The sequence below is a fragment of the Chelmon rostratus genome, chromosome 2 (genome assembly GCF_017976325.1).
Source record: "Chelmon rostratus isolate fCheRos1 chromosome 2, fCheRos1.pri, whole genome shotgun sequence".
Classification (NCBI taxonomy): Eukaryota; Metazoa; Chordata; class Actinopteri; order Chaetodontiformes; family Chaetodontidae; genus Chelmon; species Chelmon rostratus.
In genome coordinates, this window is record NC_055659.1 from 31,418,644 (window position 1) to 31,707,001 (window position 288,358).

At 43.2% G+C, this 288,358-nt stretch overlaps 3 protein-coding genes across 4 annotated transcripts; 2 read left to right on the top strand and 1 right to left on the bottom strand.

Annotated features, from left to right (window-relative positions):
• Positions 1-42,197: 42,197 nt before the first annotated feature.
• LOC121618708 (dihydropyridine-sensitive L-type skeletal muscle calcium channel subunit alpha-1-like) lies at positions 42,198-211,145 on the bottom strand. The gene is made up of 42 exons (XM_041954272.1): positions 210,958-211,145; positions 210,547-210,652; positions 201,974-202,113; positions 196,379-196,521; positions 195,615-195,767; positions 193,576-193,781; positions 192,717-192,820; positions 192,426-192,571; positions 189,878-189,959; positions 188,391-188,551; positions 187,013-187,238; positions 185,691-185,898; positions 184,708-184,828; positions 184,471-184,585; positions 170,287-170,389; positions 170,121-170,190; positions 169,889-170,021; positions 161,383-161,512; positions 161,187-161,246; positions 134,349-134,455; positions 132,090-132,177; positions 131,890-131,997; positions 131,721-131,773; positions 126,037-126,183; positions 125,552-125,753; positions 121,582-121,740; positions 120,631-120,741; positions 115,037-115,120; positions 103,679-103,726; positions 101,698-101,724; positions 101,478-101,603; positions 101,323-101,388; positions 96,844-96,935; positions 83,037-83,196; positions 67,581-67,708; positions 62,321-62,417; positions 57,213-57,315; positions 55,080-55,181; positions 54,050-54,180; positions 50,782-50,901; positions 49,918-50,072; positions 42,198-42,450 (listed from the first exon to the last, which is right to left on the bottom strand). The coding sequence occupies exons 1-42, from the start codon at positions 211,143-211,145 to the stop codon at positions 42,441-42,443; spliced, it is 5,019 nt and encodes a 1,672-aa protein (XP_041810206.1). The 3' UTR covers positions 42,198-42,440.
• A 2,204-nt stretch (positions 211,146-213,349) lies between these two features.
• On the top strand, positions 213,350-214,405 carry LOC121624493 (putative nuclease HARBI1; the record flags this gene model as incomplete). The annotated part of the gene is made up of 4 exons (XM_041962180.1): positions 213,350-213,668; positions 213,768-213,880; positions 213,961-214,072; positions 214,137-214,405. Coding segments are annotated over 4 exons (813 nt in total), but the record flags the coding sequence as incomplete, so codon positions are not given.
• Positions 214,406-245,228: 30,823 nt separating this feature from the next.
• On the top strand, positions 245,229-249,294 carry elf3 (E74-like factor 3 (ets domain transcription factor, epithelial-specific)). 2 transcript variants are annotated; one of them, XM_041953799.1, is made up of 9 exons: positions 245,229-245,389; positions 245,570-245,730; positions 246,432-246,665; positions 246,760-246,867; positions 246,957-247,103; positions 247,208-247,294; positions 247,405-247,524; positions 247,737-247,932; positions 248,360-249,294. In XM_041953799.1, the coding sequence occupies exons 2-9, from the start codon at positions 245,577-245,579 to the stop codon at positions 248,469-248,471; spliced, it is 1,158 nt and encodes a 385-aa protein (XP_041809733.1). In that variant the 5' UTR covers positions 245,229-245,389; positions 245,570-245,576; the 3' UTR covers positions 248,472-249,294. The 2 variants fall into 2 exon arrangements, with proteins under 2 accessions (XP_041809733.1, XP_041809742.1); XM_041953808.1 differs by having other exon boundaries at positions 245,241-245,389; positions 245,600-245,730.
• The last annotated feature ends 39,064 nt before the right edge of the window (positions 249,295-288,358 follow it).

Here is a 288,358-nt window from a genome sequence, read left to right on the forward strand (position 1 = left end):
TCCTCTATTCAGTCCCGGCCTGACAGACATTAACAGACAAAAAACAAAATCTCCAAATTGAATTGATTTAGTCGCCTGAGATGTTCTAATCTATTTAATTAACTGTTCTAATCTGTTTTATGTTATGTCTAATCAGTTCTAACCTGTTTTATGGTATATCTAATCAGTTCTAATACTTTTCTATGTTATGTCTAATCAGTTCTATCCTGTTTTATGGTATATCTAATCAGTTCTAATACTTTTCTATGTTATGTCTAATCAGTTCTAATTTGTTTGGTGGTACTGTATTTTTATCTATGTATTATAGCTTTTAATTAAAGAGATTTAATGGTTATGCTGGTCCAGCATCCCGTGCTGGTCACCAGCAAAACCAGCATGGGGTATGCTGGTTATAGTAGCATTGACCAGCATATGTTGTGTTTTGATGCTGGTGACCAGCATCCCGTGCTGGGCATGCTGGGGACCAGCATCCTGACCAGCATCCCATGCTGGTCATGCTGGTCCAGCATCCCATGCTGGTCACCAGCAAAACCAGCATGGGCATAGACCAGCATATGTTGTGTTTTGATGCTGGTGACCAGCATTCTATGCTGGTCATGCTTGGAACCAGCATCCTGACCAGCATCTCATGCTGGTGACCAGCATGACCAGCATACCCCATGCTGGTTTTGCTGGGATGCTGGAACAGCATGACCAGCATGGGATGCTGGTCAGGATGCTGGTCCCCAGCATGACCAGCATGGGATGCTGGTCACCAGCATCAAAACACAACATATGCTGGTCTATGCTGGTTTTGCTGGTGACCAGCCTTGCTGGTCTATGCTGGTTTTTCTAGCAGGGGTGACTACTGAATGTTGAGTATAGATCAGTGTTTCTCAGTCCTGGTCCTGGAGTACCACTGCCCTGCATGTTTTAGGTGTTTCCATGCTCCAACACACCTGATTCAAATGCTCAGCTCGTTACTGGGCTCTGCTGAGGCCTGATAACGAGCCATTCATTTGAATCAGGTGTGCTGGAGCAGGGATACATCTAAAACATGCAGGGCAGTGGTACTCCAGGACCAGGCTTGAGAAACAGTGGTATAGATAACACCAGCAGCCCCCTCGTGCCACTGTCAAAATTTCGGCAGCGCCGGAATTGTCTAGTTGTTATTGTTAACGTTATTACAGCTAGTTGAAATACTCAAAATACACAGTCATTATACTTAAAAATTGAATACTCCTGTGTTGAATTTGAATAAAGATTCAGAATTAGATTCAGATTTCTTTATTCATCCCAAAAGGGAAATAAATTTGTCTGTCAGCTCATCTGCCATTTGCTATAGAATTATGAAGCCTGATACCTGCGTAGCTTGTTTGCACCATCAAGATGAACTGGATGAATGTTTCAGATGATGAATCCAGTCAAGTGGGAGGAGAGAGTCACATGATTGAAGTGCCCTGTTACTATCAGTATTATAAGTGCCTCAGCTGTGTGTGTGTGTGTCTGTGCATGTGCGTGTGCGAGAAGGAGAGTGAGTGACTCACATGTTGTTCCATAGTAGCTCTGGTATTGCTCATTTTCTTTTCCAAAGGAGAAATAAAGGAGCTGTTAAAAATACTGAATTGAGATTAGCAATCTCAATTCAGCGAGACCAGTATCTCCCTAAACTCTCAAGCATGACTCCCTCTATTTATTCTGTCTCACCTATTTCTCCTAGTGAATTTTAGGAGAAACATATGAGAAACATTTTAGACAAAACAGAAACTAAAATGAGGCTGGGACGAGAATCTCAAATTTCCCAAGCTATAAAAGAGCAAGCTTTGAGCAGTAAAATTTTCCTCTGGGAGGGCATAGAACTGGGTGTTGGATTTTTTAGTCAATAGGAAAATACAGGTAAGAGTAGGAGCATAATACTCCAGTCTATATGAGGTAGAGAATGGTCTATTGTTATTCAATATAATATATTTTCTAAAGGATGTAAATGCAGGGAAATATTTGTATGCGGATGACGGGGTCATGGGCAAGAGACCGCAATGTAGCTCATGTGGCTGGGAAAATACAAGCTGCAATACTTGAGATGGAGGGATGGGCAAGTAAGTGGGGGTTTAGATTATCGGTGGCAAAAACACAAGTGATCTGCTTTTTAAAATTACACCACTCTCATTAAAACTGTACGAACTACAACTTGAACAAGTTAAAGTCATCAAATTTCTTGGGGTCTGGTTTGATGAGAAGCTTACATGGGGCACTCATTTACGTAAAGCAGTGAGTAAAAGTAAGAGGGTCTTGAATGTGCTGTGGTGTCTGGCAGGACAGGATTGGGGAGCAAGTAGATCATCTCTACAAAATATATACTGGGCGCTCATGAGATCGATATTTGATTATGGGTGTATGGCTTATATGTCAGCAGCAGAATCAAATCTTAAGAAGCTGGATGTTCTGCAAGCTCAGGCCCTGAGAATCTGCAGCAGAGCATTTAAAACATCTCCACTGTCAGTGATGCAGGTGGAAATGGGAGAGTTGCCTCTGCGAATTAGGAGAGTGACATACTGGGTCAACATTAGTTGATTGTGTGATAAACATCCTGCCAAGAATATCTTTGCTGACTGGTGGGAACACAATGAAGCTAATTTCAGGAGTTTTGGTTGGATTGGTGACGTGAAAGCATGAATCATAGGATAAAGTAATTTATAGTACAACCCCACAGTCCCAGTCTCTTCAGCAGGTAGATATTCTGGCCAAGCAAACACTCCGAATTACACAAGTAGACATGCAAGTTTCACTAAGCAAAGCTGAAGTTAAATCATTCATCAGGAAGTATACACAATCTACATGGCAGGAAAATTGGAACATCAGTGAAAATAGGCAAGCACGCTCCCGGAAACTGCTCACACTGCAACCAGCCAGAAACAGTTGAACATGTACGACTTCACTGCAGGAAATATGACATCCAGAGGAAAAAGCTTAGTCAGTCATTAAGGGGGGCAAAACACCACGATTTTACACGAATAGGACTTCTGGGGAAATCAGCAGGCAAGATACAATATCACATTCTTAGGTTTATTTATGAAGCTGTTAAATAACGGAATCTTTTTTTTTTTAACTGCCTAACCTCTTGTCCACACTCCAGTCCAGTTGGTGGCCGTAATGCATCATAAGCTGGTTTGCCAACCGCAAGAAGAAGAAGAAGAAGAAGAAGAAGAGAGACTGAGGACACTGTAACACAGTGGGGTGCATCTCATTTCTTAATTGACGTTTCCTCGCTCGAACCAGAAGTACTTCTGGTCCTCCAGCAATCCAAGCAAATTGCGGCTCTGAGGAGCAAGGATCAAGGATCGAGGAGGGCTCTCGGAGGAGCCATGAGCGAGGATGCATGAGTGCATCCTACCCGGAAGTCTGTCAACTGAACGGTATGAAGACTCCGCCCCCACAGCTGTCACGGTTGAACGAGGTGGAGGAGAAAGTGCACTAATGTAAGTATCCTGCAATGAATGGCTGTAATTCAGACGAGCCTAATTGAACGCTACGTTCTCCAAAGAGCAATAATACAAGAACATGAGGATCCGTCATGTTTCAATTAAGTAAGAGATAATGTATACTGAGCAGGGACGATAGGAACCTGCTTAGAACTCTTCACTACGAAAGCATTCAATATAAAGTGACACAAAATAGTGATTAAAACATATTTTATTGATTTAAAATGAGTCTACTCTTGTCTGTCATCGCTCTCACTGCGCAGCGGCTCTGAAAGTAAACATGTTCGTTGCGTAGCAACCGCCTCTCACTGTGCGCAGGCCGGCAGTCAGGAAAACTTATTTATTTACAGATATTCAGAGAAATCATGTCAAATGTGGAGAAGTGAAGGGACATCCCAGACCTGAGAGACGTAGCTGGAGACAGAGTTTGGTTTACCACTATTATATTGTACTGATGGATAAAAGTCCTGCAGCAGCTGATTTCTGCATTCAGCATCATACATTAAAACATCTGTCTCCAGTTTTGTCTCCACTCAGCAGTCTTTTATCTACAACCTCTTCTAACACTAAAACTTCGGCCTCTCGTCACTTGTTCTGCATGTTATCTGAGTGAAATAAAGTGTTTCATGGCTCGTAGGTTTCTCTTCACTGACAGCTCTGAAATGTGTCTCATTGAACAGGACAGAAGACACAGCGAGGCTGATAAAGTTCAGGTCAGAAAATGAACACCTGTTCACCGAGAAGAGGCGTCCAGCCAAGGATGAACTCATTAATTCTCATGTGTGTTAATAAAAGTGTTTCATATGTATTTGCTAGTGCTGGAGACTTTTTTAAATAATGTAAATATAATTATAAAATATACATATATTGGGTGGTGGGGGTGTGAATATAACGGTAAATGCAGCACATCCAGCTGTGTCGTGTCATCAGAAACAGACGTCGCTTCACGTGACGCTTCAGAGGAAAGGACGTCTCAATTCTCCTAAAACATGTTTCCTCGTTTCTTCTCTCCTTGCGTGGTTTCCTTGCGTCGTCTCATGCATCCCCACTGGGAGGGACAAAGACGCAAGGAAAAGACGCAAATGAGGGAAATGAGGAAGCAATTTTGAGAAATGGGATGTACCCAGTGATTATGTTCAAAACTGAAAAATGAAACAGCAACTAGTGCTGGATTTTGAATGCAGGACTTTTACTTGTAGTGTTGTATTTTCAGAGTATTTTCACAGTGTAGTACTAGTACTTATAGATCTGAGTACTTAATCCACCACTGCTACTTGTTGTTTAAAAAGGAAGGTTGTCAAATGCTAAGTTTGACTTGGGTGGAGGATCTTTGCGGCTGTGGTCTGTGTGTGAATAGGTGAATGCAGACTTTCAAAGTGCTTTGAGTGGTTGTCAGACAGAAAAGAGCTATATAAATACAGTCAATTACCATTTACCCTTTGCTAACGATTTCTTGTGATCATCATTCACTCAGATATTTATCAAAACTGATCAGATACTTCAACTGGATGTGTCGTTTCAAATTTGTTGCAGATGTGGCTGATGTTTGGAGTTGATTTTTCCAGACCCAGCGGACACAATTTGAACGAAGAGTTTTCTTCCTTTTGGAATCTGTACTGATCTATACACAAAACTAAGAAACCTTCAAATATTTATAGCTGTGTCTGAATGGCTATTTGCATTAGTCATGCCGGCGTCCATGAAACACAATGCATGAGCTCTGAATGCTGGAGTTGACAGCTCTCACGGTTAACATTCATTAGTTGCAAACCAAAAAGTCCATTTCACTGTTCACCAAAAACATGAGCTTGATTGATCATGCTCCTGAAAGTTAGCCTACAGATGTTGTCTCCATAAGTCTCGTGGTCCTGACCTTAAAGTTTGTAGCTATCTGTCAAGCCAAGTCTTCCAGCTGCACAACCACAAGAGGTAGTTGTCAAGAACACATGCAAACATAGGTTGTTTCAAACATTCTAACGTTTTTATGTGGAAGACAGCTTCAATTAAGAGTACTTTAAGCATACCTTTATTGGTCACAATCAAATAATTAGGATCAAATGGAGCTAAGTGACAGTGAGTATTTATGTACTAAAGCATATCTGTGTCCTGTCCCTTTTCTTTAACATGGAGCAGCAGAGCCCTCACACACAGGCTGATTGAGTGCAGCTGGACACCAGTTGCTGGGAACTGCGTCACTCTGACCTCAACACCAACACCCCCTGTAGAGATGAAAAACTTAGCTATATTTTGATCAATAATTCATCAGTGCCTGTTGTTTATGTCTGCACACCATTTTAAAGTTATCATAGATGACAGATATGCCTCATATACTGTTAAATTTCAGTGGCGAGAGAGGCATTTATTTCACCGTGACCACATGGCCCATACAAACACAAACAAGTGAAGGGAGATTGATAGGACAGAAAACTAATGAATGCCATTCAGACTCACATAAAATGTTGTAGTAGTCCTGTCCATGCTGGCAATTATTTGTCAACTGGGAAAGCTACCATGACTTTTGCCAACGGTGGGCCAACATTGTTGTTGGTTTTTCATGCCCTTGCGGTTACGGACCCCTCATCCTGTTTCAGATCCTGCCTCACTGTCATGCCATGCAATTAATTCATCATGCTGATCTCCTCCTCATTAGTCACTCAGTGCACTTTCACTTGGTTCCTGCCAGATTGCCTGTCCATGTTTTTGCTAAGCTCTCCAGTGGGCCCTTGTCTGATCTTGCCTGAAAACAGAACAGTTTTCAGGCAAGGAAAACTGTTCTGTTTTCAGGCAACGTCTGTTTGTTTCTGTTTAGCCTCCTATAGTGGGTAGGTCGAACTCCTTACTTAATCTACAGTCAGTTCTAAGAAAGTCTTCAGTCACAATGCTTTTAGGAACCACCTCTTGAGTTTAAGACATTTGGATGGACTTTACAATCATTTTAGCCTTAAGATGCTTTTTGGAAAAGAGGCCCACAACTATACAGCTATACATAGGCTACTATAAAAAGTTAATGCCTAAATGTTAAGAGAGCACATGGACTGTACTTCTTACATCCCTGGCTCATTGTTCATGTGTTTCTACATCCACCATACACAATCCTATATAATATTTTAAAATCTTCATGTTGACCTTTTTGCTTTTTCCATCCTTGCACAAGTTAACTGTAATACTTCCACTCACATCACTTTGCACTTTCATGCTCATAACATGAAAAAGCCATCTGACCTTCAACAGGTCTGGGGGCAATCAAAAGCAGCAGAAGGAAACACTTTTATTCTAACATCACCCTCTGGCCAATTATTGCACTTAATTAAGCACAATTGCCATGGACCAAAAAACTATTCTTAACCTAAACATTTATCTGTGCAACAGTTTGGTTTTCTTCACACTACAGCTACACAAGCTGCTAGCATTTATGCATATTTTTAGTCTTGTTTCACTGTTGACTTTTTGTCATTCATTCAGTGAATACAGACAGCTTCCTGCCTTTTCCCCAGGACTCCTCACACTCTACTGATGTTATGCCTCTGGATGAGGCTCTAGTAGCTTGCAAGTGATGCACCCTCCATTATGATTAGTGATCATTCTGAACCCACCAAACTACCATGTGCTACTATCTGTCTGACCACTAAACTCTTACTGTTATTTTTCGGTGGTGACTGTGACCACTGCATTAAATTACTTATACATTCATTTACTCAGTTTCACAGGAACACACACTAAGAGTGGGACAGTGAGAACCTCAACCACAGTGACCACAATTAATATCATTAAACAAAGACCTCCTGAAATCACAAACAAAACATGAGATATGAAATATCACACTCTGGTCTTACCTGTGTGCTGAGGGTGAGTGCACAGTGAGTCCACTGCTCCCCCCTCATGGAACAGAGGTTTCTTTTATAGGGTGACACCTCCTACGTCATCATCATTGATCACTGGTTGGTGCTATGTAGTGCCACATGTTCATCGACATCCTCTTTTTAGATTTGATCTTACAAAGATTAGTATAATTCCAAAAATGTTGATTCCCATGTGCACATTCAGGTAGGGTTTGGTTACTCCCTTGGTCTTTTCATTATAGACATAAAATGAGGTTTGTTGTCAAGACAAAGGCCTGGAGGTCATGACAAAAAGCACACTGAAACTGAAGTGGGTTTTATAATAGAAAATAAAAATATAGCCCACTTTGAAGGGACATGGGCATTTTCTGTGACTGAAGAAAAAAATATTTTTTTCTTTTTCTTTGTATATATACTGTATATTACTTACACTTAACATTTTTATAATATCAGTATGTGAAACAACCTCATGCCATACGGTCTAATTATCTACATAATGTCGAGGACAGTCTCAAAAATAGAAACATGATCGGGATAGTTAGGGATCTTCTTCAGCTTCAGTTACAATTTGTACATTTCCAGCAAATTCCTACATAAATATTACAGCGACCATGAGCAAGTACAGTTGTCATTGGGCTTGGCCGAACACAACACTAGCCAGATTGTCCATTTAACACCAACCACAATTGATTTAGTATGTCATATTCTAATACAGTATATTTTATAAATTTAGTCCTGTATTTCTATTAGAAATACTAATTATCGAGAAATCTACATGGTGTTACAATAAAAAATAGTTATATGAACCAATCTTAAAAGAATGTTCAGTTTATCACAATTTAGGAAAGATTTTCTTATCTTTGGACAAAATGCATTTGGAAAATGCTCAAGAGGTATTTTGGAATAAATTCAATAATTGGACTGATGGCTCTGTTGAAAGAATAATTCCACGTAAAACTAACACTTATTTCCTTGGCCTACCTGAAATCCTATGAGTCACATATTTTCATTTGTTTTACAATGTGCAGTATACAGCACTAAAACACATGATACCACCTGGTCCAAAATTTAACAAAATGAACAATGTCAACGAGGGGTGGAAAATAAGTAACTATGGAACAGATAACCATTAGGGTCCTAAGAAGTTGTAAGATCGTGACAGCAAATAAAACAGTGATGGAAAAACATGTCAAAAGTAATATAGTGAGAGTGTTGTAAAACCTTTTCACTGAGTACCTGACACAGACACATGCGACCCTGTGGTTCATTTTTTTTTAGTTTTGTCTGTGTTTGTTGCAGTTTCTTCTCTCTCCTAGGTGTGTGGGTGTCCTAATGAATGAGTTAACGAGGAGCAAGCGGTGTCCCTTCATTGGCTTGATTGCCTCGCCTGATTGCTGCCACACGATTGGTCAAGGGGCGGATCCCTGACCTATTTGAACAGCACTCTTCATCCTCTCCAGGCTTTCCACCACCAGAAAATGTCAGCCTATCATAGCAGTGAACAAAAACACTCTAGATTACCATAACTTGCCTAACCAAAAGAAAAGGTAGATAAATGAATAAACCTACCTCCTATAAATGAGGAAACAGAAGAAAACTTGGTTTAAACAAAAAGGCTTTTCCCTCCTACTACTGCTCACTTTTGCTAGTTACAGGTTCTAACAGAACATTCACAACGGTTTCCGCCGAAAACACTACTATAGGATTTTATGATGATTTTTGTGGTTGTTTTTGTAGTGTTTGTCTCTCGCCCTGCCTGGGCCACCCCTCTGTTCTCTCTTCTCCTCTCACTCTCCTTCTCTGCAGTGCTGGAGTGTGGAGTGGGTGGGGCCGAATCTCCTGGCTGCTTCTGAGACACACCTGAGCTGCATTGGCAGATTTCTTTGTCTGCTTACACGTGTCTTGCCACGCTGAATGCTTTGTTTCTTTCCTACTTCTAGTTCCTGTGCCTTCTCAAGTTTGTTCAGTTTCCCATTTTTGGCGATTTTGAGTTTTTCTAACAGTATTCCCTTTTGTCTTGCAGCATTGCATTATTATTAGTTTTGTCTTTTTGCAGCCTCCATAGATTTTTTCCCATTGCTGTGTTTTTTTGTTCTTTTGTTTGCACTGTATAATATAAAATTGTTACTCTGTCTCTGCAACCTGGGTCCTGGCCTTGCTTATTGCCGCACAAACCATCTCTGCTGACCGGTTCCTTCGTCCAGTCGGCAAAAATTGCAAGGCATCTTAAACCACCGGCATCCGGACCTTCGCGCGGCTGTGTGTGTGCGACACGTTTAGGACACAGCTTGCCTCCGGACCAGAGGGTCTTGTTGACTATTGTGTGTAGCAACTGTGCTTTGTACCAAGACTCTAGTATTTGTTTTTTTTACTTTTCTTGTGTGTGTACAACTCTAAACCAACCTTTGTTCCTGGTATTTTGGTTGGTTAGTTTAAGAGTGTTGATTGTAGTGTTTTGAGTTGTTTTCCCTTAACTAAAGTTTTGTGTTGTTCTTTTTATTTAGTGTAAATCCAGACCCCTTTGTCTGTGAATTGTTGTTACTCCTTACCTCTGAGTTTGTTTTTCTATTTAGTGTAAATCCAGACCCCTTTGTCTGTGAATTGTTGTTACTCCTTACCTCTGAGTTTGTTTTTCTATTTAGTGTAAATCCAGAGCCCTTGGTCTGCAAATTTCTGTTACTCCGTATCTCTGAGTTTGTATCATCATTTACCAATTAAAAATTCTAATTTATCTTGGCCACCTACTCCAACTGGGTTTTATGTTACTCTCCCTTTTACCCTAGCGAGCTGGGTCGTAACATAAATGGGGGCTCGTCCGGGTTTGAACCCGGGACCTGGGGGAGAATGGCGGGCAAAAACCCGTTCACACTCCCTCGCTACGATCCCCTCTCTTCCTCATTGTCTGATGCCTCTGGGTCTAGAAAAGCGGCTCAGCTTAAAGTTTGCCTTGCACGTCTTGAGTTGGAAGCTCAGGAGAAGGCACAGGCCAGGCAGGCACAGTTGGAGCTGGAAATAAGAAAGTTGCAGATTGAGGCTGACACTGCGGTAAGAATATGTCAGCTGGAGCTTGAAGCTCAAGCTCAAGTGCCGACTGCTTCTACAACCAGCTCATCTTCCACCTCCTTACCAGTTGCTGCTTTTGATGTCAGCAGGCCTGATTGCTGCCACACGATTGGGGCGATTCCCTGACCTATTTGAAAACCCCGCGGACTGCACTCTTCCTCCTCTCCAGGCTTTCCACCACCAGAAAATGTCAGCCTATCATAGTAGTGAACAAAAAACACTCTAGATTACCATAACTTGCCTAACCAAAAAGAAAAAGTAGATAAATGAATAAACCTACCTCCTATAAATGAGGAAACAGGAGATAACTTGGTTTAAACAAAAAGGCTTTTCCCTCCTACGACTGCTCACTTTTGCTAGTTACAGGATCTAACAGAACATTCACAACGGTTTCCGCCGAAAACACTACTATAGGATTTTATGATGATATTTGTGGTTTTTGTAGTGTTTTTCTTTTCTTCCTATACAATCCTATGGATATGGACTCTTCAAATTCAATGCCGACACTCGTTTATTCAAGGAACTTTTTAATCGCCTCTGAGAGCAGAGTCCCGCTTCGGTGTGGTCCCATGTTTACCTGTGGACGTAAGGAAGCTGTACCGGGGCTGCAGAGCCGGCGCTATGCTAAAAGCAAAGTGGCTAGCAAAGAGGTGGAGATTCAAGCCTACGGTGCCTTCTATGATCATGGGAAACGTGAACTCTTTACCGACAAACTGGCTGCACTGATGAAGAACCTAAAGACCTTCAGGGAGTGCAGTTTACTGTGTCTGACTGAGACGTGGCTAACAGCGAGCATCCCAGATGCTAACGTGGAGCTACCGGACTTCAGCACAGTCAGAGCGGACAGAGACACAAGAGCCTGTGGAAAGTGCAAAGGAGGAGGACTCGCATTGTATGTGAACAAACGGTGGTGCAATCCTGGGCATGTGAACATTAAAATCTCCAGCTGCTGCAGGGATACTGAACTTGTGGTTGTAGGTTTACTTCCCTATTGCTTGCCCAGGGAGTTCAGCCACACCATTGTTCTCATTGTTCTTCGTCGACGCGGAGGCTGCGTGTGACGACCGTGTAACCATGTCACTTTGGACAATACACTGGCAGCTTTTCACCAGTACGTGGACTGTAACACCAGGGGGAAGAGGACTATAGATCTGATGTATGCAAACGTGAAGAATGCATACAGAGTCATCCCCCTGCCAGCACTGGGGAAAGCAGATCACAATCTGGTCCTGCTCAAACCTCACTACACACCAAGAGTGAGGAGACTACCAACAACCACACGCTCATTCAGGAAGTGGTCTCCTGAAGCTGAGCAGGCTCTGAAAGACTGCTTTGAGACCACAGACTGGGAAGCACTACAGGGGTCTCACAATGAGAACATGGAGATGGTTGACTGCACCACAGACTATATTAACTTCTGTATGGACACTGTTGTTCCAGTAAAAACTGTACGCTGCTTTTCCAACAACAAGCCCTGGATTACCAGTGACATCAAAGGACTTCTGAATCAGAAGAAAGCCTTCAAAGATGGTGACACACTGGAGATCAAGAGGGTACAGAAGGAACTCAGAGTCCAGCTCAGAGAGGCTAAGGAGCAGTACGGAAGGAAATGAGAAGAGAGGATGCAGAACAACAACATGAGGGAGGTGTGGGAGGGGATGTAGACCATCACTGGCTGCAGCTCCAAGAAGGGTGCCCACATTGAGGGCGATGTGGGGAGGGCAAACCAGCTCAACCACTTCTTCAATAGATTTGATCACCCCAACCCATTCACACCTCTGAGCACAGCAGCCCCCACCCTCCTACTCACGCAAGCCATCACCAACACAGATGAGGATATCTCCCCTCCTCCCCTCACACCACCCACGACAATCACAGCAGCTCAGGTCTGTAGTGAGCTGAAGAGGCTGCGCCCCAGCAAAGCCGCAGGTCCAGATGGAGTGTCACCACGACTGCTGAAGGCCTGTGCGAGGGAGCTGGGACACCCCCTTCAGCGCATATTCAACCTGAGCCTGGGACAGGGGAGGGTTCCCCAGCTGTGGAAGACATCCTGCATCATTCCAGTCCCGAAGAAACCACATCCTGGGGAGCTGAATGACTTCAGGCCGGTCGCCCTGACGTCACACGTGATGAAGACCATGGAACGGCTGCTGCTCCATCACCTGAGGCCACAGATCCACAACGCTCTTGACCCTCTGCAGTTTGCTTACAGGGAGAAGACGGGAGTGGAGGATGCCATCATCTTCCTGCTCCACCGATCTCTCTCTCACCTGGACAGAGACAGTGGTGCTGTGAGGATTACATTCTTGGACTTCTCCAGTGCCTTTAACACCATCCAGCCACTGCTCCTCAGGGACAAACTGACAGAGATGGGAGTTGAAACACACCTGGTGGCATGGATTACAGACTACCTGACTGACAGACCTCAGAATGTGAAGCTGGGGGACTGCAGGTCCAACACTGTGGCCAGCAGCACAGGAGCACCACAGGGAACTGTGCTCTCTCCGGTCTTGTTCACCCTGTACACGTCCGACTTTCAATACAACTCGGAGCTCTGTCATGTACAGGTTCGCGGACGACACAGCCATAGTGGGCTGTATCAGGAGTGGACAAGAGGATGAGTACAGGAAACTTATCCAGGACTTCATCACATGGTGTGACTCCAACCACCTGCTCCTCAACACCACCAAGACCAGGGAGATGGTGGTGGACTTTAGGAGACCCAGGCCGTGTCCAGAACTGGTCACCATTAAAGGGGACTGCATGGAGGTGGTTCACACCTACAAATACCTGGGAGTTGCAGCTGAACGAGAAACTGGATTGGACTGCCAACACTGCCAACGCTCTGTGCAGGAAAGGACAGAGCCGCCTGTACTTCCTCAGAAAGCTGGCGTCCTTCAACATCTGCAAAAAGCTGCTGCAGATTTTCTACCAGTCTGTGGTAGCGAGTGCCCTCCTGTACGCAGTAGTGTGCTGGGGGAGCAGCTTAAAGAAAAAGGACGCAGCACGCCTGGACAAACTAGTGAGGAAGGCAGGCTCTGTCGTTGGCACAGAGCTGGACAGTCTAACATCTGTGGCAGAGCGACGGACACTGAACAAGCTCTTGTCCATAATAGACAATCCTGATCATCCACTGCACAGCACCATCTCCAGGCAGAGGAGCAGCTTCAGTGACAGACTGCTGTCATTGTCCTGCTCTACTGACAGACTGAAAAAAACGCTGACAGACTGAAAAAAACGCCCCCCCCCATGCTGTGTGTACGGCATGGGGGAGGAACACCTCTCGGGGAGGGCGACAAAAACAATAATCAACACAACAACTCCGAACCCACTACACACTCACTCCACACAGCATGGACACACACACTTTATCACACACATCCATATGCTGGACTCCATCACACACACATCAAAATGCTGGACTTTATCACACACACACATCTATATGCTGGACCCAAGTGTGGACAAACCGACTATTGCACACTGTTATTTTGCACAACTGCACTACTATGCACATATTTAACTGCTCGAATGTTTATCCTGTATTACAGATGTCTATCCTGTATAGCCAGATGTTAAGACGTTTATCCTCGATAGCCTAGTTCTTTATTTTTACTTCACTATTTTTTCTTATATTGTTATTTTGTATTTTGTATTGTATTTTTACCTCCTACTTGAAAGTTGTTCTTTACTAGTGAGTTGATCTATCTATCTATCTATCTATCTATCTATCTATCTTTTCAGGAGAGGGGGGGCGGAGAACGAGGTGAAGCATGATGCTACACCTGGCCGTGAGTCGGAGGAGACAGCGGAGCTTCCTGAACCCACCAATCTGCCCATCACTCGTGAGCGGCTGTGCGCGGCACAGAAGGCTGATCCAACATTACGTCAGTGTTTTTCCAGTGTGGTAAGTGCAGACAAACTTGCCAGAGAAAAAAAGCTTACTATGTTGATCAGGATATTCTCATGCGTAAATGGTCACCTGTTTCTGCCGAGGATGGAGATTGGAGTGTGGTGAAGCAGATAGTTGCTCCTTTTCTTTACTGGGGTCAGATTCTGTCTCTGGCGCATGAAAGTCAGTGGTCCAGACATTTTGGGGTCAGCAAAACATTTCAGCTCCTGATCAAACATTTCTTTTGGCCAGGCATTAAGCAAGATGTTGCACGTTTCTGCCATAGCTGCCATACTTGTCAGATAGTAGGTAAACCAAATCAGGTTATTCCTCCAGCCCCGCTCCATCCTATTCCTGTAACAGAGCAGCCATTTGATCGCGTCATTGTGGATTGCGTCGGACCCTTGCCAAGAACCAAGAGTGGCAATCAGTATTTACTGACAATTATGTGCGCAGCTACTCGTTTTCCTGAAGCCATTGTGAAAGTGCTGACTAGATTCTTTTCCGTGTTTGGGCTTCCAAAAATAATCCAGACTAATCAGGGGACAAATTTCCGATCTAAATTGTTCAAACAGATAATCCAAATTTCAGATCTAAATTGTTGAAGTAGATAATCCAAACGTTACATGGCCAACACGCTGTGTCTAGTGCTTACCACCCAGAGTCGCAGGGGGCTCTGGAACAGTGGCACCAAACTTTAAAATCGATGCTGCATAAGTATTGTTTGGAGACGAGTAAGAACTGGGATGAGGGAATCCCCTTTGTATTGTTTGCTGCGTGTGAAGCTGTGCAGAGTTCACTGGGGTTTAGCCCTGCGCAGCTAGTTTTTGGTCACACTCCCCGTGGACCTTTGAATGCCCTGAAGGAGCGTTTCTTGATCCCATAGTCAAGTAAAAAGAGTGTGTCTAGATATGTGCGTGAATTCCGTGCTAACGCCATTGCAAAGGAGACATTGGCTCACTATGAAGCTACGCTATGACCAGTCCACGGTTAAAAGGGATTTTCAAATTGGTGACCATGTCCTTGTTTTGCTCCCTGTGACAGGTTCTGCGCTGTCTGCTAAGTACGCTGGCCCATATGAGATTCTGGACCAGCTTAGTGAAACAAGCTACGTCATTTGCACTTCGGATAGACGGCGTAAATCACGGTATGTCATGTAAACATGCTGAAGCTCTACCACTGTTGACAGAGTTCTGATAAAAGTCCAGTGGCAACTCCAAAAGTTGCAGCAGTGGTAGGGTCACAGCGGGTAGAGACAGAAAATGATAAGGATGAGCTGCAGGGGCATGATAAAATCCCTGTGTCCCTAACTTGGAGATGATGCAGGCTCTCCCTGCACATCTTACTCATTTAACTTAAAGAAACGGAATACCTTGTCCAACATGGTTTTGCCAAGCTTAACCATAGCCCGTGGAGCTCTCCCTGTCTATTGGAGGATAAATCAGATGGGTCCCCGCGATTCATAACTGATTTCCATAAAGTTAACGCTGTCACCGTACCAGATTCTTATCCGCTACCTTGCATGGAGGACTGCGTGGATAATTTAGGCCTTGCTAGATTTGTAACAAAGTTAGACCTCCTAAAAGGATACTGGCAGGTCTCTTTAAAGAATAACTTTCGTTTTTTACAACCTGGACTTTATTTGTAGCATTAAATACGACCATTTAAACACCCAGACAACTTTGGTGGCATTTGGAGTCGTTTTGAAGAAATTAGCCCCAGAAGAGCGTGCCTCTGACATCTCGGCGTTCATAACTCCTGACCAATTCTTGCAGTATACAGTTATGGCTTTTGGGATGTGCAATGCTCCGGCTACTTTTCAGAGGCTAGTTAACCAGGTCTTGTCAGGTGTGACTGACTGCAATGCATATTTAGATGATCTCATTGTTTACACCCCGACATGGGAGGAACATGTTGACGCAGGTTGACTTGAGGCAGGTATTTTCCCGCTTAGCTCAAGCCTCCCTCACCATCAATTTAGCAAAATGTGAATTTGCTAAGGCCACTGTGACCTATTTGGGTAGGCAGGTAGTACAGGGACAGGTCCGTCCTGTGGAAGCCAAAGTGGCAGTGATTAAGGAGTATCCGACCCCCACTGCCAGGCGTGAGCTGCGCCGATTTCTAGGGATGGTAGGGTATTGTCGCAATTTTTGCCGCAACTTTTCCTCTGTTGTTCCCCCTCTCACTACTCTGCTTAGCCCTAAAGTGGCCTATGAGTGGACCCCTGAATGCCAGCACGCCTTTGACAGCGCAAAATCACTCCTTTGCCACGCTCCTGTGCTTGCTGCTCCGGATCCATCCCGTCCATTTAAACTGGAAATAGATGCCAGTGCTGTAGGTGCTGGTGCTGTGCTCCTGCAGGAAGATGATCAAGGGTTTGATCATCCAGTCTGTTACTTTTCACGCAAATTTAATAGACATCAGGTAAAGTATTCAACAATCGAAAAGGAGACTCTGGCACTTTTGTTTGCACTGCAGCACTTTGAGGTGTATGTTGGATCCAGTCCTTTGCCAGTTGTAGTTTACACTGATCATAACCCGCTTGTATTTTTGTCCCGCATGTTCAACCATAACCAATGTCTTATGCGATGGGCTCTGCTGGTGCAGGACTACAATCTGGAAATTCACCACAAAGGGGGTTCCGAAAATGTGGTCGCTGATGCCCTATCCAGGTTTTAGTATGGCCTTGTGTTTTTTTTTAATGTTGGAGTTTATGAATGCAGTTTATCTCTGAGTTTGTATCATCATTTACCAATTAAAAATTCTAATTTATCTTGGCCACCTACTCCAACTGGGTTTTATGTTACTCTCCCTTTTACCCTAGCGAGCTGGGTCATAACATTAATTTATCTTGGCCACCTACTCCAACTGGGTTTTATGTTACTTTCCCTTTTACCCTAGCGAGCTGGGTCGTAACAGTGACATAAAGGATGATTTAGCGGTACAGGAAGAGTGCGCCACACTTAACGAGCACTTCCTCACCAGGTGCACCGAGGTGCCAAAAGGGGGGGCTCACCAGTAGGTTGGGGGGCACTGGTGAGCCGAATCTCTTCTTCTTCTGCCTCCCAAATCTGCGTAGAAGGTATGCTGCACGAGTCACAACTGTCACCCCCAGTCCAGGTGCTCATTGACTCAGGTGCGGACGCAATTTCATTGACGCTGCTTTTGTTGAAGCTAGCAATCTTCCCTTGAGCCATTTGGCCTCCCCCAAGGAAGTGCTAGCCGTTGATGGCAGACTTTTGGACACGGTCACTCACACAGACACACCACTGAAGCTAACACTCTCTAGTAATCACCACAAACACATAGAATTCTTTGTTATTTCATCACCACTCACTCAATCAATGACTCTCTGGCTGCAGGTCTAATTACACTGAAAAAATTGATGATCTATGCAAGACTTTATATCTTAAATCTGGTCATAAAATTCTTATTTATCTTGTTTTGACAGGAATATACGATGCAGGAGCAAATTGTCTAAGATTATCAAGCTTGTTTTAAGAATATGGATCTTTTTTTCTTAATTAGCTGGTAAATCGTAAAGTTAGTTATTTTTCATGTACATCAAGCTAAATTACTGTCGGAGACTATGTGTGAAACCACATTTAGACTTTTAAGAGAAAGTTTTAGCTGTGAGAACTTGTTTCAAGACTTCCAAGTAAAGAAAACACACTTGTTTCAAGACTGCCCAGTAAAAACAATCACACATGGCAAAAACACATGTTATTAAGGCATACAGCCACACACAGTCCATCCAAACTTTTTCCAATATGGTTCAGTTTTTAAGTGCAATGACATCAAGATTATATTTCATCATAACATACGTTTTGTTTTTGAAACTGACTGGGCAAGATTAGGCACAGCAACTTCGTTTGCTAAAAGCTCTCTATTCAAACCCGAAGTCTCTCAAATCTGATATTCAAAGCAATACAATGAACTGTTTACCACATAAATGTTTTTAATAAGTTCAAAGACAGGTACTGTCTCATTTGCATTGGTGATTATCAGAGACTTTTCACTGCTGTACTTATTTCCATTGAGGATAAGCCACTTTACTTTGACTGCTTGTTGTATGCCATCAATCCCCCAAAAGTCCCTTATCTTTGCTGTAATGTACTCCATATTTGTCACTTCTGAGACAGAACCCAATTCCTTCTCATGTACAAAAATGGGATGCTCAGTGCCCATTTCATTTTGACAACATTCAAAAAGCTGGTTGTGGTTCACAAGTGACTTACATACATTTTTGAAGTTCAATTTAGATGACCATTGTTTAAAAAAACAGTGCTTCGACTCAAATCTCTTGGACATATGCCTTATCAAAGGGCCCAGGGAGAGGATTTGAGCAGGGAGATGCAGAAGATAATGTTGCTTAGGAATTATGTTATTTGCAGGAAAAAGTTCCTTAAATTGTTTTAGATGCTGTTCAATCATTTTTTTCAGTCTTAATACACTTTCCACAGATAAAACAGGAGCAACAAGTATCTGAATTATTTCAATTAGGTCTAAAACAAACTGAACATATTCATATTTCTCGATACTGTTCAACAGAAATGGGGTTTTTTTATTATTAGAGGCCAAGGTAGTGACAGGGTTTGTCACGTACATCGATTGCTGATGTAGCGCTTGTATCACTGATACAACCCTTTAACAACTGGACCAATTCTAGGTTCTGAAGGAGTGGGGAAACGACACACATACTTTAAATACAAAGCCGACACTTTAGTGAACTTTTGACACAAATTTAAGACAGACAATATTCAACATCAGCTGTTCAAAAATCCCTGCAGGTAAAATAAAAATAAGAAAATAAAGGTGCTTCACTCTTTTCCCTTTTTAGGCTCTTCCTTTTGATATAAGAAAAAGTTTAGTTCACTAAACCAATTTGTTTGAGTAGTTTGTTAGGTTAGACTGGTTCCCTTAGATTTGATTAGACTCTTTTCTTATTTTAGACCGGTCTGTTAATAGTTATCTTATTTAGGTTACAGGTTTGTACCTATTTTGAGTTTAGTTATACTCTTGAGTTAACTCCCCTTCCTTTTTCACTTGTAAGAAAGTAAAACCACAATTCCCAAATGAAAATGAATTGTAACACAATCACATCTCATCGTTAGCTGATAATTATGAACAATCATGAACACGTAACATCTCAATTTCACTTCAAGTTCAGTTCCAATTGTGTTGTCAATTCCAGTTCAGTTGAGCTGTTTATTCCAACTCCGTTTAGTTTGAATAAAAGGAAAAAAAGAAGAAGGATCCAACACTCCGACCACTCAGGCAGCGAGTTTACCAACAGCTGGAATGCAACAGCAGATGTCCTCACTGGCACGATGAAAATTAATTCTTGTCACTGGAAACGGGGTCCACGGGTCTGGCTCACCATCTTGTATCCCACGTCGTGTGCGTCACCTCGCCTCACACCACGAAACAGAAAGTCTCCAACCACTTCAACAGGATCAAAAAACCTGACCTGCACAACAGGTCATAAATAAAATAAATTTTCCTGGCTACGTGAATTAAAACCGCAACTCTGCATGCTTGTGCATCTTAACATCACTACTAAGTTGGCCATCAAAGATAAATAAAATATTCACCGCTAAACAAAATCAACGATCTTCTTTAAATTTCAACATGAGCCCTTTTGCTAGCATCCATGAGCATACGTGTTGCAGAAAAAGTTTACCATAAAACAAATCAAAACTCACCGAAAACTGTCGTGGTTAACTTCAACACAATCCCCACGCATCAGCAACCGGGTTGTTTTTCTTTGTCCAACCTCCTATAAACTCATTTTAAAGAAGTTTTGTTCGTTATTTTTCTGGGGGCAGGGATTACTGCCCAATAATAAGTGAAAAATACCAAATATAAGGAAATAATTATTTTTTAGAAATTTTCTCATTTTTAGTAAATCAAGGTTTAAAAACAAGAAAAAAAAATACTAATTTAAGTAAAGATTACTCAGTATTAGTACAGTATGATTACACTGTGTCTTGATAGAAGTTGGTTTATCTTGAAACAAACCTAAATCCACATTAAAACCAAACCCAAGAACTTAAAACCAGACCTTATTCTAAGATTATCCTGGCTGACTCTACTGAAATAACAAGCAGGACATGTATGATAAGCATCAACATTTATTTAACTATCAGGAGTAATAACTACACCATCAACACTGGGTCGGGGTTCTTCCACAATCTTAAAATCCATCCATTATCTATACACCGCTGAATCCTTTGCAGGGTCACGGGGGGGGCTGGAGCCTATCCCAGCCGTCTCTCGGGCGAAGGCAGGGGACACAGGTCGCCAGCCTACCACAGGGCTACATATACAGACAAACACACACGCTCATTCACACCTATGGACAATTTAGAGTTATCAATTAACCTAAGCATGTTTTTGGACTGTGGGAGGAAGCCGGAGAACCCGGTGAGAACCCACGCTGCACAGGGAGAACATGCAAACTCCACACAGAAAGACCCCAGGCAGGATCGAACCGGGGATCTTCTAGCTGTGAGGCGACGCTGCTAACCACCGAGCCACCGTGCAGCCCACAATCTTAAAATTAAAAATTAAAACATTTTAAGACTTTTTATTGGCCCAGACAAAGACAACATTAATTTGGCACAGAAATCACGCATACACTGTAAATGCCAAAACAAGATGACCCACTGATAACAAATAATGCAAATTATAAAATGGTCAACCTGACTCAGCTGAAGTGCCATACAAAATTTGAGACCTCCAGAAAATACAAATACAACCTTTTAAGGATGTGACCCCTTGTGAGGTATTTCAGCAAATAACCATAACACGCTGGAAAACATGCAGAGTAGTTTGCCAAGTCAGGAGCAAAACTACTGAAAGGTGCTGCAAACCAAAACAAGCACAACTGCCCTGACAATAATGCTGCTTGGCATTCACCTATTTGTCAATGAATGATTTCCATTCAGCTATTGCTTTCTTATATGTGCTAGTGGCATCCTGATCATGGATGGATGGATCATGGCGCATCAACAACTACCTCTGTCTGGATGACAGAGAGGAGTGTTGCAACACATTTTGCGTATGTCAAGTGCAAAGCGTAGTAGTATGCCATTAACACCAACATTCCTTCCTAAAAATCCTCTTGGGGCAGGGTGCTCACTGGCATGTTTCCCACGGCGACAATGCAGACTGTCCCATCGAAGAGCAACACCAGTGAGGACAGACGCCACTTTTTCAGATATAGCACAGGGTCCTCACCTGGCTGGAATAGAATGACAAAGACAATATGGTGAAGAGTTTGAAGATAAGTAGTGCTGTGCAAAACCACTTAAAAGAGGCTGCAACAAATGAACAGCATCAAGAGTGCTATCAACAGTTTATGGTTGGATTTACTGTTGGAACAGAGGAAATGAACATGAATTAGTTAACTAAAAGAAAAAAATTAAGGAGTGCACAATAAAACTCATTGTCATCATGATATGAACATGCACGATAAACACATCACAAAGATGGTTCAAAACACAATGAATGAATGAATGAATGATAGTCAATTTTGCTTTCTATTATGTTTATATTAGTATGAGATGTTGTGTCTATTGATCATGTTAATTGGTCATATTACCCGACCACTAATAATCACTGCACCTGTAATGTCAGTGTGGTGGAAATTCTCTGTTGCTGCTTCTGCTGGTGAAGAATGAAATAGAGACTTCTGCCGGCCGACAAGTTTTTATTTCCTTTGCAAAGAAAAGGTCAATCAACATGTGAGCAGTCAGGATGAAGAAAGACCCCAAGCATGGGGAAAACTGAACATTTTATACTTGTGGAGAAACCCACCCCTGGGGTGTGTTTTCCATCCTTTGTTTGCTGCAGTCTCGGCCCCTTACCCAAAGGTGTGTATTCGTACTTTTGTCTCTTGTCTTTGTCTTTGTCTAGACATCAGTTTAAAATACAAAAGGTTTGGATATTGCTGAAGGAGCAAAAGGGAAGTTGGAAGTCTCAAGTGCATCCACTTGAGACTTCCAACTTCCCTTTTGCAAACAAAATATACTGATTAAGAAACAGATGGGAAGTTGTGTGTCTCATGTAGTTAAGATGTAAGGGACAATAAAAGAGTTTGACATTTTGGTGAGATGGTGGGTGGCTGTGTGTCTCACAAAGAAGTTGAAATCACAATTTCAGTCAGCCTCATGCCCTGATGAAGGCTCCTCAGTGGGTTGCAATGCCTTGGCCTTATATCTTACCCAGTCCATGGATTTTTATATTGTTTTAACAAAATCAGAGTGCCTCGGACCGTTCTTCCATTTTTGTCTTCATAAATTAGTTCACATTGACAAGTGAACTTCAAATTTTTAAATTTAAGAACTGTGAACCTGAATAATTTAATTTAATCTCTATTGAACTTCACTTTTAGGTAGCTCTTTTTAAGTGTGAACATGCACAACAACGTGAGAACCTGAAGGACACATAACATTCCTCACCTTGAGGAAGAGCATCACTGGCATTTCCAAGCCGCTTTGGTGGTGGAGATGGTGAGGGGAAAAGTGATGGGAGTGCATTGAAGAGGGCGATAGTAAAATTGACTATGGAACAGAGAAAATGGCACTTAATGGAATGGTTTGAACATGGTTGATATAACAATAGATTTGGTATGTGGAACTGCAACTTACCTCCACGTACATTCAAGGGGAAAGGAGGTTTCAGGGCTTTCTTCCACACGCCATAGAACTGCACCTTAGCACAAAAGTCTGCCCATCTTCCCTTAATTTCCTCTATGTATTTGCAGTTGGTGCCATCAATGATGTGACGAGCTCATCCATTGCCTAGGACAAAATAGTGCTCCATTATTCTGCCACTGACCAAGAATAAAACAAAGCAGCCTACACAGACATAAACAAAGAAATCAAACAAAGCCGAGGCATTCCCAGTGTGTCCTGGGTCTTCCCCAGGGCCTCTCCCCAGTGGGGCATGCACGGAACACCCTCCCAGGAAGGCGTCCAGGATGCATCCGATAAAGATGCCCGAGCCACCTCAGCTGGCTCCTCTCGACCTGGAGGAGCAGCAGTTCTATTCTGAGCTCCTCCCAAGTGACAGAGCTCCTCACCCTATCTCTAAGGGAGTGCCCCCCCCACCCTGCGGAGGAAACTAATTTCAGCCGCTTGTATCCGAGATCTCGGTCATGACCCAAGGTTTATGACCATAGGTGAGGGTAGGAAGGTAGATTGACAGGTAAATCGAGAGCTTTGCCTTTCGGCTCAGCTCCTTCTTCACCACGAAGGACCGGTACAACAACCGCATTACTGCAGCCGCCGCACTGATCCGCCTGTCAATCTCATGTTCCATCCTTTCCTCACTCGTGAACAAGACCCCAAGATACTTGAACGCCTCCACTTGAGGCAGGAGCTCTCCTCCAATCCAGAGGGGGCAAGCCACCCTTTTCCGGTCGAGAACCATGGCCTCGGACTTGGAGGTGCTGATTCTCATCCCAGCCGCTTTGCACCCGGCTGCAAACCGCCCCAACACATGCTGGAGGTCCTGGTCCCTAAGCCGACAGGACAACATCATCTGCAAAAAGCAGAGATGAGATCCTGTGGTCCCCAAACCAGACTCCCTCCGGCCCTTGGCTGCGCCTAGAAATTCTGTCCATAAAAATAATAACAACACATCTTACCTCTCTGCACAGCCCTGGTTAAGATACCACACAAGCATTTTTACACATGGCAAGCACTACTGTTAAATGCCAAATACAAGGCATTACTAACAGAAATCATTGCTTGGTGGAGCCCACCATCTCTTCTTTGACAAAGGTCTGACAAAGTCCCTGGTTTTCATCATGCTCTCAAAGTCTGGGCTTGACATACATCATCACTGTTCTTATCATCCACAGAGTGCAGGTGCTGGTAAAAGAGGAAATGGCACCATAAAAGTAAAACTAGCAAAATTTTGTGATGAAGCAGTTTCATATTTGTATGGACACTAAGAGAAGTGCTTTAACCCAGGAAAGACGAAATATGATCTCAGTACTTTTTGAATACTCTTCGGTATAACCCACAGACAGGGCCATTTAGACAGCCACGAACTACAGCCAGACTTAATGTTGAAATATTTTGCAAACTTGTCCACAACTCTGGCAGCCTTACATTGTGGTAGAATATGTTTATGCAATATGCACTTGTGGCGGAGTGAGGGGAGAAAGGTCACCAAGTAGTATGAGGGGGAGAACCGACAACGCCACCTGGGGAATTGCACCCCAGGAAATACCTCAATAATATCAACGGTTGGAAGATTAGTAAAGCACACAGATTCGTTCTGAGACAGGATAGAGACGTATTGTTTTAAATAAATGAATTATTTTTTGAAAATCTATATAAACAGGCAGGGCTGGAGCTGCAAAGGAAAAGGGAAAAATTAACTAGTCTAAATAAACTAAATCAACAAACGCTGGAAGGGATTATAAACATTTCTTTATTACAATATTGTCTAAAAAAGGCCTTAACAAATACGATCTTTAAACCAGAGATGTAATAAAATACCTAAAAAAACTCAGCCTAACATAACCTAAAGAAAAGAGTGAGCAGAGGCCTTCAGTGGGGAGGCAGACTATGCAGGGGTGCCTAAAGGTGCCTAAATAAAGTGAAAATGAATGGTTCACAACACTGCTTTAGAAAGTTTTAAAAGCACAACCCTACTTACCACCTATATTACCAGACCACCACAGCAGGGAGAGGGCTCAGACACCACTGCTACCTTCAGCCTTACTAAGAGGGAAAAAAAGGGGGTTTTCAATAAAAGTGCAGGGAAGAAATAAAACGTGACAACTAAACTGAAAAAGGCTCCTGTACCTACCAGTGCAGCAAACAGCAGCCACCACACACAGGAACCAGCAGTCAAGAAGGAGCATATGCTCACTCATCCCTTATATAGGCTGGCTGTAATTAAGGGAGTGGCTACTGAGGAGTGGAGTCTGGAGGTGCATTCAAAAGCGCTACCTAACAGTGTCAGGTGCTATACCTCACTACACACTGCTTATTCTTGAAAGTGTTCTGCCCTTGCAATGACAGGACACTGAGTAGTATGTATCTTGTGAATGTTCAAATATCGGACAGACTACATGAAGGCTTACGTGATCATAACCTACCACATTAGCCATAGCAGCAGCAGTTAAGGAACTGACAGGAGCTTACAGACTGGACTGTGTTCAGAGAAGAGGCAGACCTAGAGGAATATGCATCATCTGTATTGTCCTATCTTCAGCTCTGCACTGATGCTGTCCTCTCTCTTAAGACCATCACAGTGTTTCCCAACCAGAAACCGTGGCTGGACAGCACAGTGCGGTCCCCTGCTGAAAGCCTGGGATACTGCCTACAGAGCTGGTGACAGGCTGGCTTTAAGCAGGGCTCGAGCAGAGCTAAAGAAAGGAAGGCCAGTCTCCGGTACAAAAACAAAAATTGAAACAAAATTGAAGATCACTTCAATGACAACAATCCACAGAACATGTGTAGAGGCATCAGAACCATGACGGACTACAAGCCTAACACTCAGCTCGCCAGCCACGTCCCCACCCTGCCTGACACCTTCAACAGCTGAGCAGAGGAGCAGCACCAGCCCCTCGTCCTGCAGCAGCACCAAGTGACATCCACCCTGAGGAGGATCAACACCCGCAGAGCTGCAGGACCGGATAAGGTGTCAGGCAAGACTTTGAGGACATGCGCTGACCAGCTAGCAGGAGTGTTCCTGGACAACTTCAATCTGTCCCTGCAGCTTTCTATGGTTCCTCAGTGCCTCAAGTCCCCCACCATCATTCCGGTACCTAAGAAGACATCCATCACCTGCCTGAATGATTACCAGCCTGTTGCTCTGACCCCGGTAATCATGAAGTGCTTTGAGCGAATTATTCTCAGGTACATCAGAGGCTTCATCCCCTCAGACCTAGACAGCCTTCAGTTCGCCTACAGACGGAATCGGTCCACAGAAGATGCTGTCTCCATCACCCTGCAGCAGCCCAACAGCTACGTCAGGATGCTATTTGTAGATTTTAGCTTAGCTTTCAACACCGTCATCCCAGACAAGCTGGCGCTGAAGCTACATGCAGCCTGCATCACTGTGCCACTTGATCAGAAACATTCTCACCAACAGGCCTCAGGTGGTGAGAATAGGAAACACAACATCATCCCCTCTGGTCCTCAGCATGGGCACGCCACAGGGTTGTGTGCTCCGCCCAGCCCAGTGTATTCCCCCCTTTAACATCAATGACAGCTTGAAGTCTTTTGTGGTAGTTGTAGATGAGGGTCTTTATTTTGTCAGATGGTAAAGCTGCCCATTCTTCTTGGCAAAAAGTCTCCTGCTCCTGTACATTCTTGCCATCAATTTTTACTGAGTTTCCTGTGCCTCTGTAGCTCACACATCCCCAAAACATCAGCGATCCATCTCCGTGTTTCACAGTAGGGATTGTGTACTTCTTGTTATAGGCCTTGTGTACTCCTCTCCAAATGTAGCATTTATGGTTATGGCCAAAAAGTTCAATTCTGGTCTCATCACTCCAAATGACTTTCCAGAAGTTTTGTGGCTTGTCTCTGTGCTGTTGGCATATTGTAAGCGGGATGCTTTGTGGCATTTGCATAGAAAGGGCTTTATTCTGGCGGCTCGACCATGGAGCCCATTTTTGTTTAAGTGCCTCCTTATTGTGCATCTTGAAACAGCCACGCCAGTTTTTTTCAGAGAATCCTGTATTTTAGCTGAAGTTATTTGAGGGCTTTCCTTTGCATCCCGAGCAATTTTTCTGGCAGCTGTGGCTGAAATTCTTGTTGGTCTACCTTACCGTGGTTTGGTTTCAACAGAACCTCTCAGTTTCCACTTCTTAATTAATGTTTGAACACTGCTGATAGGCATTTTCAGATCCTTGGATATCTTTTTATATCCCTTTCCTGTTTTATACAGTTCAATTACCTTTTCCCGCAGATCCTTTGACAATTATTTTGCTTTCCCCATGATTTAGAAGCCAGAAATGTCAGTGCAGCACTGGATGAAAGATGAAGGGTCTGTCAAGAGCCCAGAAACTCACTGACCTTTTATACACACACCGATTACAAGCAAATAGATCACAGGTGAGGATGGCTACCTTTAGTAGCCATTCAAACCCGTTTGTGTCAACTTGTGTGCCTGTTATCAAGCCAAACCTCCAGGGTATGTAAACTTCTCATCAGGGCCATTTGGGTATTTTCTGTTGTCATTATAATTCAAAAAGAATAAACACAGTTGTTTGATAATAAATAACTATGGCACAACACTAACCATGAGTGAAAGAAAGGTTTTTGTGTGATCATTCATATTGTCTGAAAAATGGCCAAGAAAATTCTGCCAGGGTATGTAAACTTATGAGCACAACTGTATGCAGGCTATCACCCCCAGCAGCCCCTCACTGGAGTGAGAGACTGTGAGGACTATGAGCCACTGCACACTGCACTTTCACACCTTCACCTCCACCTCCACCTGCACCTTCTGTGTACTTAACATTTAAGTACACACACACACTTAACTAAATTAGATACATTTGTATTCAGTATACTGTATGCATTTTCGTATATTTCAGCTGCTGTTGGTACATTTCATTGGTATATTTTATTGTTTATTGTTTAGTGTATTTTTATTGTCTTAGTATATTTTCATTTCTGGTATATTTTTATTGCATTTACGAATATTTTTACTGCATGTTGGTTTATTTTATTCTACTATCTTAATTTTATTTCATAATTTTTCTTATCTTTCTTATTATCTTGTTTCTAACATGGGGGTGGCAATGCAAATTTCATTGACATGTGTAACCTGCCTCAGCTCTAACTGCTAATGGTAAAAGACTGGGAGATACAGATATTTATTTCATCAGTGCATCAATTACCTTGTGGACCTTAGGTTGCTACAGGAGAAAGGGTGCATTCGCAAAAATGCACTGAGTGACTGAATAAAGAACCTCACACATCAAAGGTAAGTTTTTAAGTATGTTGTATTCCATGAAAAAATGAAATTGTAGAAAAATAAATTAAAAACAATTCTTAGCTTTTCAGCTCTTTAGACATGAGATATCAACCACAGTTCTCAATAAATCTCTTTTTTTTCATTATTTTTATTGGGATTTTTGTTTCCATTCAACAAAACAAAACAAACAGTGCATACAATCACAAGACACGCAAAAATTCAAACTCAAAACAAATATGACAGCTCTTACATGAGAAATGAACATAATAGCATAATACAAGATACAAGAGGTGGTGGATCAGTCTTTTAATGGATTAGTCTTTCAGAGCAAAAGTGTAGCTCATAGTAGTCCTTTTAATAGGATGGATGAAAGGTCTGGTCCGATATAGTCCAAGAAGGGCCGCCACATTCTGTAGAACTAGTCCACACTGTGATGTATGATGTTGGTAAGATATTCTAAAGGGATTAGTTCAAAAATTATTTTCGCGCCAGCCACAGACAGAAGGAATCTTGTCATTGACCCAGTGCAAAAGAATATTTTTCCTGGCTGCAAACGTAAGAATATTATTATATCTTTTATTTACTGCTGTTTTCAATTTGTCACTTGGAAGACCCAGAATCAAGGACAAGGGGTCCATTTCTCTCTTAATATGAAAAATTCTCTCCAGTTCTGTTCGTAAGCTGTTCAAATTATATAAGCTTGTCCTCTGAGAAAAGGTCACTGAGAGATTTAATATTCTTATTAGACCATTGAAAACCAGGGTATGAAGAGCCTGGGGGAAAAGCAGGGTTGTTTATTATTGGGGTGAAGATGGATGTTATGTTTGATCTTCCCTCACGGCGGCGGACAAGCCACCATGCTTGTAGAGTGTTGATTGTTGCAGGATTGTACTTGGGATGAAGATTCCCAAGTACACAAACCCATTAGGAGACCATTTGAAAGGAAAGGAAGGTACAGTAGTTGGTATTGTTGAAAGCGTATCGAGGGGCATAGCTTCCTATTTAGCCAAATTAACCTTATAACCAGAGAAACAACTAAATCTGTCAATCACATCAATAAGACCTGGTATGGATGTTTCAGGGTGGGTCAGAAGGATTAAAACATCATCTGCGTATAAGGTTATTTTATGGCACAACTGTCCAATCTCTAAACTACGTATTGTGGGTGTGACCCTTATGGCCTCAGCAAGTGGCTCTATGGCTAAGGTGAATAGGAGGGGGGATAAAGGACAGCCCTGCATCACCCCTCTGTGAATGCTGAAATATTCAGACATGAGTCCATTAGTCAAGACCGCCGCCTGTGGTCTGGTATATATAATTTTTACCCATTTTATAAAGCTCTTCCCTAAACCAAATTTATGTCAAATGCTTTCTCTGCATCGAGAGAAAGCACCAGAGCGTTAATAGATTTTTGTTTAAAAGCTAAAATAGCGTTCAACAAACGTCTGACATTAGAGACTGAGTTCCGACCCCTGATGAAGCCCGTCTGGTCTTCCCTTACCAGAACTGGAAGGAGATTTTCAAAACGGAGGCTAGGATTTTAGAAAGCAACTTCCTATCCACATTTAAGAGGGCTATGGGCCTGTAGGATCCGCAAGAATCAGGGCACTTCCCCTTCTTTAAAATTAAGGATATGTTGGCCTCCTTCAGTGTACGTGGAAATTCTCCTGTGGAGAAGGAGTGGTTGAACATATCAAGAAGCGGTTCTGCAAGAATATCTTGGAGCTGTTTATAAAATTCACAGCAGAAGCCATCAGTTCCTGGTGACTTTCTATTTTGTAATGTTTTAATAGCTTTAATCACTTCAGCTTTATTTATGGGGCTATTAAGGGCAGTCTTTTGCTCTTCTGACAAAATTGGTAAGTCAAATTAAGCAAAGAAATTGTCCATTAGTTGTTTCGCCTCAGGAGCTTGTTCAGAAGAGTACAAATTTTCGTAAAAATTGTTAAAGCAGCTATTTACCTGTTTATTGTCGTATACCTTGTGGCCATCTTCATCAGATATAGCTGCAATGGTATGGGATTCCGCAAGCTTCTTAACATAATAGGCCAGACATTTACCTGCTTTATCTCCGTGCTCATAAAACCTCTGTCGAGTATACTTCAATTTCTTCTCTGCATCCCGAGTAAGAAGGCAGTTTATAGCTGTTCAGAGTGTTGTAATTTTTTGCCACAATGGTGGTGACGGAGTAGCAATATATGCTTTTTCTTTATTTATCAGTTCACTCTCTCAAGATTTTTGTTTCCCGTCTTTGGCGTTTCTTTGATGCAGAGTACGAAATAATTAAACCTCTTGCATAAGCTTTGCATGTTTCCCATAATACAAAGCATTTCTGGAAATTAATACCTCATCGGCCAGTAATGCCTCTAAGTTCAGTAGTAAAGTTGGAGATAAATTCCTCATCTTTAAGAAAAATAGTATTAAGTCTTCAGTGACAAAACTGCTGTAGTGCTGTTTTGAGATTAAAGTCCATTATGACTCTAGCGTGATTGGAGATAATTATACTTGTTATGTAGCATGATAAAACTGAATATAACTCAGTTCTTGGCAGGAAAAAGTAATCAATCCTGGTTTGGCATGTATGTGGAGCCGAGAAAAATGTATATTGCTTACCAGAGTGGTGAGCACACCTCCAAGCATCAATAAGCCCGAACTCCTCACATAGAGCATGGAGTGTGTTGGCCTGAGGAGAGGGGGGTGCGGTACTATGTGGAAAACTTGTGGAAAATCAATAAATGGGTTTAATATTAAGTTAAAATCACCACCGACAATCACAGTGGAGTTGGCAAGGAATGTTCAGAGGAATGTCCAGAAACATTTTGGGAAGAAAAGTGATTGGGTGGGCAGCAACCCCTCGGATCCTTAACACAATCAGATATCCATTATTGTAAAGGATGAGAAAAATACTTGTCAAAGTGGCCCTTGTGCCAGTGAAATGTGCCAACAGGAGCTGAAATATACTAAATTGTATATACACAGTAAAAAATAAAATTTAACAATGAAAAGAAATCCCAATGTAAATGAAATGTGCCAATATACTAAAATGTATCTAATTTAGTTAAGCATGTGTGTGTACTTAAATGTTAAGTACACAGAAGGTGCAGGTGGAGGTGTAGGTGTAGGTGTAAAGTGCAGTGTGCAGTGACTCATTGTCCTCACAGTCTCTCACTCCAGTGAGGGGCTTCTGGGGGTGATAGCTCTGACAGCACTGGGGAAGACGCTGTCTCTCAGTCTGTTGGTGGTGGTGCGGATGTTCCTGTACCACTTTCCTGATGGAAGCGGTACAAAAAGTCTGTGGCCCAAGCTGAGGACCAGAGGGGATGATGTTATGTTCCCTGTTCTCACCACCTGAGGCCTGTTGGTGAGAAAGTCTCTGATCTAGTGGCACAGAGACGCAGGCAGACCCACTGTGTGTAGCTTCAGCGCCAGCTTGTCTGGGATGACGGTGTTAAAAGCTGAGCTAAAGTCTACAAATAGCATCCTGACGTAGGTGTTGGGCTGCTGCAGGTGGGTCAGGGCTGTGTGCAGGGTGATTGAGACAGCATCCTCTGTGGACCGATTCAGGCGAACTGAAGGCTGTTTAGGTCCGAGGGGATGAAGTCTCTGATGTACCTGAGAATAATCCGCTCAAAGCACTTCATGATTACCGGGGTCAGAGCAACAGGCCGGTAGTCATTCAGGCAGGAGATGGATGTCTTCTACGGTACCGGAATGATGGTGGAGGACTTGAGGCACTCAGGAACCGTAGACAGCTGCAGGGACAGGTTGAAAATGTCCAGGAACACTCCTGCTAGCTGGTCAGCGCATGTCCTCAAAGTCTTGCCTGATGTTATGCCCCGGTCTAGGGGAACCTTTGACAAAACATGATGAGGTGCTCCCCCAGTCTTCCCACTCCAAGAAAGCCAGCAACAACAAGGCAAGTTCAAATAATAGGAGCAGTTTCATTGGCTTCAGAGGGAGAAATAACAAACAAAAACACTGTAGATAGCCCTATCTTACCTAACCAAAAGAAAAGGGAAATAAATGACAACTGATAAACCTACCTCCTATAAATGAGGAAACAGGAGAAAACTGGATTAAATCAAAAGGCTTCTCCCTCCTACTACTGCTCACTTTTGCTACTTAAAAGAATTTAACAGAGTTTGACAATCACCATGATTCACACTAAACAAGCTACACACTGATTGTATGATGCTGCCGTTCATATGATGGCATGGCATTTCCTGCTGGTGGAAAGGCTGGAGAGGAGGGAGCGCGCAGTCCGCTGGCTGTTCAAATTGTGCAGGGGATCCGCCCCTTGACCAATCAGGCAAGGCAATCAGACCACACAAGGGACACACCCGCTCCTCGTTCACACATCATTGAGGACAAACACACACACACACACACACACCTAGGAGAGAGGGGAAAACTGAAACAAACAGACAAAACTAAAATATGAACCACAGGGTCATAACACCCCCCTACCTAAAAATCGGACATTTACCCCCTCGAGTAAATGTGCGATTCAATGCGATCGGGACAAAGCATCAGCAATGATGTTTCCTAGTTCTTTCTTATAACGAATCTCAATATTGAAATCTTGAAGTAATAATGAGCAGCGCATAAGGCGTTGGTTACTGTTTTGCATCCGAGTCAAGAACATGAAGGGATTGGGGTCAGAAAACACAAGGATTGGCACAGAGCTTGATCCAAGATACGCTTCAAAGTGTTGCAAAGCCAACAATAAGGCCAGTGCCTCTTTTTCTATGGTCAATGGTCAATCAAATATCTTACCTCGTTTTTCATCATAGCGCGTTTCAATAAGCATTCTGCTTAATAGGCTTGTGATTTCCCACATCAACATCATGCTTTAGTACACTGGTCTGAGAGGGAACATCACCAAACAAACTCAAATATTCTCGAATGAGATCACATCTGTCGGGACAAAAAGAGTCGGAAATAAGTTTCGAATACACATCCAAATTTGACAGGATCTCACAGTTCCGAAGGCGCGCACAGGACACGGAGTGATGCCGTACCATCATGGTACTGAGTTGTCTGAGTGACAGACACAGAAGCGACAGGTGCAATAGCTGGAAGCGAGTCTGCAGAATTTTTATGGTCAACATATTTTTTAAGCATGTTGATGTGACACACACGAGTCTTTTTCTTGCGGTCTGGGTCTGGATTAAGTAATCCGTTTCACTGAGTTTATGATCAATCAAATAGGGACCTGAAAATTTCGCCTGTATTGCGGAACCAACAATGGGTCTGGGTCTGGATTAAGTAATCCGTTTCACTGAGTTTATGATCAATCAAATAGGGACCTGAAAATTTCGCCTGTATTGCGGAACCAACAATGGGCAGCAAGACTAAGACGCGGTCGCCGGACTGGAATGTCCGTGCAACTGTCTTTTTGTCAAACCTTGTTTTCATTTTCGTTTGGGCGACACCCAACGAGTTACGAGCCAGATCACAGGCATGGTGCAGTCGCACACGAAAAGAACTGGCATAGTCCAGAATGTTAAGTTTGTGGCCAGACTTGTCGGCAAGCCATTTTTCTCGCAGAAGGCCCAGTGGACCGCGCACAGTATGGCCAAAGACTAAATCAGTGGGGCTGAATCCAAGCGCCTCTTGTGGAGTTTCTCACGTAGCAAACAACAACAGCGGCAAGCCCTCGTCCCATTCACGGTTTGACTCAGTGCAAAACTTACAAAGCATGCTTTTCAAAGTTTGATGAAAGCGCTCCAATGCACCCTGGCTCTCTGGATGATATGTGCTTGACGTACAATGTTTTATTTTGAGCTCGGACATGACCTGGGCAAAGATTTTGGACATGAAATTAGATCCTTGGTCACTTCGGATGCTTTTCGGGAGACCAAATGTGGAGAAAAACTTTACTAGCGCTTTCACGACGGCACAGGACTTTAGAGAAGGGGACAGCCTCAGGGTAATGTGTAGCAGCACACATCACAGTGAGGATGTAATAGTTACCGGACTTCGTTTTTGGAAGAGGACCAACACAGTCCACAATCACATGCTCAAATTGTTCTTTGTCTATTGACAGTGTAAGGTTTTCAATGTCAGGCTGAAGTGCGACTCAAACAGGTGCATTTACTTTACACTCTGAAAAGGTTTGTGTTGGATCAGAGGAACTCAGAAAAGAGCACGGGGAACAAAGGTAACACTTTGGAAATACTTTTCCACCAGCCAAGTCATTTCCGAGGATCAGATCGACCCCAGCTATTGGTAGCTGTGGTCTTACGGCAATTTTAACTTTGTCTGACACAAATCGATAGATTAGATGCACAAAATGTAAAGGTAAAGGTGTCGTAGGGCGGGCTAGTAGGTGGTGACTGTGAGGTTAAGGGGCTGGCAGCCGCAGCCACTCCCCGCTCTAGCTCCAGAGCTTTCAACCTTAAACTCATGGCTTCCACCTCCAACTCCCGATTTCTCACTTAAACCTCTTTTATGCGCAGAGTTAATCTGAGCTCCTCTGCTGTCGTGACAGGTTTAACGGGGGAGGTATGGAGTGGGGCAGGAATACCAGATACAGCACTGAGCTCAGCTCCCTCGGTGGAGGCTGGCTCACCAAACAAACTCCGTTCACTTAGCTTGTTATGCAAAAGCTCTTTCAGCTCCTGCTTTCTAACGTTTAGTGACAAAGTCACATCAAAGGTATTGGCTATGAAAATGAGATCACTCTTATTATATCTTTCAAGTTTATCCACAGTTGGATTTGTAACAAAATCCTCTAATTTAAACTCCATAATTGCTACCCCACAAAAGAAAAACTGCCAACCAACAAGCAGAGGTAATGAGGAAGAAAAGACTCACACTTACCAGATACTGCCCCCAAATCATGTTATGCCCCGGTCTAGGGGAACCTTTGACAAAACATGATGAGGTGCTCCCCCAGTCTTCCCACTCCAAGAAAGCCAACAACAACAAGGCAAGTTCAAATAATAGGAGCAGTTTCATTGGCTTCAGAGGGAGAAATAACAAACAAAAACACTGTAGATAGCCCTATCTTACCTAACCAAAAGAAAAGGGAAATAAATGACAACTGATAAACCTACCTCCTATAAATGAGGAAACAGGAGAAAACTGAATTAAATACTGAATTAAATCAAAAGGCTTCTCCCTCCTACTACTGCTCACTTTTGCTACTTAAAAGAATTTAACAGAGTTTGACAATCACCATGATTCACACGAAATACGCTACACACGGATTGTATGATGCTGCCGTTCAAAATGATGGCATGGCATTTCCTGGTGGTGGAAAGGCTGGAGAGGAGGGAGCGGGCTGTTCAAATAGTGCAGGGTATCCGCCCCTTGACTAATCAGGCGAGGCAATCAGACCACACAAGGGACACACCTGCTCCTTGTTCACACAATTTTGAGGACACACACACACACACACACACCTAGGAGAGAGGGGAAAACTGAAACAAACTGACAAAACTAAAATATGAACCACAGGGTCATAACACTGACACCTTATCCGGTCCTGCAGCTCTGCGGGTGTTGATCCTCCTCAGGGTGGATGTCACCTGGTGCTGCTGCAGGACGAGAGGCTGGTGCTGCTCCTCCAGCCGGGGTAGGTGTGTAGCTTCTCTGCTGCCTGATGTGTCGAAGCGGGCAAAGAAGCTGTTTAAGGTGTCAGACAGGGTGGGGTCATGGCTGGCAAGCTGAGTGTTAGGCTTGTAGTCCGTTATGGTTCTGATGCCTCTCCACATGTTCTGGGGGTTGTTGTTCTTGAAGTGATCTTCAATCTTGTTTTTGTACTGGAGCTTGGCCTGCTTAATTCCTTTCTTCAGCTCTGCTCGAGGCCTGCTATAAGCCAGCCTGTCACCAGCTCTGTAGGCAGTATCCCGGGTTTTCAGTGGGGGGATGGTGGTGGGCTTTGGGGTCCGTAGCAGCTCTGGTGGAATAAAGTCAATTTAGGGGGTGTGTGAAGTCCGAACTGGACTCCAAAGTTCCACAGTTCAGACCTGCTGTACTGTGTCAGAGCTTCCAGAAGAGTAGTAAAAGTGGATACGAGTAAAAACAAACAAGCAAAAATGTAAACACGGGAGCTACGAGCCGCTGTGTTTGCACGCGGCACCATCTCTGCTCTAACTCTAGGATATTGAGCCAGAAGATCCACCACATTTTGAGAAGAAATAAAACGATCAAATAAAGAGAGAAAAAGTAAGAGCTGTGAAACATAACATTGAAGCCTCAATGCTGGGGAGCGGTGAGCGCGGTCCTACTTGATCTTCCCAGTTTCAGTTGTGAGATTGAGATCAGAGGGGAGCCATGTCTCCATAAAAGTGACTGGATCCTTTCCCTCCATGCCCTCGGGCAGCCCGACCAGACAGAGGTTACACCTGCTTGTTTTTTGCATATACTTTGTAACACAGCTTCGAAACAATTATTTTAACCACTTTTTACTGTTAATTCAATGAACTGAATACATTTCTCAGTATTAACATGAGGCAAAATGGCTGAAAATTTCTTTCCCTCTTTTTTCCTACTGCTGCTCACTCAAAAAAAAAACACAGCGAGGGTAAATGTAAACAAAACACTGTAATATAAAACTCACAGTTCACTCTGTTTATCGGATTAACGTCAGTAAAAGTTACTCACCAGAGGCTCACAGTTCATCAAATACACACACTCACTCCGAGCACAGGGCACAATAGTCAAAGTCAAAGTCAAAGTCAACTTTATTGTCAATTCTGCAGTATGTACAGGACAAACAGAGAATCGAAATTGCGTTACTCTTCAACCCTTTGTGACAGGACATATATTAGAAAAGAGATAAATAAAAAACTGTACAATCTAAATAAAAACTGTACAAATTAAGTAAGTAAAAACTGTACAATCTAGATAAAAACTGCACAAACTAAGTAAAAATTGTACAAACTAAACAATGAAACATTGAGAATGTAATAGTGCAAATGTAAACGGTAGTGCAAAAAGAATTAGCTTAACAACGGGTGGTGAATAAAGTGACAGTGTGTTGTTTTCCTGAGGGGAGGGGTTCACATCAGTGAGAGTTTGTAGAGTCCAGGGTGTATACGTGTATGTGTGTGTGTGTGAGTGTGTGTGGTGGGGGGGGTGTGTGTGTGTGTTGGGGGGGAAGTTATACTCCAGGTTGAGTGTTTGTGTGGAGGAGGGGGAGGGCAGGGAGAGAGTTCAGCATCCTGACAGCCTGGTGGACGAAGCTGTCCCGCAGTCTGCTGGTCTTGGCCCGCAGACTCTGCAGTCTCCTCCCTGATGGCAGCAGGCTGAAGAGGCTGTGTGACGGGTGGGTGGGGTCTCTCGCAATGCAGAGGGCTTTGCGAGTGAGGCGGGAGGTGTAGAGGTCGTGGAGGGAGGGGAGAGAAGCACCGACGATCTTCTCAGCTGCTCTCACGATGTGCTGGACTTCCTGCAGGACGTGGAGCAGGCGCCATACCACACGGTGATGCTGCTGGTCAGGACGCTCTCAATGGTGCCTCTGTAGAAGGTGTGCATGATGGGGGCCGGGGCTCTAGCTTTCCTCAGTTTGCGGAGGAAGTAGAGGCGCTGGTTCGCTCTCTTGGCCAGCGATGTGGTGTTGGTGGTCCAGGAGAAGTCCTCAGTGACGTGCACACCCAGGAATTTGGTGCTGCTTACCCTCTCCACCGTAGCACCATTGATGGTAAGGGGGGCATACTGGGGGCGTCTTCTCCTGAAGTCCACAACAATCTCCTTCGTCTTCTCCACATTCAGAGAGAGATTGTTGTGTTCACACCACGAGGCCAGGCGGCTCACCTCGCTCCTGTAGTCCGCCTCGTCGTCGTTGCTGATGAGACCCACCACAGTTGTGTCATCGGCGAACTTGACGAGGAGGTTGGAGCTGTGGGACGGTGTGCAGTCGTGGGTCAGCAGGGTGAAGAGGAGGGGGCTCAGCACACATCCTTGGGGGGCCCCCGTGTTCAGTGTGGTGGTGCTGGATGTGTTCCTGCCGACCCGAACTGCCTGAGGTCTCCCAGTCAGGAAGTCCAGCAGCCAGTTGCACAGGGAGGTGTTTAGTCCCAGCTGGTCCAGTTTTGTGATGAGCTGTTGTGGGATGATTGTGTTGAATGCTGAGTTGAAGTCTATGAACAGCATTCTGACGTAAGAGTCTTTTTTGTCCAGATGTGTGAGGGCTGAGTGGAGGGCAGTGGAGATGGCGTCATCGGTCGAGCGGTTGGGCCGATAAGCAAACTGTAAGGGGTCCAGGGAGGGTGGGAGGACAGTCTTGATGTGTTTCAACACTAGCCGTTCGAAGCACTTCATGAGGATGGGGGTGAGTGCTACCGGACGGTAGTCGTTGAAACAGGAGGGCGACGACTTCTTCGGGACAGGGATGATGGTGGTGGTTTTGAAGCATGTGGGGACAACAGCTTGGCTCAGTGAGATGTTGAAGATGTCTGTGAAGACATCCGTGAGCTCTCCGGCACAGTCCCTCAGCACGCGACCAGGAATGTTGTCAGGACCAGAAGCTTTGCGAGCGTTGATCCTGCTGAGTGTCCTCCTCACACTGTCAGGGGACAGCGACAGCACCTGTTCGCCGGGAGGGGATGGGGATTTTTGTGCAGGTGTGCTATTGTGTGCTTCGAAGCGAGCAAAGAAGTCATTCAGCTCATTTAGCAGGGGGGTGGAGCTGTCACAGGTCTGCGGTGGGGGGTTTGTAGTCCGTGATGGTCTGTATCCCTCGCCACAGGCTCTGCGTATCCCTGCTGTCACTGAAGCGATGAGCTATCCTCCTGGAGTACACCTTCTTGGCCTCTCTGATGCCGCGTGACAGGTTGGCTCTGGCTGTCCTCAGGCCCTCCTCGTCTCCTTCTCTAAAGGCCGTGTTACGGGCCTTCAGCAGCCTGTGGACCTCACCTGTCAGCCACGGCTTTTGATTGGCCCGGACAGTGATGGTCTTTGTTACTGTTACATCATCGATGCATTTGGTGATGTAAGCAGTGACGACGTCTGTGTACTCCTGGAGGTCGGTGATGTTGTTGTAGGTGGCACCCTGTTTAAACACGTCCCAGTTTGTGGTGTTGAAACAGTCCTGAAGTTCCTCCAAAGACCCTTCGGGCCACACTCGCACCTCTTTCAGAACTGGTTTGGCGACTTTAACCAGTGGTCTGTATGCTGGCATTAGCATAACAGTGATGTGGTCAGAGGCGCCGAGGTGGGGGAGGGGAAGGGCCTTGTAAGCTCCTCTCTGGGTGGTGTAAACCTGGTCCAATGTGTTATGTCCACGTGTTGGAAAGTCTATGTGTTTGTATAGCTTCGGAAACATCCTCTTTGGGTCTGCATGGTTGAAATCCCCAGCCAGGATGAGGAAGGCATCTGGGTGGGCAGTCTGCTGCTCACTGACGTGTTGGTACAGTTCATTCAATGCCTCGCTCCTGATGTTTTCATTGGAGCTTGGAGGGATGTAAACAGCCACAAGCAGTATGGCTGTAAACTCCCTCGGGAGGTAAAAGGGTCGGCATTTTATGACCATAAACTCCACCAGTAGTGAGCAGTGCTTGCAGATCACAACAGCGTCACGACACCAGTCATTGTTGATGTAAACACAGAGTCCCCCGCCGCGTGTCTTACCTCCCTCAGCAAGAGCTCTGTCTGCTCGATAGCAGGTTAGCCGCTCGAGCTGAATGGCGTGGTCCGTTACGCTGTTGTTGAGCCAAGTTTCCGTGAAAACATGCACACAGCACTCTCCCGCAGACTTCTGGGTTGTCCATAGAAGGCGTAGGTAGTCCAGTTTATTGTCCAAAGAGCGTACGTTGGCCAGCATGATGGTGGGGATAGCCGGCTTGTGTGGGCTAGCTGCTAGCCTGGCTCGGATACCTCCGCGCTTACCCCGCTTCTGCTTCCTCTGACGCCGCTTGTGTCGCCTCCACTGTGGGCAAGGTGCAGGACTGGGGGGCGGTGTTGTCGTAGGCCTCCGGAGCAGACAGCAGTCTCGTAGCTCTTCCTCTTGCACGGGGTTTAACTTGTGAAAACTGGTCCTGTCGACATTTCGTAAAAACTCCCGACTGTATGTGTGCTTGTAGACAGGTAGACGCGACGAAGACGAACAAAGACACTGTGTCTCGCACGACGAAAAACACAAAAACTCTGTCACAGTGAGAGAGAGAGAAGCCGCTGCGTGTGCACGCGCCGCCATCTTGAACCGACCGACCAATACACGGCTCTCATCAGTCCAGGGTCCCACTCTTTAAGAGACAGTGACACGGGAGTTCAGTAATGTATAACCTTTACAATTTAGCAATGGATGTGGCTAATGACTGGAGATAACGGTAAAGCTAAAGCCAAATTAGCGCTGAATGCTAATCAACACATCTCACGTCTCTCACGAATGTCTTCAAATGACAACACTACAGATGCTGATGCTGTTGCATTTAGATTTTAATCACACTTGTAATGAAACACACTGAAACTCCACACATTGTGTGAGGTCAATGATTGTATTATCTTGTATACTACAATGTCAAAACCAAGTTAATTGTCTCCTTTTAAAGCATGCAATAATATTTATATAATTAAATCTGCATTAATCAATATTTTTAGGTTAATAAGTGTTCAAATGGCTATTATGCAGTGTGTAATGTAATGTTGCTTTTATGGACCAACACATAATTATCAGCAACTCTTCGCCTCAGTTCTACTGATCATTTTATTGTTTGTCAGTTCAGCTGTTTTGGTTCAGTCTCATCACTCGTTGATTCAACCTCAACTAGCGGTCAACATGGTCGAGCATCTAACACCAAGGTAACCACATGAGGCCCACAGAGACTTGGTTGATGGCCATGTATTGCCTGAGTCTTCCGTGTCAACCAATGTAAGATAATTAACTTGATCAGTAAAACCCACTTAGGGATGGTATGTGCTGTATGAGCTTAAATGTGACAAAAGGTCAACAGGTTAACAGCCACAATTATGGATCATTAACTGAGAGCTCATTCCAAGTTGCAGTATCATATCTGACCCCAGTGATAACAAACCTCTCTCCTGATCTTGCTGCAGTGGAAAGTGGATAATGTTGAACAGGATGCTCAAAACTTCGACTACTTGTGTGTGTGCAGAAGGTGATGTCCTTTTTCATAGGTACCTTACTCCTGTAAATCCACATTTTCCACCATGATCATTGTGAAAAGAAAGCACAGGTTCACGGTGGCCCAGCTCACATTCCCTATTAGTGTGCTGGTGAATTATGTATCACCAAGATGGGAAGAGCTGACATTGACGGATGCAGTGTCAGGCAACAGCAGAAATACTTTCAAAAGTCAAGATAGTCATTGGTTCTCAGTTTTCAAAAGGGGACAATGAGAATGCTGTATTTTTTAAGAATAACACGTCACTCTACAATAAACAATGTGAAGAACATTGACAGTGTAACAATTTATATGGTTGTGTATTGTTTGATGTGTATTGCTGTTTTGCACATGATTGAATGTAATTTTTCAAAATGTAAATGTAGAAACCATGAAATGGAATCTAATTTTACAGCCGTTATATTATATTTATTATATTTGTGTGATATTAATAACAAATAATGCCCAATAAAGCAATATCTGCCCAATGTCATGCCAGTTCATTGCTGCCCCCTGATGATTGAGATCTGTCACAATGGCAAGCTGTAAAGAACTTCGTGACTAGCACTGATTTAGCAGCTGAGGAACCAGATTTAACCCTTGTGGTAACCAAAACAGGGCTAAAGGAGTGAAACAAAGAAGCTCCAAACCAGTGCTAATGTTTCTCTGTGCTCACTGTGTGTGTGTGGCTGATGTGTTTTTAAGGTGATATGTCATTGTTGTATTTGCAGCCTGCTGTCCCCAAGTGGTGTAAAAAAAATTGATTAATGCAGCTTTATGTATATCAGTGGATCCAGATACCGCAGACAAGTTTAAAGGAAAATTGGCATTCTTTTTAAAAAATAGCACAAGCGCAGCAAAGGTTCACATCATCCCAGTGTTTAATAATTCAACAAAGAAAAAAAGACTGCCTGTAGCAAGGAGTATTTTATAGTATTACATGTCTTTAGTGAAAATAATTAAATTCTAGTTTTTCCTCCCAGTCCTAAACCGATTGCTCTACTTTGGGTGTTTGCAGGGTTGGCAGCCTGTTTCATCACAATCCCTCTTTGTGTCCGCTGAGAAGCTCCTGCATCCATTTTGCCGAAGTCAAAGGTCATGGCATTGAAGCACTCTAACAGACATCAATGGTCAGAGGAGAGTTCTTCCAGTTTCACTGTTAATAAAGGCTAAGGAAACAGAGAGAAGAATAAAACAGTCATGGAATCTCAGTTTCAGGAAAATATGGAAGACAGTAAACTACAGAGTAAATCACTGTTCCATTAAAGAACAGTGTACAGGTGACATTCTGGTTTCTGAGCGGATTCCCTGATTCAATTACGCAGACATTTGTGGCATGCCACATAGAGGGATCTTGTCTCCTTTGTTTCTGTTCTGTCACCGTATCAGTTGATAGTATTGGAAAGTTGTCTGAAGAAAAAAAAACACTGAAAAAAAACAGTGTACAATACATACACACAAGAAGGAAAGATGCAGAGGCAAAAGAGATTGTTGTCTGTATATGATGACATTATCACTTTTTGAATGGTAGTGAATATAATGTTTGTTTATTTATTCAATCATTTATTTCATATGTCAGTGTGATTATTGTGTTATTGAGTTGTGTATTTGCTTGTGCTCAGTTTGGCTCAGCTGTTACGAAGAAACACTCCCATCTGACTGCAGAGATAAGTTGGACTTTGAAAAAGTAGCCTGTATGCCTTTTCTGACTAGGATAAGATAAGATAAGATAAGATAAGATCAAACTTTATTACTCCCCTGCCGGAGAATTTCGAGTGTTACAGGCAGTAGGCAATAGTTGTAGGAATAACAACAGAATAGAAATACAACATAAAAGTTGACCATATACTACATATATGTAGATTTTACACAAAATAACTATAAAAATATATTTCCACAAAATAACTATAAGATTTTGTCATCAAAAACACACTGCCAAAAATTTTAACAGAATTGCAAGGTTTTGAGAGAAATTGCACATGGATTGAAACTGCACATGGTGGGAACGGATAAATTAGGTACAGTGTTTACTCTGTTGCACAGTAATAGATATCTGTCACAGTATAATAGGTTGAGTACTTAAAGAGAATGAAAGTGTAATATTGCACGTGGTATTTTGTGTAAGTGACAACAGGCTGAAGTAGCCATAAATTACACATTAGTTCACAAACACTGTATATAATAATATGGAACCAGAACAACATTAAGCAATGAGGCTGACAGCTGATGGTATGAAGGACCTGTGGTTGCATTCCTTCTTGCAGACTGGATGCAGCAGGAGCTGCTGTATGCAGGAGGTGAGAAGGGTTGTCAATGGTTGATGTCAGCTTGGCGAATATTCTCCACTCGCCTACATTCTCATTGGTGTCCAGAGAGCAGTCCAGGACAGATCCAACTCTCCTGATCAGTTTCATTAGTCTCAATCTGTCTCTCTCAGAGCCTCCACCGCCCCAGCTGACCACTGCATAAAAAATTGCTGATGCAACCACAGGGTCATAAAAAGTTTGTAACATTGTCCTACAAAGTCCAAAGGACCTCAGTCTCAACAAATGGAGACGAGTTTGGCCCTTCCTGTTCAGAGCATCTGTGTTGGTGGACCAGTCCAGTCTGTTGCTTAGGTGGACAACCAGGTATTTGCACTCCCCTACGATCTCAATGTCAGACTACACAGTTGAACATCCAGGGATCTGTGGTACTTCCCTGCGTAAGTCAACCACCATCTCCTTAGTCTTGCTGGCGTTAATGTGCAGGTGGTTTAGTCCACACCAGTCGACAAAGTTAGTGATGACTTCCCTGTATTCCAGCTCATTCCCCTGTGATACACACCCAACGATGGTTGTATCATCTAAGAACTTCTGAAGATGGCAGCTGTCAGTGTTCTGTCTGAAGAATGTGTAGAGGGTGAAAAGGAAAGGAGAGAGCACTGTACCCTGTGTAGCCCAGGTGCTGCAAACTACTACATCCGATACAAAGTCGCAAAGCCTCATATACTGTGGTTTATTGGTGAGGTAGTCGATGGTCCATGCAGCCAGGTGACAACTCCAGCTCCTTTCAGCCTGAAAGCACTGGAGAAGTCAAAAAACACAGTGCTCCCAGTTCTCTCCAGGTGGGAAAGAGATGGATGGAGCAGGTAGATGATTGCATCTTCCACACCAATGCCCGGTCAGTATGCAAACTGTAGGGGGTCCAGTTCGCTACTCACCAGATGATGGAGTTGGTTGAGTATAATCCTCTCCAGGGTCTTCATTAGGTGGGAAGTTAAGGCTACCGGCCTGAAGTGGTTGGGCTCTCTGGGATGCACAGTCTTTGGAACTGGAACCACACAAGAGGTTTTCCACAGGGCTGGAACGCTCTCCAGACTGAGGCTCATGTTGAAGATGTGCAGAACGACCACGCAGAGCTGATCTGCATAGTCCCTGAGCCGTCTGGCATGCCATCAGGGCCAGTAGCCGTCCTTGCTTTCATCCTCCTGAGCTCCTTCCCCACCTGATATGCTTTTATAGAGGGGGGTCTAGGGGATGGCTCCTGTTGGGTGAGGTGGGGGGAGGGGCCAGTGGTTAAGTTCATTTGCCCATTCCAGATCTCCAGATTCAGGGCCCCTGACGCTGTCATGGCTGTATCATCTAAGCTGCCTAAGATGGTTTTCAGGCCCCTCCAGACCTCTCTGGTGTTGTTCCTCCTCCTCTCGCTTCCTCTAGCACCCGCTTCAACTCAGTTTTGTCCCCAGATCTAAAAACCCTCTTCTTCTTATTCAATAGAGTTGTCAGTTCAGGGGACACCCAGGGTTTGTTGTTTGGGAAACATTGCACCTTCCTTGTAGGCACAGTGTTGTCCACACAGAAAGTGATGTAGTTTGTGATGCAGGTTGTCAGACCACCTGTTTCCTCCTTGTGAGGACTGCACAACACTTCCCAGTCGGTGGTATCAAAACAGTCCCTCAGTGCCACACTGGACTCCTCTGACCATCTTCTCACGTTTCATGATTGCCAGTTCCATATTCACCGAGGGGGGCCAGGGCTGAATGGATCTTTCGATGTTGTTTTGAAAAGTCTAGAAAAGAATAAATAGCAAGAGACCAAAAACACTAAAACAAAGAAAAGCGGTCGAACCTGCTATTACAAGCTGCTTCTTGAAAGTGTATCATATGTAATGTGTTGATCAAACTTCCCAGAAACACAACAAACATTTGTGTTGGGGACTACTGCAGAGTCTTCTGAAAGTTTTCAATTAAAACTCTGTCATACTAATGTAAATCTTAATTCTTTGAGCCACAAAGTATTTTTGACCTAAGTCTTCAGTTTCAGTCCAGATTATATGATATTTTTGCTGAAAAAATCATGACAGCAGAGATAGAATTTAATTACACGATGGTCTAACATGGCACTTTGACCACCTGTTTTCTGTACTGTGATATCATTGCTCCATCAGGCTGCTTGGTTGCTGTATTTATGGGTGCAAACTGTTGATTCTGTCTGTGGAAGAAAAATCATTTGTGATAATGCTAGTAAAGGGAGCTCTTGTTCTTTTTTCTTTGTCAAAGTGACCTGGAAAACAGGCCACACTGACTGAGGCAAGATAAAAAACATGTTCTATGAATGCTAAACCCAGGAAGGGGGGCATGTCTGATTAGATTAGGTTAAATTAGATAAGACTTTATAGCAGAGGCTACCACAGAGTCACAAAAAGTCCTGAGCACTGGTCTGCACACTCTCCACAGTAGATGGAGACTGGCCCCTCTTGTACAGGGCGTCAGTGTTGTGGGACCAGTCCAGTTTATTGTTGAGGTACTGTCCATTGTCTCAATGTCCTCCCCCTGGATGTTCACTGGTGAGTGTGGTAGTGTCCTCCTCCTGAAGTCAACCATCATCTCCTTCGTCTTACTGGTGTTCAAGCACAGGTGGTTGCGCTCACACCAGCCCACAAAGTCCATGATGACTGACCAGCACTCCAGCTCGTTCCCCTCTGACACACAGCTCACGATGGCGGAGTCATCAGAGAACTTCTGAAGATGGAAGCTGTCCCTGTTGTGGGTGAAGTCCAAGGTGTAGATGGTGACTAGGAAAGGTGAGAGGACGGTGCCCTGGGCTGCTCCTGTGCTGCTGACTACCACCTCTGACTCACAGCTGCGCATTTGCGTGTACTGTGGACGATCAGTGAGGAGGTCGATGGTCCAGGCAGCAAGATGTCTATCCACTCCCACGTCAGCAGCAGCACCTGTGTCTGATGGTGTTGAAAGCACTGCAAAATCAAAGAACATAACCCTGTAGGTGTAGGTGAGCGCCCACTGCAGCAGGTAGATGACAGCGCCCTGTACCCCAGTGTTGGGCCTGTAGGCCAGGGGTGTCCAAACTTTTTTCACTGAGGGCCACACACATAAAAATATAGGAGGGGCTGGGCCACTTTCTTGAGATGAGGTATATAGCCTCACCTTTAGTGTATTAAAGTTAGAAAATCTGTTCAAAGTTGGCCAAATAATATTACAGAAAAAAACTGCCTCACAGCTTTAGCATAAATGGATTTTATTGATTTATTCAGAAAAAGGCTTGGCAGCTCATTCTCAGAACAGCAGCCTCACATTTCACATTAGTCAGGATGGTGATCCTCCACAGTACAGAGAAAGAACAATAAATGGGAAAATGGGATGGGTACATTTTAAGTTATTCTTATTTAAGTTATTAGGCCTATTAGCATTCATTAGAGAAATTAACAGACTGAATTGCACCTGATAACAGGAGTGCATCTAATTGTTGGACACGATTGTTACACATAAAATCTTTAACGTTTTAAGTATTTTTAATTTTTTGTAAGTTGTTCTGGTAAGTTGTTCTGGTGAGTATCAGCTGCGCTAGGTATTTAAATCGGTCGAGGCCCTTACCATCCAGCTCGGATGCCACTCGGTCCAAAAATCAGGACAAATGTCACTTTGATCAAGGAGCGATCAAACCTACATCAGTTGAAATCCGCTGATATTGTGCAGTGTGTGCACAGCGATGTGTACTCTCCGTGTTAACTGCTGTAGGCAAACTGCAGCAGGTCCAGGGTGGAGCTCACCACAAAGCGGAGGTGGCTGAGGAGGAGCCTCTCCATGGTCTTCATGAGGTGGGAGGTCAGAGCGACAGGTCTGTAGTGGGCCGGTTCCCCTAGCCGAGTTATTTTAGGAACCGGGACCACACAGGGGGTCTTCTACAGGACAGGGAGCTTCTCAAGGCTGAGGCTCAGGTTGTAGAGGTGGCAGAGGACTTCACAGAGCTGGTCCATACAGGTCCTTAGCAGCCTGGCGCTGATGCCGTCTGGTCCAGCAGATTTCCTCTGCTTCAGTCACCTCAGCTCTCTCCTCACCTAGTCTGATGTGATAGAGAGGGGGGAGTGAGGGAGGGGACTGGGGTGTGCTGCAGAGGGTGGGGGGCGGAGGGTGGCTGGTGTTGGGAACAGTCCGTGAAGGTGGTCTGGGGAGGGGGGACGTGCCCGCTGGGCTGGAGACATGTGAAGAGGGGGGAGCAGGAAGGGGGGCAGAAGGGGTGAAGGGAGAATCAAATATATGTATAAGTAACAGTTTAATTCATCCGCCCAGCATTGGTCTCCATCAGCTGTCCCTCTGGCACTCTGTCCAAATCATGTGATGTTCTTCAGTCCTCTCCACACGTCCTGCTTTCTGGGCCAGCTTCTCCTCCAGCTTCTTCCCATAATCGGAGAGCGGAGGTGGCTGAGAAGGAGCCTCTCCTGTTCTGTGCAGGTTCCTTTCGCACCCTGGGTGTGTATTGGGGGAGCAGATGAACAAGGTTGTGATCAGATTGCCCAAGGTGCGGGAGGGCAGCTGAGGTGTAAGCATCCTTCATATTTGTCTATAGCAGGTGTCGTATTGTCCCTCGTATGACACTTAACGTACTGTGTGAATGGGAGAGAGGTGGAGAGAGAAGTGCAATTAAAGTCCCCACTGATCAGCAGCAGGGCCCGGGGGTGGTGCGTCTGGATCTGGCTGACAGTACTGTAGAGCCGCTCACACGCGGCCAAAGACTCCACCGAAGGAGGAATGTACACACATGACACAATCACGTGCAAAAACTCCCTCGGTAGATAGTACGGCCGCATGGCCACAACAAGCAACTCCAGGTCCTGTGTGCACAGCTGTTCCCTCACGTATTGTGCACATTTGCAAGGTTGCACCAGCGCTCATTCACATACACCACCAGCCAGAGAAACACATGAGGCTGCCCTACCGGTACTATGTGTATGTTTGTGTGTTCAGGAATATGAGACAGTGTGATCACTCCATGTACAGAACATGACTTTGTGGCAATTGGCCAGATTTTGAGGTGGAGTTATTCATAAGCTAATTTAGTTATGTGCAGCCAATGTTGCTATTTGCTGAAAGCATAAGACAACAAACAATACATGTAGCCACAAGTAGCAATTCTGGGACCAAGCCCTTTTGCACTAAACAGAAGGAAGCCAATCAACATGACAAAATTTAGGCAGCAACAACTTGGTTTCAGGCTTCACAAAGGTGAGCAAAGTCACAGTCTGTTTAATTTTGTTTAAACAAGGAGTGAGGACAATGAAACACTTGTTTCATCACCTGCAATTTCAGGGCCTAATAATAATACCTATTCATAATAAAGTGCCACAGACACAATGGGGTTCGGCCCCCTCCAGTCTTGAACCCTCATTACATCATAAGGAAGGACAAATCAGCAAATTTGTGTCGTGCAAAATCATGTGATGGTGTGAGGATCGCTAATTTTTATTTTTGAAGCCACTGGTCAAGGGCTGATGATGTTTTTTGTTTTTTGTCCTCATCTGGACTTAGTATAACTTAGTATGTTCTGCCTGTTGCTGTTTGCTGATGGAAGGACAGCACCTAAATTAACTACGAGCTGATCATGGATGACTTGGGAGAGTTAATGATGTGGAGGGTCCTTCAAGGTGAGAGAAGTTAATTTCTAATTGATGATGCTTGAAGCTGTAAACAAGCACTGTGTTCCCTGACCAGTCTGGACGATTAAACAACTTGTTTTAGTAATTGCATGAGCATTTATTAAAAAGATGTAACTGTAATGGAATGTCACTTCATAAAACATGGGATGAGATAACTGAAGCCATTAAGTCATGAGCCTGACTTTCTGCTTCTTGTTAAGTAGCCTATGAAAAACTTAAATAGGTGTTCACTGTAATGAAAGAGAATCTTGCAAGTATGTGTATTTAATCAGACATTATTTCATCATTACAGAGGTAAATGTGATCATGTTGATTGGGGTTTTATCAACCAGCCCTATTCTATCATTTCAATTCAAGTTTTCTTCAAGGAAGAAATCAATGGTTTTCTGAAAAATATTTTTAAATTATTACCATTCACACTTACATTTATGCTGCCATACCTACCAAAGCAGCCACACTGGCAAGGTTATCTGTAGATGTGTCTGCAGATATTTTTTTGTTTGTTTTAATCAGCCTCCTGAGTGCAGGCATCAGCTAATGCAGATTATCTCAAAATGCCAGATAATTGGTCGACCACTACTGTACTGTCCAAAAACAATTGGACATTACAGTACAGTACAGTAATTCAACTTTCTGCAGTAAACTAAAGGATTCAGCAAAAGACTGTTAACATACTGAAACATAAGCATGAGCACACAGACCTGTGACTTGTGTTGATGTTGGTGATATTCATATTGTTGCTGATGACTCCTTCTGCCATCTGCAGAGGCCGCTGGCTAGTGGCCTGGCTGGCATTGGCTATCTCACTCTCTACAGAAAAAGGGTCCGAGTTGTTTCCAAAAGGACTGCCTTGTCTCTGTGTTGGAGAAGATAGCACACTTGTTGTAGGCTTCAGTCATAGCTCACACATATGTCACATACATCAATACAAGTTCACACAAAATTACACATCAGTATCAAGACTGTCAGTTATACAGAATTTTTATATCTCAACTTAATTTGTGTTCATTTCCTTGTGTATTTGTCAGGAATTACCATTGCTCACTCGAGTAAAGCTGCAATAACGTGACTAATTGTTGGCGATTATATCAGAATACAGACAGACACATAAAGGCAATTATTGAAGCGTACTTGTTGAAAAGATAGGTCTACCTTAAGTGGCAGGCCTGAAGTTGTGGTATTACATGCTTCAACATATGATTAAAGGGGTGAAATAGGCTCCTGTGCTGTGTGCTTCCATATTTCTACATCAGGACAATCTCTTATTTTTATATAACAGAGAACAGTGCCATCAAATTACAAAATTATGTTCACAGATGTTTATGAACAACAAAATTCAGTTCAAATTAAATTTGGGAGGAAATTGGAGGTGGGTCGGATGCTGTTCAATGCTGTAAGGGAGTACACTTTCAAAGTCCAAGAGCAGTTTACTGTTTTCTCTCTTAAACTACTATTTGAGCTCTATTGCTTCTGTTGTTCAGTTGTTTTTAAATCCCTTTACCATCCCTTTTATACTTCCTACCTCACTCCACCTATTCATTCATCTATGATTCCTGTCCTATTACCCTGAAGATGACCTCCACACCATCAGTGGCTCGTTCTATCTCTTCTTCAGTCACAAGGTCTCCGGAGATGGCCCGATGGAGCTCTGGTGCTCCCTCCTCCTCGATGTTCCTCAACCCTGCCTGTTGGAAACAGAGATACGATGAGTGAAGAATAAAGGAACAAAACCAAGCACATGACACTGCATAGTGATACTAATACTATACCAATACTATTTCTAACAAAAGAAGGACTTTTATGTTCATTTTAGTTGTTTCATATCATGTAGACTTTGACTTTTCACACTCCCTTCCATTGTTTATCATTAAATCATGGCCCTCACCTATGTTTCTGAGTGAGGGACCTTCTAGATAGGTGATGTAGATTAGGTAAGATACAAAAAAGACCTTCCTGATGTTTCGTAACGTCTGCAGCAAAAAGCACAGCACTGAGCAAATGGCAACAGAGTAAGACTGCTATACCTCTGTCACGTTACCTAATCACCTTTTGTTTGGTCGCTTTCAGACAGTTTCTATTTTTACTTCAATTTTTATTGCAGTGTTATCTACCTCTTATTTTATTTTTTTTTACTTTCACTATTTATTTATTTATTTATGTATGTTCAGTCCAGCTTAGTAGCATACATAGTAATGTATATATAAAATATCTTATAGTGACTGTTTGTCACTGTAGCATAGTACAGGTGACAGTTCTGGGAAGAAGTTAATAACTCACCTTACACCCCACCCTCCTCTCCTCCACAGTCATGCACAACAACAGAGAGACATGCTAAGAAATAATTCCATGACAGAACCTAGCAGTAAATCATTACATCAAGTGATAAAATTGTATGGCAAATAATAATAAAAAAAAAAATATTTTACAAAAATTATCATCATCGTAGATATTCCTGGAAGGGAATAGCTGTACATGCTGAATTCTGCAGATACATGTCACACATACACTGAAAAACACAAGTAAATGTATGTGGAGCAGACTTAGACAGATACCCACTGATAACTAACATTCAAAAGAGAAAGCTCAATTTTTTTTAATTGACCTTAAATCCATCCCCTTTGTCCATTCCAAAGCTATCAAAACCCAAGAGCTGAGTCAGAAAAGAGTCCCCTATGTTAGTTGGTGCTGAGACTAACTGCTACCTCTCAGGCAAACTCTGACTCGTTTTTGGAAAGCACTGTTATTGTGAGACTGGTCAAAGTAAATCACCTTATTACACAATGTAAAGAAACCTATTTTCGAACATTTTAAAGATCTAAAAGTCAAAGTAGAATAGAATGTTATCTGACCCTAAAAAAAGATTGTGAATCTGCAGAATATCTCGCTACTGTTAGAGAGATCTAGAGCAGAGACAGATGTTAACCAAGTACAGGCTCAGTGCCCACAAATTGACAATCGAAAAAGGAATACACAAAAACTCATGGCAACCAAAAGAAAACACCCACTCCAATGAGACACAGGGCTTGTTGTACAGAGGTCCGTTTCACAAAGCAGGTTTACTGAAAACTCCGAGTAAGTTAACCCTGAAATGAGGGAAATTCTGAGTTTTCTGTTTCACATAGGAAGGTAAGTCAAACCAGAGAAAGAGGGGTAACTCAAGCCTGTTTCACAGACAGAGGTAAGTTAAACTCTGAGTCATTTACCGCAGTAACTGACTCTATGAACCTAACCTGGTCGGGACCAGGTTTTACTCAAGGAACCTCGAGTTTCTCTGTGTCTCCGCCCTCTTTCAACCACACACCGTATTTCACTTCCTCATTCATTCATTCAGTCAGCAGACGAGTTTTGGCATAGTTCTGCCGTCTGTTATTAAAAAAAATCATTAAAAATATCAGTCAGTGGGAAGTCCATTAGGCACAGTAGGTGGTGACTTTTTTCTGGTGTCTTTTGATCATGATCCCGTGGATGAAGGTGCAGCGATACTGCGCAGAGAATTAAGTATTCGTCGCGAGATATTTATCAGACCACGATGTTCTTGCTTTTCCAGACAGTTAGGTGTTAGGCCACCACCCGTTCTTCGTGCATCTGCCTTCTTTCTGTTAGCTGAGTAAAAGTCTGTGTTAGTTTAAATATAGGCTTAATTATTTAACATGACATGATATAGATGAGAACACGTTTTTTCATTTTTTTATTTTATTTCATTCGTTAACAAAAAACAAAACATTATATGAACACAATATAACCAATTTTACAATGAAAGGGAGGCACTTAATATTTACTTTACAATGTAAAACATGATCAAAATGAGGTAGCTACCTCCATGAGATCATGCAGAGGTCTAACCTGTTTGAACCATATTTTTATATTTCATTTTAAGCTGCTGCCAAGTGCGCTTCTCCCCCGCGGGATTGCACCTAAATGAAATAAATTAATAGGCGACCGTTCAAGCAGTTTTGCCCTGTAATATTATTGTGATTTCAAAGGACTACATTTATACTCCCGCATTGACCCGAGCAGCAATGTTCTCCCACGCCGTCTCGATCTCCTTCGCAGCTGCAGCGGTGTTGGACTTCCGTCTAAAAACGTGTTCATACTCGCAGTATGAGTGCATTAAAATGTCTAATTTCCAGTGGCGTGAAGTAGGCAGCCTTCTGCTTCCCCGTTGCCATGGTGACTCCTCAAATCGGGGTTCCATTGATGCTGTCTTTTTAAAGTTGCGGTGCACGCGCTTAACTCAAGGTGAACCTACTCTGAGTTAATCAAACTAACTCAAATCTGCTGTTGTGGAATCGAAAACTCAGAGTTTCCTATCTCAGAGTAGATCAACTCAGAGTTCAGGGTTACACTCAGAGTTTGTTGAACCTGCTTTGTGAAACGGACCTCAGGGCGTGTACTCTCTAACAGTCATGTTTTATTGCTGTTTAAGTGCTTTAAACACTATGCGATATACTCTGTTAAGAAATGTGCTACTGCACATGCAGGTGGTTGCTTCAGTCGTTGCCTGGATTACCACCTACTTCAAATGTTGGCCACAGTATGTGAAGCTGCAGAACAAAGTATCGCACATAATAGTGAGTAGCACGGGGGCACCTCAGGGGATGGTCCTCTCTCCCTTCCTGTTCACATTCTCCACCTGAAACTTCAAATTATGCTTAAAGCCCCACCATGTACTTCTACTAAGTTTTTGGATGACTGACATTGTAGGCTGCACCAGCAGGTAACGAGGGGCTGAGTATAGGAGTGTGGTGGACAGTTTTGTGGCGTGACATGAAATGAATCGACTGCAGCTCAACATCATAAAGGCTAAGTAGCTGGATACCATTAACTACTTACCTGTATCTCATGTGTAGCACTTTTCTTAGTGGGCCGGTAGCCATAGTACTCTTCCTGTCTCTTTTTCAATTTCCTGAAATAATCCTGGATCAAGAAAGTGGCATAGAACTTTCCCACTGTCACCTCATCATCTGTTAAAACACAGAAAAGCATGTGAAAGTTTGAAAAAGGCATGCTCTTAAATTTACAAAGGGTTAATCTCCTGTACAGTGGCCATTTTAGAGCACCTGAGACTCAACAGGCTCAACACATTATTCATTTCTGTAAGGTATAACAGAACCCAAGTGAATTTTACCTGTGCCATAATTGCATTATATGTCAGTGGAATGAAGCAAATAGACACAAATTTAGGTAGCACAAAAGCAATGACAAATTTTTACTTGAGTGAAAAATTTATCCTGAGGATTCATCAACATCGAGTAACTCCAGAAAGAAGGCAGTTCAAACTAATTTTCTGAGATGTACTGTATGTTGAAATTTGGTGTTTGTATTGTTTTTTCCAAAATAGAATATGAAACTGAAAAAATGGGATCTGAAACTGAAAAAAAAAAATATATATATATATATATATACATATATATGTATATATATATATATATTGGAGGTCAAAACCATACACTTCTTTATATATATATATATATATATATATATATATATATATATATATATATATCATCACTATCGGAACAGAGTGATGACACAACAAATGCAGTCAAATGCTGGGTCATACCTTTGGCTACATTGGCTGCAGTGGTTATGTTAGTGAAGATGTTGAAAGTCAGATCATGCCATTTTTGCAAGCTGTGAAAAATCTTTCCAGCAGATTTTCACACTGCAGAAACAGACACTATGAACTAGCAATACTTAACACAAACTCTCGAGAGTTGCCGCACACTGCTTTGTTGTCTTCTGGAGTCCATACTGAATTAAAGAACTGTTTGTGCAGTTTGTTATCACCCAGCACTTGCAAAAATTAATGACATTAGTAAAGGATGTGGGCCTTTTTTCCTTCACCCTAATGAAAGCTGACCTCCTATTGGTGGGATGACTTGATCCAGTAGTTTCATACTGGTGCGCTTCCAGATCTTCTTAATAATTCCCCTCAACTCCTCGTTGGCTTGTTCAAAATTTCCTGACCAATGGAAGAATCATAGTAATGAGACAAAGGAATAGCTGAATAACCAGTTTTACAGAGTAACCATCACTAAATGGAGCTAATATACTACAGTAAAATGAATTCCATTTTCTAGTAGCAGTCACATAGTGTCGAAACATACTTTCGAAATCATGAAATGTTTCCAGTAGTGAAAGTTTTTTCTACTATGTAGCGCAACCACACTACATTGCTGTGCTTTATTTTCTGCTGAAGAGGCTCAGTGGCAGTCCAATGGGAAAGTTTCCAATGATGTGGAGAAACAGAAACATCACAATAGAGTATGGTACATGCAATTGCAAAGAATGCTTAGAGAAATTGAGAACTGTAATAAGAAATATTGAAAGGGCTCTTCAGTATTTAAATAAAATGAAATGAAATAAACATTCTAAAAGCCACCAAATGTCACTGTACTTTTATCACAATTGTCAGGTGACATCAGCATTGGGAGTAGTCAATATGGAAAGTGAAGTAAAGAAGAAAAAAAATTAAATGTCATTAACTGTGGCCAGATCACAGCGTGGGGAATGAACTCTTTGGGAATCACTTTCTGGTGGACCTGTGCAGTATATGGACACAGTTATATTGTTGTAGTTATACAGTTATACACTGTAATTTCCCTTTGGGAATCAATTAAGTACCAATCTAATTCAATAATACACATTTGGAATGATGGTTAAACCAATCATCCATTAACACAGTTTAAAGTCATGTATCAGACACAGTTTAATAATACATAATAATAATAATAATCTTCTTTGTCAGAGTCATCAATGTTCATTAGACAAAGTAGTAGCAGTAGCATTTCCTTGATACCACAAACTTTCTCTGACTCTTAAAAATATAAAAACACACACTCTTGTCAGCATAATTAACTAAAATAACATGAGTGTGACATCTGTATAAATGTTAATCTTTAAAATTAGCAGGTTGAAATATTGACCATTAAATGCCATGTCTCCCCTTTTGTATGAGTAGGATATGGGTTAGGTTGAATAGTTGAATGAATAATTTATTAATATTACATTATTTACACTGTACATACATTGTCTTTATTCTTTATTGGATCACCATTAGATTCCATAAGTGGTCACTAGTCTTCCTGATGCTGACCCAAAAAAAAAAAAAAACGAATTAAATGACTTATTTTTGATAAACATTATGTAGTCTATGAAAGTTGCTGTTACAGTGGCACCAAGGAATTAGTTCATATAGTTTTTGTTACCTGAGTAGTGACTTGAACCTGTCTGGCAACTGGAGGTCTGGTGGTTATTATTATAATGGTGATTATTATTATTATTATTATTATTATTGGAAACCTAAAAATGTTTGATTAAGTAATTACTGCCTTTAACAGGACACATCTAAAATCACTAGTGCAGTTGGTTGGTTTTTCGAAATCACTTTATTAGTTAAATGGAGTTCACCTGTATGTGATGAAAGACAATAAGACATATTTTGAATGCAAACTTCCATATGTGAAAATGGACATTTCGTATGTGAACCAAAACATCTCAGGTAAATTTGGTAAAGTTTCTCCAAAAAATAAATAAATAAATAATGTTATGTCATTTGAGTTCCCATGTGATCAGAGCCTTTTTATTAACATTCTATTTGAAGGGGTGTGCATAAGACTGACAAGACACGATCATAACGTGACATGCCACCGATCATGAACAGGGATGAGAATTTATTCATGTTTACGGCTGTTGTCATTCAGTGTCATTTGGTCAGTAATGTCATATTAAATGCAAAGTTGACATTGTTTGAGATGTCTCTGTTATGCCAACTTGTCTTTCTTTTTATTATTATAAATGTTGAAGCCGCGTAGTGAACTGTATTAAAAACTAATTTTAATCTCAACGCTCATTTTTGTTTGTTTTGTATTTGTTCATTTAATCTGAAACCACTATAGACCACTGTTAGGAAAATAATTTCAAAAATTTTCAACCCATATTCAATATAAATTACTAACATAACTTTACGATACACATACAACACAACACAAACCTTCTGTCTTTATTTTCAGCGCAGTTCTAACCAGGGCAAACAGTGTGGCGTTAAAGGTGACTGTTCCATCACTGTTGAGAGGCATGTTCATGGACACCAACCTCTGTAGAAAGAAAATACAATGACAACACACACAGGATAATGCAGAAATTTAAATTGTCTTATTTTAGAATTTGCAGACAAGAAAAGGTACTATCAAAGCAAGATGAAAACTTTTATTGGTGACAATATGATTCTAAATTCAACAATAAAAGCCTGGCAGGATATAAGAAGATTGGAAGGACTCGAGGGACACTGTGCCTGCTAGGAAACTGTGGTGTCTTCCAAACAACAAACCCTGGGTGTCCCCTGAACTGAAAGCCCTATCTAATGAGAAGAAGAGGGTTATGTCTCGGGACAAAACAGTGCAGTTGTAGACAGTGCAGAGGGAGCTGAAACGATCTCAGGCCACAGTCGTGACAACGGCAAGGGCCCTGAATCTGGACATCGGGAATGGATAAATGAGCTGTGACACCAGCCTTGAACTAATTTTTTCATTTAATCCATTTTAGGTTCTTTATCTTATTTTATTCTATTTTATATATATAATTCATTTGTTCGGTTCTTTCTGTTTTTATTGTTTGAACATTTCAAATTTATCTCCTGAGTTTCCTCATTTCATTTCTTTTTAATTCAAGATGGCATTTCCTCAGTACTTAGTTCATCAAGATGTAACAGGAGTGGTGACTGTGTCTTTATTTTTACTTATTTATTTCTATCTTTGATTGTAAAGCACTTTGTGCTACATTTCCTTTTGTATGAAAAGTGCCATACAAATAAAGATGATATTATTATTTTTATTATTATTATTATTGTGAGAAGTGGAAACAGTCTGTCCCCAATCTGTGAGTTGCTCATTTTGTTCTGCTCCTTTACTGCCTTCCTTGTTTTGTGTCTTCTTGCCTGCCTCAGGGTAGTCCCCAGCTGTGTGTGTGAAGTGTCGCCAACCAAAGGAGCTAGGATGTTGGCTAGATGTTTGGCAATGTTGTAAGTAAGCGAGTTGATGCAGCTGATGATGGGTCTGAGCAGGGCTCCTTCCTTGTGGATCTTCAGGGGTCCATAAATGCAAGGAGTGGCTTTCCTGGGGTACAGACGGTACAGCCTCAACATGGAAGTACACAGAAAACCCACACACAGAGATAAGTATTTGCTTGTTGATTTTCACCATCCACTGGAACATAAACTGGGGATTATCAAAGCCCTACACCATCGAGCCCAGAATGTGCCCACAAGGACAGAAGGCAAGGAGAAGCAACAAAAACACATCAGGCAAGCATTCAGAACATGTGGTTACCCTAACTGTGCAATTGTGCATGTTGGAAACCCACTTTATTACACTTTTATTTGGCCACATATCTGAACGCCTTAATCTGTGCGGCCCTTCTTTGCTGGACACGGACAAGCCCATTGTCCCCACAGAGATACGAAGGAAAAGGAGACGCTGCGGAGGTGGACGAAAGAAGCAGAGGATTATATTCCTTCTGTGATCATGGGACACATCCGCTCCATCTCTAACAAGATGAAGGAACTGGCTATGCTAACCTGGCAGCAGAGGGAGTACTGGGAGTGCAGCCTTATGTGTTTGTTGAAGATATGGCTAAATGGACTTCTACCAGACTCTGTGGTTTCCCTGGACGGATTCACACTCACGCACGCGGACCGGAGTGAAGCGGAGCATTAAGAAGAAAAGAGGGGGGCTGGCGGTGTATGTGAATGAGCACTGGTGCAACCTGTACATGAAGGAACAGCTGTGCACACAGAACCATGAGCTGCTTGTTGTGGCCATGCAGCTGTACTATCTACCGAGGGAGTTTTTGCACGTGATTGTGTTTTGCGTGTACATTCCTTCTTCAGTGGAGGCCTCGGCTGCATGTGAGCGGCTCCACAGCGTGGAGCCCTGCTGCTGATTAGACTTCAATCACGCAGCCTGGAGAAGGTCCCTGCCCTGTGGAAGATGCCCTGTGTGTTCCCAGGTCCTAAAAGAACGCATGCCAAGGAACCGGCCCACTAAACTTGTCGTCCTGACCTCCCACCTCATGAAGACCATGGAGAGGCTCCTCCTCAGCCACTTCAGACTACCTCACTGACTGTCCACAGTACATGTGAATTCGTGGCTGTGAGTCAGAGGTGGTAGTCTGCAGTACTGAAGCACCCCAGGGCACCCTCCCCTAATCTTCCCTCTTCACCATCTACACCTCGGACTTCACCTACAACACGGACAGCTGCCATTTTCAGAAGTTCTCTGATGACTCCACCATCGTGAGCTGTGTGTCAGAGGGGAACGAGCTGGAGTACCGGTCATCATGGACTTTGTGGACTGCTGTGAGCGCAACCGCCTGTGCTGAAACACCAGTAAGACAGTAAGGTGGTTGACATCAGGAGGAGGACACTACCACACTCACCGGTGAACATCCAGGGGGAGGACATTGAGACAGTGGACAGTAACTGGGTGTTCACCTCAACAATAAACTGGATTGGTCCCACAACACTGATGCCCTGTACGAGAGGGGCCAGAGTCGTATCCACCTTCTGAGGAGACTGAGGTCCTTTGGAGTGTGAAGCTCAAGACTTTTTATGACTCTGTGGTAGCCTCTGCTATCCTCTACGCTGTCGTCTGCTGGGCCCTGGGCAGCACAGGGCGGGACAGGAAGAGACTAAACAAGCTGGTCAAGAGGGCCAGCTCTGTTCTGGGCTGCCCACTGGACTCTGTGGAGGAGGTGGGTGAGAGGAGCCTGTTAGACAAGCTCACAGCCATCATGGACAACAGCTCTCACCTACTGCACCGGACTGTAGAGGAGCTCAGCAGCTCTTTCAGTGGCATACTGAGGCACCCTCAGTGCAGGAAGGAGCACTACCGCAGGTCCTTCATTCCCACAGCTGTCAGATGGTACAACTCTATTGTATAGTTATTATGTGCAATAACCTCTGTATATGCTTATATCTGGAATCAGTGTCACTTTATCAACCACATCTACCTCTTCTGTGATTGTGAACAGCTCTAATCCACTCCTCTTGCACTAGAAGGTATATATATACCCTTTGCCACAGTTATATATATTATTGCTCAGCAAAACACTTTTTCTAGTCTTTTCTTAATTTCATTGTACATAGGATACCTTATTTTTATTTTTTTTTAATTATTTTTGTTGTTACCTATTTGTACAATCGCATTGTTCTTGTTTGCACCTTTCAATGCTGTTTGTACCCCATGCAAACAGTAGATATATTACTGCAGATAAATGCAACAAAATCATTGCTGTTGTCATTATTAATTTAATAATTTCCTTTACCACTTTTCTCTCCTTTTTTCTTTTCCTCTCTTGTATGAATGCACATATGTACTGTAAAAATGCTTGTATGTATGCATGCATATGGTAAACAGACTGTATTTATACAGAGCTAGGCTGCCGGCCGCTCAAAGCGCTTTACAACACGAGCTTGGGTTTCAGTATCTTGCCCAAGGATACTTAGACATGTAGACTGCCGAGGCCAGGGATCGAACCACCAACCTTCTGATAAGTAGACAACTGCTGTACCACAGTCGCCCATGCCTGCAAGAACGTATGCCTGAATGTATGTTTGTCTCGTATGAATGTATTTATGCATATTTGTGCATATGTGTAAGCATGTATGCATGTATACGTGCATGTGCATGTATGCATGTGGTTTTCCATGGAAGAGCAGATACTACCATTAATGTGGGTGTGCTCAAATTGTCGGTAGGTAAGAGGTACAGAATCTTGATTCCCTGAAGCCAAATCTTTCAAATTTAGTAATGAAGAATGACCAGTTCACTTTGACAAAGACTTTTCTGCATCTAAGGTGGCTATGATGGTTCCTGCTTGTTGTCCTGATGAATAATCCATTAAATTAAAAAGTCTGCATGTGTTGCTACCTGAGTGTCTCCCTTTGATGATGTCAGTTTAATCTGGGAGAATTCTGGATGCAATTATGTCTTCTATTCTGAAGTCTTGAATTTTCATTTTATTTCAGTTATCAGTCCATAGACTGTGGTGCTAGACGGGGAGGGTGTATGTGTGTGTGTGTGTGAGCATGCATGCTTGCACAGCAGGATCTGCAAACATAAAACAGGGAAGAACAAGCAAATAAATGTACAAAAAAACTAGCATCAGAATGCATTACAGATCACCGATCAAGTAACATACTGTGAATTACAGTGAAACATGGGTGCTATACAAAACAACGGTGAAGTGAAGGTCTCAGCCAAAGCTCTCGCCTTATGTCTAGAAACGACAATGCATGCCGTGATCAGAACCAAACCAGTTTCATTTAGGGACAACATTCATTTACAAATATCTGTAATATGCTTTAAAAAAATGAGTATGTTCATAATTTTATTTCATGGATTCAACTCTCTCAAAGTGAATGCTCCCCAAATTCATGTTGTACCAGTATGTGCCATGTACCAGTAACCCACTCTATATTCCTACATCTTTTTAAAAATGTATTGATAAACCTCAAGTGGCCTTGAGTATGTATAAAACTACTAAAGAGGCATATACAACAGGGTGGCTAAGCTCTACCAAAATGATGTTGCTTTTATTGGGCTGCAAATTTAAAAATGAATAAATAAATATTGCCTTAATACTCCAGATTGGTGGCATTTTAAAGTTACATCTTTCATCTCAAAATCTCTCACAACCCTGGCCAATGTGAAAGTAAGTATTAGTTATCATTTTACTCAGGTGTATATATTCTCTTATTCTATTTTCCATGTCACAGTGACCTGGAAAAGAGGCCACACTGAGTAAAGCTAGATGTCCTGGATGAACACAGGCTGGGGGTCCTGTATGTCCCGTGTGTATGTTTGTGTGTTCAGGAACATGAGACAGTGTCATCACTGCATGTTTAGACCATGACGTTGTGGTAATCGGCCAGATTCTGAGGTGAATTGATAGTTGACAATTCACTACAAACAGAACTGAACTGACCTGGAACCTGGACAACATAAAGGCTAGTTAGAACTTGTTACCTGACAGAAGAGCAAAATACTAGGTTACTTTAGGATTGCCATGTGACAGGAGACATCAGGCTGAACATTTCCTCACCTTGCAGGCGATACGATGAGGACAGAACTTTCCAAAACCCAGAGGAGGAGGTATTCTCCGTAGGAGTGTTACCACATCAAGGTGCTTAATACGCCCTCTGTAAAAAATAATAAAAAACAAAGGATTTTATACTCACACAAATCCAGAAAGAGGATCTTTCTCAAATTAAGAAAATGATCTCAACATACACTTTTTTGCTATTCCATTTGTTTAACGAAGAGAGACACGCTTAGTAAACACAACCAAAAATCTGGATTTGCTAGTTAATGTATGAAAGGGATAGTTCGGCATTTAACACATTAATCTGTATGGCATCAACATCTACAGTCTCGTGCTCTCACACTGACTTCGCCCCCAAAGTGTCCTCTGAGCCGAGATCTGGCCAGTTGTGGTCAGTGCGGAAGTAGTTCCGGTAGGTTTCCTAGGGCCAGATAAGGCACACGTTTTTCCTCTCAAAACAGCACTCATTCGAATCAGTGATTTATTTGCATAACAAAAGACGTCAACCACAAAACGTCACACCTCGTAATCGTTTGGGTCTAACTTTATCCCAATTGCGATCAGTGCGCGCTGTCAGTGCTAACCGTTGTGTGCGAGCCAACTGATCTCTCGTCAGTGTTCGATGGTGTTTACAGAGTGCAGACGACGCAACGCAAACAAGCTAGTTTTAGAGCTAGGAGAAGGAGAGAGAGAAGAAGTCCACCGGCTATTCTTTATTTGGAAAAACGAGATAGAGACATGGTGCGCACTTGTGCCTATCCAGGCTGTACCAACAAAGATGAGAGTGGGTCTCCTCAAACATTCCACCGATTCCCTTTGACGAATGTAGCTTTGAGGAGACTTTGGCTACTTTCTCTGGGCTTGAACGTGGAGCACACCCAACTACCGAAGATGAGAAAGCTTCGCGTGTGCAGTGACCACTTCAGCGAGGGCGACTATCTTCCAGAAGGACAGACAAAGAGACGTATTTTGAAGAGCACTGCTGTACCTGCACCCCAGGTAAACAAAATTGTACCACATATTTTCTATAGCATCCGTGTATAGTCTTCTGGTGATGCACCGCGGGCTATGCGAGTGCAAGCACTGAGATATATTCTATCTCAGTGAGTGAAACATATTCATCTGTGGGTGTCATGTCACCAATGATATTTCACATACATAATATGTTGGCTACACTGTTATTACAATGGTCAGAAACTAATTACTACGTGGAATGTGCATGGTTTCAATGCGTGTACGAGAAGTCCATGACGGCGTTGGCTAGCATAATGAAGATAAAGCTACCCTTGTCAGATTCTAGACTGGAGAAATAACGGCAGCACCCAGCATATGTTTGAGCTAAAAATTCCACAGATTTTATTTTCAGATTGTCACTTTTTAAAATTTGGTAGGCTGAAATGAAATGCTGAAATACGCAGAGAAGAGGCGCCATTTCACCTATGTCACGATGCAGGCGAGGCTTCAACTCAGCATCATTGACCACAATCACAATGTTGGGCGTCAGCATGACCGTACTCAATCTGGTAAGTGTACAAACAGATGCACACACATAGACACACACACACACATCTCCTAAAACTGATAAAAGCAACATTTTGAAAACTCTATATAACTGTTTTTTTCCCAGGAAATGTAAAAAATGTTATACAAATGAATTACATCTTAGTTTGCCTTTCTATTTTAGAGATACCTATTTGTAAGCTCATAAATAGCATTCGCACAGCATCACAGGACACACATTACCATATTGAGTTTCATATATAATGATCATACACCATCCTATCTTGTGTGTCCCCCCCCCCCATTTCCTTTTTCCTAGGACAAGAGAGATATAATGTCTTCCATTCACGGCAGTCAAATCAGTGGGTTGCAAGAAGACTGTATGAGCCAACAACACAGGAGTTCTGGAAAGATTTGGTGGAGAAGGTCATCCAACGACGGCTTGACACCAATGTGAAGCTCGGAGACCCAGCTTTCCACATACATCCTCCAGTCATCAGACCAGCCAACATTGCCCCAACACCAAAGCCAAACAAGGCTGAATTGGTTTCAGCACACAAATCACGCTTTCATGAGACACCTGCCACTGAGAAAGATGACTGAGACTGTATATACATATATTGTCATAGAAGTGTGTTTATTTACATTGTTTATTTACATTTGTGTCTTTACATTCGTTTTGTATTTTTAGAAAATTGCACGTCAAAAAGAAATTCACAGTAAAGCTTTTGATTTTTAAAATTCTAAAACAATTGCAGTGCATCATTTGACTCTTTGAAACCAGCATATTGTCCACTTGGTGATGGATATGTTCTTCTTATTAGCGCCACCACGCAGGAGGGAAGAACTCTTCTGTTGCCAGGACCAAGCGTCTGTCCTTTCAGAGCCCATTCCATTATGATGCGATAGGCGACCAGCCTGTACTGTCTGAAATGCAAACAGAAAATAAGTTTATGCACATTAGATATATGAAGTGTGTCAACATTGAGTAAACTGCATAGTTATTATGGTTGTATATAAACACATTTTGTTTAATTGACAACACAGCAGTTTGTCAGGAAGGTATCTTTATTTATGCACCAGCATTTCAGGCTACTGTGAAATAGGTATCCTTATGTGTTTTTATACATCTCAGAGAAAATGTCCTTTATGAGTACACTTTGGGCCACGGCGACATAACCCTTAGAGCTCTCTTGACATAATATGCATAAGGTAGGCCTTGCTTTATGATTGAAGGGCATTCATGAGTAGGCTGATATTGAGACACAGTGATGCTCAGAAGTAAATTTTGCTTCAAGTATGATGATGAAATGAACATAAATTACTTTAGGGATGCACTACATTATGTATTTATATTTATAAGTGCCACCCATGACATGGTATGTATAAAACTATAATTAGATTCATTCAATGTTGGATGTGATGACTGTAGGTCGCACTAGCCTACTGCATGGCTCAGACTAATACAATATAACGCCATAGAAGCAAGCAGCTTTGTAAAAAGTAGAAGTTATCTTACTATTTTATTGACAACACCCATACTATCACGTTGTTACAACTACAATACCAAGCTGCTGGTGTTGTAATAACATTTGTAAGAGTACTTCTACGTTATACAACTCGGTGTAGGCTACAATTGAGCACTTGTAGGCCTACTGTAGGGTATAAGGCAATAGCATCAAAATAACAGCATGTAGACAAAAACTCACTCTGCAGACAACTGGCCATCGGGTCCAGCAGGTTTGGGGCGCTTTTTCCAGTTTATTTTCGGGATGTGGAAAAAAGTCTCGAGGACACCAGCATTCAGGATTGCAGGCAAGTCGTTGTTATTGGTGATGCAGACAGCTGCTGATGCGCCAGCCTCCTCGTCAATGGAAAGGTCCTGCATGCGAGGCATTACGAGGTCCCATTCATGGCAACAGTAGCACTCAACCTCGGTCTGCATAACTTCGCACTTGTTGCACGTACACCACCTTGTATCAGTCACTCGAGGTCTCGCAGCTGCGGCCCCGATTTCACGTTCCACATCTCTGCTCGCCATCTCTCTCTCTCTCTCTGCCCGTTCTACCTCCATCTGATAGAGTTCTGCATCCATATATTCGGGTTCATACAGATATCCTTCTGGTTGTGTGCTGAAATCATATTCTTCGTCGCTGCTGTAGTCAGACATGGTGTAACTAGCTTTCCAAACGCTAAACTGTGAATGAAACACCTGGCTTAGCTACCTGTCACTTATAGTGGCTCCTGCGCGCATTGATCGCAATTGGGATAAAGTTAGACCCAAACGATTACGAGGTGTGACGTTTTGTGGTTGACGTCTTTTGTTATGCAAATAAATCACTGATTCGAATGAGTGCTGTTTTGAGAGGAAAAACGTGTGCCTTATCTGGCCCTAGGAAACCTACCGGAACTACTTCCGCACTGACCACAACTGGCCAGATCTCGGCTCAGAGGACACTTTGGGGGCGAAGTCAGTGTGAGAGCACAAGACTGTAGATGTTGATGCCATACAGATTAATGTGTTAAATGCCGAACTATCCCTTTAACTTAGTCAATAAACAACGGAGGATATTTTATCCTATTGATCCTTTCCACCTGGGCCAAAGCTCTCTCTAAATATATTAATCGGTTACTGTCACAGTGCCATCAGTCTCTTACCTGCTGCCATTGCTGAGCCAGCCATGCACACCTGTCCACTCACCTGATCCTCATTCTCATTTAGCCTGGTATTTAAACTGCTCTCACACACTCACTCCTCTGCTCATTTGGTGCTTTGCAGCACTGAATATATTGAGAGATTTTATTTCCAAATTTAACTTTGAATTGTGTTGCTTATCTGACTCTGCAGAGTCTGAGATTAAAGTCAGTACAAACAATCTCTGTGTACTGGTGGAACTGCACTTGGGTCCTAAACACACACCTTACAGGTCACTACTACAAAGACAAGTGAAAAATCCTGCCATGGCTTATGTGTTTGCATGTGTCAGCAGGACTGGGCTAACAGTATTTACCATTTAAATTCAAGAGCAAGCCAAGATCTGCAGACATTAGATGTGTCCACTCAAATATTTGCGTACATTCAGCTTTTAAGTTAATGTTTTATTATCAAAACATAGTCCAAACCAACCAGACCAGTATATGGACATGTAGGGAAAAGTCCCCTTAAACTGAAAGAGTAGACAATCCAGGAGCAATCCTCCACAGCACTATCTAAGAAGCGCAGGACTGCTGGCCACCAACACGGAAGTGACAATGGCACCCTTCTCACAACCAGATCCTCCACATCAGTGTTCTGACACACCGAGCAGCAAGATACGGAACTCCTTAACTTCTACATGCTCATGTTTGAACATGTAACCCCTTTGACCATCACACTCTAATAACCATTTACTGTCACAACTCACCACTGTGAGCCAGTCGGCCACGTTTCATTGTCAGACAACTGTTAAATTAGAGAAAGACACGAACATACGCGAAAGGTTAGCTGTCATTTGTTTGCTGTGAGCACTCTTAGAGTCAATATCCAATTGAAATTAAGATAATTTTGATTTATACGTAGCTCAATGCGGGACTGTATCACACATTTGCTAAACCAACCAGTGCATCTCTTCATCCTTGAAGTCTCTTTGCTAACTTACATCAATATCTATTCATCCTGGAATTGCATGACTGAGAAAAAAGTCTCTTTCATCAGTTTGTGTTTGGAGATAATTTGGCATTTGTTCTTCTTAAAACCAGATACATACACACAAACACTTACGTGGCCTCAGGATCATATTCTGCCCAGATTTTCTTGAACTCATCCAAGTGCTGGGGGCCAAGGATGGACCAATCACGTGTCAAGTAGTCGAAGTTATCCATGATGACAGCCACAAATAGGTTGATGATCTGTGAAGAACAGAAGCAATAAACGTGTTTACTGTATGTCCTTGTAAGTAGCTGATTAAAGAGGTGTACCACAAATATCTTGTTCAAATTATTCCTTATTTATGTGCCGCTTGTTCTTTTTAGATATTAATTTTGTCATTTGTCTATTGTAGTTGTACCCAAACTGGACCTCTTAGTCAATTTCTTTTACTGAGCATTTTTAATAAAGTGTTACCCCACCAAAAAAGTTCAGTGAGGACGTCTATTTCTTTGCATGCTTGGGCCTGTAGCACAGTGACAAACCTTCACCTTAGCTTATCACCTTGCTGCTGCCATTATGCACGCGTTCATGCTGTGGTCATTTCAGTGCAAATCACACAACACAGTGATCAGCGGCATACAGTCTCTGGCCAAACAACTGATTACTGGTGTTAACTTGTGAGCTTATCATGTGCAGTATCTCAAATCAGTCTCTATATTCCCAAACAAACACCCCAACTGGTCTTCAGACACTTAAATACTGGTCATGCTCATCAGGGGTTGCCAAATAATTTCCTGCTCTGATAGATAGATAGATAGATAGATAGATAGATAGATAGATAGATAGATAGATAGATAGATAGACTTTATTTATCCCAAGCTGGGAAATTGCAGTGCAGCAGCAGCATTACACACAGTGAAAATAAGTGAAAACCATGACTGTAGGAACAAAGTATATATAATAAAATATCGAAATAGCAAGCAGTAATAAATTATATACATAATAATAAAATATCAAAAGCAAAGAAGTAAGAAGGTAAGAAGTATTGTATTATTATTATTAGATTTTTATTAGATTTTTATTTTTTTTTATTTCTTTATTTTTTAGCTGTTATTGTACAGTGTAATGGCATGTGGCAGGAAAGATTTCCTGTATCTGTCCCTTCGACAGCGGAGCTGTAGCAGCCTGTGGGAGAAGGTGCTCCGCTGTCTGTCCACTGTGTGATGGAGAGGGTGCTGATCATTGTCCATGATGGACAGCAGTTTATTCAGCGTCCTCCTCTCCACCACAGTCTCAAAAGACTCAAGTCTGAGTCCTGTGAGGGATTAATTCTTTGCAGACTCTTTGAGGATCTTTTTACACAATAGTTGATAAGGTTAAACCTTTGTAAGACTCTTTTTATGGCTCTTTGTACCAGAGCTGTTTATTTGTGAGGGGAAGATCACTGAAGGCCAACTGACAGATAACATCTATAACAACACTAGGGCCATGGTTGACTGAGGAAGCCTTCCAGGAACTGGTCAATCTTGTCATTTGCATTTTATGAGTCTAGCAACTTGCCTTATTTGATCCATCACGATATAAAGTGAATGCTCTGAAAGTCTGGCAGAGAGCACTGTGGACTAGTCTTCTCTCCATGCTGCATGAAGTAAAGAGATCTGATTCATCACACCGTGTTTGTAATTCTTCAGAGAATTAGCACTCTCAAATCTACAAGAAGAATTTCTTCGACAGTCCAAGTACAGAGCCAGCCTTCTTGATGATCTTATCAAGTCCGTTGGTGTCGCTGGCTCTGATGCTGCTGCCCCAACAAACAACAGCAAAGAAGATGGCGCTGGCAACAACAGACTGGTAGAAGATCTCCAACATTTTACTGCACACGTTGAAGGATCTCAGTTTCCTCAGGAAGTAGAGTCTGCTCATCCCCTTCTCGTACACAGTCTCTGTGTTGGATTTCCAGTCCAGTCTGTTGTTGATCACCACTCCAAGGTATTTGTAGTCCTCCACCTCCTCCACCACGTCCCCTTTGATCCGTAGTGCTGTGGGGAATACAGGGTTCACAGCGCAGTCATCGGAGCTCTGCAGCTCAAGACACCCTGACTCAATCACTAAACATCGCAAATCACAAACAACAGTTGCAACAGTCAGCAACTTGAATATTGAGTCGAGAGATTGCTGGGGAGTTTTTGTGTCTCAGTAGTCTGCTGTCTTCTCTCTAGTTTCATCAAAGCAGTTGTAGAATATTGCAGTTGATATTTTTACAGGATACAAACTAACACACAAACCTTCATGTTTCCTCAAATGGTTGTAACAATTCTGTTGACACGTTGTCAAGCATCTGTGGTGTTTGTCTAACTTCTTGCTACTTCATCTCGGCTGCTGTTCCCAACACACTGCACAAGAGTCGACTCATTGTAGCAGTCAGTGTTTATTCTATGGTGATACATATAAATAATTAATTTACGTAAGATAGACCAGGGACCAACTTACGGGATCACCATTCTGCTATGGACCACCCACAATGCATCCGTTATAAGATTTCGGCAGTTTGTTCGAGAGGGGGAGAAAAATAGAGCTGCTAAGTCAGGGAGAAGGCAGGTAGGTGGCTACCTAGTGGGGGCTGATGATTGGCAAATGCAGGTCGACTTGGGAGAAAAGCAGAGGACATGCATGCCGAATCCGGCAGGAGAAGAGGTTAAAGTCTGAACAAGACACCTCTCCTCTGCTCTGCTTTCCCCGCCCCATCTTCTCACTCTCCCAATAGGAAGAGATCCAGGAAGAGGACGTGTTTGGGACCATGTGGCCTGTTTAGGTGAGTTTGCGTTGTAAGATACAGAGTTGGCTTGTTTTGTTCTTTTTTGTTTGCTTCTTGAAGGATATGTTAGGGTTTGTTGCTTCTTGAAGGAAATGTTAGAAGAGGCTGTTAAATCTAGTCTGTGGTTTAGGCCTCCACCCTCAGCACCCTCTACACTTTCTACCCCCTATCCGAACAAGGGTCTTTATCCAATCCCTACTTTCATCTTTGACTCTACCTCTTTATTTTCTACCCCGACCTGAATCAGGGTTTGTATTCCCACCCCGCTTTTATTGGTGCAGTTGGTGAGAGGCAGGGGTAGATGATGGTAGATGGTAGTGCAGCAATTGGCAGTTACATGTGGCATCTAGGCCTGTGGTAGCATTGTAGCAGCTAACAATAGCTAGAGCGGTGGTAGTATGATAGTATCTTAGCAGTTAGTATTGGCATCTAGCAATTAACATTAACAGTATAGGTGAATCTAGCTTTATTGTCTTCTTCTGTTCCTCTTAGCAGGTAGCGGTTAGCATTTAGCATTAGCTAAATGGTAGCATCGGAACTGTATTGTCTTCTTCTGTTCTTCTTAGTGGTTAGCATTAGCATTAGCTAAATGGTAGCATTGGTACTGGCCACTACCTGGAGCATCTTCTAAACAGGCCTGGGTCAGTTGAACGTGGCAGTGCTGTTTGGATTGTGTAGGAACAGTGTGAACTGGCACTAGGGGGGGTGACTCTGGGCTCCTGGAGGTGTAGTGGGACTAAGTAGGCGATACACTGTTGAAGGGAGGTATCCACCTAATGACCCCCAGAGACGTGTTAGGAATCACTGCTCTTTGGCATGTATAGAGGCAGATTAGGGGTCCAAGGTTCTTCACTTAGAATGAATCCTCTTTTTGAGCACAAGTATCTTGTGTTTAAATTAACTTAAGTTGGCTACATTTTTAATTCAGATTGTCAGACATATTGCATTAATCTGGTCATTGTAGGCCCAATAGGTACCCTAATTTTACCATCCAGTCATGTGGTCAGTGGGCATATACGTTTGCGTTTGTATTCACCGGATTCGAGAATGTAATGTCGAGTATGAAGCAATTAGCTTCATACATGAGTTGCTGCTGGTAATTGTTACATTTGTCATTGGATTTTGCTAATATATGCTATTTGCTACATCATAATTGCATCTGATATTGGCTACATTGTCACTGCATTCTGCTAATTGCTACATCATAATCACATTCTGCTATTTGCTCATTGTAATCACATCTGATAATTGCAAAATCATTGCTGCATTCTGCTACCTGCTGCATGTCAGTGCTTTTGGCAAGTGTTGTTATGCTCATGGTTGTCCTGACCTATCCACAGCTGACAACATTTGGTTCGGCGTGCCCCTCTAGAAATATAGCAGCATTGCGTGTTGGCGGACCAAAGGGAAGAGTGGTTGAAGAGCTAGGTTCCTGTCATAGTAATGGTGTGACTCCTCACAGGGCTTGTTGGGGCTCTCTTCACAAAGTGACAAAGATTTAATCACAGAGGTCTGTTAATTAATGTAAAATTTCAAATGTCTCAAAACAGAACTTGCTGTCAAATAGAACGGCAGATACTTCAATCAAGATAAATAATAATATTAAGACAAAATTTGTCTACAGCTGTTTTCCTCCAGCAATTTGTCAAGCTCCTACAATTTGTTACCGTGCAAGCTTGCATATGACTGGCGGTTGGTGGTTGTGTATTATGTCACACCTAGTATTTAGTGCACTTCCTAATTAGGGACACGGGGCAACGTCCCGAGTCACTGGCTCCTACAGCTATGAAATTACTATCCTGCGCGTTTCTTCTTCTTCTTCTTCTTATTAGGGACACGGGGCAACGTCCCGAGTCACTTATTGTTATCCCGCGTGTTTCTTCTTCTTATTAGGGACACGGGGCAACGTCCCGAGTCACTGGCTCCTACAGCTATGAAATAGCTGCAGGAGCCAGTGACTCGGGGCATAGCCCCGAGTCACTTATTACTATCCCGCACGTTTCGTCTTCTTATTATTATTAGGGACACGGGGCAACGTCCCGAGTCACTTATTACTATCCCGCGCGTTTCTTCTTCTTCTTCTTCTTCTTCTTCTTCTTATTAGGGACACGGGGCAACGTCCCGAGTCACTGGCTCAAAAAAAGCTTGAAATTGGACTTTTTCAAACATCTGTAGCTCAGGCATACATTCACCGAGAGACTTCATTTCAACTTTAAAACGTACATAATTTTGTCGGCTCAAAATGAACCTCGGCACATTTTTTGATATCTCTAACGGTTTTCGAGCTATGACCATCTGAAGACCATGAAGTTTCTCAAAAAATGCTCAGAATCTCTCCCCCTAGAGTGGGTGATGTCATAAGTTAGAGTGAGACAGCCAGTGAGAAATCGCCTGAAATGTGTTTCGAAAATTGCCGTAAAATCCAAACGGTGAATAGGAGACACATAATTTTGGATCTTTTTGTAGACAAACTTGTCCTCTTCCGTGTGATGTCCTCGAAAAAGCCGAGAGACTTACTGAATTTAAATAGTGAGACTTTTTGTGCAGCCAGCTCCCTCCTGCTCTCCCATTAAGTCCCATGTTAAAATTCAGAGCTGTGAGCAAAGCAGAAATGCCTCCTGTCTTTAGATCGCCATAAAACGAAAAGTTGTTGTGTCAGGAATAAAACGAGGAGATGGTCGGACTCAGGAAGTTCTCGGGAGTCCGATGATCTATAGTACACTCTGATACGAGGTACGGTTCTCTCACCAGAGGATTTAGTTCAGGAGGTTCGCCGAACCCAAATCTCACTGCATACAATACAAACTCCTGTTCTCTGAGTCGCAGAGTCTTTTTAAGTCGACCATTTTGTCATTTTTCTAAAGAATATCTGGACATAAAACACACGTACATCTGGCCCAGACTTGTCCGCATCTCACAGTGTAATCGGTTTTTTGATAGCAGCTACGGTTTTGACACAATCGCAAGTTGTTCGGAAGAAACCGACAGCGAAAAAGCCGCTTTTCAAGGGAAGAGTTTAACAGGTGCAACTGTCATTTACACACACACCAGTCAATAACCCACGCACACACATCTGCAGGACAACAAGCCTGAGAGTGATTATCTTAACGAGCTCAGTCAAAACAAGGGCATTGTTTGAAAACAATCTCCGTCCAACAAACAGTTAAACTCAGCTTCAGAAAGCAGTTTCGCAAAAAGGTTGAGACAGTAGTCACACAAACACACACACAAAAAGGGCTAACCAACAGCTAAAAAGTGATTAAAACAGCACGTCAAAACTGAACAGGAACAGGTAAACAGTGGGAGAGGTGCAGAGGTAATTATCAGCAGGTGGGGCAGAAGTTACACAGGCACACACGCACGCACACACACACACACACACACATTCAGACACACATATACCATACACATCTCCATGTAGGAGCAGGTTGGGCTGCTTGTGTAGTTCAAGCAGACACACACACACAAACAGACGAAGACACACACATACGCAGTCACACACAATGACAGATACATAAACACACACACACAGACAAATGCATAATGAAAACCCCATCCCCCCGCCCCCTTGTTAACGCCGTTAGCTCTATTAGCTCTGTTAGCACAGTTAGCTCTGTTAGTGTTAGCGCCGTTAGCTCTATTCGCACCGTTAGCTGTTAGCTCCGTTCGTGTTAGCTCTGTTAGCTCCGTTAGCATTAGCTTAGTTTATTGATTCAGTTCATTAATTCATGTTAACAGAGACATGAAGCAGAGGAGAAAGCCACAGAAACACAGCTGGGACCAGTTCATTAATCAGGGACTGACTACCTCTGATACCTGCTCTTTCCTCAAATTTCAGCCTTTTTCAATTGTCCGCTGCTTCGCCATAGTTTCTCCTAGAGACTTCATTCAAACTTTAAAACGTAGATAATTTTGTCGGCTCGAACACACCCCGTGTCCCTTTCAAAATTTCCCAGAGGGAATTTTCTAGTTATTTTTCATCCTCCTCCAAGTTTTCATCCCTTAACTCGCCCCGCAGCTTTGAGAAAACCCTCGCAAATTATATATCAAAACGTGCGTATTGTTCGGGATCGTGTGCTATTACTTTTCTCAAATTTATCGCAGTTTTTCGCGTCGTAAGACGCGAAAAACTGCGATAAATTTCCCATAAGAAATGAATGGGACGGGCGAAAAAAACAAGATTGAAATTGGAGTTTTTCAAACATCTGTAGCTCAGGCATACATTCACCGAGAGACTTCATTTCAACTTTAAAATGTAGACCCAAGTCTGGTCTATTGGTGTGTTCATCCACATTTTGATTGGTCCTATAGTTTTTGATCAGTCACTGTTCAATGACAGTGATCGTTTGGAGGGAAATTTTGAGATTATAATGGGTGTGTATTGCGCGGAATGTTCGCGCTAGAGTGCGTGCTAGAGTGGCACAGAGTCTAAAAACGATCCTAAAATCTTCTCTTTTTCTCATCGCTACGGCCACAAATTACACTCTACACGCATAATTTTGGGATCAGTTTGTAGACAAACTTGTCCTCTTTCATGCGATGTCCTCGAAAAAGCTGAGAGACTTACTGAATTTAAATAGTGAGGCTTTTTGTGCAGCCAGCTCCCTCCTGCTCTCCCATTAAGTCCCATGTTAAAATTCAGAGCTGTTTTGTGAGCAAAGCAGAAATGCCTCTTGTCTTTAGCTCGCCATAAAACAAAAAGTTGTTGTCTCAGGAATAAAACGAGGAGATGGTCGGACTCAGGAAGTTCTCGGGAGTCCGATGATCTATAGTACACTCTGATACGAGGTACGGTTCTCTCACCAGAGGATTTAGTTCGGGAGGTTCGCCGAACCCAAATCTCACTGCATACAATACGAGTGAAGAGGTGCAGAGGTAATTATCAGCAGGTGGGGCAGAAGTTACACACGCACACACGCACACACACACACACACATATACCAGACACATCTCCATGTAGGAGCTGGTTGGGCTGCTTGTGTAGTTCAAGCAGACACACACACACAAACAGACGAAGACACACACATACGCAGTCACACACAATGACAGATACATAAACACACACACACACAGACAAATGCATAATGAAAACCCCATCCCCCCGCCCCCTTGTTGACGCTGTTAGCTCTATTAGCTCTGTTAGCACAGTTAGCTCTGTTAGCGTTAGCGCCGTTTGCTCTATTCGCACCGTTAGCTGTTAGCTCCGTTAGTGTTAGCTCTGTTAGCTCCGTTAGCATTAGCTCCATTCATGTTTATTGATTCAGTTCATTAATACATGTTAACAGAGACATGAAGCAGAGGAGAAAGCCACAGAAACACAGCTGGGACCAGTTCATTAATCAGGGACTGACTACCTGATATCTGCTGTTTTCTCAAATTGCAGCCTTTTTCAATTGTCCGCTGCTTCGCCATAGTTTCTCCTAGAGACTTCATTCAAACTTTAAAACGTAGATAATTTTGTCGGCTTAAACACACCCCGTGTCCCTTTCAAAATTTCCCAGAGGGAATTTTCTAGTTACTAACTCCTGACCTATTTTGTTTTCCAAATCAATTGATGGCTGAATTTCAGGTCTCCAATGTCTTATGAATGATCATTTGACAATGAAGTGGTAGGTAATGAAGACTTAATTGCCGAAGCCTTATCGTTGCTATGATAATCGCTCTATTCTATCACTCCTGTACACTAGCCATGCTGGCTAAGCTCAACTTTTTCACTATTCGGGTGACTGCTGAGCTGACCATTGATGGCTAAAGCTATTTATTGCAAACATGGCAAACTATGTTTCCTTATATTAAGAGAATATGATGCAGGATAGAATGGTTTGTATAATTTTATTTCTTGTTCAGGCCTTCTTCAGACCATTAGTCATTGCTGGCTTAAGCCTATCCATTGCAAGCAGGGCATACCGTCCCAAGCATTGCTGGCCAAGCTAAAGAAGGGGAGAAGGAATTTTTGCTGGGGGTCTATATCAAATAATCATGTTCCCTTACATCTGCAGAATGTCATTCATAGGAGAGAATGAGCTGTATTATAATTTGATTTATTGTTCAGCCCTTTCACTGACCATCAGCCATTCTTCTTTGTTCATTCACTTGTCTCTCCTGACTGAAATGAAGCTCTTGTGGAAGTATTCTTTTGCATGCGAAGGCCTGTAGGTTATTTCTCTTACCATGCAGCATTCACTCCTCTCATGTAGGCCGTCATTGTCTGGGGCTGTAAATTAAGATATCAGCTTTTCTCATCAGCTGGTCATATCTATCCAATAGCACAATGGCACACCCTCACCATTATCACCGCCATCATCTTGCTGCTCATTTTAAAGATGAATCGCTCTCTTTAATTCTTTCCTGCTGCAGTTATGCAAACCACCTCCCCATTACCACCCATTCTTTGCAGATCTTCAGTCATGAGTCAACAGAGACTTGAGAAACTATCTTGCTGCAACTCCAGGTGATGCCCCACGATTACAAAATATACCTGTTGAGTCTAAGCGCCAAAGATTTCACCTTAATTGTATCATCTGTCATTATAAATTATCTTTATTGTCATCTTACTCCATTGACTTGTGTCTTCCAAGATAAGATAAAACTTTATTTATTTCCAGCCGGGAATATTTGGGCAATACAGCAGCATGTGATAACAGTGGGAAGAAAAATAGCAGCAGAGGTAGACAACATTGGAAAAAAAGCAACAAAAAAAACAAAATACAAAATAAAAAGTAGACTATATATATGTAAATATTATACAAGCAAGACAAAATTTGACTTTATAAAAGAAAAATAAAATATGTAGAAAATATATAAAAATAAAAAGCATGTTTTGCCCCAATAGCTGTGGAAAAAGAACAATGCAAGCTGCCTTCAGATTAAAATAATAATAGTGTTACTACTATTGCACAGAAGAATAAAAAATACAAAACAAATAACAGTAAATAACATGTAATATTGCACAAAATGTAAAAGTAAATATATAATATTGCACAAAATGTATGGCTATAAGCGTAATTTGTCAACAACATGAACACAGTCTTATGTTAAGTGGTGTTAGAGTTGAATTATCTGGCATCTGATGGAATAAAGGACCCACAGTTGCGTTCCTTCTTACACACTGGATGCAGCAGTCTGTTACTAAAGGAGCTGCTAAGGTCCCCCACTGTGTCATGCAGGGGGTGGGAGGGGTTGTCCATGATCGATGTCAGCTTGGCTAACACCCTCCTCTCACCTGCATCCTTAGTGTTGTCCAGAGGGCGGTCCAGGACAGAGCCAGCTCTCCTGACCAGTTTATTAAGTCTCTTTCTGTCCCTCTCAGAGCTTCCGCAGCCCCAGCAGAGCACCGCATAAAAGACTGCAGATGCAACCACAGAGTCATAGAAAGTCCTCTCAGGACTCAGGAGATGGAGACCACTTTGGCCCTTTCTATACAGGGCATCAGTATTTGTGGACCAGTCCAGTTTATTGTTTAGGTGTATACCCAGGTATTTGTGCTCCTCCGTGACTCAATGTCAAATCCCTGGATGCACACCAGTGTAGTCTGTGGTGTTTTCCCTTTGGAAGTCAATCACCATCTCTTTGGTCTTACCGGCATTGATGTGTAGGTGGTTTAGTCCACACCAGTCGACAAAGTTAGAGATGACTTCCCTGTATTCCAAATCATTCCCCTGCGATACACAGCCAACAATGGCTGTATCGTCAGAGCAGCTGGTTGTGTCTGAAGTGTAGAGGGTGAAGAAGAAAGGAGAGAGCACAGTACCCTGCGGAGCCCTGCTCCTGCAAACTGCCACATCTGACACACAGTCTCAAAGCCTCACACACAGTGGTCTGTTGGTGAGGTAGTCAATGGTCCATGCAGCCAGGTGACAGTCTAATCTGGCACTTTTCAGCTTCCCCCTCAGCAGTGATGACTTTCGTGTTGAAAGCACTGGAGAAGTCAAAAAACATGTTCCTCACTGTGTTACCAGCGCTCTCCAGGTAGGAAAGAGAGCGATGGAGCAGGTAGATGATAGCATCTTCCACACCAGTGCCTGGTCAGTATGCAAACTGTAGGGGGTCCAGCTCGCTGCCGACCAGGTGACGAAGATGGTTAAGTATCATCCTCTCCAGTGTCTTCATTTGGTGGGAAGTTAAGGCTACAGGCATGAAGTGGTTGGGCTCCCTGGGATGCACAGTCTTTGGCACTGGGACCACACAGGAAGTTTTCCACAGGGCAGGAACTCTCTTTAGGCTGAGGCTCAAGTTGAAGATGTCCTGAACAACTCCACAGAGCTGATCTGCACAATCCCTGAGCAGTCTGGAGCTGATGCCATCAGAGCCAGTAGCCTTCCTCATCTTCATCCTCTTGAACTCCTTTCTCACCTGATCAGCTGTTATGTAGAGGCCGGGTGGGGGGCAGGGGGGTGGCTGCTGTTGGGTGAGGAGGGGGGCTGGGTCCAAAGTCTGTGATGTGGATTGGAGGGGGGTGAAGTGGTGTGAAGACAGAGCTGCTGGTGTCAGGGATGCACTGGGGGGTAAGGAGGGGATGCTGGGAGGTAACGCCATCTGGTCTAGGCTTTGGTGGATGAAGAAGGGACCGGGGGTAGAATCAAACCAAACAGGTTCAGCTCAATTGCCCATTCCTGTTCTTCAGATTCTGGGCCCCTGCCGTTGTTGCTGCTGTAGCCTGAGATGGTTTTCAGGCCCCTCCTGTCTCTTGTACAGCGCTGCTCCTTTACTCTAATATGTGCTGGATTACACCATCTCTTGTTCACAAACATCGCTATGCCCTCACCCTTCCTCTTACCGCACTCCGTCGCTCGCCTGTCCACTCTCAGCAGATGAAAATAATCCAAAGCAACATGCGTGTCCAGCGTGAGTTCGTTCAGCCAAGCCTCCGTGAAGCACATGATGCAACACTCCCGATCCTCCCGCTGCAGTCTGTTTAACGCCGTTAGCTCTTCCATCTTATTTGGGAAAGATCTTACATTCCCCATACTAAGAGACGGTATGGATGGTTTATGCCGTCGTCGCTTGTTCCGGCACTTAACTCCAGCTCTGCATTCCCTTCTCCGTCTCTGTATCTCCGCGGGGATCTCTGGTGTTGCACAGCGCTAACAGCTGTTCACAAGTCTAAACAATGGAGCCGTGGCTGAATGGGTCTCCCAATGTCGTCTTTAGTCCACAAAAGAATAAAAAGCAAATCACTAGTCTCACCAGTTGTACATCCGTAAGAACGCGCAATCGACCGAGACTAGTGACGGAATAAAGACGAGAAACACACAAGAAAACACTAAAACAGAGAAGAACGGCTGGAGCTGCTCCAACAGGCTGCCACTCGTGCAGCGCCATCTTGGACAACTTTTAACTGAAATACTGATACATCAAAGCTCTTTTCACAGTCTGAGACAACTCTGAGCTATTCAAAAGAAATTAAATCCGAGTGCAGACGGAAATATAGTAAGTTTACACTTTTTCATGGATGGGGAAGCTGGGTATTCAATACTCAAATGCCTCATTTGTATGGGAAAGACATATTGAGACAAGACACCACTGTGTGAGTAATTGATGATAAAAATGTCTTGGTTTAGTTTTGTTCAAATTCCTGCATCTTCCTGATGTATGATCTTAGCTGCTGAAAAGACATTCTGAAACTATGAAACTGTAAACAAGCACTTCACATGATCAGACAGTTATTTTAGGGGAAGTTGGGCCATGTTAATTAAATGCATATGTAACATGTCTGCATTAAAATGCTTACAAAAAACTAAAGCTACGGTTATATATTTTGCTGAGTTGTGTACTTACATTATCCCAAATGTTTGCAAAAATGTTGTAGGGCTGTCAGCAAATATTATAAATTTAAATTCATATTTGAATTGTGAAAAATCCATACATTCAATTGTGACAATTGCTTTTCAGTTGTGGGGGAAAAAAGCAGCACTGCTGCGGTGGCTGTACTGAATGCACTGCATAACGGACAGGAGTCACAGAACCAGACATAACAGCTGTTTCTGGTTTAACAAACACAAACTTTCTCTTTAACTAAAAGGTCTATCTCTGTAGGGATCCTTTCAATAATGCTGTCAGACACTTTGAGTAACAGTCTGACCCTGGCAGTGGCAGAAACAAGCACTTTTAGTGGACATTCACTGAAGGTGCGCAAATGCCAAGAGGGATTATGTTGCTGCTCATTTCATGGCTGCCGGCTGCTGTGCTCTCACTGAATACTGGAAAAACTTAAAAAACTGGTGACTCCATTTGCTAGGTTTGGCAGTTTTCCTCCCCTTTTCCTTGAGTTTATGTTTCCTTTTTACCGGTGTGTGTTGTCTGCTCTCTCTGTCTGTTTGTGGGTGTGTCATGCAGGTCCCACTGCCAGGATTAGCTCCACCTGTTCACACCTCCTCCTTCCATCACCAGAGCACACCTGTGACCTTACATGCTAATTGCCCTGTGCTGCCCCTTTAAGAGTAGGTTAATGTGTGATGTGTTTTTTGTCTATGTAGGCTTGCCGTAGTTCTTTTCCAGTGAAGATAGTCTTGAAACAAAGCTGTTGTTTTTCTGCTCCACATTTACTTTTTCTCTGCTGAACCCTAAAGAGCACATGTCTGTCAGTAATACTTACCTTTTCATGTTGAATTCACCTGTGATAGTCTTCTGAAACAGTTCATAATTTGTGTGGAAAACTTAAAAACGGGAGCGATGCTAACCGGTCTATGGCGTTTTTGCCAGTTTACTGTAGTGACTACTCAATGATATTTTCAGCACGTTTGTGTATATTTGTGTTGAGCATAATAATTAATGACTTAGCGTTTGTTGATGTAGATGAAAGATTCAAATACATTACCTTCGTAACATTTTATTTTTATTTCTGTATTGCAGTTTCACAGTACTTCTGACAGTAAACATCTGAAACTTACCTGCTGACTCCTGGATGTTTTTTAAGTAACCTGTTTAACTATCTGCCAAGCTAAAAATCAGCTCTCCATCCTAGTAAGGGCAGAATATGCCCATTGGTGTCATTAGGACGATAATGCAAATTGCAATTGCAAATTGCATTGCAAATTAATACTCTATGCTGTGTCTCAACAGAGTTAAGTCAGTATATTTTTTCAAGGTCAAGAATGCACTTAAAAAGAGTGAGCAAGCAATGTGTTGGTAGCATCAAATTCTAAATGAGGATATCATTTTCAAAAACAATTAAATTAATCAGTTTCATCACTTTTTATTATGTCTTTGCGCTATTTGTATCATGTTTACCCAACGTGTCACAACATTTTTGGGAATGGGCGTGTGTGTGTGTGTGAGCATGTGTGAACTTTCTGCCCTCCACAAACTTCTCACAAACTTTCTCCAAAGACGTCCCCCCCCGTCAGACTTCTCTGCTCTCCAGATCTAGCAGGAGCAGCAGACACACTGAGAAATGTGAACTTGAATTTTTCTTTACCGCAGCTTCAGCTCAGTTCAGCGGGGTGAGGATAGAGGTGATTCTCTTCACGACCGGCTGGATAAATCCATCAGTTTAAATCAGTTCAGAAACTCTGGTGCAGTGTTTTGTCCTTGACTGCATGTCCAAACGTAATTATGCTACAACTCTGATTTCATTGCTTGTTCTCGTGGGTACTGAAATAATTCATGCTGTCACGCAAACCAAACACAGAAATATCCGGATCTCTAAGTGGAAACATTTCCAACTGATAGAGTGTGTGTGTGTGTGTGTGTGTGTGTGTGTGTGTGTGTGTGTGTGTGTGTGATGCCAAACAGCTTATTCTGCTATTGACACTTGGTTGGTGTTGTTTGGGGGATTGAATGATTGAAGTCTGAAGAAACAAGACATACTGGCAATTTAACAATTTATTCATTTCACAAACAGTAGTGTGTGGAAGAACCATACACAGCCACAACAGCCTGGCACCTCCTCCTCATGCTGGTCACAAGCCAGGTCACACACTGCCATGGGATGGCATCCCATTCTTCAACCAGCATTTGTAGCAAGTCAACCAACATGCTTGTGTTGGTTGGAAAAAGGGAGATGCCACCCCTCACCATCACACTGCCTCCACCAATAGATGTTACTCTATTGGCAGCAATCAGCATCGTGTTCTCCATGTCTTCTCCACAATTTGACCCTACAATCAACTGCCATAGGCAGAATCTGGAATCATCGTTGAACATAACGTTCCTCCCCATGTTCAGGTCGGCATGTTGGTCAGCACCTGGGGTTACCAGAAGCTCAAAACAGGAGTCAGTCGCAATTGCAAAATAAGCTGTTTGCCATTGGCAGAGAAGATTTGGCAAATTTTTCATGGGGGCAACCCACATACTCAGCTCTGCTGCTCATCCCACAAATGCATGTTCTTTGCAAATGTGGCACCATTTGAAAGGGAAATGACAAGGCTTCAGTATGACATTTTTAGACAGAAACCTTTACAGCTTTTGTGTTTGTGAAATATACATAATGTACAGTCTTTTCATTATACTCACAACACATTTTGTTCCCTTTCAATAGTATTCATTGCAATAGACATTCTTTGCCTTTGTTCAAAGAGCCCTTGTAGTCCTCCATTTTATAGAACCTTTTTTTTTTTAATGTTTCAAATGTCCCCGAGTTACTGTACCACTTTCCATGTCAGGTAAAAACTACATTTAATTTGTATTTATGCACAAGTCAAATGTGAGCTATTGCACAGCTGGTGCAGATGGCTGCATTTTTGAACATGTCAAGGCAAAATGCTTAAGTTGAAACAAGTATTAAGCTGCTTTTAGTGTTTGTTGAGAGTGTGTTAGTGTGTGTGTTGTTTTACCAGAAAGGCACAAAGCATGTAGAAACTCATGAAGTAGATGATGGCAAAGTTGGATCCACAGGTGTACTCTTCCCCAGGCAGGTAGTCCGACTTGGGGTCACACTTCTTTCCATACATACATGCCAACATCACTTCATGCCATGCCTCCCCTGTGGCACATCTGCACAACAGAGAAATCAAAATGTCTCCAATCACAATTTGTCATCTCTATTCAAAGGAGGATTGCATCAAGGGCAGGTCCAGTTGCCCTTCATACAACCCTCCTTGGATAGCTGTGACCTGGATAACTGAAGAATCTTCACAGACATCTCACTACTCTATAATTCAGTCTGACATTGCTTTCTTGATAACCATTTGATTTCAGGAAGGAATTTATTTTGTGCAACCCAAAGATAAGCAAATTAAAACACACTGCTCTGGTTTATTTTGCAGTCAAAACTCAGCCAGTGTTACCACATTTATAGAGCACATCATTTCTACAGTTAGTCAAAGATTTATCCTGCAAGTATTGCTTTTATAATGTAATATGTAGCTAACCTGTAGGTAATGAACACAAATATAATGTTTGTCCATTGTATATTGTTGCAATTATATTCTGAATTATTTATTGGATATTATTTTTATAATGGTTCAACAATGCCAAATTTCAGCAGAATAAGCACACCCCAAAGGGTGTGTCCAGACTAAAGTGTAGAGGAAATACTAAGTATTTTTCTTGTGCTTGAATGCAAGTCAGTGATGCTTTGTAAAATTCCAAACTGATGTTGCACTACTAAATAAAAAAAAAATGATTGTATTTAGATAGCACTTTTCAAGTCTGGCAACCACTCAAAGCACATTTTACAACAAATGCATTCACCCATTCACACACACATTCGTGCGATGATGGCACAGCATCGGGATTCAGAATTTTGCCTCATGATGCTTTGACATGTAGATTGTCGAGGCCAAGGATCGAACCACCGAACCATAGGTGGACAACTGCTCCATCTCCTGAGCCATAACCATCCCAGATTGTACTGCATGTTTTGTCTGAAATGTGCTTGATGTCAATGTTATACAGCTGCAACACCAAGCTCCACCTGTTCACTCTAGCATTTGCCCAGTGTAACTTGGCCAGCACTGTAGTGCAGACAAAATATCCATGATCTGATCTGAAGGTCTCCTGACATACTTAATCCCATTTTACATCATTCCACAAGACTGGTCAGTGGTGCTGTTATCTAAGTGAAGTTGGAAACAAAATGCTGATAAACTACACACATATTCAATCACTGAATCCATGTTGTCATATCCGTGATTAGGCTGACAATTGTTTACTTTTACAGAAGCTCTTCAGAGCACACAAAGGGGGTGCAAACCACAAAAACAATAGTAGATCCATTGATGGGTCCTTGTAGCCAGGGATGGTTTTAAACCCCACCAGACTCCACTGATGTTGTTCTGCTCCTACTGATTTTCCATCTTCCTCCTATAGTTGTTTTTTTCGCTCCATGATTCCCCTCCTCACCTTACTCTGCACATTATTCAGCTCATGTTAGTTTCCCTACCTAAAGATTTTTTTTTCCATCAGGAGAGTGTTTATGTCTGGAGAAATCCACGGTTTGTTGGAAAATCACTGTACAGTCCTGGTGGGTTTGACATTCTCCACACAGATGCAGTCTCACACAGTTTATTGGACTTTATGTCCTCCACATGATCATCAAAAAGTAATTCCCACACGGTTGTATCAAAGCAGTCCCTCAAAGATTTATCAGCCTTGTTCATCCATCTTTTTACTGTGCGAGTGACAGCTGGTTCCTTTGTATGAAAAGTTTGTACAAAAGTTGGCTGTGTACAAGAGGCGCATCAGGTTGTGATCCGATCTTCCCAGGAGAGGGAGAGTGTTGGCATAAAATAAATCCAGTGCTTTATTGTCTCTTGTGTAGTTTATAACATATTGAGTGAATGTGGGCAGAGTAGAGGACAGAGAGGCATGATTAAAGTCAGCAGAAAGAAGAAGTGCATGTGGGTACTGTGTCTGCAACCCGCTTGTACATGAGTGGATGACATCACAGGCTGAATCAATAGTGACATGAGAATTCCCTGGATAGGAAGTCTGACCTCATGCTAAAGGTTAACAGCTCAATGTCCTTACTGGGGAATATAACAAACACTACCAGGCCTCCTCCCTCCTTCTTACTGCTCCACTTTGTCCTGTCCGGCTGCATCATCTGGGAAGTACATCATAGTGTTTGTGTCCAGAGTAAGTGTGGTTAGCCATGTCTCTGTGAACAGCCTAATTGTACACTCACAGAGTTCCTTCTGATGCAGAGTCAGCACTGCTAGCTAGTATTGAAGAGATCTCACATACCCTATGATGATTGAGGGAGGGACTGGTTTCTAATGTCTCCTCCTAGACACGGAATGGCTTCCGTATCTCTTCTTCCATACTATCTGCTGGTGCAGACAATAGGTACATGGCTGCACTTGGGATCCCTGGACATGGCTGTGTAGTGCATCCTTGTTTCATATCACAGCTACTGTCTGTAGCTAGTGGTGTCAACACTAGGCGATAGAGGTTCCTCCTGAGCATACCTTGTGACCTGTTGACCAGGAATGATCACTGCATGGGATGTACAGATGTCACCATGCCTGTTGTCCTGTCTGTGTTCATGATCTACTGTTTCTCTCCCGGTAACAGATTGGAAAGATTTCTCATCCTTTGTCTTTCGTTGTAGTTGCTAACATCCATCCGCCCTCTCTTTTTGCTTGTGCAGATCTGTCTGCAGGCCCAAAATATCTGGCTTCAACATTAAGGGAAAGGATGGCAGGGTGGTGCAGAGACAACGTCCCATTAGCAACTGGGCTAGGCTGTAGTTATTGCTCATTGGTGTATTTCTGCGTGCAAGCAGCGGACAGTAGTGGTCCACTGCTTTTTTCAGCAAGTTTCCCACTTGCTTACACCATTGCTTTGTGAGCATCTGGTGCTGTGTGTCATGTGCTGGAATCCATGGTATGTTGCAATGTCTTTCATGTCTGCACCTGAGAACTCAATGTGACTCATTGTCACATTTACTTCAGCGGTGCCACAATGTCAGCACACTTTGTCAGACTGAGCTGCTGTTCAGGACTGAGTTTATTTTATAGATAATTAGTGTGTTATTTCCTCCTCCTGCCACTGTTGGGGATGTTTACCAGATAATTTCGTAATTACATATTTTATGCTGATTGTGTATTTTATTTTCTTTCTTCGTTTTAGTTTTACACCTATTTGCATGCTGTCAGTTTCAATAAACCTCCCAAATTTTACCAGCGTGTGATGGGAGTCATCTGTCTGTCTAGTTGAAGAAGGGGGACTCTTTAATGAGGGCAGAACAGTAAAAACACCGACTCAACAGTGATTTCTACCGCAGTGAGTAAGATATCCAGCCTGTTCTACATCTACCAGTTTCAAGATGTTGTCATCAGAAGAAAAGAATTATGAAACAAGGTCAGAGTGCTCACAGTCATCGAAGAAATCTAAGTCATCGAAGCATTCTGTGAGATCTGCAGCTAGCTTAGCTAAGCACGCGCTAAGGCTGAAGCTGCACGTGCCATAGCAACTTATGCACAAAGGGAGATTGATCTTAAAGTAGAAAAGCCACATTGGAGGCCATGCAGCAAGAGAAAGAGGCTGAGGCCGCCTGTGCTGAAGCTAATGTATTAGAATCAGCAGTGGATTCGGCAGCCAGGGGGGAGCTCACTGAAGGTCAAGATATAGACCAAGTCTCATCATATCATTCAGTTGAGAGAACAGAGAGATATGTTCAAGAACAGTATGCCTATGTGAAAGCCAAGGAGCCAATAGACGATCCAGAACAAGATAAAAAGGCTGATTTCGCTCCTTCAGCAGCTGTTCACCCCAAGCCAGCTGATGATTCTCATCTACATTATGAGCCACCGAGTCCACGTGAAAGGCAGCATTTGTCTGTGAAAGCCAAAACTTCTACTGCAACGGCTGCTAATACATTGCGACAGCCACTGCAGTTCACACTGAAAAGAGAAGTTGCATTTAGTGCACCACAGCCAGCATCTGAAACAAGGAGGCTATGGACACCCAGGCATGATACAGTGCATGACAACTATCCACGCGTAGGAGAATATGGTTCGAATGCATCAGGCCTTGGAAGGTTCCTTGCTCGCCGTAAGGTACTTACAGCTGGACTCACAAAGTTCGACGACAAACCCGAGAACTACTGGACTTGGAGGTCCACCTTCTCGAACACCACCGAAGACCTCGGTTTGAAGCCTAGTGAGGAACTCAACCTGCTAATTAAGTGGCTCGGACCGGAGTCTGCTGAGCATGCAAGGAGAGTGAGGTCTGTTCGTATCAACTACCCTGGTGAGCCCCTCAATATGGTCTGGCAAAGATTAGAGGATTTATGGATTGCCAGAGGCCATGGTGATAGCTCTCTTTAATAAGCTTGAACGGTTCCCCAAGTTCACCAATAAAGAACCCAAGCGGCTACGAGAGCTAGGTGACCTTCTCCTGGAGATACAGGCAGCCAAGGAGGATGGGTTCCTGCCTGCTTTGGCTTACCTGGACACTGCACGAGGCATCAACCCGATCCTGGAGAAATTGCCATTCAACCTGCAGGAGAAGTGGATGGTGCATGGTACAAAGTATAAAGTTGAACACCACACTATCTTCCCACCCTTCTCCGTGTTCACCGACTTCATTCGTGCAGAAGCAAAGATGAGAAATGATCCAAGCTTTGCTGCCGCAGCTCCCAGCAACACGCCTCCTAAGGGGGAGAAATTCTTACCAAAATTAGCTAAAAACCTGATAGCCATGCATAAAACAGAGGTGGCCAATCCTGCCAAGGGGGATGAGACCAAGGGTTTAGACAACCTGAAGAAAGAGTGTCCCATACATAAAAAGCCACACCCCCAACCAAAGTGCAGAGCCTTTAGAGCAAAACTCCTGGACGAGCGTAAGGCTGTCCTGTGCCAAAATCTGTCTCATCTATGTATATCCTAAAGACCAACCCGAGAAGAAGACAAGAACATACGCCATCCTAGATGACAGAGTAATAGGTGATAGTAGGGGGATGTGTGTATTAATGGCACACACGTACCCTCGCCTGTGAACGCCTACAGAACCTTCGTACTTGAGAATGGACATCCCAGCGTTCTGTGTCCCTGCCTCAACAAGATTGAAATCAAAGAGACGCTCAATCGCACTTGCCAGTTCCAGAATCCTTCAGTCTCAGAGCAGCCGTCCTTGCTAAGTGACAAAACGCGGCTCATGGGGGAGTCCATCTTCTGCCACTCAAAGGACGATGACAAGACAGCACCTCCTATGGAGGATTTTGCCTTCCTGAGGATTATGGAGAAGGAACTGAAACAGGGTGATGATAACAGCTGGCAGGCTCCACTCCCCTTCCGCAGCCCAAGCCAGCGTCTGCCAAACAACTGTGAACAGGCAAGGACCCGTCTCGCTACAGTCACCAAGACACTCAAGAAACGCCCAGAGAGGAGAGAACATTTCACTGAGTTCATGAGCAGGCTCTTTGAGAATGGACATGCTGAAGTGGCACTACCCTTACTACCAGATGAGGAGTGCTGGTATCTACCTTTCTTTGGGGTTTATCATCCTCAGAAGCCTGGACAGGTGAGGGTGGTATTCAACACCAAGGGGTGTCCCTCAATGATGTCCTCCTCACAGGCCCAAACATGACCAACAGTTTGCTCGGGGTACTGCTGCGGTTTAGGAGGGAGCCAGTGGCGGTGACAACTGACATCCAGCAGATGTTCCATTGCTTTGTTGTACGTGAGGACCATCAGAACTTTCTGCACTTCCTCTGGCATCGCAATAATGACCTGGATGACGATGTCATTGAATACAGGATGTGCGTACATGTCTTTGGAAATAGCCCATCACCATCCGTAGCCACATACGGGCTCCGAAGAGCCGAAGAGGGAGAGAGGGAATACGGCACAGAGGCTAGGCTGTTCGTTGAGATAAATTTCTATGTTGACGATGGCCTCCTGTCTGTCCCTTTGGAAGATGAAGCCATCACTCTTCTTCACAACACTCAAGACATGCTGGCCCTCTCCAACCTCTGGCTTCACAAGATCCTGTCCAACAGGGTGGCAGTGATGAAAGCCTTTCCTCCGGATGATCTGGCTAAGGGGATGAAAGATCTGGATCTCAGCACAGACCCCCCTCCCATGCAGAGAAGTTTAGGGGTGAACTGGGACATTTCACAAGACGTATTCACCTTCCAAGTTGCTGATGCAGAGAAGCCTTACACAAGACGTGGAGTCCTGTCAACGGTTAACAGTCTGTTTGACCCACTAGGCTTTGCTGCCACTGTAAGCATACGAGGAAGGTCCATACTGAGGCAGCTCACCACAGAGTCATGTGACTGGGATGCCCCTCTACCTGAGGAAAAGTACAGAGAATGGAAGCTGTGGAGGGATTCTCTGAAGGAGCTTGAACAGCTCAAGATCCCACGCCAATACAGCTGCTGTCGCCTACTTGAGGAAAAGCAGCAATGATGAGCAATGATGTAAGCAGCAAGGTGGAGGTTGGCTTTGTATTCTGCAAAGCAAAGCTTGCTCCTTGTCCAGAAACAACAGTTAGAGATTGCAGACGTGATTGTTGATGAGATGGACACCATCTTTGACGCTGTGACCTTCTACTCAGACAGTAAGGTGGTCCTTAGTTCTTATGACTTGGTTGATCCTAGCACTGACTCCGACATCCGCCCACAGATCACTTGCCATCTCAACAGGGTTACCAATGACAAACTTGACCCTATGTGTTTTGAGAGGTTCTCCAGCTGGCGGTCACTCAGTCGAGCAGTTGCTAGACCCGTGCATGTTGCCCACTCCTTCACACAGGGGAACAACTGCAGGGGTGGGACATCCATGAAGGGCCCTGTCCCACAGAAGACTTGGAGTAAGCAAAAAACGTCATAGTACGGGCTGTCCAACAAGACTTGGAATGCATCCGGGGAGGAATAGCCATTCCGAAACAAAGCCCACTTCTCAGCCTGTGTCCTTACCTTGATAGTGCTGAAATTCTCAGGATAGGAGAACGCCTGTCCAAGGCAAATCTGGATGGAGAAGAGATTAGTCCTGTGATCCTACCTGGGCAGAGTTATGTCGCAACTTTGCTCATCTGGCATTATCGTGAACGCTCTACGACGGTTCTTCTCAGTCAGGGGGCCAGCTAAACAGATCAGGATGTGGCACCAATTTCGTTGGGGCCTGTAAGGAGTTGCAGATGGAATCTGTGACCAGTGACAAGGAGGTGCAAGGATTTCTCAGTGACAACAGGTGTAAGTGGGTCTTCAACCTGCCACGCTCTTCGCACATGGGGGGCAGCTGGGTGCGGCTGATTGGACTGGCAAGACGTATCCTGGACTCGATGCTGTTGAAGGTCAGCCCAGCAAAACTCACGCATGAGGGCCTGACAACATTCATGGCAGAGGTCTCAGCTATCCTGAACGCTCGTCTGCTGGTTCCTGCGTCCACAGACCCCGACTCCCCATTCATCCTGACACCAGCGACACTCCTCACACAGAAAGTCAGTGCCCTTCCTCCTCCCAAGGGTAAATTTGACGAGAAGGACCTCTACAGCAAACAGTGGAGGCAGGTCCAAAGCCTCGCCAACACCTTTTGGCATCGATGGAGGACAGAGTACCTCCCCACCCTGCAGAGACGTAGGAAGTGGGAAAAGGAGAAGCGCAATCTTAAAGAGGCTGATCTCGTCCGACTGAAAAATGACCAGTGCAGAGAAACGACTGGCCTATGGGCGTCATTGTCAAGGCCTTCCCCAGCGCAGATGGGAGGGTAAGGAAGGTGGAGATCAAGATTGCAAGGGATATTTCACATATCCAGCTAGTTACTGTGGTTTCTAGGCTAGTTGTAAACCACATGTTGGGGATGTGTACCAGATATTTTGGTAATTACATATTTTATGCTGATTGTGTATTTTATTTTCTTTCTTCATTTTAGTTTTACACCTATTTGCATGCTGTCAGTTTCAATTAACCTCCCAAATTTGACCAGCGTGTGATGGGAGTCATCTTTCTGTCTAGTTGAAGAAGGGGGACTCTTTAATGAGGGCAGAACAGCTGCGTAAGCTCTATATATCTGGAGAAGCAGTTCACCACAAGCAGGCAGTTGTAGGTATGTGTTGCTCAGTGTGAATAATTCTGCCATGGCTTTTCTGGCAATTTGGAGGGAATGATAGGCTCTTTTACATTGCCACGTTGCATTTTGCATTTGACTAAGCCCTGGTGGCCCTGGTGTATTTTCTTAAGAATGCAGCTCCGTTAGGTAAGCATCACTTGTAGGAAAAATTTTTATAACCCAGTCCACAGAGATGTTTGTGTACTCCATCAGCCCATCACCCACTGTAGCTCTGCCATCCTTCAGCAGAGCACAACATCGTGAAAGTGTATCTGCTGTTGTGAGGGCACTCCCTGGAACGTTTGTTATGGTGTATGAGTACCTCATGAGCTGCATCCTGAACCAATGATGAACCTCCCACAGGGCCGCTTCTTCCTTCTCCACTTTTGCATGGTGTTGCTCTGTGCTAGTCAGCGATATGGATGCATGTGCCACTGGTGATCGCACATCTTGGTTCTTCTGCAGGATTATGCGTTTCAGTCAGTATGACGATGCATCAGCAGATGTTTTGGTTGCACAGCTGCAACATAAGTATGAAAGATAGTTCCTGTTTGAGGCTTCTGAATGCTTTCTGCTGGTCTGGCCCAACAGCGCTGTGCTCAGGTATTTGTGTTGGACTTTTCCAATAACACAGATGACGACTGCAATTTCATTTTATGACATTTATTGTACAGTGAACCTTCATTTATCGCGGGGGTTACGTTCCAAAAAGAACCCGTGATAGGTGAAATCCGTGAAGTAGTCAGCTTTCTTTTTACAGCTATTATACAATACTGAACTACGTATACAATGAAACCAAATGACCAAAACCTGTTTTCAGGCCCAAGAATTGAAAAAAAAAAAAAAAAAAAAATCCATAAACGTTTTCAACAAATAACTGTGATAGTTTTTGGAAATACTGTAAAATAATATTTTTAATAGTCAGTACGAGGTTGGACACATTGTGACTCACGCGTATTTCACCGTTCCTCTAACTTTGCCTCTTTGTCGCTCCGCTGCAGCGTCTTATTCTGCTGAAGGCTGTGGTGCAGGTGTCTTTTTCCGAGAGAAGAACATAGTTATGGGTAATTGTTGGCACTCTTTTTTCTTCTGGACAAGAAGATTTTTATAAACAGACATGCCACCTTCGATTATATTTGAGAACTGTAATGAACGACACATCAAAGGGTCCCATTCTTGCGCCGCCCACTGAAGTTCCGAGGCCATTCTTACCATGGTTGCCAAGCGACCAAGTGTTAGTCCATCCTCCTCAGCTTTATCAACACGTGTCTTCTTCCCCTTGTCCCTCATCCTTGCTTGGTGGCTTTGTCATCTCTGCCAGATTTTCATCAGTCAGCGGATGTGTGTGCACATCAATGACACACCTGAGGGCGCGTCCTCAGCTGCTTTTGCCAGTGCAGAACGTTTTGTTGACATTGTGGAGTTTGCCATGGAGAAAATTTGCAAACGTAAATTTGGCAAGCTGTACAGAGATGAGGCACAGAGACTGTTCACGTTAGGCAGTCCCTTAGCCAATCAGGATGCAGAACACAATGCACTGTTAAAAAAAAAAGCATGAAAAAAACTCAGCGAAACAGTGAAGCCGCGAAAGGGGAACCGCATAATAGCGAGGATTCATTGTACTTTACTCGAACTGCAATTGCATAGTATGCTGATAATGACTACTCTTCATTTTGGTAACTCTGACCTTAGATAATGTGAGCTAACCTGACCAACTGATTGTTATTTAGACCTAGTCCATATGTATGCAGGTATTGTTAAAAAGGATTTTTCCTCCTTTACTCTCCAAAAATATTGCATCCACAAACGCACAGTTTAGAAAAAAAACAAAAAAAACAAAAACACAACTGTAGTGCTGTCAAGAGCATGCCAAACCAACAGGGGGTAATATCACTCCATTTTTTTCTTGTCACTGCCTGATCTGTACCAACTGGCACAGACTTATACAAATCACGCACAAGGCCGCCAAAATGCTCGATCTATGCAGTGTTTTATGGATAGCATTCATAAGCAGTTATCCTTCTAATGGAGATCTAACTGAGAAAAGAGGTCGGTGTAGAGGTATACACACCAGACTGGGCATGACTTTTGATGATCATGACTGAAACCTGACTCAACAAAATCATTCCAGATTCACAGTCAAGTCTTTATCCCTCCTCCATCATATGGGATGACAGAACCAGTCAGTCTGATAAAGAGATGGGTGGTGGGGTCTGCATCAATGTCAAAAACCCAAAAATGTCTGTATACCAGATGTAGAGATGGTGACCCCCTCATCACGCTCCTCCTTCTCCTTCTCAGTTCCGATCATATTTAGTCAACTTCATCCTGTTTTTTGTCAGTTAAGTTTTAGTTGACTCAATGTCTGCAATTTAGTATTATCTTAGTATATGTTTAATCATTCAAAACCATTGACACGTTCAGTATAATCTGATGACAAAACAAAACAAAAATGTCAGTCAATCTAGTCTACCAGGGTCAGAAGGCATCCCAGCCAAGGTGCACAAGCTCTGTGAAACGGAGCTCTCTCCCATTCTCCACTCCATCTTCTTGGAATTATACAGAACAGCATTAATACCCTCCTTCTGGAAAACATCAACCTTCATACCAGTGCCCACAAAGCCCTGCCCCTCAGAACCCAACCACTACAGACTGGTTGCACTCACTGCAATTGTCATGAAATGCCTGGAAAAAATGATCCACTTTCAGTGGTCAAACTAAAAAAGAACTTTATAAATGCAGTTCATACAGTTAATTTATTACCATACTTGGACTACTCAGTGAGATGTTAACTCTGTTAGCCTATCAAAACTATTTCTCACTTAATACAATGGTCCAGTGATAACTACCTCCAGCTGAACTTGGACAAAACAAAAGAACTGATCATGAGCACATCAAACTTACCCAAGCAGGATCTAACCTGACCTCCATCTATGACAAGACAGTTGAGATGAGAAACTTCAAATTTATTGGATTCCTTACACACAGTGAACTCAGTTCAAACATAACTTCTATCCATAAATGATCCCAGCAAAGATCATGCTTAATATCAAAGCACTGTCTGTTTTTGCCCACCTGTTGCCATACTTTACCATATATCTCCACCAGAAATAAACTTAGTTAGAGACATCACACGCCTCCAAAATAGTCTGCCTTCCCACACCCAGACATAAAAAATAGAGCCATCACACGCATAGCATTCACAATAGCAAATGGCACTGATCACCAGTTCAATCAACACTTTACATTAGTTTCATCTGATTAGAGATACAGGACTTTAAAATGGAGAACAGCTTGCCCCAGCAAGACTTTTGTCCCTTTTGTATAGAACCTGAACAGTAGAGAAAGAAAGCAGTTGTTGGAGATACAGGACTTTAAAATGGAGAACAGCTTGCCTCAGCAGGAGTTTTGTCCCTTTTGTATAAGACCTCAACAGTAGGGACAGATGCAGTCTTTTTTTACTGGTCAAGATGAGGGGTGGATGATTCCTGCAGCCAGGCTCTCGTTAATGTACTTTTTTTGACTCTCTTTTAGGACAAGACAGACTGTAAGACTGTAAAGCCTACTGGAGGGCAGAGGGGCTCCTGGGAGGAGGTCAATGGCACAGTCATGAGGTCTATGCAGAGGTGAAGGCAGGACAAGATCTTTGTGGAATGCTTCACTCAAATCATGATATTCACGAGGACTTGTTGAAATATCAGGTGATGGAGGAACAGGCAATTCCACTTGAGAGAGAGCTCCAACTTTCATTTTCCCCTGCTGACCAGTCTATGACCGGGTTTTGGAGTTTTAGCCAGGGATACCCCAGAACTAGAGGTGAGTTAGGGGAACTGATGATGTTGAAATGTTGAAAAAGGAAGTGAGCTGTCTGCAGCTGGCATCCTGTTTGACCGGGACAGAGGTGGTGGAGAGGTATGAAGAAGACAGACCGGGAGGGAGCAGCCTTTTTACCCTCAGTGTTCTCGTAGCAGGTTGTCCAACTGAATAGCTAAAGAGACCAGATTCAAAGTAAGTCACTTCATCTTGGCAGTCAACTCATCCGTGATCCGGTCATTAAGAGTGCTCAAAAAAACACTTTGAAGAGCAGTGCCATTCCACTGTGAATTTCAATTTATGAAAAAGAGAATACAGGCTGGTTAGCCAGTAACGCACCCCAGTCTAGTACTCTGTTCTGCAACAATCATACATAATGTACCTAGTCAGATGGAAAGATGAGTGGAAGCTGGCTGAGGACCAGGGAGCAGTGGAGGAGAAAACCAGACACTTGCCAAGATCACCAAAGAATGGTGCCAGGTCTGGGGTGTATGATTCTCGTAATAACGGAGCAGGTAAAGAGTGGGAGCCAGGAAGTGAATGGGAAGGAGTAGGTGGAGCTGTAAATACTCATTTGTGATTGGTCAATCGCCAAAATTTAGCGGTCTTTATTTCTTGACAGACGGCCGCCTGCTCAGGAATTCGTAACTGTCATTGGCTAAAGGGGAAATCCCTGAATGTACCAAGCTCAATAACAAATTGCTGATTTGAGTGGCAAAATATTGAGCATTTTCCAGACATTACTTTTAATTTGTTTGGAGAGGACAAAACTCTTGGCTGGAGAATGACGTCACAGCGAAAAAGTAAAGAACAACACTGGACTGATAGGAGGAGCAATATTAAGGCACAAGTGACTTCAGGACACAGAAATTGACCAGGTTGAAATGGACAGACATGAAAAAAAAAAATCAAGAAAAACACAGCATGGCCGATCGACCTGCTGAAAGACTGCTTCGTGGAGACAAAACTGGACACAGATTTTTAAAGTTATGACGCTGAACGCCGAAATCAGCTACTGCAGGACTTTCATCCATGAGTACAAAATAATAACGGTAAACCAAACCAAACGCCAGCTACGTTTCTCTCAGATCTGCCATATCCCGTCACTTCTCCACATTTGACATGATTATGCTAAAAAACTGTTAAGAAAAAAATGAATCTACCTGTAAAGAAATAAGTTATCCTATGTATTGTGTGTTTACTTTCTGAGCCTCTGCGCCGTGAGAGCGGTGACAGACGAGAGTAGGGTCATTTTAAATCAATGAAATATGTTTTAATCACTATTTTGTGTCACATTATTGAATGCATTTGTAGCGGGATAATGTATAGTGAGCAGGTTCCTCAGGAGAAATAAACCCCGACGTATCATTCTATCCTGTATACATTATCCCTTATTTAGAACAGGGCACTTTTAAATACTCACCTCTGATTGGTCAATCGCCAAAATTCAGCAGTGTTTATTTCTCGATAGACAACCGCCTGCACAGGAATTCCTAACTGTCATTGGCTAAACTGTAGAGAAATATGTTATCCTGCCTGCCAACCTGCACACAGTGTGAGGCGGTTGCTATGCAACATATGCACTGCGTAGTGAGAGCAGTGACAGAAGAGAGTAGGCTAATTTTAAATCAATAATCAATCAATTGCTCCCCATTAGCCCTTACGTACGTGTTGTACTGGCTGTGCAAACAAATCTTTCTCTGGGACACTGCAATCTAAATCTAAGAATATTAAAGGTTTAAATTCAATATAATAGCTGTGGTGTTGGAGAGTGAGTTCCTTTTTGTGGATTTTGTGTAGCCTCAACATAAGAAGAGAGATTACCAACCTGAATAACAGCAGAACAGCCTGTGGGAATGTCTGGAAATTGTTGTTCCTGTTGATGTACGTGCCATCAACCAATGCAATTTTACCAAATATCTGCAGAAAAAAGAAGGTTATGTTAGAGATAATACCCATCAGAGATAGTTACCCCTTTCATGCCGGGTGGTTCTTTGCCCCGAAGTCATCCACTGCAATCATAAAACTTCGTTTTGTACGCTTGTGATGATGAGCATTGAGTAAGGGAGGGAGCCTGAATCCTGAGAATTTCACTGCTAACTACTGCTTCACTGTAATTGCTATTTATACCATGGTCTGGGTGAATACTCGATTCTGATTGGCTGCAGGGTGTCCGTTAAAAAGTGCCAAATAGCCTGATTGTTCTAAATTATTGCGCTGGCTCAAATGCTAGTTGGTAACTGTGGAAACAGAAACTCAGAACATACGTTAACATACGTTATTTTACAGTTTATCACAACTGCAAGACGGTAGACAAAACATGAGTGATTTTATTGGTCAAAGAGCTATAGATTGCTATCCCGCGCGTTTTTTCTTCCCATTTTTAATCTTAACTAGTAACTAGTCCCGCAGCTTTGAGAAAACCCTCGTAAACGATATATCAAAACGTGCATCTCGATCGCACGACGACTTTTATAGCTCTTTCGTCAATAATTCGCAAAGTTATACGCAAAAAACTGCAAAGAATTTCCCATAAGAAATTAATGGGTTCAAGCAGACACACACACACAAGTTGACGAAGACACACATATACGCAGTCACACACAACGCCAGATACATACACACAGACACAGTCACACACAAATACAGTTAAATACACACAGACAGCCTCATATACATAGACAGGCACAACGCCGTTAGCTCTATTAGCGCTGTTAGCATTAGCGCTGTTAGCTCTGTTAGTAAATGGTTCATTTCCATTAAATTCATTCATGTTTATTGATTCAGTTAATAAGACCAGCAGCCCCCTCGTGCCACTGTCAAAATTTCGGCAACGCCGGAATTGTCTAGTTTCATTTTTATTGTTCATGTTTTTCTATATATATATATATATATATATATATATATATATATATATATATACACATATATGCAGTTCAGCTTTTTGGAATGCACATACTGTGAAGCCATTTTTCATTTGAGGATGAACAGTTTTAATATTACTTTTGTATGTTACAGCTGAGAAGTTTTGATTGGAAATAAATAATAGTCCAAGAAAAAAATATTGTTAATTCATTTGACACCTCAACATCGAGAGAGAGAGAGAGAGAGAGAGAGAGAGAGAGCTAATGAAGAGGTTTGGAGTGGAAGTGAAAATCCTCCATTGGCTTACATTAGATGGATATTAATTGATGAGATATACATCAACAATATAAACATATATTTTATAAAACAGCTCCAGTTCCTCACAGAGTCCAGATGTGATCTATAGGCTGTTATATCATCGAGTTGTGCTAAACCCTCTGTTAAACACCTGGATGACATCACAGGATCTTACAGGATCAAATATCATTTTTATCTGATCAATATTAATAATGAGAGAGATCAGGCAAGAGATATATATATAGAGAGAATCTAAATCTTAAATTTGTCCACTGTACTTATTTTAATTCAGTGAACTGCACAAAAAAGTGTATTATTCCCAAGAACTGCAGTCATATATAAAATTATTACATTATCAGCACCAGTTATTACATTTTCAAAGGGTTTTTAAATACTAGGCCAATAACTTAATAACCAGCCAATAATGTAATGACGTATTACATTATTGGCAAAAGGTTATTACGTTATTGGCTCAAAGGTTTTATTACATTATTGGCAAGTTATTACATTATTGGTTTTATCACATTTAAAATGGCCAAAATTATTACGTTATTGGTAGTTATTACATTATTGGCTGTTATTACGTTTTTGGTTGCTACAAGGCTCCGATTATTATTCTCAGTGTGTGACAACATAATGGAATAGGTCCCCCACCTTTCTGTTAAAGAGTAAGATTCTTTTTGTTCAACCAGAATCAGCCATTGAGTCACACTTGTCAAAGCCACAAGGCCCATTGACAAAAACAATAATTTTATCTCCCTCTACATGCCTTTTCCATGCTGCCTTCCTCTCGCTTCTCTCATAATATTTTCACATCTAACTCGCTAATGGAGAGTTTATTTGACGATTTTTTGGTGATTGTTGTACCAGTGAAAAGATTAACCAAGATGGTTTGGTGGGTTTGTATGTATGTTTTTCTAGAAATAATTATTTTTTACACTCCATATCTTGGAAGGGGTCATTTCTGCAATCATACTTGCAATCCAGCCACCAGGGACTGGCCTTACAAAGAACAGGAAATGGCGGTACAGGCCCCGTTTGCATTCATATTCAACTTTGACTACATGGCTGAATTGAACTGAGTAATCACTGAATTGTATATGAATGTTAGCATAGCCACCAATACCTTACTGCACCCCTTCTAGGACCAGGCAGTGGGTTTTAAGAGGTTAAGATAAGACTTTGTTAATCCCCAGCCAGGGAAATTTGGGTGTTGCAGGCAGCAGGCAATAGCAGTGGGAAAATAACAGAATAGAAAAATGCAAAATACAAGCTGACGATGTACATATTATACAAAAAACTAGAGAACCAGATAACCATGAAAAGTTCACTCAACAGTGCGACCGTAGCAGTGCCAGGGGACCGAGAGACTGGCTCATCTACTCCAATTGCCCAATCGCGGCGCCTCATTTCCATCTTTTCCCCCGGCAATCTCGGAGCCCCATTTCCATCTTTCGGCGAACGGCTAATCGCGGCCCCTCATTTCCATCTTTTCCCCTGGCCAATCGTGGCTCGCCATTTCCATCTTTCCCTGAGGCCTATCACTGCCGGCACCGCTCCCGTATGAAAATAAACCCGGCAACAGGAGCCGGCCACTGTGTTTACGTCTGAAGCCCTTCAAGTGTCCCGGTCCACTTCTGCTGCTCTCAAGTTTCATCTGCCAACATAAAGAGGTGAGCTGCTGCTGCTGGCGACTTATTTTATGCTTATTTGATTCTGTTGATCAGCCAGATAGCTTCCTTATGCTGTTACGCTATATGACGATCGCTATATCGGCATTACTGTCGTTGCATGACATACAGTGCACCTGTAGCAGTGTAGATAATGTCGCTGTCTATCCCAGGGATGGGCCGAGTGGACAGCCTGGCAGAGTATTTGATGGGGCCGAGGACTGAAACTGGACAAACACTGAGAAACCAGCAGGCCACCACCATCAAAGCCCTGTGGCAGAACCTTCTGCTATTGCTGCTGTGGCATACACTGCATGGCACCACGTGCGACTGACAACAGGACGCTTCAGGTGTTGTAAAAAAGAAACCTGAATAAAGCCAGGTGTGGAGAGCATGACATGTTGTGTCTGAGCATCAACAGGATCCCCTGCCAAGTGGCGAGACTGTTGTCGTCTCATAGAGTCCAACTTTGTCAGACTCTGTAACATTAATAAGAGCCCTAAAAAACAGACAGTTAACCAGTATCGCAAACAGTTCCACATTGTACAGTCAGCTAGACAAGACAGATGCATTGCTGCAGTGCTTTATTCCATTAGTTGTTAATTAGATTGTATCCTTAAATAACATCTTTTTTCTAAAGAAAACACACAAAGTTACATGTGTGTATGTGGGGTTCTCAAATGTTGCCATTCAAAATAACCCACCCTCCTATTTGTGTCAATTTTAAAAGATAACTTTCGTTTTTTACAACCTGGACCTTATTTCTATCATTAAATATGACCATTTACTCACCCAGACAACTTTGGTGGCATTTGGAGTCGTTTTGAAGAAATTAGCCCCAGAGGAGCGGCGCGTATATCCGTATAATGCGAGTACTCAGGGCATCCATGCGCAGCCTTTATATAACGCATAATCTGCGGCGAAACTCATTCATTTTTCAATATTTTGTTATGATATGCTGGTGGCATGTTATCAACATCCGGCATCTCTAAGCAACTACCTCTGACGTGGATGATGTCATTTCTGAACGCCACGCCACAACACGGCTAACTCTGCGGCGGTCGGCTAGTTTAGCTGTTTTGCCTGGAGACACCGGAAAGTGATCCTTTAAGTGATTCTTGAACGATTCATAACACTTGGTAAGAGTTCGGGTTAGTGGAGATATGTTCCATGTTGGGATCGAACCTGCGACCTTTGGAACCAGAGTTGCACTAATGTACGCCAGCAAAAGTTCACGTTTGGACGTATTTCTCAAACTACTAGCATAAAAACTCAGTCCTATAACTGGCAGGCAACAAAGTCGATAATCACTGTCATTTCACTTTGTTTCCTCCTTGTTTCTCTCTTTTTCGTCCTTTTTCTCCTTCCCCCTCCTTCCCCCCTTCTTCCCCTTCTTTCCGCTTCTTCCCCCCACCATACAGACTTTTGTCCCCCAGCTGAATAGTGTGTATCTGTGTATGAGTGTGTTTCAATACCTGCATTCCAACCACAGCGTATATAAAGAACAGCATGAGAATGAGGAGGGCCACATAAGGAAGAGCCTGCAAAATAATGACCAACACACTGACACTGTCAGACATAATATTAATTGTAACCTACAGGTGGAATTACGCTGAGGGATGATACTGACCTGAAGGGATTTGATGAAGGTCCACAGAAGATTCCGTATCCCCTCAGAGCGATTCAAAAGTTTCACCAGACGCATGACACGAAACAGTCTGAAGAATGTGACTGATACACTCATGTTTTCAGAAGACTTTTCATACAGAGAGGGAACAAATAGGACATTATGTAGTGCCAATTGCTAAATTTAACAAAACTCAAATTCAAGAAAAGTTAAAGCAACTCACCGCAATTGCTTGCATGGGATCCACTGCCTATAGAAACAAATTTTTATTGCTACTGCTGTCCTCTGGCTTTAAAAAAACATTTTCTTACATGCTCAAAGTTTTGAATTATTATGACACTCATTTTGCAAATTGTGTTAGTGTCAAAACACCACATTGGATAACTTCATGAAGGAAACTCTTGCATGAGAAGCAGAACAAAAGATATTCAACATGCAGATAAATATTTGTGCTGGAAAAAAATGAGGAATAATTGTCACAGTGTCCAGTCAATTTGTACAAAATTCTGCTAGACAAATATATCATTACCATCACATATCAGCTGCTCAGCATCATTCACAGTTGAGCACAATCACGAGTGGGTCACGAGTAAGTTTTTTTTTTTTTTTTTTTCGAAATCACCGAAATTATATCCTTCTCCTCCTTGACTGCAATACATGTTATTTTGAGTAAACTGTTATTTACCCCTTATTGTTACAATAGTGGCTGAGACAAGTCTCTCTGTCATGATCCGTGCTTGGCATGCCTGTTTTTTCTTCCTCCTTTTGTGTTGTCTTAGTCTGTTTTTGTCACGTCCTGTTTTATTTTGAAGGTTCACGTTATGTTTCTTCTTTTGCTTTACTTCCTGTGTTTTTCCCGCCTTGGTAATTGTCTGGTTTCTCCTGTGTGTCGTTACTTGTCCTCCCTTGTGTATTTAAGCCCGTGTTGTCATGTCTAAGAAACCTTGTTCGTTAGTTTGTGTCCTGTTTCTATGCTGTCTTGTGGCTTCCTGTTTATTGTGAAACCTAACTCTCCTCTCGTTTCAGGCCCTTGACTTCCTGGTGTCCTTTCCGCCTGTCTGATTGTCTGCCCTGCCCTGACTGTTTCCACCTGTTCCTTGTTACCTCATGTGTATATATAGCCTGCGTTTCCCTTTGTCTCGTCATGTCAAGTCTGAACCTATGCCAGTCCATGCCAAGTCCTTGTGATTTCAGGTTTTGTATTCTTTTGATACTTTGTCTAGTTTTTTTGCCATAGCCTTGTGTTATGTTGATACTTTGCCTTACCTTTTTCCTTGTCACAGTTATCTTCCTTGAAAGAGCGTTTTGGTTGTAGTTTGTCCTCCTTTAGAGCGATTCTTGTTTATTAGTACAGTTTGATTTTCCTCTGTAAGAGTGACTTTGATTTGATACTTTGTCATTAAAGATTGTTTATTTGTCCTTCGTCTCCTCAGTCATGCATTTGGGTTCAAGTCCTAGTTCGGTTGTGACACGTGTCTTCCCCTCAGTCTTTGTCAGGTCGTTGTCTGTGAATCCTTGCCATGCCCTTTAACTTGTGTAACTTGTTTTTCCTGGTGTTGTCCTTGTTCATGTCCATGCCACGTTTCATTTAAGTGTTCCTTAGTATTGTCTGTGTTTCCTCGCTATGTCATGCGCCTTGAGTGTTTATCCTAGTATTGTCTTTTTTCCTTGACATGCCACGTACCATGTAAGTGTTTGTCCATTGTCTACTGGTGTTGTCAGTGTTTTTTTTGCCACGCCATGCTTCATGTAAGTGTTCTTTAGTGTGGTCTTAGTCAAGCCATGTTCCTTGTTAGTGTTTTGCCAGTGTTATCTTTGTCCATGAGCCATGCCACGTTCGTTGTGTGTGTGTGTTAAGTGGTTCCCTGTCTTATGCCTAGCTACCCTTGTGAGTGTTTTTTATAGTTCCCAGAGTTTTGGATTTTGGTTTCCTTTAGTTAAATTTGTGAAGTCAAACCAGCACCCCCCTCGTGTCTGCATTTGGGTTCAATCCTTGTTCCCCTGAGACCCTTCCTTCCTGCGCTGTCTAACACCTCATAATCTTAAACAGATTCTTAAAACTAATTTTACCATCATTTTAGCCTTAGAATGCTTTTTGAAAAGGTAGCCTGGCTTTTAAACCCCTTTGTCATTGTAAGCCTTGTTTAGACAAATTTCACGCAACATGAGAATGCCATGCAAAACTAGAGCAACTTGATAGTTACAGCACAACCATGGAGACAGTACAGTCCTCCAGATGAGGCCAGTGCAGCCTGTGGGAGGGAAACACAAATTAGTGATGTCAGAGAGGAAACAAAGAGAGCTTCGGGCTGTAGCTCGTGTGTATGTGGCAGATGTAATTGACAGTGAGAGATGAAGGCATGAACATAGAAAGCAGAGAAGAGTGTTTAATGTTGGCATTCATAAAACAAAAGATGTTCTACATGTATTCCCAAGCTTTACTGTACGCATCCTGAAGACTGTCAAATCTAATATTTTTACAACCCCAATTCCAGAAAAGTTGGGGGGGCTGTGTAAAATGTAGATAGAAATAGTAAACAATCATTGACAGTGTTTACTGACAATTGTCTTATGTACCAAGCCCCCCTTGGTTGAGAATACCTTCGCCTGTTGAGGATGCCCCTGTCATACCCGATCATTATACTATCACCTCTTGCCAGTTAACCTGTTTACCTGTGGAATGTTCCAAGGAGGTGCTTTCTCACCATTTCACAATTTCCCCAGTCTTTTGTTGCCCCTGTCCCAACTTGTTTGCTGGCATCATTCAAAGTAAGCACATATTTACAAAAATCAATGTGTACTTTGTACTTTTTAAATTGAACACATGTCAAAAAGGATTGGCAAATTATCACATTCTGTTTTAGATTTTAGAGAGGGTCCCAACATTTTGGAATCATGAAATCTCATGGAGCTCTACGGGGCATTTTTAGCTTTTTTTTTTTTTACTGTGTGTGACAGAACAGGGTGACATTGAAGATAAATAACAAATACTATACAAACCGACAACATGGCGCACTTGCAATGATGCATGTGATATGATAAAACTCAGGGAGTAGAGATTACATAAGATTAAGTAGGGTATGTATGGGTAATAGGTATTTGTGTGTGTATTGATGTTTGTATGACAACCAGTGATATGTATCCATGTTTAGTGACCCTAGACACATTTGGTGAGTGGAGTGAAAGGAGGGTGATGACTAAGCTATTATCCCTGATGGGTAACATGGCCCACTGGGCAGCTCCATCAGTGACCGATCGCTTCACCTGACAAATTCACTCATGTGCAATATCAATATTTCCCATGTGCACTAATGTGAATTCAACCAATGTCTGCTTTACTTATTATTCTGATTACTTATTAGGCAAATCTTGCTTTTTTCTGATGCTTCTTAGGATTCCCTTCACTATTCCATTTGCTGCTGTAACACTGCACTTATCCACCCTCTGGTATTAATTAACAGAAGTAATCTTGCATCAATTTACCACCCTTCGAAAGAAAAAAATTGAAAGCCAATGAATTTACTTCTGTTCTTGACTCACGTACAGTAACCATAATGCTTGATACACATAAACTTACCATAAAATTACCAAGTTCTTTATGATTGAAGCTTTATTCCTGTTCCTGCAATATCCACTAACTACACACTACACAAGACAACTACTAACACACACATACAATTATTACTGACCACACAAAAAAATGACTAGCATAGACATGACTAATAAGTACACTGCTCAAAAAAATAAAGGGAACGATTAAACAATGCAATGTAACTCCAAGTCAATCACACTTCTGTGAAATCAAACTGTCCACTTAGGAGGCAACACTTATTGACAATTCAATCAATTTCACATGCTGTTGTGCAAACAGGTAGAAATTATAGGCAATTAGCAAGACACCCCCAGTAAAGGAGTGGTTTTGCAGGTGGTGACCACAGACTACTTCTCAGTTCCCATGCTTGCTCTGGCTGATGTTTTGGCCACTTTTGAATGCTGGCGGTGCTTTCACTCTAGTGGTAGCATGAGACGGCGTCTACAACCCACACAAGTGGCTCAGGTTGTGCAGCTCATCCAGGATGGCACATCAATGCGAGCTGTGGCAAGAAGGTTTGCTGTATCTGTCAGCGCAGTGTCCAGAGCATAGAGGCGCTACCAAGAGACAGGCCAGTACATCAGGAGATGTGGAGGAGACCGTAAGAGAGCAACAACCCAGCAGCAGGACCGCTACCTCCGCCTTTGTGCAAGGAGGAATGGGAGGAGCACTGCCAGAGCCTTGCAAAATGACCTCCAGCAGGCCACAAATGTGCATGTGTCTGCTCAAATGGTCAGAAACAGACTCCATGAGGGTGGGATGAGGGCCCGATGTCCACAGGTGGGGGTTATGCTTACAGCCCAACACCATACAGGACGTTTGGCATTTGCCAGAGAACACCAAGATTGGAAAATTCACCACTGGCACCCTGTGCTCTTCACAGATGAAAGCAGGTTCACACTGAGCACATGTGGGTTTCTCCTAATGCAAGACAATGCTAGACCTCATGTGGCTGGAGTGTGTCAGCAGTTCCTGCAAGACGAATGTAACCCGGGTATATATTTCATAAATTATTTCTCTTTCTCTTGGTAATTTGCCATTTACATAATAAAACTCCAAGTCCCATGAGCGCACGCTCACCCGGAAGTCAGGCGCTACGGGAAATAAATGTAGTGGCGTGTTAGCGGCATGAGACAAGCGGGGCTCGGAGGAGGCTGTGGGTGAGCATTTTGCAATTAAATCTGCAACAACATCAATGACTGCATTCTAAATGTTGTGCTCCTCAACCCGTAGGTGCTTCATCGCAATTACTCAACCGTCACACTTTGCTTTGATAATTCAATGGATTCGGTGAGTGACGCTATGTTTGTATTAATGCTTCTGTTACGCAGGGCTAATGCTAAGCGTTCTTTCGCCAATGGTATAGATTTTAATGACTCTTATTTATGCATATATGCACTATATTGTGATATGTGATGGTAGCACACACAAGCAGTGCCAACCTGCTGCAAGAATTGTTGCTATTACTCATAGCGTGTACTAGTTTGTTCATGCTAGTCTTGTTAGCTGTCTCCGGCATTGACCAGTCTTATGAATTGCATTGTCTATTTAACAATGAATTTTCATTTTGCTGTTGCCTTTTGTAAATTAATATGTATGTGTGAATGTAATTTTGATATCTCAGCACTTTATTAGGAGAGTGAAGTGATTTAGTGTAATCACACTAATGTGATTAGTATCATCATTATCTATTTACCTACTATTGCTTATTAGGCATTAATTTATTGTGTACACATAAAATCCTTATGCATGCATGTTCTTACACAGGCCAGGTTTGCTGGGGCAACCTGCAAGATTGAAAAGCCTGTGAACTGTTCGTGATTCCTCCACGTCATGAACATCCTTCGGTTGACTCCCAGGCATGTCTGTGGTGTCCGGTAGGGGGCTTTGCAGCCACTCGCATCCCCATTACACACACGTCCCTTTCTTCAACATAAACACTTTTGTGACTCTGTGGGACTCCATCCATCCATTGTCTTCGGCTTATCCGGGGCATCAGTCTAAGCAGGGATGCCCAGACTTCCCTCTCCCCAGACACTTCCTCCAGCTCTTCCGGGAGGACCCCGAGGCGTTCCCAGGCCAGCCAAGTGACATAGTCCCTCCAGCATGTCCTGGGTCTTCCCCGGGGCCTCTTCCCGGTGGGACATGCCCGGAAGGAGGCATCCATTAAAGATGCACGAGCCACCTCAGCTGGCTCATCTCGACGTGGAGGAGCAGCGGCTCTACTCTGAGCTCCTCCCGAGTGACAGAGCTCCTCACCCTGTCTCTAAGGGAGCGCCCCACCACCCTGCGGAGGAAACTCATTTCAGCCGCTTGTATCCGAGATCTTGTTATTTCGGTCATGACCAAAAGTTCATGACCATAGGTGAGGGTGGGAACCTAGATAGATAGACTGGTAAATAGAGAGCTTTGCCTTTCGGCTCAGCTCCTTCTTCACCATGACAGACCGGTACAACGACCGCATTACTGCAGCTGCCGCACCGATCCGCCTGTCAATCTCACGTTCCATCCTTCCCTCACTCGTGAAGAAGACCCCAAGATACCCCACTTGAGGCAGGAGCTCTCCTCCAATCCGGAGGGGGCAAGCCACCCTTGTCCGGTCGAGAACCATGGCCTCGGACTTGGAGGTGCTGATTCTCATCCCAGCCGCTTCGCACTTGGCTGCAAACCGCCCCAACACATGCTGGAGGTCCTGCTTCGAAGAAGCCAACAGGACAACATCATCCGCAAAAAGCAGAGATGAAATCCTGTGGTCCCCAAACCAGACTCCCTCCGGCCCTTGGCTGCGCCTAGAAATTCTGTCCATAAAAATTATGAACAGAACCGGTGACAAAGGGCAGCCCTGCCGTAGTCCAACATGCACTGGGAACAGGTCTGACTTACTGCCGGCAATGCGAACCAAGCTCCTGCTCCGGTCATACAGAGACCGGATGGCCCGTAGTAGAGGGCCCCGGACTCCATACTCGAAGCACCTCCCACAGAATGCCACGAGGGACACGGTTGAATGCCTTCTCCAAATCCACAAAACACATGTGGACTGGTTGGGCAATCTCCCATGAACCCTCGAGCACCCTGCGGAGGGTGTCGAGCTGGTCCAGTGTTCCACGACCAGGACAAAAACCGCATTGTTCCTCCTGAATCCGAGGTTCGACTATCGGCCGAATTCTCCTCTCCAGTACCCTGGAATAGACTTTACCAGGGAGGCTGAGGAGTGTAATCCCCCTATAGTTGGAGCACACCCTCCAGTCCCCCTTCTTAAATAGAGGGACCACCACCCCGGTCTGCCAGTCCAGGGGCACTGTCCCCAACTGCCATGCGATGTTGCAGAGGCGTGTCAGCCAAGACAGCCCCACAACATCCAAAAACTTGAGGTACTTAGGGCGGATCTCCTCCACCCTCGGTGCCTTGCCACCAAGGAGCTCGCCACTTATTGTAACACTTGTTATTGTTATTGAGCAATATATTAATTGCTATACCAAAATACTAATTGTCATAAGACTAAGAGGAAGTGTGCTTAATCAAGGACAACACAAGTATGCGGTGCTACCAAATAAAGTTTAGTGAAATGATTTGACATACAGTATATACACAATATTTACAACTTTATACAGAAGAGCCCTTGGAAAACAAAAGGGTTGACACATGTGGCCGCTTTGAGCGGGAGTTCATTTTGTTGTGAATTTCAGTCGACTCGTTCAGTCCATACTGGTCTTACAGCCCAATTTAGGATGCAATTAATTTTTCCCAAACACACAATGGGATTCACGAGTCCCACAGAGTCCACAAAAGTGTTTATGTTGAAGAAAGGGACGTGTGTGTAACGGGGATGCGAGTGGCTGCAAAGCCTCCTACCGGACACCACAGACATGCCTGGGAGTCAACCGAAGGATGTTCATGACGTGGAGGAATCACGAACAGTTCACAGGCTTTTCAATCTTGCAGGTTGCCCCAGCAAACCTGGCCTGTGTAAGAACATGCATGCATAAGGATTTTATGTGTACACAATAAATTAATGCCTAATAAGCAATAGTAGGTAAATAGATAATGATGATACTAATCACATTAGTGTGATTACACTAAATCACTTCACTCTCCTAATAAAGTGCTGAGATATCAAAATTACGTTCACACATACATATTAATTTACAAAAGGCAACAGCAAAATGAAAATTCATTGTTAAATAGACAATGCAATTCATAAGACTGGTCTCTTATCAATGCCGGAGACAGCTAACAACAGTAGCATGAACAAACTAGTACACGCTATGAGTAATAGCAACAATTCTTGCAGCAGGTTGGCACTGCTTGTGTGTGCAACCATCACATATCACAATATAGTGCATATATGCATAAATAAGAGTCATTAAAATCTATACCATTGGCGAAAGAATGCTTAGCATTAGCCCTGCGTAACAGTAGCACCGGTATTAATACAAACATAGCGTCACTCACCGAATCCACTGAATTATTAAACCACAGTGTGACGGTTGAGTAATCGCGATGAAGCACCTACGGGTTGAGGAGCACAACATTTAGAATACAGTCATTGATGTTGTTGCAGATTTAATTGCAAAATGCTCACCCGCAGCCTCCTCCGAGCCCCGCTTGTCTCATGCCGCTAACACGCCACTACATTTATTTCCCGTAGCGCCTGACTTCCGGGTGAGTGTGCGCAAAGCATCATGGGACTTGGAGTTTTATTATGTAAACAGCAAATTACCAAGAGAAAGACAAATAATTTATGAAATATATACCCGGGTTACACCAAGGCATTGATGCTATGGACTCACCCGCCCGTTCCCCAGACCTGAATCCGATTGGAGACATCTGGGACATCATGTCTCGCTCCATCCACCAACGCCACGTTGCACCACAGACTGTCCATGAGTTGGCGGATGCTTTAGTCCAGGTCTGGGAGGAGATCCCTCAGGAGACCATCCGCCACCTCATCAGGAGCATCCCCAGGCGTTATAGGGAGGTCAAACAGGCACGTCGAGGCCACACACACTACTGAGCCTCATTTAAAATCAAACTTGGATCAGTTTGTAGTGTGTTTTTCCACTTTAATTTTGAATGTGACTCCAAACCAGACCTCTACGGATTAATAAATTTGATTTCCATTGATAATTTTTGTTCGATTTTGTTGTCAGCACATTCACCTATACTGTATAAAGAACAAAGTATTTAATATGAATATTTCATATATTCAGATCTAGGATGTGTTATTTTAGTGTTCCCTTTATTTTTTTGAGCTGTGTATTACACATACAAATAAAAGAACAAATTAATGTGAAGTAAAGAATACAAGAATAATAAATGAAAAATGAGTAACTGCAGTCACATACCAAATTTGCCAATTGGGATCAGCAGACCTGATCAAGCATGAAATCTTAATCAGATGCATTCAGAAGAACAAGTGAATGAAATCTTTGCTTAGGACACCATTCAGCAGCTGAGAGGGGTGGGAAGCCAAAAAAAGATCATCTTAAGTAATTACATATCATAACTATATTGATGGATGGGAAATCCTTATACATGTTGCTTGGTGGCCAGGGAGGAGAAACAACACTGCTTCATTCTCAGGTGTGCTCAGTCCCACAGAGTAGCTTGATGAGCTAAATTGTCTATTTCTGTCTTCTGGAGCTTCCTGGAGCGCTCGGGTTGTTTCAGGGACCTTGGACCCTACATGGCAACTTTCATCCCTGTTCTGATTGAGGCAGACCCCACTCAACAATTCATTGTAGAAATAGATGCATCTGACACTGGAGTAGGATCTGTACTCTCTCAGCATTCAGGTCCATATCAAAAGCCCCATACCTGTGCCTTTTTCTTCCAAAAACTATGATGTGGGGAACCCAGAATTGGCGGTGAAAACTGATATTAAAGGAATGGTGGCATTGGTTAGATCCTTTTCTAGTATAAACATTTCTTCTCATCCTGTGTGTGTGTTTGTGTATGGGTGTGTATGTCTCAATCAGGCTGTGGCAAGCGACCACTCGCTGATTACCCTGTGCACCTACTGCCAATTCACTCATCAACTACACCTGTAGCTTGCAGTATGTAAACTCCGACCTTTCACTGTACTCTGCCAGATAGCTATGCATGACATAATGGCCAACTCTCATAGTTTTTTGTAATTTCCTCTTGATGTCTTTGAATCTGTTTGATCCTATTTTGCCTGGGGCTATATAGAGGGCAGGCGCTGGTGTGGGCAGAGGCACGTTATGCTAAAGAACACATGAAAAGGAAAAAAATATTTGCAGAAGACTTGAGAACTGCCTCTTCATCCTCCCCTGGCTGGCTGAGATCCATAGTGTGCTTCTGGAGCACAAAGGTGGTGCAACAGGGACTGCGTGTTGTACCAAAAGGCAGCACTCTCCATTCATAGATCTGTGGGGGTTGTTCTCACTTCAGGTCTTGCCAAAGGTACCGGAGAAGAGTCCAATCCTCCAGGAGCAGCCAGACTTGGTGGAACATTCCACGAATGTCATTGCTGATGGCAACAGAATGCTCTTGGAAGCGTAACAGCACTGGTTGGAGGGATAGCCCCAGAGAGGGTCCTGGTAAGTCCAAGCTGCTGGGCAGCAGTCTGCAACAGAATCGTCCTTTCTGAACTGTCGTCTAGGACAGCGTATGACTCCAAGGTTTGTCTCCATTGCGGTGTATAGCTTTGCTGATCTGCAACAGTACATTAGTCCTCCAGGTGGTCGGTCAATGTATAGGACCTTCTCTATTCTCTCTGCTGTATACAGAAGACGGGAGTCTGGCCGTGGATCTTGGCTCTTGTCTGCTTTCTCATGAGCCCTGCTGTTAGTGTTGTGGAGGACAAGCAAGTGCCGGTTGTTGCAGCTCCTGCAGAGCATCTTCAGGTTGCACTCCGCTGCTCGGTGGGCTCACCCACAGCGCCTACATCTGTTATGGGCTTTGATCCAGCTCTGCACCTGTCCTGTGGTTAACTGCTTCAAGTTGGAGCAATTGTTGTGTCCACAGTATGGACAGTATGCCTTGGGCTTGACCTCAAGTTGTGGGTACTCAGTACCCAACAATATGGTGGCTGATTTCACAGGAGGCTTGGGATCTCGGCCTGGCTCCCTCTTGTTAACTGATTCTTTGCATGAGCTGAATCTTGAGAGCGAGTACGTAGTTTGCCCTGATGTGGAACGAAGGGGGATTCCAGGGTTCGTTATTTGGGAAACAATATAGCTTCCTGGTAGGCACAGTGTTTTCCACACAGAAGTTATTGTACTCTGTGATGCAGGTTGTTATACTGTCTATCTTCTCCCCATGTGGACTGCGCAACTCTTCCCAGTCAGTTGTGTCAAAGCAATCCCTCAGTGCTATACTGGCCACTGAGCAAGCAACGTCCATAGACGTCCAAAAGAAGTCAATATCACATCGGTCCCTCCAGAACATAATCTGAACGTTGATATGACATCCAGATTTAGTTGAGACATGACTTTGGATGATGTTGCTCAGCCTGGCCCAATTCTTGATGTCTACAGATGAACAGAAAAGACATCCTTTTTAACGTTTTCTGGACCATTTTTTGCTCAGCGGGTGGTCTCAGCAGACCATTTCCTCACACACCTTGTGGTTGGTGGATGTTTTTTTCCACCATAGGTATCTAGGTAGGGAGCAGATGAACCAGGTTGTGGCCAGTGGGGGGAGGGACGAAGAGCTGTTTGTGTCCTGAGTGTTAGCCTGCAGTATGTCCAAGGTTTTATTGTCTTTGGTGTGGCATTTAACAAATTGGGTGAAGGTGGAGAAACTGGAAGACAACAAAGCATGATTGATGTCTCCAGAGATCAGGCGGAGGGCCTGGGGGTGCAATGTCTGCGGCTGTGAAGCCAGTGTGTCAGAGCTTGAAGACTGCTGCAGCATGAGCTGATAGGGAGATGTACTCTGTTATCGCAATGACATGCTAGAACTCCCTGGGTCGTATAGCCGAATGCTAACAGCTGCAGTATTGCCCCATTACACAGCCACTTCTCTGTGTAGTACATGATGCTACACTCCTGGCACTCCCTCTGCAGTCTGGTTAGATCTCATGTTACCCATAATAAGAAACGGAACAGATGGTTTATATCATCTTTTCTTCTCACAGCACTCATAGCTCTGCATCCCACTTATCCAAGGATACTTTGACATGTAGGCTGCCAAGTGATAAGTGGACAAACGCCCTACCTACTGAGCCACAGTTGCCCCGTGAAATAGTCACGAAAAGAGTAAAAAGCATATCACTAGTCTCACCAGTTGTACATCCATAGGTGCACACAATCGACCAAGACTACTGCGGAAAGAAACAACAACAAAAAAAACAAACAAACACTAAAACAAAGAAAAGCAGTCAGAGCTGCTGTAACTAGCTGCCACTCTTGTGACGCCATCTTGGAAAAACAATACCAGATGACACCTGAGAAAACATACCAGATTTCAAACACTGTGATCCATGTGATCGAACACATAAGTAGTCGAGTTTAGATCATTTATCTTTTATCAAATCATTCATCATTTATCAAATCTTGGCAGTTAAATATCAAGATAACAATAATCTAGATAGACAGAGCTGTGAGAAGATATGACCATAATCTGAATTCTGCTGTTATTTTTGTGAAATGTAATTTTCAAATCTTTAAGATTTGTATCATTATTAAATTCTATTAATGAAGTTTCAGGTCACATATGTCAACCATATTCCACATTACCTTTTTTACTCTTCATGATAAATACTACAACAGCGACTGTAGCGGTGCCGAGGGACCTCCTCCTCCTCCAATCGCCTCTCCCCATTTCCATCATTCCCAGGCCAATCGCACATCATCATTTCCATCTTTCCCCGGACAGCCAATCGAGGACCGCCATTTCCATCTTTCCCCCCAGCCAATTGCGGAGCACCATTTCCATCTTTCGGCCGACAGGCAATCGCGGCACCTCATTTCCATCTTTCCCTGCGGTCAATCACTGCTGGCTTCCGCTCCCGTATGAAAATAACAGGCAACAGAGTTGATAATCACTCTCATTTCACTTCGTTTCCTCCTTTTTTCTCTCTTTTTCTTCCTTTTTCTCCTTCCCCCTTCTTCCCCTTCTATTGTTCCCCAGCTTTAGCGGAGGAGGTAGAGCGGTCGTCCACTTATAAAAAGCTTGGTGGTTAGATCCCTGACCATGGAAGTCCACATGTCCAAGTATCCTTGAGCAAGATACTGAACCCCAATGGCTCCCAATTCTGTGCGTCAGTGTGTGAATGCATTCATGCTCGTAATAAGCAGTTGGCCTAACTGCCATGTGTGAATGGGTAAATGCATGCTCGTGTTGTAAATTGCTTTGAGTGGTGAGAAGACTAGAAAAGCACTATATAATTACAGTCCATTTACTGGGTGTAAATGTTAGTAATACCTAATCTTGAAAAAACTATTTTGTGTGGTGCAACCCTTTTAAATTTAGTAAGGCATAGAACTCCACTTTGTAAACACTTATCTTGGAATGAGGCTAAATTTAAACGTACGAGCCGCTGGTGTAAGCGGCTCCTGGTCTTTAATAGTCCATTTCTTCTGTCTTCTAAATTTGTACAGACTACTAGTGAATCTGTCACAGGCCACATTTGGGGAACATGTAAGGAATAAATAACAATGGGGATGGCTTGTTTAACTACATATGGATTCCTTGCAATTGTACTCAGCATAAACCAACTTGTTAAAATATTTTTAATTTGTACAGTTAATGACTGAGGTTAGATTAGGTGAAGCAACCACTAAATTAGTGTTAATGTCAATGCAATGCACCCAAATGTCGAGTAATCCGACGTGTGTGTTTGGAATTTCCGATTATTAAATGAAAAAAGGTGTGACCATGTTTAAATTCAACAAGGTGTGTGTGTGTGTGTGTTTGTGTGTGTGTTTGTGTGTGTGTGTGTGAGAGAGAGAGAGAGAGAGAGAGGAAGTAAAATAAAGAGAGAGCAAAGCATGGTACTCACATCAATTTCGCTTAGCATCACATCCACAACACTTCCAATGACGATTACAAAGTCAAAGACGTTCCAGGGATCTCCAAAATAACCCTTTGAGAAAACAAGATAAGTGTGGATGTGTGTGTGTCTTTTGATGTCACATGCCATGATGCAAGTCTGCACATACATGTTCATTAGTGTACTTCTTTTCTCATAAATGTATTTGTGTATGTGTGCACATGCATGCCCACATTTATTGCAAATCATTATTACCAGACTACCCACCATTTGGCAAAATTTCAACAAACGATACCTCTCTGATAGTGCTGTCGTTAAATTTAAAGATGTAATCCAATCAGCATTCAATTCAATGCCATGTCTCAATACAACAGAGGACTCCGATGCTAACTTTAGTCCCTCTCAAATTGATCATCTGGTTGATAGTGCTTCAGGTTCATTGCGTATGACCCTTGATTTTATTGCCCCCCTAAAAAAAAATACAGTAAAACAGAAGTGGTTAGCTAAAAGTTTAAAGGAAATAGTGCATCATAAATTTGGAAGAATTTTGTGTCGTCTGGCAAGACAGTCTTAAAACATACGGAAAGCCTTCCAAGAGCAGCCTTTTACTCTTCACGAATAGACAAAAAATAAGAACAATCACAGGTTTCTTTTCAGCACTCGAGCTGGGCTGAGAGAGAGTCATAATTCCATTGAACTATGTATTCCCTTGGCCCTCAGTAGTAATGACTTCATGAGCTTCTTTAATGATATTATTCTTACTATTAGACATGAGAAATTCAACACCTCCTGCTGTCAATAGGTACTGATTTATCTTTAACAAACAATTTCTTCATCAAAATCATCAACCTGTTTTTTAGACCCCATCCTGACTAAGCTGCTTAAAGAGGTTTTCAACAAGTTATCAACAGGCTACATACCACAGTCCTTTAAGGTAGCTGTAATGAAACCTCTTCTAAAAAAGCGTTCTCATAATCCAACTATAGACCTACTGTATATCTAACCTCCCCTTTCTCTCTAAAATTCTTGAGAAAGCAGTTGCTAACTTTCTACACAACAAAAATTCATTTGAGGATTTCCTGTCAGAATTTAGAGTGCATCATAGCACAGACACAGCACTGGTTAAAGTTACAAATGACCTGTTTGTGAACAAGAGATAGTGTAATCCAGTGCATATTAGTGTGAAGGAGCAGTGCTGCACAAGAGACATTGAGCTGCTAGCTGTTATCATCCGACCGTATTACCTCCCGAGGAAGTTCTCGCATTTCATCGCGATAACTGTGTACATCCCCCCCTTGGCTGACGCGGCAGCAGCATGCGAGCTCCTACACACTGTGGTCTCACAGCTGCAGACATCGCACCCCAAGGCCTTCCTCCTCGTCTCTGGAGATTCCAATCATGCTTCCCTGTCCTCAACTCTCCCCACCTTCACCCAGTATGTCAAATGCCACACCAGAGACAATAAAACACTGGATTCACTGTATACAAACACCAAGGATGCTTACAGCTCTTCATCGCTCCCCCCACTGGGCAGATCTGATCACAACCTGGTTCATCTGCAACCTACTTACACACCTTTGGTGAGTAAACAATGGTCAACCATCAGGTATGTGAAGACATGGTCAGATGATTCCAGTATGACACTAAGGGACTGGTTTGACACCACCGACTGGGAAGTGTTGTGCAGTCCTCACAGGGGGGACATTGACAGTTTGACAACATGCATCTCGGACTACATTTACTTTTGTGTGGACAACACTGTGCCGACCAGAAGTCCAGAGGAGAGGGAAGACCAGAGGGACTTCCCTCTCCCTAGACACTTCCTCCAGCTCTTCCGGGGGGACCTCGAGGTGTTCCCAGGCCAGCTGAGCGACATAGTTTCTGCAGCGTGTCCTGGGTCTTCCCCAGGGCCTCTTTAAGGTGGGGACCCCCAGATACTTGAACTCCTCCACTTGAGGCAGGAGCTCTCCTCAAGGATTTTAGAGAAAAAGGGGAGATTTGTGTGACGGTTGGTGTTTCTGGTGCTTTTATTTTTATTTGCCACTTCCGGTGTTGCTGTCTGTGTGCGCTAACTTTACCCTTATCTCCTGAGGCTCCCTTCCCCCCTGCTGCGTCGAGGAGTGATTGGTCACACCTGGATTCACTTCCGAATCAGGACTGCTATTTATACTCTGCGGAGACGCTCCTCGACGCCAGAGTATACTACGTCGTTCCGTGGTACCGGTGGCTTCACGTCTCTCTAGTGGTAAAACCTTTTTGAGATTTCGCTTGTGAACTTTCAGTGTGGACTTACATTGTCTCTCTTTTGTTTGTTTTCCAGTGCCTCCTGCGCCCACACAGCCCAGCACTCTCTGAAGCCTTTTTGTGTTTGTTTGGACCACGTGCCTCATCGCCTCTACCTATACGTTTCTGTTTGTGAAAATAAACACTGTTCGAACCTTCTCCGTTTCCGCTTTTGGGTCTCCCTCAGATTACATGTCACAGATTTGATGCAGGTTTATAGTTGGCTAAAACTCCTGGATCAAGAGTATGCTTTTTAAGAAGAGGTTTTATTACAGCTGCTTTGAAGGACTGTGGTACGTAGCCTGTTGACCGAGACAGGTTGATCATATCTAATAAAGAAGAGGTAAAACTTCTTTCAGCAACTGGGTCGGGATGAGGTCTAAAATACAGGCCGATGATTTCAGTGAAGAAATTGTTAAAATTAGTTGGGGATGCTCAACAGAAGAAAAGTGGTCTAAAAATAGGACAGCTCTTCCTGTGGTTTCTGTGTTTGAAGATGAATCAATACCTATTGAGGGCAGGAGGCGAATTCTGTCTATAATAGCAAGAAATTTGTCATTAAAGAAGCTCACCAACACAGTTGTGAAGTTTGCGGACGACACTACAGTAAAGGGTCTCATCTCAGATAACAACGAGACCCACTACAGAGAGGAGATACACCAGCTCACCCAGTGGTGTTCAGCCAACTACCTGGTGCTGAACACAGGGAAGACCAACGTCAACGCTCGTCAACTTCTACAGGGCCACAACTGAAAGCATCCTCTGCCTTAGCATGAAAGTGTGGTATGGCAGCTGCACGGCACAGGAGAGGAAACAACTGGCAAGGGTGGTTAAAACTGCACAGGGCATCGTGGGCTGCCCCCTTCCTGACCTAGACTCTATATATGAAGGCCGGGTCAGGAAGAGGGCAAGATCCATCGCCACGGACCCCAGGCATCAGACTGTTTGTACCGCTTCCATCAGCGGTACAGGAACATCCACACCACCACCAACAGACTGAGGGACAGCTTCTTCCCCAGAGCTGTCAGAGCTATCACCCCCAGCAGCCCCTCACTGGAGTGAGAGACTGTGAGAACTGTGAACCACTGCACACCGCACTTTACACGTACACCTCCACCTCCACCTCCACCTGCTCCTTCTGTGTACTTAACATTTAAGTACACACACACACACTTTTGATACATTTTAGTATATTGGCACATTTCATTTTCATTGGTATTTCATTTCATTGGTATATTTTATTGTTTACTGTTTACATAGATTTTAGTATTTTTCAGCTGCTTTCGGTACATTTCACTGGTATATTTTATTTTGTTGGTACATTTCACTGTGTATATTTTATTCTGTTTGTATCTTTTATTCTGTTGGCACATTTCACTGGTATATCTTATATTTAGTGTATTTTCATTCTGGTATATTTTTAATTGCATTTATGAATAATTTTATTGCATGTTGGTTTATTTTATTGTAGTTATCTTAATTTTATTCTTTCTAATTTTTCTTATCTTTCTTATTATCTTGATTCTAATATGGGGGTTGCAATGCAAATTTCATTGACATGTCATGCTCAATGACAATAAGGAATCTTGAATCTTGAATCTATACCAAGGAGCTAACCTCCTCTGTTTTGTTATCTTCTTTTTTAGGGGGGCAAGAGAGTCAAGTGTCATATGCAATGAACCTGTAGCACTATCAACCAGGTGAGCAATTTGAGAGGCACTCAGCTTATCACAGCAGTCCTCTGTTCTACAGAGACATGGCATTGAATTAATCCTGATGGGATCACATTCTCAAATTTAGCCACAGCACAATCGGATAGACATCTGGTGTGGGAATTTTTTGTCTCATGATATGGTAGTCTGGTAATAGGAATTCAAAAGTAATTAAATGATGGTCCAACAAAAGAGGATTCTGTGGAGAAACTGTTCAGTGTTCAATTTTTAATGCCAAATGTCAAGGGGGGGAGTGTGGTTAAAACAGTTAGGAGGTCCATGGTCCATGGTTCAGGTCTGGACTCAGCTGTTTACCTGCACCTCAAGGAGGAAGCACACTCCTTTGAGGATAAAATGTGCATATTCTAGACTGAGAAGGCAGATGGTTTGAAAGAGGAGTAAGAGAAGCCATCTATGTCAAGGTTGAAAAACCATCTCTGAACAGAGGGGGAGGTCTGAGACACCACCTATCTCCCACATACAATGCTGTCCTTTCATCTCTCCCAAAGAGATTCAAAGATTTAGCCTCTGAAAATAAACAACAAAGCCATTCACACATGGCTCAAGGAGGCTCCCAATGACAAGAATGGGAAACTAACGAGGCAAATGACTGTTGTTGACATCCAAGGGTTGCACCCTACCCCACCTTAATGGGGGGATCGCTTGCCTCACAATAGAGTGATGCCATTCTTGGTTTTGGAGATTGACCTCACTCAGAGGATAAATACTTGAACCATTGCATTGGACTAGAGCTGTCCTATCTAGTCTGATGCGCATGAACTGATGAAGCCTGCTCGGATGAGAGGCGAAAAGTCTTCTAAGATAAACTGACAAGGTCCAGTTGCGAACGATTGAATGCCCTAAAGCTTACAATGACCTGGATGAATGAGAATATTCACAGGCATAGGAGGTCCATGTACATAATCATGTACGATATAAACACAATACTAAGGCTATAATTATCAATGTCCACATGTACATTGAAATCACTTGTAATAATTACTTTGTCTGTTTAAGGACTAACGCTGATAGAAACTCAGAGAATTCAGATATAAATTAGTGAGGACCAGGAGTGTGATTCACCATAACAAATAAAACTGGCTGTAATGTTTTCCAGGTTTGGTTTGAAAGACTCAGAACACAGCTTTCATGAGGTATAACTGAACTATTATTATTTACAACCCACCTTCTTGAAGCTTGGCAACCAAGAAAAAATGAAAAATGACAATCTGTGACTATGACATATATATATATATATATATATCCATATATATATACTGTCATATCTATTTGGTGTTTTTTGATTCCAGGTCATGCAGAATGAAAAGTAATAAAAAGGCAGAAAACATGGACACATTTTGGTAGCAGAACTACATTAATAAAGACCACACTTGACCATTGTCATGTACTTTTATGCGAAAAGAGGTACACTCACAATATATATGAATGACTCCTGAAAGTATGTTTTGCTTACATACAGTATGCATATACATATGCATTTGTTCCCTCAGTAAATGTGCTTTTAGTGGGTCACAGTAGGCTTCAATCAGTGTCAGCCCTGATGTGACTTATCTGGAAAATGTAATAATACGCTGAATATTGACTAACCTTGGCTTTGAAGGCCATGAGTTTCAGGATCATCTCCACAGTGAAGAGCACGGTGAAAATCACGTTTAGCATGTCAGACAGGTGAGTAACATGGTCTGACTGGTTACAGTGCTGTGGGTTAAAAAGTTTCAGATTGACAACTGTATAAATACACAGTAAGACACAATGACTGTAGTTGCACTATGTCTTAATACTATGGTATACATGGTATACTGTGCCTGTCAGTAAACAGTCTGAGTTAAGCACAGAGGCTTGTTGTGTAATTGTGTCTAATTTTCCATCAGATTTAGCAGCAAATGTTCATGCCAATTAAGTAATTTGATTCGAGCATTGTACGAAGTCATGGAGGTACCAACTTCAATTTACAATTTCAGAAAAAGTTTATTTTGTGCATCTTTGAATTACCTGAGTTATATAATTATCCTCTCTGATCGGGGACTTTGGTAAAAACTCTGAAACTTGGCAGAAAATGTCAGAGAGGAGGAGGACACCAAGTCAGAAAATGTGTTTTTTTACATTCCAATGTAGTGCACAGAGTTCCAATTAGCTGTTGTGTGGCACTACCTGCAATACTTCATTTGACAAAATACCTTGTGCCCTTGTGCATTTACTGTAAAACTACTGTGAGAATCAGGGACTGGAAGTATCAGAGTACATCATTTTGACCTCATCAGTTTGCTACACACAAAAACTCACCTATCACAAAAATTTAAAAGATGTGATGATTACAGAGAAGGCTGCACATGTTACAAAAAATACACAAATGATGTTTTAGAAGAAATTTTAAGCCAGTGATTAAAAAGGACAGGATATCATGAAGCGCTCTGTCTAATTTTTCTCCACACTCCTGATCAGCAACATTTTGAATATTTTGCCACAATTGTTATTACTCTCCATACACAAACAGATAGACAGTGTGTTCTATTTATGTGTAGTGTGTTGTATTCATACCTGCATTCCCAGACACATGGTGTTGAGCATAATAAGGAGGAACATAAGGTACTCAAAGTAGCAGGAGGTGACGATGTACCACACCTGATACTGATAAGGGTTCTTGGGGATATAACATCGCAGTGGACGGGCCTTAAGAGCATACTGCACACACTGGCGCTGGAGGGGTTTGAAAAGAAGGTTGGATAAATGCAGGGCTTAGACACAGTGAACATGGGCTAAAACAGGAGGGAAATAGCAACAAATTGAGCCAATGCAATTAAAATATAAAAGGTCATGGCTGAAAAGCTCAGGGACAAGAAGTTAAAATATAATTTTCCAAATGCATTAAAATAAATGGAAATTCAATAGGTGTTGGTATCAAGCTTGCATAAACACCAGTGTTAACACTACAGTGGTTTCCCTGAACGGATTTAGACTCGGCGGACCAGTGTGCGGTGGAGAGCGAAAGAGTAAGAAGAAAGGAGGGGGGCTGGCGGAGTATGTGAATGAGCACTGGTGCAGCTCGGCGAACATGCACATGAAGGAACATCTGTGCACACGGGACCTGGACCTCGTGATTGTGTTGTGCGTGTACATTCCTCCTTCGGCAGACGCCTCTGCCGTGTGTGAGCGGCTCCACGGGGCTGTCAGCCAGATCCAGATGCAACACCTCCGGGCCCTGCTGCTGATCAGTGGAGACTTCAATCACGCTTCTCTCTACGCCTCTCTCCCAACATTCACACAGTATGTTAAGTGTCATATGAGGGACAATAAGACACTGGACCTGCTGTATGCGAATGTGAAGGACGCTTGCACTTAAAGTCCTCCTGAATCAGAAGAAAAGGGCTTTCAACTCAGGGGACAGAGGAGCAGAAGAGAGTCCAGCGTGAGCTACAATGGAGGATCAGGCATGCCAAGAAGGATTATGGGAAGGCTGACTACAGACCTGTCACCCTGACCTCCCACCTCATGAAGACCATGGAGAGGCTCCTCCTCCATGGTGAGCTCCACCCTGGACCCACTGCAGTTTGCCTATAGGTGCTTTGCACATTTAGAGACCAAAATTTTTGCCCTTTCTTCTTTGATAAAACAGCTCAAGTTCAGTCAGATTAGATGGAGAACGTTTGTGGACAGCAGTTTTCAGATCTTGCCACAGATTCTTGATTGGATTTAGGTCTGGACTTTGACTGGGCCATTCTAACACATGAATATGTGTTTTAAACCATTCCATTGTAGCTCTGGCTTTATGTTTAGCGTTGTTGTCCTGCTGGAAGGTGAACCTCCACCCCATTCTCAAGTCTTTCGCAGATTCCAACAGGTTTTCTTTCGAGATTGGCCTGTATTTGACTCCATCCATCTTCCCATCAACTCTGACCATATTCCCTGTCCCTGCTGAAGAAAAGAACCCCTACAACATGATGCTGCCACCACCATGTTTGAAAGTGTGGATGGTGTGTTCCTCAGATCATGTATAATTTTCCTTCTACTTCACAATTGTGTGCCTCTTTGTGTTGGTCTTTCACATAAAATGCCAATAAATCTACTTATGTTTGTGGTCGGAACGTGACAAAATGTGGAAAAGTTCAAGAGGTATGAATACTTTTTCAAGTCACTGCATGTGTAATAACCTCTGTTCCTCTCTGATTACAAACATCCAAATCCACTATTGCTGGGCAAAAGATACTTTCTATATTGTTTTCTTAAACCTCCTGTACAAGTTTTATCTAGTCTAATCTAATCTGATCAGCCAGCGCGTCTTTTTCTTCGAAAATTTAGATTCATTTACTTCATTCATTCATTCACTTGTTTGGAAGTTCAGTGTGTTTTTCATGCACAGACAATGCCAGCAATGCTTGCTGTGCAATACAGCTTGCTTGGTTATCATACTAATGAGCCACGTTGGTAGCTGAGCTAACCAAAACATATACAGACGACATATAAGACAATGAATATCCTACTTTTGGCCGTTTTGTTTAAACCTAGCAACAAACCTGTACTATTCAATTTTGGAAAATAATTTCAAACTCAGTGTAAGGTAACAGCACAAACGCAGAAATTGGCATTAATTCGATGTAATTAGATTTTCTCTTCTGATTCAAATTACTTCCTCAAAACTACATGGTGCATCTTCAAAGCAGTACATTGATAAATGTTGTGAATAGCCAATGAACTCCTCAGAATCTACTGGTCCTCTCCAGATCTGTTGTTAGTTTTCTACATCATCAAGTCACTTCTTCGGGAGCATTTTTTGTTCTGTATGTTATTTAGTCATAGTTGTTCTTTTCTTATCCTCCTTTTGGAGTGTTTTTTGTTACTTTGTTGTTTCACAAGATTTATTTTGCTAGTCGCCTCATAGTGTAATTTCATAACTATTTTGTTACACTCTGCGAAGAGGTCTCTGGGACTAGTTAAATAAACCTTTAGTCATGATTTGCAATATCTGCACCTGAGTCCTCTTTCAAGTATTGGCCTGACAAACTGAACATGAAATACAAGTTTTAAAACTTAAAATTATATTTTTTTTCAATTTTTTGAGTGGGATTTACTAAAAATAATTCAGTTCGCTTAATTTGGTCATTTTAATTTTACTGTATTCAAAAAGTGTCATGTCTCGTCGTGTCTGTTCACAGCGTCAGTCTTGTCATGCACTTCTGTTTTATTGTGAAACCCTAACTCTCCTCTCGTTTCAGACCTTTGACTTCCTGGTGGTGATCGCTAGTAATATCCCAGAGTCTTGTCTTGCATTTTGTCTTTTGAACCTCAGCGCCTTTTGCCTAAGCACCCTTATTTGCCTGTTTTTGGAAAACCTGTTTTTTTGTGAAAATAAACCAGCCTGTTGAGCTTGCCTTTCATTCGTCTGTGTTCTGTATTTGAGTCCTGGAAGCCCTACAGTCTTATCAAAAAGTACATGTTAAACAAATATTTAAGCTCTGCTAACCCCCAACTTTTGAGTTAATGGAAAAAAAAGAGTGATTGCCTCAATTTTGTTTTGAGTCCTACTTACTTATTGGGTTTTACAGTGTAGCTGCAACAACACTGCAAAGCTTTTTCATCCATCACTGTGACAGCAAGTGCACTTTTAAGATGAAATAACAAGTGGATGAGATACAAAGTTTTGTTTTCACAATTTGCAAGTGAACATTAACTTGCTAATCAAAATCAACCGTGAAATTGTACAGATTGGATCTGTCTCTTCTGGCCATTTTTGGTTCTGTGTGAGTCCAGGTCCCAGCTTCCAGAAAAATAGGTCTGACGGGGGTACTCTTTTCAGACTCCTCAGACCTGCCATTCTCAAGCTATCCACTAGATGCCTTCATGCTCTCTGGTCAGTCCTGGTCACCTGACATCCCCTCCCACCTAAACAACTGTTCCCACTGTCCTCATCAGTCCTGCAGTTACTTGACCTCTGCCCACTCTCATCAGTTCCCACTTTTTTCATCAGCCCTGCATACACAAAACACTCTCTTTTTCCCCCGGTCAGTTGCCAGTTTGTCAAAGTTGCAGTGTGTCATGCTTTCAAGTCCTTGTACCCTGGATTCTGCAATGTGGAATCTGTACCTCAACTTGCCAGTCTGCTTGTTCCAGTTCCTGTCAGAGTACCTATACCTGTCTTTAAGCCTGTATATATATATATACAGACACACACGTTCACTTTTACAACACATCACTAGCCACATTCTGCTCCAACTGCCTGTATTTGGGTCCAGTCCCTGTTGTGCTTCTCTCCAGTCATGACACATAAACGTCACGCAGACCTGCTCAGTAGGTGTTTTGATAATTGTACTGCCACCCTTACAAGGAAGGATTTTATTGCACATATGATGAGTATTGTCATCACAGCTCAAGTAAAATATGCACACCACTTCATTCATCTCTGCCGTGACCACTGCTCTCAAATTGCATTGCTGTATGTTCAAGGAAGAGCTCAGTCCTGACCTTGTGCAAAGGCAGGCACAGGCATTTTAATTTCCTGTCATTTTTAATATACCTGGTTTTTATCCAGTTCACAATTCTTGTACTCCTGCTCTCCTTGTTCCTGGAAGGTGACGATGACGAAGCCCACAAATATATTCATCATGAAGAAAGCAATAAGGATGAGGTAGATGATGAAGAAGATTGAGATGGCCACTCGGTTGTTGTACACTGGGCCTTTATCCTCCAAGTTTGAATCAATGGCTTTATATAGTATCCTAGGTAAATAACAAAAACACACAGACACACATAATATATGTATACACATATAATAAGAAATAAAACAAGTCACTCACAAATCTACACACATGCAATATACAGAAGAAGAAAAAATCACCAAATTTAATAAAAAAGTGGATTGTGGATTGATGTCATACCAGTGACTAAACTACATATATCGTGGCTAGATGCTGCTTTCAGCAGATTACACAATATTAAGATGCCAATGCTGAAATTAAAAGAAACTATCAAATAATTGGCACAGAACAGATAATTACTCACTTTGGCCATCCTTCGAAGGTAGAAATGGTAAAGAGAGCCAGCATACCATTAAGTATATTGTCAAAGTTTAGTTCTGAGTTGGTCCATTCCCTCTTATGGACCTCCACTTCATGAAGTGCTCCTTCCTGGTACTTTATATACCAGCCTCTGAGCCACAAAGCAGGGGAAAAGACAGGCAGGTGAGATGCATGCTACAGTCAAAATGACCTTGATCAGGGGTTCTGTGGGGTTCACCTAGTTAGTTAAGTTCACCTAGTTTTTAAGACCTTTTAATACCACATAGAATACCATACAGGCCAGTATTTGTCAGTACTTCCCAGCAGTATGTAACAATAATCAACAAAAGTCATGTGATAACAGGTATATATAAATAATATACTATACAGGGAATTAAGGCCAGGAACCAGGAAATTTCTAGTCCCTTGAATGGATTTCTTCAGTCATATTTTACATTTTGAAGTTCAGGAACTCAAGTTGTCAACCATGACTTTCTGTTTCACTATTAATATAAGGTGACATAGGCCACAATGGGAGAGCAGTGTGACAATGTGCAACTAAAGGTTGTGCTTGACAAATCAGGAAATGGCTGTAAGAAAATCTTAAAAGAGTTTAAAATACCCATTTCCACTATCAGGGCAACAATTAAGAATTTTAAAACGAAAACAGTTAAGAATCAGCCTGGATAGTTTGCGTGTACATTGACCCCATACACCATGAGAAGAAGAATGGTCAAGAGAATCGTCAAGGATTACTAGAATCAGAACTAGAATCAAACGCCTCATATTGGTTTGGAGGGTTGCCAGAAAAATCCTCTGTTGTTAATCAACAACAAACTAAAGTGCTTACAGTTAGATGAGACCAAAATAGAGCTTTTTCGCAACAAACATCAAAGGTGGGTGTGACATAGACAGACGGATATCCATTGTATTCATGTCATGCCCACTGTATAATATGGTGGTGGATTTTTGACCTTGTGGAGCTGTTTTTCTTTCTTTCTTTCTTTATTTCATTCTCAAAGGACCCCAAAAATGCATCAATCGAAATCTGCTGGTCAGATGATCTGATGGGACAGCCCTTACAAAAAGCACCCTGGCATTATGATGGTAATGGAAACTATGGTTGGTGTGGTTTAACCAGAGTATGTCAAATTGTCCAAGCAGTTTACCTGCCAAAGTTACATTTTTACATCATGAGGAAATGATGAACTAAGAACAAATGCTGAGAAGAAATGCTGTGAAATGATTAAGGTCCTAAAACTTGACAGTAAGTTATGTGTCATTGGCCATGTAACAATTTCTCGATTAAATATGATGGCCAGCAGCAAGTAAATAACATCAGTGTAACTATATAAATACATACGTACATACATATATACATACATATAATAATGTAATATGAGTGAAAAGTCCCAAAGTCACGTAATATCAGGGATCATTTGTGACATACCTAAGGAACCAATCTCATCAAACTTGTGGGGTTTGAAGGGTATCAGAGTCAAACACTCATGTAGCTATGTATCCGTACTTTTCAAGCAAAATTTAACTAGTTTCAGTACGATGGCAGAGACCTGTTCTGTTCTTTTAGTGATAAACAAATTTGAATCAATTTCTGTTATTCTACTTGTCACATTCTATGATGCTCTCATGCTGCACATTTGTTTATTAAATGTAGGAGCAACAATTGTCAAACACCAGGTGTTTTTTTTCTTGTAAACAGATACTGAGTTATTTCTACACATTTGACAATGGTGGTGGTGATGGTGTGTGTTACTTGGCAAATACATTTTCTCTGTTCCCTGCATCTCTCTTAAATGCCTACAGGGAGGAGCTTAGACTTGAGGAATAGACAGGAGTGAGGAAAATGAGGAGCCATATTTCTTTGGCCATCTGACTTCTGGTCAATGATGACCTTTGACCTCTTCTCAGTGGATGCCATGGGTAGTTTTGGTCTGGTGCTATTACACAGTTGAGGTTGTCTGTGTGGGGTCACTTATCCAGGGTTCTTGCTGTTTCACTGACGTAGCTATATCTGCGACAGTTGTTAAATGTGGTGTCACACACCATTTCAGTCTTGCTCTCACATGGTGACAACTGAGCAAATTTCATTTGCTGATGAAGACCTGTTGTTACAATCCCTGGAAAAAGCTTATATGTGGACCTTTATTAAATTTGCTTTGTTTATTGCTTTTTTGTTTTTTCTAATTTCCAAGTTAAAATTAATTTAAACTACTTTTACCTTTTGAAGTTAATTATTATCCAAGATGGCGGCGCGTGCAGATGCAGCGGCTCGTAGCTCCCGTGTTTACGTTTTTGTTTGTTTGTTTTTACTAGTTTCCACTTTTACTACTCTTTTGGAAGCTCTGACACAGTACAGCAGGTCTGAACTGTGGAACTTTGGAGTACAGTTCGGACTTCACACACGCCCTAAACTGGACTTTATTCCACCGGAGCTGCTACGGACCCCAGAGCCCACCACCATCCCCCCACTGCTGCCAAGGAGACGGAGGAGGCACCGTAAACAAAAGCGTGGCAAGAGAGCCGGCGTGCGTGCTAGGCTACAAGCTAACCCTCACAGACCGGCTCTCCCCAGTCTCTTCCTCACCAACGCCAGGTCTCTCACCAACAAAATCTACGAGGTCCGTCTAAGGATAGTCTCTCGCCGGATGGACAGCTGTGTTACCGTTGTCACAGAGACCTGGCTGGACGACAACATCCGCAGCGGTGGAGATCGCGGGGCGCTCCCTGTTCAGGGCAGACAGGACTGCAGCTTCAGGTAAGAGCAGAGGCGGAGGCTTGGCGCTGTATGTACACAATGCCTGGTGTACAGCCACATGCACCGTCAGCACGTTCTGCTCTCCTGATTTGGAATACCTGGTGGTGAAATGCCGACCGTTCAAGCTGGTTAGAGAACTCTCGTCCATTGTTATTGTGGCCGCTTACATCCCACCGCGGGCTAATGCTAAGTTAGCATTAGAGGAGCTGTACTGCCTAATCAGCGAGCAGATGAACGACAACCCGGAGGCGACCGTGATTGTGGCGGGGGACTTTAATAGTTGAACTGAAGGCGGTGTTTCCCAAATTTCACAAGTACATTAAGTTTCCTACCAGAGACAGTAACATTTTAGATCAAGTTTACTGCAACATCCCTGCTGCTTGCAAGGCTGTAGCAGCTCCACACCTTGGCATGTCAGACCACATCTCAGTTCAACTCATTCCTGCCTACAAGCCTCTGGCCTGCAGAACAAAGCCAACCACGAGGACAGTACAGATATGGACTGAGGAGGCCTCCTCTGCACTTCAGGACTGCTTCGAGCTGACAGACTGGACTGTGTTCAGAGAAGAGGCAGACCTTGAGGAGTATACATCATCTGTATTGTCCTATGTTCAGTTCTGCACTGATGCTGTCCTCCCAGTCAAGACCATCACAGTGTTTCCCATCCAGAAACCATGGCTGGACAGCACAGTGCGGTCCCTGCTGAAAGCCCGGGATACTGCCTACAGAGCTGGTGACAGGCTGGCTTATAGCAGGGCTTGAGCAGAGCTGAAGAAGGGAATTAAGCAGGCCAAGCTCCAGTACAAAAACAAAATTGAAGATCACTTCAAGAACAACAACCCCCAGAACATGTGGAGAGGCATCAGGACCATAACGGACTACAAGCCGAACACTCAGCTCGCCAGCCACGACCCCACCCTGCCTGACACTTTAAACAGCTTCTTTGCCCGCTTCGACACATCAGGCAGCAGAGAAGCAACACACCTACCCCGGCTGGAGGAGCAGAACCAGCCCCTCGTTCTGCAGCAGCACCAGGTGACATCCACCCTGAGGAGGATCAACACCCACAGAGCTGCAGGACTGGATAAGGTGTCAGGCAAGACTTTGAGGACATGCGCTGACCAGCTAGCAGGAGTGTTCCTGGACATTTTCAACCTGTCCCTGCAGCTGTCTACGCTTCAGTTCGCCTACAGAGGGAATCGGTCCACAGAGGATGCTGTCTCCATCACCCTGCAGCAGCCCAACACCTACGTCAGGATGCTATTTGTAGACTTTAGCTCAGCCTTTAACACCGTCATCCCAGACAAGCTGGCGCTGAAGCTACACGCAGTGGGTCTGCCTGCGTCTCTGTGCCACTGGATCAGAGACTTTCTCACCAACAGGCCTCAGGTGGTGAGAATAGGGAACACAACATCATCCCCTCTGGTCCTCAGCACGGGCACGCCACAGGGTTGTGTGCTCAGCCAAGCCCTCTTTACCATGTTTACTCATGACTGTGCTGCCATACACCCCACCAACACAGTCGTGAAGTTTGCGGAGGACACTACAGTAGTGGGTCTCATCTCAGATAACAACGAGACCCACTACAGAGAGGAGATACGCCAGCTCACCCAGTGGTGTTCAGCCAACAACCTGGTGCTGAACACAGGGAAGACCAAGAAGGTCATTGTGGACTTCAAGAGGTCCAGGAAGACGGATCACGCCCCCCTCCTCATGGACGGAGAAGTGGTGGAGCGTGTGGACAACATCAGGTTCCTGGGCCTCCACATCACATGTTCTCTCCTGGTCCATGAACACCTCACGCCTGGTGAAGAAGGCACAACAAAGGCTCTTCTTCCTCAGGAAACTGAAACGGGCTGGACTCTCCTCTCGGTTGCTCGTCAATTTCTACAGGGCCACAATTGAAAGCATCCTCTGCCTCAGTATGACAGTGTGGTATTGCAGCTGCGCGGCACAGGAGAGGAAACAACTGGCAAGGATGGTTAAAACTGCACAGGGCATCGTGGGCTGCCCCCTTCCTGACCTAGACTCTATATATGAAGGCCGGGTCAGGAAGAGGGCGAGATCCATCGCCACGGACCCCAGCCATCCGGGCCATAGACTGTTTGTACCGCTTCCATCAGGAAAGCGGTACAGGAACATCCGCACCACCACTAACAGACTGAGAGACAGCTTCTTCCCCAGAGCTGTTAGAGCTATCACCCCCAGCAGCCCCTCACTGCAATGAGAGACTGTGAGAACTGTGAACCACTGCACACCGCACTTTACACCTACACCTACACCTCCACCTGCACCTTCTGTGTACTTAACTTTTAGGCACACACATTCACTTAACTAAGTTATATTCTTTTTTTTACTATATTGGCACATTCCATTTTCATTGGTATATTTTATTGTCCACTGGCATATTTTATTCTGTCGGTACATCTCACTGTGTATATTTTATTCTGCTTGTATATTTTATTCTGTTGCACATTTCACTTCCATATTTTATTGTTTAGTATATTTTATTGCCTTAGTATATTTTCATTCTGTTATATTTTAATTGCTTTTTCAAATATTTTTACTGCATGTTTATTTAATTTTATTGTAGTTATCTTAATTTTATTCTTTCTAATCTTCTTATCTTTCTTACTATCTGTTCCTAACATGGGGGTTGCAATGAAAATTTCATTGACATGTTCAATGACAATCAAGACTCTTGAAATGTAACAAATACACAACATACATAGAGTGGAGGCCAAGCCAAGTTTAACTTTAACTCAACACCACGAACAGAAAGAGCAACAACCAGCACAAAGCACAGAGCTTTTCAAATATTAAAAACAAAGAAGCCTCATTACATAATGCATTGTTACAAGTAGTAGCACTACAATGCATCACTGTTCTAAGAAACACAACAAATTCCTTACTTGCATGTTTCCTCAGTCATTTTGTCAGGATCCGTGCAGGAATAAAGCTTGCCCTGGGAATGCAACAAAACTGTCTTTATGAGAAGGCAGATAGACAAAGTTCATGTATTTACATTACCAAATACAGTTCTATGCAACAGTATGCCATTGTATTGCCTTCTCCTCTCACTTTGAAAAGTTGAACTCCAATGCAGGCAAACATGAAGTCCAGTAGCATGGTAACCAGTACAATATTTCCAATTGTCTTGACAGCAACAAACACGCACTGAACCACATGCTACAAAGACAGAGAGATTACAAAAAGTTAAGGAATCAGGTCAGTTTGAGGTCATTTTTAAAACTGCAAGTCCATTCATAGACAACTCATACCTTGAGTCCCTTGGCTCTGTTAATGGCCCTCAGGGGCCGGAGTACCCTTAACACCCTGAGGATCTTCACCACTGAGATGGCACTAGATCTAGATGGTGATACAAACACAGGCACACCTCATTACTTAAGTATATATTTTTTCTATGGCAACACATTGTTTTTTAGTCGAATGATGTGTTTATTATTGTGACTGATCTCTGTGTCCTCCCCTTAGATTGTTTGCATATGTCTGTGTAAGGGTGATGAGAAACACTAACAGCAACCTAGGGCCAGTACTATGAAGCAAGTTCAGCACACCCAGGATATATTTTTGTGATCTGGCTTCACTTGGCGTTAATTGCAAACATGGACAAGCTTGCTGGCAGCATAGCAGTATATTTTTCAAATGAAGAGCACACTTCAATAAGACAAATAGAAAGAGATTAAACATGTAATCCAGGCTAAAAACAATGCACTTGCCACAGCTGACTGGGTGAATGCGTAACGAAATAAGATTACTGTTGTGTTTTCATATATAGTGATCTGTTATCTCAGGTGTGTAGCATTACTTAAAGGATAACTTTCGTTTTTTACAACCTGGACTTTATTTGTAGCATTAAATTCGACCATTTAGACACCCAGACAACTTTGGTGGCATTTGGAGTCGTTTTGAAGAAATTAGCCCCAGAAGAGCGGCGCGTATTTCCGTATAATGCGAGAAATTGGGGCACCCGTGCGTAGCCTCTATAAACGCATAATCTGCGGCGAAACTCGTTCATATACCAATATTTTGTTATGATATGCTGGCGCTGTTCCCCTCTGAGCCCGTGGTGGCATGTTATCAACATCCAGTGTCTCTAGACAACTACTTCTGACGTGGATGACGTCATTTTCGAGCGACACGCGCTGCGAGCAACCAGCCACAACACGGCTAACTCTGCGGTGGTCGGCTAGTTTAGCTGTAGTTTGCGACTGTTATTTTTCACAAAATGGATGAATATTTTTCCGACTCTGAGGTGGTGGACGATGACTTTGTTTACGACGGACGTCCTTATCGTTTTGAGCCAGAGTTCACGGACGAGGAGCTCGTTGAAAGGAGGACGCAGAGGCAGAGAGAGGAACAGCTGGCCAAACAACAACAAACGGCTGCACGTCCACGAGTAGACGGTAACTGGTGGTGTTCTTGTGGACAATGTTCATCGATGACAACAGAGGAGGAATGCGTCTGTTGCTCAGAGTGGGAGGATATACGCGCCGCTCATCTGGGGCTAATTTCTTCAAAACGACTCCAAATGCCACCAAAGTTGTCTGGGTGTCTAAATGGTCGTATTTAATGCTGCAAATAAAGTCCAGGTTGTAAAAAACGAAAGTTATCCTTTAACATGGCAATTTATACCGGTAGCAAGTGAACCACCATTGTTACCCTGAACCCTGTTACCTCAATAATCCAAAATCCTGTTTCATAGCACAGGCTTCTGGTCTCCTCTACCACCTCCAACAATAAGCCATTATTTAGATCTGTGTCTAGTTGCTATAGTTTTCTGGAAGTACAGTACAAATATTCAGACCTGGAACGGACACATTGGTGTAGCTTTGCTAAGACTTGTGTTAGCTCAAAATTCTGCAAATTTGGAAATTGTTTGCTGTCAATAGTACACTGTAAATATGACACCCTTTTTGATGAGGTGCTCCAGTCTGCCTTCTGGTGCAGCATTTTAAGCACGATCTTTTGATGTTTTGTGTTGTAAATGTTTTGCCTTTATTTTTGCTGTTGTTTTTGTGTGACTCCCTGTCTCTAAAACACACTCACATACACGCTGCTGCAGCTGTGCACACAGGTTCACTGCCCTCTGCTGATGCATGCTCAGAGTGCAACAGTTTAAATCCTGAAACTGTGACCTCTATTCTCCAACAGCTGACTAAAAACAGACAGTATAGACCCCCACATGTGGACAAATGTTCTGTTAAAATTCACTATTTCGATATGAAGGGAAAAGAGGGAGAGAACGAGAGAAAGAAAATGACTAATCAAATTTGTAACAATTTGTGCGCTTATTAAATTTAAACCTTTCCATTACTGTGTGTGGTGGAGAAAAAGCAGCACACTCTGGCAGTATCTGCTTCAGTAGCAAGCAGGATCAGCCCGTTGGAGGCGCAGGAAGGGATGGTGGCATATGGCATCCTTTTATCAAATCCTGGACCCAACAAAATATATAATACTGCTCTTGGCATGCGACAGGTCACTCAATAAGATGAGGTATATTTCTAGGCTCCACTTACTCCATGCCCATTGACAGGAGAGATACACTGACCACCAGAAGATCCAAGATGTTGAAAGAGTTGCGGCAGAAAGATCCTTTGTGAAGAACGGCACCATATGTTGTCATCTGAAAAAGAACACCATCTATATCAATTATGAACACCACAACTCTACTTTTAAAATGTTGTAGATGACATTGCTCACCCACTGTCAAACATCTTTACTTTGGTAACTGATATGGTGACAATTTAGCTTTCCAGGTCAGATGAGCTCCACCTTGTCTTCATGTCCCTCATTATTGGAACATTTTAAGTCACTTTAAGCCAGAGGAAAAACAATAGGTGTAAAAACGGAAAAAAAAAAAAAAAAAGCTACTTGCAAGACAATGAAACAGAGGTAGCACCAACTCTGCAGCTATGTGATTAGATCACTCAAACCACTGGACGAGGTGATCTGCGATGCATGTGAACACATATCTTCTGTAGTGTAAATGCTAATGAGCCCTGATGTGTCCCTGACAAGAACGTAACCTCATACCTCATCAATGCAGGACATGATGGTGGCTTTGGTGATAGCGTGTGATGTGTGATGTACATGGTTTGACCACAAGTTCCTTTTTCATATTGTCCTGCACTCATTAGCAAGATGTAAATTACTGGACTATCCTGTACATGTATATTGGTTTGTTATATTGGGGATGAAATAGTTTTGTTATCTTAGCTAGCTGTTAGCCTGCAAGAAACAAATCTGGTGACCGGTACTAACTGTGGACAGGGCCCTTAAGCAGAAGTAGCATAGACAGAAAGAAAATCTGAACACTTGTGATCCGATCACCCAAGACATATGCTAATACCAGGTGTATACAGATTCTATGTGGAGTTCTTATGTTCTCCCAGTGTCTGTGTTGGATTTTAATTAGCCCCGTGACAGCCATCTTTGAGCTATGAATCACTCTCTGACAGTGAAAATGAGTCACTTTCCTCAATTTGCTGACAGTGATTGGTGTTTGTTGGTGGTGATATGTTTTAGTGAATGTGAAGTAAAATATTCAACATTATGCGGCAACATGAGGAAACAAAACACTTAAGGAAAAAAAGAAAGACAGACTGTAGACTATAATCCAAAAATGTGGCTACTATGGCATTGCTTGAAGAGTTGTGGGTCCAATTAATGACCGGTCTGGGATTTCCAGCAAAATAGCATTATTTAACTGCCATGTATTGACACAGGATGAATGAAATGACTGATATTCACACACAAACAGTCAACTTGAAACAAACATGCAATGTCTGCAATTTTTATCTGTGGATGATAAAGTACACCAGACAATGAATTTGGTAATGGTGAAAGGATGATAGATAGATAGATAGATAGATAGATAGATAGATAGATAGATAGATAGATAGATACTTTATTTATCTCCAAGGAGAAATTTGCAATATGATATGATTACCTATAAATGTACGAACAACCAAGACTAGGATATCGGCAATGAAATGTAATGGTTAAAAATATGATTTCAACATCAAGCCATTAAGAGGAAGCAGTATGGTTTTGCCTACTCCCTGTTTGGCCTTTCTGTTGGAAAGTAGGCAAAAATTGCTGGCTGTCCAGGTGGTGTCCAGCAAACAATGTGAGCTTCATTGACAACTGGCAGACTTTCTGGGGAAGACCTGGTCTGATAAGGAGAGACGGCATCTATTGTAGTGTCAGATCTGAGGGTTACAAGACAAGACTGTGCCTCTCCACTCTGTCCACTCTGTGCCCACTCTGTGGGGGAGACAGGCACATGAAGAGGATTTCTGAACATGTTATCTTTACTCTTAACTCTGCATGCTTAAGAAATCACATCTCTGTTTATTTAGTGAAATCTCTGTTTACTTAGTGAGTCATATGTCTGTTTAGTTAGTACTATCTCTGTTTTGCTTGGCCTATGTTCTGTTATATAAATATTTTTAAAAAATGTCCTAAGAGTTGGCTAGACACCAATAAAAACACTAGAATAGAGATAACTTGCTAAACTTAGTACAAAGCAGTAATCTGGCCCCTGACAAATGTATAAAAGGTGATGCGCAGAACAGAATTTGGGCATTTTTGGCAGGACTTGCCTGGGCTTTTTGATCTGTGAAGAGAATAAAGCTCCCTGGACTCAACTCTTCTGGACTCCGACTCTTTTTCCAGACTCTGTGCATTTTTTAAAGAAAAGCTGATTTCTCCTAAGACTTAGAATTTTTAAGATTATAAGTGATATTATTAAGAGTTAAGAATTAGGCAAAGATTTGTAATTTGACCCTGATCCAGTCAGTATCCGGTCCTTGGCGAGGCAGTAGGAGATCCCCGTCAAAGTTGGCAAGCCAGCCAGGAGGTTGAAGTATTCCTACAGTCTCTACCGGAGCAGATTGCCGCCTATATCTTGGACCCATAGGCCTTCAAAACTAAGGTAAGCAGAGCATTTTTTTAATATCTGGAGTCTGAATGATGGTGCGGTCTCACCCGGGAAGAGCTGACTTCACCTCCAAAAGAACCTAGTATGTATGATAAAACTTATTATCACTTGTTGATTTAGATAAAAAGTAATTTACACCCTGAAAGTAATAAAAACCCAGAGTCGAGCGGAGAACTAGCGGAGTTGAGTCCAGTTGCATGCTGCTAATCTGTGTTTTCTTTTCTCTTTTCTCTTTTTTCCTTCTGATCTGTGTCTTTTAGTTTCGCTTTAATATCTGTCAGCTACCACAGTGCGGATGAGTGAGTGTGAGGAATGAGTGAGTTTCTGCTAAATGTTGCTATTGTAGGTTGGGTAGTAGTGTGCGTAACATTTCTTGGCTGCCTGGTTTGGCTGTCAGTGCTATAGTAGTGCCTGTGTAGTTGCCAAGGTAACAGAAAGTGTGTCTGAGGTGTCTGCACTGTGTTATCAAAGGTTTGCATGGGAGAGGAGAGAGAGAGGTGATTAAGTATACCCACTCTGCCGCTTTCAAAGAGGGAAAGGGTTGTATGAGGGGGCTAGCGTTGATAATTTATAGTACTCGCGGATACCGCTTTCTTATCTGTTAAGACAGGGGAAAGGACTGCACGGGCGAGGTATGGGCCATACCGAAGATACCGCTTTTCCGCTGGAAAAGGCCTGCCTTTGTTCGAGTATGGGTTTAGAGTAACAATACCTTACGATACCGCTTTCAGAAAATCCTAATTACAGGAAGAAAGGTCTGCTTGGGTAAGCGTATTTGTTTGCGCGCGCGTCGCTTAGGGAAAGCGACCAGTCGTCCTGTGGTGGCGACCTGACTTGCGTCCTGAGAGACGTCAAGGTTGATGTGTGCAGCTGCGGACTGTTAGGGAACAGTATCACAGTAGCTGTGTGTAAATAGTGTGAATTGTTGGAGCTAGAGGTGTTTGTTGTAAATAAAAAGGAGCTAGAGGTGTATGTTGTAAATAAAAAGGCTTGTATATTGTGGCTTCATGTATGTCTGTTTGTATATAATCATTGTAATTGTTGTAACTGGGGACGCCCAGATAAGGTTTATGATATGTGTGCGTACGAGGTGTATAATAGCTTGTAAGACAGAAATTGTGTACAAGTTAATAAAGTTGGAATAAATTATAAGATTTATTCATACTAGAAAGGGAGTAAAGAAAGAACAAAATTGATAGTGTAAGAGAGATGGAGGAGCAATCCGCTATCGGACACACTGTGTTTGAGATATTAACAGTGTTGGCTTTTATAGTCTTTTTGAGTGGAGTAATGTGGAAAATGATTGAGGTGTATTAATGAATACAGCATAAAGCTGCTAGAGTATTGAATAGATAAAATAGATAACTGTATCAAGCTAAAACAGTTGTTAAGACGGATGGAAGATGATAACAGTAGTGAAGACGAAATAGTGTCATTAGAACATTTTGATAAAGAGGGTGATCCTGAAACACAAGGTATCAGGACTCATTTTTGGCTGGAGCGTACATACAGAGATAAAAGTGGTGTTGAACATCAGCAGGACGAGTTTTTGATATGTTTTAAATTGTGGAAAATAACAAAATTTATTAATTTGTCTCAAATAAAAAGAGAGTTTCCTGCTATAGATTGGGATCAAACACTGCATAGGCTTTGGACCCCGTTCTCACTATCTCTCCTGTTAGAGAGTCTCTGTAACGACCCCAGAGCAGTAGCAACTGTGCCGCTGAAGCCTTTGCTAGGCCTCACTGAACACACACCCTTAGTAGGGATAGAGAGAGGGTCTGACAATCCACAGCTCTGCATATCTGTTGTCCCGAGGAGAGTGCAGTGGGAGACAGGCCTGTTTGGCTGGTTGATCAAAACACTCAGAGAAGACGGAGCTGAAGATTTAAAGTTTGATTACAGATTGAATAAAAAATTCAAGGCTGGTATTACTGCTGGTAAAATAATTGCGCTAATAAAAACTAAAGCACCTAACGAACCAGAAATTCCTAGATCTACACCTAGTGAAGCTAGACAAGGATTTATGGGGGCAAAAATAACAAAGGGAGTCGGTGCATCAACGCCACTAGAATTGGTAATAAGACAGCAACCAGATCACGAAAAGCAGACACTGCATGAAAAAATGGCATAAAAGAACTACTGGACGGCTACAGTGGCCTAAAGAAGGAACCTTCATGGCAGCCTGTTGTGATGAAGTGGAAGCAAACATTAAACACCACAAAGCAAGAGATGTGAGCAACAGTAGGTTAGGTAAGAGGGCAAGAGAGAGAGAAGTGTTAAGGTGGTTCAGACAGGAGGGGAGAAAGCAAGTGCTCAAGGTCACACAGCTGCCTGTGAGAGAAGAGGAGAAACAGCCAGATAAGAGAGAGACAGCTGAAGAGCGGCCTGCACAGCCATCAGCACCGCAATGGAATGCTCAGCCGCCTCCATATGCATCTAACACTGCTGCGCCACCACCAGGCCAGTATGTGCTGGGACTAGGACTATGCCATAATGAAACACAAGGTGAAATTAAAGGAGAGCTACAAGGCAAATTCACCATGACCTGGAAAAACCCTGATGAAGCAGGAGACAGAGCCAGCAGTGTGTGTGACTCCAACATGTCAGAGAGAGGCGTGTGTCGCCAGCCACTGAAGAAACTTAAGGATCAACTGCCAAGACACAGTCAAAGTGCTGAATCAGAGGCAGACCGAAGAGACTACAGAAAGGCCCAAGAGGTGGAGCTGAGTAAGGAGAGAGAAAAGGAGTTACACCGTATGTTGGAACAGAGGGCACATGAAGAAGTACAACAGCTACAGCAACAAAGAGCAACAGTTGGATTAAAGCAACACGGCCTGCCAGCCCTAAGTGTGCGAGCCACACCAGCGCTACACAGCACTCCAAAACAAATGAACCCTGAAGCAAGACTCAGACAACTTTGGCAAGAAAAAGATGAATCCATCAGAGCACACCTGGAGTGACATTAGCTTTGGGAGATATCAAAGCGTTACTCATGCACATTATTGGGAAGCATGCTGCAGAAGAAATTCTGTCAAACGCAGGATTGCAGAACCTGATAACTGGCAACAACGCTGACCACGTTGGCTTCAATGGATTTCGGAACAGAGTCTGGACAGAATTAAGAAAGCAATATCCAGAGAAGATGGACCCATCCAAGCTAGAGGGAGAGACTCTCAAAGCCGATGAATGTCCAGCCAAGTTCCTACATGCCTTCCAACGAAAGTGGCGAGAGGAGACTGGCAGTGTGTGGAATGCCAATAGCACCACCGAAATTCTGTTCAAGGTAATGGTGAAGAAAGCCATGCCAATGGAGGTGCAAAGACGTTTGGAGACTGTGGTGGGCCTGATGAAAATGGATTGGCCACTGTTCTCAGAACACCTGATACACCATGTTGAGAATATGCGCAAAGAAAAACAAAGAGAAGAGAATGCACACAGACAGTTGAGCAACAAGTTGACACAGTTGCAGCTAACTGAGCTGAGTTCCAAGCAGAAGAAAGACAAAGCTAAAACTCAAGCTCCAGTGGTTACAGTGGAGCAACCTCGATCACAGCCCACATTAGAAGCTGCACCTCAACTTCCTGTGACGCAACATGTTCAACAACCACAGTTCCACACCCAACCATCACATTTCCATACACCTGCTCCACACCCTCCAGTTCAACCAACCACAATACCAGTACAGCAGCCACCTGCAATCCATGTGCATGTCAACCAACCTGATCCAAATGCAAACTGTCCCAGAGGATAGCCAGGACCCCGACGAGGTATTTTCCGACGTCCCACTTGGCAAGGACGCCCTCTACAGCAAAATGATCGTGCTCAGTCCCAGTCCGCGCCTCAAGTGGATTTAGGACCTAATGAGAGAGGTGTATGTTGGGGATGTGGCCAGAAGGGACACCAACGCAAAGACTGTCCAGACAATCCATGGACTGGACCAGCTAAATATGGGACCATGGGGCCATAGGGAGGCCCAGAGAAGCCAGAAGGGGAAATAATGGCACCAGCAGTCTCAATGCAGCCTCACGATGAGCCAACGATACCTGTCACCATACAAGGCCAAGATTATAATTTCATGGTGGACACAGGAGCTACATATTCCTGTATAGGAAGCCCTGGCTCCACTCCTCCCCTCTCAGGCTCATCAGTAAAAACTGTAGGTTTCTCTGGGAAGACTCAAATTATTCCCCTTACACAACCTGTCCCTATGTTAATAGCAAGAAAAGACTGTTGTAGCACCACTCTTATACTCACACCAAACACCAGTTAACCTCTTAGGTAGAGATATTTTGTGTCCACTAAAAGCTAAGATTATGTGTACCCCTGATGGCATTTGGTTGGATCTGCCTGATGAACTCTCTGCAACAATGATGCCATCATTAAAAGCAAAAGATGCAACAAAATCAGATCCATCAGCTGCATATTGGATTCGACTACCACAAAGTTCTCACTTGGACCAAGAATGGATTCAATGGAAGGAGTGGACAAAAAGCCAATTACATGAAGCAAGTGAGCCACAATTGCCATTACACTGTACTCTGATGTATGATGAACAACAAAAACATATGGATTATGATGAATGTTGGCAAGAGATGATCAACAACGGACTCTATTACCTGAAAATCCAAGACATTTACATTGGCCCACAGGGAGCTGCAGCAGCTGTAACTTTCTCACCTGAACTACACCAATGGTTCCATGTCCCAAAGTCAACGCCCCACATAACTCTTTTAGCAGCTAAAGGCTATGAAACCTATGAGTTAGGACCAATGGTGAAAGCTGCTTTACAAGTTTCTGAATGGCAGCTAACCAGCAACAAATACTTACACGTTTCCCCAGAAAAACAGTATATTAGAATATCACTCAAAGTCACTGATGAGGGAAAGGCAGAAAAGGTTTTTGTAGCTAATAATGTCCCTATGCAGATGTTACTCTCCGAAAAACATGAACAATTACTAAAACAGATACCTTCCCATGTATGGTCTCAACACAAAACTGACGTAGGTTTTGTTAAATCAGCACAACCTGTACAAATAGCACTGAAGCCTAATATTGTACTGCCATACAAAAAGCAATATCCACTCAAACACCATGCTGTAGAAGGAATCAAGCCTACAATTGAAGGCTTGTTAGCTGCAGGAGTTCTAGTTAAAACTAGAAGCCCCTGTAACACTCCAATTTATCCAATTCAAAAACCTCATTCTACTGATTATCGTCTAGTTCATGAGTTGCGCGTTATCAATTTTATTGTTGATGCAGAGACCCCTATAGTGCCAGATCCACACACATTGTTGTCAAACATTCCTCCAGATACACGCTGGTACACAGTCATAGACTTGACTTCAGCATTTTTCAGTGTCCCTCTACACCCTGATTCACAGTATTTGTTTGCATTTACATTTCAAGGTCAACAGTACACTTACACATGTTTGCCTCAAGGGTTTGTAGAAAGCCCAACAATCTTTAACAGAGTTCTAGTAGAAGACTTACACCATTTAGACGTAAAAAGTACTATTATTCAGTATATGGATGACATTCTACTTGCCAGCCCAACAAAAGCACAATGTGAACAGGATTCTGTTACGCTGTTAAAAGCATTAGCAAAGGGGGGACACAAAGTTAGCAGAAATAAGTTGCAATTCTGTCAGGAGGAAGTAGAGTATTTGGGTAGACATTTGAGTGGTAATCAGAGAAAAGTAGCCTCCTCACACATAGAGGCTATTACCAAAATGCCAAAACCACAATCAGTAGGACAAATGCTGTCTTCTCTTGGAATGGCGGGATATAGCAGAGCATGGATTGTTGATTATGCCATAAAAACAGCCCCATTACGAGCATTAATTCGTGCCACAGGGCAATCAGACTCATCAGCATCCTTACAGTGGACTGATGTTGCTGAACAAAGTTTTGAAGCAATCAAACATGACTTACAAACGGCTCCTGCACTTGGAAATCCAAATTATAGTAAACCATTTCATCTGTATGTTGCTGAGCGTTCAGGTTATGCATGTGCAGTATTGATGCAGGATGCTCCAATTGGGAAACAACCATTGGCATATTATAGTACTAAATTGGACAATATTGAAGTAGGGCTTCCACCTTGCTACCAAGGACTGGCAGCTGCTGTCTTTGCAGTACAAAAAGCATCGTCTATTACAATGAGACATCCTGTAAATCTGTATACATCCCATCAATTACATGCCACGTTTTGTCTTATCACAGGCTAGACGAACAGGATATGAGGTAATCTTGTCCTCACCAGAACTGACAGTTCTGCGTTGTAAAACTGTTAATCCAGCAACGCGTATGGTCCTGCCTGATGAAGGAACACCACATTATTGTATTCAAAAAACAACAGCTTTTATGAAACCACAAGATGATATGCATAATGTACCAATACCAGCAGATTTGACTTATTTTGTTGATGGTTCATGTTTTTGTGATGCTACAGGTAACCATGCTGGATATTCTGTGATCAAATTACACCCTGACAACACTTTTACGGAAGTACAAACGACAAAACTTCCTCAACCATGTTCTGCACAATTGGCAGAAATCAAAGCTCTAACTGCTGCATGTGAATTGGCGCGAGATAAACGTTTGAATGTTTATTCACCTTATGCTTACAGTGTATGTCATGTTAATGGTAAGATTTGGCAACAAAGAGGTTTTAAGAGAGCAGATGGAACTCCTGTAACTCATGGTGCAGCCATTTCCGCTCTATTGGAAGCTATCCATCTACCATCCACCTTAGCCATTTACAAATGCCCAGCTCATCAGAAAACTGACTCATTGATAGCCAAAAGTAACAACATAGCTGATGAAGCAGCAAAACGAGCAGCTACTGAAACAAGTATTGGACCTTTGCTAGTAGCAGAAGATTGTGAGCCTCTCACCACAATGTCTTCATTAATTGAAGCACAACGTCATGCTGGTGATTATTAGCAAAGTGTTTGGCTCAAACGAGGTGCTGTCAAAAACACTCTGAAAAGAAAAAATTCATGGCGCGGACCACAAGGTCATTTTGTCTTACCTACAACATTGCTTCGTGTGGCTATTCTTGATGCGCATGGCCAGGACCATTGCGCAAGGGGGGAAGTATTAAGACGTCTTAGACCTGTTTGGTGGTCACCATTTTTGGCAGCCACAGTAGATAAAACATTGAATGATTGTGTTGTATGTGCTAGACATAATGTCAGGAAAGCTTTTTCAGCGCCTATAGCCCACATACCACCACCAGATGGACCGTTTAGACATCTAATGATGGATCATATAGACTTGGTTGAACGTGTGAGAGAATACAGATATGTGCTTGTGGTGATTGACAGATTCAGCAGATGGATTAAAGCCGTCCCAACAAAAGGACCGGATGCTAACTCAGCAGCTAAGTTTCTATGTAAAGAAGTATTCCCAAGATTTGGTTTTCCAGATACCATCAGTTCAGACAATGGACCTGCATTTGTGGCCAATGTAATGAAGGTAGCGTTGAGAATGTTGGGTATTAAACAGAAGTTTGGTTGTGTCTATCATCCTCAATCACAGGGAGTGGTAGAACGAGCAAATGGAACGCTAAAAGCTAAACTAGCAAAAATAAGAGCAGATAGTGGAAATAAGCTTAATTGGATGGATGCTTTGCCGCTTGCTCTAATGTCTATGAGATCTCAAACTAAACGACTAACACATCTAACAATGCCTGTGCCATATCTTAGAGGACCTTACCAAGGGCCTCCTCTAGAGCAATGTGAAAGAGAATTGGGAGCATATTTGAAGCATTTAACTCAAATACATAAAGTTGTGTTTCAACAGACTAAAAGAAGCAGCGGAAGACCGAGAGGCACAAATACCACCACCGTTGCAGAAGGTGACACCAGGAGACTGGGTATACGTCAAAGTGTTCAAGAGAAAGTGGGACCAACCCAGACGTGAAGGTCCTTATACAGAGTAACAGAGAAAAAGTACCGGTACAGACGCGGACGCAAAAAGCCTAAAAACCAAAGAGCTCATAATGCTAACCTTCAACTTATACTAAATGAATTGCCATTTGGACCCGTTGCATTTAACAGATCTGATACATATGAACGTCTTCACTTCAACTCAGTCAATTCGCCAGAGTATCCCATAATGAAGCCACCATTTGATGTTCGTGTTAAACAGCTGTTCACCAATCAATGGCAGTGGACAGAACAGAGGTATGTGCTACCAAATGGATTAGTCCTGCAGATCGGTCAGGTACCAATTACTTACACTTACGACGTAATCAAGGCATACGTACTTGTAGGCACACCATTATATACAAAAGCTAGCTTAGAAACTGTTACTATATGCCTACACTCTGATATACTCTTCAGTACACATAGACAACTGATCACATCAGGCGAAGCAGCTGTTATTCGCTACTCACAACAGTGTTATGAGAGAAATAGAACATGTAAAGACATCTTACAAATGACAATTGCTCACCGTTTCATGGGTCTTTACCAACCCTACCGAGACTTGGTGCATCAGTGAGAACAAATAACTGTTGTGACTCTCTGCGCAGGACGAGATGACTGAACCGCAAGGACAATGGTCTGATAACTTGTTGCCAAGACAGGAGGACATGCCTTCTACTTCCAACTCAACTGAAATTCGGCCACCTGTGCAAGGCCTCCTACCGCTGGGGAATCGGTTCCGTGACCCACCACCGCCATACTGGACCCCGAGACCACAAGTTCTGGAGCAGCAGCCGCTGCCACCGGGAACCGAGGCTCATTTCCTTCCTCAATCTCCTCCATTCCAATTCCCACCTGATGTCCCGAGAACCCCACTGTTGCGTCCAGCTACCTTCGTGGGAAGACCACCGCCCTACGTCCCTGTACAACCATTGGGATCTGTGGTAACTTCAATGCAGATGCCAAACCCCACCTGGCCACCAACTCCGCCATTGTCTGGAATGCCTGCAATGAATGCCCTGCTGCGGCTAGAGCTATGCAGTTTGAAGCTTCAATGGAACGAATCATGATGCTGGGAGAGCTTAGTAATGATGAGTACCTTGCCTTTACCTGGCCATACGTTTTGGTCTGCGATACCAAAGCAGGCTCCTTCAACGCCGGAGAGCTGCTCGTCAGTTGGTTTATCCGCAACCTTTGCCATACCTACCTGACCCAGAGGAGTAATCCTAAGCGTTGGATGATTCATATGGTCATTGATCTGCCCCAATGACCAGTTTTTTCTTCTTATTGCCAAGCGGACTAACCTTTTCGATCTACAAACTCACAACACCTGGACTTTCATATAACTTTTGTCTTATCCTGATGATTCACAACTACTGCTGATTTGAAATTTACATATACTCTAGAATGTGTTCTGATTGACAATCATTTATTATGGTGATTTTGTAACATAACATTTAGGTTAATAGTTTGCTGCACATGCAATTGTGTTCATTTGTTCATTATATTCATATTGTTTGCTTATTTGCTCTAGTAAAAACACTGGATGATTTTATCATACGAATGATTACTATAGTTACCTCTTACTAAGACTATCTTTTATGTTTAAGACTACTGAATTGTTTTAGTATGCACAATTTACATTGTGTCAAAATACCGCATACCCTCTGCTGTCGTCTCAGTATCTGGTGCATTGGATCTGTGTGGTTAGTGTTTTGGTCGCAGAGGAGGTTAAAACTGCATGTATTATGAACCAATGTATTCTGCTTTTACTTTCTCGTTGTGATGCTGTCATCACAAAAGGGGGGAAATGTAGTGTCAGATCTGAGGGTTACAAGACAAGACTGTGCCTCTCCACTCTGTCCACTCTGTGCCCACTCTGTGCTCAGGGGCATGGGGGAGACAGGCACATGAAGAGGATTTCTGAACATGTTATCTTTACTCTTAACTCTGCATACTTAAGAAATCACATCTCTGTTTATTTAGTGAAATCTCTGTTTACTTAGTGAGTCATATGTCTGTTTAGTTAGTACTATCTCTGTTTTGCTTGGCCTATGTTCTGTTATATAAATATTTTTAAAAAATGTCCTAAGAGTTGGCTAGACACCAATAAAAACACTAGAATAGAGATAACTTGCTAAACTTAGTACAAAGCAGTACTAAGTTGAGGCCAGAGGGATCTCAGTGGAAAATCCCTAAAGGCTACAGTGGAAAATTACCAGTAGAAATTAGGTAAGAGATTATTAATTATGCATTAAAGGGGAAGACCCCCCCTCTATGTAAACACCAATAAAATCAGTGTAAAGATGTAACTTGATGAAAAGGATGTGGCCAAACTGTATGGCCAAGCGTATAAAAGGTGATGTGCAGAACAGAATTTGGGCATTTTTGGCAGGACTTGCCTGGGCTTTTTGATCTGTGAAGAGAATAAAGCTCCCTGGACTCAACTCTTCTGGACTCCGACTCTTTTTCCAGACTGTGCATTTTTTAAAGAAAAGCTGATTTCTCCGAAGACTTAGAATTTTTAAGATTATAAGTGATATTATTAAGAGTTAAGAATTAGGCAAAGAATTATAATTTGACCCTGATCCAGTCAGTATCTGGTCCTTGGCGAGGCAGTAGGAGATCCCCGTCACTATCCTACTTTGAATGGAGCAGCTCTCAGCTTGAGAAATCTGATTGAATTTATTTGTGAACCAAACCCATGACAACCCAGAGTGGAGTCCAGGAGGCAGAGCTGTAGTCCTACATGCTTCACTGTGCTTCCATTATAGCAGTTACTCACCCAAATGTCCATAGAGACTGGCCGTGGGATCGAACCACTGCCATCTGCAGTCTACATGTCCAAGTATCCTTGGGCAAGACACTGACCCCAAGTTGCTCCCAATGCTGTGCAGTGGTGTGTGAGTGTGTTAATGCTCATAATGCTCGTAATGAGCAGGTGGCCTAGCTACCATGGGTGAATGGGTGAATGCAGTATTGTGAAGCATCTTGAGTGGTCAGCAGACTAGAAAAGCTCTATATAAATACAGTACATTTACCAATTACCATTTCGGGTTTAATCTTGCATTAACTTGGCTTCTAAAAATCATGTTATAGACAGAATTACTGTGTGCATGGCAAAATAAAGAACAAAGGCACAATTGGCAGCAGACATGGCAGAAGTATAAAAAGCTAAAAAGAAAAAGATCATGGAGATTTTATTTTATTCTTTTATATTATTTTAATTAATATAATTCATTAGAAATAGCATTCTTTCAATAGAATTATTTTAATAATACTCAAAAAATATCATTGTGAATGAGCACTAAGCAAGTATTGCAAAAGACTATGAACAGTATGTGGCAGTATGCACATGTGTCGGAAATACTGTATAAAACAGCAGTTCACAACTCAGTGTTATGTCTCGTCGTGCCTGTTAAGCTGTTTGTTTCACTAACCTAAGTTTTGTCTCACTTCCCGTTTTATTGTGAAACCTTGACTCTCCTCTCATTTCGGAACCCTGGCTTCCTGTCCTGTCTGCCCCGCCCTGATTGTCTCCACCTGTTCCTATTTACCTCATGTATATATAGTCCGCGTCTCCCCTTGTCCTGTGCCAGATTGCCATGTGCCTTGTGTCTCACGTCAGTCCAGCGTCTAATCATTGTCAGTGTGTTACCCTTGAGAGAGTTTTTGTTTTTGCCTTGCCCCTTTGAGAACCTTAAAATCCTTAGCATCATTATTTGTATTTTTTGAGCCGTGCGCCTTTTGTTCTTCCTTTTGTACATAGTATCTTTTGTTATTAAACCGGCCTTGAGCCCTTTTTCAACCCTGCCTGCTTTGGTTCGTGCATTTGGGTCCAGTACCTCGTGCCTAAGCGTTTGTGTCACTCAGGTGTATTATGTGTACGGAATAAGGGAATTGTTTTCCATTAAATGGGATCATTGGCTGGATATTATTGCTAATATTTAACTGTCATGATTCTGCTTTTGTGTTTTCTCTCATTCAGGTCTGACAGTGTTTTTTCTTTCCTCCCTCTCTGTTAGCAGGTAGAGCATGAGAGAGAGGCGGGCCCAATCTCCTCAGGAGCGAGCCTCTCAAGACTCAACTGCTCCTCATCTGCTAATTAGCCCAGATTCCTAAGCCATCACCAGTTTGACTCCTGTGCCAGACTATTCTCCATGCTCTCGCCTCACCAGTCTCGCCACTGAGTGATCGCCTGCCTCTCTCCGCATTCTCATTGTCTGTGATTTTTCTCTATTGAGTTTTCTCCCCGCCTGTCTGATTGTCTACCCTGAGAGTATTTTGAGAGTTTTGTTTTCCTTTTTGCCAAGAACCCTGCGCCTTTTGTTTGTTACTTTGTTTTCCTTGCACTTCTAGTTTTTGTCTTGTAATATGAGAGGCCTTCTTTTGTGTGTTGAGTCTGCATTTTTGAGTCCTGAAACCCTTGCACCTGAAAGCCTGTCAGCTGTGGTTAGCTGTGTGTAAATAAAAGGTTGATGGATGTCTACACTGTTATTTAAAGAAAACTGTGTTTTTGAACAACAAAAGAGAAACTGAGGTGAAAGTATACCCACGATACCGCTTCCATGACGGAGGGTCTGCTTGGGTGGACTAGTGTGATATATTTATAGAACTCGTGATACCGCTTTTTTCTATCTTTTAGACAGAGGAAAGGTCTGCATGAGCGAGGTATGAGCCACGCCAATGATACTGCTCTCCCAAGGGGAAAGGCCTGCTTGGATTGAGCGTGAGTGAAAAGTAACAATACCTTACGATACCGCTTTCAACAAATCCTAAAATACAGGAAGAAAGGTCTGCTTGGGTATGAGGATTTGTTTGCATGCACATTGTTTAGGGAAAATGACCAGTCGTCAGACAACCTGACTTGCAAGTGATGTCAAGGTTGACTTGGTGTAGCTGCAGATTGTCAGAGGGCAGTTGTGGCTGTATGTGGATAGTGTAAATATACTGCACAAATAGGTTTGTGCTTGTCTGTCTGTGTAATCATTTTTGTTAGAGGTGTTTGATGTAAAAAAAGGCTTGTATATTGCAGCCTATTGCGTGTCTGTTCGCACATAATCATTGCAATTATTGTAATTGGGGATACACAGGTAGGGTTTATGACACATATGCATACGGGGGGCATAATAGCTTGTAAAACAGAAATTGTGTAGGCATTAATAAGAATAAAAACAGTGTGGGCTTGGTCAAAAAAAACCTCAGCACAAGCAACATTTAAGACATCATATCAAGACTGTAACACCTGCACATGTGGGTGGGGGAAGGAAGTTCGGGGGGGGGGGGGGTCACAGCACAGTCGCCTGGGGGAGGGCTGCAGCTCCTACAGGGCGCCGTCCTCAACCCTTGGCCTACTATGCCACGTGGGGGAAGGAGGGGGGTGAGGAGCCAAAGAAGGTGTTGAATTGAGGGTAAGGGTGAATGTCCCAGAAGCATCTTGTCTGCAGAAACATCCAGGAGAGTGGAGAGATAAGCGTCCTTGAGAAGGCTGTTTATGTCTGGGAGCCAATGGAGATAACAATTGTTTTGGGACGGGCAGACACTGGAATTTTTCTGTCTGCCCTTGAGTCTCCGAATTAGTGACCAGATTCAGCCGAGCCGACAGCTTCTCCAAGTTGTTATCTGACCGGCGAAGGAGCTCAGGAATCGCATCCAGTTTGCGATTGAGCTCACAAATCGCTTGAGTCTGAGTGCTGGCAGCCCTGCACATTGCCTCGATCAAGACGAGCAGCTTGCCAATTTCCGCCAGCGTCTTCCTTATTATGCAGTAGCTCAGGTATCCGCCAAAGCCAAACAGCAGAAAGCCTAAGATCATAAATCCAATTGTGTATGCATCTTCAACATCCTCAACGGAAAGAACCGACAGACACACGATCCTCCACTTCTCCCAGTAGTCCAACGTGTAGCCGGCTGTGAACGTTACGTCAGGGCAGGCGAGTTCTCCTTTACCCATCTTCAGTGTGGAGAAAATATGGTCAATTGCATTGAGAGACCAGCTGACCAGCATTGAGAGACCAGCTGACCAGAGAAAGCCTGATTCCTCCTAGTAGTGACTCATTGGCAGATCTGTTTAGAATTGTATTACGTTACATATGAACTATTTTTTTTGGCCTCCCTGATAAAGGAACTCATGGGAATTTACAACTAATGTATTTTAAAACATCTGAGTGATACATTGAAATGTTCCTTAAAACGTGCACTTTCCTATTTATGTTCACTGTTCAAAATAATATGTGCTAAGTGCAGATGATTGCAATGAACATGGACTATGTTGTTAATACAGTGGACAGATGAATGACAGCATTGGCAAAAAAGTTACTTTGCCTGCCTGTCACAGCATATTGGAATTGAAAGAAAAGTCATTACTATGATTTTCATCTGCAGATTTTCCATTAAAAATTTTGATTCGAGGGTATTTACATGTAAGGTGACTGGTGATGGAATTGCATACATTTTATCTTTGTCTTCCAAATGGACAGTTAGCTCATTTGAAACTATACTGTTCAGCAGGGGTCTGTTTCACAAAGCAGGTTCAACAAACTCTGAGTGTAACCCTGAACTCTGAGTTGATCTACTCTGAGATAGGAAACTCTGAGTTTTCGATTCCACAACAGCAGATTTGAGTTAGTTTGATTAACTCAGAGTAGGTTCACCTCGAGTTAAGCGCGTGCACCGCAACTTTAAAAAGACAGCATCAATGGAACCCCGATTTGAGGAGTCACCATGACAACGGGGAAGCATAAGGCTGCGTACTTCACGCCACTGGAGATTAGACATTTTAATGCGCTCATACAGCGAATATGAACACGTTTTTAGACGGAAGTCCAACACCGCTGCAGCTGCGAAGGAGAGGGAGACGGCGTGGGAGAACATTGCTGCTCGGGTCAATGCGTGAGTATAAATGTAGTCCTTTGAAATCACAATAATATTACAGGGCAAAACTGCTTGAATGGTTGCCTATTAATTTATTTCATTTAGGTGCAATCCAGCAGCTTAAATTGAAATATAAAAACATGGTTCAAACAGGTAAGACCTCTGCATGATCTCATGGTGGTAGCTACCTCATTTTGATCATGTTTTACATTGTAAAGTAAATATTAAGTGGCTCTCTTTCATTGTAAAATTGGTTATATTGTGTTCATATAATGTTTTGTTTTTGTTAACGAATGAAATAAAATTTAAAAATGAAAAAAAAAAGTGTTCTCATCTATATCATGTTATGTTAAATAATTAAGCCTATATTAAAACTAACACAGACTTTTACTCAGCCAACAGAAAGAAGGCAGATGCAGGAAGAACGGGTGGTGGCCTTACGCCGCTAACTGTCTGGAAAAGCAAGAACATCGTGGTCTGATAACTATCTCCCGACGAATATTTAATTCTCTGCGCAGTATCGCTTCATCCACGGGATCATGATCAAAAGACGTTAACATGCCATGTTAACGAAAAAAGTCACCACCTACTGTGCCTAATGGGCTTCCCACTGACTGATATTTTTAATGATTTTTTTTTAATAACAGACGGCAGAACTATGCCAAAACTCGTCTGCCGACTTCATGAATGAATGAGGAAATGAAATACGGTGTGTGGTTGAAAGAGGGCGGAGACACAGAGAAACTCGAGGTTCCTTGAGTAAAACCTGGTCCCGACCAGGTTAGGTTCATAGAGTCAGTTACTGTGGTAACTGACTCAGAGTTTAACTTACCTCTGTCTGTGAAACATTCTTGAGTTACCCCTTCTTTCTCTGGTTTGACTTACCTTCCTGTGTGAAACAGAAAACTCAGAGTTTCCCTCATTTCAGGGTTACCATACTCACAGTTTTCGGTAAACCTGCTTTGTGAAACGGACCTCAGTTCTTTGTTGTTGTTTTTTTTTCCAAATTTTATCTATTGACTTTTTGTTTTGAACCACGACTTTTTACAGACCATGAAAGTATAATACAAAGTGCATACAAAATAGATAAGAAATTCTAGCCTTGAAACACAAATATTTTTTAAGAAAGTTATAAAAATATTATTAAATGACAAACAAGAGAACAAGAACACACAAAAGAGGGTTGCAAAAAGCCATTTACCAAAACAAGTGCCCACGTAGACCTCTGATTAAAAATATTAAAAATTGAAAGGTCATCTATAGTTTAAGCTATAGTTTAAGGTATTCCAAGAGGGATCTCCATACAGCATAACATTTCTGATGGTTACCCGACATCTCATATCTCAACCTTTCAATGTGTAGAACTCCAACAAACTCCCTGAGCCAGACTGCAAACTGAAGTGATTCGGATCTCCACAATTTCAGAATACATTTCTTCGCTAGAACCATGCCATACATTATTAATGTACTTAAATCATGGTCCAGATTGTCCAATGAGCTTGAAAATCCCAACAGGGCAGATTCAGGATCAGGGTCAATTTGTGTTTTCAAAGCACAAGAATACCATGTAAATATTGAACACCAGAAACCCTGAACTAATGGGCAGCTGTCTTGCATCTGTTGCAGAGGGGTGAGGTCTGAGGAAAAAAAATATGTAGCCTCACCTTTGAGTAATGCAACCTATGTAAAACTTTCAATTGTATTAGCTGAAGCCTGGCATTGATAAAGCAATGATGTAGATTGTTTAATGCATTCTTCCATACATCCTCATCCCCAATATTGAGATCCTCTTCCCACATTTCTTTGATCCTCATTGCAGGTTGAGCAACCTTCTGTAAGAAAAACGTAACCAGCGATGAGATCAGGCCTTTAGTATCTGGGGGACCAAGTAAAAGTTTAAATAGAGAATTATCTTCAGGAAGGGACTCAAATGACAGTAAATTTTGTCTTATATAATTCCTTAATTGCAGAAAACGGAAAAAAAAGAGTTTTAGGTAGAGTAAATTTTCTCAGATGACTGTCATTGACACCCAAGGGTTACATCCTACCCCGCCTGAATGGGGGATCGTTTGCCTCACAATAGAGTGATACCATCCTTGGTTTTGGAGGTTGGCCTCACTCAGAGGATAAATACTTGAACCTAACACCATTTCATTGGACTAGAGCTGTCCTATTTAGTCTGGTGCGCATGAACTGATGAAGCCTGCTTGGATGAGAGGCGAAACGTCTTCCAAGACAAACTGACAAGGTCCGCGACACCATTTTCACAGTATTTACTCGGCCTATTAATGATATCGATAACGTTCTCCATTTCTCTCTGTCCTTTTTTAAGGAATTTAACATCTCCAAGAAATTATATTTGAAAAGTAAATTAGGATTTTTGATAATTTTTACCCCTAGATATTTAACAGTGTTTGTGTCGTCAACTCAATTTAAACTTTCAAAGTTCCAGATCAGCTCCAAGAGTTACTAGGTCGCTCTTCTGCCAGTTTATAGTGTACCCTGATACATTCCCGAAAGAACTGATTAAATCCAGTAAATGAGGAACCGATTGTTCGGGGTCAGCTACTAAAACAGCAATGTCATCGGCATAAAGTGAGATTTTATGGTCTACACCACCAATAGAAATGGGTCTTATTGACTGGTTTTGTCGAATGCTGATTGCTAGCGGCTCAATGGCCAGGGCAAATAACAACAGTGACAAGGGACACCCTTGACGAGTGCCCCTTTCAAGTGAAAATGGCGGTGACTTTTCCTGATTCGTGACCACTGACGCAGTAGAGTAAAGATATGCCATCTGCACCCACGAAATGAAAAGATCCCCCAGGCCAAACCTCTGCAATACCCTGAACAGATACCCCCACTCCACCTGATCAAAAGCTTTTTCCACGTCCAAGCATAAAATGACATGTTTTGAATTGTTGTGAAACTTAATAGTACATAATATCAAGCACTCTTCTAGTATTGAAAAAGGAATATCTATTCGGGATGAACCCTGTCTGATCCTTGTGTACTAACAATTCAATGCACTTATTTAATCTCTTAGCCAGTATTTTTGTCAAAATGTTAAAATCTAGATTAAGCATCGAAATTGGACGATAGGATGCTGGATTGGCACAATCCCTGTGAGGTTTTAGTATTAATGAAATATCCGCCTTATATCATGTTGAAGGTAATATTTTTACTTCCATAGAATGGGAGAACATCCTCCACAGGAGCGGAGATACCTATCCAAAAAACTTTTTACAAAATTCTGCCCCAAAGCCATGTGGCCAGGGGGCCTTCCCATTAGTTAATGACTTAATAGAATCCTTTATTTCGTTTACAGTTATTGATCTATTCAAAGTGATTCAGGAGTCCTCATCTAGCCTTGGAACGGGGATATTGTTAAGCCAGGCATCAACATCTCCTTTTGCCTTAGATTTGTATAATTGTTGATAATACTTTGAAAAGCATTCATTTATAGCTTTAGGATGGGTAAGGATGTTACCAGTAGCAGATGTGATTCTATGAATTGCACGACTGTTTTGTTGTCCCCGGAGTTGGCGGGCTAACAATGTATGTGGTTTATCACCGTGCTCAAAATAGCGTAACCGGAGTTGAGACATTTGATTAGCTGACTTGTTTTGTTAAAATTGTATTATAGTCATGTATCAGATTGATGATCTCTTGCAACGTGTCATGATTGCCATGCTGTCTGTAAAGCAATTCCAACTGTGTTAACTTATCATCAATTAATTTTAAACGTAAATTTCTTTCCTTTTTCAATTGGGACACCAAACCACACTGGTTAGAGAAAATGTAGAAAAGGATGGTCAAAAAATTCTGTTCTCCGGACTTGCACTTTATGTCAGTAAGAGGTGGTGCAACCCCGGACATGTTAGCGTGAAGGAACGTCTCTGCACCCCCGACATTGCACTGCTGGCTGTGGGAATGCGCCTGGATTATTTACCGAGGGAGTTCACGTCCACCATTGTTATCACTGTTTACACCCCCCCGTCAGCTGACGCAGCGGTAACCTGTGACGTCATCAATCAGCTCCACCGCCGCTAACCTACTGACTGAACACCCGAATTAATTCATGGTTATTATAGGTGATTTTAATCATGCTTCACTGAACAACACCTTAGATAACTTTCATCAGTACATCAACTGTCCCACCAGAGAAAATAAAACCCTGGATCTTCTTTATGCAAACGCCCCCCCAACACCATTCAACCTCTGCTATTGGGTGAGAAGCTGCGGGGGATGGGTGTTAACGACGCAGTGATCTCCTGGATTACTGACTACTTGACAGGCCGGCCACAGTTTGTCTGTCTGGGCAGCGGGCTGTCTGATGTGGTGGTCAGAGGTACAGGAGCTCCACAGGGGACTTTGCTTTCTCCCTTCCTCTTCACCTTATACACCACTGACTTTAAGTACAACTCTGAGTCATGTTACCTGCAGAAGTTCTCTGATGACTCAGCTGTTGTCGGGTGTATAATAGAGGGAGAGGAGGGGGAGTACAGGACACTGATAGACAACTTTGTTGAGTGGTCCAAACAAAACCACCTGAGGCTGAACATCAGCAAGACCAGAGAGATGGTGATCAACTTCAGGAGGAAGATGACGCCTTCACAGCCACTACGGATCAAAGGGGAGGTGGTGGAGGAGGCCGAGGACTACAAATACCTTGGAGTGGTGATTGACAACAGACTGGACTGGAAATCCAACACAGAGACTGTGTACAAGAAGGCGATGAGCAGACTCTACTTCCTGAGGAAACTGAGATCCTTCAACGTGTGCAGCAAAATGTTGGAGATCTTCTACCAGTCTGTGGTTGCCAACGCCATCTTCTTTGCTGTTGTATGTTGGGGCAGCAGCATCAGAGCCAGCGACACCAACAGACTTGATAAGATCATCAAGAAGAAGGCTGGCTCTGTACTTGGACTCAGACTTGAGTCTTTTCAGACTGTGGTGGAGAGGAGGACGCTGAATAAACTGCTATCCATCATGGACAATGATCAGCACCCTCTCCATCACACAGTGGACAGACAGCGGAGCACCTTCTCCCACAGGCTGCTACAGCTCCGCTGTCGAAGGGACAGATACAGGAAATCTTTCCTGCCACATGCCATTGCACTGTACAATAACAGCTAAAAAAAAAATACAATACTTCTTATCACTACTGTTTGCTACTTTTGATATTTTATTATTATGTATACAATTTTTTACTGCTTGCTATATTTTATTATATATAGTTTGATCTTTATAGTCCTATTTCACAAATTTTCACTTTTTTCACTGTGTGTAGGCTTGCAGTCACGGTACACTTTATTTTTTACACACTGCCATTTGCTGTAGATATTCTTTTTTGTGCAATACTTTTTCATTACTACTGTTTACTATTTTGCTATTTTATTATTATGTATATAATCTTTTTAACTGCTCGCTATTTTGATATTTTAAAATGTATAGTTTGTTCTTTTTTGTCTTATTTCACAATTTTTCACTTATTTCACTGTGTGTAATGCTGCTGCTGCACTGCAATTTTCCAGCTTGGGATAAATAAAGTCTATCTATCTATCTATCTATCTATCTCTCTATCTATCTATCTGCAGTCATGACGGACATGTACAACATGGTCTGTCCCCTTTTTCATGCCACTGCTGTGTGATCTTCATGCCAAAAAGATCACTTTCCCCACCTTGATCAACATGTCTACAACACCTGGACTCACATATAACCTCTGTCCTATCCAGCTGATTTGAAATTCTATGTATATGAGTATATCATGTTTAACAGTCAGTTTAATACATATATATCTATTCATTTATATCCTGCTTGTAACATTACATTTCAATCAATACTTTTAGAGCATACTAACAATGTCGTCAAGATACGTACCTTGTGTTCTTATGAAGATGATATCTCATACTCACATGCATTTCTGTTAAGGTGAACCTTGTTCTTAATCATATCGTTTGCTTATTTTGCTTTGCTTTGCTGCACAAAGTATCATTTTGTATATTAACGACACTCGGACTATCATTTATGCTGAGTAATTATTGAATTATTTTTGACATACATACAATTTATATTGTGTATAAGAAACATATACCCTCTGCTGTCACTTAGTTTGGACGCATTGGATCCGTGTGGTCGGTGTAATTAGACCCTACATGTGTTATAAACCAGTGTATACTACTTCGTCTTTTCGTGATGTTCTTTTGTGATGACGACATCATGAAAGGGGGTAAATGTTGTGTCAATCTGAGGGCAAGATTGTGTTTGTCTGCTCTGTGCTCTGGAGCATGGGGAAGACGGGTGCGTGAAGAGGATCCTTTGTAAATAGAGTTTACTAGAGTCTACTAACACTTATCTCTGTTAGTGAGTCACTTCTTTACCTACCTAGTGAGTCATTTCTCTGCTTACGGTCAGGAGACCAGTGGTGTGGAATCACTGCCAAATCATTGCCCCAGCCAGTGTTAAGTGTCAGATACCTACACTTTGGAGAGTTCTGTGTTGCAATTTCCTCTGAAAAGGTTGATGCCTGTCAGTCCAGTAGCAATCCACATAAGCCATATGAGTGAAGCACAAAATCTGCAGGGAAATATTTTCAGGAACAGTGTGCGAATTCTGTGCTTTAATGTTATGATAATGAGATTAACTTAACTTGTTGCTAGTGGGCTGTTGGGCTTTTACATTGGTGTGGTTTAGAAAGTAGTTATTCAAATGTACTGTCAGTATTTTCAGCATTTTACTTTTAAGTATAGCTTTTCAGTACATGACACACGACTGGCACTTACACACCATGGCAGCCATCCCTAGCTCCTCTGTTGGTCCACTTATTTGAAGAGATAGATACATAAATTCATTTATTTTATAAATGGAGTCACATATTTAATACAGGAAACAAAACAAAATATTGACTTGTCAACTATATTGCATTGGACAGCAATGACAGTACTTGATTTCCCTCAGGTTCACATGAAAACATATTTTAATTCTTAGTGATTGAATGCCTTCATTATCGATGAAAATTTCTTTAGGTTTGTCACATGTGGCAGTGTTTTGGGCTTCAGTGATTTCTATGTAAACATATTTGACAAGATGGCGGCGCGTGCAGACGCAGTGGCTCGTAGCTCCCGTGCTTACGTTTTTGTTTGTTCGTTTTTACTCGTTTCCATGTTCACCAGTCTTCTGGAAGCTCTGACACAGTTCAGCAGGTCCGAAATGTTGAACTTTGGAGTACAGTTTGGACTTCACACACCCCCTAAACTGGACTTTATTCCACCGGAGCTGTTACGGACCCCAGAGCCCACCACCATCCCCCCACTGTTGCCAAGGAGACGGAGGAGGCACCGTAAACAAAAGCGGGGCAAGAGAGCTGGCTTGCGTGCCACGCTACATGCCAACCCTCACAGACGGGCTCTCCCCAGTCTCTTCCTCACTAATGCCAGGTCTCTCGCCAACAAAATCAACGAGGTCCATCTAACGACAGTCTCTCGCCGGATAGACAGGTGTGTTACCAATGTTACAGAGACCTGGCTGGACGACAACATCCCTGCATCCAGTGGAGATCGCGGGGCGCTCTCTGTTCCGGGTGGACAGGACTGCATCTTCAGGTAAGAGCAGAGGCGGAGGCTTGGCGCTGTATGTACACAATGCCTGGTGTACAGCCACACGCACCGTCAACACATTCTGCTCTCCTGATTTGGAATACCTGGCGGTGAAATGCCGACCGTTCAAGCTGCTTAGAGAACTCTCGTCGGTTGTTATTGTGGCCACCTACATCCCACAGCGGGCTAATGCTAAGTTAGCATTAGAGGAGCTGTACTGCCTAATCAGTGGGCAGATGAACGACAAACCGGAGGCGGCTGTGATTGTAGGGGGGGACTTTAATCATGTTGAACTGAAGGCGGTGTTTCCCAAATTTCACAAATACATAAAGTTTGCTACCAAAGACAGTAACATTTTGCATCAGGTTTACTGCAACATCCCTGCTGCTTACAAAGCTGCAGCAGCTCCACACCTGGGCATGTCAGACCACATCTCAGTGAAACTCATTGCTGCCTACAAGCCTCTGGCCTGCAGAACAAAGCCAACCACTAGGACAGTATGGACTGAGGAGGCCTCTTCTGCACTTCAGGACTGCTTTGAGCTTACAGACTGGACTGAGTTCAGTCCAGAGGCAGACCTACAGGAGTATACATTATCTTTATTGTCCTATGCTCAGTTCTGCACTGGTGCTGTCCTCCCCGTTAAGACCATCATAGTGTTTCCCAACCAGAAACCATTCTGGGCAGCACAGTGCGGTCCCTGCTGAAATCCCTGGATACTTCCTACAGAGCTGGTGACAGGCTGGCTTATAGCAGGGCTTGAGCAGAGCTGAAGAAAGGAATCAAGCAGGCCAAGCTCCGGTACAAAAACAAAATTGAAGATCACTTCAATAACAACAACCCACAGAACATGTGGAGAGGCATCAGAACCAACCACCATCCTCTGCCTTAGTATGACAGTGTGGTATGGCAGCTGCACGGCACAGGAGGGAAACAACTGGCACGGGTGGTTTAAAACTGCACAGGGCATCGTGGGCTGCCCCCTTCCTGACCTAGGCTCTATATATGAAGGCCGGGTCAGGAAGAGGGCAAGATCCAGCACCACAGACCCCAGCCATCCAGGCCACAGACTGTTTGTACCGCTTCCATCAGGGAACACAGGAACATCAGTACCACCACCAACAGACTGAGGGACAGCTTCTTCCCCAGAGCTGTCAGAACTATCACCCCCAGAGACTGTGAAGACCATGAGCCACTGCACTTTTACACCTTCACCTCCACCTGCACCTTCTGTGTACTTAACATTTAAGTACACAGACACTTAACTAAATTATATACACTTTAGTACATTGGTACATTTCATTGGTATATTTTATTGTTTACTATTTATATACATTTTAGTATATTTCTGCTGCTGTCGGTAGATTTCACTGGTATATTTTATTTTGTGGTACATTTCACTGGTGTATTTTATTGTCTATTGTGTATTGTTTAGTATATTTTTATTGTCTTAGTATATTTTCATTTCTGGTATATTTTTAATTGCGTTTCTGAATATTTTTATTGCATGTTGATTTATTTTATTCGAGTATCTTTATTTTAGAATCTTTCTTATCTTGTTTCTAACATGGGGGTTGCAATGCAAATTTCATTGACATGTCATGCTCAATGACAATAAAGAAATCATCATACATCATACATAATTCATAACTATATACTGTTCATGTAAGTGACAAATGAAAGAAAAATCCAACATGAAGTATACATTAAAGATGTTCATGAATCTCCAGAACTGATTTACCAGCCCTTGGCATAGAATTCGTGTATGTGGAGCACAATTCTTTCAAATGAATCGGTTCATTTCAGTTACATTTAGATTTGGTGACAGTGAAGGCCATTGCATATGATGCGGACCCCATGCATATTCATATCATCAAACCATTCAATGACCAAGCCATTATGACCAATAAGGAGGCACATTCATAATGTTTCTATCCAACCACGTCAGGTTTTTTCTTTACTTTGTTACCCATCTGTATCAACAACTGTGGTGCCTGTTTTTACCTTGAGCACAATTTCTGCTGTGAACACCGAAGTGAAGACTATATCAGCATAGGCCAAAACCTAAAGAAGTGAAATTTCTAATGTTAATAATAATATAATATAATATAATATATACACAAAACAATGTGACAGTAATTTTCAATTGCTCTCTAAAAGAAGATTGAAATTACAATGGAACAGGCATGCACTTCATCACCTGGTTCCTGAAGGACATGGGATCGATGGGATCCTCAGCAGCTAAAGAAATCGATGACAGCAGGATGAAGAGGAGGATGATGTTGGTGAAAGTCGTGGCATTGATAATACGATGGCAGAGCTTCCTGAACCTGAAACGAGTAAAAGGCATGTCCATTGTGTTAAAAATGACAGTATTGCAAGCTCTTGAGACATGCCTCCAACAGGCAATGATTAATTTCAAAACTTGATGAAGAAAAATAGGTTAAACCACCATAATAAATTGTGGGATTTTTTTTTTTTTTTTTTTGCTAGACTGGTCTTTTCACTCATCGTTAGACCATTTCCAACCCAGGAACCATTTCAGTTTCCTCATTAACCATGCCTGTATTTTGACCACATAAAACTAGGGTTTAAATTGGATATATGACAAAGAATTTGTCTCTTTAATTACAGCAGAATTGAAATTCTATTTAGAGACAAATAATACCTTAGATATTTCACCACTTATATTGTGGGATTGTGCAAAGGCTTATCTTAGAGGGAGAATCATTGCCTATACAGCAAACAGAAAGAAAAAAAGAGAAGCAAGACAAATAGAACTGGAACAAGTTATTCAGAATGGAAGTACAACATAAACAAACCCATAGCCCTATAATATTGAACAAATTCAATGATAAGATCGAATATAATATGAGATTTCTGAGACAGAAATATTATGAGCATGGGGACAGGGCAAGTCGACTTTTGGCAATTGGGTTAAGAAAGCACCGAGCTCCAATACTATCTTGAAAATAATACCTGATAAGGCTCCTGGGGCGTGAACTAAACCAGATGAAATTACAGAGGCGTTTGCAGAATTTTATAAATCTCTTTATAAAAATTCAGATACCTGTATAAATGATACAGTCTTGTGTGCCTTTCTAAAAAATATAAAATTGACTGAATTGACAGATTCAATGAGAAAGGAACTGGATGAACCTGAACATGAGATAATAGAAGCAATTAAAATGTTGAAGAGTAATAAAAGTCCCGGCCCTGATGGCGATATTAATGGATTTTATAAAAAACTAAAAGAAATTATATCACCACTCCTTTTAAGAGCATATCACCACTCTTTGGATTCCGGTGAGCTGGCTCCATCATGGAGAGAAGCGACCATAGTGGTACTGTATAAGGAAGGGAAAGACCCAGTAAAATGTCAATCATATCGACCAGTGTCCCTACTGAACAGTGACCTTTGTATACTTACCACCATACTTTCTAAAAGAGTAAATAAAATTATTAATCACATAATTCACCCATATCAAACAGGTTTTATAGCAGAGAGGTTTTATGGGGACAACCTCCGAAGGGCACTAAATATAATGAGTCATGTAAATCATAAAAAGGAAAAGGCTATGTTACTATCACTGGATGCATATAAAGCATTTGACCGTGTCTCTTGGCAATATTTATTTCAGATATTGGAACGGTTTGAATTTGGCCCAGGGTTTATTAAGTGGGTTTGAACATTATATTCCGCTTGCTTCAATTAAAGTTAATGGATTTAGATCACAAAACTTTGCGTTGGAACGGGGGTGTCGACAAGGATGCTCGCTATCTCCATTATTGTTCGGCATTACAATCGATAAGGAAGAACATAAATTGTCGCTATATGCTGATGATGTGCTGCTTTTTCTAGCAGAACCAGAAACAACAATTCCACACCTTAAAAAACTGCCCCGCCCTGATTGTCTCCACCTGTTCCTCGTTACCTCATGTCTATATATAGTCGGCGTCTCCCCTAGCTGGCTGATGTGCCCTTGAGCAAGGCATTTAACCAGCCCACTGCTCCTGTGTGTCTCGTTGCGTGTGTGTTTCAATCAGTGATGGGTTAAATGCAGAGGAGTAATTTCCCAGTTTGGGATCAAAGTAAAAGAAGTTAAAAAAAAAAAAAATGGAGTTGTTCACCACATATTCAACATGAGCCTCAGCCTGGAGAGAGTTCCTCTCTTTTTTCCTCTCCACCACAGACTACACTGGTGTGCATCCAGGGTTTTGACGTTGTACCTGGGTGTACACCTCAACAACAAACTGGACTGGTCCACGAACACTGATGCCCTGTACAGGAAGGGGCAAAGTCGTCTCCATCTTCTGAGAAGTCTGAGGTCCTTTGTAGTATGTAGGACATTACTGAGAACTTTCTATGACTCTGTGGTTGCATCTGCAGTCTTTTATGCAGTGGTCTGCCGGAGCTGCGGAAGCTCTGAGAGGGACAGAAAAAGACTAAACAAACTGGTCAGGAGAGCTGGCTCTGTCCTGGACTGCCCCCTGGACAGCACTGAGGATGTTGGTGAGAGGATGATGTTCGCCAAGCTGACATCAATCATAGAAAACCCCTCCCACCCCCTGCATGACACAGTGGGGGCCCTAAGCAGCTCCTTCAGTCACAGACTGCTGCATTCAGTGTGTAAGAAGGAACGCTACCGCAGGTCCTTCATTCCATCAACTGTCAGATTATTCAACCCCAGCATCACTTAACATAAGACTGTGTTGATGTTGTTTTCCAATATAATCTGTTGTTTTTTATTTGTCATTTATACACTCATATCCTTTACATTTTGTGCAATATTGCATTTTTTTTTTCACTGTTTGTATATTTCCTCCTTCTATGAAATAGCATTTACACTATTTAGGGACACGGGGCAACGTCCCGAGTCACTGGCTCCTACAGCTATGAAATAGCTGCAGGAGCCAGTGACTCGGGGCGTAGCCCCGAGTCACTTATTACTATCCCGCGCGTTTCTTCTTCTTCTTCTTCTTCTTCTTATTATTATTTTTCATCTTCCTCCAAGTTTTCGTCCTCAAACTCGTCCCACAGCTTTGAGAAAACCCTCGCAAATTATATATCAAAACGTGCGTATTGTTCGGGATCGGTGTGCTATTACTTTTCTCAAATTTATCGCGGTTTTTCGCGTCGTAAGACGCGAAAAACTGCGATAAATTTCCCATAAGAAATGAATGGGACGGGCGAAAAAAACAAGATTGAAATTGGAGTTTTTCAAACATCTGTAGCTCAGGCATACATTCACCGAGAGACTTCATTTCAACTTTAAAATGTAGACCCAAGTCTGGTCTATTGGTGTGTTCATCCACATTTTGATTGGTCCTATAGTTTTTGATCAGTCACTGTTCAATGACAGTGATCGTTTGGCGGGAAATTTTGAGATTATAATGGGTGTGTATTGCGCGGAATGTTCGTGCTAGAGTGCGTGCTAGAGTGGCACAGAGTCTAAAAACGATCTGAAAATCTTCTCTTTTTCTCGTCGCTACGGCCACAAATTACACTCTACACGCATAATTTTGGGCTCATTTTGTAGACAAACTTGTCCTCTTTCGTGTGATGTCCTCGAAAAAGCTGAGAGACTTACTGAATTTAAATAGTGAGACGTTTTGTGCAGCCAGCGCCCTCCTGTTCTCCCATTAAGTCCCATGTTAAAATTCAGAGCTGTTTTGTGAGCAAAGCAGAAATGCCTCCTGTCTTTAGATCGCCATAAAACGAAAAGTTGTTGTGTCAGGAATAAAACGAGGAGATGGCCGGACTCAGGAAGTTCTCGGGAGTCCGATGATCTATAGTACACTCTGATACGAGGTACGGTTCTCTCACCAGAGGATTTAGTTCAGGAGGTTCGCCGAACCCAAATCTCACTGCATACAATACAAACTCCTGTTCTCTGAGTCGCAGAGTCTTTTTAAGTCGACCATTTTGTCATTTTTCTAAAGAATATCTGGACATAAAACACACGTACATCTGGCCCAGACTTGTCCGCATCTCACAGTGTAATCGGTTTTTTGATAGCAGCTACGGTTTTGACACAATCGCAAGTTGTTCGGAAGAAACCGACAGCGAAAAAGCCGCTTTTCAAGGGAAGAGTTTAACAGGTGCAACTGTCATTTACACACACACCGGTCAATAACCCACGCACACACATCTGCAGGACAACCAGCCTGAGAGTGATTATCTTAACGAGCTCAGTCAAAACAAGGGCATTGTTTGAAAACAATCTCCGTCCAACAAACAGTTAAACTCAGCTTCAGAAAGCAGTTTCGCAAAAAGGTTGAGACAGTAGTCACACAAACACACACACAAAAAGGGCTAACCAACAGCTAAAAAGTGATTAAAAACAAGCACGTCAAAACTGAACAGGAACAGGTAAAAAGTGGGAGAGGTAGAGAGGTAATTATCAGCAGGTGGGGCAGAAGTTACACACGCACACAAACAAACACACACACACACACACATTCAGACACACATATACCAGACACATCTCCATGTAGGAGCAGGTTGGGCTGCTTGTGTAGTTCAAGCAGACACACACACACAAACAGACGAAGACACACACATACGCAGTCACACACAACGACAGATACATAAACACACACACACAGACAAATGCATAATGAAAACCCCATCCCCCCGCCCCCTTGTTAACGCCGTTATTAGCTCTGTTGGCACAGTTAGCTCTGTTAGCGTTAGCGCCGTTAGCTCTATTCGCACCGCTAGCTGTTAGCTCCGTTAGTGTTAGCTCTGTTTGCTCCGTCAGCATTAGCTCCATTCATGTTTATTGATTCAGTTCATTAATTCATGTTAACAGAGACATGAAGCAGAGGAGAGAAGCAGACACAGACAGCTGAGGTGATCAACAGAGACAGACAAGGAGAAAGCCACAGAAACACAGCTGAGAGCAATTCATTAATCAGGGACTGACTGCCTCTGATATCTGCAGTTTTCTCACATTGCAGCCTTTTTCAATTGTCCGCTGCTTCGCCATAGTTTCTCCTAGAGACTTCATTCAAACTTTAAAACGTAGATAATTTTGTCGGCTCCAAATGACCCTCGGCACATTTTGATATCTCTTACGGTTTTCGAGCTATGACCATCGAAGGCCGACGTAAGACGCGAACAACTGCGATAAATTTCCCATAAGAAATGAATGGGGAAATTTCCTCAAATTTCAGCCTTTTTCAATTGTCCGCTGCTCGGCCATACTTTGTCCTAGAGACTTCATTCAAACTTTAAAACGTAGACAATTTTGTCGGCTCGAACACACCCCGTGTCCCTTTCAAAATTTCCCAGGGGGAATTTTCTAGTTATTATTATTATTAATCTGAAGGCAGAATACATTTTGGACTTTTGGATTTTAAAGGTAGCCAGTGCAGAGCGGCCAACATCAGAGAAATATGATCTCTTTTCCTCATTTTTCTCAGAACAAATGCCGCAGCATTCTCAATCAGCTGGAGAGTATTTAACAACAATCTGATAGTGAGGAATTGCAATAATTTAGCCTTAAATCCACCCTATCCAGGCACCAAATCCACCCTATCCAAAGCTGACAGTATTTCCTTTTATATTGAAAACTCTCTTGTTTCCCCCTCCCCTCAGGTTAAGAGCTTGGGTGTCATACTGGATGGCTCTCTATCCTTCCACTCCCATATCAATAACACCACACGGCCTGCTTACTTTCATCTACGCAACATAAACCGTCTCCGCCCCTCCCTCACCTCCCACACTACCTCCATCCTTGTACACAGTCTTGTCACCTCCCACATTGACTACTGTAATTCCCTCCTCTTTGGTCTCCCTCAAAAATCCCTCCATAAGCTCCAACTGGTCCAGAACTCAGCTGCTCGTATCATCACCTAAACCCCTTCATGTCACCACATAATCCCTGCAATTCAGCATCTCCACTGGCTCCCTATTAAGTACAGAATTAATTTTAAAATACTCCTCCACATGTTCAAGGCCAACAACAATATTGCCCCTCCTTATCTGACTAATCTTCTCCAAATTGCTATTCCCTCTCGCTCCCTCCATTCCTCCTCCTCCATTCTCCTCACTGTCCCCTCTGCCCGTCTCAGTACTATGGGGTGTAGTGCTTTCAGTTGCTCTGCTCCCCAGCTCTGGAAAGCACTTCCCCCTGACATCTGCAATATTGACCCTCTACCCCTGTTCAAATCCAGACTCTGTTTCAGTTAGCGTATTCACTATGACTTTTTAAAACTCTGTTTTGTTTCCTCTTGTGTTTTACATTCTCTGAACTTTTAATGTATCTTGTTTTTACTATTGTTTATCTTTGTATAGTGTCCTTGAGTGTTTTGAAAGGCACTTATAAATAAAATGCATTATTATTATTATTATTAAAAGTAACAAATTTGTTGGCAACTTTGTCTGCATTGTTTTGAGACAAGATGTGCCTGAATGTCTGTGGAGATTTTCATTCATCCCGGTCATGGTACTTCTAAGGTTTTTCCAAAATACAACTGGACTTTTTAGAGGTTCTAGAAAACGTTTCGCCTCTCATCCAAAAGGCTTCTTCAGTTCAAACTGACTGGTGGGACGTCTCAGGTATTTATCCTCTTGTGGAGTCATGTCAGAGGCTTATTTCTGACTTTACATTGATTGTGTTGTCCCATGTTGTTGAGCCGTGCTTTATCGATTAAAAGACCAGTGCAATGGCCAACAAACTTTCTACAGTAGTTAGGATCTCCTCAGCTTTCCTTGGAGTGCCTTTCCCTCTTTCTGTTTATCTAACCCACATTAGTCGTCCCCTTTACACACACCTTAAATGCAAGCTAGCGTGGCTGCACAAGTCGGCTTGGCACCCATCTTGTGTCTTGTTTCTCACTTTAAGTCTTACAATCATGACCGACATCTTGAACTCTTGCATGATGTAGCCGCTCAAGTAGTCACACCCTCCACCGTTCCTTCTCTCTCTATCTCTGTCTCTCTCACTCTGTCTTTGACCATAGGTTGCCATTAAGCAAACATTTGTCACAACTCAGTGGATGTGCTGAAACATTTTCAGTTCTGTATGATATATGGATGATTCATTTTGCTTTTTTGTTGTTTGGAAAGTGAAATGTCTAGAATTATTTTGATTTGCTGTAATAAGCCACGTCTATTTTAATCAATCACTATCAAACTGTATGTACAGTATGAGTCATGGTCCTAGATCGTAAGACCCCACCCCCAGTGGCAGAATAGCCCAAGACTGTGTAGTGAAGCTCAGACCCAGTATTTGATCCCATGGATGAAATTTGGTTCTAATCACTTAAGCCAATTTTGATTTACAGCATTTATGTAAAATTGAACGTAAAGACAAATGTCAAAACTTCCATGGAAACAAGTCTGTACATGATCTTGGCTCAGTTTCAGGATGATTGGCCCAATGATTAGCAAAAATAGGATTTTGCTAAAACTGACATAATTTGTCATTTTTAAAGTAGAAGACCATTGGACTAAAGATGCAGAGGAATTCAGGTACCAAAACTATGAAGCAATTTTGACTTTAGACCAAGCCATTTTCCAGAAAATTGTAAAAATGTAACCTTCCTTACTAGTGCCACCTTGAGGTCAATGAATATAATTCATTCGAGTTGTGGGGGGAATTTGAAACCCACCTACACATTCTGGTGAGTTTTCCTCTTACAGCTTTTGCAGCACAAACAATTTTAAAAGGAGCGCAGCACACACAGCACTACTACCCCCCCAATATGCGATGTCAGAATGGGGTCAAAGCAACACTCTTCCCTTTCTTTAACCTCCCTGTTGTGCACTGGTCAATACATTAATTTTATTATGCTTTATCCATATCTGCAGTAAGTGTCTCCTGATGAAATGCTATTCTAAAGTTAAAGTAAATTACCTGCATTAAGTAACAAAACAAAACCCCACACAAATGTGTCACTCAACTTTAATCCATATTTTAGACAAGCTATCCATATGTCACAGCACAGGTGGCACTGGTCAAAAACATTTTGTTAGATCTAGGGGGTTTAATGACACAAAGCTTTATAGACATACCAGTTACTACCAGGCCACAAAGCATGCTGATTGCCTTTTGTCAGCACCAAGAAAAGATGCAGAACCCCACTGAGCTTGACTAGCTTTATGCCACTCCAGTTGTCACCCCACAGTATGACCCACTCAACTGGGTGACTGAAGCCAGGCCCAGTGTCCTTGTGTTGCAAACCGTGCACTGCAATCAAATGTCTAAAATGGCCATTCAGAAGATTTGTATAGTGTAGTGATGGTGTGTGGACTTGTGAATGTGTTGTGATTTATGGTGTAAAATAAAGATAAGTGCAACCAAAACAGACCACTAAAAAGAGGAGGCGTGGTGGAAGGGTGTGAGAGAGTGAGAGCGAAAACACAAACAAGGCCTCAGGGCAAGACACAAGTCACTCAACTATTCTCTCCTGTCTTGTGACAGGCTCATATTAGCAAAGAACTGTCTTCTTACAGCTTGACAGACAATCAAAGCTGACAAATGAAAACTAAGACCGTAGCACTATGAAAATATTGATAGAAGGCTATAGTACAACAATATGATACATGCTGTTTGGCCCAGCTTGCCTATGAAGCAGTCAATTGAAGTCAATTAAATATGTTTTGACATTTATTTGATTGCTCTATGCCACTTTCATTCTATGTGTTATTGCTACATTTTCGTTTTGATAAACACCAACAATAACCAGCATCATACTTGTTCTGAGGTCCAAAGATAAAAAATGAGCTTGCTTCGGGCATTGGCACTGCTTCCTCCTTTAACTGCAGATCTGCCATTGGACGAGGTCTAGGGCTTTCTGGGATTTCAGGGTCCTCCTCCTCATCATCACCTAGCCAACAGAAAGGAGGAGGGATTACCAGAGGCCTCTCTTACTTCAGACTTTAGAATAGTGTGATTAACAATACAGTGTGGAGACATTGGGATTTACCAGGAAAGTCTGCAGGAGGGAATGGGTCTTTGATCTCATTGACATTTGACTCAAACTCATCGATTTTGAGCTGCAGGTTTCAAAATGAAAAAGTTGAAAGATAGGAAAGGGAAAAAATATATATCGTTAAATTCACATGGTCAATGAATGCTCTTGTGTGCCTCACCTTAGCGGTAGTAGGGATGCCTTCTACTCCCTTGGCCCTTTGCTCAGCTAACTTCTTTGCCAGATTTGCTTTCTCTTCAGATACTTTATCAGGCATGATGGCCCTATAAATCAACAGAATGGTTAATTCGACTGGTTGTGGTCCTTCGGCGTTAAAGAAAAGCAGTATTTAATTGAACAACTTTCTTTAGTTGAAAGTTGTTCCCTACTTGAAAGTTGTTCATTACTTGAAAGTTGTTCTTGTTCTAATCTAATCTATTTTACAACTTTAATTATCATGTTGTTCTGATTAAAACAACTATATGTGATGTATTGTAATTGTACACCAGATCCATCATCATCATTCATTTAGAAATTAGGGACATGAGTGTGCTTCATGGAAGTAGCCTCACAACTGCGTATGTTGATTCTTATATAAATTAGCCAACGTCTCACATCTTACTGTGTAAACAATGCATCCAGGTCCTTTCAGTTTTTCCAAATTTTGTTTCAGACTCAGAGTTGAAATGCTCCTCATTAATACACACACACTACTCCACAATGGTAAAAAACAGGTTTTCAGAGGTTTTTATACATTTATTTATTTATCGTACAATCAAGACCACATGGCCACACAGTATAAGAACCCAGGACAAACCAGTATTTGTTGAATCTACTGCCTACCAGAGTGGTAATAAAAGAGACCTCTTCGTTGTGCTTAGTGCAGTCTGTCTTGTACCTTTTGTGTTCAGTTACCTGATGAGTTCATGTTTTTGTGCTCAGGGGATTCCAGTCACCTACTCCCATCTGTGCCCTGCCTGTCTACTCCCTCTGAAAGACTTCAAGTGGAAATCCTGCCACTTCAAGCATCATCTGGACCCAGTCTGTCTGTACCTTCAGTGGAAACCTCGGATCACTGGAACCCCCACCCTTGGACCTTGTTGGACTACATATGTTTGCTCACCCTGGGATTCAGATCTGGGACAACTTGGACGTTGTACATTTTGAACTCTGATTATCTGTTGGAGCTGATTACCGGTTTGCTTGTTTGAACTTAAAAATTAAAACTGTTTACTGCCCATATTCCTGTCTCTTCTCTACTCTGAGCTCAGCATTAGAGTCTGTTAAAACCACTGACAAAACAAACACTGAAATGTCTAATTTACATATGTAGCAGTAGGGCTGTAGCTGTGTGCTGCCTTAATTGGTGCTGCGGTCTCAGCTTGACTCTGCTTGGGGCGCAGTCTATAAAGGTGGGTGGTTGTGCCCTGGGAGCTCTCTTGCCTGAAGCTTCCGGTTGCCCCGCCTCCACCAGTTGCTCACCTGGTCGCCTCATGCCGGATCGCTCGGCTCGCCGGTCCTCGGGTATGTGTAGTGCTGCGTTGTTCTGTGCGCTTTAAAGTTTTGCGGGCATCATTAAAGTTAGTCTCTTGTCCCTCATGCAGTTCCTGCACTTAGGTGTCCCATCTCCATGGTCGGAGACAATCGCGGCCCATAGAGTGTCTCTCCCTCTGCGCCTCGTCTCACGTGCTGTAGTGTGGAGGTGGGTGGTCCGCGGTCCTCGGTCCTCGGCCGCATTTGTGGTCGCGCCGCTGCGGCGCGGAGCTCTCCTCTTCCTCACCTTGTGATGGTCGTTCTCCTGACGGTATGTAAACCTCATGATGCGAAAGTTACCAGCATAGTTGATAGTTTTAGTTTCTGAAAAGGTGTCTTTCAATGGCAGGGTGCACGTGTGTGCAGTCCGCTCTGCCGGCTCTAACTCCGCCCCTCGGCACGCCGCATCAGCTGGCTGCTGTTTTGCCTATCGGGTCACCTGCTGTTTTGCCGATCGGTGTTACCTGCTGTTTCGCCGATCTGTGTTACCTGATGTGTTGCCGTTTCGTGTACCTGCTGAACAATTATTTGGTTCCATTCATCTAACCTGCACCCCCAGCGTTGCTGTTGCTGGCAGTCATTATGGCAGTTATTATCTTAGTCCTTTGCCTTGCGTTTGGATTGCTTTGCATGTTTATTTGCTTTACTTCTTCTTTATTATCATCTTTCTTTGATTGCTTTGCATGTTTATTGGAGTTTATTAATTTTGATAAATTCAAGATTATTACTGATTATCTTTGTTTATCTGCTGTGGGTTATTTGACCATTTTCTTTTGTTTGCATGGGTTTGGTTCTGTTCATTTGTGTGGTCCAATTAATTTAACCCGGATTTAACCCAATTTAATTATTTGTCCTTTGTTGTGTATTTTGTGGGGTTTTGTTAATTTGTGTGGTTTATTAGGTTAACTATGAGTTAAGCCCAATTTAGTTATTTGCTCTTGTGTTTATTTTGTTGGGTTGGTCTCGGGAGTGCTTGAATGTGTGTGTGTGCGTAACAATTTTATTGATGAATTGTGTTAAACTTATAATTGTTAAATAAAAGAACATATTATTTATACTGGACCCAGTCTCAAGCCTTCATCAGTAAAACGAACTTGTGTGCTATATCTGCTGTGGAAAGGGTTAGCATAATTCTCCAGGTGAAATTCCTGGGGTGGCGTTGTCGGTTACTATTGTCAATTTGACTATCAATCTCTCCAACTGTTTGGGTGTGATTGGTCTAATCAAAATTCGCGTAACAGTTACTAGATTAGATCCATCCTTCACCCCGACCCCCTCTGCTGCCACACATATGAATTCAGAGTCTTTGTTTTGTTACTCAGTTTGTTTCTGGTACATCGTGTTGTGGTTTGTATTTCCGGTGCACTTATTTTGGCAAGTTCCACTTCCTGTGTTGTTGTGTTTTTGGGCTAACTTTCTTTTTCTCTGCAGGCACCCTTTCCCCGCGGCGTCGAGGAGTGATTGGACACACCTCAAATCACTTCCGCTATCAAGACGCCTATTTCTAGGCTGCTGAGACGCTCCTCGACGCCAGAGTATACACCGTCATATCGTGGTACCAGTCGGCTCAAACCTGCTTGTAGTAACTTTTTGATCTATCAGTGTTGTGAACTTCTTGTGGAGTAATTGTTGTCTCCTCTCTTTTATTTTCCAGTGCCTCTCGTGCCCGCAGAGCCCAGCACTCTCTGGACCTCCTTTTGAGTTTAGTTTGTGGATCTCTTGCCTTGTGTTTTTGCACTGACTGTTTGTTGTGAAATAAATCACTGTTAACCTTCTCCATTTCCGCTCCTGGGTCTCTCTGCACCCTACACGTCACAGAATACTCTGGTCACAATGGACCCAGCGGAACCGGACCCCATTCGGGTTGCTCTCGCCCACCAAGGACAACAACTCGGTCAGCATGAGGACATGCTCCAAGGAGTTATGGAGGCGATTCAAAACCTCAAACCTCAAGTCCGCGACCTCACTGCTCAGCTCAGCCGCCCGGACACTCGCGGCTCTCCCTCCCCCGTGATCCCTGCACTACCAGCGCCCCCACCAGCGCCTACCCCAGCCCTGCCTACCCCTCTGTCTGGCTCTCAGAAAGAGCCCCATGTGCCGGCCCCCGAACCCTTTTCAGGTGGGATTGGGAGTGCCGGGGGGGTTATTTTACGTTGTTCTCTAGTTTTTGAACAACAGCCCTTTATCTATCCGTCAGACCAAGCAAAGATAGCCTATACGGTAAGTTTGTTACGGGGTAGAGCAGCGCAGTGGGCTACTGCCCTTTGGGAACAGCATTCTCCCATCATTTGATAATTTCTCTAGAGAACTTTGCAGGATTTTTGATCACTCTCGACAGGGACAGGAGGTAGCTAAACGCTTGTTTTCCCTCGTGTAGGGCTCTAGATCGGTGGCTGATTTCTCCATCGACTTTAGGATTGCAGCTTCAGAGAGCGGGTGGGGGGAGCTAGAACTACGGGGAGTGTTTTTACGAAGTCTCTCTAGTGAATTAAAAGACGAACTAGCTTCCAGGGATGAACCAGATTCACTAGAGTCATTAATTTCTCTTGCTATACGTATAGATAACCCCCTGAGGGAGAGACAGAGAGAGAAATCTCAGACTCGCTTCTCTCGTGTTCACGAGCCAACCCTCCCCGCACTCCCTTACGCCAGCCTCGGACCCTCCGGTCACCCTGCTGCCCCGACCACTTCCTCCTCTCCCCCGGCGGAGCCCATGCAACTGGGTCGGACCCGTCTACACCCCAGCAAAAGGCAGCAGCGTTTCGACCAAAGGCTCTGCATTTACTGCAGCCAGGGAGGGCATTATCTGGCAAACTGTCCTCAGACGCCAAAAGGGCACGGCTCACCCGTGACGGAGAGTGCACTGGTGAGTCAGACATCCCCCACTTCAAGCTCTCCTTCCCGCATGACTGTTTCCTCCTGCCTGCTTTGGGGTAGAGATTCTGTCCCCTTAAAGGTCCTGATGGACTCCGGTGCAGACGAGAGTTTTATTCATGACGAGTTACTGCTGCCCAGCTTAACTTGCCTCTGGAATCCCTTCCTGCCCCTAGGAATGTAACAACTCTCGATGGCCGGCGGATTGCTCAGGTTAAGCAACGTATTGTCCCCATTACTCTCATTATTTCTGGTAATTATAGAGAAGACATCTAGTTGGTAGTCATCCCTTCCCCTCAGATTCTGGGCCTCCCCTGGCTGCTCAAACATAACCCCCTGATAGACTGGAAAACAGCCAGCATTACCACCTGGAGTCCCTTCTGTCATGCCCATTGTCTCCGCTCGGCCAACCCCCTCACCCCTCGCGCCCAGTCTTCTCCTCCCACTACTCCTGTGCTCACTAACATGCCCCCTGAGTATCATGACCTCGCCCCAGTGTTTAGCAAAGAGCTAGCCCTGACTCTGCCTCCCCATCACCCCTATGACTGCTCCATTGACCTTCTCCCAGGTGCCCCCCTGCCCTCTAGTCGCATGTACAACCTGTCACGCCCGGAGAAGGAGGCCATGGAGACGTACATCCATGATTCGCTTGCCTCTGGTCTCATCCGCCCTTCCTCCTCACCTGTGGGGGCAGGCTTCTTTTTTGTCAAGAAGAAAGACGCCTCCCTTCGTCCCTGCATCGACTTTCCAGGTCTCAATGAATTCAAGGTAAAGAACTAGTATTCTCTTCCTCTCATCGACCCTTCCTTCGAACCCCTCTGTTCAGCCACCATCTTTTCCAAACTGGATCTACGCAATGCGTATCACCTTGTCCGGATAAAAGAGGGAGATGAATGGAAGACTGCGTTCAATACACCCCTGGGGCATTTTGAATATCTAGTCATGCCTTTTGGTCTCACCAACGCTCCAGCGGTATTTCAAGCCTTAATTAATGACGTGCTCAGAGACATGTTAAACAGGTTTGTTTTTGTTTACTTAGATGATATTTTGATTTTTTCTCGTGACCTAGACAAACACAAACAGCATGTCAGGCTGATTCTCCAGAGGCTGCTAGAGAACAACCTGTATGTTAAAGCTGAGAAATGCGAGTTTCATGCAGACTCAGTTAGTTTTCTGGGTCACATCATCGCCAAGGGCCAGCTGAAACCTGACCCAGCTAAGATTCAGGCTGTCACGGAGTGGCCTGTGCCCACCACTAGGAAGGAGCTGCAGAAGTTTCTCGGCTTCGCCAACTTCTACCGCCGCTTCATCCGTGACTACAGCGAAGTGGCTCTCCCCCTTACTCGGCTCACCTTGGCCAAATCCCCCTTCCAGTGGTCTCCTGAGGCACAACAGGCTTTCTCTCATCTCCAAGCTCTTTTCACTTCCGCCCTGGTGCTCAAACATCCCGACCCCGCACTCCAATTCGTGGTCGAGGTTGATGCCTCTGACTCTGGCACTGGTGGGGTCCTTTCCCAGAGAGACCCACAAACTCACAAGTTGCATCCCTGTGCTTTCTTCTTCCGGCGACTCTCCCAAGCGGAGCGGAATTACGACGTAGGTAATGAGTAGAGTTGCTGGCTGTGATTTGGGCTCTTCAAGAGTGGAGGCACTGGTTAGAGGGCGCTACAGTCCCTTTTTTGATTTGGACTGACCACAAAAACCTCACCTATTTAAGGTCTGCTAAGAGACTGAACCCTTGCCAAGCCCAGTGGGCATTGTTTTTGAGTCGCTTTAATTTCACCCTGTCGTATCGCCCTGGTTTCCGTAACGTCAAACCTGACGCCCTGTCTCGCCAGTATGCTCCTCCCTCGGACTAGGAGCATCAAGACTCCATTCTTCCTCCAGCTTGCTTCGTGGGGATGGCTACGTGGGAAATTGAGTCCATCGTTCTCCGGGCACAAGAACTACAACCGGACCCGGGATCTGGTCCCCCCAATCGGAAGTTTGTTCCCGATGCTGTCCGATCCCAGGTTCTCCAGTGGGCCCACTCTTCCAAGCTTACTTGCCACCCTGGTTTTAACCGCACGCTCCAGTTCCTCCGCCAGAGTTTCTGGTGGCCCAGAATGTACCGAGACACCTGTGAGTTTATCTCTGCTTGCTCTGTCTGTGCCCGCGGTAAGGCTTCCCATCAGCCTCCTGCGGGGTTGCTACGCCCCTTGCCCATCCCAAGTCGCCCGTGGTCCCACATTGCTGTGGACTTTGTCACTGGTCTTCCTCCCTCTGAAGGTGACACTGTTGTATTAACCACTGTTGATCGCTTCTCAAAGTCCGTTCATTTTGTGCCTTTGCCTAAACTGCCTTCTGCCCTCGAGACTACTAGTATTTTGATTAACCAAGCTTGTTCAAGCTCCACGGGATTCCCCTCGATGTGGTCTCAGATCGGGGGCCACAGTTTGCATCACAAGTCTGGAAGGAGTTTTGCAAGGCAGTGGGTGCCACGGCGAGCCTGTCCTCTGGGTATCATCCTCAGACCAACGGCCAGACAGAGCGAGCCAACCAGAACCTGGAGTCAGCCCTTCGCTGCGTGGCTGCACATCACCCCGTCTCCGGGGGCTCTCAACTCCCGTGGATAGAATACGCCCACAACTCCCTCTCCTGCGCAGCCACAGGTATGTCGCCTTTCATGTGCTGTTTGGGCTATCAACCCCCCCTGTTTTCCGAGCAGGAGATTGCTGTGGCTGTGCCATCTGTGAAGGAACATCTCCGGAGAATAAAGGAGGTGTGGCGCTCGGCTAAAGCCGCCCTTACTCGCTCAGCTGAGAGGAACAAGAGGCTGGCCAATGCTCATCACTCCCCCCCCCCCCCCCCCCCGGAGTATCGCCTGGGTCAGAAGGTGTGGTTGTCTTCACGGGATCTTCCTTTGGACGTCGAGTCACGTAAGCTTTCCCCTCGCTTTGTTGGTCCGTTTGAAATCCCGAAGATCATTAACCCATCTGCTGTCAAGCTCAAACTGCCAGAGTCTATGAAGATCCATCCCACCTTCCACGTCTCCCTGTTGAAGCGGTGTGCTCCAGCTTCGCAACTTCTATGCTGCTCATCCAGACAAGCCAGGTAGAACGCCAGGTGGCGTTCATTGAGGGGGGGGTGCACTTATTTAGGCAAGTTTCACTTCCTGTGTTGTTGTGTTTTCGGGCTAACTTTATTTTTCTCTGGAGGCACCCTTCCCCCACGGCATCGAGGAGTGATTGGACACACCTGAAATCACTTCCGCTATCAAGATGCCTATTTCTAGGCTGCTGAGACGCTCCTCAACACCAGAGTATACACCGTCATATCGTGGTACCAGTCGGCTCAAACCTGCTTGTGGTAACTTTTTGATCTCTCAGTGTTGTGAACTTCTTGTGGAATAATTATTGGCTCCTCTCTTTTATTTTCCAGTGCCTCTCGTGTCTCGCACAGCCCAGCACTCTCTGGACCTCCTTTTGAGTTTAGTTTGTGGATCTCCTGCCTCGTGTTTTTGCACTGACTGTTTGTTATGAAATAAATCACTGTTAACCTTCTCCGTTTCCGCTCCTGGGTCTCTCTGCACCCTACACGTCACACATCCTACTTCTATCAATCCCGCTTCAGATACTTCTAAAACTTGGAGTCCATCTGTGCCCAAATGAATTTGCTGGACATATCAAGGAAAGTCACTACACCTGTTTTGCCCAGTTGATGATGTATGTCAGAGAGAAAAGCAAGGTATGAGGTCAAGAGAATTGCCTGCAGACCTGTGAGACATGATTGCGTCAAGGCACAGATCAGGGTAAAGTGTGGACATAAAATCAATTATACTTTAGTCTGTATATTATCTTAGTATATTCTGTGTCACAGTGTTTGGAGAAAGGGCTACATTAAGTGAGGCAAGATTGAAAACAAATGATCAGTGAACCATGAGCACAGAAAGGGGAGGAAGGATAATGTCCTGTGAATGTTTCTATGTTATGATATGAGTCGGCATCATCCCTGTGTCACACCATGGTGAGGTTTGTCTCGTCTTGGGTTTTCTGTCTTGTCATTTCCTGTTTTATTTTGAAAGTCTAACTCTCCTCTCGCTTCAGAGCACTTACCCTTCCTCATGTGTCACCAATGTGTCCGCCCTGATTACCTATTGTCTCCACCTGTTCCCCATTACATTCTTAAAGAGGACTATGACACAACTATGAGCAAAACAAAGAACAAGAAGGCAAAAACTTAAACTATGAAGAACAATGGCTATGAAACAAAAACACTCTTAAGGAGGGCTATGGCACTTCTTTGAACAAAACAAAGAACAAGACAGCATGATAGTAGTAGACACTGTGTAGCTCGCTCACAGACTTTAAAGCTGCCCTCGTGAGAACTTTCGATCCAGTGTCCACAGACCGAGAGAAGGCTAGAGAACTGAATGGGTTGAGACAGGGCAGTGGCTCCATTTGCGACTATGCCATCCACTTCCAAACTCTGGCGGTGAGTGGGTGGAACTCCACCGCCCTGTACGACGTGTTCCTGAAGGGTCTCTCTATGGCCATCCAGGAGATACTGGTGTCTCTGGATCTGCCTCCGGACCTGGACTGTCTCATCGCCCTGGCAATTCGAACCGACAACCGAATCAACAAACTCAAGCATCGTCAAGGAAGCAGACTCTCCGAAGGGAGAACACCACGCACCCAGACACCCGGCCAGCTGGAGCTCTGACATTTGCTCTCAGAACTGCTTCCTCCGTCTTCCACGAGCGGAGGATCTGAACCCATGCAACTCGGCTGGGCACGGCTGACGCTGGAGGCACGACAGCTGGAAGGTCGGTGCTTTGACTGCAGGGAGGCTAATCACCTTGTGGCCTCATGTCCAGTCAAGGGAAACAAGACTGTGAGTTTACTCACACCCTCTGACCGATCTCCACGAGTCCTCACACCCGTCAATGTAAGACACCACGCCGCCACCACTACTCTTCGGGCACTCATAGACTCAGGGGCCGATGAGAGTCTGATGGCCTGGACCTTGGCAGCCAAGCTGGGACTCAAATCGGAGCCATTAGTTACCCTGGTTCGAGCCTGAGCACTGGACGGTAAAGAGCTGTTCACCATCACTCATACTACCGAACCACTGGAACTTCAAATTCAGGGTCATATGGAACTAACAAACTTTTTCCTGTTTTAATCACCATCACAGACTCTGGTTCTTGGTTATCCCTAGCTGCGCAGACATAACCCCCACACAGACTGGAAAACTGGGGCTATTTTGGGATGAGGATATGAGTGTATCATCACTGTGAGCGCAACCCTGTTCCAGGGGAAAACATGCCAACTTTTAATCCTGTTTCTCTTCATGCTACCATAGACACTGAGACTAACCTGAACTCCGTGCTTTCCTGTTACCATCACCTCCGAGAGGTATTTAGCAAATCAAAGGCCATGTCACTTCCACCACATCGACCTTAAGACTGCACCATAGACTTAATTCCCAGCTCAACCATCCCAAAGGGATGCCTGTATTCAGTCTCCGGACCCGAGAAAGCAGCTATGACAGAAACGCTTCCTCCCCTGCCTTCAGTGAAGTCTCAATGTATTCATTGAGACCTCACTCAAGGTGGGGCTTATTCATCCCTCGTCGTCTCCAGCCGGTGCTGGGGTTTTCTTCATTGCCAAAAAAAACAGGTCCTTTAGGCCATATATAGATTACAGCCACCTTAATGAAATCACGGTTAAGAACTGTTTCCCACTCCCTCTCATGACATCAGTTTTTGATCAACTCCAGCAGGCTAAAGTTTTTACTATGTCAGATCTTCATAATGCCTATCACTTAGTCAGAATCAGGGAGGGAGAACAGGGTTTAACACGCCCAGTGGTCACTATGAGTACTTGGTAATGCCATTCAGCCTCACCAGTGCCCCCGCTGTATTTCAAGCCATGTTTAACGACGTATTAAGAGAATTCTTAGACCCGTTTGTTTACGTCTATTGAGACGTTTATCTACTCTCCAGACCTAGAAACTAACAAAAGACACGTATCGACTGTACAACAGCATCTGTCAGACCACAAGTTTTTTGTTAAAGCCGAAAAGAGTGAGCTTCATGCTAAAACCATCTCCTTCCTGGGCTTTATTGTAGCCCCTGGAAGAGTGCAGATGGACCTGGCTAAAGTTTGCGCTGTGACCGAATGGCCCACTCCTGATAGCCGCAAAAAGATTCAGCAGTTCCTCGGATTTGCTAACTTTTACAGGCGGTTCATCAGAGGCTTCAGCGCTATAGCGGCTTCCCTGCATGCACTCACCTCCTCCAAGATGCGGTTTTCCTGGTCACCAAAAGCCGAGACTGCGTTTCAAGACTCAAGGCCTGCTTCACCACGGTGCCGATTCTTACCATGCCTGATCCCCAGTGGCAATTTGTGGTGGAGGTGGATGCTTCCAACAAGGGCATCAGAGCGGTGCTTTCGCAGCATTCGGAGTGGATGCCCAGAGAATCGATTGTTTGTTCCTGTCAATCTGCAACCACAGGTGGTTCACTGGCCCAGTCCTCGCTGCTTTCCTGTTATCCAGGGGTTTAACGGACTATGTTCGCCATGTCCCGCAGGTTCTGGTGGCCGTCCATGGAGCTGGAGGTCCAGGAGTACGTTGAGGCATTTTAGATCTGTGCATGGAACAAGACGTCCTCCGGGTCACGCGTGGGTCTACTGCAACTGCAGCCCATTCCCTCCAGACCATGGTCTGACACATCCATGGACTTTGTCACAGGGCTCCCAGTCTTCGATAGATTTTCTAAAATGACCAGATTCATTGCTTTGCCCAAACTACCGTCAGCCAAAGAAACGGCTGAGATTATGATAAATCATGTTTTCAAAATTCATGGGTTTCCTAAGGATATTGTTTCAGACCAGGGGCCCCAATTCATGTTCATGTTCAATTCACGGTTCTGGAGGGAATTCTAGCCTGACTTCAGGCTATCGCCCAGCTAATGGCCAGTCCGAACCTGTCAACCAGCAGCTGGAAACCGGTCTCCTGTGCCTGGTGTCCCAGAATCCCTCAACATGGAGCAAACACCAGGTCTGGGTCGAATATGCACATAATTCCTTACCCACCTCATCCACAAGATTTTCATCTGTCAAATGTGTATATGGTTATGATCCCCCAGTTTTCACAGATCAAGAGCCCGAAGTCTCAGTCCCCTCTGCCCACGCCATGATCAATTGTTGCCAACGCATCTGGGCTGCGGCTTGGCAGGTGCTCATCCGCCAAGGGGATCGGGTCAAGAAAGCAGCGGAAAGTTGGCACCACGATTCGTTGGCCTGTTTCCGATCACCAAGGTTGTTGGTCCTGCAGCTGTCCGCCTCCACCTGCCCCACTCCCTCGGGGTCCACCCCACCTTCCATGTCAGTCAGGTAAAGCCAGTTAAAGAGAGCCCCATAGTTTTGCTGTCTTGTTCTTTGTTTTGTTCATAGTAGTGCCATAGTCCTCCTTAAGAGTGTTTTTGTTTCATTGTCATTGTCCTTTATCTGTTGTAGGTCCTCCACTGATTTATAGAAGTGAATTTAATTTGGGGGTATTTTTTCTAGTCTGGTTTCCTCCCTTTTGGATTGTTTTTCATTTTATACCCTTTTGAGTTCATCCTCCCTCTGGAATGATTTTGTTTGTTTAAATTTTGTAGCCCTGAGTGTTCTTTTCCTTATCCTCCATTTGGAGCATTTGTTATATTGTTTATTTCATTGCTTTATATAGTGAGTGATTTCTGCAACCTTGCTACCTTGCCCCAGATAGATGAACCATTATTTCATAGCCTTTTTCTTTGTCATTCAGCGAAGAGGTCTCTCGGTTTCCTGATAATAAACCTGTGTTCATTAAAATCTCTGCATCTGAGTCCTGATTGGAGTCCTGGCCTGATACCCTGTATGCTCAGGGCATGACTTTGTGGCAATTGGCAAGATTTTGAAGTGGAGTTAAAATAAATCAATGATGTCAAGATCAGTGCATAGATACCGTGTTGCTCCTTGTCAATTGGTCAAATGCAAGGTTTCTTTAGAAAGTTAGCAAATCAGAAGAAAATTTGTGGAGAAAACCATAAAAACTGTATTTTTTGGAAAATACTTTGACTGCTGACTGAGTTTGTACTAAGATGCATCTCCTTAATGCAGCTACAATAATTGTCTTTTTAAACCTTCAATCATCACTGTGGTTGGCATTATTTGATGTGTATTTTGGTGCTTTTAGACAGTTTCAATGAGTGGGTCATCCAGAATCACAGAACCTGTCATCTGCTTTGGAGAAGGCTGCAGAAAAAGTCTCGGACCTACAACTCAGGGTATTGCAAGATGTCTAGGATCTTCCTCTCCAGATGATGAACCTTCAACCGTCATGGCTTGCCATTCTTCAAATCCCTAAGCTTTGAATACTATAGGATCATTGACTCCTCTTCAGTTCTGCAAGAATTATGTGATTTTTTTTAGGCTTATGTTGATGGCACACTTGTAAATTATCCTTCAATGCGAGAAGGTGTACAGAAACAATTTGAGACAGAGTCGGACAGATGTACAGACGAATTAATGTTTCATAGTAATGGCATTATGGTCACAGATGATTTCGTTGCTTTGCTTGTTGGTCTGACTGAGATGCCAAGCAAAGTGTTTTGAAAAGTTGGCAACCCTCATGTTGTTTTGGCTCATTAACATTTTCAGACTATGGTGTAGATGTGGTGTTCAAAGACATAAGTGTCTTGTGACAATGATTTACCCACCGGTCATAAGGTAAACACCATCCATCTTTTTCACTAGACATTGAGTGTTCACAGAACCGTTCATTTGGCAAAAACAGTTTTTCAGTGTGGTCCATAAATTTGTAATGCCCATCTTGAGTCTAAAAAAGCCCGTCCACTATTGGAGGAGGCCCCAATCACCTCTGGGCAACTTAGTATGATGTGGGCCCAAGTTAACATTTTGGATCAGGTTGACTGTAACATCCCTGCTGCTTACAAGGCTGCAGCAGCTCCACACCTGGTCATGTCAGACCACATCTCAGTGAAACTTATTTCTGCCTACAAGCCTCTGGCCTGCAGAACAAAGCCGACCACCAGGACAGTACAGACATGGACTGAGGAGGCCTCCTCTGCACTTCAGGACTGCTTTGAGCATACAGACTGGACTGTGTTCAGAGAAGAAGCAGACCTGGAGGAGTATACATCATCTGTATTGTCCGATGTTCAGTTCTGGACTGATGCTGTCCTCCCTGTTAGGACCATCACTGTGTTTGCCAACCAGAAACCATGGCTGGACAACACAGCGCAGTCCCTGCTGAAATCCCTGGATACTGCCTACAGATTTGGAGACAGGCTGGCTTATAGCAGGGCTCGAGCAGAGCTAAAAAAAAAGGAATTAAGCAGGCCAAGCTCTGGTACAAAAACAAAATTGAACCTTGCTACCGGGATGTTCTTTATGTTCTCCAGTGATGATAGCTTAGCCATCATTCTCTTTTATCCCACTACCTCCACTGGGTCAAGATGGCATCGCAGGATAGACCTGGCTTTCTTAACCAGTCTATTCAGTCATTTCCTGTCAGCAGTCCATATGCTGCTGCCCCAGCAGACCATTCCATGGAAGATGACTGATGCCACCGCAGAGTCGAAAAAGGTCCTTAATATTGACCCCTGCACTCCTGAAGACTTGAGTCAACTCAGGAGATACAGTCTGCTCTGGCCTTTCTTATGTGGTGCATAACAAATACTGCCAGCCCTCCTCCCATCCTCTTGGCACTCTCCTTTGACCTTACCACCCACATCATCTGAAAACAGTGCAATGCAGCAATGTCCAGAGTTAACGCAGTTAGCCATATCTCCATAAACAGTATATTGCTACACTTCTGTATTTCCCCTGGTGCAGGGTCAGCGTTGCTCGAGAGAGAGAGATCTCACATTCCCCATGGTGAATGCATATGACTAAATGTATCACTTTTAACATTTAGGAAGACGTACCTGAGTGCTTTCTTGCGTTTTTTCTCCTCTGCCTTTTCTTTCTGTGCCAAAGTTAGAGATTCAGCCTCAGCCAAATTATCAACAGCAATGGCAAGGAAGACATTTAGAAGGATGACTGAATGACAGGGGCGTCAAAGGTTATAACAATAATTTTAACTGTTCTGAGGTTGTCATGGTTGGAGTGTTGGTTAAAGATACACACACACACATACACACACACACATTGTGGAAGGATACAATTTCCACAGACAAAGAGGATGATGAAGTAGATGCTGACCAGGATACCAGGCATGCCTGGTCCTCCATGAGCCATGATGCCATCGTACATGACAGCATTCCAGTCCTCACCTGTCAGGATCTGAAAAAAAAAAAAAAAAAAGAAATACCTTGAACATCATCACTATCTGCACGTTTTTTCATTCAAACATTTTAAATGGGAAATTGACGGTATTGACATAGTGCTTTTCTAGTCTGCTGACCACTCAAAGTGCTTTACAACACAAGCCTGCATTCACCCATTCACACATGGTAGCTATACCACCTGCTCTTTACGAGCACTGCCAAAGCCTGGAGTGAAGTGTCTGATTAACGCACCAACCAGGGACGCATCCTTCTGCTTTTTGTCCTCACCTAGGGGTCTGTAATAGACTATATTCCCTTTTTCCAGGAACACACTGGTCCCATGAGAGTGGGAGGTTATTTGTGAGAGGGTATTTGTGGAAGGTATAGCTCCCTGTAGCCCTTGTGATCCCCTCAAAAAAAGATCATGGATTTAATTATGAAAGTTTAGTAGAGTTTTGTATTACAAGTTCTTGAAATTGGTGATGTACATTATTGTGCTTTTAGATCTTAAATCAATTAATTATCCAATAAAGTCATATAAAGCTTTAAGTGACAAAAAACTATATATATTATATGATTAAATTATTTAAACAGTTTAGTGATGTCCCCAATCTACCCCTAAACATATCAGCATACAATATATAAATATTCTAATATATTTATATATTGTATGGATATTATTTAACAATACTGAAAAGTTGTTTTTCTGCAAATTCCAACATATTTCAAAGAATAACACATTTGTTTTTGAGACACTGCTTTTTTTCATTAATTTATGAGTGGTTCTATATACTTAGCTGCAGTAGGCAGCTAATGATGGGCTGAGTCAGGAGTTCTGTCAATGCAAATAAAACAAAACAAAAAAAAAACTGTTGTACCTGGAACACAGTGATGAGGGCCTGAGGGAAGCTGTCAAAGGTGCTGCGGGGTTTAAGTTGGTTGGGAAAGTTGAACTTCCCTCCAAAAACCTGCATACCCAGCAGGGAGAAGATGACAATGAAGAGGAAGAGGAGCAGCAGCAAGCAGGCAATGGAACGGACGGAGTTCAAGAGAGAAGCCACCAGATTACTGAGAGATGTCCAGTATCTAGGGCATGCAAGATCATTGAATAAATCATCAGTTATTGAGCAGTTGCTTCCCGTTCTTTTATTGACTGCTTGCTAGCATAGTTAGCATGTGTTGTGGCAAAGTGACGGCTGATGTTATAGTCTTTAAAAACAGGCACACAGCAGTTGATAGGTGTTTGGTAAAAAAAAAAATATTTAGTTGTCCACTCCTAATTAAAAACTCAACATTCTCTGTCCACTTTTCTTTTCTTAGCTCTAGCATCTTTACAGAAGGGCTGAGGGTCAAAGAGTAAAGCATAAAAGCATGGAGTAATACGCCGCACCTTAACAACGATTAAAGTATCTAGAGTGTGGGTAAAAACATGAACAAGGTTTATTAATATAATCTCTTCAAGTTCGGCAGGCCAGATTAAAAAAGCTTAACGGGCTGCATATGGCCGCCCGTAGTTTGCCCAAGCCTGATATAGTTTGTCAAGCAAAGAGCACTGACAAGTTTGTTTTGCGACTGCAAATAACCAGTGATTGCAGCCGCACCATACACCAATGAGATGAAGCACATACACCAATGCCTACATCCTTCACAAATTTATTGGTATACATTAGGTATCTGAAACTTTGGAAGCCAGTATCTATTATGTCACGGTAACTCCTGCTTTTTTAACCGTACTTATCCTCAAATAACAAATAAAATTAAAATGATGGTATCATGATGGGGGTCTAATTGCCAAAGACCCTTCACATTTCTAAGCTTCATTTTGCGCTATGCCAAATACATGCTCTTGATCACTCTAAAATTAAATCAATCCTGACTGATGTGAAGATGCTTTTTCTGTTCTTTACCTCGATAAATATTGTTATGAACTTCAAATTGCTCTTTCCTTATAGCACTTAACTTGAAAGACAAGCTAAAGCCACATGAACAACACTGTGATGTATAAATATGAATCAATTGTCTGTTGACCGACTGTGTTATGTCAAATTCAGTTACGCAGATAAAATAACTGTGATATTTGTTTAGTTGTATGTATATATGCCCAGAAAATTGCGATTAATATGGTACTGTTATCCATATTGTTCATTATAAAGAAAAAAGAAATTAGCCACTCTCGTCCGTAAGTCTTCTTATGCCTCACCTGGTGACTTTGAGGAGGCGGAGCAGGCGTATGCACCGCAGCACAGAGATGCCCATGACTGACATGACTCCCATGTGGACAAGAATGAGCTCCGTAATGCCAGTGGACACCACAAAGCAGTCGAACCGATTGAAGAGAGACATGAAGTAAGAGGGCAAGCCGAAAGCATACATCTTCATGAACATCTCAAGGGCAAACATAGACAGCAGTATCTTATTGGCGTTGTCTGTTGATGGTGGATGTGGGAGCAACAGTTTGAAGACGAAGGGAAGAGACAGAACAAGAGATATAAAGACAAATTGAGAGTTATTCAGTTATTTTCATCAATCAATTGTATCAGTAATCAACAGCATAGAAAAAAATGATGATTAAAAGACTGGCAGAAAATTTGGGGATAAATTTCCAGGACTTGAAAATGCAGCCCCAATAGTTTGGACAAAGTGAAAACAGTGCTGAATTACGTTTACCCTGGGCTTGCACAATACATAAAGTGTAAGGCTTTAATTCAGGCAAAGCAGCAGTGTCATTAAACATTCTTTTCCAGCAGCCAAAGCATATGTAATCTTAAGTCAAGTGACATCCTTAGAAGATCTTGGTCAAGATTTAAAAGCTACTGTTATATATTAAAAAATGTATTGGTACATATCTACAGGAAATGGAAACACATAATGAGGCTCTATTAACAAGAACAGAATTTTCTCTGAAGGTCTTTTCAATAACATTAAAGGTCCTGATGTACACAAAACAAACATAAAACATGATCACAGGATATTGGATTCTGATCATTTGTGTTGAAACATGGTTGCAATGGATGGAATATGGAATGCCATGTGGAATCTAGCTTGATAGAGCATTCTTAGTTCAGTTAGACTAAACTGTTGATTTTTTCATTTCTGGTTTAATGATTTTCTTCTTATGATATAGTAAAAGGTTTGTTTCTATCTGCATATACAAGGTTAATACAGCCTGAGCACAACCACTATATTTTGACTCCATTCATGACATTTCCCTTGATTTCACATAAATTCCTGTGAATTCCCATGGATAGTTTTCAACTCACTTATTATCTGAATTGCAATCCTCAAATGCAATCCTAGTGAGCATTCAACAATTTCATACAGAAGATGAGTGTATACGTGCATCTACCTCTAGTCCAGGCATGAGTTTGGAATGACTGAATGTAAAGGAATTTTCATTCTTTGGCCTCAAAAGTAATATAACAAACTCTCTGTCTCCTCAGGAAGATGACACAGACAACTCCAGTATTAGGCTGTGTTTTGTTTACTCTCACTAAAAGGAAGCTGAATAATGAAAACTTTCATGTGTTAAACACAGGATGAAATGCATGTAAGGCATTTAAGGTGTGTGATACTCTGACCTTGCCAGTTTGTGAGTCTCTGAGATTGCTTGTGGTGTTCCGTTGCGATGGCCAGCGTATTGAGAAAGACGAGCACGATCACCCACCAGTAGAACAGTCTGGACTTCACATACACTCTGCATTTACGACGTAACAAACGATTCCACTTACGAGCCAGCTTACTGCACAAAAGGGAAAGAAAGATAAGTTGAATTGAGAGAAATGTTGAATCTTCATAATGGCCCTAAAGTACGATATCAAACCATTTCAATGACTTTGGTGACCTCCATTATTCTACTCCCTCTTTTTTCACCATTTCCACCCTAAGATTCTAGTGTTACTGCAGAGGGCCCTTATCTGAAGCAGGCTTATGTTAGACAAAGGCATTTATTTATAGTTCTTTTTGTATATTTGGCCTATTTTTAGTCTGAAGTCTCCTTTGTTTTCTTTTTATCCTGTAAATTCTTTTATGTGACATTATGCTGTCAATTCAAAGTTAATACTAACTGTCTGTTTCAAATTAATATTATTAACGCTCTAGTTTTCAGTGGACATAATCCCTTTCTTTCTTAACAATGCTTTTATTATAAAACATTTACAGGAACATGTTATGGTTAATTCAGTGACTTGGTTTCATTACAGTACAGTAACACATGTAGTTGTTGCCATATTGTGGCACTTGTACGTCACAACAAATTACAGTTTGCCTGAGACATAACGGTAATGTCCGATGTTGGACACTTATCACTTAACACTTATGATCCACAACAACAAAATGTTGGAAGTACCATGAATACGTTGTTGAATTTATTGAATTAAAGCAATGGAAATCTACAGTATGTTTTGTTGGCATGCACAGTATTATAAAATGGGCGCTGGGAGTTTATCCACCCATTTTTTTTCCTGCATTGGTGACTGGCCTTTCTATGTATTTTTGTTTTTTTTTTTGACACCCAACTTTTATTTGAGGAAATATGGTATATTCCTATTCCTTCCCCTGATAACTTTAAATAACTATTTTTCCTGATATTGATAATTGTTGTCACCTGAGGAAAGGAGGACAGGAAGGGCCACAAATATCACATCCTCACAGGAAGGAGGTTCGTGCAGAAATTAAAATGCAAACTGACATTTAAGAGAGCTTTCACTACAGTCTGTCATGTCTCATATCTGAGAGGAAAATACTCATGATTAAACCTTTCTGCATATTTTCAGAATTCTATCCTTAACTTCATTGGAATTACACTGAAATCTGCCACCAGCATTTACTGAGTAAAGCTCAATTGCTAAAATCTGTTGTTCATGAAAATATTTGACTCACTCAAAAAATGACTGATGGAATGAAAAATTCTGAGATCAATGAAAAAAATTACATTTTGTCAGTGACATGCTCCAGCCTTAATGAAACTATCTGAATATTATCAAATTCTTGAAAATATTTTTTTTGCTAAACGTTAATGTTGCAAAAAGTACCAAAGGACTGTAAAGAAGACAAGCACACTACTAACTAGTAATAGATGATTAGCTGCATTATGTCCATTTTGCTGGCACTTTCGGTCTCTGATCCTCCATTTTCCGTGGTGAGCAGGCCTGATGAGAAATCAGGAGCAGAGCAGATCTTGATGAGCTTTAGATCAGTGAACTGGATTTTTATCTATATCTGTAGTATGCAGAGTGGTGCTTTTGTTAGGTCTGCAAACTCGAGTGGGTTGACAGTCTCCAAACGTGTGATTTTTTTTAGCAAAAATAGCAAACACATACATTAAATTACTGAAATCAATTAAATAAAATGAAATCAAAACATATTTGTGGTTTTGGACGAACGAATAAAACTGACAAAAGTGAGAGGCGGCGGGCTGGTGTGGGCTTGCTTATCCCCACTTTAGCTGCCATGTGTTGGAGTTTTCCCCGGTGAATGAGAGGGTCACTGCCCTATGCCTTCGGGTTGGGGACAGGTGCCTCACTGTTGTTTCGGCATACGGGCCAAACAGCAGGCAGAGCACCCGTCCTTCTTGGAGTCCGTGGGAGGGGATTCCATCGTTCTACTGGGGGACTTCAACGCTCATGTGGGTAGCGACAGTGTTACCTGGAGGGGCATGATTGGGAGAAACAGCCTTCCTGATCAGAACCAGAATGGTGTTCTGTTGTGGGACTTCATCCATAACAAACACCATGTTCAAGCATAAGGGTGTCCATCAGTGCAAGTGGCCTCAGGACACCCTAGGCCGGAGGTCAATGATCAACTTTGAGGTTGTGTCATCTGACCTTCGGCTGTATGTCTTGGATACTTGGGTGAAGGGAGGGGCTGAGCTGTCAACTGATCACCACCTGGTGGTGAGTTGGCTCCGCTGTCAGAGGAGAAAGCTGGAGAGACTTGGCAGGCCCAAACGTGTAGTGAGGGTGTGTTGAGAATGTCCTGCAGAACCCTCAGTCAGAGGGGTTTTCAACTCACACTCCAGGAGAGCTTTGACCAGATTCCGCGGGAGGTTGGAGACATTAATTCCGAATGGACCATGTTCTCCACCTCCATTGTTGAAGCAGCTGGTCGGAGCTGTGGCAGTAAGGTCTCTGCTGCCTGTCGTGGCGGCAATCTCTGAATCCAATGGTGGACACCGGAAGTAAGGGATGCTGTCAAGCTGAAGAAGGAGTCCTATCGAGCTTGGTTGGTTCATGGGACTCCTGAGGCAGCTGACGGGTACCGACAGGCCAAGCATGCTGCGGCCCAGGTGGTTGTGGAAGCAAAAACTCTTACCGGTCGGTCTCAAAGAGATTCTGGCAAACCGTTGATGCCTCAGAAGGGGGAAGCACTGCCCTGCCAATACTGTTTACAGTGGAGGTGGGGAGTTGTTGACTTTGACTGGGGATATTGTGACGCCTTCCGTAGAGGAAGCAGGGGCTGGGGACCCAGAGGTTGGCTCATCAATCACTCAGGCTGAAGTCATCGAGGTAATTCGGAACCTCCTCGGTGGCAACGCACCAGGGGTGGATGAGATCCGCTCTAAATACCTTGAGTCTCTGGATGTTGTAGGGCTGTCTTGGCTGACAAGTCTCTGCAACATCGCGTGGCATTTGGGGACATTGCCCCTGGACTGGCAGACCAGGGTGTTGGTCCCTCTATTTAAGTAGGGGGGGGCGAAGGGTGTGCTCCAACTATAGGGGATCACACTCCTCAGCCTCCCTGGTACAGTCTATTCCAGGTTACTGGAGAGGAGAATCCGGCCAATAGTCAAACCTCGGATTCAGGAGGAACAAGTTTTCGTCCTGGTCGTGGAACTCTGGACCAGCTCTACACCCTCTGCAGGGTGCTCGAGGGGTCGTGGGAGTTTGCCCAACCAGTCCACATGTGTTTTGTGGACTTGGAGAAGGCATTCGACAGTGTCCCTCGTGGCATTCTGTGGGAGGTGCTTCAGGAGTATGGAGTCTGGGGCTCTCTACTCGGACACGTTGGAGGGACTATGTCACTCGGGTGGCCTGAGAATGCCTCGAATTCCCCCCGGAAGAGCTGGAGGAAGTGTCTGGGGAAAGGGAAGTCTGGGCATCCCTGTGTAGACTGCTGCCCCTGCGACCCGGTTCCGGATAAGCGGGAGAAGTTGGATGGATGGATATTTTTTTGGGCATTTGTGATTGAATGCCCTAAAAATTACAATGACCTGGATGAATGAGAATATTTACAGGCATGGATGGATATCTGCATTCGCAACTATTAAAAGGTTTCATGGCACACAAATATATGAAAAAACATCTATGAAAAATATATTTGAACATTTCTGGTAGGAGTGGGTTGCGGTCATCCTTTCCCTGTTGTTTACCATCTGAGACTCTGAATTGAAGTTCTTGGTTTTAGGCCTTTCAAGCTGATATTTGGCCATAAGGTCAAGGCCCACTGGCAGGTGTTCATGCACAACAAAAAATTATGTTGACATTTATAGCAACTGGATCTATGAATATCTTGAATCCTTAAGTAAAAATGTATTCATTGCTGACAGCTGCAAAAACAACACAAAACTGGTATTATCCATATATTCTGTTCAACTGGTATTCTGTCTTGTGTCTTACCCTGTCCCTCCTGGTCATTGTCTATGACTTCAGCCTGAGTGATCCACTCCATATAGCCCTTGACATCCTCATCCAGCTGCTGGGTTTCCCTCAGCTTCTGAAACTCCCCACGGGACTTGGCTTTCTCTCGCTCTTTTGTGAACTCACTAGCAGAAAGAACAAACTAAGAAGTAATGTGAAGAGCAAACACTGGCTGGCAAAAATGGACAGAGCAAAGAGTGTATCATGACTATGCAAAAATAAATAAATAAATAAATGAAACAGTAGTAGTCTGGTTTTGACTATTCCTACCCACTGAGCACACCCAGAACCAGGTTGAGCACAAAGAAGGAGCCAACCAGGATGAGTGTGGTGAAATAGATCCATGGCCATTCCATTCCTATGGCATCATTTACCTGTCAGACAAAACACAGAGTAGATCTGGGCCATGTTTTGCCAAGCGTACCATGCAGGTAGCCAATTACTGTCAAATAAAGTCTCAAACTGCAAAAGCTCATGACATGCTAAGCTCTGCAGGCATGCCTTTATGATCATCCGAGTTATCTTGGTTTAGGCTTGGAAATTAAAATTTTTAATCAATGAATAAACAGAAAGCCGCAGCACATGGAGAAAGACGTGGTAATTTATCAGGCAGCAAGTGTAGAATCAAGTGTTTTTGGAGCTTGACCCATGGTGGGGACTAAAAGTCAGAATATATATCTGCCTCTACTGAATCAATTTGAGAATTTTTTTTCAATCTGATTCTAACCTTATGGACATGCAAGACCAAATTGCTTTAATTTTCTTTGCCTGTCTAAATTGACTGCATGTTCTAACTTGCTGAAGTGCTGAATTCTGTTGACACATTTATTTCACATTTATCAGCTTTACTGAAGTGGATTAAGTGTTAAGTCACTTTTAAGACCCAGCACACCCACACTGGCAACCTCTGCTCATGTTGATGTAATTCCTTGCACTGCTCCGCTATGGAAGGAATTATGTGAGGTCACTAAACTGCATGTCTTAATGATCATGATAAAAGTACAAAGGCAAAGATGTCTAATTAGGTACGATAAATGAAAACACTTGTGTGGGTGGATCAAGGGTGTTTATGAAACAAATCAAACAACCAACTATACCAGATTGCTTTTACACTAGATTAATACTGTACCCAGTAGAGGACATCAGTCCACCCTTGTGTGGTGATACACTGGTAGACAGTTAGCATGGAAAACCCAAGGTTGTCAAAGTGGGTGATTCCATGGTTTGGGCCTGGCCAGCCAGCTCGACACTCTGTGCCATTGATGGTACAACGGCGACCATTTCCTGCTTGGGCACATGGAGCTGGCTTCTCATTCTCCACTGTAGCAATGATGTCTGAAAGGGTAATGGTGATGGTTAGGTGGATCTCTATGCGTGTTTGTGCATATGTACTATATCTGGATGAATGCAAAGCTAGTGTATGATAATAGTCCCACAAATATTGTACACATGGCAGATGCACTTTTTCAGCATTAGACAGTACCGAGTAAAAATCCCCTACAAGTGCTCTAAATTTCTGAAATTAAAATGCATAAACTTGTGATGGAGCTGAATGGGATCACCCCTCTATGTGTAAGGGAATTTTCACAGCCAAGAGAAAACATTTATATTTTGTTTCCTTATAGTTCTCGTCCAGTTAGAGTTAGGAGTAAATATAAAGTTAAGCAGACAGCCAGGTAGCTCATTGATTGGACAGTTTTGGCAATTGTGATCTTACATCATCAGTCCATTATCAGGACCCACGTGGGAACATCAAATTCCTGTGCCTGACAAAAGTTTATGCAGCACTTCAGTGCCTCCAATGTGTACAGAGTATTTATAAAAGAGCTCATGAAGAAATAACTGATTTTAAGCATCATTAGTTACAGGACAAAAAAGAGGCATCTTATACAGTAATGATATCAGGCTGATCACTGTGGGACCGCTGTCACAGACATGAACTGACAAAATTCATGGACTAGGATACAAGCAGCGCAGTTGTAGCAATTTTTGACCTATTAATCTGGGAGAATACCTGCACTGACATGTTATGATGGTTACCAAATGATTTGCATGAATATATGGATTGCTTGTACAGATCAATCATAAGATCGCATCTTGAACAGATTGCATGATCAGCATATGGTTTTATTATTAGTTTAAGCTTTTGAAATTGTGCTAAAATAACATATCTCCTATTGTAAAATCCTGTGGTTGGCTTATTTGCACCAGTGGTACAGTTTGTCTGTGGTGTGAAAGTGTTGATTGACAGCTTTCACACCAGCTCAAATGAATCACACTAATCAGGCAAATGCACCAGGTTCTGCCTTTTCCCTCTCAGCCCTGCCCTACTGCCAGTTTCATCTTGGATCTTTAATATTCTATAAAATACATACACTATATATACTCAATTTTACACTATATTATAACCTATATACTCTACAGAGTAGTGTCACCTTCGGTGTGATCAAAGTGGCAAGCAGCAACGTGTAGTTGCAGAAGACCGCGAGGATCATAGAGACAAAGTGCTGTCTGTAGTATTCCTATAATATTCCTATTATATTCAGATGATCATTCAGTAGCATATGTAATGATGAAAATACACCTCCTTACCAAGTAACAAGACAACACATACATTTTTATAGTAAGGTTGCTTGTTTGGTTGGGGTCTGTGCCAAAAAAAAATGTAATCAGCGAGATGCTACATGCTGAGTAAAAAGCTTCTGCATCTCCTCATGGCTAGACAGATTCACTTGTGTGTGGCACCTTGGCATGGTGATTTCCTATAGTTTGTTTTTCAACTCTAGTTGCTAGATCATCAGCAAAGATTGAATAATTTTAGACGAAGTAAAGAATAAGATACTGAAATGAGTATCTTATAATCAAACCTATTATGTCAGTGCAGTTTTTTGAAGCAACTTCTCTACAGCTTAACAAAATGGCCCTAAAATGTCTAAATCTGTTCTTCAAAAAAAAAATAATAATAACACGTCAATGTTGTCAGTACTTGTGGTCGAGTAAAAGCCTACAACTGCTATCATATGTAAGTTTTCCATGTAAGTGATGGGGGACAAACAACAATTACGACAAATATGTCTTGCCAATGCATGAGCCACAGTCCACCAATCAGATTGGTGCATCCCTAACATTCCTGCCATATTAATAATGCAGTTGGGCTTCATACTGTACTTGTGCCTCTGTAGTAACAGGTCTTTTGCATTTTGCACTTGAAGAGCTCCAATCCCATAATGGAGTAAATGGTGACCATGAAAAGGACCAGTAGGGTGATATGAAAAAGAGGCAGCATGGACTTCAGGATGGAGTTCATCACCACTTGCAGGCCTGAGGGGGAAAACAGGATGCATATCGGAATAAACCAAATCAGTATTGCTAATAAAATCTAAATGTGTTTTCTCTTCAAGGAAGCATTCATTCCTCAAGTAGTAGAACACACACAAACTCTGTTTAGTAACCTAAATGTTGCTAAAAATAATATAACAAAGACAATAAATGACTTAACTTTATTGATTATATCATGATGAAATCCAATAATATACAGTATATACAATCAAGTATTATATATTATCAGGAAGCTTCCTTGCTACTCCCTTTTCATGTGTTCCCTGTATTTCCCCTAACCCACTGTGTCATGTCAGTCCCTCTCTGTGTCTATCCTTTTGTGTGCGTGTCTGGACTGGCCGTTTCCCTGCAATCTTGGTTCATCCACATCTGCTCCCAGCACCAATTGGCCACCACATCTGCTGAAAATATCCACAATACTCTACCACAGGATGAAAACCCAGATCTCCTCACCAGTCTTTGCCAGATTGTTATTACTCCCCAGCAACAAGTCTCGGCCGCTTTCTCATGTGGAGTTCAGCCATCTATCTCACACCTTAACATATACAATTTAACTTTCCAGCAGTAGTAGTAACAATAGACCTGTTACTTACTTGGAACTCCAGAGACCAGTCTAAGTGGCCGGAGGACTCTGAATGCCCGCAGAGCTTTCATGTCAAAGCCACCACCTTTTTCTCCTACTGGAGCCTCCACTCCACTGATGTGGTTAATGGCATCCACAGCCACAGTGAACAGGCTGAAGATATAAAAAACAGAACATATGATATTTTCTTGGGTATTGAGAGATCAGATGGTTGCCAAAATTCGACAGTGCTAGAATACACTATAAGTGTCATGTCCTGTCTTGTCTGATGTGTCTGTTCACAGCGTCAGGTCTTGTCATGCACTTCCTGTCTTATTGTGTAACCCTAACTCTCCTCTCGTTCCAAACCCTTGACTTCCTGATGTGTTTCCCGCCTGTCTGATTGTCTGCCCCACCCTGATTGTCTCCACCTGTTCATTGTTACCTCATGCATATATAGCCCGTGTCTCCCTTTGTCCTGTGCCAGATTGTCTCGTACAACATGTGCTCTCTGTACCCAGACCTGTTACCAGTCCTAGTATTCGTGCCTCTGTCTTTTGTATTTTGATAACCTTAGCGTCCTTAGTTGTATTTTTGAATCCTTAGCGTCTTTTGTTGTATTTTTGGAAAAACTCTGCGCCTTTTGTTTTTGACTGTCAAGATTCTCCTTTGTTAAATAAATCAGCTTTTTTTTTGGAGGTGATTTTGTGTTCTGCTTTTGAGTCCTGACTCCTCCGAGTCCTATGGGCCTTTCAATAAGGAAATTTAAAGAAATATTTCCTGATGCTCATTGACCAGCACCACAATACTGCTTCTCCCTTGGTAAAATTCAGTTCCCTCAGTTGCATCCATGTTTTCTTCACTTGCATAACTTCCAAGAATCTTTGTCCTATATGTATAGATGTAGAGAGCTATCATGGAAACATGAAATGACATGTTCTTGCTTCTCATGAGTCAAGTTACTTCAAATGAAGTGGTGTGTCAGTCTGGTAAAAGACTTGCATAAAGGCTGGTCACATGTTTCCTTGCTCATGGACAAAGGCACAATCAAATAAGGAAATTGGGAGGTGGTGGAGGTGATGAGGACAGTGATGTGGAATCTGGCATACTCTCAGAAGTGGGCTCACAAACAGAGTTACTTTAGTGAGTATTAAGAAGTTCCTGCAGGAGACTAAGGGGGCCAGAAATTTGAAGGTGGGGCTCTTCATCAATTGATCTTCATTGATTGAATGAAGACTTTACTTACTCATTGATTGAATGAAGACTTTTCTTACTCATTGAGTGAAGACTTTTCTGAGAAGTCCTGGTGTTTGGGGAACAGAGCTTTCACTAACCAGGAGATGTATCATCTAAAAACACTAGCCTGGAAGGTCAAAAAGCAGTTTGCCTTCAAGCTTTGTTAGCCAAAAAGGTTTGAGACACACAGTGCTGCTAATAATGAGGCTGTCTGGAGAACAGAATGGACTGGTGAAAGCTTTTTAATTCATAAAATCAGTTACAGCTGTGGGGCTAGAATTCTTTTCTCTGGGAGTTTTGTTTTTCAGTCAGTAAAAATGGAAGAAGGCTGTCTGTTAAAAGTGAGAGCAGTGTTTGAGAATGTAAAAATGGTGTTTGTTAACATTTGGTGCATGTTAATAGTTAGGCTCCAGTTGTAGGAGTGGAGGGAGTTGGAGGGCATATGAGGTTAGGTACATCATCCACAGCCCCAAGAGGGTGCCAACTCAAGCAACAGAAATTATTACATACCAAGACCCCCAGAGTCTCCTGAGAGAGGTTGAAGAGGAGAGACTCAACAGGACTGACACAATGGTAATGGGCAGGAAAGCTGATCAGTTCCAGAGTAGATGTGGAAACCCACAATGACAGCTACAGAGACAAGGTACTGGATGCCAACTCAAGCACTGTCAGCACAAAGACACCCAGAAAAAGACCTCAACATCAATGAACCATCTTGGAAGGAGGTCCAAGAGGTGGTGAAGAGGGCCAGAACAAGATCTGCTCCTGGCCCGAGTGGTATACCCTACAAAGTATAGAAGAAGTGCCTGATGCTCCTTCGGAGGCTGTGAAAGCTGTTCCGGATGATTTGGAGAAAGGGCACCATTCTATGCTGGAAGAAGGCATGTGCCAAGGGAAGAGAACTCCTCAACTATTGACCACCTCAGATCAATCCCACTACTAAGTGCAGAAGGGAAAATTTTCTTTTCTGTACTAGCCAAGAAGATGACGTGTTAGAGAATGGATACATCAACACCGCAATCCCTGGAACACACGGGTGTCCTCAGTCAGGTGATCCATAAGGCCAAAACCAGCAAAGGCAACTTGACTGTTGTCTGGCTGGATTTGGCCAGTGCTTATGGATCAATCCCTTGTGCCCTCATCCATGCAGTACTGGACCACTACCACATCTCTCAGCACATTAAGGGAATGATCACCGGCGATTTTGGCTGAATCCAGCGACAATTCAAGGCAGCCCATTTCACAACTCAGTGGCAAAGTCTAGAAAAGGGTTTCGTAACTGGCAGTACAATCTCCCCCATCCTCTTCGTCATGGCAATGAACCTCCTAATAACAGCTGCAGAAAAAGAAGCTTGGGGTCCAAAAATGTGGGCAGACATCCAACAACCCCCAATAAGAGGCTACATGGACGACCTTACTGTGACGACCACAACCCATGTGGAAACAAGGTGGGTGTTAGCGGTTCTGGGCAACATGGACCAGTATGAAGTTTAAGCCAAAAAATGATGACATCAACTCCTCCTGGCCAAGGCTACATTCACTCAAGGTGAATGTAGGAGAAGCATCTTCAGATGTGTGTGATCTGGACATATGTGAAAGGCAACCTGCTGTCTATGGCCAGTCTTGATCATTTTCATTGTTTAAAACATAATTTAATATATTTTAAAATACTTTTATTAGTCCTGTTGTTTTTTCCTGATCACTCAGATCTTATAAAAATAGCATCTGATTTTATAAAATGTGTAAAACCCAGTAGTGCTAATTGGCATTTTAACACAGCTTTGCTGGTAAGTATAAAATCTGATTTTGTGTCTTTACAAACGTGATGGGATTTTGAAAAGGCCCAAATTAGACAGTTGCATCAACAGTACACTGGGAATGTCACAAAAACCTTCATGAGTTCAGTGAAATCACTGGAGTCTGAAGTGGAAGAATTCAAGGTCTTAGCCGAGGCTACAGGAGACAGACACTGTATATAAGACACTTGAAGTAAAAAAGTCTGCTTTAAACAAGTTTTCCTTAAAAACTGGGAAAATATGCTTGAAAATTCCAAAGGTCACTTGGCAAGGTGGAGGTGGATTTTCACCGAAATGTCCTATAAAGGTAGACTCCTCATCACTAATAATTTTGTATTGTTCACTTTATGGAATCACCTGTCATGTGTTCACCCCCCACCAGACCTGCTGTCAAAGATCAAAACTTGTGGCTTGTGGACTTCTTCTGGGACAGACTTCACTGGGTGTCTGAGAGTGTGCTGTATCTGCCAAGGTACGAAGGGGGACAGGGTCTTATCCACCTGGGCAGCAGAAGGGCCACCTTTTGTTTCCAGTTCCTACAAAGGTTTCTATGTGATCCTGCTCATTTAGTGTGGAGGTTGCTGGCTTGCACCATCTTGAGTCAGCTAGGAGGACTGGGACTGGACAGATCTTTACTGATGTTAAGTTGTTTCAAGTCCATCAGATATAGACTATCCAAGATCTACTGTGGACTGTTTAAGGTTTCTAACTATTGAAAAAAGAGAAGAGGGAATGTGAGGGATTTATTCTTTGCCGACTCTTTGATGATCCTTTGTACCACAGTTGTTAAATTGTTAGGTGAGGGTCACTAAAGGCCAACTGACAGATAACACCTATAACAACAATAGGGCTATTTGATCAACACTGAACAATGGTTGATTGAGGAAGTCTTCCAGGAACTGGTCAATCGCGTCATTTGCATTTTATGAGTCAAGCAACTTGCCTTCCTTTGATCTATCAATATATAAGGTGAATGCTATGAAAGAGAACGCTGTGGACTAGTCTTCTCTCCATGCTGCATGAAGTAAAGAGATCTGATTCATCACACCGTGTTTGTAATTCTTCAGAGAATTAGCACTCTCAAATCTAGGCCTAACATGATGACTGGTGTGGTCTAGCTCGCAGGTGCAAACATGGACAATGCTGAGTTTTCTTTATCATCTATATACAGGAAGTCAGTGTGCAACATGTTTGTTTAAGTTTTGCACAGGGACAAATTAAATGGTTAAACTGACACTCCATGGAGAGTTCACTTAGGTCTGAGTGACCATGTAGGACCTGCATGGAGAGTTCTATATGATCAACCAGGAAGGATGTGGAAAGATTTTGTAGTGTGTGGTGTTTTAAAGATGTGCTTTGCTGTGTTGTGGATGAGTAGCTGATTTTGGGGGTGTACTGAGATTATTGGGATTCTGTAAATCCTGTTTTTTGCTGAGTGTGTTAGTTTTTATGATGTTCATTGTTGTTGTATAGCATTTTGAATTTGTTAATAAAGTGTAAATAAAAATTCAAAATTATCTCTTTTTCTCTCCCCTCTCCTTTTCTCTCTTTCTCTCTGTCTCTCTCTGTAACCCAACCAGTCGAGGCAGATGGCCGCCTACCCAGAGCCTGGTTCTGCTCGAGGTTTCTGCCTGTTAAAAGAAAGTTTTTCCTCCAGGTGCTTGGTCATGAGGGAATTGTTGGGTCTCTGTAGATAAATCGTAAGGTCTTTACCAGCTCGAACCTTAGCTGTGCCAAACTACAGCTAAACTAGCTAACCACCGGCTCAGAGGGGAGTAGCACCAGCATATTATAATGGTTTGTTATTGCGTATTCGTAGCCGACCGCCGCAGAGTCAGCCGTGTTGTGGCTGGCTGTTCGCAGCACGCGCCGTTCGGTAATGACATCATCCACGTCAGAGGTAGCTGTCTAGAGACGCCGGATGTTGATAACATGCCACCACGGGCTTAGAGGGGAGTAGCACCAGCATATCATAACAAAATATTGGAATATGAACGAGTTTCGCCGCAGATTATGCGTTATATAGAGGCTGCGCATGGATGCCCCGAGTACTCGCATTATATGGATATACGCGCCGCTCCTCTGGGGCTAATTTCTTCAAAATGACTCCACATGCCACCAAAGTTGTCTGGGTGAGTAAATGGTCCAGGTTGGAAAAAACGAAAGTTATTCTTTAACATAAGACTGTGTTGATGTTGTTTCACAAATTATGCTCATATCCATACAGTTTGTGCAACATTAGATATTTCCTTTTACATTTTCTGCAATATTATATATCATTTGTTGTTTTGTATATTTTATTTTCTGTGCAATAGTAGTAACACTATTCATTGTTTTTAATCTGAAGGCAATACATATTTTATTTTTCTATTATATAGTCAAGTTCCATTTAGCTTGTATAATATGTACATATATACAGTCTACTTTTTACTTTGTATTTTGTTCTTTTTTGAATGTTCTCTACCTCGGCTCTCACTGCTACACATGCTGCTGTAATGCCCAATGTCCCTGGTTAGGGATAAATAAAGTTTTACGTTATCTTATCAAAACTGAATTACAAACTAAGTGGACTCAACGCAAACTTATCAACTTACCCAACAGATACACAAACGAAATCCAAAATGTTCCAGCAATTTCTTAAGTAAGCATCAGCATGAAAAAGAAATCCATAGGCAACAATCTTCAGGAAACACTCGACAGAGAAGATGATAAGAAAGATGTACTCCAGGCTTTCCTATAAAAACAAACAAGCAAAGAAAACAACATCGTTTTTGTTTGCATTAAAAAAACTTTTAGTTGTGTTACTTCATGCATAGTTTTTGGTTTTAATTGAACATTCTGATGTATTTCTGATAATATAAATATTCATTCTTTACATCAAAATGAGACTGTAGCAGTCAAACCATCTACCTTCTTCACATTTGTTACAACTAACTTATTCAACAAATAGACTGGTGCATTCATGTATGCATGATTGTGTATGTCACATACAAACTCAAACACTGTTGCAATGTTTTATTGCCTATTAAACTATATTAAACTGATATGCAAGTTTGATTGTGCTTGTGTCCTTGTCCTTGGATATAAACTAATCAATGTCATTAGAGTCATTAAATCAATTAATATTAACTATTAATTAATTAATCACGACAATGAAAGTTTCTCCAGCACAGTTTTTTCTTTTCAACCAAGACTCAAATCTAAAAATAATTGAAAGTTTTTGGGGGCTTAAAAAAGATAGATTGCATAGATATGACAGGAAATGAGTGCAGCACAGGTCCCTGACCAGACTCATACTGTGGATGCAACAATCAGCCTGTTAAACTGTGAGGACAGCCCAGTTATTGTTAAAAACTGAAAAAAGAAATTTTAAAAGATAAAAACTAGATAAACTGAGGATACAAAAATGATTCTTGAAGCAAAAACACACAGTATGATTTATGCTGAAAATTAGGATGGGAGTAGACATAGGATCATTGTTTTCTTTAGGTCTAACAAATGAAATGAGTGCATTTCCTTGCTTATTACTGGCAGCATTCTTCATTGCCTTTCTTAGTGCATTGCTATGTTTTTTGGCACATTACTGCGCATTACTAATACCACTTAGGTGCACAGGTGTTGTCAGGTCAAGGGATTTAATTAATTTAATTACTGCTTTAAGACTGAGTTGCTGCAGCTGCTATATCCATTATTTTCAACACAAGCATGGCAGCTGCAGCAAGGAGAGGAAGCATTGCTGCCACTCTCACAAATGTGTATTGCTCTTTGAGTTTGCATAGACTTTATGATGGTTAAACTTTTTCAGTCTGCCACTGGGGCTCTCTGTGTGACCTTGGCAACCACTGAAATGATGTGAGAGTGGGAAAGAAAAAGAATCTGATTTTACATGTATGTGAGCTCACTGAATCACTGACCTCTTCACAGGGAGGAATTGTAATAATCCAGCCTGGAAGTAACAAATGTGTGGACTAGTTTTTCTGCATCATTTTGAGACAGAAAGTGCCTGATTTTTACAATGCTACGTAGGTGGAAAAAGTCAGTCCTTGAAATGTGTTTTACGTGGGAGTTAAATGACATATCCTGATCAAAGATGACAAAATCATGATTGTTCCAGATTGGAGTAAAATTAGATGGCGCAAAAAGTAGTGTTTGTGATTTAGTGGAATTTTCAGTAGGTTGTAAGAGATGCTGCTATTGTCAATGTTAAAACAAGGGTGACATTTAATAGACTGACTGAGAAAAGGATCTTAAAATCTTTACAAACTGTTAGATCTATATCTTGCTTTTGCCCGAGGCCAATCCCTGCCGGCTTCCGGCCAGTACGAAAATAAACCCGGGAACGGGAGCCGGCCGCGGTGTTCACGGCTGAAGCCGCTTCAAGTGTCCCCGTCCGCTTCTGCTGCTCTCAGGTTTCATCCGCCGACATAATGAGGTGAGCTGCTGCTGCTGGTGAACTTATTTTATACTTATTTGATTTTGACGACGAGCTAGCTAGCTTCTTTACGCTGTTACACTATATGACGAGCGCTATATCGGCATTAATGCCGTTGCATAACGTTACTGTCTTGGTGCACGTCGGTGTAGAGAGAGTCGCCGTTAATTACTGTCCCTGTCTGTGTAGATTCAGATAAAATCACATAGAGCGACGCATAATTATAACCCTCATTTTAGCGTGCGACTTCAGTCAAGTTAAATTTAGACTTTATGCTGGTTTTCCTCAAAGAACAATGCATAAACTTAACGTTTTATTAGCCTCATTGTTCTTACAGTAACGTTATAATGTCAGAGCATGTTCTCTTGCAGTTCTTAATATCATTATTGTGCTTATGATGATGATTATTATCATTATCATCCTGGAAATAGTGACACAATGAATGTCTTTTAAATGACCAAACACAACAAATTAACCTACAGTTATTGATCACATGGTTACTATCTGAAGGCAACAGCCTGAATCTCCAGCTGTGGCCCCGGAGGGCCTCCATAGATGAACCAGGACTGTCTCACTGCTTTCAGCCACTCAGGGGACCCTTTTCACTGCGTCAACATCTAGAGCGTCAGGGTGCTCGGGAGGAAGCGGGGCCTCTTTTCAGCCGCCTGCTGTTTACTCTGGTCAGTTATCATGATGAGGTTATTTTTCTTATCCAGAAGTACAATAATCTGATGCTGTGAGAAGTTACACTCTGACAGATGTGTTATTTGTCTGTCTGTGATATTGTGTGTTTTTGATTTTGCTGTACTCTTATATTTATCAGGGTGTAGATGAGCGCAGTGTCCCAGGGATGGGCCGAGTGGACAGCCTGGCAGAGGATTTGCTGGGGCTGAGGACTCAAACTGGACAAACACTGAGCAACCAGCAGGCCACCACCATCAAAGCCCTGTGGCAGAACCTTCTGCGTATGCCACTCGCAGGACCAGCAGCGAGTGGCATACACTGCATGGCACTGCGTGCGGCTGACAACAGGATGCTTCAGGTGTTGTAAAAAAGAAACCTGAATTTAAACCAGGTGTGGAGAGCATGACATGTTGTGTCTGAGCATCAACAGGATCCCCTGCCAAGTGGCCAGACTGTTGTCGTCTCGTAGAGTCCAACTTTTTCAGACTCTGTAACATTGAGAGCCCTAAAAAACATGCAGTTAACCTCTGACAAGATGGACTCAGATTCTCAGAGACTACAGCAAGATCAGGCAGCTGGTCCTGGGTAATGGTAGGGTCATGCACAACACTACTCTGCAGTTGTTTGATGTGAATCAGACGGTGGCACAACAAGCGACTGACGGGGTAGAAATGTAGTATTCTGCTGCAAGGAGTCAACCTGCCTGCTGCCTTATTCCTGCTGCTCCTGTCCCTCTCCCACCTGTACAGCCATGCCCCACAGCCTGCTTCTTCTGTCAGCCCATTGCTGTAATAATTTTATTATCATTACATCTAACAGGTCTGAAAGTCAGCATTACAGAAATAACATACTGTATATACTGACAAATATTGTGTGTTCCTGGCAAAGTGTGTTGATATTGTGTTTTAGTATATACAGTATATATATTGTAGAGCAGTGTTTTCTAGCTTTAATTATTATACTTTGTATTCAGTTTATTTATACATTTTCTTTCATTAATTTCTTTGTGTGTGTGTGTTATGGTTACAATTGTGTGCATGAGAGAGAATTAAGGTGTATATTTTCTAATAAAATTTATATTTCTACAGCAGTACTAATGAATCATTTCTACTAAACATATCTGTAAAAACAGGAGTCAGGTAAAGTTTAGCTTTTTGCAAACTCAAGCAGATAATGAAATAACAAGAAAGGAACCAAACAGTATTGCAAACAGTTCCACATTGTACAGTCAGCTAGACGAGGCAGCTGCATTGTTGCAGTGCTTTATTCCATTAGTTGTTAATTAGATTGTATCCTTAAATTGCATCTATTTCTAAAGAAACACACAAAGTTACATGTGTGTATGTGTGGTTCTCAAATGTTGCTATTCAAAATAACCCACGTTCCTATTTGTGTTTTCATTTTTAAGTGATTTTTCATAACACTTTGTAAGAGTTCGGGTTAGTGGAGTTATGGTCAATGTTGGGATTTGAACCGGCGACCTTTGGAACCAGAGTCCCCCTACTGTACGCCAGCAAAAATTCACGTTTGGACGTATTTTTCAAACTGTCAACATAAAAACTCACTCCTATAACTTCCGGCGGGCAACAGAGTTGATCATCTCTGTCATTTCACTTCATTTCCTCCTTTTTTCTCTCTTTTTCTTCCTTTTTCTCCTTCCCCCTTCTTCCCCCCTTCTTCCCCCTTCTTCCCCTTCTTTCCGCTTCTTCCCCCGGCCATACAGACTATTGTTCCCCAGCTTGTTCCCCAGCTTTGGCGCACCAGCCTGTTTAGAGGACTGTGTTGGTTTTCAGTTGATAGCATTTGGTTTATTAGTAATCTTCCTCCCGTCCATTAGAGGGCGCCAGTGAATTATCTTCTATTTGGTTTTTCCTATGCCTGACCTGCATGGCGTCTTGTGTTGTAAATAAATCTTATTGTCTTATCTATATTGCCCAACCTGTGTCTGCCGAGTTTGTGTCTGCACTTGAGCCTCTGAGCCCCGCAGTGTGACAATTCGTTGTTGGAGGTATCAAGATGGTGCTGGGTGACCGGCAGCTGGTTGAGGTGGGTCTGACCGCTCTTTACCTACTTTTCCTTTTTTGAATTTTAAATAGCCATTTTTTAATCTGTCTTTAAAATGGTGTAAAGGAGGCGGGCTGGGGGTGTATGTGAATGAGCGCTGGTGCAACCCGGCAAATGTGCACATGAAGTAGCAGCTGAGCACACAGGACCTGGAGCTGCTTGGTGTGGCCATGCGGCCGTACAATCTACCGAGGGAGTTTTCGATTGTGCTTTGCGCGTACATTTCTCCTTCTGTGAAGGTTTCGGCTGCATGTGAGCGGCTCCACAGCGCTGTCAGCCAGATCCAGACACGCCACACCCGGCCCTGCTGCTGATCATTGCGGACTTCAGTCACGCTCCTCTCTCCACCTCTCTTCCAACATCCACACTGTACGTTAAGTGTCATACGAGGGACAATCGGACACTGGACCTGCTGTATTTGAATGTGAAGGACGCTTACACCTCCGCGCCCCTCCCCCACCTTGAGTTGTGTTTCAGTAAATCAGTGATGGGTTAGTAGTTTGGGATTAGTAAAGTAAATAAAAAAAATAATAATAAAATTTAAAAAAGGGCTTCTAACTCAGGGGACAGAGAGGAGCAGAAGAGAGTCCAGTGCAAGCTCCAATGGAAGATCAGGCGGGCCAAGAAGGATTATGGACCTCCTGTGTGGTCCCAGTTCCTAAATTTAAGCCAAGGAACTGGCCCACTACAGACCTGTCGCCCTGACCTCCCACCTCATGAAGACTGTGGAGAGGCTCCTCCACAGTCACCTCCGCTGTGTGGTGAGCTCCACGCTGGACCCACTGCAGTTTGCCTATAGGCCCAACATCGTGGTAGAGGACGCCATCATCTACCTGCTGCAGCGGGTGCTCACCCACCTGGAGACTGGCGGCAGTGCTGTGAGGGTCATGTTTTTTGGCTTCTCCAGCGCTTTCAACACCATCAGACTGGCGCTACTGGGGGGGAAGCTGGAGGACGCGGGAGTCATGACATCTTGCTGCCTGGACCATCGACTACCTCACTGACAGTCCACAGTACATGCAAATGCGCGGCTGTGAGTCAGAGGTGGTAGTCTGCAGCACGGGAGCACCCCAGGGCACCATCCTCACTTTTCCTCTTCACCATCTACACCTACGGACTTCACCTACAACACGGACAAATTTATCTCTTTATGCAGCATTTCTCACATCCCTGGTGGGCAGCAGACAATGCCAAAATTAGAAAAGCTAAACCAAATGTCTGGATGGACTCTGGAGGGATGGATAAATAATTTGATGTTGGGGACAACCTCATTCTCATTGCAATACAACAGTGCTGCCATAACAACTATCTTTACCAAGTTTATGTTAAGTTTTGCTGAAATTGTTGTAAATGTGTAAATTCATCTTTATTGTATGTTTTTCCTGAGGTCACTGTTAAAGGTGGTATTGGTTCTTCTTCCTCAGGAAACTGAAACGGTCTGGACTCTCCTCTCGGTTGCTCGTCAACTTTTACAGGCCCACAATTGAAAGTATCCTCTGCCTTAGCATGAAAGTGTGGTATGGCAGCTGCACGGCACAGGAGAGGAAACAACTGGCATGGGTGGTTAAAACTGCACAGGACTTCATGGGCTGACCTTTCCTGACTTAGACTGTATATATGAAAGCCGGGTCAGGAAGAGGGCAAGATCCATCACCACAGACCCCAGCCATCTGGGCCACAGACTGTTTGTACCGCTTCCATCAGGAAAGCGGTACAGGAACATCCACACCACCACCGACAGAATGAGGAACAGCTTCTTCCCCAGAGCTGTCAGAACTTTTACCCCGTCAGTGAGAGACTGTGAGAGCTATGAGCCACTGCATACTGCACTTTTCACACACCTCCACCTGCACCTTCTGTGTACTTAACATTTAAGTACACACACGCTTACCTAATTGTCAGCTGAATCTCAGTATATACATTTTAGTATATATTCAGTTGTTGGTATATTTTATTGTTTTAGTATATTTTTATTGTCTTAGTATATTTTATTTCTACTATATATAGTAGAAATAAAATATAGTAGGCACAGCTGTGAAGTTAAATGTAGATACAGTCCATGAGTTTAGTCAAGTTTACTGTATATATGTTGGCATTAATTAGCACATTAAGTCAGACAAAATAAACTGTCACTTGTAGTGGTAGTAGTGTTAACTGGACACTGAAATATTAATTAAATCCAAGTTTGTTTGTTTGTTACATTAAAAAAAACTGTCAACTTGTTGGAAATTCTGCATTAATCAAACATTTCTTTGTGTAAAATAAATTTATATATTGATAGATTAGATAGATAAAGTAGACTAGACTAATAGGTTAGTGTACTTTAATCCAGGGGTGGGGAACCCTACCAATTAAAATCTTCATAAAATCCTTTGAGGGCCATCCTAAATTGCTGGGTTAATTAGTTTACTACTTAGAAAAGAGATGCTCACAGTCATAGGTTGTCCCCTTTCCCATTATGAAGAGACATACACTGAAGTTCACATCTCAGTTATATAGAACTGTGTGTATGTACAATTCTATAAACTGTTTTAAAATCTAAATAAATGTACAATTTATAAAACTGTACATACAGTCTATAGCGCTCAGACAGAGGGAGGTTGTTGCACCTAGCTTTGACCTCTTCATTACATTGCAACTCAATAATTTTGTGTTGTAGATTGTCTGGCGCATCAGCTAGTTCCACATGAAACAATGTAGCAAATAAGTTCACTTCCTTCTGTTTACATTTCATATCCTGAAACCTCTCACCAAACGGCTGAAGGAGGTCTGCACACTCACAAGCACATTCAGATGTTATAGCAGACTTTTTTTCATGGGCTGCAGAAACATGCAGTGTTAACTGTCTCTTCAAATGATTTCACATTTGAAAGCAGAGAGCTGAGAAGCTGGTCGGGACCTTGAAGCTTGACATTCAACTCAGAGAGGTCCTTGATAATATCCACCATGTAGGCGAAATCATACAGCCACCTGCTATCGCTACCATGATAGGTTTTCCCTTTCATGCATTCTTCGAGACAAAGGGACACGTCAGAACAATTTTACTTTGTCCAGTGCTATCAGCTCTGCAGTGGCAACAAGACACAATCACGGTCACCACAAAGGTGTCAAAAGTCTTGTGAAAGCCACTTGTTGCACCCAATGTCTGCGAAAGAGCATTAACTTAATTCAAGTGCATTTGTCTTTGCACCTCACCTAATTTAGCATGTTTTGAGCAGTAGTGGCCCTCAATATTGGCCTTTTTAATCACTACAAGCGCGTCCCCACAAACCCCCTTTCATTGCCCCTTTCATTCCCAATTATGATTTTGTCACTGTGAAGGAACTTTCTGTCACACGACTACATTCTGACTGTCTCCTAGTAGGGGCCTTAGGGTCATGGTCAGGTCAAGGGGTCGTCTTCAGGCCAGCTCAGGATCCAAGACAAGGGAGAGGTCTGTTTTGCTCTGCTAAAGAGTACAATGCTGCTGCTGGGTTGTTGGATCAGAATGTTTCATGAGCCACATACGGCCCAGAGGCCATACTTTCTCCACGCCTGCTTTAATCCCAATAAATATTGATGTTAAGAAGAAGTGAAAGAACCTGTACTTAACTTATCCATACCAACCATGTGCAATTTTTTGTTTCAATCCTTGTGTAATTTAGTATTTAGCAATACTTCCTTTGGCAATATATTTTACATAGTCTTTTGTATGAAATGCACATATATATAGTCATCTTCTTATTTTGTACTTTTTATTTTCCATTGCCTTTGCTATTTCTATTTTTATTGATGCTGTCTGTAACACCAAACTTCCCCACCTGGGGATAAATAAAGTTGATCTTATCTTATCTTAAATGTTGCAGATTCTTTCAATGTCATAACAATATCAGTGGTATGGCCCATCCTCAAGGCACCCACTTTAGGAAACACTGGTCTAAATCAATATCAATATCAACAATATATTATAATATCCATGTATACACAAACACAAGCATGCTGACGCACCAAGTTGCTGTTGGTGTTGTTGCTGTCTTCCTCAGGCATGGGCAAGTACACAGCCAGGGCCACACAGTTGGCAAAGATGGCCAGTAGGATTATGATTTCAAAAGGTCTGAAAGTTATTTATAGGAAGCTTACATGCCAGCCATAGTATTTCACATATAGATGTTCCCACATCACAGAAGTAAAACAGCAAACACCTTTTCACAGACACACGCATGCACGCATGTACGCACACACAAGTGTGCACGTACGCACGCACACACACACCACCTACAGCTTGCTACAAATAAAACACAAAACATACATGTATACAACTACTTAAAGTAAATATGATGGTAGCAACAATAACATGAAATGTTATATATTTGATCCAGGTGTCCCTCTGCCTAATGACCCTTTACAACAGCAGGATACTTCCACTCCACAATACTTATGCATGCCTTGCGGAAGGGATTCCTGAGTGTCAAGAAGAGGAGAGACCGTGCAGGCCTTGGGTTGCCTCCTGTAGCCATCAGCTTCTTTAGCTTCTCCTTCTGTTTTCTCTTCAGAGTTTCCTCATCCATTATGTAGGATGACAATGGGGGACTACCACTGTCTGCCATTGTGGCTTCAAGAGATTGTTTGAAGTAGTATTCCAAAAGATCTGTCGAAGAATTTCTTTCAAAATGTGCTAGTGCTGTCGATTAGATCTGTCCTTTCATTAATAACCCCTCTCAACTTTTCTCAATCATCTCTTTCGCACTGTCTCTCACTGATGGTTTGACTTAGCTTCCTCTCTTTCTCTGTCTGTTATCTGTGGAATGGCAGCTGTCCCCTCTGCTTGTAGGGGATTGGCTTACTGAGCAGCTGTTTGGTCAAGAGAATAAATATAGACAACAAGAATGGCTGTTGTAGCATGGGGTGACAAAAGAGGACATTTGTGCACATATAGTCAAGATGCAGTTTGTTTTTTTTTAAGTGAGTGTGTCCCAGGCTGAGTGGGGTAGAAGTATGAAAACAATTTAAATGTGTCATGTTAAATCTGTGTATCATTCGTTCTTTCTATTTTCAATTGGCAATCAAAAATGAAAAAATAAAAAAGTGACAGATTATTTTGCTTGTCGTTTTTTAATCTAACACAAAAAACAAAAAAATCCCTGGTTTTTATTATTTCAATTTCAGGATCAGATCAAAAATACGAAATGGAAAAACGGGCCACATGAATGAATTTGATTTTACTATTTAACTGATCGTGTTTATGTGACCCCGGAAATGGCAGCAGGCAAGACTACATGGCAGCACTGGAAGCACACACTATTTTAATCAAACAGTTGTTCAACAGCGGTTTGACCCAGGCGGAAATTTCCTCCACGTTGCAGCAGATGGGTATTCTGCAATGCTCTGGAATGAGCGTCAGAAGATTCTGTGCCAGAAATAATCTGCAGAGAAAAAGACATTTGTCAAATGCAGAGCTGGAGAGCGCTATATATGAGGTACGTTTTCATTCAGATTTCTATAGTATATTGCAAATATTATATAGCAAATACTACCAGTAAATGTGTAATGTCATGACACACGGGACCATCATAGGGTCGGAAGTTCATGACCGGCTACCTGTCTACACCAGGGGTCCGTTTCACAAAGCAGGTTCAACAAACTCTGAGTGTAACCCTGAACTCTGAGTTGATCTACTCTGAGATAGGAAACTCTGAGTTTTCGATTCCACAACAGCAGATTTGAGTTAGTTTGATTAACTCAGAGTAGGTTCACCTTGAGTTACACGCGTGCACCGCAACTATAAAAAGACAGCATCAATGGAACCCCGATTTGAGGAGTCACCATGGCAACGGGGAAGCGGAAGACTGCCTACTTCACGCCAATGGAATTAGACATTTTAATGCACTCATACAGTGAGTATGAACACGTTTTTAGACGGAAGTCCAACACCGCTGCAGCTGCGAAGGAGAGGGAGACGGCGTGGGAGAACATTGTTGCTCGGGTCAATGCATGAGTATAAATGTAGTCCTTTCAAATCACAATAATATTACAGGGCAATACTGCTTGAATGGTTGCCTTTTAATTTATTTCATTTAGGTGCAATCCCGCGGGGGAGAAGCGCACTTGGCAGCAGCTTAAAATGAAATATACAAAACATTGCTCAAACAGGTAAGACCTCGGCATGATCTCATGGAGGTAGCTACCTCATTTTGATCATGTTTTACATTGTAAAGTAAATATTAAGTGGCTGTTTGTGCAGTTGTTTTATCCCCAACATAATGCTGTTTTCACACACATAAATATAAGGTTTTTTTCTTCTTTCTGCTCCCTTTCATTGTAAAATTGGGTATATTGTGTTCATATAATGTTTTGTTTTTGTTAACGAATGAAATAAAATTTAGAAATGAAAAAAAGTGTTCTCCTCTATAATGTTATGTTAAATAATTAAGCCAAACTAACACAGACTTTTACTCAGCCAACAGAAAAAAGGCAGATGCATAAAGAACGGGTGGTGGCCCACCACCACCACCTCTGACTGAGGGCAGAGGAGCTGGCCCTAAGTAGGAAGGCCAGTGGCTGAGGGAATCCCTGGAGGAAGTTCATCCTCTGAGACCACCACCCAAGACACATGTGCCTTCATTAAATGTAATATGCCTTGGCCTATATATCTATATCTATCTATATCTATATCTATATATATATATATATATTCATATATATATATATAGATAGATATATAGGCCAAGGCATATTACATTTAATGAAGGCACATGTGTATATATATATATAGATATAGATATTTATCAGACCACGCATAGATGTTCTTGCTTTTCCAGACAGTTATCTTTTTGTGCGGTACTGTTTCACGGCACAGTCCATCATCTACATACATATTCTAATCCGTCCTTACATTTGCAACGTTACCACCCGTAGTCATGCTCTGACATCTCAGCAGATATTGTGTGTTGCGCTGCATTTTTTTGCAAATGGGAGCTTTCTTTACAATGTCGGAGATGCAGAGCACTTAAGCAAGGCGACTGTATGCAGGGCGGTGAGAAAAGTGTGCCTCGCCCTGAAACGGCTGTTACCAATTTTCCCTGGACATAAACCCGTCAGAGTCATCAAGGAGGAGTTCCACAGGATTGCAGGTGAATGATGCAGAGATCAGTTAAATGAATTTTAAATTATATTTGGTTAATGACGTGCTGCAACCTCAGACTGGGATTAGTCATTTTAATTTCTTTCAGGATTTCCCAGTGTGATTGGCTGCATAGATGGCACACATATCCCCATCACAGCTCCTTCACATAATGAAGCAGACTATGTGAATAGGAAGTCCATTCACATCATAAATGTGCAGGTACATGTAGATTGACAACTGTTTCAAAATGTTAAAGACTGCATAATAGTTAAACATCTGTCTTTCTTTGCACTGTCAAGATCATATGTGATGCTGGATACATTATTTCCAATGTGGAGGCCAAGTGGCCTGGGTCTGTTCATGACTTAAGGATTTATCGCAAGTCTAACCTGAGCAACAGACTGCAACGTGGTAAGCAGCCTAAAGATTTGCACAATTCACTTGTCTCCCTCCTTTAATATACTATACATTACAGGAGAGTTTGACGGCCTTCTGCTGGGTGACAGGGGTTACCCATGCCAACCCAGGCTGCTGACCCCTTACCCTGACCCTGAACCAGGCCCCCAACAGAACTTCAATCGGGCTCACTGCAGGACGAGAGCCCGGGTGGAGATGACCATAGGCCTGCTGAAAGCCCGTTTCCAGTGCCTACGTCACCTGAGGGTGACCCCTGCGAGGGCCTGTGATATTATTGTGGCTTGTGTTGTTCTTCATATTATTGCTACTATTAGAGGAGAGCAACAACCTGCCCTACAAATGGACGACCCTGATGATGACCCCTTCCACCTGCCAGCTATGCAGGATGGCAGAGCAGTCAGAGACACCATATGCCATAATCGTTTCCGAGATTTAGTCACCATCACCACCACCACCAAAACCACAGCAGTCAAATAAATCAATAATACACATTTCATTTGGTCTTCTTTATTTCCTACAAATACAAGAGCTTGTTTAGTTAATGTTCCAATAGTTAATATAATTAACATAGTTCACCATGCTCCCACCTCTAACTTGTGGTCCAGTATTGCAGTTTCTAGGTCTGCAATTTTTATCTTGCAGTCCAAGTATTGCATGTCTTTTTCAGTTTTTTTGTATTTTTATCAGGAGATAGATTTTGTAGATTTCTTTTACAGGTAACTGGGAATACATAAGGAGGACATTAAATGATACAGTTGCACACAAATTCCACAGACTGAACCTCTGGTGTTTACTGAATATTCATCTCACTGTGTCAATCTGTGCAGTGGAAGTTGAGGGACCTTCCTGCTGCTGCCCAGCCATGCCCTGTTAAAAAGGATGCGAATGTGTTCATACTTCAGTTTAGGCTAAATGTCACACTCTATATTCCACCAGAATAATAATAAATGTAAATGGGAAGGCAACTATCAGTAACATATGAGGCTGGATGAAGACCACAACCGTCCAGAAATTGGAGTATTGCCTACTTACAGTTACAAGGTCTGTTGTGGCTTGAGGTGGCTCCACCAGGCAGACAGTACCATCAGAATCTGTTGGGACAGAGAAAAAAAAGACATGAAAGGAAAGTAAATATTTTTATGAAGAGGCTTTAAAATATATATATAGGCCAAGGCATGTTACATTTTATGAAGGCACTTGTGTCTTGGGTGGTGGTCTCAGAGGATGAACTCCCTCCAGGGATTCCCTCAGCCACAAGCCTTCCTATATTCTGGCTTAGGGCCAGCTCCTCTGCCTCAGTTAGAGGTGGCGGTGCTGGGCCACCACCCGTTCTTCGTGCATCTGCCTTCTTTCTGTTGGCGAAGTAAAAGTCTGTGTTAGTTTAAATATAGGCTTAATTATTTAACATAACATGATATAGATGAGAACACTTTTTTTCATTTCTAAATTTTATTTCATTCGTTAACAAAAAACAAAACATTATATGAACACAATATACCCAATTTTACAATTGCCCTGTAATATTATTGTGATTTGAAAGGACTACATTTATACTCATGCATTGACCCGAGCAGCAATGTTCTCCCACGCCGTCTCCCTCTCCTTCACAGCTGCAGCAGTGTTGGACTTCCGTCTAAAAACATGTTCATATTCGCTGTATGAGCGCATTAAAATGTCTAATTCCAGTGGTGTGAAGTAGGCAGTCTTCCGCTTTCCTGTTGCCATGGTGACTCCTCAAATCAGGGTTCCATTGATGTTGTCTTTTTATTGTTGTGGTGCACACGCTTAACTCCAGGTGAACCTACTCTGAGTTAACAAAGTAACTCAAATCTGCTGTTGTGGAACCGAAAACTCAGAGTTTCCTATCTCAGAGTAGATCAACTCAGTTCAGGGTTACACTCAGGGTTTGTTGAACCTGCTTTGTGAAACGGACTCCAGATCGATAGATTGTTGCGACTAGCAAGCTAGCGTAGCTATGTTTGCTAACGCTCATTACAAGACTTCCGGGTCACGTACATCCAACCAATTAAATATTAAAATCAAATTCATTTCTGTGGCCCATTAATCCGTGTATCATTCGTTCTTTTTTATTTTCAATTGGCAATCAAAAATGAAAAAATAAAAAAGTGACAGATTATTTTGTTTTTCGTTTTTTAATCTAACACAAAAAACGAAAAAATGCCTGGTTTTTAATATTTCAACTTTAGGATCAGATCAAAAATACGAAATGGAAAACCGGGCCACAGGAATAAATTTGATTTTAATATTTAATTGGTTGGATGTAAGTGACCCGGAAGTTTTGTAATGAGAGTTAGCAAACATAGCTACGCTAGCTTGCTAGTCACAACAATCTATCGATCTGGGGTCCGTTTCACAAAGCAGGTTGACCAAACTCTGAGTGTAACCCTGAACTCTGAGTTGATCTACTCTGAGATAGGAAACTCTGAGTTTTCGTTTTCAGTGGCTGAAAAGGGAGGAGTTCATCCTCTGAGACCACCACCCAAGACACAAGTGCATATATATACATATATATATATATATATATATATATATATATATATATATATATATGTATATTAAAGCCTATTCATAAAAAATACTTATGTTCCTTTCATGGGTTTTTTTTTTCTCCGTTTGTCCCAACAGATTCTGATGGTACTGTTTGCCTGGTGGAGCTACCTCAAGCCACAACAGAGCTTGTAACTGTAAGTAGGCAATACTCCAAAGATTTTGCAAAATGGTCCATTTAAGTATACTGAAACATATTACTCATCTAGGATGAAGACTACAACGAAACTCTGACTGCTGCTTTCACAGAGGGGGATCCAGAAAGGTAACATCTTCATATGTTACTGATAGGTGCCTTCCATTTACATTTATTAACATTCTGGTGGAATATAGAGTGTGACATTTAGCCTACACTGAAGTATTAACACATTCTCATCCTTTTTAACAGAGCATGGCTGGGCAGCAGCAGGAAGATCCCTCAACTTCCACTGCACAGATTGACACAGTCTGTGGAATTTGTGTGCAACTGTATCAATCTATGTCCTCCTTATGTATTCCCAGTTACCTGTAAAAGAAATCTACAAAATCTATCTCAAAAAACTGAACATTAACTAAACATGCTCTTGTGTTTGTAGGAAATAAAGAAGACCAAATGAAATGTGTATTATTGATTTATTTGACTGCTGTGGTGGTGGTGATGATGGTGACTTCATCTCGGAAATGATTATGGCATAAGGTTCCTCTGACTGCTCTGCCATCCTGCATAGCTGGCAGGTGGAAGGGGTCATCATCAGGGTCGTCCATTTGTAGGACAGGTTGTTGCTCTCCTCGAATAGTAGCAGTATTATGAAGCACAACACAAGCCACAATAATTACACATTTACTGGTAATGTTTGCTATATAATATTTGCAATATACTGTAGAAATCTGAACGAAAACTTTCCTCATATATGGATCGAACCAAAGCGCTCTCCGGCTCTGCATCTTTTTCCTCCGCAGATTGTTTCTGGCACAGAATCTTCTGACGCTCATTTCCGAGCATTGCAGAATACCCATCTGCTGCAACGTGGAGACCCGCGTGGGTCAAACCGCTGTTGAACAACTGTTTGATATATTGAAAATAGTGTGTGGTTTCAGCGCTGCCATGTAGTCTTGCCTGCTGCACTACCCGAACTGCCGCGCACAGAGCCATTTCCGGGGTCACATAAACCCGATCAATTAAATATTAAAATCAAATTCATTCCTGTGGCCCGTTTTTCCATTTCGTATTTTTGATCTGATCCTGAAAATGAAATGTTAAAAACCAGGCATTTTTTCGTTTTTTGTGTTCGATTAAAAAACGAAAAACAAAATAATCTGTCACTTTTTTATTTTTTCATTTTTGATTGCCAATTGAAAATAGAAAGAACAAATGATACACGGATTCCCATTTTTCCATTTCGCATTTTTGATCTGATCCTGAAATTGAAATATTAAAAACCAGGCATTTTTGTGTTAGATTAAAAAATGAAAAACAAAATAATCTTTCACTTTATTTTTTCATTTTTGATTGCCAATTGAAAATAGAAAGAACGAATGATACATATGAGGTTGGTGTAATGTAACAACACAATTTCATACTCTTCCCTAAACAATGTAATGTAAAAGTTAGTGTTTACATATACTAAAGAATTTATGTTACTGATGTTATCCTAATAACAGAAAATGGTTTTAAATTCCAAGCAGAGAGGCTTACAAATATTGAATTTTGGCAAAACAAGTAACAGAGTTCGGATGTTGGCATTGGTGGGGCAAATGTCAGAATCTCTTGCCAGGAAATATCTTAAGGTGTTGAGTGGTTTCGGATAAGATAACATAATGTCGCAGCATAGAGGTGCTTATCCTCTATGTGATTTGCTGCTGCTCATGAGCACCACTGCTGGCTGTTAATGAGGTGGGCCAATATAAAAGCGGCAGTCCTTTCACCGGTTCTTCCTCTGCACTTCCTTCATCGGTAGCACGTCACTTCCGTGTCAGGTTGTTTGGCCGACAGGTATGACTAAACGCTGCTTCACCTCACTGGTGCCTTGTTTTGTTGGTGTGCTTAAGACATTTTTGTTTTGTCGTGCCCCGCATGTGCTGCTACGTTAGCTGTGGCAAGTGTCATCTCTCTTTCTGTGGTTGATAGTATCGGGTAGCTAGTGTTAGTGTGGACGCAGGTAAACGCCGGTGGCTGTGTGGAGCTCTCTCTCCCCCTCCCTCCTCTCATGCAAGTGTGTTTCTGTAGCTGCTCATAAGGTACGTATGTGTACTGTAGTGTGCATCGCATTATTTTTAGCATATAGCAATACTAATAGTGTGTATTTTTGGTAAGGTGCTCCTGCAACCAGATTATTGGGGCTGCTGTTTTGTCTCCACGGCTGTGCTGTCTCCACGGCTGTTTTTGCCCCTGCCTCAGCCACGTTGTCGACGCCGCTGCCTGTCCTCTCAGCATGGCGCCATATACGTGTCGCGACTGTGCACACAAATAGAGGCTTGCTGTTTTGCTGCTTGCCTGGACGCCGCTTTTAATTAGGGTTTGGTCCCTTTTTAAACTGACTGGATGAGTGTGTGACAGTGTGGATTACACCTACTTTTGGGTTATTTGTATAAGTTTAGGTTGTATATTTTTGTTTAAGCCTGATTTGGTCAATTTGTAAATTATTTTAATTTGAGAAATTTTCTATATTCAAAAATTGCTGGGTTTTGTTTTCTTTAGCCTTTTGTTTATTTATATTTGAATTATTTTGGTTGGGATATATTAATTTTGAGTTTGTGACGCGCCCATTCATTAGATTTTGATTTATTCATTTTTCAAGATTTGTTTGGTTGTAACCCCAATAATTTGTTTAATTTCCCCCCTTTTTAGTTGCTGGAGGCCGGTGGTGTTGGTGATTGGTGGTGGCATCCCCCCTGTCTGCTGTGCCCCTGGGAGTGGGTTTCTTCACTGAGAGAGTGTCTGCCACGTGTGCCAGGTGATTTAAGTTGATTCTTTTTTTTCCCTTTTTTTCGTTGGTCGATCCCTCCCCAATACTAGCCCCCTTCCATCCACTAGGCCCCATCCCTGATTTGGTTATTTCCCCTGCCCCTTTCCAGTGTGAATGTTTGTTTTTAAAACTTTTAAAACTAAAAGTGCCCCTTTGAGTAAACAAACCTGTGTGTCCTACATTGGTAGGGTAATTCCCTGGGTGAAATTCCCAGGGTGGTGTTGTCGCCAATGGTTCAAGATCCTTCAACCTCCTCCTCCTCAGTAAGAACTTTATTAATTAAATTGTCAAGACAGCATTGAATAAAAGTGACATACTAAGGTCAAAAAGACAAGTCTTCTGAGCAGATTTTTCAGGATGTCGGTGTTTGTCCTGTCCAGTCGGAACCATGGTTTGTAGTATGAGTTGACTCCCTGTGACTTTAATGATCTTATTAAATGTTCAGACAGCCCAGCAACATAAGGGAGACCCACAAGACACTGATGGTCCTTCTATATTTGGCAGTCTACATCCTGGAGTGAGATTTTCATCAACTCTCGTAACTGTTGTTCGGTTGGCCTGGAATTTTCCCCCGGACATGCTGCATCTCACTCTCCCAATCCTGCGATTGCTTGTTTTAATGTGACCAATGTAGCATGTGACAACACATGAACTGAGATGTTAGGTAGTAACATTAGTGTCTGCACAATTGTGTTTGTAATGTGTGTGTGTGTTCAGAACATGGTCCTTTATGCTGGTCCTTGTCATTTTTCTGTTGATAGATAGATAGATAGATAGATAGATAGATAGATAGATACTTTATTCATCCCCAAAGAGAAATTTGCAGTTCCAGCAGCTCAAAAGGTAGACACACAAGGGCATGCAAAAAAGAACAAGAACCACTTTCAGGTAATGAACCTTTTCAAGTAGGAGGTAGAAATACAATACAAAATACAAAATAACAATATTAGAAAAAAGTAGTGAAGTAAAAATAAAGAATTAGGCTATCCAGGATAAACGTCTTAACATCTGGCTATACAGGATAAACATCTGTAATACAGGATAAACATTTGAGCAGTTAAATATGTGCATAGTAGTGCAGTTGTGCAAAATAACAGTGTGCATATGGGTCCAGCATATAGATGTGTGTGTGATAAAGTCCAGCATTTAGATGTGTGTGTGATGGAGTCCAGCATATGGATGTGTGTGTGATGGAGTCCAGCATATGGATGTGTGTGTGATAAAGTGTGTGTGTCCATGCTATGTGGTGTAAGTGTGTAGTGGGTTCGGAGTTGTTGAAGAGCCATACGGCGTGGGGGAGGAATGACTTTTTCAGTCTGTCAGTAGAGCAGGACAATGACAGCAGTCTGTCACTGAAGCTGCTCCTCTGCCTGGAGATGGTGCTGTGCAGTGGATGATCAGGATTGTCTATTATGGACAGGAGCTTGCTCAGTGTAGGTCGCTCTGCCACAGATGTCAGACTGTCCAGCTCTGTGCCAACGACGGAGCCTGTCTTCCTCACTAGTTTGTCCAGGCGTGCTGCGTCACACAGTCCCCTTTAATGGTGATCGGTTCTGGACATGGCCTGGGTCTCCTAAAATCCACCACCATCTCCCTGGTCTTGGTGGTGTTGAGAAGCAGGTGGTTGGAGTCACGCCATGTGATGAAGTCCTGAATCAGTTTCCTGTACTCATCCTCTTGTCCACTCCTGATACAGCCCACTCTGGCTGTGTTGTCCGTGAACTTCTGTACATGACAGAGCTCCGAGTTGTATTGAAATTCGGACGTGTACAGGGTGAACAGGACCGGAGAGAGCACAGTTCCCTGCGGTGCTCCTGTGCTGCTGGCCACAGTGTTGGACCTGCAGTCCCCCAGCTTCATATACTGAGGTCTGCCAGTCAGGTAGTCAGTAATCCATTCAACTCCCATCTCTGACAGTTTTTCCCTGAGGAGCAGTGGCTGGATGGTGTTAAAGGCACTGGAGAAGTCCAAGAATGTAATCCTCACAGCACCACTGCCTCTGTCCAGATGAGAGAGAGATTGGTGGAGCAGGAAGATGATGGCATCCTCCACTTTTCTGCCTGTAAGCAAACTGCAGAGGGTCAAGTGGATCTGTGGCCTCAGGTGATGGAGCAGCAGCCGTTCCATGGTCTTCATCACGTGTAACAGGGCGACCGGCCTGAAGTCGTTCAGCTCCCCAGAATGTGGTTTGTGGCTGTCTTCCACAGCTGGGGAACCCTCCCCTGTCCCAGGCTCAGGTTGAATATGCGCTGAAGGGGGTGTCCCAGCTCCCTCGCACAGGCCTTTAGCAGTCATGGTGATACTCCATCTGGACCTGCGGCTTTGCTGGGGCGCAGCCTCTTCAGCTCACTACAGACCAGAGCTGCTGTGATTGTCGTGGGTGGTGTGAGGAGAGGAGGAGAGATGTCCTCATCAGTGTGTTGGTGATGGCTTGCAGGAGTGGGAAGGTGGGGGCTGCTGTGCTCAGAGGTGTGAATGGGTTGGGATAATCAAATCTATTGAAGAAGTGGTTGAGCTGGTTTGCCCTCCCCACATCCCCCTCAATGTGGGCACCGTTCTTGGAGCTACACCCAGTGATGGTCTTCATGCCCTCCCACACCTCCCTCATGTTGTTGTTCTGCATCCTTTCTTCTAATTTCCTTCCGTACTGCTCCTTCGCCTCTCTGAGCTGGTCTCTGAGTTCCTTCTGTACCCTCTTGATCTCCAGTGTGTCACCATCTTTGAAGGTTTTCTTCTTCTGTGAAGGCTTTCTTCTTCTTCTTTATACTTCAAACCATTAGTTAGGTGGCTAGTACATGTCTTGACCCCAACTGTACTGAACAGTAATGTTTTCAGTTCATATCCCCTTTATGAAGTACTGTTGTAGAATTGGCATTGTTATTTGCTGAACATTTAAGAACCTTTAACACTGCTCACCACTTATGTAAGCACATTTTTAGGGTTCAAGCCCTGTAGGGGCAGAACCATGTAATACAACTGGCTCAACAGTGGCTGCGTTTCCATTACAGTTGTTTGCAAAATAAAAGTGATATATCGGAAATTTCGGCAAAGTTCAAATGCTACTTGCAGGTGTTACTATTGAACAGTGTTTTGCGAACCAGCCGATTTCATTTTGAGGAAGATGGCCGAAAGTGTTAAGCCCTTCCCCCTCAGTTCTCTTTCAATCTCCCTGTAACATTCAGCATTTTGCTGCTGTTTGCTGTCCAAGATAGCTGTGACATTTTTGTCACGAATGACTGTTAATAATAGCTCCATCTCCTCCTCTGTCCACACATACAGCGCCATCTTCCTCGAAATTAGCCGCTCGTGTGACCCCTTGCGTCATGTCCGCTTACCTAGGTGACATGTAAATGCGAAAAAAGTGTTTCCATTACACTTTTGTGATACACTTTTTTATCGACACGTCTGAAAAACCACCTCATGAGAGCATAAAAATGTTTTAGCGATATTTGAGAGAATTTTCGAAATATAGGATTTTTTTTAATTTTTTTATTGCGATATGTAGGATTTGCGCATTTCTAGGGGCAATGGAAACGCAGCTACGATCAGAAGGCAGAGATGGGGGAACTCGAGTCGATGACTTGACTAGAGTCGGACTCGAGTTGCCATATTTGTGACTTGTGACTTACTTGATCAACATGAACTTAAGACTTGACTTGACTTTGACTTGCCTCTCCTGACCTGTGACTTGACTTGAGTCATATGACTTGCCAAGTCATTAAATTCTTGTTAAATTATTTCTTTAAAAATCAACAAATAAATTATTGGATGATGAACATTGCTTATTGTGCGTGAGTGCTCTTGACCTGTAGCATATCAGCAAACCTGGCAACCCCTCTCTACCACGCGACAAGCGACGTGCCTGCTGTGAACGGAGTGATCTGATTTGACAGAGAGCATGGCAGAGAGATGGAAGGCACCACCCTCGTCTCGTAAATCGTACAGTTTGCTTTCAAAGATTATACAACAACACAAAACAAAAGAGGAGCTGTCTGCAAAATCTCCAATGTTAAATTCATGGATTCTGCGAGCACCACATGGAATTTTATCAGACATCTCAGGACAATACACAAAGAAAGGTGAGTAACGTTAACATGCTGTGAAGCTTGCTAGATGGATTAATTTAATGTCTTGACAAGTGTTTTTTTGCTATTTGGCTGCTGACAAGAGAGTGCTAGGCCAGTGGTTTGCTATCGACGATTTTGTACTTCAGTTTAAAAAAGAGAGACCGAAATGGCTAAAATTGCAAACCTGGCAGCAACTAACGTTAGCTGCTAGTCAAGTGGCCCTAGTACCGGTAGCTAGCTCTCACACCAGAACTGACTATGTTAGCATATTTGCCTTAATGGATACTAGTGTTGTTCCCCCAACCATTTTTTCCAGAGGTGTTCTCTTTTTTCATCACCCTCTGCCCTCTCGGCCAATGCCTCTGACAACTCTTGATGCGTTCATGAACCGAACAGGTATAGGAATTTTCAGCAGTTCCGAACTTATAACAGCATAACGCAATATAATGGTGAAGTTTGTACACTAATTGTTATAACAAACATGTTAATTTTGTTATTTATTCATTCATGGGTTAAATAAATCTATTCCTAATCATCCATAAATGTATATATTGTAGAAACTCTACTGTTATATTTGTGTCCTGCCTGAATGACTAACGGCCTGTTGCTCTGACCCCGGTAATCATGAAGTGCTTTGAGCGGATTATTCTCAGGTACATCAGAGGCTTCATCCCCTCGGACCAAGACAGCCTTCAGTTCGCCAACAGAGGGAATCGGTCCACAGAGCATGCTGTCTCCATCACCCTGCACACAGCCCTGACCCACCTGCAGCAGCCCAACACCTACGTCAGGATGCTATTTGTAGACTTTAGCTCAGCTTTTAACATCGTCATCCCAGACAAGCTGGCGCTGAAGCTACACGCAGTGGGTCTGCCGGCGTCTCTTTGGAACTGGATCAGAGACTTTCTCACCAACAGGCCTCAGGTGGTGAGAATAGGGAACATCACATCATCCCCTCTGGTCCTCAGCACGGGCATGCCACAGGGTTGTGTGCTCAGCCCAGCCCTCTTACCATGTTTACCCTGAAGTTCGTGGACGACACTACAGTAGTGGGTCTCATCTCAGATAACAACGAGACCCACTACAGAGAGGAGATACACCAGCTCACCCAGTAGTGTTCAGCCAACAACCTGGTGCTGAACACAGGGAAGACCTAGGAGGTCATTGTGGACTTCAGGAGGTCCAGAAAAACGGATCACACCCCCCTGGTGGAGCGTGTGGACAACATCATGTTCCTGGGCCTCCACATCACATCTGATCTCCATGAACAACTTCCGCCTGGTGAAGAAGGCACAACAAAGGCTCTTCTTCCTCAGGAAACTGAAACGGGCTGGACTCTCCTCTTGGTTGCTTGTCAACGTTTACAGGGCCACAATTGAAAGTATCCTCTGCCTTAGTGTGACAGTGTGGTATGGCAGCTGCATGGCACAGGAGAGGAAACAACTGGCATGGGTGGTTAAAACTGCACAGGGCATCGTGGGCTGCCCCCTTCCTGACTTAGACTCTATAAGCGGTACAGGAACATCCACACCACTACCAACAGACTGGGGAACAGCTTCTTCCCCAGAGCTGTCAGAACTGTTACCCCCTGCAGCCCCTTACTGGAGTGAGAGACTGTGAGGACTATGAGCCACTGCACACTGCACTTTTCACACACCTTTACCTCCACCTAACTCTGTTTCAGAACATTCAGTTCTGAATGTCCAGGGTGTGTGTGCACACGCACGCTGGGGGCGTCTTCTCCTGAAGTCCACAACAATCTCCTTCATCTTCTCCACATTCAGAGAGAGATTGTTGTGTTCACACCATAAGGCCAGGCGGCTCACCTCGCTCCTGTGGTCGTCTCGTCGTCGTTGCTGATGAGACCCACCACAGTTGAGTCATCAGCGAAGTCTATGTATTGAATATGTAGAGAACTCAGTGAGAGTGGAAAAGAGCAGCATTGCAAGGTAATTGGTGAATGATAAATCCCACATCACTCCAGAAAAACAGTCCGAAACCATTGCTAAGTTAAGCAACGTATCACAAGCGCTCAGGCACAAGGTTCTGGACTCAAATGCACAACTCAATCACCAGGGTAGGAAAAAAGGCCCAAGGCCAGTTTTAATAACAAAAAGACTCTCCAAGTACAAAAAAGAACAAAAGGTGCTTAATAGTCAAAAATGCAAACAAAAGACACTAAGGATATTTCTCTCTCTCAAAAATAAAAACATAAAACTCTCAAGAGTTAGGTTTCACAATAAAACAGGAAGTGCTCGACAAAACATGACACCAGTGAAATAAAACCTCAACAGACACATCGGGACATAACAGTACCCCCTCCTCTACGGCCGGCACCGGGCGGCCCAGGTTCATTAGGATGTTGTTTCGTAAAGTCAGTGATTAGTGTCTTGTCTACGATGTAGCTAGCTGTAACCCACGACCGTTCCTCAGGACCATATCCCTCCCAATCTAGCAGGTACTGGTCTCCTTGGCCTCGTCCGCGTGCAGCAAGTAGTTTTATGACCGTGTAGACTGGACCTCCGTCCAACAAACCTGCGGTGGGGGCAGCTTGGCTGTGGGAACCAACGGGCTTTCATGGACCAGTTTCAGCTTGGAAATATGGAATGTAGGGTGTACCTTCATGGACCTGGGGACCTTATTCAAACCCAGTGTTACCTTAGTTAATGTGCGAGTAGGATTCTGTCCGGCAGTCATTCGGCTCACCAACGCCCTCCTTTCAGTTGGTGAGCCTTCCCTTTCACCTGGCAATCTGCTAGTTTGTGTCCCTGCTCTCCGCAGTCGAAGCAAGCCTTTTTTTTATGTGACCGCACCTCTCACTCATGGTCAAAAATAGTGGTTAGAGTTTTTGAGAAAACCTTAGTGTCTTCACACAAAATTGATTCTCTTGCCCATTCAGTGGTGGCCTACGCTGCTGCCCTTCCTGAGAGGTGGGAAATCATGAAACTACTTTAGCTTGCTCTGTTTGATACGCACTGGGGTCATGCTTGAAATGAAGATCGCACTGGACCAGGAAGGATCTGCAGGCTTGGGAGTTATCTGGTTATCTTAATTTTATTCTAATCTTTCTTATCTTTCTTCTTATCTTGTTTGGGGGTTGCAATGCAAATTTCATAGACATGTCATGCTCAATGACAATAAAGAAATCTTGAAAAGATTCAAACTTTAAAACATAGATAATTTTGTCAGCTCAAAATAAACCTCGGCTCACTTTTCAAGATTCAGTATTCTTTATTGTCATTGAGCATGACATGTCAATGAAATTTGCATTGCAACCCCCAAACAAGATAAGAAGAAAGATAAGAAAGATTAGAATAAAATTAAGATAACCACAATAAAATAAACCAACATTTAATAAAATATTTGTAAATGCAATTAAAAATATACCAGAATTAAATTATACGAAGGCAATAAAAATATACGAAACAATTAACAATAAACAATAAAATATACCTGTGAAACGTGCCAACAGAATAAGATATACCAGTGAAATGTGCCAACAGAATAAAATATACAAACAGAATAGAATATACACAGTGAAATGTACCAACAGAATAAAATATACCAGTGAAATGTACCGACAGCAGCTGAAATATACTAAAATGTATATAAACAGTAAACAATAAAATATACCAAAAATGAAATGTGCCAATATACTAAAATGTATATAATTTAGTTAAGTGTGTGTGTGTACTTAAATGTTAAGTACACAGAAGGTGCAGGTGAAGGTGGACAAAGTGCAGTGTGCAGTGGCTCATAGCACTCACAGTCGCTCACTCCAGTGAGGAGCTGCAGGGGGTAATAGCTCTGACAGCTCTGGGAAAAAAGCTGTCCCTCAGCCTGTTAGTGGTGGTGCGGATGTTCCTGTACCGCTTTCCTGATGTAAGCGTTACAAACAGTCTGTGGCCCGGATGGCTGGGGTCCGTGGCGATGGATCTTGCCCTCTTCCTCACCCGGCCTTCATATATAGAGTCTAGGTCAGGAAGGGGGCAGCCCACAAACCCCTGTGCAGTTTAAACCACCCGTGCCAGTTGTTTCCTCTCCTGTGCCGTGCAGCTGCCATACCACACAGTCAACACAGTCACACTAAGGCAGAGGATGCTTTCAATTATGGCCCTGTAGAAGTTGACGAGCCACCGAGATGAGAGTCCAGCCCGTTTCAGTTTCCTGAGGAAGAAGAGCCTTTGTTGTGCCTTCTTCACCAGGCGCGAGGTGTTCATGGACCAGGAAAGATCAGATGTAATGTGGAGGCCCAGGAACATGATGTTGTCCACATGCTCCACCACTTCTCCATCCATGAGGAGGGGGGCGTAATCCTGGACCTCCTGAAGTCCACAATGACCTCCTTGGTCTTCCCTGTGTTCAGCACCAGGTTGTTGGCTGAACACCACTGGGTGAGCTGGTGTATCTCCTCTCTGTAGTGGGTCTCGTTGTTATCTGAGATGAGACCCACTACTGTAGTGTTGTCCGCATACTTCACGACTCTGTTGGTGGGGTGAATGGCAGCACAGTCGTGAGTAACATGGTGAAGAGGGCTGGGCTGAGCAAACAACCCTGTGGCGTGCCCGTGCTGAGGACCAAAGGGGATGATGTCATGTTTCCTATTCTCACTGCCTTATGCCTGTTGGTGAGAAAGTCTCTAATCCAGTGGCACAGAGATGCAGGCAGACCCACCGTGTGTAGCTTCAGCGCCAGCTTGTGTGGGATAACTGTGTTGAAAGCTGAGCTAAAGTCTACAAATAGCATCCTGACGTAGGTGTTGGGCTGCTGCAGGTGGGTCAGGGCTGTGTGCAGGGTGATGGAGACAGCATCCTCTGTGGACTGATTCCCTCTGTAGGTGAACTGAAGGCTGTCTAGGTCCGAGGGGATGAAGCCTCTAATGTACCTGAGAATAATCCGCTCAAAACACTTCATGATTACTAGGGTCAGAGCAACAGGCCGTTAGTCATTCAGGCAGGTGATGGATGTCTTCTTAGGTACCGGAATGATGGTGGAGGACTTGAGGCACTCAGGAACCGTAGACAGCTGCAGGGACAGGTTGAAAATGTCCAGGAACATTCCTGCTAGCTGGTCAGCGCATGTCCTCAAAGTCTTGCCTGACACCTTATCCGGTCCTGTAGCTCTGCAGGTGTTGATCCTCCTCAGGGTGGATGTCACCTGGTGCCGCTGGAGGGCGACGGGCTGGTGCTACTCTTCCAGCCGGGGTAGGTGTGTAGCTTCTCTGCTGCCTGATGTGTCAAAGCGGGCAAAGAAGCTGTTTAAGGTCTTAGGCAGGGTGGGGTCGTGGCTGGCGACCTGAGTGTTAGGCTTATAGTCCGTTATGGTTCTGATGCCTCTTCACATGTTCTGGGGGTTGTTGGTATTGAAGTGAACTTCAATTTTGTTTTTGTACCGGAGCTTGGCCTTCTTAATTCCTTTCTTCAGCTCTGCTTGAGCCCTGCTATAAGCCAGCCTGTCACCAGCTCTGTAGGCAGTATCCCGGGCTTTCAGTAGGGACCGCACTGTGCTGTCCAGCCATGGTTTCAGGTTGGGAAACACTGTGATGGTCTTAACGCGGAGGACAGCATTAGTGCAGAACTGAACATAGGACAATACAGATGATGTATACTCCTCTAGGTCTGCCTCTTCTCTGAATACAGTCCAGTCTGTAAGCTTGAAGCAATCCAGAAGTGCAGAGGAGGCCTCCTCAGTCCATATCTGTACTGTCCTGGTGGTCAGCTTTGTTCTGCGGGCCAGAGGCTCGTAGGCAGGAATAAGTTTCACGGAGATGTGGTCTGACATGCCCAGGTGTGGAGCTGCTGCAGCCTTGTAAGCAGCAGGGATGTTGCAGTAAACCTGATCCAAAATGTTGCTGTCTCTGGTAGGAAACTTTATGTATTTGTGAAATTTGGGAATCACCACCTTCAGTTCAACATGATTAAAGTCCCCGGCTACAATCACAGCTGCCTCCAGTTTGTCGTTCATCTGCCCGCTGATTAGGCAGTACAGCTCCTCTAATGCTAACTTAGCATTAGCCCGCGGTGAGATGTAGATGGCCACAATAACAATGGACGAGAGTTCTCTAACCAGCTTGAACAGTATTTGGTATTCCAAATCAGGTGAGCAGAACATGCTGATGGTGCGAGTGGCTGTACACCAGGCATTGTGTCCATACAGTGCCAAGCCTCCGCCTCTGCTCTTACCTGAAGCTGCAGTCCTGTCCACCCAGAACAGAGAGCTCCCCACGATGTTGTCGTCCAGCCAGTTCTCTGTGACAACGGTAACACAGATGTCCATCCGGCAAGAGACTATCCTTAGACGGACCTCGTCGATTTTGTTGGTGAGAGACCTGGCGTTAGTGAGGAAGAGACTGGGGAGAGTCGGTCTTTGATATCTCTTATGCTTTTTGGATCCCTGACCTGTCAACGCCTTGGCCTGAATAAACTACATTTTGATTGACTTTTCGTCTTTGGTCTGCTCCTGGGTCCCCTAGCCTTGTTCAGCCATTCCACCCTGACAGAACAATCTTGCCAGCATGGACCCAGCAGACCTGGAGTTGGTGAAGACCGCAGTTAAGGAACAGGGGGTCATGTTAGGAAGCCACCAACAGGGCTTCATTCAAGTTAACGAGAGTCTTGGCACCCTTGCTGATCAACTCCACTCTGTCTCTGCACAGGTGCAACAACTTTTAACCATTACCACTCAGTTCCAGACCACCCCTCCACAGGCTGATCCGGCCCCTGCCACTCCTGCCAACCCCCCCCCCCCCCGGATTCAGAGAACCCAGGCTGCCTGCTCCTCAGCCCTATGACGGTAACCCTGATAACTGTCGCTTATTCCTCTCACAATGCTATTTGTCCCTGGAGCTCCAGTCCCTCGCTTTTCCCACAGAACGTTCCAGAGTGGCTTACCTCATCACCCTCCTCACTGGCAAAGCCTGGGAATGGGGAACTGCTGTGTGGGACGCCAACGCCACCTACTGCTCATCCTACAAGGACTTCACTGAGGAAATGAGAAAGGTATTTGACCGCTCCTGCTCAGGCAGAGAAGCAGCAAGAGAGGTCATGGCACTCCTCCAAGGTACTTGGTCAGTTTATGATTATGCCATAGAGTTCCGAACCCTGTTTGCCTCATGCAAATGGAATGATGCTGGCCTGTATGAAGCTTTGAAAGGCTTATCAGATTCTGTAAAAGATGAACTTGTCCCAAGAGATTTACCCTCCAGCCTTACAGAACTCATGGACCTGGCTGGACGCATCGACGCTCATATCAAGCAGAGGACCCGGGAGAGGAATTCTGCACCTCTCCGACTGGTCGAAAGGGTTCCTGCAACTGAGTTACCACCCCCTGAACCCATGCAGGTTGATCTAGCTCGGGTCACCCCTGAGGAGCGCCAACGCCGACGAGACACAGGTGCCTGTTTCTACTGTGGAAAGTTGTGTCATTTTTGTCTTGCCTGTCCCCTAAAAGACAAAGCCCGCCAGTGAGAATAGGGGGCCTGGCGCACATGGCCAAAAACCCCTCCCCTGTCCAACGCTCCTACCTTTCTGTTTCCCTTTTGTACAAAGACCAGTGTCATGCCCTTCAAGCCCTCATTGACTCAGGTGCTGACAGGAATTTCATGTGCTTTGCAACAGTACAAAGACTGGGGATTCCGCTATCCCGTCTTGATATCCCTCTTTCTGCCCTGACCCTCAATGGCAACAGCTTGGGCACTATCACCCATAGAACAGCCCCTGTCACTTTAAGAATTTTAGGGAATCACTCAGAGTTGATCTCTTTCCATGTCATGAATAATCCCCATGTTCCCATAGTTCTTGGATTCCCTTGGTTGTCCGTGCATAACCCCCATATCAACTGGTCAGACAACAGTATTCTGGGATGGAGTGCATTTTGCTTATCCTCATGCCTAGGCTCTGCCTTCACCGCTGTCTCTTCCTCTCCAGCTCCTGAGGAGTTTCCTGATCTGTCTAATGTCCCCAAGGAGTATCTGGATCTCAAACCTGTGTTTAGCAAGTCCCAAGCAGTGTCTCTACCCCCACATAGGCCCTATGATTGTGCCATTGAACTCCTCCCTGCCACGTTTCCACCCAAGGGCGGTTTGTACTCTCTCTACCCCTCTGAAAGAGACTCCATGAAAAAGTATATTACAGACTCGCTGGCTGCCGGAATCATCTGCCCATAATCTTCACCTGCTGGAGCTGGCTTCTTTTTCGTGGGGAAGGATGGATCCCTCCGTCCTTGCATTGACTATCGAGGGCTGAATGAGGTCACAGTCAAAAACAGGTACCCCCTACCTCTCATGTCCACTGCTTTCGAACTGCTCCAGGGAGCCAATGTTTTTTCTAAACTTGATTTAAGGAATGCCTACCACCTAGGGAGAATTAGGGAAGGTGATGAATGGAAAACTGCCTTCAATACCCCTACTGGCCATTATCAATACCTTGTGGTTCCTTTCAGTTTAACTAATGCCCCAGCTGTCTTTCAGGCCCTTGTCAATGATGTCCTGTGAGATTTTTTGAATGTTTTTGTGTTTGTTTACCTGGATGATATCCTGATTTTTTCACCTTCCCTTGAAGTCCATAGGCAACATGTCAGGCAAGTTCTCCAGCGGCTGCTGGAGAACAAACTTTTTGTAAAGGCAGAGAAATGTGAATTCCACAAAGATACTGTGTCCTTTTTGGGTTTTGTCATCTCACTCTCCAGGATACAAATGGACCCCCTGAAGTTGAAGGCGGTCAAGGACTGGCCCACACCATCTTCTAGGCGAGCACTCCAACAGTTCCTGGGATTCGCTAATTTTTACCGGCGATTTAGGCATTTAGGCATTCACAGATCTGAAAAGTAGGTTCACTTCTGCACCCATTCTGACCATTCCTGACCCCTATCTCCAATTTGTTGTGGAGGTAGATGCCGCGGAGTCAGATGTGGGGGCCACACTGTCACAAAGGTCCCCCAAGGACAACAAACTGCATCCATGCTCCTACTTCTCCCACCGTCTCTCTCCTGCAGAGAGGAATTATGATATTGGGGATCGGGAGTTACTAGCTGTTAAGCTAACATTAGAGGAGTGGAGGCATTGGCTGGAGGGGGCTAACACTCCTTTCATTGTGTGGACAGACCACAAGAATTTGGAATATCTTCGTAAAGCCAAGTGCCTGAATGCTAGACAAGCCAGATGGTCCCTTTTATTTTCACGATTAAATTTTTCTCTCTCTTATCGTCCTGGCTCCAAGAACACTAAGGCTGACGCCTTGTCCAGAATGGGGGCACAGCTCCCAAGAACCTTGGCAATGATCAAACAGCGCTTTTGGTGGCCATCCATGCGTGTGATGTCTGTTTCAGGCACAAGTCAGGCAACAGACCCCCGGCGGGTCTCCTGAGGTCTCTCCCTGTCCCTCATCGTCCTTGGTCACACATTGCTCTGGACTTTGTAACTGGGCTTCCCAGGTCTGAGGGCAACACATGCATTTTGACTGTGGTAGACAGATTCTCTAAGGCAGCCCAGTTCATAGCCCTACCTAAGTTGCCGTCAGCTATGGAGACTGCTGAACTGTTGATCCTCCATGTTTTCCGCTTGCATGGTCTGCCCACTGATATTGTCTCTGATCGTGGCCCACAGTTTTCTGCCCAGTTCTGGAAAGCTTTCTGCAGACTAATCGGTGCCTCTCCCAGTTTGTCATCAGGTTTCCATCCTCAAACCAATGGGCAGACAGAGCGTGCTAACCAGAAGCTGGAAGTTGCACTCAGGTGCATGACCTCCCAGGACCCCATGACATGGAGCAAGATATTGCCCTGGGTAGAATATGCCCACAACTCCCTGCCCACATCTGCCACGGGTCTCTCCCCCTTCCACTGCTGCCTGGGATACCAGCCCCCGCTATTTCCTTCTCAAGAGGAGGAGGTCGTTGTCCCCTCAGCTCAGTCCTTTGTGCGCCGCTGCAGGAGGACCTGGGCTCGGGCCAGGGCTCAACTCTCGCGGACAGCCGCTTCCTGCAAACATCAGGCAGATAGACGTCGGTCCCCAGCACCTGAATACAAGGCAGGCCAGAGAGTGATGCTCTCCACACGGGACCTTCCCATTAAGACCACCTGCCGCAAGGTGACAGCGAGGTTCATCGGTCCCTTCACCATCACCAAGGTGATCAACCCTTGTGCTGTACAGCTCCGTTTACCTCTGACCATGCGCCGCATTAACCCCATGTCTCCCAACTCAAACCCATTGTCTCGAGCCCCCTGTGCCCTATTCCCCCCCCCCCCCCCTCCTCCCAGGGTTGTTGACGGTGGTGAGGTGTTCACTGTGCGGAGTCTTCTTAAGGCCAGGTGGCGTGGCAGAGGTTTCCAGTATTTGGTCGACTGGGAGGGCTACGGGCCGGAGGAGCGTAGCTGGGTGCCTGCCCGGTTCATTGTGGACCGCACCCTGGGGGGGCTGTCACAGCCCAGCCCTAATCTGTCCTGCAATCTAACATGCAGAGTTGGTCCTGCCCTCTGGTGACTATGGTCTGAACCCACACCACTACATTTTGATTGACTTTTTGTCTTTGGTCTGCTCCTGGGTCCCCTAGCCTTGTTCAGCCATTCCACCCTGACATGACCATAAATTTTCTCAAAAAATGGTCAGAATTCCTGCCCCTATAGTGGGTGATGTCATCAGCTGGAGTGCGAGAGGCAGTGAGAAATCGCCTGAATTTTTTAAAAAATTGCCATAAACTCCAAACAGTGAATAGGAGACACATAATTTTTGGATCCTTTTGTGGACAAACATCTCTTCTTGCCTCTGATTTCAATTTTAAAGGGTTAGCCCCACCAAATTTCAATAAAGAGGGATTTTGCATCAGCTGCCCTGCTCTGCTGCTCCATGTAATGTACAATCTCCGTTTTTGTGTCAGTCTGTCTTTTTAAGTCGACCATTTACTAATTTTTCTAAAACATATCTCAACACCAAACACACATACATCTGGCCCAGACTTCTATGCTTCTCACAGTCTAATCGGTTTTTTGATAGCAGCTACCATTTTCAGGAGAAACCGACAGCAAAAAAGTAGCTGTTCCTCAAGGGGAGAATTAACTGTCAACAGGTGTAACTCTCGGTTACACACACACATTCAGTGTCATAAGACACACACACACACACACATCTCCATGACAACCATGGAGATGTGTGTCATCTCCATGACAACCATGATTAAAGCCCATTACGATCAAAGGTGCCCCCTAAACCAGCAAGTCAAAACAAGAGCATTGTTTGAAAACAACCTCGGTCCAATAAGCAACTGAACTCAGCTTCAGTACTGCAGGTTGGGCTGGCCTCAAAAAACCTGGGACAGTGTTTATATACTGTATATATGGATAGTTTCAACACGCGCGCACACACACGCACACACACGCACACACACCAGACACATCTCCATGACAACCAGTGAACCCCCCCCCCCCCAGGCCGCACCTGCCGATGACTTCACATAAAAACCGCTATCTACGCAACTCCCCATGGACAAACAGCATTGCCACCATAGATACATTTATCAGATAAGATTAAATCGCTAGCTAGATAGCAATAGCTAGTGCTAGCTAACTAGCGATCTAGCTAGGTAGTGATCTGGCTAGCAATCTAGCTAGCTAGTGATAACTAGCGCTAGCGATAACTAGTGCTGGCGATAACTACAGATAGATAGATAGTGAAAACATCAATGCTCTACATCATTGATCCCCAACCCGTGGGCCGCGGCCCACTAGTGGGCCGTGGGTCATTTGATACTGGGCTGCACAGAAAGAAAAAATAATTTCCATTATTTCGTTTTTTCACATAATTTGAAAAACACGTAGTGCCTGACAGTGCCAGTCTGCAGCCAGGTCCTCTTGACATGATTAAAAAGTGGATTTACGTTCATTATTACTGTTTTTATTATTATTAAAGAGAAAATACCACAGTTTTTATCTTATCATTTTATTTTGTTTTTATCTGCTACACCTTTAGACTGGGCCGTGAAAATATTGTCAGACATTAAACTGGGCCATGGTACAGAAAAGGTTGGAAACCACTGCTCTACATGAAGGTTTGCTTCTGTGTGGGAGTATTTATTGAGGAAATAAACTACTATAGATGTCAAGTATTTATGAATTACTATGAATACATCCTTCTGTAAATAGCCTACAGATGTATTCATTCTAAACCACATACATATTTGAAATATAGATTTTTTAATGTTTAATATATTCAGGGAGCTCATCGTAAAACTCTTTCTCCATGTCGTTCTCCATCATGTCATAGCACAAGCAACACTGTATGCTTTCAGCCAATCTTACAGCTTCTATGTGTCACACCGCGGTGAGGTTTGTCTCGTCTTGGGTTTCTGTCTTGTTATTTCCTGTTTTATTTTGTGAACCTAACTCTCCTCTCGTTTCAGAGCACTTACCCCTCCTCATGTGTCATCGGTGCGTCAGCCTGATTACCTATTGTCTCCACCTGTTGCCTATTACTCTCCATGTGTTTAAATTGTCTGCGTCTCCCTTGTCTCGTGCCAGTGTGTTTTTTGTCCTAAGGTCGTTTCACCCGTGCCAACTATTGATCCACAGCCACAGCTCAAGTCGCCTTGTAAGCCATTGATCCTCCTCGTGAGCGTTTTATGTTTGATAAAGTTTCATAGTCTAGTTCATAGTTTTTGTGTTCCTTTGTTTATTCCTTGTTGTTCCATAGTCCTCCTTAAGAGTGTTTTTGTTGTTCGAGTTTAATAGACCTTTGTTTTGCTTTCTAGATATTTCATCATCCTCCGTGTGAGAGTTTTTTGTTATTAACGACTCTTATCTAACTCTGTAATTCCCTCCTAGTAGGCGCCTTATGTTCTAATCCTTTTCAAGTGATATTTGTGATAGTCCTCCGTCATTTTAGAGCGGAGTGGATTTTGGTTTCTGTATTAGTCCCCTGTGTTTAATTTTGATAGCATTGTTTTATTTCCTCCTTCAGGAGCGGTTTTGTTTCTTAAGTTTTATAGCCTCTATTCCTCTTCTCCGAGCGCTTTGTGTTATTCGAGTTTTTGTTCCATTTCTCTTGACCACAGTCTGGTCCAATTAGTAATTACCAAGAGTAATTTCATAGCTTTTGATTTCACGCTTGTTGAGGAGTTCCTTGGTGGTTTTTGTGAATAAATAAAGCCTGTTGCTGTGTAACTCTGCACCTGAGTCCTCTTTCCAGTCTCGGACTGACACTATGCAAGAACATGAACAGGAGTCAGGTAATAACTTATATGTATAGCCATGAAAAAAAGCCACATTCAGAGCTAAAACGCAGCCCCCTTCATTCTCCACAAAAGAACAGGAAAAAAAGGAAAGAAAATGAACCTGCACTGCAATTAGCTACCACATTCTCTGGTTTAAATAGCCCATTTATATTATTTCATATTCTGCCTATTATATTAAAATTCTTACAGTAATTTTTACACTTTTTGCCATACATGTAGACATGCTGATTTGCAATGAAGTTGAAGTGGCCCCTTAATTTTTTTTCCACATCTGTAAATGCACACACACGATCTTTATGAAGTAACAAACTTTTTCATACACATTTAGCCATTTAATATGCTATAAAGATAGTAACATACCATTTAAAGACTTTGTTCCTACTTAAAACCGGCTGTATCTAATGAAAATATTTTTAGGTTATCTGTGTCAACCAATCATGACTTTTTTTCTTTTTTTTGTAATGTATCAAAAAAATACTGAAAAACATGTTGGCATCATGACACTTGTAGATATTGATACATATACCACGGTTTGAGAATCAATTTTATTGAAATATGCCAATACATCTGATTGGCTACGGACACTTCCCTGTTGAAAAAAATGCATTTGTTGCTCGAGACACGGCAGGGGAGTCTCTCCCATTAACTCCCATTAATTAAAAGTATGTATATTGACCCTTGAAGTGACCTTCAATTATGTTTTAACTAGTTCACACAAGGGAGAGATATCTTGAACTGAAATTGTGACTAATGAATGTTTAGTATAGATCAATGCTCAAATGCTCAGCTCGTTACTGGGCTCTGCTGCGGCCTGATAACGAGCCATTCATTTGAAGCAGCTGTGCTGGAGCAGGGATACATCTAAAACATGCAGGGAAGTGGTACTCCAGGACCAGGCTTGAGAAACAGTGGTATAGATAACACCAGCAGCCCCCTCGTGCCACTGTCAAAATTTCGGCGGTGCCGAGTATAGTGCCCACAACTGGTTGTTTTGGATACCTACTAGACTACTCTCAATGACTGTTTTGATAAACTCCATCAAATTTGATTGATTTTAGTTGTTAGTTTAGTTTAGTGTAGTTTTTGGCCCTTGAGATTAGAATTTCTTTGAAAAATAAAAACAAATATTATTAATAATTTTGGTGAGTTAAGGATTCTTTTTTAATATTTACACAAATAAATGTTTCTTTTCTAATGATTGATCAAACCAAGCATCAGAATGGGGAAAAAAGGTGATTGAAGTGACTTTGAACGTGGCGTGGTTGTTGGTGCCAGACGGGCTGGTCTGAGTATTTCAGAAACTGCTGATCTACTGGGATTTTCATGCACAACCATGTCTAAGGTTTACAGAGAATGGTCAGAAAAAGAGAAAATATCTAGTGAGTGGCAGTTCTGTGGGCGAAAAAGGCCTTGTTGATGCCAGAGGTCAGAGGAGAATGGCCAGATTGGTTCGAGCTGATAGAAAGGCAACAGTAACTCAAATAACCACTCGTTAAACCCGAGGTAAGCAGAAGACCACACCGCGTGCCACTCCTGTCAGCGAAGAACAGGAAACTGAGGCTACAATTCGCACAGGCTCACCAAAATTGGACAATAGAAGATTGGAAAAACGTTGCCTGGTCTGATGAGTCTCGATTTCTGCTGCGACATTCAGATGGTTGGGTCAGAATTTGGCTTAAACAACATGAAAGCATGGATCCATCCTGCCTTGTATCAACGGTTCAGGCTGCTGGTGGTGGTGGAATGGTGTGGGGGATATTTTCTTGGCACACTTTGGGCCCCTTAGTACCAATTGAGCATCGTTTCAATGCCACAGCCTACCTGAGTATTGTTGCTGACCATGTCCATCCCTTTATGACCACAGTGTTTCCATCCTCTGATGGCTACTTCCAGCAGGATAACGCACCATGTCATAAAGCTCAAATCATCTCAGATTGGTTTCTTGAACATGTCAATGAGTTCACTGTACTCAATTGGCCTCCACAGTCACCAGATTTCAATCCAATAGAGCACCTTTGGGATGTGGTGGAACGGGAGATTCGCATGCAGCCGACAAATCTGCAGCAACTGCATGATGCTATCATGTCAATATGGACCAAACTCTGATGGCAAAAAGGTGGTCTAACCTGGTAGTAGCAAGGTGTACCTAATAAAGTTGCTGGTAAGTGTGTATATATATATATATATATATATATATATATATATATATATATATATAAATTTTCAAGGTCCAGGCAAAACTTGGGTTCTCCCCAGTGTGGAAGTTTTAATCATGCCTCTCTGAGTTGAGACAAGGTGGACAAGCATGTTTAGTCCTTCAATTATATTGCAGTTTTTTGTAGGCAGTGTTTTAAGATGTAGGAGGGAATGTGGAAGTAATATCATTTGTTTTATTTTTGCAGTCCTTCTATGTATTTTCTATTTCTGTTCTCTGTGTTACACTGACCTAGAAAAGAGGCTCCACTGAGAGAGGCAAGACGTTGAACAGACGTTCTGTGAAGAATAAACACAGGAATATGAGAAAGTGGCATCACTGCATTTTCAGAATATAATTTTATGGCAATTAGCCAGATTTTGAAGTGGAGTTGTTAAAAAGCCAATGAGGTTAGGGTCAGTACATTCAAACCTTATGGCTCCTTGCCGATTAGTCAAATGCTGGGTAACCCAGGAAAATTAGCAAATCGGAAGAAAATTATTTGTCTAAATGAGTCCTTTAAAAATATTGTGAGACTGCTTTTGTTTGACTTTTCCCTAAGGTTAGCTACAATAATAATATTTTTAACTTCCAACCAACAGTGTTTGTGCATTATTTAATGTGTTTTGAGTGCTTATAAATAATTTCCATCACAGTCTATTTATAATACATATTCATACTATGAATGGCCATACATCAGAATTTTGAAAAGGTTATTTTTACTTTTACTTATTTTCTTCTTACTGTTTGTCTTGGGTGTTGATTTGTACTGTGTTTCTTATGTTTGTCCTCTGTTTTGTGCTGTGTAAAATAATGCTTAACAATGAATCTTACAATGAGAAAAGTGTCTGGGTAAAGTGTCTGGCTATTTGAACTTCATTTCTATTATCTCTCAGCACATAAACATATAACAGATATGACAAACAGTGCTTCATTATGTGTTACACACCTTTTGTTAGGACGCTGCTCCAGCCTCACTGCTCACGTCTTTTTAAATGCACACAAAAAAGTAACTGTGGAAAGTCCCGCCATTAAGCAACAGTCCAGGTGTAGAGGAGTAATGAAGGGTGGAGAAGACAGACAGCATGACTTACAAGTGATGAAATTATTTGCCTGTTAGTCTCCAGGTCATGAAAGCTGGTGCCTTGTCAGAAAGCAGAAACCTGCAGGGCTGCATTCCACACTAAGCTTTTCCTCCAACACACTGTGGAAACAGGGTGTGAGTGATGTTGTGAAATTTGAGAGAAAACGTGAAGGTTTGCCACTCATTATTGGCCGAAACACATTTGAAGGCCATTGGCGATTGGGATTATAAGAAAAAAATATGCTGAGATCACCCAAGCCTTCCTTCAGACAACAGCAACAGCAATAGAGCTACACAAACCTTCATTCTGGTCAGTGTAGTACTACTGCATCAGTGTCAGACATGAAAAGGGACAAAGGGCATGAATTTTGGAGGAAATCTCAGAATGGCCCTATGTGATTGAGTGGCAAATAATGCTTAATAATTAAAATGACACTGTATTTACCAGTTTAGGCCAACACTGTAATCCTACATTAAGCCATCTTTTTATTTTCATTCATCCACTTCCATCACACACTCACACAAACCGTGCTGTTGTTCACATTATACAACCCTTATGATATCTAACAAAGGCTAGGCAATCCTGCAGACCTTTTTACAAAAACATCAACAGTTACGGGATAATGCAACCCAAATCACCGTCACCTACACCACCCCTAGCAAATAAGACAGCAAAGAGGGTTGCTGCTTTTACAACTGAAAAATGGAAAACAAACTGGCTTGGTGTTGAAAGATGAATAAGACATCTCTCCTCTTCTGTAAACCATGTAGGGTTCACCCAACCAAGCATATAGCCAAACAACTAGGGCTAAACACAACTTTGACATCATCAAACAATAATGCTACAGACTGTCTTTGGTCTTATACATTAGCGAAAAATGGCATCAAGTCGGCAGTAAATGTTGGCTAGCTAGCGCTAATGTTACAGCCTACATTTGGGTCTTGACAAAAGGTGGTTGATTGAATTAAAACAACATCAGGAGATCCATTCAGCCTCGTCTTCATTGTTTACACTTGGGAACAGCTGTTTCCCCTGAGCAACACAAACATACTCCCAGTGGAAAGACCAGAGATCCCCATGGAGATAAGGAGAAGGAGAAGGGGATGCAGAACTGGAGCAAAGTGCTGAGATGAGAAAAGACAGTATTAACCTTCCACATCGTCTCTTATTATGGGGATCATAGGATCTCTCCCTATAACATTGAAAGACATAGAACTGCTAGCTGTTAGCATGCCATATTACTTCCCTATGGAGATCTCGCACATCATCGCAATAACTGTGTACTTCCCCCCCTTGGCCAATGCTGTAGCAGCATGCGAGCTCCTGCATACTGTAATCTCACAGCTACAGACATCGCATCCCCAGGCCCTCCTCCTCATCTCTGGAGATATCAGTCATGCTTCCCTGTCTTCAACTCTCCCCACCTTCACCCAGCATGTGTGCCACAAAAAATGCCACACCAGAGACAATAAAACACTGGACTTACTGTATGCTTACATCTCTTCACCCCTCCCCGCACTGGGCCAATCTGATCACAACCTGATTCATCTGCTACCTGCCTTCATACCTTTGGTGATTAAACAACTGCCGACCACTAGGCATGTGAAGAGATGGTCAGAGGAGTCCAGTATGGGACTGAGGAACTGTTTGGACACCACTGACTAGGAAGTGTCTGCAGTCCATACAGGGGGGACATCAACAGTTTGACAGCATGAATCATGGACGACATCAGCTTCTGTGTGGGCAACACTGTGCCTACCAGGAAGGTGCGGTGTTTCCCAAACAACAAACAATGGATGTCCCCTGAACTGAAAGTCCCATTGAATGAGAAGAAGAGGGTTTTAGATCTGGGGACAGAACTGAGCTGAACACGGTGCAGAGGGAGCTGAAAAGGGAGATAAGGAGAGGCAAGGAGAGCTACAGGAGGAAGCTGGAGGAGTGCCAGTGCTAGAGAGGTCTGGAGAGGCCTGAAAACCATCTTAGGCCCCAGGCCTCCAAGGCTTTAGAAGCTCTGAGAGGGACAAAAAGAGGTTCAATAAACTGGTCAGGAGAGCTGGCTCTGCCCTGGACTGCCCTCTAGACACCATTGAGAAGGTAGGCGAGAGGAGGATGTCAGCCAAGCGATCATTGACAACCCCTCCCACCCCCTGCATGACACAGAGGTGACCTTTAGCAGCTCCTTCCGCAACAGACTGCTGCATCCACTATGTAAGAAAGAACACTACTACAGGTCCTTCACTCCAACAGCAGTCAGATTATTCAACTCCAGGATTGTATAATGAAGCACTGTGTCCACGCACACATACTGTTTTTTGCACAACTGCTGTTTAACATCTGCCGTTTAAAATTGTTGTAAAATTAAATAGAGAATAAAGCTCATTTGATAATTATGGTAAAAACAGATACAAATATAACTATGAATATTGTATTGTATGAGTATTCAAGAGATGCATTTTTTGCTTTCTTTTAAAAATATTTACTGACCCAGGGCTGTATTAAATACTAAATACGCATAAATACCCTGAAAGTACTTTTAGTGAGCTCCTAACTTAGCCTGAATTTAATTAACAAGGAGTTCTATCCTAGGAGAGATTTTTAAAAAATTCTCAGAGCAACTCAGATCATCAGAACAAACAAGGGACTGAAAATTTTAGTTTCTTAGTGAGGATGCGTGCTTGACCACCATTGCAAGGTACTATGCATTGTTTTAAAAGTTGTGATTGGTTGATAAAAAGACATGAAAGGCCTAAGTCTCTGTTAAGACATGATGTAATTATGAATAGAATTTTATGGGGAAGATCTTTCAGCAGTCCGTTGTTGCAGTCATAAAGTCATTCTAACTCACTGCAATAATGCTGCATAATGACTCCCCCTTTGTGCAAGGAGAGGAGACGATTTTCTGAGGTCTTTCACACTTTCAAGCTCTGTCTTTATTAAAAATCTCTTTTTATTACTTTTTTTTAAAGTTATTTTGTCTTTTTAGTTTACAGCTTTTATGGAGATGTGTACATATTTTTAAAATAGTGTTTTTTCTTACCTACCTCATGTCAGCTTAGGTTAAGCTATGTGTGTTTTGTGACATGTAAATTGCTGCTGCAACACAACAATTTCCCTTAGGGGATAAATAAAGTACTATCTACCTATCTATATGTGTGTGTATATATATAAATGGTTCAGTGTTTCCCACCATAGACTTTCCTTGGGTTATTAAGTATATTTGGTAACTGCATTTTAAACATTGAGAGACCTTTCCAACCACCACTGATTGATGAGTAAACAAATTCCACTCGCTCTACGCCACTTGTCTACTGACTATTGTACATGTTTTGCAGACAAGCTCAGAGAAGGTGAGAGATAGAGAAAGACTGAAGCATTCTCTGTATTATGTCCCTCCTGTAAATGCACTGATTGTGGTCCAACCTCTCATGTATGATGGAAGCTTACTTATTCCTTTGTAATAGCTTGCTAGTGCACCTGCTTGCTGCCTCTGTCATTTGGTACCATGATGGCTTTGATCATTTTGACAGGCGAGATCATGAACAACAAATCTTCTCAATTGTAATAGAGTTGCAGGTGAAAACATTTCAAAATGTGAATTGTGTTTTTTGGGCAACTTCATAAAATATACTGCAGACAAAGAAAGTCAACAGAGCTGACCCACAGTGAGAGAAAAACAGAAAAAAGAGGGGTGGGGCAACCCAGAGTGTGAGCAGGAGCAGTAAGAGACCAGAGGAATAGGTGTGTGTCTCAAATGTTGAAATGAGAAATAACCTCCTCGAGATTGGGTAAAGTATGACTTTCAATCCCTGCAGCCAGGTTTCAACTGCTGTGGAAATCTTTCAGAGATTATGTAACATGTAATGTTGTAATATTCAGGTATCTACATACTACTATGTTGTGTACTATGTGATTTATTTTTATCCATATTGTATCAGTACATTGTTTATTGTCGCAGTAGAATGTGTGGTAGTGTTGGCAGTCGCTACCAACCACTAGGTACCAGCAGTGAGCCGAATCAGTATTGTATTGCGCCAATACAGAGACCTGCCACACTTCTTGCGACACTCATGCAACATGGCACCTAAACAGACCTCTTAAACTCAGCATGTGTTTCCCCTACAGTAGAGTTTCTGTCTCACTGTCAGGGTAAACCAGTCAGCACAGTCTATGCGGAGCACCTGCACGTCCTTACAATTCTGTTCACAATGCAAGAAGAGAGAGAGAGAGAGAGAGGGGGGGGGGGGGAGAGGGTAATAACTGACACAGAGCAGGCTGGTTACACATTAGGAGGTAACTGAATGCAGTGGAATAAAAAGCTGCTCGATAAATTTGTTTAATCGGTCACGGTCAGGCTCTGCTGTTAACTGATAAAACTTTCTGTCCACACAGTTGGCCGTTTGACGTTGTCACACACTCTGTGTGCAGCTATTTTTAGACACATAAATTCTGTCATCTCCCCACCCACTTCTTGTTAGATTGAAAGGTGGCTGTGTCATGGAAATATGACAAAGTCAAGTCATTTCAAAAAAACTGACCATACATTGTAATTTGCTTTCAATGCTGAATACATAATTAATACATAAATACGTAATTAAAATAATAAGAAAAGACATGTGAAAGAGAAACAGAAGGGAAATAGAAAACCTTATTTTTTCAGCATATGTTTTTGTCTAGAAAGGTTATGGATTCCAGTCTATAAAACATGATGAGTAAAATTCCAAGATTGATTGAAGCTAATAAAATTCAACTATTTTTATGTACTTATACTGAGTGAAGTTCCTCCAACACATTATAGAACGGCTGTCTTCTTTTCAGCTACATGAATGTAATATGACTAAGCAAACCTATGAAAGCTAACAGAGTATATAAATACAAATATAATTTGACCATAACTGATGGCGTGAAAATTTACAAAAAAACACTTAGAGATAATAGCAGGGCAGGTTTGTTTTGTTGATCGAGTTCTCAGGAAAGTGGAGGAGGAGGGATGGAGGTGTGGCCAGTTTCGACTGGAATTCCCCTGTACTCACCTGAGTCCTTCCCCCACTCCTTGTGGGAATATAAAGCTCCACAGGTGCTTAAAAGCAGCAGCTGGTTTATATTTACCACGGAGGTTACACAGAGAACAGGCAAAGGAGAGCACTCAAACTGTGAAAATTATACAACACGCTAACACTGCGGATTGTCTTGGAGCATCATTCTTTGGCATCATATTGTGGCTTGTGCTATAATCAGGTAAAATACATTAGACAAATATTTAACTGAGATGTTAAAATGGTCCTGTTTAGTAGTGTTTCATTATGTCACAAAGCTGGACAACAACAAAAAAATGTGTTCATTCGATATGATCTCTCTGTAGCAGCTCTTCAGAATTTTACAACTGGTGTGTAAACAAGTATCTTCTATCTTTCTCAGTGTCTCCATGTCATCACTGTGCCTCAGCAGTGTCCTGACCAATGCCAATCTCACCATGTATCAGACGGGTGTCCCTGATATTCTTCCGCAGCAGCTCAGTGTGCTGCCCAGCTTGAACACTCAACAGATCAACAATCCCGGATACAGCTCCAACACATGCGGTAAGAGTGACACCAACTGCTGCTGTGACAGATTGATTTTTTCTGTCTCGTCTTCTGCTACAAGATTCAATTATATGTGTGATCTGTGTGACACCAAACAAATAACTGTTCTGCCCCTGGGCTGTTAAACATTATAGTCCAACTTTCATGGGTGGTTTCATCAGGACTAATGTCACAATAAACATAATTATTTATTTTCAAACTTGAGTCAGTGGGACCATTAACTGTCTGAACTTTGCTTTGACCTCATTTAGTCACTGTTGGCTCAATCATTTACTAGGCAGCCAATGTTTAACTCGCCATAATCGTCAAACAGAAGAATGCTGCCACCTCATAGTTGAAACAGCTATGCCTTTGTTTGTCTGACCTTAGAGATACAAATCCAGACTGGCTGATGATGAGACTGGTGTCAGTCCATATCACTGATAGCAGAGCAGGAAGACATTTTGCAACATATTGACAAAACAAGTGTTGACAAATTGTTTGCATAGTTTGTAAGAGTTAACAGTAAATAAACTAAAATTAACTATATGCATGAACCACAATCAAGATTTTTTTTTTTTTGAAAATTTACAGTTTGTAAATATTTGTTCTCAATACTCAATGCTGACTAGTGCAGCTAGTGCACAGATAGATCATTCCATAAACACACCATCCATACACTGTCGAATATCAAGTAATTCCTGCCTCTATCTCTGCAGGTCAGTGGTACAGGCAGATTAGCCCTCACTGCTGGACAGCAGACAACGTTCTGGAGTGGATCAGTGACCATGTAGAGAGCACCAAGTTTGATGCAAGCACACTAAGTCTTGCCTACTGTGCCATGGATGGTCCCGACCTCTGCCAGATGAACCGGGACCAGATGATTGGGGTGTTTGGCCCGCAGCTTGGTCTACACCTCTACCAGAGTCTGCAGGAACAGAAGACAAAATATGGTAAAACTGCATTTGTCTTGAGAAAATTATTTATAGACTTTCAGAGCTGATATATATCCATATACAGTTTGTGTTTTTAATTTTTGCTCCCCAGATCTGCAGAGCCTATCAGCACCGGAGCTGAATGAGACCTGCCAGCTCCTGGACAACTTCCTGGACAACTTAAACTTCCCTTTACTCAGCACCATTAGAATTGGCCAAGGTACATACTGTATAGAGATTTTACAAATTAGCATAAAACTGTTACTGTGTGGAAATCAAAGCGCTAACGTCGTAACTTACTACCAACAGCTGAAGGAGCGGTCAGCAAGAGAGAGTTAGACTACAGCGATGATTATGACCTGACAAGTCTGACCATGGAGCCCATGACACCTCTGGGAGACAATGAGTACCTGTCTGATAATCAGTCTGACAGCGAGTACAGCTCCTCCTCCAACAGTCAGTGTTTCATTGTCATGTTTGTTATAATCTTGCTCAACTCTTCTGCATCTCAAGAGTTTCTCAAGAATTCGCTGTATCTAAAACGTCTCTCATGCATTCAGGTGGCATGTTTGGCTTCACAAGCCTTGGCTCACCAGAGTCTGGCAGTGGTGAATCAGACCCAGAGTTCTCCTATCCTCTGATTTCAAGTGAGTACACAGAAACACTCATTGCTTGTAAGGTTCTTTGCATTCCACAGTCTCAGTAGTGACAATGAGCTTTGGGAAATATCTCTGACAATTAACTGCTATGTTAACAGAGGTACACATCAAATCAGAGAAAGGAGAGTCTCGGCTGAAGCGACCACGAGGGCGACCTCCTAAACTCAGCAGAGAACACAGCAGTGGTATTTATGCCAATTCAAAGAAAAACAAACATGGTGAGGCTGTGTTTAGAGAATCAGCATATTGTGTCATTCATCATGCAAAACACTGCTCAAAAAAGCTTTGTACATGAAAACTGCCAAGCTGTTTTACAGATTCTACTTTGCATCTTCATCAGACTACAGATGCATATCTGTTTGACTTGCATGCATATGCTTATTCATCAATGCGCACACACAGTTAGCTCACTGTGCCCCATCACTTGCAGCGCCTCGTGGCACTCACCTGTGGGAGTTCATCAGGGACATTCTTATCCACCCAGAGAGAAACCAGGGCCTGATGAAGTGGGAGGACCGCCGCGAGGGTGTTTTTAAGTTCCTCAAGTCTGAGGCTGTGGCTCAGATGTGGGGCCAGAAGAAGAAGAATAGCAGCATGACATATGAGAAACTTAGCCGTGCCATGAGGTGAGTTCAAGTAGAATATGGAAGAGTTTGATGTGAAAATTCCAGCTGTTTCATCAGGGTTTCATCGCATCTTCCTGAGTCTCAAATAATTCAGTATGTGCAGAGTTACGGTTCAGAAGTTCAAGACACTGGCATTGCGGCTAGACCTAACACACAAAGCAGTCAGATGTGTTCTCTTCTACATATACAATGAAGGAGATGTCCCATCATACACAACCATCACATACAGTTTTATCTTTTCCAGTCATATAGTCTTAGACTTTGAGATGTCCTAAACCTATTACGTGTCAAGCTACAAAAAACATTTGTTTACATATTTCCCAAAATGCAACTTGACAGTGTCTTAAACCCTCTTGCAGCAGGTGATTAAGGGGAATGCATACTTTGTGTCCTAAATCTGAACTAACAGAACCTATCCCTTCCTCAGGTATTACTATAAGAGAGAGATCCTGGAGCGAGTCGACGGTCGGAGGCTTGTATACAAATTCGGAAAGAACTCCAGTGGCTGGAAGATTGAGGAGATTGGCATGAGCATGTGACGCATCAGTCACCAAGTGGGTAGAAACCAAAGAGCTAATCAGAACAGTTGTTCAGGAACCACGGTAGAAATACCTGTATGGCCTGACTGAAAAAAAAAAAAAAAAAAAAAAACTGCTGCCCCAGATGTTTAAGACACTAACTTCCTCTTAGTAGGAAGGTGTTGCAGAAAATGTAAGCCAGTGTTTTTGGCTCTAGTAGGTTTTATGAACCAATATTAATGTTGTACCTGTTTTGTGTTTTTGATCGTCATCACAGAAACTTTCCTATGCGCATAGAAACTAAAATTTACATTGTTATGGTTGTGTTTCTGTAAGCGCCTAGAGGTTAAAGAGTTGTACAGACTTCTCTCTGGTCTGAAGTTTCTTTACTGATGCTACACTAACATGGAATATGGGCATTAAGGATTGTATTGTGACACTGGATATCTTCTTTTTTTCTTAATGTCATATCACTGTCTTGTTATTCTAAATGGGTGAAACTTTCACCATCAGTTTTCCATGTCAATGTTAACTCAGTGGATCTGAATGGAAGATCGTGTTTGAAAAAATCTTGTGTTCCTTCATAGTCAGAAGAATGTGCACTATATGTCTATCAGTATCACTTATTATAAAGTGTGTTTACACAATGTTTGAATAAAAAGTAGTTTAAGAGTAATTATATAATATCTTATATATGATCATCACATATAAGTTTGCACGGTTTGTATTAATCAGTCAGAAATCAATTGCATGTTGTTGTGTGATTAATTCACTTTGCTGTCAGCCACTTTGAATTGAGAAATGTTTGTGGAATAAATCTTATATCATTTATGATATCTCTTAATTAATGGCATACTGGATTGTTTTTACAGAAATCATTTTTGACATGTATTTACTTCCTGTTGTGGGACTGATTAAACTCTGAGTGTCTGATGAGTGTTACCCACCCATCGTCTGCAGTGTTCCTTCAAAAACTTAAGTCTTTATTATTTGTGGTAGAAAGGGATATTCCAACATTTGTGGCTAGCAGCATTCCAGCTCTAAGTGAAACTTGCGTGATTGGATGAGTGATGAGTGTGTCATATAGGTAATTGTGACTATAATTGTTTCTGGGGTAGGGACAAGCCTTGAAATAGAATAAAAACTGGACAGAAATCAAAGATCTTATCCCTCCACTTTCTAATTGAACTGGGCCATATATTGATTACTCTCATGAATGCAAGAACAGGAATCAACCCTGTATTGTGAAAAAAAAAAAAAAAACTTCTGTTTTTTTGGCATTTTTGTCTTTATTGAATTGACTAAGGTACAGACCGAAATAATGGGATCAAATCGAAGATGTATGTCAATTTCCAAATGTTTTGAGTTGTCTAAACACAACCATAAAAACCTTCTAAAGCCACTAGCAAAGCTTTTTTATTGGCTGAGTAACTAAGTAAGTAACTTTTGAAGGCTGATTCTGCATTCAACAGTCTTTTAATGCTTTGGTATTCAATTTGAGAAATGTAAAAGCACCATAATGTAGCTACAAAGCTAGTAAAAACAAACATGCAATCAACAGATGATTCACACTTCACATTATCACAGCAAGAAAACAAAAACAAATCAAAGTACAAGTCATAAAGATGATGACTAAATCTGACTGGAATACGTGTACATGCCAGGTCATATCAAATTTAGGACTAGTAAGGAGCCAAAGTCACACTTCCTTCTCTCTTCCTTCCACGAGTCTTCCAAGTGAAAATTCTCAATAAGCGTGACAGAGAGAGAGAGATTGTTTTTACTCTTTTCTTTACAGTTTCATTGCCACATCCCTTAGACAAAGTCAAGATAGATATTAATTTTGCATCTATGTGTGACATGGGTGTACTATAAATAATGTAAGGCAACTAAAACCACTCAGGTACACTTTAAGATATCAGCTCTTTGATGACTCCTGTATGGCAACAGCAAGTGTGCCCTGACAATAGGAAATGGACCATATTTATATCGTACTTTGTGCTTCACACAAACACACTCATACAATGATGGAGGAAGAGCTGTCATACAAGGGCAATTCCATGTCACGTGATCAAGGGCACTTTGACAAGCGGACAGGAGGAGCCAGTGAATAAACCAGGCTTACCTCACAGCCAAGTTCTGTTTGAAATTTAACATCTATTGACCACTTATTGACCACCAGCTACTACGTCAAAAATACAACAGAAGAGGAACATCTCATGTGTTTGTGGTGCAGAAAAGGTTCTTTGTGTTGTAAATTAAGAAAGTTCATTCATAGTGAACTCATGATCGAATGTCCCTCTGCATTATGTGCACATTTACAGGTTTTTATCTTGTGTATGTAAGTGTTAGCAATGGACTGTATTTATATAGCGTTTTTTTCACGTCAAATACTCCATGTCTATTTGAGTCCTTCTTGTATTTATTAAAAAAATGCCGAACTTAAATTATTCACCGGCAGCAAACTAAAGTGCTGTCATGTTTTTACTGGCGTGTGCAGTCAGCTGTCAACCAGAATAATAAAAGGACTATTCCACTGCACAATGAAAAAATATGAATATATGCAAATAATTGGCAATTAAAACATTTACCTCAGTGCACAGCGTCTGCATATCAGGGCTGTATGCCATCACCTTCATCTTTACACAGTAATTTGTCATCTGTGAGGCGTGCATGATGTGTGTTTTAATAACAACCAACTAAAAAAAAATACATTTTAATTAAATACTCATTAACTATTTTCAAAAGTCACAGCGAGAGCTGCATGCAGCTCCGGAGCCGCCCTTAACTAGGGGCTTGTCCTGGCCTGAGCCAGCCCTAACTGTAAGTTTTATCAAAAGGAAAAGTTTTAGGGCTTCTCTTATGGGTCATCTCAGATGGGGTGTGTGCCCCCCAGAATGAGACTGGAAGATGGTTCCACAGGAGAGGAGCTTGATAGCTGAAAGCTCTGGCTCCAATTATAGTTTTGGATTCATGGTTTTGGTTCACTCATGAACTCAGTCAGTCATTTCTAGAAATTAAAAGCTCCTTAACCAAAAGTGGGACAAATGCCATGTCCCCTAATCCCCCGTAAAAACTGTGATTTCTGTCAAACCCCGAATCTCTCTCTCTCTCTCGCTCTCTCTCTCTCTCTCTCTCTCTCTCTCACCCACCCAACCGGTCGAAGCAGATGGCCACCCACCCAGAACTAGGTTCTGCTCAAGGTTTTTGCCTCCTAACAGGAAGTTTTTCCTCGCCACTGTCGCCCAGTGCTTGCTCATGAGGGAATTGTTGGGTTTCTTATTTGCAGTGAAGCTGATAAAGTACCATGTCCAATGTCACCCTTTGACTGACACAATTGGTAACTGCATACCTGGTGGCATCATGCAAGCTTTCAAATCAACCATCTAATGTTTTACTTTTGTGTGAAGGTCAGCATACATGAGTAAAAGCAGACAATCTGTGCTGATAGACACACTGTGTGTGCGTGTGTGTGTGCATGTAAGGACGTTATGACAGCATAACTACGAAATGGTCTTCAACAGCTGTGTGGCTCCTGTAGACACACTATAAATCTACCATTGTTCGATTTCCAGTGTTTAGCAGCAAAATTTAGATTGAGGTGTTTACACACCTCTGGCTGACACAGACAGTGGTTTCTGGTTTCAGCTTGGTGTACAACAGGTTTGGCCTGTTGGAGATGACAGAGCATGATAACATCTGCATGGTTTGTCTGTTGTATAACACTTCCTTTAGTGGCAATGACTGCCATTCAGTCCTGGGTCCGGTAATATACTGTATGAACTAGTGTGATGTTCATATCTTGCAGCAAAAAGCAAAAAAAATGTACAAGAAATTAATAGGAGTGTGTACCCCACAAAATTGGTGATTCTGGAAACTTGTAGTGGAAGTGACTACTTGCACTTTGGGCAATAACTGGACACTAAGTTCACACAGTTCATGCAAGGAAACATGTTTGTACCATCGAACAAACAAATTACCTTTCTTTGGCAGCCATAGATGGCATTCACACTGTTGAGCAAATGAATCATTTTATTCTATTAAATCATTTTTGTGTATAAGTATTCACTGAAGTGATTGTTATGTCAGTGTTTTTAATGTTGTATCTGTCCAGTAAACATTTATGACTAACTAATCAACAATCACAGTTAGTTTGAAAAAAAAACTTTGCTATTATTTATATGAATTAAAAATACAACAAATTCTAATCTGTTTCATCCCAGGTGTGGTTTGATAATATGGTGGCAGTTGCAGTCAATCCCACTGTTACCACATTTTAATTCACATGTGCACAACTCATGAACTGAGCCTCGCTCACTCAGGAAATACAGGACTGTCATATGTGGAATAACCCAAACTGTTTAGGCCTCTTTTTATGGCCTTTTAGAGTTGTACTCTCTGTAAGTCAATGGAGAACAATTTGTGCACCTGCATACATCTGCATCACTGTTTTTGTGTAGCTATAAGTTATGAATGCAGCTAGGTAGCGAATTAGTGATCTATCAAGATTCACTCCCATTTAATTAATAAAGTAAGATTACTGTAACTGTTAATTTATAGTCAATCTGAGCATTCATTGTATGGAAAGCAGGAAAACATTGACAGGTCACCTGTATATTGCAAGGTTAAGACACTGAGAGACACAGAATCACATGCATGCATCTGTTGTTCTGTTCCCCAAAAACCTTCAAATTATATTAAGTATTAGTATTATCAGGTGATTTTGGAGTTGTAAAGAAATAGTCTTTCCTGTGTGGTCCAGTTCATGTAGACTTTGCTTTCAAACAAATCCGGCTGAGGTTGCCTGAAAATCCAGGGCTTATTTCACTTCCAAGAGTGTCTATGTGGTGCAAAAAGACCAAACACAGGATGACGTGATATGGGATACATGTATATATTTGAAAGTAAAACTAAACAATTCATATCAGCCATGTTCCCTATTTCTTTTGGGACACCTGATTTCCTTTATTGAGTTTGCAGTTTGTTTGTTGTTGGATCTACACAAGGATTCCATCAGCATTCTTGAGTTAAAACACACCAAAGTTTCTTTAAATCACACCAACATTGAAGTCTTGAATATCCTTTTAGATGAGCACTTCACTCCATATATGTGCTGACAACTGCAATGTCAAAATCATGTCTGAAAAGAAACAAATAGTTTCCATAAAGTCCTGTAGACGGTTTGATCTGAACAGCTGCTACATTTTTGTAACACTTCCTTCACAACTTGTATGAACTTGAAGTCACAGTAACTTAAAGGCTACGAGATGTAGAACTTCACTAAAGGCTAGCAATGATAACATATAGCCTATATAAAGGTCAATTTATTCATCATAGTTAGTACTGCTCAGCTAGTGAAAACAGCTATATCAGTCTTCTGTGGCTTTAGTGGAGGTTTGAGAAACTCTAAGAAAGTAATACTGATGTTGTCAGGGTCAGAAGTGTAGTGCAATTTTTTTAAAGTACTGCAGTGGACCTATGTCCATGTCCCATGTCCATGCATGCACGTGGTTGTGACTCATTTTGAAGGTTTTTATAGCCAGTGTTCCTGTGGTGGCAATTTTACATACATTAGTCATCTATAATGGACAACACAATTTAATGACAGACTGACTTTGTGAATAGTCCATTGTGAGAATATCACATGACAGTCAGCCGAACATCTACAACCCTAATTCCAAATAAGTGTGTATGGTGTGTAAAATGTAAATTAGAAAAAAAAAAAAAAAAAGCAATCATTTGCAAATAAAATGTGTTTAACAAACAACGGTTTTATGGCATGTTACTGTGCCCATGTGGCAATATACTTTGTACAATCATGTCTAACACAAAGTGGTGAACCTTACCCCATCCTTGCTTGTAAATGACTGAGCCTTTCAAGGATGGTCCTCACATACCCAATTATAAAATTGTCAGCTGTTACCAGTTAACCTGTTTACCTGCGGCACAAAATTCAGAAAAAGCATATATTTACAAAAAACAATGAAGTTGATGAGGTGATGAACATTAAATATATTGTCTTTGTATTAGTTTTAATTGAGGTGTGTCAATAAAAGACAAATGCAAAAGAAAAAAAAAAAAATCAGCAAATTACCCCATTCTGTTTACACTGTTTTACAGCTTTTTTGGAATTGAGGCAATAGCTAAGTAATATGATCGTTACTTAGTGTAATGGTGAGTGTCATCTGTGGACTAATAGTGTATGTAGTGCTCTGGCTCAACAGTACACAGTCATCATCAACAGTGTGTTGCAACAGTGCTACTGCAAGCATTCAGGTTGCCTTCTCTGAAGTATTTTCCTTTTTCACACAAGACAAATATGGCTTACATTTTCACGTAACAATGTTATTATAGATTTCTATAAATTTGATTTTAAACCAAATGTCATCCTATAATGGTAATATTATGTTTGATTTTCTATGGTGCACCTCAGCAGTAAGAGCTATTTTGTTTTACGTTCACAATAAAAGTCATAATACATATTGTGCATTGACAATAATGGAACACCATTTTGTGTCCAAAATGTTTGCTGTTAAAAAAAAGCCTCATCATCAACTTCATCAATTTTAGGAATGAAGACAAATATGTTAATTTTCATACTAATAACAACAACATAACAATAAAAACAACGTACTAAAATTTTACAACTGGATATAAATGGCGCATGAAGAACACACACATTCAACGAAACCTCCCTGGTATAGAAATCAACAGCACACAGTCACAATCAACAGTTTGTTGCGTGGCTGCAAGCAATCAGATCAATGTAACAAAGACTAGAAAAATTGCTATATCAAAATAATTACAAGAAAACATTATGGCCAGGAGCAAGTTAAAGTGCAAGTCAAGCTAAAAAATTACATAAATAATTTCTAACTTTACACATGGATGTAGTAGGTTGTAATTCGTGTGCCATTAAGCAATATACACAAATGAACACAAGTAGTTTGTGTTCTGAAAGATTTCATTTAATTGTGCCGAGCAAATGTAACTACATTTGAAACATTCATTGTGAGGAAAAAGTTACAGTGTAGGCAGAGGCCAAGCTCATCTAATAGCCTTTGAAAATAAAGTTAAGCAAGCTTTCATTTACTGCAGGCATTGCACAGCATAAGCACAAGCTGGCCACAAGCAAGTCTAATAAGAGATGCAACTGAGTTACATTGTGATAGGATAGGATGTTTAGTTTTTGTTGCTTGCCTTGTACCAAAAAAGGCTCTTGCCCACAAGCATTATGGCCCATTGTGTGCTGGTTCATTATGGAACATTTCTGTGTCAGAAACACAAAGGCCATTACAACAGACATAGAAAATGCAGCCACTAGAAACAATGTCTGATATGGGCTTCATATTCACCTGACTTTCAAGTCTGTGGTTGGCAGCAGTAAGCCTGAGCGGCAGATGGAAACCCACGTCAGCACAGGAAGGAGTCACAGGATGTACACATAAAGGACACTGGGTAGGGCATTGTTCTACAAGTGTCTCATTGAATATGTGGACTTGTGTGCTTTCCATGTCTATTAGTCGAGGATCTGGGTGCACTGTAAAACCTGTACAACACTGTACGACCACACACGAGCCAATTGGAGTGTGTCATTTTAAATCTTAGCAAAGCTCGGTCAAGTACTGCATAACTTGCTGTCAGTCACTGGAATTTTGGCTCTCAGTTTGTTTAATTCATGATAACACTTGGGTATAACAAATCATTTTGAACACCAAATAACCACGACTAAAACAGAATGATGGAAGTATGAAACCTACTCAACAAGAACTGAAACACTCATGGTTCATGGTTTGTCTCTAACAGCACTGACAAGTACATCTGTGGATTTGATCAGATCAAGTTGCTGTTTTCTAGCATCATTATTATTAATCCACTTTTATTGAGAATTGTGTAAACTGCAGCAAACTGATTTGATCCTCACCTACTGCCATTTTTACACATGTTAACAAGCCGAGTAGCGCAGTCCCAAACTACATGGATACACACACACAGTGAGGTGCAAGTGACTCTGCTCTCCTCCTACTAGGTCAACATACCTGTCTAACAGGTAGATTTGGCCAAAGGCCAGAATGTGTGTGTAGCACGTAGCTTACTGGAAACCTCACAATCTCTGCCAGAAAAAATACAAGCGAGGGAGGGGTGGATTTTTACTGCTATGATCTCAGGGCATTGTCAGTGGATAAACACAGCAAGTCATTATGCCCTTCCCCATAGTTACTTATTAAACTAACCTTTTACACTTTCATTTTGTGCACCACACAGTCATCAATCCCTCTATGCAGAATCAAATCACAAACACACAAATACACATGTACATGGACCATTTCATTCCAAGACCATAATACCTACACAATACATAATATAATCATGTGAATCATGTAACTCAAGTCTTGGCAGTCTCCGCAGTAGGTAGGAAATGTAAATTTAATAATACTACCCTTTGTTGGACCCTATCAACCTTCAATCCCTGAAGGTTGATAGGGTCCAAGTCTCTCAAACATGAAACTCTACCCAATACTAGAAATTATGTTTTTCAAAGAAACATGACCCCAGTTGACCAGATGGTGGCCCAAAAATTCAGTTTTGAAAAAGCCACGTCCCTCGCTATGTAGGTGCAATTAACTTGAAATACTGTTCTGTACTGGACACTTTTAGCTCAATGTACTCTACCACAAAACCTCGTGGGCTATAAGAGTCTGCCATAATGGATTTTCCACCATTTAGATTTTTTTTGGAAGACAGTAACATGAATAGAACTTGTTGCATTAGACAGCATCAACACACAAAATTGGTATACAGCATTGCAGGAGTGACATACACATTTCGATTATAAATGAGTGAGATTAGTTGAAAAACATGGTCATCATCAACCAAAAACCTTCACAAAGGACAGGACTTAGCAGCAAAATGGTCATAGCTCATTAATCATTTCTACAATTATCATAAATCTTGGTCCATATCTGTCAGGAATGGGCATACCTAAGCATTTCAGCCCAACTTTTAGGTGTCAAAAATACCAAAAATGTGAACCTCAAAACCAGTTAACAGAACCAAAAGTGTAGTAGAAGTGCAATATTGGTTGGTGCAACTCATATTTGTTCATAACTCAAAATACCTTTCAGTAATCGTGAATAACCTCACTGCAGACACCCTGTGCAACCTCCTGAACATTCCTTTGAAGTTTCATTCAAATCCAATGGGGACAGGGGGACAAATGGCAGAACCCTTAAGTGCACAGTTATTGAGATGCTGGAGGCTTTCTGATATTGAAAAAAGCATGTGACTGTTTAACTGAATTAAACCAGCTGAATTGACTTTGGTTACCTTTGTGTGTTTTTTGCTGTTTTTGGCCAATTGAGCTGCTTCCTAAAGGGTTTTCTGAGGAAAATTCCAGGACTCTACCAGCGAATCACGAAGTAATAGGAAACATTATGGGTACCTACAGACAGCGGCCGGTTGCTGCCACAGCTGCTCCAGCTGTCTGCAATACCCAGTACCTATAGCACTGGTTTCATTCACAATCACAACCCATGATGGGATCGCTCTTATATTTTCAATAGACAGCCTTCACCAAAATAAATTTGGTAGTCACATGCTTGCATCTAACCTGCAGCACGCTGTACTGTCCTCCCTATGTGAGTGATGGCATCAAACACCTTTTCGCTCTTCTTCTTCCTTTTCCTCACCCACTAAAAACAGCCATGTACCCTCTGCTTGTACAAACACTGCATCCCTCCACTATAAATAAATTTGCTCAAGTTATTTCTCTGTTCTCAGTTCTACTTAGAGCTACTAGTCTTGGTTCCTCTCATTTTAAGATGGCTGACTACTGTCTGAAAGATGTGTGCAATAACCTTAATTTAACAAAATTAATCATTGATTCCAGAAGGTCAAATCTGAAAGATCACACAAAATCAACTGATCTGATGCCTTGACATCATCATCATCATCATCAGTGATCATTGTCTGTCAGCCTGTGTTAGTAACACAACACAACATTTCGAAAAGAAATTTAAAAACTTTTTACAAACAAATATACAACAGCATTGAAACTGCTCATACGAAAGTAATCGGCTGCCTAATCATTTGTTTTGAAAAGTTAGTTGGTCTTTCTCTCTGCAGTCCTATTGGTTGGCCCTAAAACAAAAGAGAAATGCTGTTAGTTGCTGTTAATAAAATGGAGATTAAATTCATAGATTAAATTCATGGATGATGAGTCATTCAACCACATCTACCTCCTTCCCCTTGCAGCAGAGGGTATTTTATATATTTTTTCTCTTGTATTCACTGTACATAGAATGCCTTATTTTATTTTTTTTTTATTTCTTAAATTCTTTTTATTTTTGCCTATTTGCATGATTGCACTGCTCTCATACTCATTGCTTTCATCAGCTCCACGCTGTTCCAAGACTTTGCAGATCAGCTCTGCAGGGGGAGTCTGCACATCTTCATGCTGAGTCTATAGAGAGTCCCAGCCTAGTGGAAAACTTACTGTGTGATTCTAGTCCCAAAGACTATGCACCCAAGAGAGGCCAGCTACTTCAGGCCAGTAGCCTTAACGTCTCATCTGGTCTACTCCACTTCAGGTCTTCTCCAAGCTTGGAAATTCATTGACTTCATCAGTTTGAGTCTCTTACCAGTCATTATTAAAGACTTTTCACTTTTAAGTTTTTGAACTCCTGTCCTAAGTGTGGCATTTTCCAGTCCTGCAATCTGATAAATCTAACAATTAAATTTCATTATTTTGTAGGAAGTCCCCTACCAGTCTAAGCCTTTAGCAACATAACCCCTTGCAACAAGGCAAAAATATGTAATTCATAGATCACCCATTCCATGTGACTTAAACCAGTTCATCACAGTTTATTATTATGTATTTTAACAAGGATACGGATGTTTCATAAAGGAAATGATCTCACTCATCAACATGATCTCTCTGTCTCTTGAATAGAACACTCTATAAAAAGAGATTTAATCTCAATGAAGTTTTCCTAGTTAGATAAAGGTTTTTGAAAAAGTCAGAATTTGTCATAGGCCTCTTTAAGCCAGAGGAAAGTTGATTTTGTAGAAAGTCCCACTGACATTGGTCTGTGAAAATTATGGTTTGATGAATGCTTATCAAGTTGTTAAGACTATCCAGCTGATCCAGAACACTGTGGCAGGTGTTCTGACAAAAACTGAGAGATCATTTCTCCCATATTAGCCTCACTGCACTGGCTCCCTGTGAAATGTAGAATGGAATTTAAACTTCTTTTCTAGTCTGACGACCACTCAAAGCACTTACATTACAAACCTGTATTCACCCATTATTCCCACAATGGCGTGGCTAAGCCGCCTGCTCATTACGAGCATTAACAAACTCGCACACTGATGCACAGCATTGGGAGCAATTTGGGGCTCAGTGCCTAAGGATACTTCGACATGTAGACTGCCATCATATTGAAAATTTTGTCAAATATATTATAAACTATATGCTACAAAAGCTTTTCTAACTTACGTATATTTTTTCCTTAAAATATAACGTTTCTACAAAATGTATACATCTTTGTCATCTGTAAATGTCTTTGTCGTCATAGGCACAATAAGTCCTGGCAAGAGGATCGAAACTTTCCCTTGTCCTTACTAACTAGTATCTGTAGTATCTTGCTCTCAGTCATGCAATTTAGACAGGTGGGCCGTGTGATTTTGCCTTCACAACATCAGATAGGTGTCCTCCACAAGTCCAACAGTAGTTAGGTCTACCATGTTTAGGTAATTTGCTCAATGTTCTGTGTTTATCCCCTGTAACATCTATCAGAACATGACTCTGTGAATGACATAAAGCACAAAATTAGTAATGATTATGGACTAGTTACTCAAATTCTTAAAGGTGCAAGAGCACCCTGGGTCGATAGACTGACCCCCAGTCCAACGAGCCTGATAAAACCCAAAATGTTTCTAGTTTTTGCAGGATCTGGTTTTAATGTAAATTGTTTTCTTTAAAATAATTTGGTTCCAGCTAAGAAGTAAATCAACTAAAACAATGTTCTCAGAATTGAGCATGCTGAGACTAGATGAAAGGCCACATAAAGCAAATTGGTACCAGACATCAAAAATTGGCTGACCATTTTCTGTCGAAATTCATCTTCAGGTTCTTTCATTCCACTGGGTTAGTGATAATAGTGGCATCTATAGAAGAGGTTTCCCAAAACCTTTCCAGACTTACTGTTTTTCCCTCCCTGTTTTCTGAGATAGCACTTGCACAACTCTAAAAGGGATATTTTTGCACTTGTCTATCAAGAACTCAGGCTAATGCCTGCTGGGGTCCCCTTAATTTCCTTATTAGGAATTACTCGATAAATCATCACTCAGGAGTCTGGCTGAAATGTCTCATATCTTTTCGTCATGACTGCCAATATAGCATAAACAGTACATTTCTTAGCTGTTGCTAACAGAGGTGTCCAGTGCAACATTTATAACACTTGGTATTAAACATCTATAATATAGTGCGTTAATATAATAATAATATTCACACTAATAATAAATATGTATATGTTATAGAATGTTTTAATGGGAAACAACATCAACAAAGTGCTATATTAAATATGCTGGAGTTGAATAGTCTGTTGGAATGAAGAACCTCCGGTAGTGTTCCTATGGTCTTGTAGAGGGGGTGAGAGGGGTTGTCAATGATTCATGTCAGCTTGGTACAAGCCCATTGCAGCACCTGAGGGCAGGCAGAGTTGGGGACAAACAGGCGGTTAGGTGGGCTGTTACCTGGATTTAGTTGGTAGCGTTAAGCTCTCTTTACAGTGGCCTTGATCTCTCATGTGACTGTGGCCACCACACAGGAAGAGGGGCAGGATGGTATTGGGTTCTGAGCCAAGCTCACCAGTAGCTGTGAGGGTACTGGTGAGCTTGGTGAGCCCGATCTTTTGGCCACACCGGACAATGCTGTATGCCTTCCCACAGTACATGCATAATCCAGCTTGTATGAGATGTCTCCTCTCTTCAGACGATAGGTGACTCTTCCTAGCTGCATCCAATTACCCACAGAGCTCTCCTCGATCCCAGACGTCTGTCTGCGTAACCCAGATGGGGTAGCTAATAATAATAAAAAAGATAAGAAAGATTCTAAAATAAAATTAAGATACTAGAATAAAATAAACACAACATGCAATAAAAATATTCAGAAAAGCAATTAAAAATATGCCAGAAATGAAGATATACTGACAATAAAAATAAACTAAACAATAAACAATAAAATATACCAGTGAAATGCCAACAGAATAACATATACCCGTGAATGAACCGACAGCAGCTGAAATATAGTAAAATGTATATAAACAGTAAACAATAAAATATATCAATGAAATGTACCAATATACTAAAATGTATATAATTTAGTTGAGAGTGTGTGTGTACTTAAATGTACACAGAAGGTGCAGGTGGAGGTGAAGGTGTAAAAGTGCAGTGTGCAGTGGCTCATAGTCCTCACAGTCTCTCGCTCTGCTGGGGGTAATAGCTCTGACAGCTCTGGGGAAGAAGCTGTTCTTCAGTCTGTTGGTGGTGGCGCGGATGTTCCTGTACCGCTTTCCTGATGGAAGCGGTACAAACAGTTTGTGGCCTGGATGGCTGGGGTCTGTGGCGATGGATCTTGCCTTCTTCTGTGCAGTTTAAACCACCCGTGCCAGTTATTTCCTCTCCTGTGCCGTGCAGCTGCCATACCACACTGTCACACTAAGGCAGGGGATACTTTCAATTATGGCCCTGTAGAAGTTGATGAGCAAGTGAGAGGAGAGTCCAGCCCGTTTCAGCTTCCTGAGGAAGAAGAGCCTTTGTTGTGCCTTCTTCACCAGGTGGGAGGTGTTCATGGACCAGGAGAGATCAGATGTGATGTGGAGGCCCAGGAGCATGATGTTGTCCATACACCCCACCACTTCTCTGTCCATGAGGAGGGGGGCCTGATCTGTCTGTCTGGACCTCCTGAAATTCACAATGACCTCCTTAGTCTTCCCTGTGTTCAGCACCAGGTTGTTGGCTGAACACCACTGAGTGAGCTGGTGTATCTCCTCTCCCACTACTGTAGTGTTGTCCGCAAACTTCACAACTGTGTTGGTGGGGTAGACGGCAGCACAGTCGTGAGTAAACAGGGTGAAGAGGGCTGGGCTGAGCACACAAACCTGTGGCGTGCCCGTGCTGAGGACCAGAGGGGATGATGTTGTGCCCCCTATTCTCACCACCTGAGGCCTGTTGGTGAGAAAGTCTCTGATCCAGTGGCACAGTGATGCAGGCAGACCCACCGTGTGTAGCTTCAGCGCCAGCTTGTGTTGAAAGATGAGCTCAAGTCTCCAAATAGTATCCTGACGTAGTTGTTGGGCTGCTGCAGGTGGGTCACTGCTATGTGCAGGGTGATGGAGACAGCATCCTCTGTGGACCGATTCCCTCTGTAGGCGAACTGAAGGCTGTCTAGGTCCAAGGGGATGAAGCCTGTAATGTACCTGAGAATAATGCGTTCAAAACACTTCATGATTACCGGGGTCAGAGCAACAGGCAGGTGATGGATGTCTTCTTAAGTACTGGAATGATGGTGGAGAACTTGAGGCACTCAGGAACCATAGACAGCTGCAGGGACAAATTGAAAATGTCCAGGAACACTCCTGCAAGCTGGTCAGCGCATGTCCTCAAAGTCTTGCCTGACACCTTATCCGGTCCTGTAGCTCTGCGGGTGTTGGTCCTCCTCGGGTGGATGTCACCTGGTGCTGCTGCAGGACGAGGGGCTGGTGCTTCTCCTCCAGCTGGGGTAGGTGTGTAGCTTCTCTGCTGACTGATGTGTCGAAGCGGGCAAAGAAGCTGTTTAAGGTGTCAGGCAGGGTGGGGTCGTGGCTGGTAAGCTGAGTGTTAGGCTTGTAGTCCGTTAGTTCTGATGCCTCTCCACCGGTTCTGGGGGTTGTTGTTATTGACGTGATCTTCAATTTTCTCTTTGTACCAGAGCTTGGCCTTCTTAATTTCTTTCTTCAGCTCTGCTCGAGCCCTGCTATAAGCCAGCCTGTCTCCAGCTCTGTAGGCAGTATCGCGGGCTTTCAGCAGGGACCGCACTGCTTTCCAGCCATGGTTTGTGGTTGGGAAACACTGTAATGGTCTTAACAGGGAGGACAGCATGAGTGCAGAACTGAACATAGGACAATGCAGATGATGTATACTCCTCTAGGTCTGCCTCTTCTCTGAACACAGTCCAGTCTGAGCTCAAAGCAGTCCTGAAGTGCAGAGGAGGCCTCCTCAGTCCATGTCTGTACTGTCCTGGTGGTTGGCTTTGTTCTGCAGGCCAGAGGCTTGTAGGCAGGAATGAGTTTTACTGAGATGTGGTCTGACATGCCCAGGTGTGGAGCTACTGCAGCCTTGTAAGCAGCAGGGATGTTGCAATCAACCTGATCCAAAATGTTACTGTCTTTGGTCGGAAACTTTATGTATTTGGGAAATTTGGGAAACAGTTCAACGTGATTAAAGTCCCCTGCTACAATCACAGCTGCCTCCGGGTTGTCGTTCATCTGCCTGCTGATTAGGCTGTACAGCTCCTCTCATGCTTACTTAGCATTAGCTAGTGTTTTTGTTTTTACTCATTTCCACTTTTACTTCTCTTCTGGAAGCTCTGACACAGTACAGCAGGTCTGAACTGTGGAACTTTGGAGTACAGTTCGGACTTCACACACTAAACTGGACTTTATTCCACCGGAGCTGCTACGGACCCCAGAGCCCACCACCATCCCCCCACTGCTGCCAAGGAGACGGAGGAGGCACCGTAAACAAAAGCGGGGCAAGAGAGCCGGCGTGCGTGCTAGGCTACAAGCTAACCCTCACAGACCGACTCTCCCCAGTCTCTTCCTCACCAACGCCAGGTCTCTCACCAACAAAATCTACGAGGTCCGTCTAAGGATAGTCTCTCGCCGGATGGACAGCTGTGTTACCATTGTCACAGAGACCTGGCTGGACAACAACATCCCGGACGCAGCGGTGGAGATAGCGGGGCGCTCTCTGTTCCGGGCGGACAGGACTGCAGCTTCAGGTAAGAGCAGAGGCGGAGGCTTGGCGCTGTATGTACACAATGCCTGGTGTACAGCCACACGCACCGTCAGCACGTTCTGCTCTCCTGATTTGGAATACCTGGTGGTGAAATGCCGACCGTTCAAGCTGGTTAGAGAACTCTCGTCTATTGTTATTGTGGCCGCTTACATCCCACCGCGGGCTAATGCTAAGTTAGCATTAGAGGAGCTGTACTGCCTGATCAGCGGGCAGATGAACGACAACCCGGAGGCGGCCGTGATTGTGGCGGGGGACTTTAATCACGTTGAACTGAAGGCGGTGTTTCCCAAATTTCATAAGTACATAAAGTTTCCTACCAGAGACAGTAACATTTTGGATCAAGTTTACTGCAACATCCCTGCTGCTTACAAGGCTGTAGCAGCTCCACACCTGGGCATGTCAGACCACATCTCCGTGAAACTCATTCCTGCCTACAAGCCTCTGGCCTGCAGAACAAAGCCGACCACCAGGACAGTACAGATATGGACTGAGGAGGCCTCCTCTGCACTTCAGGACTGCTTCGAACTGACAGACTGGACTGTGTTCAGAGAAGAGGCAGACCTTGAGGAGTACACATCATCTGTATTGTCTTATGTTCAGTTCTGCACTGATGCTGTCCTCCCTGTTAAGACCATCACAGTGTTTCCCAACCACAAACCATGGCTGGACAGCACAGTGCGGTCCCTGCTGAAAGCCCGGGATACTGCCTACAGATCTGGAGACAGGCTGGCTTATAGCAGGGCTCGAGCAGAGCTGAAGAAAGGAATCAAGCAGGCCAAGCTCCAGTACAAAAACAAAATTGAAGATCACTTCAAGAACAACAACCCACAGAGCATGTGGAGAGGCATCAGAACCATAACGGACTACAAGCCGAACACTCAGCTCACCAGCCACGACCCCGCCCTGCCTGACACCTTGAACAGCTTCTTTGCCCGCTTCGACACATCAGGCAGCAGAGAAGTCACACACCTACCCCGGCTGGAGGAGCAGCACCAGCCCCTCGTCCTGCAGCAGCACCAGGTGTCATCCACCCTGAGGAGGATCAACACCCGCGCAGAGCTGCAGGACCGGATAAGGTGTCAGGCAAGACTTTGAGGACATGCGCTGACCAGCTAGCAGGAGTGTTCCTGGACATTTTCAACCTGTCCCTGCAGCTGTCCACGGTTCCTGAGTGCCTCAAGTCCTCCACCATCAGTCCGGTACCGAAGAAGACATCCATCACCTGCCTGAATGACTACCGGCCTGTTGCACTGACCCCGGTAATCATGAAGTGCTTTGAGCGGATTATTCTCAGGTACATCAGAGACTTCATCCCCTCGGACCTAGACAGCCTTCAGTTTGCTTACACAGGGAATCGGTCCACAGAGGATGCTGTCTCCATCACCCTGCACACAGCCCTGACCCACCTGCAGCAGCCCAACACCTACGTCAGGATGGTATTTGTAGACTTTAGCTCAGCTTTTAACACCGTCATCCCAGACAAGCTGGCGCTGAAGCTACACACGGTGGCTCTGCCTGCGTCTCTGTGCCACTGGATCAGAGACTTTCTCACCAACAGGCCTCAGGTGGTGAGAATAGGGAACATCACATCATCCCCTCTGGTCCTCAGCACGGGCACGCCACAGGGTTGTGTGCTCAGCCCAGCCCTCTTCACCCTGTTTACTCACGACTGTGCTGCCATCCACCCCACCAACACAGTCGTGAAGTTTGCGGACGACACTACAGTAGTGGGTCTCATCTCAGATAACAACGAGACCCACTACAGAGAGGAGATACACCAGCTCACCCAGTGGTGTTCAGCCAACAACCTGGTGCTGAACACAGGGAAAACCAAGGAGGTCATTGTGGACTTCAGGAGGTCCAGGAAGACGGATCACGCCCCCCTCCTCATGGACGGAGAAGTGGTGGAGCGTGTGGACAACATCAGGTTCCTGGGCCTCCACATCACATCTGACCTCTCCTGGTCCATGAACACCTCCCGCCTGGTGAAGAAGGCACAACAAAGGCTCTTCTTCCTCAGGAAGCTGAAACGGGCTGGACTCTCCTCTCACTTGCTCATCAACTTCTACAGGGCCATAATTGAAAGCATCCCCTGCCTTAGTGTGACAGTGTGGTATGGCAGCTGCACGGCACAGGAGAGGAAACAACTGGCACAGGTGGTTTAAACTGCACAGGGCATCGTGGGCTGCCCCCTCCCTGATCTAGACTCTATATATGAAAGTCGGGTCAGAAAGAGGGCGAGATCCATCGCCACGGACCCCAGCCACCCGGGCCACAGACTGTTTGTACCGCTTCCATCAGGAAAGCGGTACAGGAACATCCGCACCACCACTAACAGACTGAGGGACAGCTTCTTCCCCAGAGCTGTAAGAGCTATCACCCCCAGCAGCCCCTCACTGCAGTGAGAGACTGTGTGAACTGTGAACACTGCACACCGCACTTTACACCTACACCTACACCTCTACCTCCACCTGCACCTTCTGTGTACTTGACTTTTATGTACACACATATACTATAATTATATACATTTTAGTATATCAGCACATTTCAGTTTCATTGGCATATTTATTCTGTCGGTACATTTCACTGTGTATATTTTATATTTTATTCTGCTTGTATATTTTATTCTGTTTGCACATTTCACTTCCATATTTTATTGTTTATTGTTTAGTATATTTTATTGCCAAAGTATATTTTCATTCTGTTATATTTTTAATTGCTTCATGAATATTTTTTTTTATTGCATGTTGGTTTATTTTATTTTATTGTAGTTATCTTAATTTTATTCACTCTTTCTAGTCTTATCTTTCTTACCATCTAACATGGGGGTTGCAATGAAAATTTCATTGACATGTGCAATGACAATAAAGACTCTTGAATCTTGAATCTTGAATCATTAGAGGAGATAGCATGTAGCCTAGCACGCAAGCCAGCTCTCTTGCCCGCCTTTTGTTTACGGTGCCTCCTCCGTCTCCTTGGCAGCAGTGGGGGGATGGTGGTGGGCTCTGGGGTCCGTCACAGCTCTGGTGGAATAGGGTTAGGGTTCAATTCAGGGGGTGTGTTCAGTCAGAACTGTACTCCAAAGTTCAGCAGTTCGGACCTGCTGAACTGTGTCAGAGCTTCCAGAAGACTGGTGAATGTGGAAACGAGTCAAAACAAACAAACAAAAACGTAAACATGGGAGCTATGAGCCGCTGCATCTGCACACGCCGCCATCTTAGAAAAGATTTGAGGGAAAAGTTAAAGGTTTCTGCTTCAACAATGTTCTTCACTGGAGAAGGACCACATGACATTTGCCAAATTCCCCAGATAATGGCTCGGGATCAGTGGCGTGAGACTCATGAAACACATGTCGTGCACTGGGGGATGCATTTGCAGTGGTGGAGTGGCTGAAAAGTGGCTCACCTTGCCTTTTGTTCATGATCTGACGCTGACGTGCTGATGTCAGCGTATTTCCAGCAACTGTGTACTCCTGCTGCTCACGCTTGTCTTATCTTAAACTGCGTTATTGCTCTTTTATCACAGCGGTTAATATCCCGTTACCGCTAATCTCACTTATTTACACATTTGTTTGGTCTGCTAGCCACATTAACTTAGCCTAGCAGCTAGCGATGGCTTCTCTCTCTCCCTGTCACTCCCCTTCTTTCTCTTGCTCGGTGTGTCAAATGTTTAGCTATTCCTCTGCCTCCTTTAGTGATACTGATAATGTAATAAATGTAGTTTTTTGCTGTACTGGAGGCGAGGCTTAGTGAATTGGAAACGCAGCTCCACACCAAACTCAATCCATAGGCGTAGCTAGCCGGGCCCTTGTAGCCGGTACAGACCGACCAAGTGTAGCTCCTGCTGGCCATCCCTCGGCCCTCCCAAGCAAGGCTCGGTGACTGTTCAAAGAAGGCATAGTCCACAGCTGAAGCCCACGGTTCATCATCAATTACTTCATGTTTTGAACAGAGAAACCAACTTTGATTACTGGCAGCTCTATTTTGAGAAATGTGAAGTTAGCAGCACCAGGGACCATAGTCAAATGCATACCGGGGGCCAGAGCAGGCAACGTTGAATCAAATTTGAAACAGCTCGCTAAATACAGTAAGATTGTTCTTCTTACTGTATTTACACCCGTTACACCAATCGGAGGTCACTAAAATTAATGTGGAGTCGGTGTGTGCATATGCAAAAACAATATCAGACTCTGTGATTTTCTCTGAACCCCTGCCAAATCTGACCAGTGATGACATGTTTAGCCGCATGTCATCATTTAATCGCTGGCTGTCGAGGTGGTGTCCAGCAAATGATGTGGGTTTCATTGATAATTGGGAGACTTTCTGGGGAAGACCTGGTCTGATTAGGAGAGACGGCATCCATCCCACCTTGGACGGAGCAGCTCTCATCTCTAGAAATCTGGCCAAATTTATTAGTCGACCAAACCCGTGACAATCCAGAGTTGAGTCCAGGATGCAGAACTATAGTCCGATACCCTTTCTGCGCTTCCATTAAAGCAGTTAACCACCTAATACTCCATACAGACTGTGTCTGCCCCCCGACAACGCAAATGAACTACATCTAAAATAAACAGGAGAGGAGTTATATGTAAAAACTTAATAAAAATTAACACCACCACTGCAACAGTACAAGATAGGAGAATTAAATGTGGACTCCTTCATATCAACGTCTGAAGTAAGGGTGATCTTGTGGAGTGTAGGAAGCTCCTCCTCCCATTCTTTCCATTTCCTGGCAAGGTCACCGGGGATAAGGTCGTCCCAGCCTTGCTCCTTCGTCCACAGTTCTCGCACCAAGACCTTGGCTCTGGTGGTGAAGGGCAAGATGTATCCCAACTGGTCGGGTATGTGTCTGTGGGAGTGCTTCAACAGTGCTGAGTGTCAGTCTTTTAGTGCCAGATAAGGCCCAGGGCCATCTTGTGCGCCTCCCCGGGGCCCTGTGCAACCCAGGTCTCACTGCTTGCAGCTTTGGCTTCAGGAGGGAGCTGACTAAGGACAGTAGGGTTGCTACTTGCCCACTGGCATAGATCAAAACCCCCCTTAGCTGGTAGGGTCCTTAGTTTCTTGGCTTCTCCTTCTGGGGCGACACTTTGTAGACAATTGTCTACGTAGAAGCACCTTTGCACACTGTGACGAGCCTCCTCTGTTGCTCCAGCATCCTCCAAAACATGACGCTGTAGCGCGAACGTCGCGCAGCACGGACTGCATGTCGTTCCGAAAGGTAGCACCTCCCACTGGTAGGTTGAAGGGGGTTCATCAGTAGGGTCGTTCCTCCACAGGAACCACAGCAGGGGCTTGTCCTCCTCTAGAAGCCGGACCTGGTGGAACATCCCCTTTATGTCTCCGCTGATGGCCACACGGTCCTGGCGGAACCGTAGGAGGACTCCAAGAAGGGATGGCCCTAGGGTGGGACCTGGGAGCAGGTAGCTGTTGAGACACTGATTGCCGCAGTTAAAGACCAGTCGGTTCTTTCCATTGTGGCTCACCTTGTGGTGTGGCAGGTACCAAGCCTCCTTTGTGTCTTCGGCTCTGCTGTCGAGTTTCTTTACGTAACCAGCGACCACCAGTTTGCTGATCTCCTCTCTGTATATCTCGGCTTGGTGAGGATCTCTTGCCAGTCTTCTCTCGGTGCTCTTGAGGTAGTTGCTGACCACCTCCTTTGGGACGTGTACGGTGGGCATGTCCTCTCTTCTCAGGAGTGGGGTGGCGTACCCCTGCACTCCATTGATGTTCACTCTGACGGTCTTCTCCTCAAGGAGGGCCACAGCATATTTATCCTCCTTTGACCACACCATCTCCTTCTCGTTCTTGAATGGCAGGGTGTCTAACTGCCAGAGCCGCTCCACATGACTGAGGAGAGCCGTATCTGCTGAAGTCGCTTTGCTGTAGAGGCACTGGGTCGGAGATCCTGTGGTGGAGATCCTCTGGTTGAAGATGTGGAATGACCTTGCAGGGTCCATCCCAACCTGGTTTTGATGGCAGCAGGACATCCTCTAGGTCCCAGGTAGACGGTGCCTACTGGAGTGATGAGGTTGATGTGGTCCGAGCCAATCAGGATAGTCGGTGTTGCTCCACTAATCGGTGGTATCGGCAGGTTGCGGAGGTGCTGGTGTTTCTTTTGGAGCTGTGCGATCGGGTAGTCGTACTGGGACAGGGCGATGTGCTGACTGGGGAACACATTGCTGATGGGGTACTGTTTGTCTGGTCGGCCAGCTGGTGAGATGCTGAGGGCGACCTGCTCACCACTGATCTCTTTGACATCTCGACGAATCGTACGGATGGTCAGCACTTCTCATGGGCCCTGGACTCCCAGCTGAAGGGCTGCTGAACGTAGAAGCAGGGTCTTCTCTGACCCGTCATCCAACACAGCATAGGTGTCCAGCATCCGTCCTTGGTAGTGTAGGTGGACTCGAACTATCTTCAGCATGACTTTCAAACTCCCGCTCTTGGCTGGGTCTACGTACATGATCTTGGACTCAGTGTCAGCGATCCTCTCCTTGGTCCGTTGGTTGACATCGTGTAGGACATCCCAGTGCACAGCAGAACAACGACCACATTTCCTTTTCAGGGTGCACTCTGATGCTCTGTGACCTTTGCGGGCGCACCTCCAGCACCTTTGGTCCTTTTGGATCCAGTCTCTGGCTTGGTCGATGGTCAATCTTTTGAACTCCTCGCAATTTGAGAGCCAGTGTTCTTTGTTGCAGTAGTGACAGTGTGGACTCTTCTTGTCTTTAGTCTGTTTTGAGACACCTCCCTTGCTGTGTGCTGTGTGGCTTGTGACTGTTCACGTTCTGGCTCTCTGGTTGTGTGCATTATTGTGGCAGGTTTCCCTTGACTCTTTGCTCTGTTGTCTCTCTTATCTCTTGGAACTGATTCAGGGATGAGCGTGTCCAGGCTTAGACTGCCAACCTCATCCTTTAAAAAGGCTGCAAGGTCAATCAGGGAGGATCCTGGCTCGTTCGGGTGGAGTCGATTCTGCAGGCGTCGGAACCTTTCCTGTCTGAATGGAGGGAGCTTATCCAGGATACGCTTTTGAGTTCGTAGAGTCCGTCCTCTCCCTGGCACTTCAGCATCCCCACCAGGTTTTGCACCTTAACGAACAAGTCCTCCAGTGCTTGGTTGTCTCGGACTGGGGGTAGTTTCTCAATGACAGAGATCTCTGCGAGGATGAAATCCCAGGGGCGGCCGTAGCGGTCATCTAGGTCTGCTATGGATTCTGAATAGGGTTTGTCAGACCAGCCGAATGCTGAGATCATCATGTGTGCTCTGGGAACTTTGACATGTTGTAGCAAGATGGCGTATTTGTACCTCTCATCATAGATCAGTGAGGAGGGAGTCTAGGCACATACGCAGTTCTAGGTACTGGGCTCTGTCCTCCACTTTGAAGTCAGGGAAGGTGGGCAGAGCAACTTATGGGGAGTCTGGTTGTTCTCAGGCGAGAACTGACGATTCAGGAGGGGGTGTCATGATGTCAGCCTGTGTTGGTCCTGACTGCTGACGGCTACTGAGGGGGGTACTGGGACTGGGGGCTGCTGATTTATTGGAGTGGATGCAAGGTTGACATGGGCAGACTCTGGGCTTGGGGGGGCAAGGTTATGACCTGAGAGTGGGGGCGTTGTCCACTTCTGCTGCTCTACTACCAGTCCCTCTAGACAGCTGTTCAGAGGTCCGTTTCTGTCCGGTTTCTCCTGAATTTGGTCCGATTCATGTTCCTCTCTGCCTTACTCCACTTCACTCCAATGATCTGGAGAATGTTCCCTTGAAGATCTTCGTGATGTCCTCCTTGAGGGCTGGGCTGAAGAGCGTGGTGGGAGGCTCTGAATAACTTTGCCGATCAGCTGTATGGACTGTCTTATGGTGCTGTCACTCTGCTTCGCTAACTCTTTTGCAGTTTGGTTGTTCTGTTTCGCTAGCTGTAGCATTGCCTGGATCATAGCCTGGGTCTGCTGTGATGTAGCTTGAGGTTTTCTCTCGAGGGCGATTTCAGCCTGCTGGGCTACAACTTGGGCTTGTATGCGCTCTCTCTCCAGGGCAGCCTCCTCTTGACGCCTGACAATGTCGAACAGTTTGGCGTTGCTTCCTCTTGACCCGGTCAAGCTGTCTGAGTTTGGGCTGTCAGGTCTGAGTCGAACTACGTCGCACTGGTTGCGGTCCTGGTCTTCTACACTGTCATTGTCTGTACAGTCAGGTAAGTCAAACCTAGCTGGCAGTCTGAACTGAGGCTGAATTGCTGCGGTCAGTCTGACTATATTATCTTCACTGCGGCTGATGGGTACATCAGCTCGGGTGCTTGTCCTATGATAGGCATTCAGCGCCGAGTAGAGTAAAAATCAGGTAATTTGGAGGCTGCTGGGACACACCTGGGTTTAGTCAAGAACAAAGAAAGCCATGCTGCAGCAGCAGCAACAGTGAGTGACATCGGTGTGGAGGCATAAAGACGCTACTGGTATGTGTTGTTTGATTTATTAAATGAAGATGAGTTAATGAAATTTGTGTTTAACATAAATTTGAAAAGTTAAATGAAATGAATTCATGGTACAAAGTAAAATGTTGAAGCAGAGGTATTGAAGTTATGATGATGTTTATTTATCCCTTTCAGAATGGTTAATTATGATTATGTATTTCTGTTATAGGTTATCAACCTGCTGTATTCTTTAGAAATAAATAAAGAAAGCTGAGTTGCCCCAAAGCGTCCTCCGTTTGTGAACCTCAAGGCCTTTTTCGAGTTTATGCAAACTGATGTTACAGCAAAATAACTCGACAGTTGATAACCACAGCGTGGCAGCGTGGAAGTTGAGGATTAAGGGCCTGAAGACAAAGAAGCTGCTGTCGCAAAGGGAGGATCGACTTGAAAGTTCACCATGGCAAGTGAAGCTCTTGGAAAAACAGTCAAGCAACTGAAGCAAGAGAGGACCTTAGTCAAAAGTGCCTTCACTACCTCAGCAGGACTGCAGATGACATGTTAAAACAAGAACTACAAGAGGAGTTCTATAAACTTTAATGTTTGGCGAGGAAGGTCAGTGAAACAAATGATGATTATGAAACCGGCCTGCTGGCAGACATTGAGGATAAAACTAGTGCAGGTAAAGAAGTCAAACTGGATATGCAGCAACAAAGTGATATAGAGGGAACCACAGAAGAGTGTGAAGTAAAACTGGATGAGATCAGGACAACCTTTGGTCCAGATATGGTGAGGACGAAGTCAACTCTGCAATAGGAGATGCAGGGACCGCCTGTGAAGGTGTCAGAGCAATACCGGTGACTGCAATCAACAGAGATGGATATAAGCTGCAGTGGAATGGAGCAAAGTCATTGGTCAGAGACGCAATTGCTAGGATGACTGAATGGCAAAGGTGGATTCCAGTTAACCAAAAGCCAAGGCTGGAAGACAGAGTTAAGGACCTGAGGAGACTCAGCAATGACCTCGAGGCCAGAAGGGCAGAATTTCTCACAGCACAAAGAATTGCAGAAGAGGAGAGAAGAGAAAGAGAACCTCAGCTCCAGCCAACTCCACAGCCAGTGGTGAGAATCAAACCGACCAGTCTACCCAAGTTTAGTGGAGTCAAAAGGAACTTCCATCAATGGTGAAGTGACTGGGAAAACCTACAAAGACAGGGAGAGCCAACCGGCTCAATTGAAGTAAAAAAGTTTCAGCTCTTGGATAGTGTTGATGAGTGGATAAGCTGAGACCTACGCCTTTCAACATACAGTAATGCAGAAGACATCTTCAGAGTGCTTGAAAACAGGTATGGCAACAAAACCACCACTGCATTTTAAATTATCGAAGAACTGGAGAAAATTCCTGCTTTAAGGTCAAACCAGTCAAGAAAAGCGATTGACTTAATCCAAAAGGTGGAGAAGGCCCTAGATGACCTCAGGGCGCTGGAAAAAAAAATTGGAGCCATCAACAATCCCCTTGTGATCAAATCAATTGAGAGTAAACTGCCAGACAACATGAAGAGAGACTGGCTCACATTGATGGTCAACCCAGGAAACAAAGTGACACCAGACAATTACTTCACCAGTCTCCTCGCTTTCCTAAAGACCCAAGAAGAAATTCTAGAAAAGCTAGAGCAGCTGGGTGTAAGTGAAAGGCCTGAGAAGAAACCTACTTACATGGAGAAGTTTGCCTCTACCAGGTTCACAAAGAAAACCAGATGTGTTGTCTGTGGAGATGAAAAGCACCATGAGAAACTCTTCTTTTGCAAGCGGTTCAAAGAACTGAAGCCTGTCAACAAGCTGAAAGCTGTGGAGAAGCTAGGAGCATGCAAAAGGTGCCTAATTTGTCATGAGGAGGAGGAAGAGTGTACAGATACTTACCTGTGCAGGAACAGGGACTGCAAAAGTTCTAGAGGCCACCACTTCTTTCTTCGCCCAAAGGGGGAACCTGGAAAAGGATGATTTCTGAGCTCACCCCAGAGATGGCTGAAAAGTCCAGGAAGGCATTCACTAATATGACTGTGAAGACTTACTGTGCTGGAAAGAAAAAAACTGGAGTGATGGAGTCAAATACATGTGAGTTACCAGTAATTGTGATGCTTTTGGAAGTAACTGCACATGCTGGACAAAATAATGGAACTCTCATTGACTTAGCATCAGACACCAACTACATCACTCAAAGAGCTGCCAGAAGATTCAACCGGCAAAGTGAAAAGATCACCCTTGTTGTCCATGGAGTCAGAGGAATGACTGTGACGGTAAAAACCAGAAGATATTTACTCAAAGTGAGAGTCAAGACACCCACAGGCACAGAGAGAGCTCATGAGCTTGTATGTTATGGCTTGGATGAAATTGCCAAAGTGCACAACACAATCAAACCTCACCAACTCAGAAAATTCTTCCCAGACATCAACCTGGATGATCTGAAAAGACCAAAACATATTGAGCTTCTCATCAGCCACCGTGAAGGAAGACTCGCTCCACAAAGAGTAAAGGTGATCGTAGACCTGGTCCTTTGGGAAAGTCCACTTGGAATGTCTGTTGGAGGAACACATCCAGACCTCTTTGAAGAAGTGGATATGGCTGTGCACAGATCCACTTTGCTCGTTCCATGAGAACCTCAGCAGTGAAGTATCAAGAAATTGCTGAAACCAGAATGACAGCTGCTGGCAGAGAGTTCTTAGACTGGTGGAAATGGAACAGCATTGGAGCAGCCTGTGAACCCAAGTGTGGGGGATGCCAGTGTGGAAACTGCCAACCAGGAGGAAAAGAAATGACTCTAAATGAGGAAAAAGAATTGGAAATCATCAGAAAAGGCTTCACCTATGTCAAAGCAGATGCACACAGTGATGAACCACACTGGGACACAAAATATCCCTGGACTGAAGATCCAGCTTCCCTGCCCAACAACAGGAGCGCTGTTCAAGCCACCTTCCTGCAAACAGAGAAGCGGCTGAAGAAAGAACCAGAGTGGCGTGTGGCATACACAGCTCAAGTCCATGAGATGGTGGCAAGAAAAGCAGCAAAGAAACTCACCAAAGAGACCATTGCTGATTGGAAAGGACCAGTGTGGTATGTTAGCCACTTGGTGGCACCAAATCCGCATTCAGTCACTACACCTGTGCGATTGGTATGGAACAGCAGCCAGAGGTTTCAAGGACGCAGTATGAATGACCTCCCACTGAAAGGGCCTTATGTCCTCAATCCCATCCGAGCAGTTCTACTCAGATTCAGAAGAGGAGTCCATGCTGCCCTGGGTGACATTAAAAAAATGCACAATTCTGTGTGGTTGGAAGACCTGGAGATGCACCTCCACAGATTTCTCTGGAGAGACAGTGAGGATGGAGAAATTGAAGAATATGCCATTACCAGGGTCAACATTAGCGATCAACCAGCAGGGTGCATCGCACAACTTGCCTTTAGAGAGACAGCCAAGCTGCCTAAGTTCACTCACCTGAAAGAAGAATGTAGGATCCTTTGGAGAAAAAACTCCAAACCCACTAACAAGAAGACAACTGCTTAGCCAAGTAGCTACCCTGTATGACCCAATAGGCCTTGTCACTCCTGCCAAACAGAAAGGTGCCATTCTTGTAAGAAAAGCTTTTCAAAAAGCTGGAAGCAAAGCTCTGACCCGAGACACCTGGGACGAACCTTTGTGTGGAAAGTTGAGAGAAGAAGCCATCTCACTATTTGAAGAGTATGCATGCCTCAGCCAGATCACCTTCCACAGAAGTCTCAAACCAGCCAATTGGATTGCAAAGCCCTGGGGAATAACTTTCTCTGATGGAAGTGACAAAAGCTACGGAGCTGTGGTGTATCTCAGATGGAAGACAGAAGAAGGCATCCAAGTCAGATTGCTAAAGCTAAGCTCACACCCCTCGACCAGAAAGGAGAACCAGTGAAAGCTGAAATCTGCGGAGCTGTCTTTGCTGCACGACTCAGGAGGTATATTGAAAAACACAGCCGAATGGAAATTGAAGGTTGGCTCCATCTGCTGGATAGTCAAACTGTTCTAGGAGCAATCCAAAGAGAGAGTTATGGATTTCAGACCTTCTTTGCAAACAGAGTTGGAGAGATCCAGAAGTCCACATCTATTGAAGACTGGAGATAGATTCCAGGAGAACTGAATATTGCAGACCTCATAACAAGAGGAGCAACGCCAGAAGACCTCAAAGAGGAATCTGTGTGGCAGGAGGGACCAGAGTTTCTAAAGAATCCTGTGGATGAGTGCCCGACAAAGTCAGCCAAGGAGGTCGCTGCAGATGCCAAAGCAGGTATTGACAAGCTTCAAGGGAAGTCTTTCACAGCAGTGTTAACCAGAGCACAGGCAAAGAGAAACCAGAGTGGTGTCCCATCTGACATGGCAAAGCCTCCAAAGTCTGCTCAAGTCAAAAGTGACCACAGTAGCTCTTGTGACCACCAGCTAGTTCTGCTGTGCAAAGAATCTTGGACATCAAGAAGTTCAGCAGCTTGACCAAGCTAACCCGAGTCATTGCCTGGGTGTGAAGAGCAGTTAGGAATTGGAGAGCTCTGATCAGTCCCTCAGCTTCAAGTAAACCAGATTGTAAGGTAGCTCTGCCACAGAAGTGCAAAACCAGAGTCAAGCAAGAAGTACTACAGTCACTGAATGTGAAAATGCTCTCAGGGATCTTTTCCTTGCAGCCCAAGAAGGCGTTACCTTTCCAGACACCTTACCTTAAGATGCATGGATTTCCACACTCCTTGCTCAAGAAGCACATGATGCAAACCATGAAGAGATCTCAGGAACACTTCTTCGGATGAGGAAAAAAGCAAGGGTGATAAAAGGCCGAAAAGTGGTTCAAATGGTTGTGGATAACTGTGTCACATGCAGAAAAGCCAGACCTAAAATATGTCAGCAGATCATGAGTGACCTTCCACCTGAGCGGATAACACCAGCCAATCCATTTCAATACAGTGGACTTATTTGGACCTTACGAAGTGAAGGATGAGGTGAGAAAGAAAGTGAAGCTCAAAGTGTGGGGAATAATCTTCTGCTGCATGGCATCCAGAGCTATACATACAGATGTTGTCAGTGACCAGTCAGCTGAAGGCTTCCTAATAACCTATCAACGATTCACAGCACTGAGAGGGCACCCAAAAAAGCTCTGGTCAGATCCTGGGAAAAACTTTGTGGGTGCAAAACCTGCCTTCGAAGAGCTCTATTTGTTTCTTGATTGACTGTAGAAATCCAAAGTTGAGAATGAAGCTGCCAGGAATGGTACAGAATGGAGTTGGAAAATCCACCCTGCAGACTCACCTCACAGGAATGGAGCTGCAGAAGCAGTGGTGCGCACTATAAAGCGGGCATTGTACAACCTGGGAGGCAACGGTGTCTTTACATGGAGTGAGTTCCAAACTTTTCTGTATTTTTCCTCTAACCTTGCTAATGAAAGACCTATTGATGCCAGAACCCAGAGCCGTGAGGACTGTGTAGAATACATCAGCCCAAATTCACTTCTGCTTGGACGTGCTGGACCCAAAGGAGATCCAGCTAGCTTAGAGTTTGAAGGCTACCCTTACAAGAGACTGAGGGCCATACAAACAGAAGTTGACCGATTCTGGAGAAAGTGGAGTCAGCTTGCTGGACCAAACCTCTTTGTGAGATCTAAATGGCACTCTGCACAAAGGAATGTGGCTATTGGAGATGTTGTCTGGATGGCTGACCAGAATGCCCTGAGGGGTCAATATCGGCTTGCCAGAGTGACCAAAGTAAACACTGACAGCAAAGGTATTGTGAGAGATGTATACATCAGAACCTTTCCCAGCTATCCAGTCCACTCTGTGAAACCTGCTGGAAGGAAGGGAGAGCAGCACTCAATTACACTCCCGGCTACCATTCTTCACAGAGATGTCAGATGTATCATCGTTCTAATACCAGTTGAAGAACAAGAGCAAAGGACTTGTGTGACCTCCTTGGGTTAAAACAACCAGCAGCTCAAGTGGGAGGTGTTATGTCAAAGACAATGTTTTATTTATTTATTTATTTTCCTCCTCCCATTTAATTAAATTTAATTTTGTAAATTTAAGAAAGTAATTGATTGAATGGTTTATTTATTTGACACCAGTAGCAGTCAATGGCTGTGACCTAGAACTGACAGATCAGTAGGGGGAAGCAGTGAGTAGAGTAAAAATCAGGTAATTTGGAGGCTGCTGGGACACACCTTGGTTTAGTCAAGGACAAAGAAAGCCATGCTGCAGCAGCAGCAACAGTGAGTGACATCGGTGTGGAGGCATAAAGACGCTACTGGTATGCGTTGTTTGATTTATTAAATGAAGATGAGTTTGATTTTGCTCTTTTAATTTGTGTTTAACATAAATTTGAAAAGTTAAATGAAATGAATTTATGGTACAAAGTAAAATGTTGAAGCAGAGGTATTGAAGTTATGATGATGTTTATTTATCCCTTTCAGAATGGTTAATTATGATTATGTATTTCTGTTAAAGGTTATGAACCTGCTGTATTCTTTAGAAATAAATAAAGAAAGCTGAGTTGGCCCAAAGCGTCCTCTGTTTGTGAACCTCCAGGCCTTTTTCGAGTTCAGGCAAACTGATGTTACAGCAAAATAACTCGACAATCATCAACCTGTATCTTAGATCCCATCCCGACCAAGCTGTTTAAATATGTTTTACCCTTAACTGGATCTTCTTTATTAGACATAATCAACCTGTCTCTGTCAACAGGCTATGTACCACAGCCCTTTAAAGTAGCTGTAATAAAACCTCTCCTCAAAAAGCCTGCTCTTGATCCAGGGGTTTTAGCCAACTGCAGACCGATATCTAACCTACCCTTTCTCTCAAAAAGTCTTGAAGCAAGTCTAAAGCAAGTCACAGAGTTCCACAGTCTTCTGTGCTTTTACCGATCCTTTTCTCTCTATATATGGTTCCTCTAGGAAACATAATCAGGAAACATTCCATAAACTTTCACTGTGATGCAGATGATACTCAGCTATATTTATCAATGAAGCCAGAGGAAACCAATCGACTAAACTCCAAGTGTGTCTTAAGAAAATAAAGACCTGGATGACCTGTAATTTTTTGTCCCAATTCATTGCTAAATACTCTCGAACTAATCCAGAATGCTGCGGCACATGTTCTGACAAAAACCAGGAAAAGAGACCATAGTTCTCCGATATTAGCCGTGCTATACTTTATTTATCCCAAGCTGGGAAATTGCAGTGCAGCAGCAGCATTACACACAGTCAAATAAGTGAAAAATTGTGAAATAAGACTATAAAGAACAAACTATACATAATAAAATATCAAAATAGCAAGCTGTAAAAAAAAATATACACATAATAATAAAATAGCAAAAGTAGCAAACAGTAGTGATAAGAAGTACTGTATTTTTTTTCTTTTTTTCTTTTAGCTGTTATTGTACAGTGTAATGGCATGTGGCAGGAAAGATTTCCCGTATCTGTCCCTTCGACAGTGGAGCTGTAGCAGCCTGTGGGAGAAGGTGCTCCGCTGTCTGTCCACTGTGTGATGGAGAGGGTGCTGATCATTGTCCTTGATGGATAGCAGTTTATTCAGCGTCCTCCTCTCCACCACAGTTTGAAAAGACTCAAGTCTGAGTCCGAGTACAGAGCCAGCCTTCTTGATGATCTTATCAAGTCTGTTGGTGTCGCTGGCTCTGATGCTGCTGCCCCAACATACAACAGCAAAGAAGATGGTGCTGGCAACCACAGACTGGTAGAAGATCTCCAAAATTTTGCTGCACATGTTGAAGGATCTCAGCTTCTTTAGGAAGTAGAGTTTGCTCATCCCCTTCTTGTACACAGTCTCTGAGTCCAGTCTGTTGTCGATCATCACTCCAAGGTATTTGTAGTCCTCCACCTCCTCCACCACGTCCCCTTTGATCTGTAGTGGCTGTGAAGGTGTCTTCTTCCTCCTGAAGTCGATCACCATCTCTCTGGTCTTGCTGATGTTCAGCCTCAGGTGGTTTTGTTCAGACCACTCAACAAAGTTGTCTATCAGTGTCCTGTACTCCCCCTCCTCTCCCTCTCTTATACACCCAACAACAGCTGAGTCATCAGAGAACTTCTGCAGGTGACATGACTCAGAGTTGTACTTAAAGTCAGTGGTATATAAGGTGAAGAGGAAGGGAGAAAGCACAGTCCCCTGTGGAGCTCCTGTATCACTGACCACCACATCAGATAGCCTGCTGCCCAGACGGACAAACTGTGGCCGGCCTGTCAAGTAGTCAGTAATCCAGGAGATCACTGCGACATTAACACCCATCCCCCGCAGCTTCTCGCTCAATAGCAGAGGTTAAATGGTGTTGAAGGCACTGGAGAAATCAAAGAATGTGATCCTTTCAGTGCCTCCTCCACCATCAATATGCATATGGGCTTGTTGCAGCAGGTAAATGACAGCGTCATCGACTCCTAAATGGGGCTGATAAGCAAACTGTAGAGGGTCCAGGAATGTCTTCACCTGTGGACTCAGCTGGGCTAGGACCAGTCTCTCCAGGACTTTGATCACATGGGATGTGAGGGCGACTGGTGTGTAGTCAGCTGGGTCAGATGGCCTTGGCTTCTTGGGGACTGGAACCAGGCAGGACGTCTTCCACAGCTTCGGGCCTTTCTCCCGACTCAGGCTCAGGTTGAACAGATGTTCCAGTACAGGAGACAGCTGGCTAGCACAGGTCTTCAGGATCCTAGATGTGATGCCATCGGGGCCTGCTGCCTTTCGCTGATTGAGTCTTTCCAGCTGCCTCTTTACCTAGCCTGAAGTCAAAGTTGGGTGGTTAGTGCTGGTGTCCTCAGTGGGGGAAGGGGAGGAGGAGGAGAAGAAGGGGGGGCAGATGGAGAGGTGATGTGCGGGAGAATGCTGGGGGGTGGTGCTAGCCATTTGGGACAGTGTGGGTGTGTGGGTGGCAGGTGGCGTCTGAGAGGTGGCAGGAGGTGAGCTAAACCTGTTAAAAAACTGGTTAAAATGGTTTTCTCTGTCCAGGCTCCCTGATGTCTGCCTGTCCTTCCCCTTCATCCCTGTCATGTGCTTCATTCCCATCCACAAATCTCTCACACTGTTCTGTTGGAGTTTGGCTTCCAGCTTCCTCCTGCAGTCGTCCTTGCACTTCCTCAGCATATCTCGGAGCCCATGCTGCACTCTCCTCTGCTCCTCTCTGTCTCCAGACCTGAAAGCCCTCTTCTTCTCATTCCGCAGTGCCTTCAGGTCGCTGGTTATCCAGGGCTTGTTGTTGGAGAAGCAGCATCCAGTCTGGGCTGGCATGATGGTGTCCTCACAGAATCTGATGTACTCTGTGATGCAGTCAGTCATGTTGTCAATGTCCTCCCCATGTGGCTCACAGAGTACATCCCAGTCTGTCGACTCAAAGCAGTCCTGCAGTGCTTCAGTGGCATCATGTGTCCACTTCCTTACTGTCCTGGTGTGCTTGGGTTGTCTTTTCACCAGAGGGACATACCTTGGAGTATGCCTTATACCTTGCAGTGGCGTCATATGCGTCAATGGTGTTGGCATAAAGAAGATCCAGAGTTTTATTTTCTCTGGTGGGGCAGTCGTACTGATGAAAGTTATTTAAGGTGTTGTTCAGTGAAGCATGATTAAAATCACCTGTAATAACCATGAATGAATCCAGGTGTTCAGTCAGTAGGTTAGCGGCTGTGGAGCTAATGACGTCACAGGCTACCGCTGCATCAGCTGAAGCAAAATAAGCTACACTCACGGTATTCCCTCTGTATCTTCACCAGCGCTGCCAGCTCGTCCGTTTTATTCCCCAAAGACCTCACGTTTCCCGTTATAATCGCCGGGACCGCTGGTTTGTGTCTTCTCCTTTTTTCCCTCCTTTTCACTCCAGAAACGCAGCCCTGGCTTCTCCTCCGTAACTCCTGCGGGACCACAGGATGTCTCCGGGCAGCAGCACGGGTCTACACAGCGCAATCAGCTGTTCGCGCATGTAAACAATGCTCCCACCGCTGCCGTCGGCATAGTTCCCAGTTAAAAAAAGTAGGGAAAGTAGAAGAAAAACACGGAGAAGGGTAGCAAACTTAAGTCCAGCCATTGTCACAACTCTAACAAACAGGTTGTGATTGATCAGAAAAACAGAAAAAAAAGAACGAACAGACAAATAAACGAATGGTCAGACACCATCTTATCTTAAAGAACTTATCGTACCCTATTACACCAGTAGAACATTGCAATCCCAGAATGCAGGCTCACTGGTGGTTCCTAAAGTCCATAAAACCAGATTGGGAGCCAGAGCCTCTTTTTGTGGAACCATCTTCTAGCTATTGTCTGGAAGACTGAAATCCTCTCTACATTTAAGAGCAGGCTCAAAACTTTCCTCTTTGATAAAGCTTACATTTAGGACTGGCTCAGGCTTGCCTTGGACCAGCCCTTAGCTATGCTGCCATTGGATTAGGCTGCAGAGGGACTTCCAATGACACCCAAGGTCCGAAGGGAGAGCGACTGAGCTACCATTATTATTAGATCATTAGTGCCGTACTATGTTCATGTACTATGTACTGGTCTCATCAGTGGTTACCCAGTCAGCTAAACACAGGATTCAATAAAGTCAGCTGAAGCTGGGACTTGTTTTGGATTCTTTACTGAACCACGGTTTGAAACTGCAACACAAAAAAGAATAATACATTCTCAGCATCAATATAGACCTCAAGAACATATACTTACAGACAATGCGTCTTAATAGGCATGTAAGATGACGGAGAAAGTTGTAGAAAACACTCGGAGAGTGATCTGCTAGCTGCCTGTTTGTGTACTTCCGGTTTTCTCTAAAATAAAACACGATTTCACAGTGGAATCACTTTAGAAGAGCAGAAAACAACAAACAACTCAAAACAATTTACTGTCCTTAACACTCTCCGCCTGGGGTCCTTCAACGACCCCACTTAATTTAATCTTTCACTTAAGAGTCCTCAGGAGACAGAAGGAGAACCAGTTCAGTGACAGGTTGAGAGAGAACTTTCTGAGTTCCATCTTTGGAGACTCTAATGTCCACCATTCTCACCTTCCCGTCTTTGCTTGGTGAAGCCTTCACGATGATGGCCATCGGCCACTCGATCCTTTTGGCCTGGTTGTCCTTCAACAAGACTATGTCTCCTTCTTTCAGATTGGGCCTGTTGTCTTGCCACTTCTGGGTCAGCAGTACAGCTGGGTTCAGAATTAATGGTGCTTCTGGGTCCAAAGACACAGGAATAAGGGGTTTGAGTTAATCACTGCTGTGACCTCAGCGATGAATGTCCTGTTGTGAGCTCTGCGATACTTGCACACAATCTGATGTCTTGGAAATATGCTTTCACCAAGTTAACAACTATCTCTGGCACTTTAAAGTAGTGAAAGAAACTCCATATAAGGCTATGCGGCACTGACCCAAATGCATTAGCCAGATCTAAAAATACAACATTCAAGTCTCTTTTCTCCCTCTTAGCTGTCTGAATCTGATGCCAAATCATGCTAGTATGCTCTAAGCATCCCACAAATCCTGGTATCCCTGCTTTTTGCACCGTCAAATCTATCATACCATTCCTTTCTAAGTAATTTGCCAGCCTCTGTGCTACGATACTAAAGAAAATCTTGGAATACTTACTGGTTCGGGTAGGGGGTAGAAAGCAAAGAGGTAGAGTCAAAAATGAAAGTAGGGATTGGATACAAACCCTTGTTTGGGTAGAGGGAAGAAAGTTTAGAGGGTGCTGAAGGTGGAGGCCTAATCCACAGACTAGATTTAACAGCCTCTTCTAACATTTCTTTCAAGAAGCAAACAAAACAGGAAGACAACCAAAAAAAGAACAAAAAAAAAACAAGCCAACACTGTATCTTACAACACAAACTCACCTGAACAGGCCACATGGTCCCAAAGATAGACTCTAGCTGGCCACAACCCCACCTTATCTACACTTCCTCTTCCTGGATCTTTTCCTATTGGGAGAGAGAAAATGGGATGGGGAGAGCAGAGCAGAGGAAAGGTGTCTTGTTCAGCGTGATGATATCGGCACACAAGCAGAGTTGCCAAATGAGGTTTACTTGGGATGATGATGGGGTTGGTTTCGTCTGTTCCCAGTCCCGACTGTGTAATGCGGCCCCCAGACCACTGCTGTCCACAATGGGACGTAGCTTCTTCAGACTGCTTTGAGATGGGAGATTCTACCCTCTTGTGACACAGTTCAGCTCTTTGTTGAAACACTCATTCTGCACGCTTTTGATCACAAAGATCTTCACTTTCTCCAGCTCCTCCTCAGCAGGACCTCCACGTCAGATGTGCCAACCTTGGCAGGTATTGTCTGGTGTCAACTGGGCAAACGAACGAGCTATGTGGATTGGACATGCAATTGCTGTTATGAGTGTGCTCCATGCAGAAAAATGCTTGAACCTTTTGGTGATCACCACTTCATTTGAAACACCTTTGGCTGTTGCTGTGATCAATGTATGTACCTCAGCTTCAGCGTGAGGGTTGAGGAGGTCAAAGGGTTCCTCAAATTTGGAGAAGGTTGGAGATGGGTTCTAGAGAAAAGATGGTCCAGACAACCAAGTTGTGGTGCTCAGGGAGGCTGCAGCAACTGACCTGGACCCATGGTCGGCTGGGTTGTGTTCCGTGGGAACATATCGCCACTGGTCTGGGGATGAGGTCTGTCGAATCCGGTGGACTCTGTTATTCACATAGACGTAGAACCGCCTTGCTTGATTGTGAATATACCCCAACACAACTTTGCTGTCAGTGAAGTTTGTGATGCGCTCAAGTTCCATATCCATCTCTTCCACCACCAGTTCTGCGATTTCAACCCCGAGGACTGCCGCACATAGCTCTAACCTTGGAACAGTGATCTCTGGTTGAGGTGCCAATCTGGCCTTCCCGAAGACAACGCAGTCTTCACTCCTTCTATCTTCAGTGGTTAGTTTCAGATAAGCCAAAATGGCCTTAATCTTAATTATTTATTTATTTATTTATTTAATTTTATTAACTTGATTGATCCCAAACAGGGAAATTATTCTCAGCATTTCACCCATAACTGTTTTTGAAACACACACATGCACATGCAACATGCAGTGAAACACACATGAGCAGTGGGCTGCTGCATCAGGCACCCGGGGAGCATATGGGGGATTAAGTGCCTTGCTCAAGGGCACATCAGCTGGCTAATGGAGGGGGGAAGGGATACTCCACCACACCCAAATTTTTCTGCCAGTCCTCTAGGCCACAGGTGCATCACAGAACACAAATAGCTCCTTGTCTTGAGCATTACAGAATGGGAATGATGAGCGAAGGCCATGGTATCTGAAGCTCCTGAAGATCCCCTTCCATTTCATGAGAGAGCTCTCTGAGTAAACGTCTGCTTCGTATGGTGATGGGAGCAAAAAAGCCAAGGGGATCTTACAGGCTGTTGACCATTGATAAAACTCATCTTCTGGTGTATGGCTTCTCATTGTCTGAGATCTGTAAGGATAATGTGTCTGCAGTGATGTTCCAAGACACTCCATGACTCCACTGTAAAGGGAGATTGTCAGTAAAGAGGTTCAAGTCTTTAATCTCTTTAGCACGGTCCTTAAGAGGGAAGGCCTCAATGACTGCAGGTCTGTTGGAAGCTATCTTGTGGAGGCAATGTTAGACGCAGCAACCATTTCCTGAGCTTGCTTGATGATGCTTGCTTGATGATGCTGATGATGATGATGGTGTCCTCTTCTGTAGAAAAGGACTTCAGCCCGTCGTCCACGTAGAAATCTCGCTCCATTATTGTCTGGTGCCACTGCCAAACTCTGCCTCTCCTCGCTTGGCCGCCCTTCTGAGACCATAGACTGCAACTGCGGGAGATGGGCTGTTGCCAAAAACATGCACACGCATTCTGTAGTCTATGATATCATAGCATGGATCGTTGTCGTGGTACCACAAGAATGGCAGATAATCCCTGTGATCTTCTCCTACCATGAAGCAATGGAACATGTGTTCAATGTTTGCATTGACAGCCACCAGGTCTTTCCTGAACCTCAGGAGCACGCCCAGCAGGCTGTTTAGATCGAGCCCAGTAAGCAACACGTCGTTCAGAGAATCTCCCTCAAAGGGTGCACTTGAGTCAAAGACCACTCGGATTTGCTCTGGCTTCCTGGGATGAGACTCCAAACGATGGAAGGTACCAACACTCTTGGCCAGCAGGAAGTGGTGGAGCAACTTTGGCATGCTTGTTGTCGAGAAGCTTCTTCAAAGTCAAAGTACTGGGCCTTCATCTTTGGTCGCCTTTCCAGAGTTAGGCAAAGTGAAGAGAGGCAACGGCAGGCATTGTCTTGGTTGTTGGGTAGCTGTCTCCTTGACTGACTGATGGAAGATTGACTGGCCCAGACTCTCTCCGGCATGTGTTAGTGAGCGACGTGTGATTTGGGCTGTACTGTGGGGCTGGCAGTTGAAGTTCTCCTTGACTTGGACCTTGCTGGTACATGGCTTAAGGTAAGTGGGGCAGGCATTTTCCAAAACTGTGGTCTTGAAGGCGTTCACTTGAGACGGCCTGTGTGCTCCCCCAAGACACACATCTCCAACGATGAACCACCCCAAGTCAAGTCTTTGAGCGAAGGGGGCATCATGAGGACCGTTGATCTGTTCCTGCACCTTATGCACTCGCAGTACATCTCTTCCCAACAGCAAAAGAATGTTGAATGAATCAAGGAGAGGAATGGCTGTGATGGAATTTGGTGAGATCAATATCCCTTTGCTGATTCCCTCTTTTCTCTGCAGGTGACACTTGGGTCTTGTGGACTGCTACAGGCGTCCAAACATTCTTGTCCAGTCTCTCCCTTTTTGCATGTGTTGATTAGGAGGAGGGAGTGTTGAAGCTAGGACCTATCTGTGTTCTAGCCACGCTGCAGATGAAGTCAACAAACACACTGAAAGGAGGGAAGGGAACATTGTATTGGAACTTATACTTTAAACCTACTGATTTCTACTTGTCCTGTATGCCGAATGGGAGCTTCTCCACAATTGGGTGGAACCTCTTGAGGTATCTTGATACGAGAGCCCAGTCAATATGCCATCCAATTTTGCGGCTTCCACCTCCATCAACAGGTCTCTCAGTTTGTGCGGGTCTTTATATGACACCTTCGGACAGTTCTCTAGCTTGGAGAAGAGAGTATGTTTGATGGCTTCAGGTGATCCGTACGTTTCTTCCTGCCTTTCCCGTACCATCCTCAAGCCTTTAGATGGGTCTCTCATATTTACAGCCTTTATCCTGCTGGGATGCTCGGATGATTGTTTCCCAAGCCACTTGATGAGCATGTCAAGCTCTTCTCTTGGTCCAAGTCGGCAGTGGCCCCCTGGAAGGATGATTTCCACGCCCAGTAGTTTTCTGGTTTGTCATCGAAGACAGTTAACCCCGTAGATACTAGCTGCAAATGGATCTGATGAGGTCAAGCGTGGTGCTTTGAGTACCTTGCTTG

Bases quoted from the DNA above. Each gene is read 5' to 3' on its own strand.
- LOC121618708 (XM_041954272.1), bottom strand. From the start codon at position 211,145: ATGGCAGACAGTGGTAGTCCCCCATTGTCATCCTACATAATGGATGAG. The intron at 193,782-195,614 runs GTACAGTATGAA...TTACCCTTTCAG, and splicing joins CTGTTACTACAGAGGCACAA to ACATCATTGCTACAGTGGAG. The intron at 192,821-193,575 runs GTACAGTATTAA...TTTGTCTGACAG, and splicing joins GGACTGATGTCCTCTACTGG to GTAAATGATGCCATAGGAAT.
- elf3 (XM_041953799.1), top strand. From the start codon at position 245,577: ATGTCATCACTGTGCCTCAGCAGTGTCCTGACCAATGCCAATCTCACC. The intron at 246,868-246,956 runs GTACATACTGTA...TACTACCAACAG, and splicing joins CACCATTAGAATTGGCCAAG to CTGAAGGAGCGGTCAGCAAG. The intron at 247,104-247,207 runs GTCAGTGTTTCA...TCATGCATTCAG, and splicing joins GTACAGCTCCTCCTCCAACA to GTGGCATGTTTGGCTTCACA.